At 41.0% G+C, this 245,788-nt stretch overlaps 8 protein-coding genes and 1 long non-coding RNA gene across 11 annotated transcripts; 5 read left to right on the top strand and 4 right to left on the bottom strand.

Annotated features, from left to right (window-relative positions):
* Positions 1-24,230: 24,230 nt before the first annotated feature.
* Positions 24,231-145,828, bottom strand: vps50 (VPS50 subunit of EARP/GARPII complex). 3 transcript variants are annotated; one of them, XM_026156666.1, is made up of 29 exons: positions 145,668-145,828; positions 145,102-145,170; positions 131,765-131,887; positions 130,784-130,855; positions 122,351-122,404; positions 116,703-116,773; positions 114,954-115,071; positions 113,953-113,988; positions 113,383-113,465; positions 106,141-106,183; positions 105,047-105,145; positions 101,828-101,968; positions 93,369-93,501; positions 82,847-82,938; positions 82,575-82,669; positions 78,057-78,155; positions 76,652-76,742; positions 75,416-75,601; positions 74,059-74,177; positions 72,452-72,558; positions 71,335-71,456; positions 64,977-65,054; positions 64,426-64,506; positions 44,324-44,472; positions 38,436-38,532; positions 37,635-37,793; positions 34,345-34,466; positions 25,807-25,996; positions 24,231-25,698 (listed from the first exon to the last, which is right to left on the bottom strand). In XM_026156666.1, the coding sequence occupies exons 1-29, from the start codon at positions 145,698-145,700 to the stop codon at positions 25,579-25,581; spliced, it is 2,982 nt and encodes a 993-aa protein (XP_026012451.1). In that variant the 5' UTR covers positions 145,701-145,828; the 3' UTR covers positions 24,231-25,578. The 3 variants fall into 3 exon arrangements, with proteins under 3 accessions (XP_026012451.1, XP_026012452.1, XP_026012453.1); XM_026156667.1 differs by lacking the exon at positions 64,977-65,054; XM_026156668.1 differs by lacking the exons at positions 24,231-25,698; positions 25,807-25,996; positions 34,345-34,466; ... (9 more) ...; positions 76,652-76,742; positions 78,057-78,155 and adding an exon at positions 81,719-82,389.
* On the top strand, positions 33,155-39,986 carry LOC113014875 (uncharacterized). Its single transcript, XR_003271025.1, has 3 exons — positions 33,155-33,614; positions 34,356-34,505; positions 39,956-39,986. It is a non-coding gene; the product is annotated as an uncharacterized LOC113014875 (long non-coding RNA).
* Positions 145,829-148,883: 3,055 nt separating the features above from the next.
* hepacam2 (HEPACAM family member 2) lies at positions 148,884-158,733 on the bottom strand. Its single transcript, XM_026157026.1, has 9 exons — positions 158,503-158,733; positions 155,242-155,601; positions 154,852-155,139; positions 153,382-153,681; positions 151,724-151,849; positions 151,274-151,295; positions 151,145-151,179; positions 150,678-150,751; positions 148,884-150,582 (listed from the first exon to the last, which is right to left on the bottom strand). Exons 1-9 carry the CDS (start codon positions 158,567-158,569, stop codon positions 150,472-150,474), a joined length of 1,383 nt encoding a protein of 460 aa, XP_026012811.1. The 5' UTR covers positions 158,570-158,733; the 3' UTR covers positions 148,884-150,471.
* Positions 158,734-180,818: 22,085 nt separating this feature from the next.
* On the top strand, positions 180,819-219,857 carry cdk6 (cyclin dependent kinase 6). Its single transcript, XM_026155989.1, has 8 exons — positions 180,819-181,896; positions 182,747-183,105; positions 188,516-188,651; positions 193,703-193,870; positions 208,217-208,326; positions 215,575-215,625; positions 215,946-216,081; positions 216,605-219,857. Exons 2-8 carry the CDS (start codon positions 182,882-182,884, stop codon positions 216,755-216,757), a joined length of 978 nt encoding a protein of 325 aa, XP_026011774.1. The 5' UTR covers positions 180,819-181,896; positions 182,747-182,881; the 3' UTR covers positions 216,758-219,857.
* Positions 219,858-221,237: 1,380 nt separating this feature from the next.
* fam133b (family with sequence similarity 133 member B) lies at positions 221,238-228,769 on the top strand. Its single transcript, XM_026155613.1, has 11 exons — positions 221,238-221,396; positions 222,118-222,215; positions 222,535-222,613; positions 223,182-223,268; positions 223,374-223,406; positions 223,585-223,656; positions 224,905-225,003; positions 225,108-225,146; positions 225,272-225,364; positions 228,212-228,262; positions 228,395-228,769. Exons 1-11 carry the CDS (start codon positions 221,373-221,375, stop codon positions 228,488-228,490), a joined length of 771 nt encoding a protein of 256 aa, XP_026011398.1. The 5' UTR covers positions 221,238-221,372; the 3' UTR covers positions 228,491-228,769.
* Positions 228,770-230,192: 1,423 nt separating this feature from the next.
* On the top strand, positions 230,193-234,053 carry LOC113014222 (granulins-like). The gene is made up of 5 exons (XM_026155611.1): positions 230,193-230,842; positions 231,108-231,257; positions 231,386-231,607; positions 232,513-232,650; positions 232,746-234,053. Exons 2-5 carry the CDS (start codon positions 231,108-231,110, stop codon positions 232,833-232,835), a joined length of 600 nt encoding a protein of 199 aa, XP_026011396.1. The 5' UTR covers positions 230,193-230,842; the 3' UTR covers positions 232,836-234,053.
* A 1,425-nt stretch (positions 234,054-235,478) lies between these two features.
* Positions 235,479-237,885, top strand: LOC113014223 (granulins-like). The gene is made up of 5 exons (XM_026155612.1): positions 235,479-235,756; positions 235,891-235,968; positions 236,116-236,418; positions 236,552-236,725; positions 237,531-237,885. Exons 2-4 carry the CDS (start codon positions 235,891-235,893, stop codon positions 236,717-236,719), a joined length of 549 nt encoding a protein of 182 aa, XP_026011397.1. The 5' UTR covers positions 235,479-235,756; the 3' UTR covers positions 236,720-236,725; positions 237,531-237,885.
* Positions 237,886-237,955: 70 nt separating this feature from the next.
* Positions 237,956-240,264, bottom strand: LOC113014218 (uncharacterized). The gene is made up of 2 exons (XM_026155607.1): positions 238,348-240,264; positions 237,956-238,099 (listed from the first exon to the last, which is right to left on the bottom strand). Exon 1 carries the CDS (start codon positions 240,249-240,251, stop codon positions 239,076-239,078), a length of 1,176 nt encoding a protein of 391 aa, XP_026011392.1. The 5' UTR covers positions 240,252-240,264; the 3' UTR covers positions 237,956-238,099; positions 238,348-239,075.
* On the bottom strand, positions 239,779-244,604 carry LOC113014217 (uncharacterized). Its single transcript, XM_026155606.1, has 2 exons — positions 241,291-244,604; positions 239,779-240,726 (listed from the first exon to the last, which is right to left on the bottom strand). Exons 1-2 carry the CDS (start codon positions 242,738-242,740, stop codon positions 240,311-240,313), a joined length of 1,866 nt encoding a protein of 621 aa, XP_026011391.1. The 5' UTR covers positions 242,741-244,604; the 3' UTR covers positions 239,779-240,310.
* Between the last annotated feature and the right edge of the window lie 1,184 nt (positions 244,605-245,788).

Raw genomic sequence — 245,788 nt, 5'->3', positions numbered from 1 at the left:
ACATTCTGTCTCTCACAGTTGAAGTGTACCTCTGGTGCAAATTACTGACCTCTGTCATCATTTTAGGTGGGGGAACTTGCACAATCGGCGGCTGACTAAATACTTTTTTGCCCCACTGTACCTCTCAAAGCTCACACTCCTGTTTCTGGTTTCATACTGTGCTGCTCGCAACACCAACCCTCCAACCAACCTCAATGTCACATTAAATGACCAAACTCGCCTGGAGGACTTGAAGGTCAGACTTTTACCAACTGATTCTGGTGTTTGACCGGTTGGTCATGAACACAGTAAAACATTAGCTTTGATAAAAAAAATAAATGATAGGTAACTGGTGCACACAAATGAGTGAATTTTATCTCATTCTGTAAATTTAGTTTAATCGATTTCCACCTCCCAGTCAACTGTAAGGAGGTAAATCTTTATTTTTAAGTCGCCTCTTTACATTTATTGATGCTCAAACATGCCTTTTTAGGGGTATGCTTAGAGGCTGATTTTATGTTATTGCACCAGACCTCTGGAAGGCTTTGGACCATTTTTTTAAATTCTGACAAATAATATGGCTTTGCTGTGTAGTTTATTGGACTCTCTTCTACTATATTGTGCTGGAGTTTGCTTTCTGTGTGTGTATGTGTGACAAATTAGTCGGTATTATCAGATCTCTAGTTCAAATTTGTTCCGTTCCACCCAAACTCTATTTACAACTTGTAGACCTACAGTTCTATCTAAACTGAGTGACCAGTTGTTTCTTTATTGTTTGCTAGAAAAATCGGACACAGCTGTATTGATTTATTGAAGTGTGCACAAATAAATAGAAATAAAATATGTAATGCAATAACAGAGTTTGAACAGGTCTAACTACCCTGGTAGTCAATATTTAGTATGACTCGTTTTATTCTTCAACACAGCCTGAACTCTCTTAGCCGAGGTTTCTTATCATTTCTTTAAGTAGACTTCAGGAATAGTTCTCCAGGCTTCTTGAAGGCTATTCAAACTCTTCTTTGGATGTTGGCTGATTTTGTTCCATTTTCTGTGTGTGTTTCATTGTGCCTTCTCTCCAGGTGTGCTTTTACTGCACTGCCAATGTGTTTGGGATCTTTGACATGCTGAAAAAAATGAAGCTGTTACTAATCACACCCTTTTTAGATGAGCTTGTGTGGCACTTGAAAATCCGGTGGCACTTTTCTGGGTTCATAATTCCATCAATTTTGACAAAATCCGCATCAACACTGGCTGAAGTAAAACTCCTGACCACCTCTGCATATTTTGATGGCCATTTGAACTAAAAATTTAAAAGCTGGGTTAATCACATGCACTTAGTTTCAGTCCAGTTGTTGTGTAATTTGGCAAGAATTAAGAATGGTTTCGCGACAGCCATCCTTCCACAGAGACCATTTCTGATGATGCGACTCTCATGTCCTGTATCAGATCTTTGCTGGATTTTTTCCCTTATTTTTGAAGACATGACTTTCAGATACTGTTCAAGTTATCATGTTCACAAACTTCAGTATCTATGCTGCCTACCCGCAGGGTGACGACAACACCCCATCAGCCTGTTACAGCTGAGGAGTAACAAATGGTGGAGAGTCCCAAACATTTAACCCTTAGTAGGAGTTGTCCCCTTTGGAGGTGATCCTGATGTTGTTGACTGACATGTGAGTCGTCACATGAGTAAAGGTGTGAAAAAAGGCTCAGGACCAGCTCCAAAGCACACAGCCCCCACTAAGTTTTTTTGTTTTTGTTTTGTTTTTTTTTGTGTCCCGTTTGGATCTTTAGCCATCAGAATTGTTGTCTTAAGGCCAAGAAAGATGCCAAGCGGATTTATTTTACCAAGTGGATCATCATGGCCTTGCCATATTGGTCCATTTGATTGACCTTTATTATAATTATGTATTTATTTTATTTTCAATTGCTACAAACGGGACAGACATGACTGGGGGATAGGACAGGGAGAAAGAATGAAAGAAAGAGAGGGAGAGAGAGAAAACCAGAGGGGAGAAGAGACGGTGAGAAAGTGGGGAAGAAAGAAAGAAAAACAAACAAAACACCTGGATCACCTGTATGGAGAAAAAGAAAAACAGAAGAGAAAGCCAACAAAAAAAGAGGAACATAATAAAAAACAGCACCATCACAATAAACTAGCTAGCAGTAGATAACAGTAGATACTAAACATTAAACGATATTGTGCAGCACGCAAGATAGACAACGCACAATGTGCTTTGAGGAAGCAGCCAAGAAAGGTGTAGTCCGCATCTGTGAACACCCGTGTGTACACCTGTGTGCACACCTGTGTGGATCAGCATGCTTGTATTCCAAAGGTTTCTCCATGTAACGATCTGCTAGGGAGTGTGGGGAGCCATAGCCCCGTCCCCCAGGGTATGAAGCAGGTATGGAGGAAATCCAGGCCCCAGATGTCCAGAGGCCCCAGAATTCGAGGACCCGAGGAGGACCACCAAAAGGGGGGGAACCGTGCCACCCTCCTGGGAAGAGCTGAGTAGAGCCCCAAACGAGAGGTTACCCAGCAGCTACGGAGCAGAGGCCAGAGGGGGTTGCAGTGGCATGCCCGCGGGCTCTGCCGGCAGCCAGCTGTGCCAGAGAGGACAGAGCTTCAGGCCCAGAGGCCTGAGGGCACCCCACCCCCCGGAAGGGGCCCAGCCGGGCCACAGGCGCCAGGCCCCGCCAATCGGCCACCAGGAGTGAGCCGGTACATACATGAGCGCCCAGCCCCAGTCGACAAGGACCACCAACACACCAACGTCTGAGGGCATCAGCCACCAGCAGGGAGTGTGGTGAGGGGAGATAGGCCTCCGTACTTTAGAGGGCCTGAGATGTACCCAGAGAGGTTGAGTCTAAGACCCAACCTGACATATAGACACAGACGAACAGGCACACGCGGACACAGACGTGCATTCCCACCCCATATGCACAACCAAATATTCGGCACTCACCCAACGTGTAGACAGACACAAATAGACACTGCACAGACAGTCACACTCCCCAAACATACTCTATATTCAAGGTCCAGGTACACCCGCCCCCAGAGGGGCAAGCCGCACCTAGACCCAGGAGATGTAACCCTTCTCTCTGGGGTGGACGCAAGCGGACCACCTCCTTATCTGCAGTAGCAGGGAGGTCCCGCATCCCAGCCCCCAATCTGACGGCCAGCACCTCCTCCCAGCCCCCCAGCCCTGACGGCTAACACAACCGGGGTGAGTGAAGACTCCAAACCTCCCAACGCCAGCTCATATGTAGTGTTGCTGTGTGCTGTTCTAAAGTGCATTTAAAACACAGGAGAGCATGGTTCCTGCTTCCTCTCAGAGAGCAGCACGGCTGCTCCTGAAAACCCTTAGTGTCTATGTGCATTTAAAGTTGAGGGTAGGGCACCAGCACCAGAGGTGGGTTGGAGTACACTGACCATCCTCTGGATGCTGTAGAACGTGCCCACCCCCAAGGCCCAATATGTATGTGTTATGTGAGAGTGTGAATAATATGGGTGTCTAGGTTGCAGAATAAAATTGAGGCACAGGCGGCCAGAAGGGGAGAGAGGGGGAGTGCCTCCCCTGCACCCTGGTGACATACCTGCACCCCAAGCCCTGCGTGTGTGGGTGGGTGTGGTAGAGCGGGAATAGGGAGGCAGCTGAGGATGGGGAGGGAAGAAAGAGAGGGGCAAGCGGCCCCTCCCTGGGGCCAGCTCCCCCGCTGACCCCAGTAGGCACCCCCACACTCTGGAACCCACCAGGGCAAAGGGGCCCAGGCCCATCCGGACCGGGGCCCGCAGCTGCAGCATCGCCCAGCCCCACAGAGTCCGGGGCAGCCCACCCAACTCCACCCCAGAGAAAACTGCACCCACCCCATCATCCAATCATCTCCCAAACTACACTAGACAATAGACACCCAGGTTGAGTTCATTCTCTACCTCTCCTATATCTCTCCCCCCACCTGCAGAGTGAGCTCCTGTAGAAAGGAGACCACCTGCAAAGATATAACAACCTCCCCACCAGTTAGAGAGTCCCCTAGTTGGGCCGATGCACCAGAGGTCCCCTGCACTGGGGCTGAGCCCCCCTGCACCCACCCGCCCACAGCTCCAGCGACACAACAGCCAGGACCCAAGGCCTGAATGATAATGAGCGATGAAGCATCAGTGATCAATCCCAAAAGAAACACGAGATGGAAAAGACCAAGCCAATTTTACTCAGAAAACCCAGAACAATTAAGATGCTATTGGATTTTTATTTATCCACTTGATGCCGTTTGCCTCGTCAACAAGTGAGCAGATATCTAAACAGACAGAGGAAGAGATTACCTGATAAAATAACTCCTCATTCATGATTACAATGAAACACTTTTAAATCATAATCTCAAATGAGCTTTGGTTTTTCAATTTCTTTCTGTGTTATTTGAAGACAATGCGTGTTGCACGACAGTATCTAGGCCGTTTTGATTAAATCCTCTGGTATTAAGAACGTAAGTAAAGAAAGCACTGCCCTACAGCAGATCACTTCCCTGATTCACTTGTGTAACAATGTTTACTGCCACATCTCTCGTAGTGTCTTATTTGCCAGGGTATGAGAAACTGGAGGCGTTGTAGTAGCTGCAGTTTGTAGAGCTGCAGAAATGAGGAGGGCTGTAACAGCCTTTGCAAAAAGTATATTTTTCGAACCGTCCAGGGAGCAGAGGATTTGTTTGGATGTGCTCAAAGCTGCTGCACATTTTTACCATACAGGCACTGACCTTCCTAAACAACTGAGTCATCCTGTCTCAAAAGAAACCCAGATGAGAACCAACAAATATCTGTTCAGTCACAAAAGCCAAAATGTTTGAAGTCGATATCATCCCCCGAGTGCATCAAACAACATAAAAACAAGATTTCTGTTTGCAACATGTTTGTCCTAAAAGCGCGGCGGAGTCTGTCAGTCTGCCCACGGCTTACAATATGTCTTAGAAGATAACCGTCTCCGTTATGTCTTTCTAATAGCACTTGTTCCCTCATTATGCTCTAATGAGATTTGTGAGGCAAGTTATTAATTATCAGGGCACTCGACAGAGAACATGCTGTGGCGCTGGAGAGGTTTTCCACCAAACAACAATTTATTTCCGCTCCTGTGTTTTTGTTCTCCGTGCTGGTTCATTCCCGCTTTAGAAGAAGTGACAGAAAAATGCAACGACTCAAAAAAGGACCCGGACAAAAACAACACCGTTCCCCCCATCGCAGGGAGGCAGAATAACTCTTTGAACCTTGCACTTTTGTAGCGACTACAGTTGAACAATTGAATGTATTCTTTTCTGACATTGCTCAGAGTCACAGAGTCTCTACACTCAAATGGTCTTAAAAAGCTGGAGGTGTCAGTGATGTGGAATGCCCGTCTTGTACAAACCTCAGCGTGCATGTCGGGGGCAGCCCATGAGGAGAGTTTTTCAAGGATTGTGAACATGTTGATGTAGAGTCAAACTGAAGGACATTGTTAACTGTAATCACACCTCCTGCAGAGCACTTCAAAAAGGTCATTTGCCTCTCAGACCAGGTTGTCATCCAAATTCTATCCTTATATGGCTGACTGAAGCTACATTATACAACAGAGTGTAACAATTAGGCTGCGTGTGTAGAGAGAAATATGGAAAAAAGAAAGAAAGAAATTTGCAAGGCTGTTTTCTCAGTCAGCCCGATCCCACATGACTAACATGCAAACATCAACTACCGCTGAGCCACAAATTTCAACATCTACTGCGCAGGAAAACGGATGTACACCACTGTTGTAATTCTCTGACACAAAAACCTTATGATTATGCAGCCAAAGATCCAAAGTACTTAAAGTTAAGGGACCGCAGGGCCTTAAATGCAGGGTTAGCAGCCAAAGTTCCTCGTTCATGCACAGCCTGTGCTTCGGATTTTCCACGGTACTCACAGCATTTTATGAGTGGTCTCGGCACAGCAGGGGCAGCACTAACTTATTTCTGTTTTGCTATCCCTGCAGTGAGAATTTAAAGAAGGTTTGAAAAGATACAGAGGTGTTTTCAAAGCACGCAAAAGTTGATTGATATGCTCATAAATGTCGTAACCATATTGCTAACACTCATACTCGTCACAGAAAGCAAAAGGAAATTGTTGCACTTTTGGGTTGCATGTGGCTCGCAGGATAATGTAAGACTAGGAATAGCCAAACAAGATACCTCCCCAAAAAGATAGCCAGCTGTTTTGATAGTCACAAGCTTTAATGCTTGTTTCTTTTATTCTGAGCCAAAAGTTGTCATTTGAACTCTCGTAAGAGATCACTTGCTTCTTGTTGATCTCTGGTGCATTACATTTGTAAAAAGGATAGTTTAATACTGGTGAATCCAATTGAAATAATAAATTCATAATTTACGAAAAAGAATGAAAGTGGGTGGAGGCGAGACAGAATACATGTGTGCAGATGAGATGGAGGCAGGTGTAACAGTGCACATGAAAGTGGATGAGTCTAAATACCAGGGTTCAATATGCAAAGCTACATGCTGTGCACAAGAGAGAGGAAGAAGGGAGCCTATGCAGGGTGGAATAGGTGGAGATAAGTGTTAGGGGTGATAGTAGCAAGAGTGAAAGATCTCTAGATGCTAGTGAGACGTGCAGTGATGTATGGTTTGGAGGTTTGGCTCTTACAAAAGTACAGGAGATCGAGCTGGAGGTGGCAGAGCTGAAAATGTTAAGATTTTCATTGGGAGTGACCAGTTAGAAAGGTGCACATCAGAGGGACAGCTCAGGTCAAGCGATCTGGAGACAAAGTTTGAGAAGCAAGGGTGAGATGGTTTGGGCATGTGCAGAGGAGAGAGTGGACACACTGCCAAGCAGGAGAAACGAGGACGACCACATGCAGAGGGCCGGTGTCACACAGGGTGAGATGCAGGCTTGTTTCTTCCTGTTAGTGATGTTTTTGTTAATATTACAACAAGCTCCCATGTTAGACGATGAAACCTGTGAAACCACAGATGTATTAAGGAGACCTGGATACTGGCAGCCACTCGTTTAAATAAAAATTGCTTCTCTGGTGCATGAGCAAAAAATGACTTTATAACTTGTGTGATTTCCTCTGCACTGCACAGCCCACTACATATTCTCAGAATGCTGCGTAGCCGACAGCATGCAGTGGGCATGCAGTGACATTGGGAGCTGAACTGAAAACCAGACGTTTCTTGTCTCTGGGGAAGCAATGCATATCTATATAGTATCGACTGCCTACAGTTTTATAGTTACCTCATTTGCAATAATGGTCCAAAGGGAAAAAGCTTATTTTGGCTGCAGGGCTTTTGCTTTGTTATAATACTGCAAGTGGCAACTGGGGAAATGCCAGTGGCTGTTGATGCACTATCCAGCTGTGTTAAGACTGTATGTAAAAGATGGGAATGTCACTGAGTTATCACCCGCTGCTTTGTGGAGCACGTTTTTGAAGACTCGGGTTTCGGATGTTGGCCATTGTTATCTTGTTCTCTTACATCCAGCCTATAAATGATGACACTGGATGCAGCGTGTTCGGGTGATGTTTTCCAACTTTACTCGTAACCCCGGAAGCTCCCCCCACACACAGCCTTGTGAGAACAGTAGTCTACCGCTACACCTCCTCCTTTTAGCTAAAGACATACTTCATAACGTCTCAAACAGCTCACTAGAACAGAAATGGGGAACATCATGAAACGTGGAAATTATACACATCCCTCATTTGTTCACTTACATTTAAACAAAACACATTATTGTAAACATCTCTGACAGCTTAACCCAGCTTTGAATAGGGCATGAATGGATAACTTCAGAGAATTACACATCCAGTCTTTCAGGAGGTCTCACCACTCGACCAGATCTGGTAATAGTTCCTGTTGGTCTGAGGTGGCTCCTATTTCTCCTCAGAAAACCCCTGTCTGTTTCTACCACATAGGATCTGGGAGCACTGGCAGGTCCAACTACTGCTCCGGTAGTTCCTTCAGTGGTAATCCACACTTTCTGTCCTGACGATAGTTCCGGAAGCGGTCTGACTCTATGTCTGCGGCTGTAGTGTTTTGCCTGCTCACGCCTCCCCTCCTCATCTTTTTTGCGAAAAGCCTGTAGGTCAGGCCACTTTGGCACCAGCTTTGCCACAGCTTGTGGCAGCGTGGTCCGCAGGAGTCTCCCCATAAGCAACTGCGCTGTAGTGATGGGATTTCCGGCTCTTTTTAGAGATCCGGCTCTTTCGGTTCGGCTCACTAAAAAGAGCCGGCTCTTTCGGCTCCGAACCGGCTCTTCAGGTTGTTTTGTTGCTTTAATTAATTTATTATTAACAATAATATAAAATTATGCACAAAAGGAATTACTAACGTAAAAACAAGTGGTTTTATTTATATATGTTTATATATAAATATATGCGGTGGCCCCTAGAGACAAAACACGTACAAACTCCAAAACACATTTCTAGCATGAACTGAACTTCCAAAGCAGAGCTACTAGATCACTTAAATTACACAATTGAAAGCATGTGTGTATTGTTTGTGTATTTATACACAGGCACTCATATATATATTCAAATAATTTAAAAAAAAAGTTCATTTACCTGTTATTACCACACACCAAATCCGGTCGTTGGTACTTGCTGGCTTGTGTAGCCACAAGATAACAAAGGCTCAACACTGCGCCCAGCATCCTGGAGCACTTCTGTTGTCTTTTGTACGTGTTTTGAGTTTTTATGTGCTTCTGAGTTTTTATATGCTTCTGAGTTTTTACGTGCTTCGGAGTTTGTACGTGTTTTTACATGTTTTGGAGTTTTTACGTGTTTTGGAGTTTGTACGTGTTTTTACGTGTTTTGGAGTTTGTACATGCTTCAGAGTTCGTACGTGATTTGAAGTTTGTATGTGCTTTGTCTCTAGGGGCCATCGTAAATATACTTTTATTTATTCACTCCACATAAAATGTAATAAATAAATCATATAATACAAAAATCAACTATTCACATTTCAAGTTTTAACTATTTAAATTTTCAGCTTTTTCCTTTCACAAATTTAAAGTGAAAAGAACACAAAACACTGCAAACCACAACACAATTAAATATAAATTATAATATGAAAACTAAAAGAACATGCATATTCTCTGTCATATGGACCTGCATGAATAAACTTTCTCAATCCTTTATCATCTGCAACCGAAAATAGTTGTGGATGATTACTATACCTTTCTAATGTTGTTGTCCCTGCCTCTCTTTCTCTCTCTCTGGCTCTGTTCCTGTGCTACTGAGTGTAACTACCGCCCCTCCCCCCTCTGCCCAGCGTAAAGCACAAGGCCCGCGTGCAGAGTGAAGCGGGAAAAAAGTGCGAGAGAGAGGCTGAGAGAAAGAAAAAAAAAAAAAAAAACCCACGTGACGGCTCGCGATAAGGAGCCGGCTCGCGTCGTTCACGTCAAAGAGCCGGCTCTAAGAGCCATTTCGTTCGCGAACGACCCATCACTACCGGTCACAGCCTCGGCCGCGCTTCACCTGCATGCCGGTCTTGTTCGAGTTACTGATGCGAAAACTTCTCTCGCAGTTAACTGCACCGTACTGTACTCGAAAAAGAAAGAAAAAAAAAACAGTGGAGATCGCCGTTCGCACTTCTGACACCACGTATAAATGATGACACTGGACGCAGCGTGTTCGGGTGATGTTTTCCAACTTTACTCGTAACCCCGGAAGCTCCCCCCACACACAGCCTTATGGGAACAGTAGTCTACCGCTACATCCAGAAAAGACCATATATGAAGAATGTGGACTACTACTTTATCAGCTAATGCTAGCAAGCTGTCCTGCAAGATCCATCAAAACAGTATGAGTCTCCCTCACTGGTGTGGATACTGGGAACTACTATATATATATATATATATATATATATATATATATATATATATATATATATATATATATATATTCTCTGCCAAACATGCTTATTTATTTTCTCACACCCTCACGAGGTAAAATAAGAGGCCAGCCACCCCAGTTTAGCTTGAGCGTGCTCTTCTTCCTCAAAGCCAATAAATACACCTTACAGGATTTGTGTGTGTGCTTTACACCCAAATAGATCACTAAAACATAAACAGCTTGCTGGCACTTCATGTACTCAGGTTGTAAGTCACACACTTGAAAAGTGTCTCTTCCACTCCCCTCCAGAGTAATATACCACTTATACCGAGGAGGAAGCAGGCAGCCACTCTCCACTCATGATAAGCTATTGTTTACTGTCATTCAATCCTGCCTGTGGCACCTTAATTAACCGATATTCACTCCATATCACCCATCAGGCTTAAATCACACCTAGATAGCACCAATATGTCTCATTCCAAAGGTCCTAAGATGTGTGTTGAGGTGGAAAACTGCTCACTACGGCACACTAAGCCAAGAAAAATGAGAGATGGTGGACCAGAGCATCCCAGAGGATTATTCCAGACACAGTTACGCAGGATCAGATATTTCTTGGCTTGATAAAATGCTTCTTTTGCTTTGGTTAAAAGTACAGTGTTTAAAATCTCACCACTAGATGTCAGTAGATTGCAGATTGAAGTCAAATGAATTCTGTTTTTTTACCCCTCCTTATTCAAGTGCTTAGCCGTGGCTAGCTACGGTGGCTGCTGTAGGACAAACACGTTTCAGTCATCGAAGAGTGCTCAAAAACATTAAATCTACACTAAGTCCAGCCACTTAGCATTTTCCTATGATGGCTGTGGGTGGCCATTCTTTGACTGTTTGTGTATAAGATCACTTTTTGTGCACAACATATTTTAGTATATTTGAATAATATCAAGAATAAATTCTGCAATAAATCAGAAATAAAAAATGGATATGTGTCAATCAAACATTTTGCTGTATTTTAGGTTTTTAACCACGAGTGACATTAAAAATGTCTGACCGCCATTTATCTTTATTCCGTGTACGCTGTATAGCTCAGCTGTCAATGTCAGGTGAGAGCGTCCACATCTGTTTACTCTGGAGGAAGCTGTGAAACCTTGTGAGAGGAGTCTAACACAGATTGATGAGTCAGTGAAGCTCACGTCTCTCTGACAACAGCGATATTGAGGTTTATAATCAGAACCTGTGGCAATACCTGGAATAATTATGTGCGATTTTGTGTGTTAGAGCTCTAATTTAGGCTGAGAAGATGAAGCTTGGGCTGAGGAGGAAGAGCGTGAGTTTTTATTGCGATTTTAGTCAGGTGGCATTTTCTCTTTGCTTTGCATTTTTCCGTCTTTGGTGAAAGGGACAATAAAACATCAGTATGATCCTTCATATCTTGAGTCTAGATGTGCAGACACAAATTAAAATTTGCATCCACAGCATAAGCGTACCACCTACGTGGCTGGTTCCTATCCATATACATAAAACATGATTAGGTGGAACGGTCACTGTATTGAAGATGGCAGGTCGAACCAGAACCCGCTGCTATGTATTTTTAATGGATTAATTAATTGTTTATGAGAATGAACCCATTTTTTGGGAAGATATAATCACACAGTAATATTGAATATATGAAAACTACATTTTTTCTGTTAAATAACCTCAAAATAACCACTGATTGTACCTTTTATGTATCCACCATCTCTCCTCTGCACATTTCCATAACAGTGCATCCTTGCCGCTCAAACTTTGTCTCCAAACCGCTCAACCTGAGCCGTCGCTCTGATGCGATGTACTCATTTCCAGTCCTCTCAATGCTGCTCACTCCTACTGAAAATCTTTGCTGTCCTCATATACACAGCGCATCACCCTTGCATACCTCTGTGCCACCTCTGACTTCCTCATTCAGTGCCAGAGTTCCTCTCGTGACACCCTATCACATACTTTCTGTATACCCACTGAGACATAATGCAACTCCTTCTGACCTTCTCTGTACTTCTCCATCATCGCTCTCAAAGCAAACATCACATCTGCGGTGCTCTTTCTCAGCATGAAGCCGCGCTGCTGCTCACTCTTCTTAACGGAGCGCCAGCAACTCTTTCCCATTTCTTCATATCTTCTTTCATAGTATGGCTCATCAGCTTTATCCCTCTGTAGTTACTGCTGTTCCACACATCACCCATTGTTCTTGAAAATTTCTAAAAAAATATTCACATTTTTTGCGAGGACTCGAAGCATGGTAACTAAAACAAATTCTTGTTAGTTAAATTAAAAAGAGAAACCCCTCAAAAAAACAAGAGTCTCTAAACCTGTAGGTGGTTACGAGTCCTTAAATAGTTCCTGCAGAGTTTGTTTTCCCCTTTCTCTTCAGCATTTTGTTCTCACGCCCACGCTCCTTTCTTCATTACCATGGATGTTGCTTGTTTTAGGGCAAACTGCCAAAAGCTTGCTGAAAAACAAACAACTTCTCAACGGCTTACCATGTGCAATTTCCCTCTTTCCCTCTTTTCTGTAAACTCTAAAGCTACTGTAGGTTGCCACTTAATGTTAGTATTTTAATTTAGGAAAATCTAAGCCCGTGCATGTGACCGATGCATAATGCATTTGCTTCAGTGAGTTCAAATTAATCCCTGGGATCATTTGAATATGTAAATAATAGTGGCTCAGGCCCAAGTGGGATTGAGAGGGGTGTTTTATTAGAAGCAGGCCTGTGAGTGCTCTGTCTGTAGTTTCTCTCATCCATGCATATCCAGGGAGAGATCTTGGAAAAAGACAAACCTGTCAGAGCTGAGATCTCCCCACAGCCTGCCTATAAGCCTCGGTCCACAGGTACACACCTAAACCCTCTGGATTACCAGTGGCAAGATCAAAAGTGCCAAATCTTGAATGCTACATTTTTTTTAAAAAGCAATCAAGATGGTTTATGGTCATCTTCTTCAAAGCGCTTCAAGGATTAAGCGCGACAAGGGAGGGTGATTGAAGTCCTGTGGGCCACATATTCCTGCATATCTGTCCAAATCGGCCAGGAGGCTGATGTTTGCCAAACGCAATGTCAACAGACTGTTCAAGAGGTCTTTGACTATCGTTAAGTGTGATGCTGTCAGATTTCCATGTATGAAGGAAAGCACAAATAAAAAAAAAACCCACAAGTGTTCAGAAAGATGAGCTTAACGTATATATTGAAAGAGAAAATAAAGTCAAATCAGGTCAATGTCAAGTTTTGTTTTTTTTAATGAAAGCAAACTTCTGTAGCTGGTCACACAACCTTTTGGTTCAGTGAGGGATTTAGAAGACCGGTGTGGAAATCTATACCTGAATTAACTACTGCTCTTCCCTTCCCACTTGACCCTCCCTCGTCGTCTCCTTGAAAAGTGCTGTATCGCTCGCAGTGCTCCTATTTTTTCTGATTGATTGATTTTATTCGATTTTTTTAAGGTCCTGTTCTGACCAGACTTCAAACACGGAGAGAACGCTCCAAAAAAATGTACGCCAAAAATGCTGACTTTAATTTGATTACATGTAAATCTCCCATGTAGTGTTGTTACATAACTACAATGTCAAACATTACATTTAATGTTAATGCAATGAACTTGATTGGTATACATTCAGTTTATCAAACACTGTCTCCTTATTAATTATTAGAATGTTTGATTTTATGTATCTTTTAGTTACATTTTACTCAAAATTATTACCTTTTTCTTTTGAGTGAATGAAGATTTTGAAAAGCTGATACAACCATGTGATCTCCCTGGATAGTGACTCAGACACCAAAAAAAAAAGTTTTTTAGTTAAGGTGTCGGCATTGCACATCAGAAGTAATACCAAGGCCGTGGTAATTATTGTTTTTTTAACCATTACAACAAATTTGTACAGGCTAATAGTGCCAATGCAGATCCTCTTGTGCTGCAGATACACAATGAATACGATTAAAATGGGGCTTTGTGGTAGGACTTGAACGGAGCAGCAGTGATGGATCATAAACACCGATACACAGGAAGATACTCCTGAGTGATAGCCGAATTCAAACAGGTATGTTTTTGTTTGTTTGTTTGTCCTTTTCATGTGTAAAGTTGGTTTACTTTGAAACAAGTATATCCTCTAACAGTTAATCATGCAAATTTTTAATTTTATATAATTACAATTACAATAAACCTAATTAATGTATTGAATGAGGGAGTATAAAGTTAGGAAGCCTCTCCCTGAGCCTGGTCCTGCCGGAGGTTTCTTCCTGTTAAAATTCAGTATTTCCTTCCCAGTGTCGCTAAATGTTTGCTTGCAGGGGGTCATATGATAATGTGCTGATCTGTGTGTGTCATATATATGTTGTGTACTACGATCATAGAAATTGTGTATTACTTCTATAACATGTGCTATAAATATCCCTCTCACTGAATGTCTCTAACCACACACACTGTCATGAAGACAGCTGGACAAAGACTGTGTGTAATTGCCAGTAGAAGAAAAGCTGTCACAGTTTGAGGTTAGCTCACGTCCTGTTAAATCTTCATTTAGCGTCGCCTTCCCTCTGACTTCTTTAAACCCCCTGATCTGTAAGCCCCAGCTTTCCTCTGAGTAATGAGAAACAGGGAAAGCCCAAGGGGAGCATGCTGGTTCTCATGATAACCCAGTGATTGAAATGGAAGGCACTGTATACATATTGTATTACTAGAACTAATGTTAAGGAGCTTTGGACAAATTGGCGTGTGAAATATTGGTCTATATGGTAATGGTGGCTGTGAGATACATTTTCCTTCAGAAAACAGAGTGTAAGCAGGCTTGCTTTCTGCTGTATGATGTATTGCTTTCATTATTTTGCCATCCAGAGCAAATGAAAATCCTGTAATCATTTCTGAGTTTGGACTGTTGGAAGTCCTTTCACCTTCACAGGCAACAGTGGAGAGAATCAAACAAGCTGAACATTTTTGTGGCGACTTCCCCGCTTTGATTTTCTCCTACGATACATCGGCATCACAAAAAAGGGCTTGCTATTAGCAAAAGAAACACAGTGCAGGTGGTTACATTACCACTGACCTTTAGTAACACTGTGCAGTCCTAGCAAAGGACAAACAAAAAGTTAAGTGGGTCCAACTTAATGATTGCCCCAGTTTCTAATGAGGCACCACATAGGAGCATCTCTAGTGGGCATACATAGGCCAGGCCACCTAGCAAAAGTCTAGAGACTGTGTACAAAATGTGTAAAGATGTACTATGTTTGTATATTTTCAGTGAATCAGGTGGAAAATGTTTAAAAGTTGACCTTGGTGTAAGGTTAAATCCACAGGGTTATTGAGAATATGGTGATTATTTTGCGTGTTATGTATTTTTATTGTGTAGTGGTGTAGATTAGCCATGAAACTCGCTATTAGCAGCTAAAGCTAATTCACCGTTCCATGTGGAGAGACCACGTGACTCTGTGGTAATTGTTTATATGTACCTAACTGTAACCACAATAGCTTTTACTCATTTTGATTTCATGTATTTGTTGTTTTGAGATCACAACAGGCCACTGACTGTAACGCAGTGCACCTAGAATAAGTCAGGAGACTGTGCAATGACGTGCCATGTCTGTATATTTCCAGATCATGGAGTAAAGACAGACTCATAAAGCCACACTGGTTTTATTTAATTTTAATCCAAATGTGCAGCACTTACAATGCAATCACATAAAGTCAGTCAGTTCAAAATCATCCCAGCGCTCTTATTGCACTCTCAGTCGATGGCACGAGTACGCTCATTGAAAATATCTGCATATTGTGAGTCTGTGAATAAACTACAAACACGATTAGATTTGTGAGCCAGTGTGGCTGATGAACACAAAAACCTAAAAACACAAAAGCTGTCCTTCAATTTGAAGCATTCTCAAAGATGACAATAGGAGAGGCCGCGAGCCGTGAAATGAATGAGCAATCGCTTCTGTTGTCACTATTTGTTTACTAGTTTCAATATTTAGCCCGTCCAAGTGACTCATGCTCATCTACTGTATCACCATGGACTTCATTTATAGCTCACTCATTAGGCACGGTGGAAATGAATCAGGGCCACAATTTTAAAATCAAGCGACTCTTCTGTGCTGTGCAAAGCAGCCTCGGGGCACCGATATAGCAGTTCCTTGAACTGGAAGGCCATTAGGTACACGAGGAGCAGGGGCAACAAGGACACAGTGTCACTGAAATGCAAAGCAACTGAAAGCATTATGTAAGTGGAGAGTGTCATGAAGGTCATCCCAGCTTATTTACCTGTGCCATTAATGAGCTCACAAGGTAACAGGTTCTGTAATACTGACGTTTGTTTCAGCCGTAGGCAGCGAGTCCGACGGTTTTCACCTACAGCAGGGCAACGACTCAGAGGCTGTCATGCCTTTCGTCCAAGACTGAAACCTCTCAGCTGCTATAACTTGGATTGTAAAGACATTCACGGTCCACTAAATGGGGCAAAATTACATGTGACTGCAATACTGCAATAACCAAATAATGCTCATAGGTGTGGTAGGGTTTATGGGTGATTTACAAAAGCTAAACTGTTTTGTAGTCAGTTCATTTCGATATCAAGCACAGAAAATAGGACTTTTTTGCACTAAATGTTGGCTTAATTATCACGCAATTACATGTCATAAAGGAAATCACAGAAATACACATGCAACAGGGTGAGTTGCAGAAGGTTTCCCATCTCTTACATGCATGTTTATCACTGTACACTCTCTATAAACACAACCCAGTTTGGTTCAATGAACAGTAATAATGTTGCTAATCTTGTCCTGCAGTGCTGCTGTGACACTCACATTTTTAGGTTTTGAATGACTTTAACGACTTTTAGAATTACTGCCTGGATTCTGGTCCAGACATCAGTCCCCTAATTATGATTTTTTGAAGCATTTCAGATGCTTGGCATGATGATGCAGTGGTTAGCACTTGCACTTCTTAGCGAGAAGGTTCTGGGCTTGAACCTCCTGGAAAGCTGATGTCTTCCTGTTTGGAGCTGCGTCTCCTCTCTGTACCTGCATTGGTTTCTCTCCACAATCCAAAGACAATGGTCCTTTCATTCACGTTCTTCTGCTGCCCATCTTCTGCTGTGTTGTGTCATTGTTTAGAGCTTAGTTCATATACTTCCACTGCAATCCAAAGGATTTATTAGCATGTGTGGTCAGAGGCTGAAAACGTTGTGAACATTCACAAAAAGCAGAAGCTAGAAATGGAAATCACAGCAGCGATGCTGCTTCTGTTATTTTTAGTAGTACATGTCCTGTTTGTGAAACTAGAACTACTTGCAAAGGTAAATGTTTGGCACATTAACAAATGAAACAATCACTTTATGAGTTCAGGCAAAAATCAGCATCTGAATATAAAATTGTAAATGTAAAAAAATACATTTCCCACATGTTTGAAAGGACCTCTCATGTCCAACACCAAGCCCGAGCTCGATGGTGCTGCACGCTCCACCTGTGGAAGTCAGAAAAAATTCAATGTAATCACTCGCCAGCCACCAGTTTTTCCTGGTCAGATGAGGATTGCCATCCTATTTTTACACTAGTGTGACTGAGGCCCAAGACTTAAAAGTAGTAATTGAAACCATAAACTTGTCTGGAGATTGTTTGCTGAGATCAAAGATCAGGAGAGTCCCACTGATCAATCAGATATCCTTTTTGTTACCACAGGATTGGCAATTACAAAGCATCCTCCATCTTTTACATACAGTCAATACAGGCTACATCTCAGCTTGCACTTTGGGTTAAACGACTTTGTGTAAACACCGTGGAGCCATGATTTCCCATTACTATCCCTCTAAAATTAATCCTCTGGCAAATGTAGGAGCTTGTTAAGATTCCAATGTCAGATATTAGCGGGGAGACAGATCAATACTGGGAGCATGATCTGCACTCTCACACAGACTCGGTCTGCTCTAAGTTTAGGAAGAGAGGAGTATGATCCTATGCATTAAAGGAAAAGCATTGATCTGACATGAACCAAAGGGTGAAGTAGACTTGACCCATTTATTTCTGAGGATGAATCTTGGTAAAAATCGTTCTGTTCAACGCTAAACGCAATGACCATTAAGATATGTTAATTTTCAATGTCCTCTCAAAGAAAATGCCATTAACTGGCACCGCACGGCATTAGAGGCCATTTGGCTGGGGCTAAGATTATGAAACAGATACGCACAGAAACTCATTCCAGCTGCAAGCAAACTAATCCGCTGAGAAAAAAACTTCCCCTTCTTTCAAATGTTTTTTTTTTACATTTTAAGAAAACCACATATAATACTTAGAAATATTAGATGAGAATATTCTGTACCCGTGGTAGAAAGACTGTTGCACATATTGACTTTGTGTTATTTACTGGTTTGTGTTTCCTGATGTGAGCGGTGATGGCGTCCTCCAGAACGTCTCATAACTTTTACCACTTCCACTTCTAGGATCAAACTTCTAGGACAATCATTTTCACCTTTGCAAACCTAAATGTAAATATAAACATGAAAATGTTGCCTTGGATGGCTTTTAAAAAAATAATAATTCAGAATGAATAATCACAGATCTTCATCTAATTTTCCAAAGTAAGTTCAAGAACAGTTTGTAGAAAATGAGGAGAAAGGCGCACAGCTTTTGTTTTCAGTGTCTTAACCACACGAAGGCAGATAATTTTACTTTATAATTAAAAAGAAAAATTCAGCTACCGCTCCATATATCTGTACAAAATCCAAACAAGTAACACAGATGCGTGAAAAAAACGAGCCCTGATGGTTCTTCAGAGGTTTCCTTGTTTATGTGTAGGACCGCACAAAACCATATGGTTTCCACACAAGCACGGCTAGTCAAGCAGGAAATTAGCAGCAGCTAGTGGAGCGAGCTTCTCGGCGGCTCCTCGTTAAAGTTCACGTTTACGCAGCAGAGACTGACATCCATTTAGCCGCTTTAGTCAGTAACGAAAGTCAAAATGATGAGAAGTACTGGCATTATATTAAATACCTCAACCGGTGTGTTTGCGGTATTTCTAAAATATTCATTAATCTTTTTTTATGCTGTTTGCATACAAAAAACCCAAACAGCTCAAACTGTGGGTGATTTAATTTCAGTGGCTTCAGGTTTTGCTTAATTTCAATATCAAGCTGAACAAATTTTAATTTGCGACAAATGAAACAGATACAGTAAACATGTCTAAATTCCTTTTTCTTTAGGGAAGCGGACTATTCCCATTCCCTCTGAGGTTTGTGTTTAGTGATAGGGCTGAATCAATACGAGCGCTGTCATTATGAAAAAGCAGAGGGGTTTGTCTAAACCCAGCACAGTTCCCTAGTTACAGTTTTCGATTTTCTGCTCTTGCAGAGTGAGACGCCGAGATTAAAAAGTCCCCCCCTCCCCCAAAATTGTTTCGTACCGACTCCAGATGAACTCTCACTCTTTTCCCGTCTTCTCTGTCAGACAGGTGACAGGAGACCTGCTGTGAAGGACAAGTTGCAGCGCTCTTTACTCCCACCCATATGGAAAAGAAATAGTAAAAACTTATATGTGATTACTCCACTTTCATGAGTAAATCATATAAGGCTTACATGATTTACTCATGAAAGTGGCTACTTTCTCATTACTTTCATACATTGTTTTAGTAAGTATCCAAAACATACAAGTTTCATTATATAATTTTTCAAGGGATCTTATATCTGTTTTCACTCTTATATGCTTTTCATACAAGTTTCACACAAGACAGATACAAACTTTATAAGATTTATAAATATCTTTTCCATATGGGCAGTGGGTCTTCCTTATCTTTAATTCTTATTTATTTACATGTTAAAGGGTTGAACAGCGCACGTGCAACAATAGAGCGCCTTTGAGCTAACATGCCACGTGCTGATGCAACTAGACTGCAATATTATATTACAGGTAATGCATTTGTCTTATTTCTTTGAGACAAATGCCAGATTTATCTCAAATAAGCTCCTGAAGCATGTCAGATCATCAGCCTCTCGCCCACCGCAACAAATTCACTCTATATTAGACACTGAAGCGATTTTAACACAGCCCAATAAACTTTGGATATTAATAATAAAGTTTTGCTCGAGCAGATTTTTAATCAGCGTGCCAAAGCTTAAGCTTTCAAAGCACTTTGATTATCAAAGACTTACCCATGCCTGAGGAAATACATTTTTTCTCACAGATGATGACTGTTGATAAAAAGTAGACTTTTTTTGTGTAACATTTGATCTAAATACTGTCCCAGTGCCGTTATAACTTCCTCTTTTATGAACAACGAGAACCTCCTCTCAGTGCAACCTTTACTTTTAGCTGTCCCTCCTCCGCTGTCACATCTCGTTTTATCAATCAGCACACAAAGTAAGCAATACTAATGGGCTCCGCCAGCAATTGTTCTCAATCAAACGTGTATGAATAGACATGAATGAAGTCTGTGTGAATGCATATCAGCAGACGGTGGGGGAACAGAGGCCATGTAGGTCAATGATATTGATTTCTAAAAGGGCTGGCTCGTGGAATTTGGCAGAGTGGCAGACACTCAGGAGTAAAGGGGAGTGTGATCTTTTATCTAAAAGGGTAAATGGGTCATGGCATCATGGGACGGTCCAATCGGGCACCCTGAAGTGTCGCGCAAGGACGGTGGGAACAGTGGCGTGAAGAGAGTCGTGAATCAGAGCGTTAGAGGAGGGCGCGAAGGCGAGGGAACCTGAGCAAGAAAACCCAAGGGCCAAATACCACTGATGCAAAAACAATATATAGATATATAATAACAGAAACTCCTTATGTGGCCCAAGAATATTTATTTAGATTAATTAGTGTAATTACTCTTATAATTTTGTAATTAGTAGTATTACTCTAGCTGCTAAAGTTGAGCTGTCCGTGTGAATCATAGCTGTAGACTGAAAGTTGCCTCTGAAGGATCGGCTCACACCCATGCTGAATATTTTGTGCTAAAAGTAATTATCTCTGCCACACACACACACACACACACACACACACACACACACACACACACACACACACACACACACACACACACACACACACACACACACACACACACACACATCACTGTTATGATTTATTTCACCGATGGAGAAGTCAGAAGGAAAAAAAGGTGGACATCCTATATTAGGACATGTTTTCTGAAGTCTGAGAGGCTGAAATTGGTGTAATTGCTGTTTTTCTCATTTTAAAATAATGTTAATCAGACTTGGTAAAATAACTGTAATATGAGAGTACAGAAAGTTTGGAACCCACTGCTAAGCTGTTAAACCCAAAGATTGATAAAGTACACTTGGTGGGTAAAGAATGCAGGAAATAAAGGAGGACCCCTGCCCTCCTGGTTAAAGGAAGATAACTGTGCAGGGTCACAAATGTCTTGTTTCTTATCCTTAATTTTTGTCAGGGGTTCTTTACAAACATCTCAGATGTACTGGCTCGAATTCGGAGATTCAAGCCAGTAAACTGCAGGTGACTAGTTGGCTGCTTTAACCTCCAGTAGTCCACCAGTTTTTTTCTAGCTGCACACCCAAACAGCAGGCTACAACAAGCCCTCAGCCTCACCAGCATTATTTTACTTGTCCATGCATGGGGAATGTGGGCACGTTTTCTTTAATAACTAACAAAAAATGGACCTGAAAATGCATAAAGGGGAATTGTTGGAAGTCCAGAAAGCATTAGAAGAGAAGAAGGTGGAAAGGATGGAAATGAATTCAAAAATGGCAGACACTGAACTGACAGAGGAAAAGATTGAAAAAGCACTCAAACAGCTGTAAAGGTAAGAAAAAGCAGCAAAGACGCAGCAGAAAAGAGCAGGAGAAGAAAGCCAAGAACATGAGCTGCATCTAGATTGGCAACAGAAACAAATCTCCCAGTTTCCTCATCCCCTCTTCTCTCATCTATCCTTGCACACTTCCAACCTCATCTCCCCTTTTCCCCCACCTCACCTTGATTCGGACTCCTTCTCTCCTTCATCCCTCTTTCCTCACGTTTGAAACTCATTATAATGTTCCTCATGGCTAACTGATAAAACCAATCAGTCTGCATTTCTGCATGTTTGTGATGTTTGTTATTAGTCTTTTTTTACAAGAGTAATATTATGCGAGGATGATGAATTAAATCAAATCATGAATTGTGTGACATGATGTCCTCGAGGTAAATTCATTTAATGTTCCAGAGAGATTTCACACAATGGAAAATCTAAAAAATAAATAAAGTTGTCCAAAGGTATGTAGACACCTCCATGTGATTTAATAGCAGAACAACCTTTAGCCATTACTTCAACAAGTTAAAGTAATAGTCTCGTGTATGACTTTATCAGTCTCTCACATCTATGTGGAGACTTTCAGTCTTACTCTTCTTTACAATTGTGCTTTAACAGCAGCTAGAAGATTCCAGTGGGCTTTGACTGGGTCACTGCAACATCTTGTTTCTTTTCTTTTTCAGCCATTCTGCTTTAGATTTGCTTCTGTGCTTCTGATCATTGTCCTGTTGCATGACACAATTTTAGCCGAGCTTTAGCTGTTGGACAAATGTCCTCACATTTGACTCTAGAACACTTTGATATACAGAGGAGTCCATGGCCGACTCAGGGACTGCACGGTGCCCGGGTCCTGTGGCTGCAAAACGAGCCCAAATCATCATCCTACCACCGCCGTGCCTGATGGTGGATATGAGGTGTTTGGAGCTCGCCAAGTGTGACGCTGTGCATTATGGGCAAACATCTCCACTTTTGTCACATCTGCGCAAAGCACACTGTTACAGAGGTCTTGTGGTTTGTTGTGATGTAGCTTTGCAAACCCAAGCTGTGCTGCCTTGTTCTTGCATGAGAAGAAACAGCCTCCTGGGAATCCTTCCAGACAAACCATACTTGTTCAGCCTTATTCTAATTGTGCATTCACGAACTTCATCTATCATCTAACACGCTGAGACCCGTTGAGTAATTACTAATATTAAAATCATATCAGTAATTCTGCACTAATTGGATTAATTATTTAAAAATGCTTAATCGTATTTAATCATTTTGAGGATATTTTTTTTACTGGGTCATTACTTTGTTTTGCACTGCTCAGTGGTTGAACACTAAATCAGTAAAGGCAGGGGGGATTGATGCTTGTAGAGAACCAGCATGTTGCTGATAGCCGCGGCTACACCAGGAGAAGTGATAGTTTGCTCTCTCCCTGTTGAATGTTTGGGTGACATGGCAAGATTATACAGATGACATCTAGTGTACAGTTGGATCTGGAAATGTTTGGACAGTGACAGACTTTTCATAGTTTCTCTGAGCCGCCAGCATAAATTTTAAATGAAAATCATACATCACCTGTAAAACACTGGTGTGGAAGTAGCGTATCGCTAGCACAGCTCGATGAATCCTGAAGTGCACGCGGGTAAACTTTCAGCCAAACGCAGCAGCGTTTACTTGAAGATGCTTTATTGCACAGATAAGACAATGACCCAAAACATATTGCAATACCAACACAGGAGCGTCTGAAAGCTGAAGGTCAGGAAGTGGAAAAAATTCTGTAATGGCTGAATCACTGAGCCGATCTTAATCCAACCAAGACACATTTCACTTACTCAAGACTAAAGGCAGGAATATCCATGAAGGACTGGCACTGGCTACAGCGAAGAGCTAGCAAATCAGCACAAAAGAGGAATCCTGTTATTATTTCATCACTTTCACACATTTTCATTTCACAACACTCATTAAATGCATTTCCCTACATTGAATTAAAGCTGAAAGTCTGCACTTCAATGACATCATGCTCTCTTCATTTCAAACCTATTGCGAGGGTGAGCCAAAACTGTGAAAACTTCATCACTGCGCAATCAGTTTCAGAACTATGCCATGCCTAGAAGACCGCCAGCTTGATGAAGAGTTGCTAAGTGTTCACCTTGTTCACTTGGATGCTGCTTAAGGGCTTCTCTTCTGTATGGACACACACACGCACATCCACCCACAGCATTTAGCTCTGTTAAGAATTAAATGCCTGTACTTTCAGCCTCCAGGTTTCATTATTATTAGAACATTGATGTCTTTTATATCAAAACCCACCACGAACTGATGACAGGCAAAGCAAAAAGTTTGAACTCTAATACAATAGGAAGCAATGACTCATCATTGTTATGGGTAGATCTGCTCAGCCTAATCAGTAGTCTCCCCTGAAAAGGAAGGCTGTGGGCTTGTAACCACACAGGAAACCACATTAATTAGTCTGACAGCGTCCTGCTCCTGGCTGACTAAAACATCATTAGAATGGACAGCAGCACTGCTCAAAGGCAGCACTCATATATTCTGATTAAAGCAACAGTTAATCTACTAAAACTGCTGCGGTACAGAGATTGGAAAGGTTGGGAATTATGAGCATGACACCAAATAGGATGAAACGAGCAGGAAAAACACCACAACTGGCATCGACCTTTAGTGTGTTTATTGCGTTAGAATCATTGTGGTTCAACCTAAAATTCCAACACCGATTAATGATTTTTATTGATTTTTTTTTAATTTATTATAGTGCACTTGACCCTTCACATAATATGACAGTTTTAAATATTTGTTTATGCTTCAGGTGATACGTCACAACATACTGAGAGGTGATATATTACAGTACACTTCCAGCAGTTATATCATATAAAAAAAACCCCCAAATAAGACACGAAGCAAGAAATAAATACAGACATTGCTCAAACATTCACATTTACAGTATTCTTCTTGGAATAGTTGCACACAAAATATATACAAAGGTGAAGCAAAACCTTTGTTTGTTTGTTTTTCTCCAGAGGAAGTTACGGTTACAAACATCTCTGCAAGTCCGTTCAGGTTAAACTATCGGAGCCTATCAAATTTAGATAAAAATGAGCCAAATTCTACTGCTCGTCCAAAAAAAAAAAAGAAAAAAAAAAGGATATGACAGATGGCAGATAAATAAATGCAGCTGGTGCAGATATAATCCAATCAAACAAATGCTAACTACAGCAATTTATATTACTTTCAGAATCATCATTCATTTAGATTCATCTAATTCATGGACATAACTAACTAAACGACCAAGCAGAGAATCCAGTCTGACGCAGCAAATACCCCGAAGTGAAATCATCTACAGCGAGCGTATTGCCTGCAATAAGTTACAGTGAACGATTAAGGTCAACAATAACCCAGAACCACTGACTTCAGTTAACACATTCAGACAGTAAAGGCGTTTTAAAATGTTCTCGTGGGAAAGCGTAACAACATTAAGAGTCAGATTTAGCCACTCGCACATGTTCACTGGCTTTTTTTGCGGAGGGTGGAAAGCCACAAGCAGTCGAGTGCTAAACGGACACACCGCATTACACAGTGAGCAGCAGACAAACAAACTCGGGATCTTCAAAGAAACGTAAGCTGTTGCGGTTGCAGAAAAACGTCATGTTGTAAGAAAACATGAGGGCATGCATTCTGGTCCGTATATGCATAGAATGCCTGCAACATGCTTGGAAGTAAACAGAGGTTTAGTATTTATGTATATCGGCAAATCAAAAGGTGCGTTCAAGCAAGCAGGAGTTAATTATTTTTTACCATATGAAGACTAGATTAGCACATAATTAGCAATTAGCAGATAATGTACAGTATTAGAGCTAGTGCGCAATAGCTCTGCTACTTATTTCCAGCTTGCTAAATGCACCTTTTAGACTTGAAAATGAAGACATTCAACGCTGAGCTACACTCTTGGAGGGTTCATCTCTGTGGGATGGATAGTATGTTTGGGCTTCTCTCTGTGCATTGGTCTATCTCTTGGGTCTGTCAATGTCATCGATGGCTGCCAGAAGTTTCTGGCGAGCCTTTTTGTTTATATGTGAGCCGAGACAAACGTTCACCAAGTTGGCTAGCTGCTTCATGGAGTACTCCTGCAAAGAAACACAACGAGTCGGTCAGAAAAATCAAACACACGGTCTCGCTGTTTTAACAGAAATGGAGTAACTTGCTATAACCACCAGCCTGTGTCACTGTCTCACCCTGTGATTCTTGATGAACTGCTCCATATCATTTTCAGTCAGGTAATAGGCCTTAATGTAGGTTTCAACAAACTCCTTATCAGGGATGGGGCGCAGATCAGTCAGCTTCTCCAGCTTCATCAGGAACTGCTGAAAATCCAGCTGCATCAGGGCCCGGCCCTCATTGCTGCATTTCTTTACATTAGCGTAGCTACAGAGGAGGACAGAGGAGCAGACGGAGAAGGACATTAGCATTGCCCTGAGTGCTCAGGTAGAGGTAAGTAACGACTGAAACACAAGTAAATTCTGGAAGTCATTCCCAGTGGTCGCTCGCATGCATGTGACCTAAGGGTTATGTTTAACATCACATATTTTCCACACTTAAATTCTCCAGCCAAATATCACAATGCTCAGACATTCTGCACTTCTTCAGACATCTCCAAGCACAGATCACCAAATGTCAGACAAAATCTGCCTTTCTTAAGTGCTCTGAGTGCATAATGAAGTCACAATGTACCTAGCAAAGTGAAAATGCCCAGTACTCTGTGTGTATATGTGTGTGTGTGTGTATATATATATATATATATATATATATATATATATATATATATATATATATATATATATATATATATATATATATATATTCATTCCATCAGGCTTGCAAGACAGATTTGTAATAAAAAAATATTTCTTTATACCCCTGGGTATATTTCATTTGGAAATTTGTGCTCCAGCTTTTTAAAAAAAAGTCAAATTCTTCGAGGGTATTAAAACTCAAAAAGTCAAAATAAACCCCAGCAGAAAAGTAAATGAAGCTTCTGTAGTTACATGGTAAAGTTTAACATTTTTAATCCGTTTATAAGAAAAGTGTAATATGTTTAATAAAGGGAATAAAACGAGAAAATTTACGGGATTGTAAAAAGTATATAAATTACATCCTTGTACAAATGCATAATGAGTCATTCAGTTTATATGATGGAAGTGTGATTTGTGGTCAGCAGGTTTTGTTGCTACAAGTCAAAACCTCTATGAAAACAACAGTTGCACGATGGAGTGTGTCACAATACTTCAACACTAAAGATTTTTATTTATATTTAAGCGAGAAAATAAATTATAAAAAGACACAATGATAACACTGTAAATATCTTTGCAAACTTTTGCACAGTAATGGTTTCAGAGAAGCCATCTCTCTACTCCAGTGTTTAAAGTGTGCAGTCCAATTGCCAAAAAAGGGAAACGGAATACAAAATGACAAAATCATTACTACACAGTTACTGTAGTAGTTCTGTGTAGTACTGGACATGAGACATGTTTTGCAATTTTGCCTCTGTGCACCCCCATTTAGGAATTACAGCCTTTTTAAAAAAATAAAATAAAAAAATACATACAGTTCTTAATTTCCAGGAACTTGAAAGTTAGTTTTCAAGTTCTGCTGAGGCCTCTTCCCTCTATTCTATGACAAATTAGCCCAGGGTGTCAAACATAAGGCCCCGGGGCCAGATTTGGCCTGGCAAAGAGTCCAAATCAGGACCCACTCTATGGTTTTGGGAAGGAGGTCATAATTTTTAGACTATATTTTCTTGCATTTTACAGCTTTTGCTACATTCATACTACATCAAAGTAATTAAGCAACAGAAAAACAATTGGATGACCAAAGTTTCTGTCTTTTTAATATCTACTTTAGAAATTTTAGGGAGGAAATTCAGTAAGAAAAGAAAATTGTTGTGAATTAAAAAACTTTCTCTTTTCTAATTAAAAGACAGTCTGGGCAATCAGCTATCAAAACCTTTTCCATAATTTTACACATTTATGTCTTTGAATTTAACTCCAAAGAGTGATGCTTTTAAATTTACTATAGCAGCTTTTCTCTATCAAGTAGAAAACCTGAGACGTACAGTTAAAGTTGTGCTTTCCCCCCCCTTATATTAAGATATATCAGGTTTTAAATGTGTAGTTCAACTTCTTTACACTGATAGTAAGGGGAGTTTAAGTTATTACGCCCTAAGGCAACAGTTGTTGTGAATTGGCACCTTATAACTGAAACTAAATTGAACTGAATAACAACAAATTGGGCTGTATTTGAACACATCCCTGAAACTGAAACTGGACAGATAAGATGTGGAGATGTTTCCAAGTGTTTAATTATTTGGCAGCTGGTCACTCTCAACTCTCAATTTGAGATCCGAAGGCCTGGAAGACCACATGAGACAACTACAGCGGATGATCACAGAATTCTTTCCATGGTTAAGAAAAAATGCTTCAAAATATGTAGCAAAGTCAAAAAGGAAATCTCGATGTTTATCGCTGATAAACTCTACAATCAAGAGATGCCATCCTGAATGTAAACACAGAGGTGCTGGTACAAAGTCTTGGTGACACTAAAGAGCAGGAAGTCCAGATCATATTTTACCAGAAAACACGTACAAGAGCCTGAAAGGTTCTGGCAAAAAATCTTTTGGCAGATGAAAAAAAATCAACTTGTACTAGAATGATGGGACGAGAAAAATATGAAGGAGGAAAGAAACAACTCAAGATCTGAAGCTTATCACATCATCTGTCAAACATGGTGGAGGCACGTTATGGCACAGGTGTGCGTGGCTGGGACCACGTCAATGCTAGCGCTGCACGATTATGGCTAAAATGACAATCCCGATTATTCTGATCAATACTGACATCACAACCATTCATTATTTTCCTCCAAATGTAAAAAAATTGCAGTAAAATAAAATTAGTACTTATTCACATAAATTCGGTAAATCTCTCAGAAAAATACCAAATAGGTTCAAGGTTCAAGGTTCTTTATTATTTGTCACATGCATAGTTATACAAGTATAACACACAGTGAAATGTAGCCTGACACGCTCCTCGACATGTGCAAAAATTGGGGGGGGGTGTAGAGGAAGAACATTATATATATATATATATATACACACATATAGTATATACACTGGGTGAATGTGCAGTAGTGGCAGCAAGCAGGTGAATTCTGTACATTAATATGAATAGATATCTGAAATATTAATTCCTGTTAATTAACTGAGATGATATTCTCTTACCAAAGTGTCATATAGTAAGTCTGATCTTGTGACAATCCAAGTCACGTCATCTTAAATTCAATGGTTTTATTTGGTTACGATTTTACTGCAGAATGTGCTGTTGTCTTATTAAAATACTTACTATACTACTTAATATTAGTAATAATTCTTATTTACTTATTTACGTAGGATTACTTCGATATTTTGCTTTATATTTGTGGATTTGGATGAATATATTTAGTGTATACAGTGGGGCAAAAAGGTATTTAGTCAGCCACCGATTGTGCAAGTTCCCCCACCTAAAATGATGACAGAGGTCAGTAATTTGCACCAGAGGTACACTTCAACTGTGAGAGACAGAATGTGAAAAAAAATCCATGAATCCACATGGTAGGATTTGTAAAGAATTTATTCGTAAATCAGGGTGGAAAATAAGTATTTGGTCAATAACAAAAATACAACTCAATACTTTGTAACATAACCTTTGTTGGCAATAACAGAGGTCAAACGTTTACTATAGGTCTTTACCAGGTTTGCACACACAGTAGCTGGTATTTTGGCCCATTCCTCCATGCAGATCTTCTCGAGAGCAGTGATGTTTTGGGGCTGTCGCCGAGCAACACGGACTTTCAACTCCCGCCACAGATTTTCTATGGGGTTGAGGTCTGGAGACTGGCTAGGCCACTCCAGGACTTTCAAATGCTTCTTACGGAGCCACTCCTTTGTTGCCCGGGCGGTGTGTTTTGGATCATTGTCACGTTTGAAGATGAAACGAGGCTGGGTCTTCCAAGTTCTCACTGATGGAAGGAGGTTTTGGCTCAAAATCTCACGATACATGGCCCCATTCATTCTGTCCTTAACACGGATCAGTCGTCCTGTCCCCTTGGCAGAAAAACAGCCCCATAGCATGATGTTTCCACCCCCATGCTTCACAGTAGGTATGGTGTTCTTGGGATGCAACTCAGTATTCTTCTTCCTCCAAACACGACGAGTTGAGTTTATACCAAAAAGTTCTACTTTGGTTTCATCTGACCACGTGACATTCTCCCAATCCTCTGCTGTATCATCCATGTGCTCTCTGGCAAACTTCAGACGGGCCTGGACATGCACTGGCTTCAGCAGCGGAACACGTCTGGCACTGCGGGATTTGATTCCCTGCCGTTGTAGTGTGTTACTGATGGTGACCTTTGTTACTTTGGTCCCAGCTCTCTGCAGGTCATTCACCAGGTCCCCCCGTGTGGTTCTGGGATCTTTGCTCACCGTTCTCATGATCATTTTGACCCCACGGGATGAGATCTTGCGTGGAGCCCCAGATCGAGGGAGATTATCAGTGGTCTTGTATGTCTTCCATTTTCTGATGATTGCTCCCACAGTTGATTTTTTCACACCAAGCTGCTTGCCTATTGTAGATTCACTCTTCCCAGTCTGGTGCAGGTCTACAATACTTTTCCTGGTGTCCTTCGAAAGCTCTTTGGTCTTGGCCATGGCGGAGTTTGGAGTCTGACTGTTTGAGGCTGTGGACAGGTGTCTTTTATACAGATGATGAGTTCAAACAGGTGCCATTCATACAGGTAACGAGTGGGGGACAGAAAAGCTTCTTACAGAAGACGTTACAGGTCTGTGAGAGCCAGAGATTTTCCTTGTTTGAGGTGACCAAATACTTATTTTCCACCCTAATTTACGAATAAATTCTTTACAAATCCTACCATGTGAATTCATGGATTTTTTTTTCACATTCTGTCTCTCACAGTTGAAGTGTACCTCTGGTGCAAATTACTGACCTCTGTCATCATTTTAAGTGGGGGAACTTGCACAATCGGTGGCTGACTAAATACTTTTTTGCCCCACTGTATGTTTAATTCTGGAATCAAGTTTGACCGAAACCTGTTTAGAGTTCCAGCTGTTACACACGTGTGTTTTTACAGCATTTTCTTGTATGTGTATTTAAGGGTGTTTGCATTCGGGCTCTTTTTTATTTCCCTTCAGTATTACACTAAATCGGGTTATTCCACACAGCCTGTGGTGTTGGTACATGTGTGTGGGCCAGAGTACACATGCATTTCATTGTGTGTGTCTGCTTGTGTTCCATGTGTTTGGCAGCGAGCACTGTTGCGCACTGGCAGGTCGGACTGTGACATCTCCAGTACATTAACACTCCACACAACACATCTGCACTTTGCAAACTCTCCCCGTCTCACACTTCAGCTTTTCTCTCTCTCGTTTCCATTTTCTCCCCTCACCTTCCCCGTCTCTCTCTCTCTCATCATCATTGTCGTTCTCCCTCTCTTTTTCTTGTCAAAGCTGCCAGAGTTTTTGGTGGCGAGTGTTTGAGCTGTGGCTCAGAATGCTAACGGAGCGGTTTTTGCGAGTCTCTGAGGAGACAAGGACAAGCGCTGGACAGAGAAAATTAATAACAGACTAGGGCGGTCGGAGTACAAACAAATAAATATGACCGCTCTATCTCGTTGTGCCAGAGGGTTGGGAGATGTGTGTTTGGAGGGTGTACTGGGAGAACCAGGCAGGCGGTCAGCAACAGCAGCTTAAATTTGCCAAGCATTGCAGTCGTAATGGGCCATTTGCTCATTGGAAAGGGTTCAAAAGTTCTCTTACGCAACAAGAGGAAGAGCGCTCAGCAAACGTGTAGGGAAGTAAACATGTTCCCTTCTCTTTGTGTTTGAGGCCGAGGCATCCACCTATGCCTCGCAGTCGATGTTCTCCCTCTTATTTAAAACACTTGGAAAGAACAAAGCCACTTAGAGCAAGGACTTGTTTTCAGTCCGAACTGCGTACCCTGGCTTCAACACGGTTCAGCGTAACCTGCTTTGAATTTGTAACCTGGGATAACTTTGACGTCAGTCGCAGTCCTTTCATATTTCCGATAAAATGTGTGGAACTTCACGATGATTGTCAGCTGCTTATTTCTCGCTTCGTCACCGTCCAGTCGGCGTGACTCGATGCTGCTGTGCACCCAATCTGTCCGATCAGAGGGATTTATCGCACCATCCATCTAAAAACATACTTCACACATATGCTCCGCGCATGAGCCTGAGAAAAGCGACAGTGGAGGTGCTGAGAAAAAACAAAAACAAAAAACCCAAAACCCTGACAATCTGTCACCTATCACAACCTATATCGCTCCCTTGCAAGGGCAAAAGTGGTAAAACGCATTACAAGAGATGTGTCAAGAGCATTCTGCGGTTTGTGTGAGTGGCCTGTGTCAGGTAATCCCCTGATGGGTATTTGGTGAGGCTGCAGAGATGCGACTGCCAACATGAATAGAGGAGGCGAGGGCAGCGTCGTCGAGTGGTTTTTCTCAGGGAATATCTCAGAAGGAACCAGACACAGTTTTATGGACGGCAGGTCAATTTCTCTGCTCTTCCTGCTGCTTTCACAACACGCTTTGGGAAGAATTTTCGTTTTAAATTTATGACATGCAGATGTTTAAACTGGGGAGCAAACACAGAGAGAAATAAATAAAGAAAGAGTCATTCTTTTGAGAAGTGTGAGCCTCAAATCATTGAGGCAATAGCTCAGCTCATAACACAAATTGAGTGGCACTATTAATGACTGTAACCTGAGAGTAAAAAGATCCGTTTTAAGCAGAAAAGACAGTAAAAAGCACCGAGGTTAAAGGAAAACTGTTCCAGATTCAGCGTGACATCTCAAAAGAAATTCCAACAAACCCAAAGATGTTTATACTTGGTTTGCATCCAGAAGGACAAGGTTGTAATAACAGTAAAAAAAGTCAGCAGAGATTGATGAACCTCAGTTTTAACCCTTTAATGCCAAGTGTATCACACACTACGTTGCCAAAGGCATTCACTCTTCTGGGTTCACACACATGAACTTGAATGACATCCCATCCTTTAATCCGTAGGACTTAATATAATGTCAGCCCACCATTTGTTAGCTATAACAGCTTAAACTCTGCTGAGAAGGTTTAGGAGTATTTATGGGAATTTTTCACTACTCTTCCAGAAGCGCATCGGTGAGGTCAGACACTGATGTTGGACGACATGGCTTGGCTCGCAGGCTCCAATCCAACTCATCTTAAAAGTGTTCCCTCAGGTTGAGGTGAGGACTCTGTGCAGGCCAGTCAAGTTCTTCTACACCAAACTCCCTCATCCATGTCTCTTTATGGATCTCGCTTTGTGCACTGGTGCGCAGTCGTGTTGGAGCAGGAAGGGGTCGTAAACAAACTGTTCCCACAAAGTTGGGAGCATAAAATTGTCCAAAATATCTTCTTGTGCTGAAGCATTAAGAGTTCCTTTCACTGGAACTAAGGGGCCGAGCCCAACTCCTGAAAAACAACCCCACACCATAATCCCCCCTCCACCAAACTTGACGCTTGGCACAATGCAATCAGACAAGTACTGTTCTCGTGGCAACCACCAAACCCAGACCCGTCCATTGGATTGTCAGACAGAGAAGCATAAGATATGTGTTTTATTGTCAACGGTTGCCTGTAGTGCACAAACTAATGAAAACTAATGAGAAAAATTGGGGCATGGATGGATGACGAATGCTTCAGTGTTTTTTTCTAAATGCAGTGGTTTAAAAGCAGAACTGTGTGGTACCTAGCCTGGTTACACAACTCATACAAATAGTTCAAAAGTCTAACACGAAGATTGAGCAATCTGAACATTTTGCTTTACACTTCTTTCCTCCTTGTAGTTCAGTAGCATACAGCATTTACTTCGACTGCTTTGCATTCACCTGTATATCCTAAAGAAGTCTTTCATACCCGGATTTTTCCTGGCTTTAGGAAAGGCATGATGCGGATCGTAGGAGGTGGGTGGATACACATCTAAGCACAACGGGTTCATTTAAAGTTCAGGTATTGATTCTGCCTGATCCTTATTTCACGGAAATTTGTGCTGCTTTGCTCATATTTCAAAATATTTGATGAACAAAGATGTATCTTACTTAAAACTGTTTTCATTAAAATGACTTTCCTTTAACCGAGGTTTTATTGTAGGTGTTTTATTCACTGATTTTAAGATGTATTTCTTAATTACAGTTTTTCCACAGTTTTAGTGGACTCAGTATCTGTTTGGTATGGTATGATATTTGTGCAGAGAGACAAAAAAAAGCCCAATTTCTCTCGGGCAGATGGCAGCCCGACTCAAACTGGGATGTGCACTTGTTTCAGTAGATTTGAGGAGATGGTTGCTGCCAGTGGCAAACAGCCTGTAGTGCTTTTTGCTGGAGGGAATAGCGAGTCTTCGTATGAATCTCTTGCTCATGTTAAAGTAGAGAAACTGAGTGACAGACTTCTCTAAACTGTCGCTGCCACTGTTATAGGTTATTTTTTCTGTGAGCAGCCCATAGCAGTATGATAATAGACAACAGCCTTTTCATAAAGCAGCAAATGACTCACAGACAGACACCAAGTGTGTGACGCACGGCTTTGAGTCGGTGCTCCATGCAGATGGTGGAGGGGGGAAACATTATGTACAAAAACAGCTTGTGTTTTTTATATTTAAGGTTTAACAATAACTCACTGCATACACTTTCTTACCCCTCAACAAGAGTCCTGTTGGCCAAACGGATGCAGTGTTCCCAGAGGACGTTGGACACAGGCAGGGGGATGCGCACATGTCTGGAAACTTCACCCAGCCGCTTGTTAAATTGCTCAAACTCCTGATGAGGCGGGGAGAAAGAAAAGGTGAACACATTCCCGTGAGTACAACACGATGCAGCAGAAAAACAAATCGCTGGTCTTTTACCAAAAAAAAGTATATGTGGTCAGGAAAATATTTTATACAATTGGTCATATTTCGCTAAAAAGTACCATAACTTTCATATCAACAACATGCGGCTCATTAAAAAAAGCATTTTAATTAACAGATTCCTATATTTCTATATTACTACAGCTACAATTAGGTCTAAACACAAAAATCTCAATATGGACACTACATTATTCAGCCAAACGCTTCCACCTAACCATCACAGATTAGCCAGAAAAAGAAAATAACGTCTTAATATGGATTATGCAGAATTTTAGGTCTCTACTGTTTCTACAATAAACACAAACAAAACTGAAGAGATGAAAGTTTTAGACATTTTTCTTGCATTCTTGTTCTTCTATTGTGCATCTACTTGTGCATTTCAAAAATCCATCATACATTTTGAATATAAAATAAACAGAAGCTTGCCCTTTCTAAAAAAGATGACTTGGATTTGGTATCACACTGAAGTTAGATGAAAGTATGTTTCTTTTTCATATTTAAGCTTTAACGTGTGTGAAACTATTCACCTGATTTAGACTGTTAAAGGATATGATGCAGCTTGTTTTTTAATAAGCTAAACATTTGTCCCCTACCTGCAAACTTTGGTTTCTAGAAACCTCCAAATCTGCTGTCAGAGATCAGACTTACAAATAATTACGGGACTTCCAAGTATCTGTCCTTCTATGTTAACTTGATCTGCATGCACTCCAGAGAGCATAATACCAAAAACTTTGAAGGGCCTCGCTCAACTAGTTTTCCAGATAGTAGATTTCTGAAATGGCCCCTCAACACAATGACACGAGAAAAAAAAGCGTCACTATCTTTATCCCTTAAAATGACCTGATGAACTGAGATGTAATGACCTTGTTGGATTCTAACTGGAAGACGTAAACAAAACAAAAAGTTGTCATGAACAACACTTTAAGGATTTCCTTTGATTCTCTCTTACACGCTGCCTCAAGAAACAGCATTTGGGTTTTCCTTTAAACCATTTAGCTTAAATTATACATCCAAAATAGTGATTATAAGTAAATCAGATCAATCTCGGCTAAATTATTGTTTTTTTCCACCAGTGTAAGCAGCCGGCAGGATGTGTGGGTTACTTTCCTGAAACTCTAACAGAGCTAAGTAATAATTCTGCCGTCTGCACTGATGGAAGCAAAGCATGCTGACGTACAGTAGTGAAGAGCGCGGGGGCTGCATGTATGAAGCTGTTGAGCCACAAATCATGCGCAAAAACAAATCATTTGGGCGCCGGTGAATACTGTACTCCGGTCTGACAGCATCCCAAGGTGAATACAAGCTACATCTAAAATCTAAATCTAAATCTAAATCTAAAATGTTATTCTGATTCATTTTCTGTTACTGCCTTCCAAAAACAAACTGCAGTACCTAGGTAAGTATGTAAATATGACACATGCAGATTAAGATTGTAAATAAATTCATAAAATATGCAAGTATTAAATTACATTTTTAAATTGCATCATTATAGAAAAAAAATTAACGTGAACCTTAATGCATGTTCCCATTCATTTTACACCCTGAAATGAAATGTTACTCATTCACAGCCTCACAATAGACTCTGACTCAAGCATTTTGTCAATGAAGTCATTCTGAGGCTTCGGCATGTCTTTGCCACTTTATATGCAAATGAGCGCCATTGTTGAATGCTGGGGATCAACCTGAATTCATGAATAAAATATTGCTGTGTGCGCGCTACAACAAAACTCAGCACCACTTATTTCAATCACGTAACACACCCCGCATGCATTATGACCGTCTTGACACGATGACGGGGGAGGCTATTAGCACCTGATGGAAAACTACACGCGTATACGATGTCTGTCCACGTCTGTCCGAGTCACTAAGCAGTTCAGCCATCAGCCATCTGTTATGTATGATTTTGCCTCTGCTTGATGCTGCTCTGTTTATGGCTCCGCACCGCAGCGAGCCCCTCGCACCTTTCTTTCTCTTAGTGTCAGAAGCAGGAAAAATGTGTCCTTTACCCCGCCATGCAAGTTTATAAAAGAATAAGTAGCCAGCATGAATAAAGACACACATTTAGAAGAAACTTTCTCATTCTAAAAATACTTCTGGGAGCAGTGAGCTCAGATGTCTTTAACAAAGCAGAAAACTTCAGGAGAGATCTGCATTTGGCTCTTAACAGCTCACCCATATAATAAATTATTCACCCCCATCCCAAATAATTGATATTAAAGGTCCCTGAATTAACTTTGAGTCAAGGAGGAGAACAATGACCTTCACAGTTTCAGACTTTAAAAGAATAAGAGCTAATGCTTAGTGTACTGATGGCAGAAGGATAACACTTTTTTTTTTATGAGTGCAACAAAGACACAATGTGTGGAGGGGGAGGGATGCCTGCTAGATAAAAGTAAATCTAATACAGCTGCTTTGTGTTCTATTTTTGTGTAGCGTGGATATTGCGTGACACTGAGAGGACACGGTATCTGTTTGGGAAAAGTAATAAGCACTGAGATCTTTGTGGACTTTTCTTTGCTATAAAATGCACAAAAAAGGAATAAAGGGTTTTAAAAAGGGCACCAAGTAGTCTCAGAATCATTTATATTCACCTTGCTAAGTCAAGGGTCTTAAAGATATGAATGATGCAGAAACCCTAATGAGGTATTTGCATGAGATCTTTATGAAATGTGAGTAAAAGCTGCTTCAACATTTAAGCGTTAATATGTGCATAACCCTTAATTGGATTTAGACTGTTTTAAAGAATATGATGCAGGTTGTTTATGAGAGGCTCTAAACAAAATCTCAGTCCCCTACCTGCAACACTGTGGTTTCTACAGGAGCTTCAAATCTGCTGTCCAAATATTTTAGGGACTTCAAGCATCCATCAGTCTATGTTAATGTGAGCTACACTCATAAAGCCATCATACCAAAAGCTTTAAAGGACCTAGCTCAAGTAGTTTTCCAAACAGTGGAATTTTGAAGTGATGGTCAGGTGGGAAGTTTTTGTATGCTTAATAACTTTAGCTGGTTTTTGTCGGTAGTGGGTCAAAAATAGGCTACAGTAACATCAGCATTCGCTTTTCTTATTCGTCGTTACCTTTAACAAGACATCCACATATACATTGTGCTGGGACATTATCTCCCTAATGTCCCATTTAACTCCGGCCATCATGAGCAACATTTGTTCATAGTCGATGGCCTTGGCCGCCACGATCCAGTAAATTGGTTTCCGCAGTTCGCTGGCTGTAGACACCGTCTGAGTGCAGGAAGGAAGGATACATATATGAGAGTTAGTGGATCATTATAGTCAACATATGGATAAGGTATTTTTCAACTGCCTGCTATTCTGCAGGAAGAACAATGTTAAAGTTTCCAATGAGCGAAATCAGGACATGACATTCACTTGATGTTTTGGGTCAAACAGACCCGTCTCTTCATCTGAATTTCAAATGTCAAAGAGACAAAAAAAAGAAAAAGAAGCAAAGTTATCCATGTGGGTTTGAGTTGTTTTCATTTGTTTTTAAAGAAAACAAAAGGGCACAATTACAATTAAGCAAGTGGAGTGCAGGTGGGAGGGGGAGCACATCCACAACAGTCACACAGCATATTTCACATTGTGCCTTAAATATTAACAGTGAAATCCAAAAGGAAAACACATCCTATAAACCACATATTTAAGTGCATGTGTGGAGAAAATCAATTACAAATAGCAAAAAATAACATAATCTCAGCCTTACAAGAGGTTAAAATAAAATAAAAGACAAACGGTTTTCTACAGCTGGAGACGATGTCTGAAATAACCTGACAGCTGTAGCTGACAGTGATGACATGATCAGTTACTGTAATAATTGAGGCCTGTGCCCTCAGAGGAGGCATAACTGTATAAACCAAACAATACCTGGGAATAAAACTGCTGCAGGAAGGGCTTCTTGGCTGCAGGCATCATCGCGTCCAAGTGGGACTGCAAGGACTCAAACTGCTCTGCCAGAAACACACTGACACAACCAAAGAGAAACAGCCTTTAAATTCTGCCCATATGCTCTGAATCATTCTGCTTGTGACACATAAGAAAAGGCAATTACGATGTGTTGTTTTTGTGTTATTAAAGAGTGACAGATCTATTTACAAAAGCTCGTATTACTATTACAAAGTGGAGTAACTGACCATTAGAGAGAACATCACCTTAAATCTCTGTTACTCTTGAACAACAGTAAAACATCTCAAATGGAATAAGAAGTTTTTTTTTTTACTTTTTTGTCTCCCTTGATTCTTCTGATCCATTAATTGGATCAAGATTTTAGTCATATGTGCTTAAACCTGAGTTTCCAGCATTTCCTGCTGTTCAATCTCATTTCTTCCCTTGTTGGTCACGTTATGATGAAATAAACATCAAATTCATCCATCCATTCGCTTCCGCTTATCCTTTTCAGGGTCGCGGGGGGCGCTGGAGCCTATCCCAGCTGTCATAGGGCGAGAGGCAGGGTATGACAGCTGGGATAGGCTAAACATCAAATTTGATTATTATAATGTAAATTATGGAGTCAGCTGTAATTTTGCTGTAAAAACTTGTCTGACTTCCAAACCTTTAAGTCTCACCTCCCAAAGCAAAGTATTTTCACGTCCGACAAATCAAGCAGCACTTCTATTTGTTTTTTGGGTTTTTTGACAAGGATTGGATTTCAATTATCCTTGAAAAAACACTCAGACCAAAAGAGGTAGCAGAGAGAAATACAGGACAGAAAGAAGAAGAAGAAAAAAACAATCAATGCGTTCAGAACTAATACCCCCCCCCCCTTCCACTCTGTATCCAGCACTGACTAAATAAAGACCTCTTGACTCAGGCTGATCGATGGCTCTGAAGTGTTACAGTGCATGAAATAAAAAGTGAGTGAACATGTTTACGTGGGCTGAAGTTCAGAGTTGAGTCCTGACTTTAACAAGGATCATTAATTAAAGAACAACAGGTCTCCGCAGAGCTCTTAAATACAGCAGGAAAAAAGAGAGAATAAAACAGGAGAAATCGACTTAATCAGACTAAGACACCAGTCCCAGGTGGGACCTCCACATTCTTTTGCTGCCTCTTGAACCTCCGTTTGGGTGTGAATGCACACACCAATGAAGTGAAAAAAAAAGAAGCTGTCCTTAAACCTGCAGACGCCCCTCACTGCAAGCTAAAGGTAACCTGTCGTTAGCTGATAAATTGGGGTTTTGGAGAAAGATCAGAGAACTAAAAGTCTGAGGCCACAGAAGTGACAGTCACTAAATTTACATTCCATTCCGCTACATCCCAAAGGTGCTCTATTGGATTGAGATCAGGTGGCCATTTGAGTACAGTAAACTCCTTCTCGTTTAACATTTGTGTGTTCAGAGATGCTATTCTTCTTCTCATTATTTCATTTACCGTTGCCTTCCTATCAGGTTGAAGCAGTCTGGCCATCCTCCTCTGACCTATGACATCAACAAGGCATTTTCACCCAGAGAACTGCCGCTCATTGGATATTTTTCTTCCAGACTGTCTCTGTAAACCCCAGAGATGATGGTGTGGGAAAATCCCAGCAGATCAGCAGTTTGTGAAATACTCAGAGCAGCCAGTCCGTCACATACTAAGTCACTTGCATGGTATGATGCATTGTGTAATCAGCAGATTCGATATTTGTATTAAAAAGCTGTTAAATAGGTGTACCTTAAAAGGGGTCAGTGAGTGCATCTGTGTCATTATTCTTCTAATAGACTCTTGCGGCTATAAATTGAATTTTCTTTTAGATAGGGCGCTTAGGAAAAAAAGATAAATTGCATTCAATTTGCATATTATTAACATCCAAACCCAAACAGAAACCTTTATTTTAAAGCATAATTTAATGTTAATAAATTCACACTAGTTTGGACACTGTATAAAAACAGAATGCATTGATTTGCAAATCCCATAAACCCACATTTTATCAACAACAAAACACAGAAAATATATCAAATGCTTAAAGTGACAAAATGCACCATTTAAAAAAAAAAATATTAGCTTGTCTTGAATTCGATGCGAGCAGCACTTCTCAAAAAAAGCTGGGATAGAGGCCACGTTTACCACCGTGTAGCATCCCTTCTTTTAAAAATAGTCGTCATCAAAAACATCTGGAATCTGATGAGAGCAGCTGCTGGACTTTTAGGAGAGGAATGTTGTTCCAGTCTTGTTTGGTAAGATTCAAAATACTCAAAACTCCTGGGTCTATACCGTATTTTTTGACATATGACGCTCCAAATGTTTTCAGTTTGTGAACGGTCTGGACTGCAGGCAGGCCACCTCACTCCCCACTCTTCTACTATGAATTCCTGCTGTTAGAATAACTGCAGTATGCAGCTATTACTGAAATACACATGATTTCCGAGCTCATCTGGACGGGAGCATATGTTGTTTTAAAGCTTGTATGTATATCTTTCAGCACTGATGGTGCATTTCCAGATGTGCAAGATACCGATTCCATACGTGCAGATACACCCCAATACTATCAGACGCCCAGGCTTAAAGTGAGCACTGATAAGAAGCCAGATGGTCCCTCCTCTCTTTAGTCCTTACGATGTACCATCCATGTTTTCCTAAAAGAATTTCAAGTTTCAACTCATCTGAGCCCAGAACAGTTTTCCACTTTGCCTCAGTCTATTTTAAATCATCTTAGCCCAAAGAAAACAGGATTTCTCCAAATGCTCTGAATCTTTTATTGATATTATCTACTGCTGATCTTTAAGTCTTCATAATTTTACATCAAGGAAAGTGAATCTAAAACTGTTCTACAAGGCTTTTTTGCAATATTGGTGAACCTCTGCCAATTTTTATTCTTGGCATCTCAGAGACGTTCCCTATATACAGTGGGGCAAAAAAGTATTTAGTCAGCCACCGATTGTGCAAGTTCCCCCACTTAAGATGATGACAGAGGTCAGTAATTTGCACCAGAGGTACACTTCAACTGTGAGAGACAGAATGTGAAAAAAAAATCCATGAATTCACATGGTAGGATTTGTAAAGAATTTATTCGTAAATCAGGGTGGAAAATAAGTATTTGGTCACCTCAAACAAGGAAAATCTCTGGCTCTCACAGACCTGTAACGTCTTCTGTAAGAAGCTTTTCTGTCCCCCACTCGTTACCTGTATGAATGGCACCTGTTTGAACCCATCATCTGTATAAAAGACACCTGTCCACAGCCTCAAACAGTCAGACTCCAAACTCCGCCATGGCCAAGACCAAAGAGCTTTCGAAGGACACCAGGAAAAGTATTGTAGACCTGCACCAGACTGGGAAGAGTGAATCTACAATAGGCAAGCAGCTTGGTGTGAAAAAATCAACTGTGGGAGCAATCATCAGAAAATGGAAGACATACAAGACCACTGATAATCTCCCTCGATCTGGGGCTCCACGCAAGATCTCATCCCGTGGGGTCAAAATGATCATGAGAACGGTGAGCAAAGATCCCAGAACCACACGGGGGGACCTGGTGAATGACCTGCAGAGAGCTGGGACCAAAGTAACAAAGGTCACCATCAGTAACACACTACAACGGCAGGGAATCAAATCCCACAGTGCCAGACGTGTTCCGCTGCTGAAGCCAGTGCATGTCCAGGCCCGTCTGAAGTTTGCCAGAGAGCACATGGATGATACAGCAGAGGATTGGGAGAATGTCATGTGGTCAGATGAAACCAAAGTAGAACTTTTTGGTATAGACTCAACTCGTCGTGTTTGGAGGAAGAAGAATACTGAGTTGCATCCCAAGAACACCATACCTACTGTGAAGCATGGGGGTGGAAACATCATGCTATGGGGCTGTTTTTCTGCCAAGGGGACAGGACGACTGATCCGTGTTAAGGACAGAATGAATGGGGCCATGTATCGTGAGATTTTGAGCCAAAACCTCCTTCCATCAGTGAGAACTTTGAAGATGAAACGAGGCTGGGTCTTCCAACATGACAATGATCCAAAACACACCGCCCGGGCAACAAAGGAGTGGCTCCGTAAGAAGCATTTGAAAGTCCTGGAGTGGCCTAGCCAGTCTCCAGACCTCAACCCCATAGAAAATCTGTGGCGGGAGTTGAAAGTCCGTGTTGCTCGGCGACAGCCCCAAAACATCACTGCTCTCGAGAAGATCTGCATGGAGGAATGGGCCAAAATACCAGCTACTGTGTGTGCAAACCTGGTAAAGACCTATAGTAAACGTTTGACCTCTGTTATTGCCAACAAAGGTTATGTTACAAAGTATTGAGTTGTATTTTTGTTATTGACCAAATACTTATTTTCCACCCTGATTTACCAATAAATTCTTTACAAATCCTACCATGTGGATTCATGGATTTTTTTTTCACATTCTGTCTCTCACAGTTGAAGTGTACCTCTGGTGCAAATTACTGACCTCTGTCATCATTTTAAGTGGGGGAACTTGCACAATCGGTGGCTGACTAAATACTTTTTTGCCCCACTGTACCATCATGTTACGGACCTGTTGCCAAATAAGCTGCAAAATGTTCCTCCAACTCTTTCTTTTTAGTACCACGCTGTTAAGAAGTGTAGCTGCTTTGTGGGTTGGTGAGATTTGCAAATCACTGCATTCTGTTTTTACTTACGTTTTAAACACCGGCCCAACTTTTTTTGGATGGGTGCGTAAAAGTACCAGAGAGAAGATATTTTTTTGTGTCCGTTTGTTTTCATAGAGCAATGAAGATCGCATTAAGGTGAGCAGGAACAGCTTGTGTTTACCTCAGCAACATAATCATGTGCTGTGGAGGGAATAAGAAGAAGAAAGCACACACTGCACTTCAGAGTCACGCTTGTATAGATGCAACACCTGACCAGCAGCATAGAGAATGAACAACCGATGGTCAGTTTGCTGAGCTTTTGTCTTTGATTCTTCTCACACATGATTGCTGTGTCCACTTTCTTTTCTCTCCCAGAGATTTTGTTTGAAATGGGACAGGCTGAGGATGCTAAAAACACACACAAACTGTGAGCTGTCTTTTCTAAAAACACTATTTTTAGATCAAAAGCATAAAAAATAAAACCCGACCACCAACGCCCTCAACAATTTCTCGCAGTTTTGCACAGAATAAGTCTGCTTTGGTCCTTTAAACTTTACCTACACTAAACACTTTAGCCGTTTTGTTTTCATTCTTCTTCGGAGCTTGTTGCCTGCCTCCAAAACACGAAACCCTTTTTGTGAGCGAGTGTAAGCCTACTCAGCGTTCTGGCAACAGCGCTGTCAGAGCCTTTGGTTTACAAGACTTTCATTATGAAGCTGTTGTTGTACAGCGCAGACCTCTGAGGGCCCAAGTGCTGTCAGCATTGATGATAAGCTTGACCTAATTATGCACGGGGGCACCAGTGTGTAGTGTGAATGTAACAGAGTAAGACAGAGAGGGAGGGAAAAAACAGAGTAGAGGAGTACAAAAATAAACTGGTTACTGAGTGACTGATTGAGAGAGTTTAAAACATATCAAATTAGAGAAAGGAAATGATTTTGGGGGCGCTAAAATGTGTTGCTGTGTGTGCAGGAACACAACGCAGGCAGGGCTAATCTTTGCCGGCCAGTGTGTGGAAAACTGTGTAATGACATTATTGCCATCCTGACACGAGGCAGTGAGCGAGAAGCGGCCTCTATAACTTGATCAAACAGAGTGCTTTGATGTACATAACTGTCACGTTACATCGCGCTGCCAGGACACACAAGCGATGACATAAAGCACGCACTAATGTCAATGTAATGTAAGGAATACTTTAATGTAGTGTGCAAATGCTTCCAGTGGTGTGTGCTTACAGAGACTCTGTGGCCACCACCCTTTGTGCCAGCCCGTAGAGAGTCCCGCTGTTAGTGAGGACCACCAGCTGGCTGAGATGGGGGCTGGGCACCTTCTCCTTCCTGTCCTCTGCTGGGCCATGCACCCCTGCGTTCTCCCCGACAGCCTCCTGAAAGAAACACAGGTGGACTTTAGAAAACTAACACGAAGGAAACATTGTAATATCACTTGAAGCAGAGGGAAGCGCAATCATTTCCCTGCTAATCTCTCTCTCAGTGTATGTCGTCCTGCGATCACTTTAACATTTAATCTAACATAAGAGCAGTTCAGATGCATCGTCTAAAGTGCAATCAACTTTGAGGGACCCGGTCACAGCCGAAGCCCACACACAGTAAAGTTCTGCTGACCAAACACTCCTGAAGCGGCAGCATTAATCGTTCTGATACATTCTAACACTCCATTTATCACTCATTTTATCCTTTCAATCGAAAAACTACTGAAAGAGAAATAGAAAGGTTTCAACCCGGCTCTCTTCCAATCAACCACAATAATCAGCATCTGCATAAAAAACAATAAAGTAATGTCTTGGTGGCGTAATGTATTATGTTGGCACACAGAGCTTTGTACTCTGTGACTGCAAAGCCCCCTGAAACAGCTTCTGGCAGATCAATAGCAATCACGCAGGTAATGAACAAATGGGAGCCATTAATGCTGCACCGTATCGTCCACTTACGCACTACCGGCCAGTGCAGTCTGGGTCTAATATCGTGTACGAGCACTCCTATTCCAGAAGAGCGGTGGAAAGCTTTTATAACCGAGGTCCTGCCAAGTATCCAGAGTAGAGACAAACTGTTGTAGCATGAAGATTAATGAGTAAAAGTAAAGCAAATGGTTACATCACTCCTACGTGGTCCAAAAAAAGATGGCAAGAATTCGAGAAATGTCAAATCCTGCCTGATAAAAGACCTTCATGCCACTACTTTATTATCACTGATAACAGATGAAAAACATTCAGTAACAGCAGACAAATAACCATTTCTGAAATGAAAGTGTTTTACACAGAGTGACGTGCTCCGTATTAAAATGCCAGCAGCGGCTAAAACGGGCTATAACAGCTCGGCGTACGCACTGCTGCAAAAATGCACAGAATGCAGCTCTGTGGACAATTTATGACTCAGACAAGCAGGAGCTATGCTGTCTCCCTCAAAGTGATAACTTCAACCTTTACACAACCTCCAACTTATCTCTCCGCATTCAATCAAACGCGCAGTGTTGCCAAAATCATCATCGGTCTGAAATTGACTCGGGGAGATTAACAGTTGATCTATATTATTTTACAGCAGTGGGGATCTAATGGTTTCCCTGCGGAGACTGCAACTCATCGCGGGAGCGGCTCGAAATAAACATGATTGAATTTAATTGAATACTTCTCAGCGCAGATGGTGAAATTAAATAAGCCTTCAGTAACTAGGTAAGGCTAAAGTTACTCATTACGTCTTTGTTAGAGATTAAAAGATCGCATAAAGTTTTCCCTGAATTATTAAACCTGAACTGAAATTAGACTGCAAACGAAAAAAAATATGACTATTAACATTTTTGTTGTATAATTCACAAACGGCACATTTCCTTTTTCTTCTGTAAGCAACCAAAACACTTAAAAAACAGAAGAAATAATGCACACTGATATTTAGTCAGCCAAGGGCTTTCTTTACTTTGTCAAAAGGCTGCAGAGCGTTCACCAAAACAGCCACACTTTGGCCTAATACAGCTGTGAATGCAGTTATTCTAAACTCGGGGAATCGGAAGAACAATTTGAGCCCCAAGTTAAAGATGCAGTCCTCGTTTACTGAGTCATTTAATCACACATTTAATTTAGTTCCTTGAAGGGTTGATACGCATTAATTACTCTTTTTTAAATTATGGCTGTCCAAGGCTTTTTACAGTGCACAGAAATGCTTAACAAATTTATAAGTTTCTTTTATATTTACTGGGAAAATAAACTGAATTCCCATTTTAACACACAAATTTGAGCCGGCACACTGGACTTGTCTGAGAAGTCACAAAGTAGTCAAGCATAAAATTCAACCACTGAAAGTAATTTTTAAATAACTTGAGGTTTAGTTGTTTGTCTGCTTTCATCATTTTGATTAAAGACCACCATAAAACACAAAAAAAGGACATTGATAAACACCAGTACTATTAATTGAGGCTAAACCTTACACTGGGAGGGGTCTAATAAATGTTTTAAGCACTATATGCTGAGAAAACTCAGTTTCACATGCTTAGTCATGAGTTACAATTTTTTGATCTACTAAATCTGCTTTAAAAAGATACAAAGGCATCTCGAACACTGCAAAGGGTTCAAGTCGCCACAATGAGCACAGCTGTCAGCATTTTAAACACGTCCCTGCACATAAACATGACAAACGTGTAATGGTTATGGAGTTAATCCAGAAAGGCCATTACTGCCCTCTTCAAACTACAGCAAATGACGTTAACATTTGGAACGGGATCATAGCAAAATAAATAAATAAATGTTTCGCTGCAGTGGCCAGCAGCCATTTGTACGTGTGACGTTGCCAGATCCTACAGGAACTTGCACACAAACATGCAAACGCAATAAATATTCCCAGAAAATCAAATGAAAACTATTTGTGCGCTTGTTCTTGTCATTTTCTTTTGTAACAGCAGATCTTATCATATCAGCAGCTGGTTGGACACTATGGTCAAAACGCGCCTCTTTACAAATGCAGCTGCTTTCTCTTTGTGGAGTTTTGGAGCTTTAGAATTCAACCTCTTTCACTTGTTTCTTCTTTTATATCTGCGTCTGCAGTGTTGGGAAAGCTGTGCTTGCGGTGGGGGGGATGGTGCCTAAAAGGATCTTCGGTACAAAGAAGTAGGGTAAAAACACCTCTTTATATGTAAGATAGCCTAACAGAGAGAAGTGAGCAGCATGAGGACTTTTGCCAGTCAGCAAAAAACAAATCCACAGGTTTACCATGAATAAGAACATTACAGTGCTACATTACAGTTGTATACAAGAACTGTACACTGTCCTTTGAATGAATAAAATAAATCTCAAGCTGCATTAGTTTGACATTAAAGCAAAGTTTGGTTTGGTCTATTTTTAATGACGCTACATGACGCTTGACCTTTCGTTTGTTGTGCCTTTTCAGCATAAAAACAGGCTTCTGAAAGACATTTGGGAGAGAAGTTGTGTTTCCTTTCCAAATTCATGCGAGTCTGCAGGGATCCTCCAGGTAAAAGCAAAAAGCTGGGCTGAAAAGAAAAATGTGGTGGGCGGGAAAGGACAAACACAACATCGATGACATTTAGGAATTTATGCGTGTGGTTTTCAGAATCTACAGCACAAATATAATCAGAGACGTGGAACAAACTTGGGGAAATCTCACTAGGGTTTAGGGTAAAATGTGCAAAAAAAAAAAAAGTCTTGCCTGACCCCCTAATGTTTACTGGTTTCTAAGCGAAATGCTTACGCTATTATTATTACATGTTTACTAGGGGTGCAACGATATTCGTATCAATATTGAACCGTTTGATACAGTGCTTTCGGTTCGGTACGCATATGTATCGAACAATACAAAATTTGTAATTTATTTTATCAACTTTCCTTCTGACGATGCTGTCTGTGTTGAGCGCTCAGTGAATCTGCGTTCGACTGCTCCGCCTAGGGTCGACAGTGCAGCCTAGGCGGAGTAGTCGAACGCAGATTCACTGAGCGCTCAACACAGACAGCATCGTCAGAAGGAAGAGCGCAGGGCAAGCTAGCGAGACAGAAGTTAAGCTCTCCTTGCAACATGGACCTCCCCCACCCTCATTCAGATCTGGCGTTTGGAATTATTTTGGTTTTCATGTGACGTATGACCCTGAAGGTAAGCGAGTCATGGACTAAAGTAAAACAGTATGTTGGATGTGCCATGCAATGCTCAATTACATGGGTGGGAACTAGTGTGTTAGCGCAGTTAGCTCGTTAACGTGTTGGCCGTCTAGCCCCATGCACGGGGCGATCGGCGGTAGCTCGTTAACGGAGATTTGCCGTGTTGTGGCGTTAAGGTCATTTCAACGAGATTAACCTGAAAGCACTAGTGGGAACACAACGAATATGACTGCACATTTACGCCGACATCATCCTAGTGCAAAGACAAAAACAACAAGCATGCTACTAACTTTAGCCGAGTCATTTAGACAGCTGTTAGCACGTGATTCTCCTTATGTGTTTAATATGCTGCTGAGAATATAGCCCAGAAGAAGCGGATAGTATAGCTTTTATTTTGGAAAGAGACATTTCTCTGTAATAAACTCTCTTTTCCAAAGATGAGTGATTCCTCGATCAGATACAGGGCTCGCAATATCGCTAGCCCGACGTCCCGGGGCTAGCGATTTTTTCAGTCGGGGTACCAAAATCTATCTCTGCCCTGCCCGTCGGGCTTTTGTAGGAAGGAAAAATATATGTCAATGCTTTTGCATTCTTTCGGAAATGTAGCTGGGTAATTATGTCATTGGCATCGGTGAGCCACTGTCAATATGTGACATACTGAAGTCGCGTTTGAATTTGCGCTTGTTTTTTGCTTTCACTTTGCAATCACGCGAACTGTGTATAGAGAGCGACAGTACTGATCTGTGAGTGATGATAATTTGCGCACCAATTCCTCTGACATCGTCTTATTAATCGTTAGCTTACTATGCAAACATGACAAGTGAAATCTCCCGCAGCAAGCTTAAACATGTGAGAGGTTGATCGCGCAGAGAATCGCTGAGCTTATGTGAGTACGTGTGTAAAAGCAGCAGGATTTATATTTCAGTTCTGCTGAGCCAAATAAGACAGGTCAGGGTGAAGAAGTGACAGCCAAAGAAAAGCTTACCACAAAACGGAGAAGTTATGACAAATCAGACTATGAGGCAAAAAGAAAGTGCAGCTTTATGGTTTCATGGACAAAAGAATTTCTGTGGCTGCAATATGACGAGCTAAATAACCAGGGCTGCACATAAGTGGTCCGCAGGTGCGCATTCGCTGTCAAAATAAAAAACACGCACAAGGGTTAGGGTTAAATTTAAAAACTGTACTTTTGAGTTAAAATATATATTTATAATTTTAATAAATGACAAATTAAAAAGGCATGGACATTTTTTTGTATCGAAAAAATATCGAACCGTGACACCAAAGTATCGAACCGAACCGTGAATTTTGTGTATCGTTGCACCCCTAATGTTTACAATAGCAGCAGCATTTGATTGTGTGTAAGAGCAAGAAACATGATATCCCAGTGTTATTGCCCTTTGGTAGCCTTGAATATTTCAATCCATTGTTAGGGATAAACATGCAAATTATGTCTGATGCTTAGGAAATCATTTAGCGTGACAATGTAATGGATACAAACAGATGCATATAATCAAAAGGCATCTGCCATGTTTCCAGACAACAGGAAGCTCCTTGTCGTACTGAACCGCTCTGTCACAGAGCTACGACTCAGACACAGTAATACGTGAGGATGTTAGCAGCTGCTGCATTTATCAGAAAACAGATAAAAATACAACTTAAAGATATGAAGACATCAACCCTTCAGTCATCATTACGGACCTACTGTAATCAGCTGTTGTGTAACTTGCATTTTATTTGATACGCTCGGAGATAAAAACCACAAAAACAATGATCCCTTCACTTTTATGATGGCACTCAAAATGACAGACAGACAGATAAAAGCAAAGTAACACCATGTGCCTGCTGCATTGCCAAGTATGAGAGAAAGAATGCCATATTGGACAAATTAAGAGTCAGTGATAGATTTTTCAACGTCATACGAGGGGCTGAAGGATGGAGGGCGCTTAGCTGGATCTTTCCATATAGCGTGACTTATAGTGAAGAGGTCATACTTCATTTGATTCATATCCTGCAGCTGCTGAAGGCATTTAGGAGGAGTTTAGATAGTTCTCTGATGTCCCACTGAGACAAATAGTGAAACTGCATTTTCATAATGAAGTTCAGAGTGTAGATGATGTAGACCAGGAGTACTCTGCTCTGCCTGGGGGCCACTTTTGCAAAATGACGCCAGGCCAGGAGCCCGTTAAAAACGATATTTACCCAAAATCAATAAGTAGTACAAATTCCATTACTCACCTCAACCTATTAACTACATTAACTTGGGACAAGGAAACAACTATGCACATGTGGCTGATAAATATTATATTTTTCTGCATTTAGCAGCTAATTATGCATCTAAATTACTAACGCTTTGAAAGTGTTCTAACAAAAATTATATCTGGATACCCTTCAATCAATTCTTTTTAGAGATTTAATAAATAAGCCAACATGGGATGGTGGGCCTGATTTGGCTGGTGGATCATTGGTTGATTATCATCAATATAGAAATAAGTTTTGATTATTTTCACCATTTACTATAATGGTGAATGGCATTTTCTGGCATACTAATCATAAAGACCAGTATTTGCAATGGAAATATTACTTTAATTAAAAATCAGCAACTACGACAACCTAAAAAATGTGTCATTGGGGAAAAAATAAGAAAACCAAATAAGTAGTCTATCTAGTTAGTAAACAGTCTAAATAAACACAATGACTTTACTGGACTTTGGGTTTTAATAGCATTTTAATGTTTAAAATGCTAAAAAAAATTGATAAATTATGCAATTTTGGAAAAAAGGTTACATTTTTATCTCAGTCTTACTATAATACAGCAAGACCTAGTGGCACACAGGTGCATCCAAGGCCCTTAAAAGTTCTTATCTACATCACATATTATGATACATATACATAAGAAGGGATCATTTTAGCCCAGTGGCAGGTATGAAAAAAATTAATTAAGAAAAACACCCTATAAAAGCTTCCCATCATTTCCATTTCATGTGTAATGCTTTATTTATATCCACTATTATAAATACACTATGATGTTGCCTGGCAACCACCTAAGGATGCACTAGAACAACATTTATAAAGTAAAATTTGAGCATGTACTCCTGTAACTACTGCATCCAAATCCCCCAAATGATCAGAAAAATGTTGAATAATATCCAATTAATCATAACAATATTTTAGAAAGAATTTAAAATCAAAACAAATAAACATATTTGGAACATGGCTGATGATTTTGAGTATTAGATTGCATTAGATAGATGCCAGTGTAAAAAAGAATAATAAATATATAAATAAATAAGATTAAAAAGGACTTTTGGAGGAAGTAATTGAAATATTTTCACTCTTTTTTTGTACATTTTACTAAATGACTAATAAAAAAAAATTATTTAGATCCACTGATTACCAAAATATTTTTTTGTTCATGTTATCTGCAGTAACATTAAATTGAAAAAGACGAAGAGCTACAAGATGAGGTTTTCTTCAATATAATAAACAATACAGAGTCAATTTATTGTTCTTCTCCTCCACTATGAGAAAAGAAAAGAAAAGATTGGACAAATCAAAATAAAAACGAATCGCGTACTTGCTGGTTGCATTAAGTTAATTATAAAAAACATCTGAATTTATCTCTCTGTGGAGAAAAAAGAAAGTGTTGTGAGGATCCAAGCATGGTGAAACAGCTCTGCTGTGAAAGCCTGAAATTGCATTTACTGCAGTTGTCACAGCAGTCTCAAAGTCAGAGCCAAAGGCTGAGTACACACTGTTCACTGAGAAGAAGATCTTCACAAAGCACACAACTTTACAGAGGACATTTTTGCATTTCCCGAGGCAGCGTTCTTTCTATACAGCTGACATCAGTTCGGTAAGAAAATGTGCTTGTTTTCGTTTTTCAGCGTGAAGACATTTATCTGAGTGTGCTAATGTAAATGATCGTCGAGCTCTGACTGTTTAACCTGGGAAACTGGAACACAACAGGCAAGTATACCATTAATCAGAGCAGTAAGTGCTGGCAAACAATGAAAGACAAACGCTGCATGGAAAGTTATTTCCACTGCAAGTCTAGACCATTTTACAGGGTACAGGGAAAAGGTAGAGATTTGATAGGGTGTTCTTGTCTAATATTTTCATGTGTGTGCGCATGCACGGGTTTGTTGGTATGGGTATATATGTATGTATATATATATATATATATATATATATATATATGTGTATGTGTATATATATATATATATATATGTGTATGTGTGTATATATGTGTATGTGTGTATATATATATATATATATATATATATATATATATATATATATATATATATATATATATATATATATATTAAATATATATAAAATTGTAGGTTGTGTATCCTTCAGGTGTTAATGGGGTTATTGAAAATGTGTATATGTGCGTATGTGTGTATATACGTAGGTATGGATAGATAGAAACATATATGTGTATATAATTAAAAAAAAAAAAAAAAAAAAAAATTACACATAACATATAATGTAATTACAAGGAGGTATTTCTGTAGTCTATTGATACTAGATAGTGGAAAAGGGGTGGGATTAAATAAGCTTATGCTTCTTCCTGCTCCTTTTTGAACATGGACGTTATTTGGAGTTGTGGTTGCTCGTTTTCCTTTTGTTTGCTTTGTTCATTTGTCTCTTTTAATTCTATTTTTTTTTTTTATACTTTTTCAACATGTTCAAAATAAAGATTCAATCAATCAATCAATTTTGTCACAGTGATCACTGTTAGCCCTCCATCTACACAGCCCAGCTGTACAATAGCTATGGCAGGGGTGGGCTGAGCCCATCAGAACGGGCGTCTTGCCCACCAAATCAGACTTTAGAGGAAAAAAATGGGTTTTCGTCAGTCAGTGCTAAAAGAGGCATATAAACTTATGACTGTGTGGGCACCTTACAGCTTGCATACTCAAGTCTCACACTGCCCTCTTAACGTGATCTGATTTACATATAAATAACATTCAGAGGAAGCAGACAGCTGTCCCTCAAGTCAAGGCAGCAAATAAAGCGCACACACATTAAACTACTAAAAATAAATAAATGGCATCTTTTAATAGATATCAAACTCTAACGTATTCAAATCAGTATTTGTGTTTCATTTTAGAGTTCCTGTTTACCCGTTGTAGCAGCTTTTGTGCTGGTTACACGTGTCGTGATGCTCTGGCTAAGCTAACGTGTTTCACATTCACTAAAAATGCTCATTTTGTTAAATGCGTCTGAGATTTTCCCTTATATGTAATTTTTCTAAATAGCTGCAGGACGCTGAGAAAGAACCCGCGAGCATGCATTAGCGTTTCAATCTGATGTGTGTTATGACGTTAAAATGTTATACTGTGTCCTTTTTGCAGTCTGCCTCTTTCCAAACTCCAAAATAATCTGTGCTTCTCTTTCAGAGGATAAATGTCTGGATTCATGCAGGGACTGATGTTCTTCAGCCTGTGAGAAAACCATCTTACAGCTGCTACATGCTGCTTGGAACAAATTAGTGTTTTAAAGATTAGTTTAGTCAAGACTTTATGTACTGTGCTTATTTTTCACATCTCAGAGAGAGAAGACGCCATCATTTGAACTGGGACTGAAACCACCAACCCGTGGGATACTTGTCAGCTGCTCTAACTTCGGGTTTTTGTCTCGCTCAAGTTGCTCACTTATTATTTCTAGCTGCCCACCCTAACACAGCAGGCTAGAGCCAGTCCTGACATCTACTATTAGGCTGCCTACATATCAGGCAGCTGTAGAGATCCGGGCTTATATGACTCATCTTACAGCATTGCTCACAAGCACTGTATTGTGACTTACCAAAGGAACGATCTGTCGTCAGCATCCAAACCACCATCAAACATTAAAACGCAAGATTTGAAACAGCTATCGCCTGTCAGATAATTTATTGGTGAGTTTATGTGAGAAACAGTGAAATGTTTTCCAAATAAAAGAAAAAAATGTTTATATAACCATATTTGCAAAAATCACAGCGTGTAATAGGCACAGATTTCTTAATAAAGTAAACCAACAAGCATACAGGACCTTTTAACACTGGTGAAAGCGGCATTAAGCACTCCGCTCACGCCCACTAGCGATCGCTACTGCAAAATGCAGAGTTTTTTATTACCATAAAGAGCCGAAAAGGGAGCTGGAATTTTGTCAAAACTGTCCTCTAATTAATTTTTAGAAAGAGATATTCAATGCACATTCCTCAGCTCAATTAAATTAATCTACTGTACATGAACAGGCTGTTTGAGTAATGAGCCCTGAATATTTTCATCTAACAGTTTGGGCAATCTAAGCAATTATTCAAATTATTTTAATCAGGACAACTGTAGCAGGAGGTCTTTGTTGATAACAAAATAATTAAGAACTCCCTTGGACTTGCACCTGAAGGAAATGTGGCCTAGTTTAACTTTAACTAAACCAAGAACAAAGAAAGAACGAGGAACAGTTGACATAAATCGAACAAAAATAAGATTCTGAGATCAGTTAGATAGATGTTCACTAATACAATCGCCAACATGTCACAGTCTTACCTGCACCTCTGCAATGTTGCCTAAATAGTCTCAGGTAACCGTAATATGAGATCTTGTCACTCAGACGAGCATCACTGTGCAGAATGACATATGCTCAATGCTCAAGGCCATTTTTGAAATCTAAATTAAAATCTGAGTTTGACAATTATATCTGCAAATATATATATATATATATATATATATATATATATATATATATATATATATATATATATATATATATTTAACCTAGTCCATCCTTGGTACAAGTGCCAACTTAAATTAAATAGTACATACTGGGATGCTACAGTATTATTTGACCTGGTCATGCTATTGGCCATAAAAATAAAATGATGCAATGCTTTTCTAAAGGTATGTAGGTCTGAAAATACTAGTTATTTTAGTTTATTGCTAGGCTGTTGCTGCGCAACATGTATAATTCAGTTTTAGTGAATATAAATGAGACATTACTGTCATGAGATTAAAATTATGGGATGCTTCATAAGGGAATATAAGTGCATAAAGGCAAAAAAGGCCTTTTTATACTGTTGCAAGGTGGTTTCCAGGAAATCTGCCATAATATATGATGCATAACTTCACTTTTTTTAGATGCATTTGTCATGAAATAAATATTACATAGTGCTTTTATAAGGTGTTATAGGTGCATAAATGTAAAAAGAAAAAAGGTCATTTTAGCCTGTTGATTTGTGGTTGCTAGGCATAATATTTGACGTAGATACAGTCCATCAGTGACCGAAGACGTACCCGTGTGCCAAGTTTGGTTGCTCAACTGCTGAACGTTTAGGAGGAGTTGGCAGACAAAGAAACAAACGCACAGACAGATTTTGTGTATTACAGTAAGATGAGTGTAACTTAGACTGCTCATGCAACAAGAATAACCTTTCAGTCATCTTTCAGCATTCTATAATTTCATATATCACCTCTCTATTATTAACTTATGAGGACAACAATGTGGCCGTGAATAGTTGCAGCTCTTATTAATAACTGACATTTAAATTCTTATGTGAAAACAAAATGTACTTACTGTATTAGTTTTAGCTTTAACTTCTAATAATGTCATTAAATGCTTTATGAAAGTATAATTAATAATCGGCAATAATTAAGTTATAAGACCTTTCATTATCTCTAGCCCAGTGCAACACTTTATACAGTTTACTGAGTGATGATTAAAGATAAAAATGATTAAAGTTCACCAGTGGGACGTGAACAAGAATTTGAATTCTTCAGTATTAAAGAAAAAAGAAATATCTACGTAAGTGTCTAAATTCTTAGTATAATCTCATGCAGCATAATGGGGCCAAAAGTGGAGCGAGAGAACAATTCCTTTCTTTGTGAGCTCACCGTGTTTTAATTATCTGTCTGGCACTTTGAAGTGGCCTTGAGTTAACAAAGCATTTTAAAACCTCTTACACTAAACGATGAGGAAAAGAAAAAACTTCCCTCTGACAGACAGTTTTGTTCTTTTGTTAGTTTGCCCTGGATAATTCCTTAACAAAGTAACAGGCAAACGCACTAAGTAAACCAAACCTTCGACTTATGAGACGTTGATATGATTCTTATTAACTAAAGATTTTTTTTTAAACTAAAACATCAATTTGGTACAGGCACAATACAATTTCCCAAACCCAAAATTGAGGCCTTCCAATAGCTTGTTTTCATCTTCACTTTCCTATTACTGAAGACTAAGATGCACAAAACTGGAGACCTGAGTATTCATCATTTCACAACAACACAGATGGAAGAAATTCAGGACTTTTACTACTTTCCCTGGAAGAACAATGAGAGCTCCACTTTCCGTTCTGAAAGCAAGACCATCTTACAATTTGAACTGAACTCCTACAATAAGCAGCCGTTTGTCTCCAGAGTTCTCATGCACACCAAAAGAGCAGAGCAGGTGCTGGGCTGTATAAACACATGAAAATAATCAACAGTGCAATACTGCAGAATCCAGTTTTATTTATTATTGTGCCTTGGTACTGTGTAATATATCTCTTCTTCAGATAGACTTCAAAATTAGTATAATTTTTCAAAAAAAAAGAAAAACAAACAAACTCCACAGCATTCAATATGTTCTTTGTAAATAATAAATAAATATACATGAAGTTTAAATTCTGTACTGACATTAAAATCCAAGTAATTGCAAATGTTTTTTTACCATAGTATTTCTTGCAAAAGTACAAAAAAAGACAGAAAATTCTCCCATTGCTGAAACCAATGTAAATGTCAGTTATGATGATGATAATGTGAACTTTGCTAACATCCAGTAGTTGAGAAAGAGCAGCTTGCCTAAATGTCCACCGTCCTCGAGGACCGGAGTATTCTCTGCAGAGACAAACGGCAAAACAAGTTTTGTTTCTGCCTGCGAGGCATTGACATCCTAATTGTTTCCCCATGTGGACCAACAGCATCATTAAATATGAAGACATCAAGCATCAAAGCCAGGCGCCGTTGTGCAATGAAACTGAGCAATGACGAGACAGCTTCTAAAACTGAATATCCGGGGAGGGAATTCAAATCAGATAAGAAGCAAAGTTTTGACTAATACAGAAAATCAGGGATGCGGGAGAAGCTGGAAGGCTGTCGATCCCTGGTGTTTTTCCACTTACAGATCAAAGATGAGAGGGCTAAGATATTTAACCAGCTGAATACAATCCTTAATGATGACAGACAATTGTATCGACATATGCTTGTGAGTGTGAGATTCTGCTGTCTTATGATATCCCCATGGGATATATTACGCTATTTCTAAAACGTCTTTCAGGGTCAAGTGCCACTAAAGCCTTCTATCGATCAGGATGAACTGTTCTTCTCTGAAAAATACTGCGTTCTGCCAGGGGAAACATTTTGCCAGCCTCCTCTTATCTCATATTTGCAATTCCAACTTAACATAGCACCCTTACTATTGAACGCAAAATCACCCGAGTGCTTCAGTTTCCAAGCAACCCTACTGCAATTGTGCAGCACAGAAACAAACAATAGCTGCTGGCTTCCTTGTTTCTTCTAAACAGCCACAGCCAGCACTGCAGGCAAAGGATTTCACATGGCTCAACAAATTCTCTGGTATTCTGGATCACGGCCCACCTCTGGTGGATAATCTATTTGATTATTAGGTTTCCCTGCATGTCCATTGGGTGATTTATTAAGTAGCATAATTTTGGTTAGCAGTCTGAGCTAATTTTGCGGTGGGTATTGGAGGCGCTGTGTGTCCACAGCTGCAGACGTCTGAGAAGACGACCTTCTCACTGAAGAAAAACAAATATAAAACCCCCAAACATTTACGTCCCTGTTACACGTCCCTACAATATCTTCACACTTGAATGGTCAACACTGTCATCTCACAGCAAGAAAATCCTGGGTTGGAATCGTCCACTCAGCTGGGGCTTTTCTGTGTGGAGTTTGCGTGGACTTCCTGTGCAGGAGATCACTCCAGTTACTCCGGTTTTCTCCCAGAGTCTGAAGACATGCATGTTAGTTCAACTTCCTAAATTGGCTGTAGGGTGTGTGCTTGTCTGCCTGTTTGCGTTTACTCTGTCATGGACTGGCGAGAGCGTGTGACAGCTTGGATAGTATCCAGTCCCCACACAACCCTGGACTGGACAGTCTTGCCTTTGGGTTTTTGAAACAAACAGCAGGTTTGGCAAGTTTAGCTTCCCAGCCGTTCAGCTGATCAAAGCTAACTGGTAAAAAAGACAAACTTAAACTTTTAAATAATATTCCCCTGGGGAAAAAAATAATAAACCGAATGGTACAGCACACTCTGACAACTTTGTAAATATGTAATAACACTTGTCGTGGAAGAAGCGTCACGCTGGGAGTGGAAAAGTGATCTCTCAGTTCAAGTGTCTCAATCTATCGTGATTGACTGCTCACTCCTCTCCAATCCATTCCATAGAGATTTATGGCCAAGTGGAACGGACTGTCTACCAGGCAATTACTGTCAAGTGGATCCTATTGCACCTCTTTGTCACTCTAATACTAGAAATTTGGTTCTCATTAGATGAATGTCAAATGGAATTAGGGCTTTAATTTATTTTGTGTGACACCGCCCATCCTCTCCAAGCCCATCTTTGAGAACTTCTTTTCCCACAGCTGCTGGTCTCTTCACCTTCTTTGGGATGGCAAAACAACCATCTTACAGGAAGAAAAGGCTTTTGCTTGACACGCTTTGGCTTAGAAAACTAGACATGAATATTATGCCTATTTCCAGGTCCACACTCTTCAACTCTATTACAGTAGCTTTATGTGATTTATGACTTGTAATAAGCCTCATTTGTCTATACTGGGTCTTAGTTATCTATTGACTGAAACAATTAGTTCTCCTCCTGTTGAGCCTACCCTCTCTTTGAACCAGCTTTGCTTTGATTGGCTGCCCCTCGCAAATGAAAGGTTTGAAAAGCAGTGGGTAGGAATTTGACGTTATTACATATATCTGCTCACTGTTATCATACAAAGAGTCAAGGCTAGTAAAACCTGACTGAAAATGAGGTTTCTGAGCAGTCTGAAACCAGACCCTTGAGCTCACAGGGATTACTTGTACATATGCTAATCTCATCATTTGAAACTTTGGCCATATTTAATATGAGCATCCACTATCCTAATAACACATATGACAAAAAAAAATAAGGAAAATCCTAATAGTTCGACTGAAACCAAAATAAAATGCGCGGCGCTTGGTGTTGGGAGTAAAGATAATGCAGCATATAAATCAAAAGATTTCAACCGAAGTGCATAATGTTGTTTATCGAGTTGTGCGTCACAGTGGGAGATGTGATGACGCTTTGGCAGAAGCTGACGAGACGTTTTAGACAGGAATCTGTGTTACTGTATCCGGGGGGATATACTGTCTCCTCATTGCAGCGGAGGAGCATGACCTGCAGCTGGGCCTATCAATAAAGTGTGTGTGTTTGTGTGTGTGCGCATGTTCAACTAAAACTCCAAGAAAACATCAATTCTTGCAATATCTTGACAGCTACAGTATAAACAGGAACACCATGGTGCTTAATAGTGATCTATAATCTTTGTCACATGGCACTCCCCCTTGGATTGTTGCATCATTAACAGTGCGAGACAGCAGGCTGCGACAGAGAGGCCAGCACGGACAATGACATGCCCTCGTGAGCGACGCACAACTAATGAGTGCGTTCAGCGTGCAGTCTCTGTGTGTGTATGGGTGAAAAAGAAATGTCGTTTGTTTGTGTGTGTGTGTGTGTGTGTGTGTGTGTGTGTGTGTGTGTGTGTGTGTGTGTGTGTGTGTGTGTGTGTGCGCATGTGCTTTTCATGACATATAACTTGCAAGTGTTGACTGTGCCAAGCCAGTATAAAAAACCACAAAAACAACACGAGCTTAGGGGTTATCACTGTGATGCTGGGAGACACATATGAAGTCTGAGAAGTGAGTGGAAAGCATTCAGTGCTGTATAAACACCTTTGTGACAGTAGTACTATAAATCTGTAGACGTGATCATTTGCTTGTTGAAGTTCTGAATGTTTTCTCGTTTTGTGTCTTAAGACTGATACTGATACCGATATTTGGTGACCCAAAACATCGATATTCCGATACATAGGCCAATACTTTTAGTTCTTCCAGACACAGGAAGTATAAACAGATCTCCCAAACATGTTTTATCTGTTGTTATTTATTCTGTACGGATCAGCTGACTGTTGTGTTTGACGTAGTCCACATGCTAACAGGGAGGCTCCAGAGTGCTCTCTGGTGGACAAATTATGCAACACCAACACTTATAATTTTGTTAAAGGGTCTTTTTCACTCTTCTTTTATTTTTTTAAAGTTGTATTTATCAGCTGCTATATATGTTTGATATGGAGAGATCTGAAAATATTGGCTAATATTGGCTGAAAATAACAAGCAGGTGCTAGTCAGTGCAGCTTTTTTAGGTACATTTCTACAAGCAAGCTAATGTCAGATTCGTGGTGCCAACACAGAAATGACCCGACTTCTCATTGTAGTTTCAGTGCCAAGCCCAAAAAAGCCATCGTCCCACTGTACTCGAAAGACGAAAACCCCATGATCAAGCTTATGGGCGCGCAAAGACATATCTAATCAATGTATCACGACTGAGGGTAGATGGTAGAAATCGAACGGGGAAAAAAGGGAAATAATTTTCGAGCTGTATGATCTTTTCTTCATCCCTGGATCGATGTGAGCAGTGTATACTCACTCAGAAGCACCAATAAACTGCAGGACAACAAGCAGTTGTTTGTGCTGAGAGCTGAGAGGCATGTAATCTCTGGTGCACAGCTGCTAAAGAGAAGGAGGTGACAGGACAAACAGATGAGATGGAATGATAAAAATTGAAAGACGTGACGGCGAAACAGTTGCACAAATAAGTGCGATAAACCAGCGGACTGATTGAAAGATGAAGTACTGTTGGTTTGCGTAGGGAGATAAGTAAAAGGTTAGTCAACCCGGAGGTGGCTTTCCCATCATTTCGTTGCAAAAGGCAAGCCTTCGTCAGCTCTCCTCACAACGTTGCCTGCAGCAACGGCTGTCAACAGCTGTCACAGCTGAACCTTCTGGCAGCGATAATATGGCTACTGATGGGGTTCATGACATTATTCTGATATGGCAAAGTCGTCTAACCTGCCCCAAGCAGTATCACCAAAGGAGGTGAATTGATAATTCTACACAGCATCCAATTCCATTTCAATGAAATAGACCGTGCGTGTGATTAAACATTATGTAACAACTGTTTTGTGTAATACAGCAACACATCCCTCCCACTCATGCTCCCTAGCCGCCCAACCTTTCAAACACTTTAAACAAAATAGTGAAAGTCCACAGTGAGTGGACTTGAAACAAAAAGTGTCAGAGCCAAGCTACCCGACAGGGTTTCAGAGAGGTAATCAAGAATATGAGAGGTAGAGAAATGGAACATAAACTAAGAGGTGATCTTTTACTTTCCCAGTGGAGTCCTAATTTAAACCGAAGGCACGCTGTACCTGAGACCAGATGAGATGGAATCTCGCTGGTGCTCATATGGGACTCTGTGTCATTACGAGCACATTGGTTTTGGAATCAGACAGTTGCGATGGCAAATCAGGTGAACAAAACCGCAAGGATTCAGCAGCTCAATTGACATGCAGTGTGCAATTAACTTTATAATGTGTTTACAAATGAGGTCTTCCCTGTCACGATCTCTGGAGTGTGTCAGTTTATGTATCTGTATGCAGGTAGAATAGTTTCTGTACTCTGTAGAAATACATCAGCATGTTCACTGTGCGGTTAGGTTACCAATCTTTAAAAAACAAGATAGAGAAGGATTTATAGTCCGCCTCATCTAAGAGAACAAGCTTCTGCGAGATTTATGTGAGTAGGTCATGATGTAAAACACAGAAGAGTAAAAGGAGAGCAAGACAAGGACGAAAAAAAGAGACAAAATAGGGAGTGCTGTGTTAGTTTGGAATATAGGGCATTTTCCCAACATTAGATGATTTATTAAGATGAGCTAAAATAGCTTTGCATGAGACAAGATGGGCTGAAAGCATTTGCCACTACACTGGAGAAAGGATGGGAAGTTACAAAGCCAGACTGCATCGCTCCTCCAAGGTGGTTGGAAATGGCTCTTAATCAGGGGGCAAAGTGATATGATTTTGCTTATTTGAAATATGAATGCGCATCCGTGTGCTTTCGGGTTAGCACGCTTCTGTCTTCTGAGAGGACTCGTGGGCTCACAGAAACAGAAATGCCTCAGTGCAATTCGACTCAGTTCTTTTTGTTCTCTTTATCTCTCTGCTTTCAGTTTGTCTGTTTATCTGCGTCCATTTGATCAGCTGAAAAAGTGAACACATCACCCGCAGGCCTGTCTGATATTGGAAAACAGCTCACAGTTTACTCAGAAAAGTACTCAGGTGTAAATAGTCACTATTGGGCCCCCTGAAGGGAGAAAACATGCAGCAGCATACAACATTTAAAGTTTAGATCTTTATTCTTTCCTCCGCCTTCATGATTCATAACTCTGTTTATTGCTTTTTGTTTTCTTCTTCTCGTCAGACCACCTCCAAACTGTGAAGCTATAGAGACTACAAGCAAGTAGCAAGAAAATTGCCATTATGGGGTTTTGTAAAACAAAGCAATAATGTGCTGCTAACTGTTGAGGGAAGAGAAAAAAAGAAGAGGAAAGTGAAAAAGAGAAAAGTGCCAATATTCTTGGGCTTTCGATGTATATTCAGTCCAAACCTTCCTGTTTCGGTGCAACAACCACAGTTCACAAAGGTGGAAAGATTTAAAGTTATTTTTCAAAACAAAATCCTGACACGACAGCCGTTGCTTTCCCCATTTACCAGCATGCAACGAAAGCTTTCTCCAAAGCAAATGATTTATAGCACTTGTACTAGAAGCAGACTGCAAACGGAAACCAAGCAGGGTAAAGAACAGAAAGTTGTATCCTCAGCTTATTCACAAACACAGATTACCAGGTAAGGTAAGAAATCTGTATTTCTTTACCTAAATACACACTTACTAACACCTACTAACAAGTAGCTGCCTGTAGCTACATCACACCTGACATGACGCTTACTCGTTGTTACTTGAGTAACTCCAAAAGCACAGTGGGAGGCAGAGCTGTCAGTGATCAGGCTCCACTCCCGTGGAAGAAGTTCCCACTTTGGGTTTAGCTGGCAGACACCTTGGGTGTATAACTTTACGATGAGGCCTACAGTAAAGGTTTGCTCAAGTGACCTAGAACCTTCCTTTAGCTTTGCTGTTTAGGCTGCTAGACAAAATATCATGAAGTACTGAACACATCTCCTCTACTTTGCTCTGCATACATTCATATGTGACTATTGCACTTCATTAGCGTTCAGTCTTTCTCTCTCCTGCAGTTTGGGCTTTTTCCTTCTCCGTCCTTGCTCTCTGTGTGTTTTCCATCAGTATCTGTGCCTCAGGAGCAACATGATCCTTATCTGTGGTTACTGTCCCTACCAGCCTGAAGGGAGTTTATAGTTATTTAGTTTGTTGTTTCTCTTCGGTCTTTGCCTCTTAGTTTTCCTCTAATGCTAATGAGTTGAGGCAGATGGTTGCCTTTCCCTAAGCCTCATCCTGCTGGAGATTTGGTCCACTGCAAAGGGAGTTTCTTCTCTCCACCACCACCAAATGCACGCTCACACGGGATTGTAGGGTTTCTTGCTATGATAATGCAAAATAGGCCACGAAAGGCATGCAAATAAAAGGCAGAAGCAAGAGATGACAGTTGTATGATCATGTAACAGGAGAGACAGACTGCAGAAAGACACATTATCAGGCAAAAGGTGGACAGCACCACACTAATTGTCACTATGTAATATCACAGTGAGGAGCAGCGCTAGAGAGCCCTAATGGAATAACACACATATCCACCCTGGCCTGCCCATTTAAACAGAGGGAGGTGTACACGAGTCTGAGTGACCACCGGCCAGATAATGATGACCCATAATGCATGTTGTGACACCGGCTGTGGGCTCTCTAAACAATGAGACCACACGTACAGCATGGTCAGTACGGACAGAATGGATGGCCAAAAAGTGAGAGGAGCGACATTAAGAGGAAAGAGGTGCATAAGGATGGGAGGACAGAGGCGTGAGATGGTGTGTTTGTGTCAGAAAATGAGACAGACAATGAGATAATGCACGCTGGTAAAAGAGTGAACAGAAGAGAAGGTGAAAGAGGAAGAGCGAGACGCAGTCTTACCATATCAATGAGGCTCTCCTGGATCCGGTTCAGTGTGGTTCTCAGTCTGCTGCTGATAAGGCCCAGACCTGATGACTCATACTGTAGAATAGACACAGACACACACACAGAATGAGTGTTTGAAATGTGCACAAAAATCTTCCCTCTATAAGAACACACACTTCAACAGAGTGTAAAAATCACGCTCACACCGGGACATCTGCTCTCATCTCACGTAGTCAGAGACAAAAGAGACTTCGCTTTCTGCTTCTAGCCAACTCTAATCCTAAAGAGGGAGGAGCAGCTGGGAAGAACCAACATCAACAATCAGACAATCACGCTGACAACAGAAGGTGACAGACAGAGCTCAGAGAAAAACGAAGCGGAGAGGGTGAAAGCGAAGAAACCTCAATGCAAATGCTTCTGAAATCACTCCGAGATGTGCTCGATGTCGCCTGTGAAAGCAAATCGCGCACATCTTAAGGGCTGGAAAACAACCACACCACGCATGCTGGATTCTCTAAGCAGCACAACCGTGAAGTAGTCGGAACACTTCAGGTTGTGCCTCTTACCAAGCAGGCAGGGCCCACAACCCTGGCGGTGCCCGCCTCTCTGCTGCCGTGAGCTTGCAAAGATGGGCTTGGGACGGGCTTACGGATGACGAACGGATAGCAAGAAAGGAAAAACAAAAAGCAAAAGCTTCAAATTAAAGACTCTGGAAGAAGAAAACACAACTAGAAAAAAAAAACAGAAATATGAAAGCAAACAAACATAATTCGATTAAATGAAGTAGTAAGTGGAATTTTTCTGTTCACAAACTTTTTAAGTTTTCCATTTATGACCAGCAGGAGCTTAGTAAACCAGGACTCATCAGTTTGTAGTGTGTAGCAGCTGAACATGCAGAGAGGTGGCATTGTGAAAACCCGATGCCCCTTTAATCTCTCTCAGTTTAGTAACATCTTAGAATTAAGTGTCACTGCTGTGTGTGTCCTTCTTGCTTTTTGTTTAAGCTACAAATACCAACAGACCAAATGTTCACAGACCGCCTTGTATAAAAACTCAATGAGACGTTTTGTTGAAACTGAACTTCTTTTTCACATATTAAATGGGATGAAATGTCTAGTTAAAAATCTTTACATTGACAGAAAGGGCAGTTTCACTGCTTTTGGCCCAACTGAAATCAAAGCCGGTTGTATGTGTGTGGCATCCCTGACCTTGATAGTCAGTGACAGACTTTAAAAAGCTCTCAGGTTGTTCATATTGCTTTTAGAAACTTTTAAACACATGGAAGGGCATCAGGAGGAAAAACACACATCTAGTAGTTGTCGATGTCAGCGTGGGTTTGAGATACATGCTGTTTGGCAGAGGCTGTTCAGTGACCATTGTTTAGGTAGGAGGAAGTAGAAGTGACAGTTTTTGGGATGTAGGTTTTTTTTTTGGCTTCAGTTTTGAAGATTCTGGTGCAGTCGGGCGTCGTTTGGTTTTATTGTAGGCCACAGGTGAGAGTCTGTACTGCTGCACAAGATAAATAACATCCAGTACGAGTGGCAGCTAGGAGTTGAGAGTGAACCCCTTTTTCATTTCAGTAGGCAGCCTTTACCCCCGACCATTTCTGCCATCGTTACTCAAAATGAAAATATTCTGTTGTCTCCATTTGCCTTCCATCTTTCAATTCACACCTCTTTTTGCCCTTTTCGTACTATAGCCCTCCACGGCGTCTTCCCAGAGCTAAAACCGAAGATTTCCCCCCCCCCCTTGAGGTTCAGCTTTCTACAATTTTCAAACATTAATCACTTTTCTCAAAACTGTGTTAGCAAATCTGCCTGTCACAGCCCCTGGAGCAGAAAACCCGGCTACTATTGACGACGGAGAATCTGCGAGCAGGGCGCATAATACATCTTTAGCATGTGTGACACCGTCAAAAGCGCGGCTTGCCTTAACAAGGCAAACACACGCAGATAATGAGTGTATTTACCCTTTTGAATATTAATGCCACACATTACTCTTCAAGTGGGGGAGTCAAGCAGGCCCATCTTGATTCCAGCTGTGTAAGGAGAGCAGAGCCTATAGGTCAAAACGCCAGCGTATGTGACTAGCAATTTCCAGGAGCTTTTTAAAGATTCATGGGGACATTAGCATTTAGCTGTCGGTGGCTCTTCAAGTGAGACCATTAATGAAAACGGCTGGGTTCATGAAGTGACACTTTGAGGTCTAGAGTGGATGCGGTGGATAAATAGTGGTGGTAAAAGTTACAGAGTGATGCAAACAGAGAGTGAAAATGACACGGGAAGATGGTGAGAGTAACAAGCATGAAGAAGAAAAATTAGATTAAGCTTTTGGGAATGTAGACGGTAGAAAGAAATGGCTGAAGGAGCCGGCTTAAGCAACAAAAAAATGATATACGCTTAAAGACAAGGTAGGCAATGATACTGAGAGGCTGACATATTCTGCATCGGTGACAGTGACCCACTGACAACTTATCAACTCTCAACCTTTCCTCATTTCTCCTTGACACACACACGCACGCACGCCAATAATCCGAGTTGGAGGGGCCCCCGTGGAGCTTTCATCCCCGTTATCTCTTCCACCTCAACGGGATAGAAGTCATTTTGTTGCCATCATTATTGCATCCCTGAGGGTGATACTGACACAAATGCTGTTTTCTTCTTTCTTTGTGAGGCACAGTATAAATGACATAATAGCCTTTAGATTGAGTGGAGGGACCGGGCTCGCAGACTGCATCCTATCGTTCAGCTTGAATTTTTACTGTGAGACAGACAGTAATGAGAAAAGATGGAAGCGGTGGTTATTTCACATCTCACTGTATATCATCTAATAAACATTTAAAAAAAAGAAATAATAAATGCAGGCAATCTCCATAAAGCACCTTACTACTGATGCAGCAGAAGTAATATTAAGCAATTTGTGTCAAGAAGTTATATTCTGGAGCTTTGGAAATGAGTATGAAGGTAATTTCACAACAACAGAACATCTACGCTGCGACCGCAGACGCAGTCGGCATTACAATGAGCAAAAACAAAAATTCTTGATTACTTATGAGGTTTACTTAACTCACAAGATTATACTTTTTTCCCCCAGCTTTTCCCTGTTTCATCTTTTATGGAGCTTTTTTTTTTTTTTTTTAAATTTGCCATTATTGGGAAAGACATTCAGATGCATCCGGAACAATCAGAAAACAGCAGTCAATGAGGCAACCGTGGAAGCGCCAAAAATAAATGCAGTTCCTGGAGTGGCCTCTTGAGTCTGTCTCCAAAAGTGAGTTAAGCAACACAGACTTCCATCAATTTTATGCCACTTATCCGAGTCTGGGTCACGGGAGCAGCAGTGTAAGCAGATACCCCCAGCTGTCTTTTCTAGCATCAAGCCAGCCCAGATATATATCCTGAGTTTGCCCACAGGACATCTTCCCCATGGCAGATGACTGACACACCTTTCAATGTGAAGGAGTAGCAGCTCTACTCTAAGCTACCGAGCTCACCGTCCCATCTCTAAGAGAGAGCCCTACTAACCTTCAGAGGAAGCTTGTCTCTGCTGCTTGTATCAGTGATCTCATTCTTTTAGACCATAGGTGAGGGCAGAATGGAGATCGACCAATAAATTGACAGCTTCGCTTTCACACCCAGCTCTGTTTTCTGTACAACAGACTGATACCGCTTCTGTATCACTGCAGATAATACATCAGTCAATCTTTTTGTCTTTTTCTCCTGCTCCGCTCTCTCCATCACTTGTGAATGAACTTCATCGCTTGCGACAGAAATTCCTGCCTGACCAGGGATAGGTATTGGGGTTTTTTTCCAGTTAATGATCATGGTTTCAGACTTTGGAGGTGCTGATTCTTTTTCCCAGTTTTCTCACAAAAACAGAGAAGTGACAGAGTCTGACGCTTGGCTGCGACTCCAAAGTTTTCAAAAAAGTGACGATTGCCCTAATTGTCTTAAATATCGAGAGTACAAAACTGTTAACAGGAGAATATGTGGGGGGAAAGAGAGTGAGAGACAGTCAGTGTTTGAGTTTTAATCACTCATCTGCTGTACATAAACAGCGCAGGCACAATCGGACCTAAATGAAAGTATCTTATTGCTGCTTTATAATTGTAGGGTCTTTAGTTTACAGTATGAACTGACTGTTGTTGTGCTATATAAATACAGCTGAATTGAATTGAACTGAAATTTTAACCCAAAAACCAAAATTAACAGCATTAAAAACATATTTACTGCTTAGTACGTTTGTGAGGTTTTATCTGACAAATATTCTGGCTTCCTGATTAACCAGCCTGTCCATAAAGTCTATCCTTTCATTTTAGTGGGTAAAATTATAGCATTTCATTGATTTAGTACTAAGCACTAACTAGCATGCATGTTGTGTAGTTTGGAGATCTAACTTGCTAACCAAGCAAGCAGGTATTACCCTCTGGTTTTAAACCTTTATTTTAGGAAAGATGGGGCAACAACACATGCTCATCTTTTATTCCACAGAAGGTGTTCTTTAGAGTATTGAATGATAAAACTACAGACACGGAGTTTAAAACCATGCCAAAACAATCCACTAAAGATTTATTGTGTATTAGAGTTTAGTTTGACATCCTTCAGCTTGCAGAACTGCTTGACAACATCTGGGCATGGAGGGGGTCAATTCAATTTTGTAATAGCTTTCACCAGAGGTGGGACCAAGTCATTGTTTTGCAAGTCTCAAGTAAGTCTCAAGTCTTTATCCTCAAGTCTCAAGTCAAGTCTCAAGTAATGTCAGGCAAGTCAGAGTCGAGTCTCAAGTCACTGGTGTAAAAGTCCGAGTCAAGTCACAAGTCTGAAACTTTGAATTTCAAGTCCTTTCGAGTCTTTAAAAAAAAAAAACGAAAAAATAATGTTGCAGTTATGCTAAATGTAAATATTAGACCATGTAATTTAAAAATCTGTGTTTTTCTCAACACATGACAAAATAGTGAACTTAGAAAACACAAATTGTGAAATTGCACCTCTTTAAAATGCAGCTCAATTAAACCTAGCTCCAAGAATAATTTTCACCGACAGTTCTGAGATAAGCTGCATGTTATTCTTGGATGCGGTTGTAGGACCAGCTTTAAAATCGCATGACAAAAATATCATACACATAAAAAAAACTGTATCACCAACGTAGCCTGGAAAACATTTGCTAGTTGGATGAAGTCAGCTATCTCATCTTAGCATATTTATAATTATACGGTTCTTGTGAGTGCATACACTCATGAAGTTTAGTAACTTCAGGTCACTGCAACAAGCCCAGGTACAGTTTACCGACGGATGGGTACAGGACCTTGAAATGCACCGTGTAGAAAGTAAAGATTATCGTACATATCATAAGTTTACCAGTCTCACAAATCGTCGTCATAAATACACATTCGTTAACCGTTTATTAATAGGACCTTTGAGCTCAACGGTAATTAATTAGTAGTGGAAATAATTTCTGGTACCCATCACAGAAATGTAGCAGTGACAATAATACTGTATGCTGTAATCGTACTGGGCAATTGGTGATACAAAACAACTGTTTTATCCTGTGAATAAAACTATATGTTTTTATCAGTGTACCATAATAACAGAAGCGAAACGCAATATTGTGTCAGGATAATTCACTATTTATGCACAATAAATAAAGGAGCATAGCGCGACAATTTCTGTTCAGCGCCAGACTTGCTTGTAACCTATATCACCAATTATGTTATGAAAATGACGTATTAAGTACTAAAAAACACTGACCTTCGTGTAAATGCTTGGAGCAGACTAACCTGTGAGCTGGAGTGTTCTGGGACGTTATATTTGGTCTTTGAATGGCTGCAATCCAGTCGCCTCTTTGTTACTTCGGAAACATGGCTCGAACAATTTCTCTTCAACGACGTAATCCGATAACAACCGATCTCTTTACCCGTCGGCTTCCCGTGGCTGTCATGCGACCGGCTATTGCAGTTAATAATACAACGGCTTCTTGACATTTTTGTGTTTCTTTTTATCGCTGTATAACTGATTTTAATTGAAAGCCTGCGTGCGCTAGTACCGCTTGCCACGAGTTCCCAGAATCCTTTGCGGTTCTACCCGTGAATGACGTCACATTTTCAATCTCTATATAATATGCATGTTAGATTTTATATTTGGGGTAAAATATCAAGTCTTTTCAAGTAAACCGGTTCAAGTCCAATTCAAGTCCCAAGTCATTGGTGTAAAAGTCCAAGTCAAGTCACAAGTCTTAGAACATTTTTTCAAGTCAAGTCTAAAGTCATAAAATTAATGACTCGAGTCTGACTCGAGTCCAAGTCATGTGACTCGAGTCCACACCTCTGGCTTTCACAAAGGTTTGCAAAACTTTTAGTTCCTCCACACTAGACCATCAGGCTTTTTTTTTTCCTTTATGGCATCCTGTAGATAGTGATTCAGATCAGGGCTCTGGGAAGGTCATAATCTTTCTTCATGGGCAAAATTTAGTTGAACGGGGCGGACGGTATGCTTCAGGAGACTAACTTGGTGAGATATCCACTTCTGTTCACTGCATCATCTTTTGGCTTTGTCACTGCAAAGTTCATGATTTCATCAATAAACAAATTCCTGTGCACGGTCATAAGAAAAACATCAGACACTGCCCCCACTGTGTTTGTGCTTCTTAGAAGTTGAAAATATTTATTTAGGGTTGTTTTCTGAGGATCAAATCGATGTCTGTAACTTTTTTAAACTGATTTTATTTTTTAAACCAGCGGGAAATTTGCTGTACAAATACTTTCCAGAGCCAATAAATGCAAAAATGCCACATCGAAAATGGGCTGAGTCACAAGGTTTTGCTTCAAGGGTCTTTTATTGGCTAGCAAATGTTCGTTTTTTCATTAGTCTTCAGTATAAACACTCGATGTGATAGACAAAACACCACGATGATGAAGGAATACTGTACCATGTCGTTGCGTCCAAAGAAAGTGTACACAGCGTAAAGGTAGTAGTCGAAAAGCTGTGATACGCAGTGGATGACGTCAAAGGCAATTGGCTTCAAAATGTTCATCATCTGCATGTACTTTCCTTTAGGGAGAGGAGACAAAGACGTAACAGTTAGATCCGAGTACAATGGAAGCTTTGTGTCGAGTGCTGTGTGTGACACAGAGGGCATCCATACTGTTCTTTAGCACCGTGAAACCCAGCATCACTTTACACAGAATGAAATGGCGCTGTACTTGAGTAAATTTTGAAGGAGATTAAACGGGTTAAACTCCTGTAAGTTAATCGTGGTTGAACCATATCCTTTTTGGGAAGGACAACAGCATGAGCATATTGTATTTGCATACAAATTGCAAGGATTTAATTCAGCAGAAAGGTAATAAAGGCAATAACTACAGAGGTACAGGGGTGTAACAAGGTTACCATTGACTCAGAACTGATGTATGGAAGAATAAAAAAAAAGAAGAAATAAACTCAATCTAGCTGGCTTTGCTACCCAGGCAGCACTATTTCTCCCACACTCTCATTTTTCACACCCTTTCCCTTAAATTCTGCACCAAGAACTCAGGGAGCAATCTAACTCCATCAAAGTCCAGCAGAGACTGAATTAGAAGTGATTGTATGGAATCAAACTTTGGGGGTCTTTTTTCTTGCTGCAAGTTTTTCCACGTGGCTCTAAATCAATATTATGTAGCGTGTGACAAAATACGGTTCTTTTGCTTTTTTACTGTATGCGCAGTCAAGCCAAAACAGCAAAGATAGCTCCTCCTCTCTAAAATCACATTATGAGGGTACATCATCAGACTCTTTTCTCATGTCTTTAGAGCTACGTCACATATTTATACATGTAAGCAGTTCTTTGGAAACAGAAGGCAGGAACTCAGGGCGAAGGTTAACCACTATTAGTGCAGTTCAGTCATGCAGATGTGGAGCGTGCCAATTGCAGTATTTCGCAGGCTTTAATGATGAATAAATGAAACTCTCAGAAGGCCAGAGAGGACACACTGTCTGGACACCTCGCAAGCAGAGGTTAGTCATCAATGAGAGTGTGTGCGTGCGTGTGTGTTTCCAGGACTCACCAACAAGCCGGATGACGTTGAGCGTGGTGTTGGTGAGAATTGGTGCGTTGGTCTTATTGAGGTTGTAGTCGGACTTCTTCTTGGTTCTCATGGTTTCTCGGGGTACGCTGGTGGCAGAGTCAGAGAAAGTAGGTCAGAACCATGAGGAAAAAGAGACTTGCTAATACGTGTCAACATCATTAATCCCCTGAAATGATAGGGCCAGGTGCAAAGCCTTCACTGTGGGTCACAGTTCTTGTAATTGATCAATCAGAACCCATTTCACAACACAGGAAATGGGACCCCAGTGGTGAAGTCTCAGAACTGGTGATCCTGAAGCACCAGACCCTGACATGGAGCTCGCCAAGCCATATTAGCCAGCAATGATTACATGGGCAGAAATCATTACATGGTCTGTCTCATTTCTGCGACTATATGAGCCATTACATAATTAAGCACTAGTAATTCCTGCCTATAAGAACAGGAAATAAGGATTTTAGTGATCGTGGACTAATGTCAGCTGAGTACACGCGAGGAACTAAAAAGCATAAAATAATACTGTATGTCATCATACAAGGCAGGAAACAGAAACTGCAATGAATCAAGGTTTTGACTCCAGTGCAAATCCTAACGTTTTTTTTTTAGATCAGCTCTCAGATTTGCCTAAAAACATTAATTTACTGCAAGTTCTTGGCAGTTCAGTTCATCACACACACACAAAATGAGCACAGCAGGCTTATCGACAAAGACCGTCCCAGCTGAACGGTGACGCAAAATTTAAGACCCCATCATGCTGCAGGGAAAATGCTGCAGTTCTAAACGAGGTCGGCTAAAACAGTTCGAGAGGAACATCTAAACTGTTAAAGCTGTGAAATGCTAAAACAGTTAGCGCTTGCATAAATGATAGGTTCTTTCCAATTCAAGCATCCCTGATAATAAAGGAGGCAAAATACAAAACTTTCTCCAGCTGCAATTAAACCCTCTTTCAAATGAAAATTAGTGCTTTAACACACTGAACAGAGAAGTGTATAATTGCCTTCACCATTATTAAATAGCCACTAATTTTACAATACATTGCATTAGCCGAGGTAGAAAGGAAAGGTAACTTTTTCATGGATATACAAAAAGCTTACTGCTGACTTGGCAGGGTTAGCCAGAGGTTAGCTTAAATTGTTGGTGCTGGAGGTGCGAAGACTTGGTTAATGCCTTCAAAATGAAGACTCAAGTACAGACAGATAGTTTGGTGTGTGTAATTAACATAATCGGTGTGCTCACTTTTTGAATATTTCACAGCTAGCAGTGAAAATTTATTTTGTTTGTTAACTGGTCCATGTACCAGCTGTCCAAAGCTGTCTTCAACGTGTCTGATAAGATAAACAAACTATAATTCATGTTCTCAATTTTCATATAAAAACAAAAAACAACAAAAAACAACAAAAAAAAAAAACAAGCAAGAAACTAAATTTTGGTCTTCAGAACAACTGGAACAGAACTGAAATCTAACAACTCTTTCGGACAGCACAAACATAAATCCAGTTATCAAACAAGCTAAAAGTGGAATTAAACAGAAGATTCATGGACTGTCTGTAAATTTGAGGCATACACTCGGAGCCGGACATGGAACTGACCTCTTTAGAGGAGCATCACCCGTCTGCTCATCAACGTAGTCCTGCTTGAGCTCCTCTGGGACATCGCTGTCGCTGTCGTAATCCTGGTACACGCTTTTCTCCAGCTCGTCTGACTCGTACTTGAGAAACGGTGAAGAGAAAGATGAGATTGAAGTCAGGGGTAAAAACGCGGTGGATAGAGTTCAGATAAAGTGGGTAAAACAGAGAGAAGACAAGTGTTAAGACAGGTGTGAAAAAAGTCCAACTCCACGGGGGAAATGGTGCCGGCGCTGTTGGTCGCAAGACACAGCAACAAAGAGTCCACAGAGATTTTGAAACAGCACAAAGTATTAACCCACTCCCCCAAGATAAAAATGGTGGAAGGCTAATAAAAACAAACTGCATTAACGCTCTGTGATTAAATTACCCACAAAGCAACAAATAAACACTTCAAATACCTCACATACTGCTGGGAGGGCACAAAATGTATTCACCTCTCACAAGAGAGTTCAGATTATACCTTACTGAAATAAGGCAATATTTTCTACATGCCAAGGGAACACAAGCATCATATATAAAGGATTACACGCTTATGAACAGCCAAACACCAAAGGCTTATACAGATATGTTGATATGTCATCATAAAGTAAAGCCAAAGGTGTGGGGGCACCTCTGAAATCTGAAAGAGAAATATTGTTTTCCATAGGAGGAGCAGATGAGTAGCCTCTGTAGCATGAGGCAATAGTTGTTATTTCCTAAAAGGGACACTACTTAAATTAAAAGCACTTTGCTTTTAATTTATATTTAACACAAAACACAGTTCCCGAAAATGTATTAAGAAATTAAAAGGATTCCTATACCGGAGGCCTGGACACTAACAAACTCAAAGAAAAAAAAAAAACAGCTGCATTACATGAAACTCTTTTCTTGGGTTAATCATTAGCCAAGTACAAGTTTATTTTCTATTGAATGGCTAACATTACTTGTCAGACAGTGTGTCAAAGCCCTGTAATGACTATGGCACGTTTTGCACGGCTGCCCTCAAACCCCTAATAAACGCTTGTTATGACCCTGGTGATGAGAGCTTAAGGGACGCTGATTATTTCTCAAATCAGTTCACCTCCTTATGAACTCGTCTGAAGTTTGACTCTATAGGCAGGCTTAATTAGGCATACTTATGTAAGTGGGTTTATCTAGCTGGTGGAAACGCACGCTCTATAATCAAATCTAGTTCTGTGTTTCAATTCTAACTTGTGACTTTTTCCAAAATGACCATATTCCTAAAAATACTGCAGTATTATAACAGATTTCAACTTTCAACAGACACGACTTATTCTTAACTTTTTTTACAAGATGGAGTGTGTTTCCTAACACCTACCCCATTGGATGCCAGCACATCCTCCGTCTCCTCTTCCTTGTGCTCCATGTGCATCTCAAAGGGGTTTCCCTCTCGCTGGTACTGCTGGAACAGGGACAGCTCCTCCTGGGCCGAGCTGCTCAAAGACGCGGCCTGCCTACTCGGGGACACCGAAGGCGAGCGACACTGACCCATAAACTTAAACTCCTGGATCGGAGAAGATGGGACACAGGGACGCACAGGGAATTGTTACTGATCAGAGTATCCTACGAAAAGTCTATGAGACTTTTAAAATGAATAAAGTTAGAGGTAATTTAAAAGAAAACAGAGCCAAGAACTCCAATTAACACGTCACTTGTACACAGTACCTTTGACCACTTGGTTTTAAGAGGCTGCATCACAACAAAAGCTAAATCACCATCTGTACAGGACGTCTGTGAGGAATTCCACTACGCACGCTTAAATCATACTGTAGTGAAGGCCAAGTAATACATTGCCATAAAGGCATGTAAAATTCCCATGCAAGTCCATTTATTAGGAGGGTTCTTTGGTATGCTTATTTATCGTTTTGTGCGTATAAGCAAAACAGAGATGAAGGAAAAAAGATAAAGATGAAAAAATACTCGAGTTCACTGCACTCATTTTCTTTACGTTCCTTTCCATTCATCAGTGTTGCTTTGAAGTGCAACGAGCTGTACACTCAGATCGCAAAATGTTTTCTTCTACTTAATCTTGGAATTTCTTCAGCATTGTTAAATGCCACAGTGTTACCTGAGTATTCCTGCTGACCATTTCCATCCCTTTATGAACAGCGTACCCATCGTCTGATGGCTGCTTCCAGCAGGTTAACTTGCCATCTCAAATCATCTCAAACTGGTTTCCTGAATGTGACATTGAGTTCACTGTACAGAGACGGCCTCCAGATTTTAATCCAATAGGATGTGGTGGAATAGGAGATTCAGAGATGGATGTGCAGTCCATAGGAAAGGTTGTATTTTTTAACTGTGGCTCATGAGTGTGAGAAAAACTGTCTAACATACATCCCATAAGGGTCAGCAGCCGTTTGATCTTCATCTGTGTTTTATAATGAGCAGTGAACTTTACGCACTTGCACCCGGTTGCACGCGCGCACACGTCACTGAGCAGATTCAGCGTTTCACATCCTCATGCAAATTTCACAGCAGTGAGTGACACCGTGGAATAAATGAAATCACCCTCCCTTCACCTTTTCGCCTCAGTGCTGTGTCTCTTACTCACATGGAGCTGGGCTATGTTAAAGTTAGACTTGACTGGACACAGTTCCCACGTCTCATTTTCCAGAAACATCCTCAGCTCCTCTAGTCGGGCCCTGAGGGGTTGCGAAAAGAGAAAAGGGAATGAGCACAGTGCTGAGGAAAAGGTCAAGAAGAAGAAAAAGTGAAAGACACAGAAAGCATTAACATCTGTCCATTAATCACCTAATTCAACCCCGTATAGTCAAGCAGCTCCCAATTTAAACACAATGACATCAATAAAGCCTGCAAAGGTCACTAATGCGAAGTGTGAAGGAAAAGTTCTGTGTGTGCTGTTTGCAACACGATTCAATGCTAACTGTGATCACAGCTCACAGCAGCCACCCCAGGTGCTCACCCGCTAGGTCAGTATCCTTCCTTCGGTGTGAAATGTCAGTGCGGTGTTCATTTCAAACACAGCAGTGCTGCTTGTTTCTTTTCTTTAAGGCGTTTAAAGTATGAAAGTAAAAAAACACAAAAGACAGTGTCGAATATTCACTGTAATACTGCACACTCGTCCACTCGACAACTGAATTTCTTTAATTCAATCCACTGTGAATCAGAGGACATTAAAACCTTGAGACTAGTTCAATCGCTCAGCACGAAAAAAACAAAACAAAACAAAGAAAACCCCATGCGGATATCAACAATGCTGGAGTTCTAAAATATTTATTATGCCTGAACTCTGACAATGTCAGTCTGTGCTTTGCATCCAGAGGCTGACAGTACACCCCCGCTGATGACCGGGTGTGTTACCGCAGGAACCAGACGGAGAAACATAGACATACTTTGCTATAGGGTAAATATAAAGCACTCTGAATGGCACGGTGTAAAGGTGTGTGTGTGTGTTTGGTCGAGTCTTCTTCGTCTCTGGGTTTCTTTGACCTCTTTCTGCTTTTTCGTTACATGTTCACACCTCCATGTCACCACCTGTAACCCAAAGCTGTACCCGATTTGTGTCACAGGACTGACGCTTATAAGAGGAATCATATTTAAGCGCGTTATCAACGATTCTTGACAGGTGACCTTAACACTGATCAATGCAAATCACCTCAGATGATGTGGAGCCTTCTGCGTGAAACTATACATATTTATGAATTTGGCAGGAGGTTATGCAATCAGGATGTAAATGTGCTTCCAGCTCAGTGAGTGTTGGCATGTAATTACACATCTAGCTCCGAAGAGGGTTACGCCTGGGATAGAGCATGTTGGAGGCAGCAAGTGGTTATCGCCGTGTGCAAAGGTTTCTCTCACATAACGATATCCTGCTTTCTAAGAAATGGTTTCATCTACTTTCCATCATGTTTAGCTTTGAAAGACTTGACCAACATTTGCCATAACTTTCACATGGTTCGGATGATGATCAAACAGAAGCCCCAGACGTTTCTTACCTGTGGTAGTTTTTAAAGTAGTTGACACTCTGGCGTTTGATAGACTCCTGCAGGACCTCAGACTTACTGCCACAAAACTCCTCACCCACCTGCATCAACCTGAAAGAGAAGGTTGGCGGGAAAAACTGATCACAAATCCAAAAGTGTGGCAGGAGGGAAGGAAGATAAAGTAAGGAGAGCTAGAGACAAAGACAGAGACAGAGTGGAAGTGTTAAAACAAACCTCCTGTTTGAAGAGACTGCACTAAGACAAACTGGCATTCTGCAGCCCGTGTTGGCTCGAGAGATGCAATGAACACAACAGCTTTATCGATAGCTGCAGGGATGAGATGGCTCATTTACAGTAGGTATCTTATCAGATGAAGTCTATAATGAGAGGACAAACCAGCTGCCTAATGAACCACTGAAGCCAACCTTTGAGGTTAGAGCTTTGAAATAACTTCACTTATAGCTAGGTGTGCAGAGAGATGCCACAACTGCAGGTCAGGAATATCATGATTAAGCCAGTTGTTGGTTAATTTGTTTAATTTAAAAAAAAAACAAAAAAAACAATTGCCACTCATTACATTAGAGGCAGCTGACAAACCTAAGGTAAGTCTAACATGATAAGAGAACACTAAGGTGCTGGGATCTCTCACTGCAGGAGTCATGGCTTCGGGTTTTCCAATATCAAAAACAGCCTTTAGCGTATCAAAGCCACAGGAGGATTACTGCTGTGTGTGTGTGTGTGTGTGTGTGTGTGTGTGTGTGTGTGTGTGTGTGACTGACAGCTGAGCCAGCAGAGGCTCTGACACATTGTACACATGTCTGCTCTGGTAACTCTGTAACATGCGAGTCAAGAGAGAGCGCGAGGCTAAAGAAGTGGAACCACAGAATTTTCCGTTAAAGCACCCAGTTCAAATAATATTCCCCATTTGTACTTTACAAAACATTTGATCTCAAGTATGCAAGCATATACTCATTGTAACTGGTACTGTTATGTCTATGATAAAAAAAAACAACTCTTAACCTTATTTTATTTTGTTGTTTTTACAAGAATAAAGGTGTTTATAGAGGAGATACTGAAGAAATGATACTGGAGCAAAAATATCACACACGTTTCACTGCAGTGTTTCACATGCATTCCTATACCCGGTTATTCCCTTAAGTAAAGAATGTGTTAATCTACAGGGAGTGCAGAATTATTAGGCAAGTTGTATTTTTGAGGAATAATTTTATTATTGAACAACAACCATGTTCTCAATGAACCCAAAAAACTCATTAATATCAAAGCTGAATGTTTTTGGAAGTAGTTTTTAGTTTGTTTTTAGTTTTAGCTATTTTAGGGGGATATCTGTGTGTGCAGGTGACTATTACTGTGCATAATTATTAGGCAACTTAACAAAAAAACAAATATATACCCATTTCAATTATTTATTTTCACCAGTGACACCAATATAACATCTCCACATTCACAAATATACATTTCTGACATTCAAAAACAAAACAAAAACAAATCAGTGACCAATATAGCCACCTTTCTTTGCAAGGACACTCAAAAGCCTGCCATCCATGGATTCTGTCAGTGTTTTGATCTGTTCACCATCAACATTGCGTGCAGCAGCAACCACAGCCTCCCAGACACTGTTCAGAGAGGTGTACTGTTTTCCCTCCTTGTGATGTGATGTGATGATGGACCACAGGTTCTCAATGGGGTTCAGATCAGGTGAACAAGGAGGCCATGTCATTAGTTTTTCTTCTTTTATACCCTTTCTTGCCAGCCACGCTGTGGAGTACTTGGACGCGTGTGATGGAGCATTGTCCTGCATGAAAATCATGTTTTTCTTGAAGGATGCAGACTTCTTCCTGTACCACTGCTTGAAGAAGGTGTCTTCCAGGAACTGGCAGTAGGACTGGGAGTTGAGCTTGACTCCATCCTCAACCCGAAAAGGCCCCACAAGCTCATCTTTGATGATACCAGCCCAAACCAGTACTCCACCTCCACCTTGCTGGCGTCTGAGTCGGACTGGAGCTCTCTGCCCTTTACCAATCCAGCCACGGGCCCATCCATCTGGCCCATCAAGACTCACTCTCATTTCATCAGTCCATAAAACCTTAGAAAAACCAGTCTTGAGATATTTCTTGGCCCAGTCTTGACGTTTCAGCTTGTGTGTCTTGTTCAGTGGTGGTCGTCTTTCAGCCTTTCTTACCTTGGCCATGTCTCTGAGTATTGCACACCTTGTGCTTTTGGGCACTCCAGTGATGTTGCAGCTCTGAAATATGGCCAAACTGGTGGCAAGTGGCATCTTGGCAGCTGCACGCTTGACTTTTCTCAGTTCATGGGCAGTTATTTTGTGCCTTGGTTTTTCCACACGCTTCTTGCGACCCTGTTGACTATTTTGAATGAAACGCTTGATTGTTCGATGATCACGCTTCAGAAGCTTTGCAGTTTTGAGACTGCTGCATCCCTCTGCAAGATATCTCACTATTTTTGACTTTTCTGAGCCTGTCAAGTCCTTCTTTTGACCCATTTTGCCAAAGGAAAGGACGTTGCCTAATAATTATGCACACCTGATATAGGGTGTTGATGTCATTAGACCACACCCCTTCTCATTACAGAGATGCACATCACCTAATATGCTTAATTGGTAGTAGGCTTTCGAGCCTATACAGCTTGGAGTAAGACAACATGCATGAAGAGGATGATGTGGACAAAATACTCATTTGCCTAATAATTCTGCACTCCCTGTATTCTTAACAGTACTTCAGTCTTACTTGATAACAGTGTCTGATATGCAATGACAGCAACTCTACATATCCTAATCAGGAAGACGTGCACATGATATTTCTTTTAACAACGTTTCTGAAAGCCATAGCAAAGAGCTTTTACAGCGATAAGAACGCTAAAACAACCCATCAGCTCACAGTAAACACTTGCAGAAACAGCATTTCTGATGCAGAACTGGCACACAGTAACTTGAGCTCTGGGTTGGTGGAATCTTTCACTTTTTGCTTTTTCTTTGGATGTTGTGTTTAGAGGTGCTGGGGTAGTTTTAGGGCAGGGTTAACGTGTAGGCACCATGTGTGTGGTTTCATGTCACTGTTGTTACTTTTCACGCAAAAAAGTCTGAAGAAGCCGCAAAACACTGCAGACCCCAGAGTTATTCTGTAGATTTCATTATTAGTTATTTTGTGTCCACGCTGTTCGCCCGCCCAGCAGGGTGACGACTATAAGCTGTCATCCCTGTTGGACAACATCTCCCACCCCATGCAGCAGACTGTGACAGCACTGAGCAGCTCCTTCAGTGGGAGACTGCGGCACCCACGGTGTGGGACGGAGAGATTTCGCAGGTCTTTCCTCCCCACTGCTGTCAGACTCCACAACAAAGACTTTAACTGAACAAACACACACATCCACACATGTGCAATAACACTAAGTGCAATAATCTTTTCTGGCATCGTTGTATTTTTACTCAGTTGTATATAGCATTCGTATTCTATTTTTATCTTATTGTATATTTTTATTCTATTTTATTCTACTGTATATAGTATATTATTTTATTCTATTCTGTACAGTTGTGTACTGTATTTATTCTTATTGTATTCTAATTTTTGCGTCATAACTTTTGCACTGTCCACTTCCTGCTGTGACAAAACAAATTTCCCACGTGTGGGACTAATAAAGGTTATCTTATCTTATCTTATCTTATCTTAGCCCACCAGCCTTTTACGACTGAGGGGTGAAAATCCAAAAAAGCCTCCTCAGACTGACTGAGTTAACCAATTTGACCAAAGTGAAAAAGACTAAAGCTAAACACATGTCCTGTCTATTTGATATGAACACCCACTATTTTTTCCATTACTTTCCTTTATATTCACATCCATTTAATATAATCTTTTTAAACGTTTCACAAAAAGGTTTTTCCAGATCTAGTTTTAGTTTTATGTTTCCTAACTTATAATGATCTTTGTAGTCTGCTTCGTATTTTCTGTCTCTCTCCTATGATGTGAGGGGATCGTTCTTGATGAATCAATGATATATTTTTTCTGCGGAGCTAAACAAAGAACTTGCGTAATGCAAAAAACGTCACAATCGCTTGATGAGTAACTGCGATACCACTGCTAGATTTAGGAAACACCACCATTAAAACATTGTAGAGCCACATCTCTGATTCTTGAGCGCTGGTTTAGCTCACCGGGAAGAGCAGGCACCCATATGCCGTATACCTGGGTTTAAATCTGACCCGCGGCCCTTTGCCACACGTCTTCTCCTCTCACGCTCTGTTTCCCTGTAACTCTTCACTGTACCCCACTGAAAAAGGCCCAAAAAAATATCCATGATTCTTCTTAGTACACTAGGAAAAAGGGGGAGTTGGAGAAACGGGTTTGGAGAAATTACCTTTATAGTTAACAAAAAACAGTTGCCATTATTGGAAGCATAAGAATGAATGAGTGTGAGTCTAAAACTTAAAAAAAAGGATGAGAGGTGTGTGTGTGTGTGTGTGGGGGGGGGGCTGTCTGCACTAAACCTGAGGCGTACCTGCTGATGACATCCAGTACCACTATGAAATCGTCGTATTTGAAGTTCGACATGTCTGTCCCCAGGATGTAGGCCTTCACTTTCAACTGGACATCCTGTGGAGAGAAATAATAGTGACACAGTGATTTGTGGGAGGAGAACCTGTGATAAGGCAGCTCCAAGTGGATCAGAAATTAAAATAAAAAATAAAAAATGAAATATAAATTTAATGGAAGAGAAATGCTTCAGAAAAACTTTGTTTTTTAAACGGTGGTGCAGACTTTTCAACAAACCTGCCAGATTCGTGTCAGTCCATGCTCCAACTTCTTCTTCACATAACTGCGGTCCACGGCCAGCTCATCGGACTCGGCGGCAGCAGCATCCTCTGCAGGTAGTCAAAAAGGCATACAGTTGAATTAAAAACGAAAACACACACACACAGTGACCAATTAAAATTCTCTATTCAGATCCACCTCCTTTACCTTCTGGCTTGGCTGTCATTTCAGAGTCAAAGACTCTGCATCATTTAGCAATTTTAACGCGCATTTGCACAATGAAGACTGGATCGCAATCCACTCCCAGCACAAAAAGGTAATTATGTTAAATGAAAGATTAAAATTCCACCGGTGTATTTTAATATGAAAGGGAACACGGTGGTGTCAAAAGTCCTTCATTGTCAGCTAAAGAGTGGGAGACTTTCTGTAGTGGCTGACAGTCAGCATCTGTCAAGAGTGTAGATCGTGTTACTCCCAACAGAGAGCGAAGAGTGACAGCAGCCTAGAAGCAAGGAGAACAAAGCTGGATGACAGCTTAATACAGGCCTGGATCCCTGTTCACTGTCACACCATCAGATATGCTAGTTTCTCAATTATCAGGTCAGTACCCTCTCTTTCTGTGTGCATTTTTCTTCATCTCCCCGATCAGATAGATCAGACCACCATGTGGCAACGACACTGTAGCGTGTCGAAACGGCAGCGATGCTTCCCCTAAGCTGAAAATTGCTTTCATTAAATTCAAGCCGCTCTCATGTTTGAAGGGAATTTTTAGGAAAGCCACGAGCAGTTAGCCTGTAAGTCAACAAACGAGCAGTTCTCGGTTTCACATTAAATTCTATTCTAACGTAAAATAAAACCAAACGATTGGGAAAACCCAGCTTTTTATAGTTGATTTAAAGATTCACATTTTATACAGTAAATATGTAGTTTAAACACTTTCAGACTCTTGCTTAGCTTCATAGTTTCGTTCTTATACATGAGAAGAGTAGATCTGCAGATTATTAAAAAAAAAAAAATCAAATATTTATCTTAATTTGGGTGGTTTCTTTTTCATCTTCTGTCTGAAATAAGCTGTTTGAGTTTCTTTCCTCTTAAGGTAGCTTCTGCTGATTATCTGCCCCTCATCCGGAGCTTCATGCATAAGATGACCAGATAGGGGAAATCCACTCTCTTCGACATCACACAGATCCAAGAGTGAAAAACTCTTTGGGCTCACCCGGACTTTAATATACCCCGACCTTGAATTTGAAACCGTGGCTGTGTTTACTATGTTCTATTAAAACGAATAAATATATGTGTTATTTACATGAATAAGTAAAATCACAGTGGTTCCTTTTCAAATAGATTACCTTTTCCTTTCATCGTCTTCCTATTGGATTAACATGGAATTTCAATTTGGGAACAGGCATGAATTATGCAGCAAGATGACTGAAAGACCCGCAGACCGAAACACAAACACATAATTTAACTCCGCTTGGCTCAAACGTCTGCTGTCAAACAGAGCATCTGTGCAGTGGCCCTGCTGTGCACGACTATAAATATCTCCTGCAATTTTTTAAATGAGAAAACTGTACGTGTACGTTATGTGCTCAGAAAAGAAAAGTATGTGGTGACGTTACAAAGCTGCGTATGAAAACAATCTGTGGTGGTGAATGTGTTTTCATATTAACGCTGGAACAAAAAGCGCATCCATTTAAAAAGAAAAATGAAGAAAAAAGCCATACACATGAATCTGCATTAGATTTACACAGCCCACATGCTGTGTAAATCTAATTATATAAATATAATGACAAAAAAGGAAAGAAAGAGCCAGCATGGACAGTTACATCAAGATGTTGTGAGGGGAGAATTAGGTCACTGCTGAGTGAAAAAACAGGAAAAGACATTAAAAAAGACAAAAAAGACATTAAAAGAAAACAGAACAAAAGAAAAAAAATTGGATCCAAGACATAAAGGAAAATAAAAACAAACACAGGAACTCCTCAATGAACTGACGCTTCGATGCCTTTGAGTGTACTTTTTCTTGTTACAGAGATAAGAAGTTCAAAAAGTAAAGAATCTTTAGATCAGTGATGCCCAAAATACAACAATTCTCCAACAAGTGGTTTAGCTGAATAATGAGTCCAAAAATATATTTTAGTAAAACTACTGATGCCTGATCATTCAGAGCTTAAATCTTGAGTTTAAAATGAACATTTTTTTAAACTTGTAAAGCTAAAGAATGAAAATCCTCAACTTTAATGACCTAAAAGGTTTGTCACGTTTATTTTATGCCCAGCAATTAATGTTAGAGCATCAAACCACTAAGAAACGTGTTGTTCTTACCCCAACTACACATGAGGAAATAATTATTTCATCCCATGCTGCACCATGTCTACAGATTCAATGTCTTCCATCAACCTCTCCACTACTATTGGCAAGATCAAAGAGCTGTCAAAGGACATCAGGGACGAGACTGTACAAGGCTGGAGTGAGCTACAAGAACATCAAGCTGGGTGAGAAGGTGACAACTGTTGGTGTGGTTACTCAGAAACCCAAGAAAGAATTGAAATCTCTCAGCACTCGCATCGTTCCCATAACTCAAGTCGCTGTGTTTGTAGGAAGAAAAATGCTGAGCATGACCCGAAGAACATCATCAGCACGGTCGAGCACGGAGGTGGGAACATTATGCTTCGGGGCTGTTTTTCCCTGCTAAGGGTACAGGATGACTTCAACGCGTCTTGGACGAGAACACTGACGATGGGCTTGTGGTTGCGCCTTCCAGCATCACAGTGACCCAAAACATACAGCCAAGGTAACAAAGGAGTGTCTAAAGAAGGCAGTGACCTTTCGATTAAAATGAAACTATCGTAAAAATTAGAGTCTGTTTATTGCTTTGGAAGTGAGAAAACTTACAAATTCAGCAGTGGATGAGATAATTGTTTTCCCCCACTGTAACTGCTTTATATCACAGACATGGTCAAACATTTCCATAGTCATCAGGGTGAAAACTCCCCCTCCTGTTACCAAGGATTGATGATGTTCACTTTGGGCACCAGACCTGCAAAATGATTTAATAGACAAGGAGATGCAACTTTTATGCCAAACCGTAGATCTAATTTAAATTCCGGTCAGCAAGAATATTTTTGCACCTGCCTATCATGGATGATTATCTTCTCGTCCCACCAACTGATTGCAATCTTCACACTGAGAAATTCCCGGGGGGTTGATCTGATATGAAATGTGTGGCCTTATTCATCTACGTGTCTTGCCTCTTGGAAGTATTTTCATTACTTACCTTAACATCAGCCCATCCCTTCATTTTACCGTCACAGCCCTTACTTTCATTCTACATCCATAACATTACAATTGTAATAATAATAATAATTTAAAATAATAATAATAATATTAATAATAATAATAATATTAATAATAGCTGCTTTAAAACAAACAATCCAGTCTGGCGATTTTTAACAGATACCCATCTCTGGTTTTCATTTCAGTCATTAATTGGGATGCTGTTGTTAAACACCATCGCATCATTCACTGAAGGACAAAAGAACGCAGGCCTAGGAGACATGGTGACATGGCAACTTGACATATCGGGGTTCAATTTAATGAGCACACGGGCGGCAGTGGATGTGAGGCAGTGTGAGGGGGGGGCGGGGACAAAAATTGGGGAAGACAAGTAGAAGAGAGGTCGTGAAAGCTAAGAGCTCTGATAAAATTGAGAGCAGGAACTGTAAGTGACTAATTCATGACACAATACTGAGATCCACAGGGTGTGTGCCAAAAAGAGTAAGTACGAAAAGAAGCACACAATCCTCCCCACCATTTTTAACACTGCAGTAATAACTAATAGTTTGAAATTAGCATCCACTTGCCTACAAAACACTAGACTTTACAACAATGATTGCTTCAGAAAGAATGACACGCACCTAAATCCTGCCAAAAACATAACCACAGTTCTCTGATGGCCACTGGGAACAGTTGATTGGGGTTATTTTTATTTTTCCTTTAGGTGGTCATTTCACTGGAACACCACAGGAACAGCAAACATTCCAGCTGCATATCCACGGCAGATTGGTGATTCATCACTGAACATCACTTCCTTTCCATTATTCACAGCCTACAATTGCTGCTCTTTAGCCCTCTGTAGCCTTCTTTTCTTCTGTTTATTGTACGTGCTGGTTTTCATTTGGCTTCCTCTTTTCTGTCCTGATGCCCTCACTTTGTTTGCATGTTCTGTATTGAATTTCCTTCTTAAAGATTTGGATAAATCTTTCTACTGTTTCACGAAACGACTCTCTTGCTGGTGCCATGACTTGTTTCAATTAGCCACGTGTAATAGCTTGCTCAGGTCTGCAAACACTCATTTAACTACAGCTTTACATTTCTTCAGAAAGCGATTGCATGAGATTTTCCTCCGCTTCAAGTGTTTCAACAATTTTTTCCTCTACTTGATCTGGAAAACTCATTAATTTAAATGACTAAAAATAGTGACTCCATAATTTTCCCTGTAAATGTGTATAACTAAAGAATCTCATTTGATTAACTGACAATCAGATATGACTATGTTTACTCAGTAAAAAATAAAATTAAAAGAAGAAAAGAAAAACCAAACAGGTTATAAGATGCACCCCGAAAATCTGATATCAATCTAGTACAGATAAAATCTATGGTTTTGCTTAAAGAGCAAAAGCAACTTATTCTGATAATTCACAAAACAATTTGGAACTGATAACCTTTATATTAACTTTGACATAATATCCTGCCCCAATTTTTCATCTTTCCACCAGTTTTCTGAGTTTCTCATATTATGCTGCTGTTGTCACCTTAGTTCACGTCAGTGTGGTTTCCCGCTGCTAACCTGGTGAGGGTGGAGGCAAGCCTCCAACACTGACTAATAAAAACGTTAACAATTGCTTCTACAGAAGAGGAGGAAATAAATAACAGGGAAAGCAGGGAAAGCAACCCTTTGTGAATCCATAGGTGGCAAACAGTGTTTGACCTTTCGTGTCTGCGCAGGTAACAAAGTTCTTAGTGACTCACAGGTCAAACCCCTGCAGAGGCATCGGCCCCTCTGTGTGTTTTCTTAAAAAAATATGATGCATATAAAAGCAGCACGTGCACAACCTTTGCATTTTTCCAAAGCGGAAGGTTTTACCATTGTAGCCTGCAAAACACAATCTAAAAGAAGCAGTGGGTGATTATTAGTGTGTCATGGATAAAAAATATATATATTTATTTATTTAATACATTTGAGAAATAACACAAAATGAAAGGGAGAAAAACAGAATGAATTACTGGCCAAAAATTGCCTGTAATGCCTGGTTAATAAATCCAAATGAATCTTAAAGGATTAAAGATGATCTAAGTGAGAGTTTAGTGCAGTCTGGACATAAAAAGTTTTTGTTTTTTTTTACTAACAAATAAAACTTAATGTCTTGGCATCTATTCATAGTATCTAACCTCCCACCAGAAATTATTTTTATTTGAAACATGCAGGTGCTTAAAAAGATTTCCATGGCAATTAGATTTACCACAAACTTCACTAAGTTGCAGTGGAAAAACACAACTCAGCCAATGTTTGAAAGCAGAAAAAAGCTAATCAGAGCTAAGAACCGATTAATAACAAATAACACACAAATGGAAAGAATAAATATATAATTCCTGGATTTTCATTTTCTAGGTTATAAGCTGTCCTGCAGTTAAACAGATATGGTGTTATATTTTAGATCACTGCCTTGCAACGTTTCACCAATGCAACAATATTAGGCATCACAGCAATGCTGTGTCATAATAGCATTGTTGTTGTGGATTACTCCATCACTCTGTTCTCTAATGTGCACCAAAAGAAGTAATCTTAGGACATTTCACACAAATTGACTCTCCCTACTTCAGTTTATATACCAAGATGCTATTAAACATTAATGTGGTGTGAAGGCAGCTTCTGTACATTCCAACATGCTCAATTGCTCTCCCACACAAGGAGCCACGGCTTCTCCCAGTGGCCATCGGAACTGATCAAACACGACGGGGAGTGTGCTACAGCGGCAAATCCATTGTGTTAGGTAGGGAGATGAAGGTCACCATCGCCACAAAATACTCTTTGACAAATGATAAAAGCTTATACAGTAAATTACTACTCGCAACCCACCCGATCCACCCACAACCCGCCCCCGCACCCCACCAGGACAAAGCCAGGGTCAAGGACACCTTTACATGGAGGTGACAGTCAATCGAATAGTGAGATGACAGATGTGCCTCAGGAAAGGGAAAATGGTACCCGTCCTTTCCACACTGAGGACGACCACATTTAATGAAGGATCCTGCGAACATAGCATGTCATCAACCATTTAGGACATCCTTTTGTGCCCTCATTCATTCACCTAATGAATGCTGTACAATATGGGGGATGAAAATAAATAGGCATGGCTAATATGACTGGTCTTCATTTACATCTTATTTTCGATAAATTCTTCAGATAATTATATTAACAGTAATCAGGTAACAGTAACTGGAAATCCAGTGTACTTTATTACTTTTATTCAACTTTTAAACCACAAATTACGAATTGCCTTGAGAATAGAGCTTCTTTGTATTTTGCTAGATAAAAGAGCAACAGAAGCAGCAATTTGTTGAAACGTTCAAATATACAGAGACACTGCATGTAAAGTACGGCAAAAACAGAAGGTTCAAGTCATTACTTTGTGTGACCACCTTTATTCTACAACACAGCCTGAACTCTCATAGAAAAGCTTTTTTAAGTAATTTCTTTAAATAGTCTTCAGGAATAGTTTTCCGGGCTTCTTGAACAACATTCAAAGCTCTTCTTTGGATCCTGGCTGCCTTTTCTCCTTCTTTGTCAAGATGATCCTACTGTGGGACTCATGTAATGGACACAGATGAATGTATTGTAATAGATACTGGACCCCTGGGAAAAATGATTCTAAACTCATCTATGCCTGGAAGTGTCATTTGTCCAAGTGTGCAACAATACATTGCTTCAATAGCATTGAAGTTGGAATCTGGGGTGGCCAATCTATGACTGATAAAGTTCCCTTGGGCGCTTTCCTATTTAGGTATGCAGTATGGTTGATCCCTCACAGATGGTATTACATGGTTGATAAAAATCAAATCCACAGTGGATCAGATTTCTGTCTTCACAATTCCATCATTTTGCCTCTCAGCTGACCTCCGACGAAAATACTGACAATGATTTGAATTTGGATTTAACGCTCCATATCATTTATGTTCATTCCTGGTCTAATGAAATTTGATACCTTAACCTTTTCTCCATGTTTTCTCAGTAATTAAATGATAGTTACAATTATATTGTTACATGCATTACAAAAGGTCTTCAGTTATCTGAGGACTGGTCAATAGAACAAAAAAATAAAAAATAAAAGCATCAAAAGTGTCCTCATTAGGATTTTTGTTGGTGTGTAGGACTGCAGCCTATAGTTGTATATTGTTAGCTGGTAATTATGTGACAGTGCATTTCAGGTCTTTTTACAGAATAACGACAAAGTAATGTAACAGGTGTCTTGATGCGTGCACAATCATCCAGGTGAGGAAAATCTTGAGTAATGACTCCAACGCTGGCTGTAGATAGTTTTTTTTGCCTCTTTTACTTTTTACTGGGATATTCGGCTAATAGCTCTCTGGGAAAAAAAACACGGTGCAAAAATGCTATTTTATACCTATCAAACTGTTATCTTCAGCATTTTTTATAGATTCAACAAAGGAAGTGAAAGGCTGCTATGAAAGTATATAAAATACAATTTTAATTAGGTTCTTGCTAAGTTGTCTGTTCATCCCTTGAGTTGGGTGCCTTTTTACATTTAATAATTTATAAATACAGTGTTACATGTCTTACCACAAAAAAAAAAAATCCTTGTACAGCTTCTAAAAAGGCCTGTTTGTATTAGCACAAAGCAGAAGAAACCCAAAGTCACATATGCATCATAGTCCACCAACTCTGCATGAATCTAATCCTTACACCCGGATCACATTAATTGCATAATGTAAATCCAATAATGAGTACATAAAATTCATATTCCAGTAATTAAGACAGACTACTGTTCTAGTTTAAGTTTCATAATGCAACATAACTAAAATACATCAAACTGCTGAGCATTACTGGAAAACTGGTTAATTGTAAAGCTATAATGACACATTTCATTGCACCACTGAAAAGAAGAGAATGAGACAGAGTAATTAGGAGTGATTGTTCTGCTACTGGCTGAAAAAAGAAAGCACTAAAGCACTGCCATGCATTTCACATTCTCTTTACAGGGCAAGGTTCAGTCATTCCTTTTTCGAAGGAAGAAATCTGCTAAACCTACAGGGAGTGCAGAATTATTAGGCAAGTTGTATTTTTGAGGAATAATTTTATTATTGAACAACAACCATGTTCTCAATGAACCCAAAAAACTCATTAATATCAAAGCTGAATGTTTTTGGAAGTAGTTTTTAGTTTGTTTTTAGTTTTAGCTATTTTAGGGGGATATCTGTGTGTGCAGGTGACTATTACTGTGCATAATTATTAGGCAACTTAACAAAAAACAAATATATACCCATTTCAATTATTTATTTTTACCAGTGAAACCAATATAACATCTCCACATTCACAAATATACATTTCTGACATTCAAAAACAAAACAAAAACAAATCAGCGACCAATATAGCCACCTTTCTTTGCAAGGACACTCAAAAGCCTGCCATCCATGGATTCTGTCAGTGTTTTGATCTGTTCACCATCAACATTGCGTGCAGCAGCAACCACAGCCTCCCAGACACTGTTCAGAGAGGTGTACTGTTTTCCCTCCTTGTAAATCTCACATTTGATGATGGACCACAGGTTCTCAATGGGGTTCAGATCAGGTGAACAAGGAGGCCATGTCATTAGTTTTTCTTCTTTTATACCCTTTCTTGCCAGCCACGCTGTGGAGTACTTGGACGCATGTGATGGAGCATTGTCCTGCATGAAAATCATGTTTTTCTTGAAGGATGCAGACTTCTTCCTGTACCACTGCTTGAAGAAGGTGTCTTCCAGAAACTGGCAGTAGGACTGGGAATTGAGCTTGACTCCATCCTCAACCCAAAAAGGCCCCACAAGCTCATCTTTGATGATACCAGCCCAAACCAGTACTCCACCTCCACCTCGCTGGCGTCTGAGTCGGACTGGAGCTCTCTGCCCTTTACCAATCCAGCCACGGGCCCATCCATCTGGCCCATCAAGACTCACTCTCATTTCATCAGTCCATAAAACCTTAGAAAAACCAGTCTTGAGATATTTCTTGGCCCAGTCTTGACGTTTCAGCTTGTGTGTCTTGTTCAGTGGTGGTCGTCTTTCAGCCTTTCTTACCTTGGCCATGTCTCTGAGTATTGCACACCTTGTGCTTTTGGGCACTCCAGTGATGTTGCAGCTCTGAAATATGGCCAAACTGGTGGCAAGTGGCATCTTGGCAGCTGCACGCTTGACTTTTCTCAGTTCATGGGCAGTTATTTTGTGCCTTGGTTTTTCCACATGCTTCTTGTGACCCTGTTGACTATTTTGAATGAAACGCTTGATTGTTCGATGATCACGCTTCAGAAGCTTTGTAATTTTGAGACTGCTGCATCCCTCTGCAAGATATCTCACTATTTTTGACTTTTCTGAGCCTGTCAAGTCCTTCTTTTGACCCATTTTGCCAAAGGAAAGGACGTTGCCTAATAATTATGCACACCTGATATAGGGTGTTGATGTCATTAGACCACACCCCTTCTCATTACAGAGATGCACATCACCTAATATGCTTAATTGGTAGTAGGCTTTCGAGCCTATACAGCTTGGAGTAAGACAACATGCATGAAGAGGATGATGTGGACAAAATACTCATTTGCCTTATAATTCTGCACTCCCTGTATTGTAAGTGGAAATCAACAACAAGGAAAGACTGGCACTACCCTGACAGTGGGAAAAAAAATGGAGCCCATTTTCACCAAGTCCATTGCCACCACAGCATCCTGCAGCGACATGCCATCCCATCCAGTTTGCATTTAGTTGGACCCTCGTGTATTTTTCTATAAGACAATGAGCCCAAACACACCTCCAGGATGCGTAAGGTCTATTTGAACAAGAAGCAGAATGATGGGAGTGCCGGGTCAAATGTCCTGGCCTCCACAGTCACCTGACCTAAACCCAGTCGAGATGGTCTGGAATGAGATGGGCCGTCTCTTTTCCCCTCACCCCCAACTTGTTCATGCAAATGGCTGCACCTCTCAGTCCCTGGTTCTGCCAGAGGTTTCTTCCTGTTAAAAGGAAGTTTTTCCTTCCCACTGTTGCCAAGTGCTTGCTCATTTGGGGTCTGATTGTTTTCTCTGTATCACTGTAGGGTCTCTACCTTACAGTAGAAAGTGCTTTGAGGCGACTGTTGTTGTGATTTGGCGCTATATAAATAAAACTCAATTTAATTGAATAATAATAATAATAATAATAATAATAAAAGATTTGTAAAGTATAATTTGAGAAATTGTACTGAGTTGATATGACGGAACAGGTAAAACTCTTACCTGGAGTGGGTGTGGTCTCCTGTTTGTCATGCTCCTCGTGCCACTGCATAGTATGGTGGTAGCTTAGCATCACCTCCCACAATGCCTTACACAGATCTGTCAGGCAGGGAATGTAGCTGTCCGGGGTAATATGCTGCAGAGAGAGAGCAATAATGAAAAGAAGGTCAAAATAGCCTTTTTAGATTAATTCTTTACAAAACTTTGTGCTGTATTTCCTTAGCTCTATTGCACCTACTTTTAAAAGTGTGAAATAAAGATATGGGCTACTGAGATGGGCAAAACGGATTCCTGGCCGTCTTCTACATTACATCTAATTAAAGTCTGCTTATGCTAATCATCCAAGGACACTGCTGGAAAACACTTTCTGTGTCACAAGAAACACTTTCATGTTATGTAAGTGTTAATTAAAATAAGAAGTGATTAAAACAGGGACGGTACTGAGATGTAATCACAGAAATATACAGAGCAGATTTGGAAATATTTGATGTGCACACTAGGTGAGCGATTAGACTTCAACGTAACCGTGTCACTGACTTCCACATTAATACAGAGACGACTTTTAAAACTTTAACTGCAACAGTGAAGTACGTCTATGATGTCTGTGACAAAGCATCCTTTTAGCAGGCATGCAGGAAAGCAAAGGGATATCAACAATTTGTAGTTGCTGTGATAACAGCAGTTCAGTCAAGCTCTAATACATTTTGTCTGATTTGTGTGCATCTGTACAACAAGCCCAGTGCTGCAGATATACATGATGTGATGTGGGTGGAAAATTAGTCTGGATAAAGATGAATACATCCACTTTAATATTCTTTTAGCCCAAGCGCAATATTTTGTTAATATTCTGATCATTCTAATACAATAAGAAATCATTTATTAATCCCATGTCTTGGAAATTCCTTTGTTTCAGGAGCTAAAATGAATATCATGAAATTATAATAATTATTGTAATATTGACAGTAGTAGTAGTAGTAGTAATAGTACTAATAGTATTAAAATAAATTGTTTATATATGATAAAATGATAACGTATTCGGTATTATCCTGCAGATACACCTCATTCAGACATATATTGTATTATGGAGTGTCACAGCCTTTCCTCTTTGTCCGTATGACAGTGCAGCAGATTCAGTCAGTCAATGCTGCCTGTCTAGTGAGCGGTGAAGAAGATGGACATGTAATCCACAATGTATAACAGTGTGTTCAGTGACCCCAACTCCACCAAAGCCACTCCCAGAAACAGCCTTCCTAATGAATCTGTTTGTGTCTCCAGCTCCAGTGCTGCTTCCCCAATTCAATTCAATTCAATTTTTATTCAATTCTATTTGATTTTTAGAGCTTCAAATAACAACAACAGTCACCTGAAGATTCTTAATACTGTAAGGTAATGACTCCACAATAATACAAGGAAAACAAACGCATCTTTTTAAAAGCATTACTTGTACCCAAGCTTATAAACAGGCTACAGAGGGACTTCTCACTGCATCACAAAGCAAGCTGGCAATTTGCAATCCACTAAATTAAACCTGTGTCAATAAAAAAGAGAAAACAGATAAATATATCTTTAACTACAAACAGACTAACAGTGCCAATTAGATAGGCGTGCTCATGAACCTATAGCATTTCATGTTCTCCACCAGCACCACCATATCACAGCACCATGTTGCCAAGCAACCAGAGTGAGGGGTGTTTGAGTGCGAAGGTTAAGATCTTTAGCAGGGCTTAATGAGAAGAAGTAAGCGCGACTGCACTCACAGAAAGTGTGAGTTTGAGTGTGAGTGATCTGCCCATCACACCTGCAGTTATAAAAACATTATCTACACCATCACTGGAAGCAGTCATCAACCTCGCTGGACACATCCCTCTCCACGAGTTCAGTGATGAGAGCTGGGAAGCTGTTCGGGATCTATTTTAGGCATTTGATTTTCTCAAGACAGTTTCCCATCATTATGCACATTTCAAATGCCAAGAAGTATCAGGGAGGGTTTGGAAAGAAAGTGCTGCTAAGTGAATTTCTCCCTTAATTGTGCGAGTGGGCATAAGCAGGAGCAAGCAGAAAAAAATACAAATGCCTCACATTTTACAAGACAAGAGAATACAAGAGAATGCAGTTTTCCTCGATCGAGGGACAGTCGCAAATCCCCGGCTCTCTCCCTCAAATACTCAATAAACATCATTAAACAAGCACCTCACAGAGAAGACTTTCTTCAATTCTGGCTCCCACTTTCACATTGCAGACTTATTGTACGAGTCTGGTTGGGTAAAAGCTGCAATATCTTACATTAGTTGAGTACAGAGATAACTGGCATCCAGTCTTTGCACTTAAAAGTTGCAGCACAGCTTAAAATTACAGCTTATATTCTTAATAATCTCTGAAGTTTTTTTTGTACTTGATGTGTTAGAAATAGATGGTTTTTCCTGGATTGCCGTCTTCTTGTGCACATTTAATTTTCAAAACAGATCCTGACCTCAATGCGATTTCACGAATGAGGCTTAACGAAATAGGATCCAGCATTTAGAATGAATTAATTTAAAAAAAACTTTGCAAAACTGTAATGTAAATGCAGCATCACAACTTTGCCAAAAGCAACAATTAAGAGCCCATGCTACGCAGTTGGTGACTTTTCCTGTTGCTTTTCAAACCACAGATATTCAGATACATACACAAATCATCCAGGAGACTAAAGAGAGAAAGATCTAATAAATTGGGCACCCTGGCATGATGATCCAAAATAAAGCAAAAACATTCCTCTGAGAGAACTGAGGGAAGTTTAAAAACGCAGCTAAACAGCTTCTGTGACAGGGTAATAAAAACAAACTACATGAGACCAATTTCCACCCTTAAGAGCTGGGATAATAAGATGCACATCGTTCTGCAGTAGATTAGTTTGATTTTGCAATGAGGCAATCTGGAGCAATAGTTAACAAAAAAGCTCTCCCACGATCGTGGCAGCGCTGCTCGCTAAGAATAAGTAACATCTGGGGGTACAAATTCAGTCCAAGGCCTAACAGAATGGTCAGTAATACAAAAATCCCAAAGGTTGTATTTTAAAAAAAGCAAACTCAAAGATTGTGGGACAGATGTCGCAATGATAATTAAAAAGAAAGTTTCAAGACTCACTATCAGCTTCTACAGACTGCAAAGCTCATAACATGCAGCTATATTACACTATACCTCTGTTTTAAAGAAAAAATCTGGGACACTGTAAAAAGTCTGTGTACAGACACAACAGACATAAAATTTCAAACAACAAATCTAAGGCGTTTAAATGTTTTTTTTCCAATGTGCTCATTTTGAATTTGATACTAGCAACATGCTTCATGGGGAGATTGTGGCTCAAGAGTTGGGAGTTCGCCTTGTAATCGGAAGGTTGCCGGTTCGAGCCCCGGCTTGGACAGTCTCGGTCGTTGTGTCCTTGGGCAAGACACTTCACCCGTTGCCTACTGGTGGTGGTCAGAGGGCCCGGTGGCGCCAGTGTCCAGCAGTCTCGCCTCTGTCAGTGCGCCCCAGGGTGGCTGTGCTTGCCATCACCAGTGTGTGAATGTGTGGATGACTGGTTGTGTAAAGCGCTTTGGGGTCCTTAGGGACTAGAAAAGCGCTATACAAATACAGGCCATTTACCATTCATAAAAAAAGGAAACTATTTTTGCATCACAAAAGATGTCACATGCTGTAGTTTTGAAAAAGCAAATATTTCCACAGAGGTGTGCTGAATATGGTTTTACACTGTCTTGAGCAATATTTTAAAAAAGACAACACCTGGATGGCAACGTGTAAAAATCCTGTGTACTCCAATCAGCATTAATGGTGCTTTCAAAGAGGTGCAAGCTACCCACAATACCACTGTACATTCTGACTTTTACAGTTCCCATCAATACATCAGATGTTATGATGGTTATCCACAACAATAAATTTTTATTCCTCATGACAGCTCCCACTTCACCTCGGTGCATCTCTGATGAAGTGGTGACAGACTTTTTCCATGTGGCCTCACTCTTTACCCCTCGGAAGCCTACTATGAGCAACCTTTGGTCCTCTTTTCTGAACTGAGCGGTTTCTCTCATATTTCAGGCCTGCTTATGTAAAATAATGACTGGATTTGCACCAGAAGTGGATGAGAGTGTTTTCTACCTATGCAGCTACCCTTGGACAAAACCAGAAACTACTGTAATCATTGTGAAATCCCATCTTTATTAATATATGCTGAGGTGTCAAATCTGAGTCGTCATCACATCTCCTCGTGAAAAGAATACATATTTTTTTGTGTGTTATTTGGTTTAACTTGAATTTGTTAAACAGTTCACTGACGATGGGAATCAGAAGTGTTTCTGACCCCGTGTTCTAATTTTTACTACAGAATTGTGGCCCTTACATTCAGACACTTCTAAGAATTTCTTGAATCTTTCAATATACTGCGGATCATAGATGAGAATTTGCAATTTTACACTCAGAAGATTTATTTCTGAATTGTTTAACTTCAGTATTTGTATTGAGTGGTGTACACTCCCCATGTCTATTTAAAACGACTCACCATCTCTGGAATCCTCTTCTTATACCCAGTCGTTTAGGCTAATTACTAGTAATTAGCCTAAACGACTGGAGTGTTGTAACAGAGGCCATCTAGGATTGAGAACATCTTTAGAAAAAAAACTTTCATGGGTCTCCTAAACAGTTACAGTGTTACCAATAACAAACCCTTTGAATTAAAGCTGAACGTCTCAACTTTAATCACGTCTTGGCTGATTTTAAATCCACTGTGGTGTGCAGAACCAAAAATTGATGGACCTAACTGTATGACATTTTGTAAATCATGGCCACTTATTGATTTAAAATAGCATCCCAGCATGTTAGAAATGAGTGTGTGCATGCTGGAAAGAATAAAACAAATATTTGCATGAGCTCATTCTCATTTGATGCTATTTTTACTCTGACAGGCTGGATAAACATCATTACTATAATCACTATGGTTTACGAGCAAGAAATGTATCATATTTGTTATGAAGTGCCCAGTCCACCCTCATCACTTCTCCTGTGTGACAGTCTATGACTTCTGGACTGAACTAACCTATTTGAATCAAGAGATTCGTATAGACTAGGGGATTGATGGGAGGTGAGGCTATCCAATACTGATGAGATGTTGATGTAAAATTAATAAGACCCTTTCACAATCAGAACTGACCTTTCTGAGTGCTCCCATTTGCCTTGAATTTTTAAGGCGCATAACTAAACGGTGAGTTCACAGGGGGAGATGTGGCTGTAACATTTCCTCAAATTTTATTTATCAGGGGAGGAGCCCGTAAAGTTTGCATTTCCACAGAAAAACAAAATTTCCCATTATTACAGGCCTAGACAAGCACAGAAAGTGGGATTTTAATTCGTTTCTTATGAGCATGTCAAACGTTTCTTATGAGCATATCAAAAGTATTTATTCAAAGAGCACTGCTCATTTGCCTAAAACACATTTTCAGTGTAGTCTGAGCCAGAACAAGTATATTCTTCATATATGTCAGACAGACCTTGGAAACAAGAACTGAGTGATCAGTGTCGCAAAAATTATATATATATATATATATATATATATATATATATATATATATATATATATATAGAGAGAGAGAGAGAGAGAGAGAGAGAGAGAGAGAGAGAGGACAAACTTTCTTTAGATTTTCAGTACCTCTTCAAGAGCACCTCACTGCAGCTTGTGCATGAACCACATAAGCTATAGGCATATATTTCAAATAGGTACTTCAATGAATTGTCCTTTTGACATTTTCAAATGCAGATATAAGTGCACTAAATAAAATAACCTAATGTAAGGAGTCAAAACAAAACACTTGATCTTCATATGGTGTCATTGAAGCAAAGGAACTGCACGTGGGTGCTCACATGTCTCTCCATTTGAGTGTTTCTGAATGAGCTGCCATATCGAACAGAAGACCGTAACAACATCCTCAGAACTCTTCAATGGGTGAGTGTAGGTACACTCTCTGAAGTGTACCTACACTCACCCGTAGTGTGCTCGTATTGTGAGTGGAACCATTCAGGCGACACAATATGCTGACAGACACTCCATCAAACGGAAGTAAACAGTAGGATGTGCACAGTTTTATGTGTATCGTGACTGAGAGGTATAATAAATAGTTGCTTGGTCCGGATTAGAAAAAAAGGAGGCAAGGAAGAAGACTAAAAAGAATAAAATCAGTTATGTCTTGAAGGAAGAATGATTTTTTCACTGTGTATAAAAAAAATTCCTACATACAAGCAGTCGCCTTTCAAATGGCTGAAGGAACACATTCATCCAAAATAATCTTTGACCTGGAACCCCTTTACAGACAGGAAAATAAGCTCCTCTCAGGCCATCTACCAGCAGGGGTAGAAGAACATGCATAAACAGAGAGAAACACACAGGAAAAAGGGGTGGAAGAGATGAAAACAGAAAGCAAGCGCATGTAGCTCAAAGGTAAGAGGTAAAGGACAGGCCATGGTGTATATAAGCATACAGGAAATACCCTGGGTAAAAGCTGTGCATTCAAACACCAAAGGACCAGGGAGGAATCCACAGCAACAGCAGACGTATAAGGAGAAACTGTATCCTCAGATAAGGCTTGGGATAACCTTTATCTATACCTTCATATGCTTTACCCTCTATGTTGCAGGCCAGGCGTGAGGACATATTTTCTGAGGATGTCACGTCACCTCCAATACTGACAAAATACCAACTCTGTGTCTCTCTCAAGAGAGAGAGAGACGCTCGAGCTATATCAAGGTTGTCAGGACAGTGAGGCGCGGTGAATTAGCTGGCAATATGAGCTAAGAGAGTCCTCACAAATGACATTTTAATGTAACAGAGGTGACCTTAACATGTAGCGTAGGAGGGCAGTGGGGGTTGTGCCACATTAATGTGCCAGACAAGCTTTAAAAAAGCTCTTTACAGACAGTAAAGTTACTTTTTTACAGTGAGCCGAGCAGCATGGAGTGTTTATTTTCTCTTTGTTTTTTCACATTTCTGCAGTACTTTACTCAGCAGCTCTCCAAAGCCGCCATTCACCTTTAATGTATCTGCTACATACTGAAATGCCGGTCAAAACACTAATGTGACTCAGGGTGATAACAATATGGTGATAAATAATAACACAAAAGAGCACTCAGAGAGCATAACTCCCCCACAAAGTAAATGGCTATACCGAAGCTTTGATGTTTTATAAGGATTTTATGGCGTTATTATCATGTGGTAGGGGACCGTACTGAAAACATTAAAAGTGTGTTGCATAGCTCTCTCCATGCCTTTTTATGTGATGGATACCTCGATATGGTTTCTCGAAATTTTCAATTTTGACCTTGGGTACTAATAGTGAAGGTCAAGGTCAAATTAGCCAACCTAGGTGCTCATGTCCCCCAAGGCCTCGTATATTGTTGTGAACTTTGAATACGATTGATAAAAAACTGTGGGAAATGATACGAATCAGGTGTTTTTGATTGAAATCTGGGTTTTCTGAAGCAGCAGCAGATGTGTGATGTCCTGAGTGGCACTTTTCTTTAACAACGATAAACCCTGCAACATCAGACCGCAGCAGTAAAACAATACAATAAAAGCTTCTTAATGTGCATTTAAACAGGCGGCACAGCAGCATAAACATTACCAACAATGTCCTGTGCTCTTCTACACACCTGACAGGTCAGCTGTTGCACACAGACTGCAGATTTATAGAGTGAACTTTGTTTTTGTTTTTTTTTGATAAAGTAGTCCTTCTGTGGATGAATGAGCTCCGTCAGATCACAGTTACATTTCAGCATCTTTACGGTGCTATGTGAGATGAAGTTGTGGCACCCCGCCCCCCACTTCTAGTGGTATCTCTCCATTCAGAAAGTTTGCATTTTCTAGCCAAAATATTTTGATTACAATAACTAAGAGCATTCCTTGATACCCTTGGGTGAGAGTGTAACTCACTCCCGGCATGTTCATGATGAATTGGCCAAGTTGGCTTGCTGGGCATGAAATGTGATTTATTTCGATCTGAATGGAAAGAAAAAGACAGACAGAGCAAGATCTGAGGAATGTGGGCCAGTATGGAGACCCCCTCCCCCAAGTAAAAAGCACTGCTGCTGCTGCAGTGCACTGAGTCTGTATTGTGACCAAGATTAATTATCTCACAGTGAAAGGCTACAATACACTATGCTTCTCACTGAAGTAATAACTTCTTTACTTTCAATCATGTTCTCCGTGTTCTTCTCTCCTCCTTAATTCAACTTTTACGAAAATCTGACAAACCACTGCAAGAGAATAAGAACGTATTCGAGTAAGTATTTGTGTATCCAGCACAACGCACTGGTTTCATGCTCTCATCATACTGACTAAAAGAAAAAGGCTTTCGCGCTAACCAGCTGAAGCGGACTTAATCCTTTATATAGCAAAAAAGTCGCTCATAACACTGAACAAACAGATAGCACCAGCTCCTTACCGTGCACAGGTCCTTATACTGCATCTTCTGGAACTTGGTATCGGCATTGCCGGCGCACAGCTCCACGTATCCCAGCACAACTTGGAACACTGTGTTGTGGATGGCCTGGGTGAAGTGCATGTGTAACTGGTCCATAGCAGTCTGCAGAGAGAGCCAAACACACTGTTATGAAAACTATTACACCAAGATGTCACTGTCAGTCTGCCAGTGTGGCTCTGTGAAAAGGCAAACAGCAGGGAAATTGCAAATCACACTTCTTGGAACACATATTGTATACTTAATATTTCTAGTTTCACACTATGGCACAAAGGAAAATGAGGATAGCTGCGTACTCTGGGAACTGCAGTGTTCCAGTCAAAGTTGTTGTTGTTTGTTTTTTTTTAAAGTGTAGTTTGCTGCTGTAAAAGGTAATTAATGAAGTCATAAGGAAATTGCAGAAAAACACATTGACAGACAGACATGTTGGTGACGCATGTTGTGTTTCGGCAGAGCTAGCAGCCTCCAGCTCCGCTCACTCGTCGCACTATTAATTTCATGTGACACACCTGAAGCCATTTTGTTGAAATCATTTATCATAGGAGCATTATGACTCGAGGGGGGGGGGGGGGGGGGGGGGGGATAATCCACAATTACACACTCGCTTGCTACTTAAACACTGCCTACAAATAACCTGCTGTTATTTACTTTTCGGTGAACTCCCCACTGAGCCTCTTCCATCTCCGCTGTGCTTTTGTTTGAAATCGACTACAGGTAATGACATTTCTTCTATATACAGATCCAGCAAACATGAGGTAGTGTAAGCATTTATCTGGAGGTATATTCGTGCCCACCTGGTGACTGTAAATTCAATACTCCCCTCCCTTAAATAAAAAAAAAAGAAACAGACACACACACAAAAAATAATAATAAAATACTGTTTTTGTCTCCACATACCCCCGTGGGGAATATTCTATTGATGCTCAACATCAATATTGTCTGCCTGCTGTTTGATCGTGGGCAGGTAGCTCACAGTGAAAAGATCCCAGTGACAAATATGGGAAGAAAACAACAACAGCAAAGCGAGGGCTTTAAAACAAAATGACCTAAAGCGGAATTTTCACACAAAGTAGGCTCATTTAACCTAAAATAGTGATTAAATACATTGATTTATTACCTTAACTGACAGTTTCATTAAAGATTTTCTTGTAAGAGTAATTCCAAAAGATACTCATAACTAAAAAATACAAAAAAAAGCACTTATCTTTCAAAAAAGCCCCAAAAAACTATAGTTATGCAGTCAGTTTGTGTCTGCTATAATTTATTCTTTTCTAAAGTCAGTTTACATTTACCCCCAATTTACTGTCTTGCAGCTCCTACCCACCGTCTCACTGTGGGACCCTTGAGAAATGAGGACACAACAGTCGCAAGAGACGTGGGAAGAGTATTGAGCAAAGCCCTAGGTAATGGGTGTTGCAGTGCAATTAGATTTCTTACTAAAAGAAATGACCACAAAATGTAGCTCCCCCCAAAATCCGCTGTGAAACCCTGCTTGCACAAAAGTCATTTAAACATTTCTTCTCTTCTTTCTCGGGGAGTTTCACTTCATCTGACCCAAAAACACATGAGGAAAAAAAAAGAAAATACTGGCTGTACAATGTCTAGACTGTAGAAGAGGGAAAAAAAGGGAAGTAACTATGGCAAACCGCCCTCGTGACAATAAACCTCGTCTTCAGCTAAATTTGACGTGAGCCTCGGCGATTGTAGCGTTATGTATGGCGGAAAATAAAATGTAAAAAATCAGCATGAGTCCCCTTTAGTAGGCATAAATATCAATAAACTGCATGTCCAGACTCATTATTTTGCAGCTTCTTCTCCCAAACAAGCAGAAGAATTAAACAGATAAATGGAATAAAGCGATCTGTCAGACTATTTAGCTTGAATGAAACCAGCCCATCACAGCTAGGTAATGACTGCCAAGAGACTATTGTAACGGGGGGGATGCAAATGGTTTGGCACAGTTTGCTACAGTTTGTTAGGCATTTTGTGAGGCTGATTACTACCTTCAGACAGTTAATTTGTGTATCAAAAAGGAACAGTTTAAAAGAGCGCATTTGTCTGCAATGTGGCAAAAACAAAATTTGAGATGAAGATAAAGAAAATGACTAACTGAGATAAACACAGACACGACAACAACAACAGCAGCTCCTTAGTTTGCTAGTGTGTCCTGTAAATCATCCTTAACACAATGACTGTACGGAATCATTCATTCTCAACAAAGCAAGCAACAAAGCAAGTTTCTCAGGTTGTGAGGATATTCAGCACGTTAGCAGCTACACTGCTCTCTGCTTTCTAATTTCGTCTTTAACTTTGCAAAACTAACACTGGCGTGTGGACAAGGTGCCATAATGGGATTTTGCGAAACCTCTTCACACTAATGCACCAAAATCCAGCAGACTGACTAACATTTTAAAGCTTTACAATAAGATATCGTGTTTGCAGAAGATTCATCTTCTCAGTGTAACTCGATTTCAGGCGGGAACATGGGAGCAAAAGTTGAAAAAACAGGCAGGAGTTACTAATAAAAGATATTAGCAGTGTCATTCAAGGTTAAAGTCTATTATAGTGTCTCCCTGAGAAACTGCTGTAATTTTTTTGTTTTGGTTCTTAACATAAAGACTTTACAGCTTCAAATAAGCTAAACATGTCCGAGGCAAACACTGTTTGTTTTGAATATTGGATCATTTTGGAAAATTATGATGTGGCCATGCTCATTCAGAGAGACTAAAATATGCTTTATTTCAAGGAGAAAACACAAAATGTACAAGCTGGTTTAAAAATACACTCATTTAATTAAAAAGGTGTAATAACATTAATAACAAAGAAAAACTTTACTAAAACTCCATTCTTATGTTTTTCTTGGCTCTAACCAAACTATTTCTGGATTTTCCTTTTATCTAAAAGGTAAAAAAAAAAAGTTGCAAACATGAGGGACCAACTTTAGCAGCTAATTGGACAAACTCCCGAAGTAGCAGAGGAGTGCAAAAAGGAAAACAACAGCATCAAGGACAGAAACTGAAAGGATGGAGTTATCTTTCAGGTCCACACAAAAAAATCCCCATAAGAGCAAAAGACAAAGTCAAACGAAAGAAAAGTTGCAGCAAACAAAGAAAATAAGCAGGTTATTGTCAATCCATGTTTAGCCATTACCGCTGACCCTTGCAGGCCAGTCAAACCACTGACCTGTGTTTTCCCCAGTAGTGTGTAGGCCAGCTGGACCTTGGTGTAGTGCGAGACATCGAAGTGCTTACAAGTCTTCGACAGAGCGACGTCAAGCTGCTCCTGGAGCCAGAAATAGGCAGATGACAAAGAGGGGAAAAAGGGCCAAAGTAAGGGGAAAGGGGGGGGAAAAAATAAAAAGAGAGGGATTATCGTTCTTAAGACCGGGGATTTAGATATGGACGTGCAGTTGTAAAGCTATCACACACAGCCAAGGGCAGGTAATTGGATGTGGATGTGTGTGTGTGTCTAAGACTTTGACAAAGAGATAAGGGGAGGCAAGGAAAGTTAGCATGAGAGTGTGTAATGTGTAACAATGAGCTGACCTCAAAGAGCACAGCGCCGATAAAGGCTAAATGATCAATCGCCTTGCATCGCAAATCATTTTCTCATGCCTTAAAAAGCAAAAAAACTAGAACTGCACGACAGGAAGTAACTAGTCAGTAAAGTAATTAAGAGAGCCAGATGACTACGTATACAACATATGCTGGGGACGCGTATATTCATACATTTAAAAGACCGTCTTAGATGCACAATAGATGGTCCAAGTGCTTCTGACTGTAGTAGCTTTATGATTTTAAAGGATTTTGCATCACTTCTTAACTAACTCATGCTGACAGGTAAACAAACGAGCACCCAGGCAGGTGGATGTGCACACGAGCACGTCTCCTTCTTGTTTACGGACAAAACTGTAAGTAATTAATCTACTCAGGCGCAGCAGCAGGCGTAAAGAGAAAATTGCCTTGCATACCATTTATTACACACACACACACACACACATATGCACGCACACATATCACGACACAGCCAGAGATGAAACAGATAATTTACTATGCCTGCACACTCATAATAACGACTTTTCTGAATGTGTCAATATTTGGCAGACCCAGAATAAGAAAGGCAAACTATGAAAAAATGTCAAAATGAAGCATAAATTGCTTCTTTCAGATCAAGGCTTCTGGAAAATGATGAGGTTAGAACTCCATATTACACACTGCTAAACGTCCTTTTACTGCTCTCTGCTAATGGAATTAGAGACGAAGCATGGACGCACATACCTCGATCTGCTCCAGAGTGTCTTGTAGTTTGGAATTCAACTCGCTGTGGAAATAAGAAGGTGGATGAGAAAATATAATTTTTTTATTTAAGACATTTAATTGCTGTCAATTACATTTTCTGATCTGTTTGAAATGACAACAAATATTAGAAAATGTCCATCACAAATGACTCTAAACCAAATGCACACCATTTTTAACCATTTAACTTCATTTCAGCTGTAAAGAAAAACAATAACAAACAATACTGAAGATCAAATTATGAATGAATTAGTTCAACTAATTGGTTTATTTAAAAAAACATGAAAATCACTGATGGATGAAAACCAAGTTGTGTGCCAGTGAAATAAACTGTGAATGCTGATAGTGTGTGTTTCTGTGCAAGCATCATGCTATCTGAGATACAAAATGCCCACGCATCCTTGGCGCGCGTTCAGATTTCGACTCATCCTGGCGAACACTTTCAACTCTGAAGCTGAGAAGCATCAACAGGAAACATGACTATTTTGCAGATCCCAAGACTCCGATTCAATTCCCTTGTGACTTCCCCGCCACTGCATCCATTCATAATCACCCTCTGTTTCACTGTTTTCCTGCCTCTGTCACCGCTTCGCTCGGGGTCTTTTTCAGGTCAGCCTGCTCTTATGTTGTGCCTTGTGAGTGTGTAGTTGCCGAAGGGAGAGTGTGTCCTTAACAAATTGCTAATTAAGCATCTAGCTACAGTGAGGGATAGGCAGTGAGGAAGAAGAGAAGGAGTCCGCAAAGGGACAGAAGCTGCACGTAGCAGTTTGCAAAACAGGTGAATAAATGAGTCAGACACTTTGAAATTCGGTAATGTATCTACGTGTGTAGACATGCGTGTGCGTTTATAAGGTGCACAAAGCGAAATGTGGGTGTTTAGACTGAAAAAAAAAAGGCAGAGATGAGAATAAAAGTTAGGAAGGACTGATTTGCAGCAGCCAGCCTCAGTTTAACTTTCAGTGATGACTAAGCTGTTTACCACAGGTATGAGATACAGTCGGGGATGCAAATGCGTGACAGCAACGATAACATCAGAAACTCTTGGCCACAATATGAAAAAGGAAGTCACAGCCAATTCCTCTATGATTAAAAGCCAAGATAAAGAAAATTAGTTGGAAGGCAGCTGGAAAGCAGGCTCATCCAGAGGGATGAACTGATCAATGCTAATAAATCTGAATGTACACAGGAAAGGCCCAAAGTAGAGCAAGACTAAGAACATCCACCAGAAGGGCAGAGGCCAGGATGATAAATGCCCCTGTGGTGGCTGGGTGTGGTTTTTGCTTAGCTGCAGGAGGAGAGGTGGGGCAGAGTGATTCGGGGAGTAGGGCCAGGTTGAGCTCAGCAGCACAGCTGCTGCACGTTTGCTAATCTGCTTCTTCCTTTTTATGCGGTAGCACGCTGGGAGCTGGACTGACACATGCAGAGTCCATGCCAGTGGACACAAACACACACGTACACAGCCCTGTGTGAAAGACCGGTTAAGACTCGTGTGTGATCCGTAAGCCAGGTACTGTAGCCTCTAGTGGAGCACAGTTTGCGTTTGTTATAACGTGTCTGTGTGTGTGCGTGAGAGAGACAAAATAAAGAATGTAAGAGGCCAAACCGATCCCTGATTGATTCTGTGCAGAGGTGAACTCAAGGTTAGCAGTCTCTCCTACAGCCCTGTTATGAAACATTAAAGTGTATTATGTGGCAGTGCAGAGTAACAGGAGCTAAACTGCGAGCTAAAAAGTACTGAGAAAGCATAAAAGAAAAATATAATCATTAGCAGTGTAGGCTGACGCGAGCACAACCTCGGTTGCTTTTTTCTTTAGTGGCAGACCTCAAATATCACCAAACACAGAAGCTGTTTTCAGTGTGTACCTTGGCTGTCTACCTTGCTAGCTGCAAACTTCTGCAAGTTTGTCCAAGTTTTTGGACAAAGACAATTTTAGTAGATTTTGCCTCTGCACACCACATTTAAATCAAATAATCAATATCTGACTGAAGTGCAGACTTTCAGCTTTGATTCAAAGGGTTTTTAAAGGATAGTGCATTAACTGTTTAAAAATTACAGCTATTTTTATACATAGCTCCCCATTTTCAGAGGCTTTAAAGTAGCTAGAAAGCTGACTGACACACAGGTTTCTTGGCCAGGTTATCTCACTACATTAAGACAAATTAGGCAGATAAAAGATCTGGAGTTGATCCCAAGTGTTGAACTTGCATTTCGTAGCTGTTCACAGGAACTCTTGATATAAGGTTGAAAGACATGTTAGTACAAGTGAAGGAGGCCTCCATTTACTAAATAAACCTTTGAGAGAGACAGCAAAAACATTAGGAGTAGCCAAATCCACAATCTAGTGTATTCTTAAAAAGAGGACAAGCTCAAATCGTTTCCTTTCACAACATCCATCCGAGTAAGGAATACTGTCAAAGAGGTAGGTGCATCATTATCAAGGTCTACAACCAAGAGGCGCCTTCATGAATATAAATGTAGCAATGTGCAGTTGTTAAACAAGAACAGGAAGGTTAGATTAACATTTGCCAGAAAACATCTAAAAGAGTCTGGACAGTCCGGAAAAAATTATCTGAACAAATGAAACCATGATGAACTTCCACCAGAATGATGGAAAGAGAAAATTATGGAAAAGGAGAGAAACAGCTCCTGATCCAAAGTATAAAACATCATCTATCAAACATGTATGGCTGCCAGTGGACCCAGGTCACTGGTGTTTATAGATGAAGTGACTGCTGATAGAAGAAGCAATGAATTGTGAAGTGGACAGGGCTATGCTCTCTGCTCATATTCAGCCAAATACTGCAAAACTCAGTGCTTCACAGCGCAAGTGGATATCCAAAGCAAACAGCAAAGGCAACCTAAGAGTTTCTCAAAGCAAAGAATGTGATAGTCACCTGATCTCAACCCAATAAAGCAGCTTTTCAGTTACTGAAGACAAACCTGAAAGCAGAGAGACCCATAAAAAAGCAGCTATGGCCTGGCGGAGCATCCCACGTGAGGAAACACAGCATTTGGTGATGTCCATGAGTTCAAGACTTCAAGCAGTCACAGACTACATTTTTTACCCAAGTATTAAAAATAATCCTTGTATTTAAAATTCAATTATTTTGTCCATTTCAGTTTAAAACTCTAAAAATGAGGGAGTACATGTAAAGAAATGGCTGTAATTCCTGAACAGCAGTTAGGTCATTTTTTAGTCTTTTGGTTTAGTTTACAGCAGTGGACTCACCTGCACTTTTAATAATACATCTACACAGAATGCATGATATCCAGTGAGCTAAAGTGGCTGATTTAATCATACATTACTGAAGCCTTAAATGAGTTTCTAAGCCTAACTTAAGCACACTTGGCACAAAATTTTCGACCTCTTGGTTGTTGAGATCTACAAGAAGTCAATGAGAGCCAATCACCTACTGCTGTTCAGTCCTTCTCCTCTGTATGCGTCACTGTCCAGTACATACGGTTTAATGCACAGATGCAGCTCCTCCCTATATACTGGCAGGCATCGCTGATCAGACAGAATGCATAAATAACAGATGAGCAGGAAAAACCTAATTAGCAATCTGTTCCCCGCAGGGAAAACAAGCATTGAAACATAGTTTGATGGAATTTAGGAGGGTTTTTTCACCCCATTTTCACTAATAACTGGCGAAAGGTGTCCATAGAGCCTTGGGGCTAGTTTCTTCACACTGACTTGATGACTCACTAAAACAGATGATGTGTGTTGTGCTTTCAAGGATCTGCAGGATCCTCAGATTTTGTGAGAGTGACATTTTTGCTGGAGTTATAATAGCCACTGCACAACACAGGTAGAAAGGCAACAAAGAAGCAGGGAAAGACCTTGGAAGAGTGAAAGATGGGGGAGAGGGGATGGCAGTTGCTAGAATTATGCCAGACAGAAAGCAGCTGAGGTTTGTGGAAAGCTAAAAGAGAAGAGGGTAAGTAGGAATCAGTTTAAAGATAAAAGAGTTTAGAAAGAAAAGCAGCGGGGGAAATTGATCCTGTCAGACTGTTAGAATGTGCTTAGCTTGTTTTACTATTTTTTTCAGGTACAAGATTTTATGTAATATTTCCTGAGGTATTTGCAACTAATGTCTTTATTGGAGTTCTGCATGGGTACTATTATGACTTGCTGGCTCCAAGGTAACACCAAAAGCTGATACAATGTAATGGATTATTCAGTAACGCTTGTAAATTTTATCAGATTTCTGAGTCACTTTCCTTTTTTATTTTGCTTTTTGTTAATTTATTACTTTGTTTTCCGGACTAAAACTTATGCAAACCTTGGATACAGATGCATACGCTCTGATTAATCTGATAAACTGAGTATTTAGTACAGCAGCTAACATCAAAACCCAGTTAGATCCAAATATTAAAGAGAGACAACATGTCTCACTAAAACTGGTTTGCTGGAGAAATTAAGACACGATCGATACTTTCTGCTTATTATTGGAAAGGGCAAGCTACAAATCAATGAAAATGTTACTTCTTTCCCCCTTGGATGCCTACTAGGGGTAACCTAGTGGAAACTGAGTGGTTTCTGTCATATTTCAGGCATCCAGAACAAAATGACTACGTGTACGTCAGAAGTCCGAGTGATCTCCGCCTACACAGGTTACTATGGACACCCTTGGACAAATCCAGACATCGTTATTGGTACATATTAAGGTGTCAAGTCTTGTCAGTAAGGGAACGGGGTTGGTCGCCTTTATCATCTTCCTTCCAAACTTATAAAGCACCAGAAAAAGTAACAAGCCACAAATACAGAAATGGGCAGGGAAACTACAAAAAAAAAACCCAAAAAACATCCATCGGACCAAAGAAACTGAGCTGACTCTGAATATGCTCGGGGGGTAGGGGGTGGGGGTACCCCTTTATCATGATCTCTAAAGCATAGCAAGAAAACACAAATTCAAGTGACACACTATTACTCGTGACGCTTGCTTGCTGATGTTGGGCAGGCTGCTCTAAACTGTTCACATGCTGAGCTGTACTTCTCCTGCACAATAAAACAAACACATCTAGCACAATCTTTCTATTTCTGCAGAATCATGATGGCAGCAGGCATTTATAATTATATGCACGACATACCTTAATTGTGTAATAGTCCAATAATTTTACTTTGACAGAAGAAAACACACACACAAGCTCAGACTAGACACCGCCTTTGTAATTCTAAGATCACAGCGGAGTTCACATTTCGTGAATACAATGCTGGACACATGGGGTCCTTAAGCTGCCTGAAGAAAATGGACCAAGACAGCCGTTTAAGTACCTTCATGGGCAGACGATATTGACTTTTAAAGGGTAAGGAACAAATGGAGTCAAACGAAGAGTGGGCATGACAAATGTACAACCTTCAGCAATCAATGGAAAAGCATCGCTACAAGGTTAAATGGAAGTGTAGCAGACGGGCAACGGGCCGCCTAAGGGGTATGGACAGAAAGTGCAGTTTGTTACTGCGCAGCATGACAGATGTGTAATCAGTGTACCCATGTTATAAACTGCATCCACTGAGGAGGAAGAAACAGTGGAAGAATTTAAAAAACAGCACGAGTGTGAAGAGCAAGCAAACTTCCACTGCAAGAACAAGTTTTACGATGATCACAAACAAGTTACTGCACTGATAGGCTTCTTGTGGTGGGTGTTGACACTGGTGGCAAATGGTGCAAGGTCTAATCCACGCACCCACAGTCGAGCACATTTAAAGAGCATCACTTTCGAAATGAAACTGCAATGATGATAAATTAATGACGGTGGAAACAGGGGTGATAGCTACATGTATAGGCGGCAGCTGCAGGCGGGAGGGGACAGTGGGAGGATTTTTCCACACCAAAACAATCCCTTCTGCATAACGCCGCCTTATTGATCACCATTTCCCAACAGTCAGGTTGTCATTCTGGCATCACAACGAGGCTGCCTTTGTTTTCTGCTCCACTGTGTTAAGACATTGTGGGATATAAAATAAAATCTGCATGTGCATGTTTGCAAAGGCAATGGGAATCTTTCACTGCATTTTTTTCTGTTCCTTAACGATATGTCTTTCAGATACTGTCCCTCTGTTGTATGTAGTTATTTTGGGGGGATTTTTTTTGGCCTGACATGTTGAACCTCCATGGTTCAAAAAAATAATCTTTTATATCTATCAAACTGTGTTATCTTTGACAATCTAAAGAAATTATGTGTTTTGCAACAGGCTATTAGGAACACAGTGTCCCGTAATACAATTTACAGACACAATTTTTCAGTTCAATTCCATTTTATGTATAGGGCACCAAATTTAAATACCCTACAATAATACAAAGAAAACCAGCCAAAGTGGGAAGGAAAAACTCCCTTTTAGCAGGAAGAAAACTCCAGCAGAACCAGGCTCAGGGAGGGACAGCCATTAGCCGTGACTGTCAAGAAACTGACTAAAAAGGAAAACAAAAAGATGGATCCGTGGGCAGGTGAAATGGGTGGAGATGATCATTATTCATCTCTCTGGCATCCCGGATCAATCTGTCAATGCATAAAAAGGTCTGAACACCCAGCTACAAACCGTCAAGTATTCACTATATTTCCCGTTTTCTCTGCATCAATCATCCCTAAAGCTTTTCAAATCTCACTCTTACATTTAAAAAAAAGGAGAGCGTAAAAATAAAGAAGCTACTCATTGCTTTACATTTGTCACCACCTCTGATAAGTTTTTCCAGTCTAACTATCTCTGTGGCACAACCTTCACGCTTCCTGCCTGTAACTGGTAATATGTGTTTTCCAATCTGAGGACTTCAGAATTAAAGCTCGCCAAAAACACCAAACCAAATGTTTAAAAAGAAAACTGTGGCTGAAGTAAAGATGTTCTGGTTCAGATTGAAATATCAGCGCACTAATAATGTTTTTGGAGGGTTAAAACTTTTAGAAACTACTCTGAAATCACACCTAATGCAAACAAGGGGACATAACAAGCCCTGTTAATGCTACGTCTTACACCAGAGCAATTCGATTCCAGCCATGAAAAAAAAGACACATTTCAAGAGAAACCAATCAATATTTTAAAATCAGGTCAATCTCTAAATTTCTTCTACCCCAAATAAGAATTGACAATGGAAGATGTAAAACAACAGCATAACTCATGAAAATCATATTCATAACAAAATATTTTCCAGACAGAAAAATGAAGTCGATGCCTACTCCCGCTGGATACGGTAACATATCACTCTATCAATCTGCTCGTACTCTACCTGATGCAGCTGTAGTGTTTAAAGGTGCTGGCGGCCTTCTGACATTCCAGACACAGCTGGATTGCACCTGGATAATCTTCCTCCTAAAGAACCAGAGGAGTTATAATGTTTAATGCATGTTACATGACACAAAAATATAGGATTTTCAGTGTGGCTTAATGGAAAAACTAGTCCATAATCACACCAGGTGAAAGCTGTGGATGATGGTTTACTATAGATTTACGATTCTGATCCAGTCTAATACTACAATTTTCTTAAAATGCTTATAACAGCAGGTACTCTGCAAATAACCAAGGATTACACAGTGGCAGTGAAATCTATTCCATATACTGTACTGCTGACCTTAACAGCACATATAGATTTGTATTTGTCTCTCATGTTTGTGTGGGTTTTGCTTTCAATGTTGAATCCCCACTGATGTTTGACCTTTTACTGTCAATTAATAACACAGAGCGTGTGTGTGTGTGTGTGTGTGTGTGTGTGTGTGTGTGTGTGTGTGTGTGTGTGTGTGTGTGTGTGTGTGTGTGTGTGTGTGTGTGTGTGTGTGTGCGCGCGTAGGGATTACTATACCTCAAGCATCTCGCTGAGTCTTACATCTGTTCTTTGCTGTGAGGGGGAGCAATGACAAGCAGAAAAACACATGAATACAGCATCAAATACCTAAGAGGACACAATACGAACTAATAATCTATTCAAACTTGCTCTGCGCTTTCCTGCTGTGATCATGTTGGCAGCATATTTTTCTGATTACAGTGTGAGCAAATGATTAAAGTGATTAAAAGAGAGCATGTCTGATTAACTCCCAGCTTAATTTTAAATCATGTGTAGAGAAACTGTTGCAGTGATTACTGAAGACTGCATTTATTTGTTAACAGTAACATCACACTGTGTTTATGAAGTTATTTCAGAGCGATGTAGGTGAGTCAGAATCAGAGGACTACATCATACTTAAATGATTTTGCAGGTCAACCAATACACATTAGTAAATAAAAAGAGTAGAAAGAAAATAGTGCACAGAAAAATGTATTCATTACTAGAGTAATTCAAAGGACAGCACCAAGACAAAAGTCAGAATTTACAATGTTGAAAGTTGAATTAACCAAAACAACAGAATGAATCCTTGCAGGATGACCTCAAGAACCAATTAAAGATCACTGATGTGTGATACTGAGAATTGTTGAATTGTTGAAGAATGATTAGAAGTCGAGCTCAACTTTTTGTATGTAGGATGCAATTTGAGCACCTAAATATGCGAGCGCAAAGCACCCTCTCCACATATACACCTGAAACTTCATGTTTGTTAAGGCACCTCGTTGCCCCCTTCAAAGGTGACATGAGCTCAACTCATTACCCAACCACAGATATATTCAACTACAACAGCGAAGTCACTTAAATTCATTGATAGTCTATTCCATGCTCACTGGTCAATACATCACTGTTAACATGTAGTGCTTGTTAGCAGCTGCTGAAACACAGAAACTTGTGGTTGCTCCGTGGTTGCTCCGTGGTTGCTCCCTGGTCCCCCCCCCCCAAAAAAAAGCTGCATAGTAAACCATGGGAGTTAACTTTACCAGGGTCTTGATGGTCCTCAGAGACTTGAGCAGGCCTGTTAGCAGTTGTCGCCTTCTCTGATTGGCCAGGAGACCGAGGCTGGCCTCGGTGAATCCTTCCTTTGCCACACTCAGTTGCCTTCGCAGAAGAAGTCTCAGGTCAATGTTACCAAGTATTCAGAGGTCAAAAACAAGACGGTAAGCAGCACAAGAGAAGATATATACACACAGAACCATAGCCCAGGTAGTAGTAGACTTTAAGAGTAATAGATGAATGCACCATTATTTTGTTATGCTTTCAGTGCTGAGTAAAGATCTTGAGGTCTAAGCTTATAACTCATAATTCCATAAAATCTGACAAGGTCCCAAATCACTGCTGGCTGAAATGCAGCCAAAACTATGACACCTCTATAGATAGTACCTCTCTCGTGACCTCCTACATACTTAATGGCAACAATTTGAACCAAAACTGTCTCATTTGTATTCATCACTCCATAACATCTGTTGACACTGATTTTGAGTCCAGGTCTTGTGTAATTTGACATAGATCAGCCTTTTTTCCTTGTTTCCCTTTCTTAAGAATGGCCTCTTGACAGCCGTCCTTCCACTGAGACCATTTCTGATGAGGCTTCAGTGAACAGCAGATGGATTAACTGAAAGGCGAGATGCATCTCTCAGGTCCCATTGTCAGGCCTTTGCCTTTCCTGACTTTCATATACTGTTTATTTTCTGTAGATAGTAAGTTTATTCCTCACACCTCTTCTTTTGTCCTTCACTTGTCCCATTCCCTCTAACTTATTAAGGGGGCACAGCACACAGTGCTGACACATGCCAAGTTCTCAGCTAACAGCTCCTTGGGAATTATTGGTGCAAAAATACTATTTTATACCTTTGGCAATATTTTTGACTAAATTCAAGAAATAAGCCACTAACAAATTGCTTAAAGATACAATGTATAATTGGTTCTTTATTAAGTCGTTGGTTATGTCTAGACACAGCACTGGTTCATCGCTTAAGCGTTTTTATGCTTGAGTGATTCAGGTCAGTGCTAAATAGCTTCATGAACAAACAAACAAAAGCAAAAAAGGGAGACTCCAAAAACAGTTAGGTAAAAGGACTGGACTGAAAATGAGTGAAAAGCAGCCAATGTCAAGCAGCCAAGAAAAACAGGAAGTTCTGGCACCCTGGAAGTAAAATATAATAAAATAAGAGGTGACCCTAGACTTTTGTACCTGAAGATGACTTTTTCTATTTATACAAATCACTGAAATAATTGAGTATCTGAGCTTTCAAAAGGAATAACCATGAAACAAGAGTCTATTATTTAAATTTAAAAAGAGTGACAGGGGTAGGGTAACCATATGATTCAATCCAGCCCTGTAAGACCTTTGATGCCATTTCCCCAACACATCTTGTCTATCTACACTTTATTATAAAAAGAAACTGTTACATAGCATTGTATGCTACATGTCCATCGAAACCTTCAGGAATTGGCAGCATAAAGCTTTGTCTTATACCACCCACACAAACCACATAGCGGCTCAAACAAACAAAGAACAGATCATGTGTGGTGGCAGGTTTTGGACAGCTACTTTATTTTAAGACAACAAGACAAAAATATTTCTCAAATGTGACCACATCAACAAACTGAGAATATCTGAATGAAAGCCATTATGGTTATGAGGAAAGCATTTAATATGCAGATGCACTTTGAATGAGCTGTTTGAGTAGGTTTCTCAGAATAGATGATATGTAACAGAACGCAATTACCTCCTTGCATTAGTGCAAATGACTGCTGCCAGCTGCAGGTTGGTCTGTAACGCCGTCACTCTCTCTAGCTCCTGTAAATAAGAAATGAGATGGTAAGAAGAGAGAGAGCAACATACTATGCCTTTAAGTGCTTTAAGAAAAGACTTTAGAATGAAATGGGTTATTACCAGATGTGACACTGTAGCTGGTATTTATTTTCACCCTTTTTCACTCTGTTTGTCTGTTCAACAGTATGAAAAAACATGGAGACAACACCTGCAGCAGGTAGGCATTCAAGATGAGAGCATTACAACCAAACAAGATGTCGATGTGAACCTTAACATGAGCCTTTAAGAACTCAGAGACATCATGGCTGGTGTAGTCCCATTGCAAGATGGTTTATTGTTGGACAAAAGTTCTGAAAGCTCACCGACATAAAGACATCACCACACTTGCTCAGTTATGATACTTTCTATACAACAATCACTTCCCCCATCCAGCACATAAAGACATAACAGCAAATTCCATCTACATTCTGTTGCAAACAGACAGATAACACAAATGATGTTCTTATTGTAAGAAATTTATCAGAGCCAAAGTATACCACAGTTTAGGAGAATAACTTTCAAAACAGAGAAAAATCAGAGAATGTCTTCCTTCCCTTCGGTGTTGACATTTAGAAAAGGATCAATGAGCACTTTGCTCCGAGAGTGCAGTTATTATGCCACTTGAATGACCTCGGCTGAGAACAAGCACACCCTTAGCCAATACAGGGCCAACGGACAAACAGCTTACCGTCGTATTTTTGACTTTCCTTGTCTTCTTTGTGCTTTTATCTTTTTTTTTTTTTTTTTATCTGCCAGATGTCATGCCTGAGGTGGGAGAAGCTTGTTGTTTGATCCTCTTTTATAATGCTGTATTACTTTTCCACAAGAAAGGTCCAGTGTTGGCAAAAAGAAAAAATCCTCATAACACTGTCAGGCAAAAAACAACCTTTTACCAATGGAATATAATCCAGGGAAATTCAATTTTCCACGGTCATTAAAAATAAACCAACAACACCAAAGAGGCACTTCAGCTGTGGGTACGAGAACAATAAGCCGATTCAAACAGATCTGCCCTTATGATCTTGAGTGTTGACAAAGACCTTGTCAAGTCCTCATAACACTTTGCAAGGGCTCATGTAATAGTCAGAGGTTTCTCTTAAGGTACGTACACCATGTGATATGGATGTTTTTCTGGATGAATATAAGACACCATTCATGTGTCAGGATATAAATACTAAAAAAGTGTATTTTGAACATTTCTATGAAAATTAAATCCATGCCGAGGCCAACAGTGGACTTTTAAAGTCCAGTGCACTTCCACCATCCACAGAGCCCTCAACAATCAGCATAAAGTAACATTATCACCTCGTTGACAAAAATCAACAATAACTGAAAATGTAGAAGCTTCAAGCCAGAGCTGTTACAATGTATTGTATCAAATTTGGTGTGTAGGTGCCAGGAAAGTCTTAATAAGAGCTTTTTGTCTTTTTCCATTGCATTCTAGTGTTTCTCAGCCAATCCAATTAAACCATACATGATCAGTGTTTGGTTGTGATAATACCATTAGTGCCAGGTACTGCAATACCCAACATTATAAAAAATTCAACTAAAATTTAGTTTTTTTCAGTAAAGCAAAAAAAAATTTAAGCTCATTATAACACTAACGCTGATTTCTCTGATCTTTATTCTCAAACATGTATGAGTCACCAAGTATCTGAGTATTTCTTAATGATAAATTCATAAGCAGCAGGTTAAAAATAGCAGGTACCAGTGTAGCATTTGCGTGTAATTCGGTTATACTTTAAAATATGTCCTCAGAACTTGCCCTAAGATGTAGGAATGAGCTGGGATTTGGATGACTCGGCAGGTTTACCTCAGGTGTAACTGAAAAACTGACTGGAACAAATTGATTCATGCGCTGGGAGCAGCGCAGGCGAACAACCGTAAGCAACATTTATTGAAGCCAGGCTCATCCGAATGTTCACACCGAAGGGGATCGTGCAGTTTCAGTTACAGACATCACTCTCACAGCTAAAATCTCTCTTTTTACTCCCAAAGATAATGGCAAGTTAAAATACACTGTCTATATAATAACAGGATATGTGCACTTGTTGGAAAATCAGGTCAATGATGAACCCATGAACCCTAATCACCTGTGTTCCAGTATCTACCATCCTCTATGCCATATATTGGTGATCATTATCAAGATAAAGTAATACCGCACTCAACAGTTATTGCAGTTAAACAAATGCCACAGTGAGCTAGTACAAAGGTGCTGATGCATTCTGTTACCTGTGGATTACACGGGGAAGCACAAAGACAGCTTGAATGCTCACACATACAGGTTCAACCAGAAACACACATACTTTTTCAGACACACACACACACGCACACTCCACACAATGAGCGCTCAGTATGTAGCCCGAGGCTCCAATTTGTTGTTACACCACAGCTCCGAGCTGTCTACCTTATCTGTAAGCTACACTTAACCTGACAGAGGGCTCAATCAGCTTAGCTTGTGCAAGAGGAGATGCACTAACTGCACAGTGGTGGGCTCTGACAAATGGCCGGGCAGGTTTTAACAGATAAAAAAAGGTTGCACAGCTGGTTTGAATGGAAGGGGGAAAAACATGTATACAGTAGATTTCTATGTACTGTACATAAACAGGAAAAGTGAGATAACTCTAATGCAGTCACACCATACGGTCTGACTACAACGGCATCCACAAACACAGCTCTGTGGGTGTCGGTAGCAAAGGTTAAGGAGAAGGAGGTAGTTAGTCACAAGGGATATTTTTCCAAAGCTTCTCTATTCATATATTCGTAAGAGGTTATTCTGTGACCCCCACCACCAGCACGCACACTGACTTCGCACTGGCTCAGCGTTACCTATCCTGCTTATACATCCTAATGATGCTGCTGTTTTTGGCCTGGACCGGTTCACTTTGTAGTATTAAGGTCACTGGGAAGCAAAGTTAGGAAATATAAGTGCAGGCTCACACAGCTCCACATTCACACATGATTATCTAAAGGGTATGTGACCATACCTGCAGATTTCTAGAGACACTAATCCTGCTGGCAGATATATTTCTTACCAGATTCTAGTCCTGCCAGTGGAAGAAGCCCACAGTAAGACCATCAGACTTGGGTAAATTACAAATCTTCAAGGGAATTGGAAGTAAAGGCAAAAACAAAGAAGAGAAAACAGTAATTTTGATAAATAAGTGGTTTCAGAGGAAAATGACGGACTACCAGTGTAATCCATTTGTTTGCAGCAGTGCTGAGTGACCTGGTCAGGGCTACCTGCAGATTTATTACAGCCAGGTTTGCAGCAAAAGTAATCTCTCCTTCCTGACAAGCCTAAGGGTCATGCAGTTTGGCCACTCAATCCAAAACTGTTTAAAGCTGACGAGATAAGAGCGGGCACTTATTTCAAACCACCCGGCAGCCCGTTTTATCAATATAGCAATTTAATTGGAAACACCTTGACCTCACAGAAAATGTTATATCTGCACAAAGAATAAAGGAAAAAAAAACATTGCAGGAAAATCTGAGCATATTAACAAAAAAAACACTATGAAAGAATTACAAACGCATGAATTAGTGATATTGGCTTGGCTGTCCAAGTATCCGTCAACACGAAGAAGAAGCCATATTACATTCGAGTGGAAGCGGAGGCCATGTGTCGCTGGAGGACACCAATAGCAGTGAGAGATGTTAGTCACTATATAGCTATGAATCACATCACGAGCTTATCAGCCCTTCATTTCAAGCACTGAGGCATGAGCGTACGTGTCTGTGCAATTTGTGTGCCCTTTGATGTCTTGCACACAGCAAGCGCTGGGGAGTAGTGGCATTGTACCCTTAGGTTGTGTGTTTCTGTGCAACATTTTTGATGAAATATCACACGAGAGGAAAAGAAATTAAGAAAAACGTTCAAGAACACAGGAGAGAAACCTCTGTTCCTATTGTAGTGTAGATACTCTAAGATATGAGTAAATCAAGAGACCAGCACGATGGCTTATATTAGTCTCCGAATCTTTCTGACTGAGACTAGAACCCCGTCATCCTTCGCTTTATGATGTTCAGGTGGTGAATATGGAATCTCCCTGAAAAATCCAGAGGGCTGTAGGCTGACTGAATGCGAGTTGGGATGGGTGAATGGAAACGCTGCACTGAAACCTCTGCCAGTGTCTGCTAATAAACTCTGCTGTTATCGTGACTTTGCAGAGTCACAGGGAGGGTTGCGAAAATAATGATCAATTTACTATTCATAGGCCGACCTTCAGATGGCTTCACAATGCCAGTGATCTCAGTCCAGTTTCACTAGATAGCACAGTAAAGCTGTCAGTCATCTGCTGTTTGGCCAGGACAAATGCTTGGTATTCCCTGCGACTGCATATTTGAGTACTGTGTTCATTTTTTCTGGAGTTTTAGTCCAATTTTTCTCTTTGGGCTAAATACTTTTAATATACAGCACATTTGTCAACTCTGTTTTAAATGTGCTATATAAATATACTTGACCATACCAAACATCTGAAAACAAGATAACCTCAGTGAAAACACTGATTTTGACACATGCTAGAAACCGAGGCTATTTAAGAGACAGACGTATTGACAATGGTTTCAACTGGCTTTTAAGTTTTATATTAATATTTACTTTTATCTATAATACACAATCAATTGGGTGTTTTGTATCTTGCCCAAGGCTATCTTGATGTGTGGCCTAGAGGAGCTGGGGATCAAACCGCTGACCTTTCGATTAGTTGACAGCCAGCTCTGCCTTCTTCACTTGCCAGGATGCTGCCCAGGTAGGTGAACTGATTCACTTCCTCCAGTGGTTGCAATCCTACCATAATGGGGTCCTGTGTTGTCACATAGCCTATCCTCATGACCTTGGTCTTCTTTCCACTGATCCGTAAGCACACTTTGAAAGATCGTTCTGGCGACGAAGATTCAACTGCTCAACTCCATCGTTATACCTACCGCGATCTACGTTTGTGAGACGTGGAAAGCATCAGCCAGAATCGCCAAAAGACTCAATGTGGCCCAGCAGCGATGGCTAAGACGGATCCCGGGGGTCAAGTACATCGTCAAACTGCCACACGTCCCCTCCAGGACATTGTGACTGACCAGCGTGTGCGCTTTGGAGGTCTTGTTCTACGTCAACCCCCACATCGATTGCCATCACATGGAACCCACCCCACGCAAACCAGGCCGCCCCCGGTTTGCGTCTTTATAGGAGGACCTTCATCACTAGGTGACCAAAGAAGGGGTTTTATAGACTTAAGTTTTCATTCACATCCCAACTACGTTCTGCATTAAAACTAGAATGCTCCCCCCTCCGTTTTCTTTATCCGTGAATGGATTTAGATTTCTTATTGCCATGGTTACCAAAATTCAGTCATCATCGTTGCTGGCGTATTTAGATGACACATTCACAGAAACACATCTACTGACAACCCCACAGCGTCAAAATAACTACGTCCAATTATCGCATCTCATAGGCTGAGAAAAGACGTCACTTTAAACAGTGACTGATGTGTTTTGGAATTAAACGTCAGGAGCTGGAATACAGAGCACGTTATTCAGCGTGGTTTTGAGCCTACACTGGAGGCTTACCTTCACATAAGCAGGCTGTTTCTCCAGAATGAGATCGGCGACCTTTTTGGAAACCTGAAGACAAAGAAAGAGACGATAAACGTGAAAAGTAGAATTTAAAAAATGAAAAAAAGAAGAATGAATGAAGACTTTTTGATGTTCTTCCCAAATGTCACCCCACAGAAACTGTTTAGGCCACGCAATCTCGCTATTGAGGTTGGGCTGAGAATAACAATCAGGGATGTCTGCATCTCTGGCTCTACGCAGCTGAATCCTTTTAAAGGGAGTGTCTCGCATTCTCCGTTTCATTTCATTCAGCGTCCTTCTCAATAACGTAACTCTTGTTTCTCTGAGAGAACTCTCCTTTTCCTCATTTCCCTTTGTGATTTCTTGTGTTCCCCTCTGTATGCCTTTGATTTACAGCTAAGGTGAAACTGTAATTACTGAAAAAGCTTGCACCCATATTTATCCTGTTTAGTTGTCAAAATGCCTTCAATTAAATATTTTCAAGCATTAAGGAGTGTATGTGCATGACTATCGCTGTTAAGCACCACATGTTTTGAACTCCATGCCCCCAGTTTGTAGCACGTGCTCTCTCCGAGCTCAAGATGTCATAGGTGTCACAGGATATCATCCAACAACGTGCTACAAGAAGTTTATCCAGCAACACGTTTACAAAAAAAGCAGTAATTTCAATACTAAGCAACTTAACTTTGGATTTTTTTTAAAACCTGACTACAGATACATGATCTCTTAATACTGCTGCTCATTATAACAGCAAAGGACAATCGCTTATGCAGCACCCAACCAATCTCTCTCCCACTCACAGTAAGCAACCTCTCTTCCATTTACCGTGCAACTACATAAGCCAGCACGCACCAAGTGGAGTTTTACAGGAGAAGAGAATAAGCACGAGTAGTCGAGGTAGCGAGGAGGTTTTTGTATGTGCTGATACGCGGCAGATGAGGCTATGGGTGGGGATGACATTTCAAAGTGTGTTAAGTATGCGTGGTAGCAAACCGGAGACCTGAACAGATGGGAAACGCAGCTCAGCTGAAGCGGCTCCTTCAGCAGGGTTAAAGCATGTGTGTGCATGTGTGTGTGTGTGTGCCTCTATTAAGATTTAAATGTATGCATAAATTGTTCACCAAGGAAAAATTATTCAGTACTCAGAAGAGGCGCAACAAATGTGGCAAGAAAATGGTGGAGACACAGAAAACAGTGAGGTAACAGTGAGCCCAGAATAACCCCCTTAACCACTCACGAACCTATCCCAAAATAATGCTATAACGCCACCTATTGGCATTTCACTGATTCAATTCTAAACTTCTTTCTATTTTTTTGTTGAATGAAAAACAGCTATGAGTACCCAAACCCTCCTACCTAAGCCACAAGGCCAGAGTCATAAAATCTCAGCTTGCTCTAATGGAGGTTAATTGTGCAGTAACTGGGCTGCAAAGCAGTAACGGTGCTTGGAGTAAATACTATCCAAATCTAGCGGTCGAAAATGAATGATAATCAACTCATATAAACATGGTCGTCATTTATAGTGGTAGAATAATAATAACAACAACAACAACTGGTATAAACATATGAGGTTCAGAGACTTTACACAGAAACTCACACATATACATACTCTGTTAGAAAAAGCTAACAGAGACACCAAATCATTGTAAAGAAAGCTGTATACTAAAAATACAGTAAATATGGTGTATTGCAGATAAATACAAACATGTGATAATTATACCAAATGCTGTATAGTTGAGGCATATGAGTCAGTTTCCTGATTAAGGCTAGCTAAAGTAAAATAAACTGCGAGGGTTTCTCAGTCTTATAAAACCATATTTAACCTTGGATGGGTGGGGGTGGAAAGCAGCCTGCTCTCTCACACAAGCAATACGCCCCCAAAAAATACCAAACAACAGTGAAAAAAAATTCACAGGAGAAAAAGATGCTAAAGAGCTAATCAAAGCCACACCAGGAGCCAATCATGGTACGGCACTGACGCATGACAGATTTACAATTGTTTCTTCTGTATGGCTGCAAAAATGTTTCTCTTAGCCTGTATTCCTAAAAAGCGGCAACCTCTAGGGCAGGGATGTCAAATTTATTTTCCATCGCCAGCCACAAACAGCCCACTTTGATCTCTGGTAAAACTCTGTCAGTGTAAAGATGTGTAACTAGACATTTAATCAATGAAATGACTTCATATAAGACAAAGAAGAGCAATTTTAACATTTGGAGCTCAGTGTTTCTACATAAAGAAACGCTGCTTTGGTAAATGAAAGAAACTTGTCAGCATGACTCTTGATGTTTAAACTGTAAGTATTAAATGTGTAAAATTACTGAAATTTATCATTTAATTACTTTGGTGTATTGTGCATGACCATGGGGGAATTCATTATCGGCAGGAAAAGTTGTGAAAATACAGTTCAGAGTCTAAAACTGGTCTCTCCCTTCACGTTTTTCAAAGCCATCCAATGGTCCAGATTGAAGATTGAAGGCCGATTGTGGGCCCCAGGGCTTATGTTTGACACCACTGCTCTAGTGTATGAAAAGTGAAGGCAAGGTGGAAGTGCCAATAACTGACGAGGCCCAAACAAACTGGCAAATACTAGCAGATAACCAAGCACCTCGCCGTCCGGTCTAAATATCGACACTTTTTGCTTAAAAAAAAACTAACATGGTAAGATCTCAAATGCTGTCATTAAACTACCAAAAAGGCTCAGTCTAGAAACCACTAGGGTACATCCGTCTTTTTTATACAGTCGGTGTAACTGCATACATAGCATTTGCTCAGTGCTTTGTAGAATGAGCTGGACATGTTTATTGCATTGGCTAGATGGACTCAACCAATAATGAAGCCTTAACGTGATCCATCTCTGAGCAGCAGGAGCATAACCTGCAGGGGAAACAAGCTTTTAAACGTGGGTTAAAGACACTAAGTATGTTAAGCTCTTATATGCTGAATATAATCAGGCCACTGAGCAGATAAACAGTGTTTTGTTTTTATTTTTGGTCCTGATGACAACTGAACTTAAATTTGTGTCTCTTTTCCCAATTTGACTGATTTCAATAGGGACTTGGGCTTCTTACTCCAAAATAATGAATGGTTGTCATGTAGTGACACTTGCTTATAGATGGATTTTGTTCCAAACACATTCAGTGCCTTTTATAATGTATTCTGTCAGTCAGGCTACTAAATGGAGGCAAATGTCTTTTTCTTTTTAAAAAAAAAAAACAAAAAACAGCACTAACTGCTTTATAACCATCTGCGGTCCTTTTAATGCTCTACCTGAAACATCCTTTTTCCCACAGCAGGACACCTCTAAAACCTGATGCACACATGGAGAGCAATAAGGCAGTAAGGCAGGGACTGGCAACATTTTAAAAACTGAGCTGAGGAACAGAATTCATAAGTGCTGCAGGAGGGGAATTCATTTCAAGCTTTCATGTTTCATTAAAAATGGAGAATGTTCGTTCGCATTGCTAATATCAACTCTGCCTACATTCCTAAAAAGCAAGCCACTTTCAGATAGATGGGAAGAGCAATATAAAATTATATGGTACCACATTTAAGCCGTTTCTTTAAGCACTGGTCATGCATATTTGTACTTTATTACACACTGACAAGTTACTGCAAACTTTCAAGGCCTTGATTTGGAGGAGGAATTACTTTTCAAATTTTTGATAGGATTTGATGAAGGCCTTAGATGTATGAGCAAGCATGAGCGTCCACTTTAATTAAGGCCTTTTAGCATTTGTGTGCTACATTCAAATGATGAGAAAAAGCATCGGCAGATCACATATCTGAACCCTGACATTTTTGCGTATGGGCTGAAGTCTCGCAGCACGAAAAGGCAATTAGCTGTGAGACGAGCCTCTGTGGGCCAGCTGCGTGTCACAGATGCCAATTAAGCTTGGACACTGTGGCAGAGGAACGGGGCAGTTGTTCTCACCCATGAAACCACAGAAAGTTTGCTTCACCCTGCAGCAGATCATTCACATAAATAGAGTCGCTGCAGCAGTTCTTCACACATCTCCTGCGTCAATGGCAAACACAGTTACCCGTACAGTACTGTTACTTTCAGCTCTTGTACTCGACCCCCTGCTCCGCACTAACTCAAGCTCGCACTTAAGCTTACAGCCAAGTGTTATAAATAAGGTGTGGAGCCTATCCACGGTATCAGCCATCGCAGGACAGCTTTATGCTGAACATCTCAAAAGCACTATTATCGCCCCTTCAAAGTGCAATGCCCTATTTCACATGCTGATGATTGCATGAGCATGGACGTGTGCACGTGTGACTAGGAGAGTCAGAGAGTGCACACACACACACACACTGCCCACCTTTAGAAATAGTCTTAACAAAATTGGCTGCAGAGACCCACAACACAAAGTTCATGCATATGCATGACTTCACAGAACAACTTTGCAACTTCTGCTGTACATTGTCTCAGAAATTCTTCCAAAGTGTGGAAAATGACGCAGTCCTTTAAGCTGTGCTCCGGCAGCATGTTTCAAAGCTTGCATCTAATTTGCATAAGGTAACATCGATTTTACTGCCAAACAAGTCTTTGAACTCGCCACACTGAACCAAATCAAAACATGAAATCAATCACACACACACCCCGATACTCCAACAACCTTAATTTACCACTGAAAAAGTGTTTCGTTTCTTTAACCCAACAAGATGGACGAATATTGCACTGGCTCCATGTTTTAAAATGCCAAATAACCTCCTACAACTTTAGCAAGACTAGAACTGACAGGTGCACTTTTTATGGCTTTAACATTACATTAAAAAGAAAAAGCCAAAAAGTACAGATAATCATTATTCATGTAAGGTAGGAAGAGATTTCCATCTATCTATTTTCCGTGTAGGAATTTGTCTTAATTCTTAAAAGGAATAGTAAAGGATACATATATCTGCAAAGGTATTAAATCCACAATGACTTTTACTTTTTTTCCTATCAAAATGATTAATAGGGTATTTGTTAGAAACAGAACTTTTGAATTTAATAACTTATAGAACCTCTATCAGGAGCAACAACCTCCATCAGAAGTTAATGAGACTGGCACAACGACGGAGGGGATGTCAGGGTCAATCCTCTCTACAGAACAGTTTACAGATCCCTGGTATGTTGGGGATATCAGTTGGGTTAAAATCATCATTCATTAATATGATTTCATTGTCATCATTGTTATATTTCTGTTTTGTCAGGTAGCGTAACCTCTCTAAAGGTTCAGGTCTGCTGCCCTGACATTCTCCTCTGAAAATATATGAAATCATTTTTGATTTCCTCTGAGGAGCCAAAGCAGCTCCAAACCACGATGCTTCCTCCCCCATGCCTCACATTTAGGATGAGGTGCTTGTCTGTCTGAGAAATTAAGACTTTTCTGCACAAAACCTTTCTTTAAGACTCTGTTAAAAGTAGATGTTGTACACCTCTATAACCCACCGTCTCAGTCTTATATCCTTAATAGAAAAACTGACTCTAAGTAGCTTTTGAGCGATTCATTTTCACATAGATTCATTGCATTTTGCAAATCCTGATAACTGTAAACTGTTTTTCTTATACTTTTATCTTGTCTCTTAAATAAAGTCATAACTGAGATTTTAAACTAGTTAAAAATAAACAAGGTTAAATGATATGTTGAATATACTCAGGCCACTGAGTCAGATAAACAGGTCAAGGCTTTTCGTAGGCACAGGATTTTACATTTGCATTTGATGAGCTTGCTGAGAAACTTAGCTGGGGATTTTCTGCCTGACAGTACACTGGACCAATTACTGTGGCCATTCCCACGACGTGCTTGCAGGCTGACAGCCAGCGAGCCAGGGAGGCAGGGAGAGAGAGCGAAAGTGCGAGAGACAGAAAGCGTGAGAGACTGAGAGAGGATGTGTGAGGGTGCTTTTGTGTACTCAGACTGTAGAAACGTACAGGTCTCACCATGCCACGGGGCAGAAAGTCTAAAGCATCCTCTTAACTAAACAGGCAGCTCTGTGGGCTACTGTCAGAAGAGGGAAGCGCAGCATGCATGAAAAAGAGGGATAAGAGTCATAGAGGAAATCGATGTGAAAAAAAAGGATAGCAGTAGAGTTGAAGGAGCAATGGAGACAAAGCAGTGGGCAAAAGTACAGAAGCCTGTCAGGGTGGAAGGTAGGAGGGTAATATCTGCACTGGACTGTGGGGATGGAAGAAGCAGAGGGAAAAAGTGCTTCTTGCTCTGCCACATGATGCTATAAATAGAATTTGTTGACAGGCCATCTCTCCCGTCTGAAACTGCGAGTACCTGAATAACCTCAACAGAGCAGCCACTATGGAAATGAGTTTGCTGAGGATGAAAACGCAGGCACTGACGTCATGGCACAAAATGATTGACCTTCACTCAGTTTTTACTGAGCGTCGTCAGCATCGAGCATTTGTTGGGTTTTTTTGTGTTTTTGTTTCATTCCTTCTTTGCAGTTTAAAACATCTCATCAAAAAACAAAAGTATAAAGTGCTCTGGGCTGTTTACGTTCCTCTAGAGCTGCACAAACTCTCAGCGTCACAGTGCTGACTATGGGTCTCAAACTGCAAATTACAGCAGTGCGGGAAAACCTGCCATGACTTAATGGGGCAAATGAAGAAACTCAACACTTTTATATAAATGAAAACTCTCTTTTCAAGTACATCATTATTTTAAAATGTGTTTCGACAGTGTGAACCAGCAAGGTCGGCTTTAACGAATTTTATTGCTTCTATTTTCCAGTAAAAACTTAATAAATTGGACCTTGAGACAGGGTCAACTGAGGTTTTTGACATCCAACAAACTTTTATTGTCATGCTTTTTATGTAGTGTAGGTGTCATACTGACACTTTTAAAGAAAGAAACTAGCAGAAAATGCATCGTGAACTACTTTCTCCAACACTTAAGTCAGCGCATGGTAACAACAACATCCAAGCTTAAAGATGGTGGGCTACAGCAGCAAAGGACGACACCGGGTACCACTCCTGTCAGATAAGAGCCGGAAACTGAAGCTAAAATTCACACAGACTGAAAAAAATGTTGCTTGGTTTGATGAGTCTCGATCATAGGGTCAGAATTTGGTGTAAACAACATGAAAACGTGGATCCATCCTGCTTGTGTTAACAGCTCAGGCTACTGGTGGTGTAATGGTGTGAGGGATCATTTCTTGGCACACTTTCGGCCCCTCGGTACCAATCGCACTAAGCGTTGTTTAAATGCCACAGCCTGCCTGAGTATGGTTGCTGGCCATGTGCATCCTTTTACAACCACAGTGCGCCCATCTTCTGATGGCTGCTTGCAGCAGGATAACACACCATGTCACAAAACTCACATCACTTCAAACTGGTTTCTAGAACATAACGGTGAGTTCACAGTACTCAAATGATCTCCACAGTCACTAGATCGCAATCCAACAGAGCATTTTTGGGATGTGGTGGAAGACATCATGGATGTGCAGCCAACAATTCTGCAGCAACTGTCTGATGCTATCAGGTTAATATGCACCGACATCTCTGAGGACTGTCTCCAGCATCATATTTAATCTGTGCCTTTAATAATTAAGGCAGCACTGAAGACAAAAGACGGTAAAACCCAACTAAAAAACAGACTGAAAGGGAGATTCCCAAATTCATTACAATCAGTCACTATCTATTTATGACCATTTGGGCATTCGGGTATTGGTTAACTATTTAGTTTCAAGTTTTTATATCTGTATATAAATTCAATTCGATTTTTTACGCAGACTCAAACACCATGGCAATTTGTTTGTCTGACATTCCTCAACTGAACAGTGATCATCGTGCTTGAGTTCACTTCACTGCCGTTACCTAGCTACTTTTTATCTTTAGCCATTTTTGCTTTCTTTTTTCAAAAAAGGCCTGGAAAATAAAGACAATCTACAGTACCCTACTGCTTCACAATGTGCTCTCCTGGCACAGAAACAGTGCCCTCTTTCTACCTGCTATATTCACTGGATGAGCGAGCAGCTATGGCTCCAGAGAATGACAGAGAGCAGAGCCGCACAGTGTGAGAAATAAAAGCACGAGACCTTCTGCTGTTTCTAACTTTCACTTTGATTACTACACAACTAACACAGGCCCTAACACACACACAGGCGCGCGCGCGCAAAACAATTAGTTGGACAACTAACTTACAAATGGCTCCAGGAAGGACTTTTTTTCTTTTTTAAAAATCACGTGCTACACCTTCAGCAGAACTACAAAAACAGTTAGGGGTTTCCATGTCAAATAAAACAATAAAATGAAAAACAAAAGATGATTTGAAAAAGTTACAGAGAACAATCTGTAGATTAGAAATGTTCACAAGCACGAGGCAGAAATGATCATAACGTACACTGACATGGTCTGACACCATACTGTGTTTGTGTGCCTTCGGGTTTGAGTTTGTATGAAAGACAGAGAGAGGGAAAGAGATACTTACTGCTGCCTGTTGCCTTTTAAGTTTGTCTCTGTATTCCTCCAACTCCTGCAGGTTCAACTCGGGCGGGAGTTTCTATAATCACACACAGAAATTCAAACATGCAACCTTAGTGTTTGCTTACAAAACCTCCTCTTTAGACTGCTGATAGCATCCAGTCTTTTTGCTTGTGCTTACTTGGATACCAGCGCATGCTGCTTCCCACCACGTCTGGCTTTTAACACAGTACGAGTCCTCGCTCAGTGTGCCAGACAGAAAAATATATTCAAAGCAGAACTATGACACTATCAAATTTCAGGTGCTAAGGGCCAAAGCGGGGATTTCATTCATCTTGCAAGAGCTAATCCTCACTGTCGAGCATCTTAATTTTTAAAGCTACCTCAGGAGGTATTTCAAAGAGCCTAAGCTGAAGGTAGGTGTAGCTTTTACTTCATTCAAAGAAAAGAAAAACAAACAAAAATAATCTACTAAAATATACTTCCCCAGATCATAACTCTGATTAGTGAAGGTAAACAGCAAACAAACTCTGCTACTGAAAGAAGATATTACAAATCCATGGCCCAAAGGATGATAGGTAATTACTTTCCCCTTGACTGAGAGTCTCATTTCAGATGGTGTAGAAATACCAAGATAAATCTAATGAGATTTCACACCCTTCTTCTGTTGAGCAGATGCAATCTATCAATCCAGACGTCAATTGTATGCATGCGGCTCAGCAGAAATGTAAGAAACAGCAGCTCAGGTGAAAAAGCTTTATTTTTGCCAGCCAGACGGGGTTCAGAGCACAATAAACAATACTTCTTCACATTAGAAATGCAATACTTCTGTTATCAAACTTACTGAAACGTGGTGGATTTAATGAAATGATTTCATGAAAGGGGGCGTGGGAACTTGCAAGCGAGTCTCGCTTGTTATCGCTTAACCGGTGAGTGGAGCTCATTCAGTCAATAGCACAAGAGCTGGAAATCATACAGAGTATCTGACCTCCAGTTCATGCTGCACCATGTCGAAGGAGTCATTTGAGAAGTAGACCTCCTCGATGCTGTCGATGATTTCCTGCTCCGCCTGGGGGTCGATGGGCTGCTCCCTCAGCTCCCGCAGCTCCTCCTGCAACACGGTGAGACAGGCGGGGAGAGAAAGCGACAAACAAAGAGAGACAGAGTTAGAAGATGTCCTTGGTATAAAGTACTAGAAAGAAAAGGTACACGCTATTACATTAAAACCCACAAAACAATAAACAAGATATAGTCACAGGAAGAAAAAAAAAGGAAAAAGAGAACAAACAGGATATATCAGCAGGCTGCCGGGGGAAAGATCAGTAAAAGAGGGAGAGATAGGATTAGAGGAGCAAGAGTTCCAGAGGAGTTTAAGGACAAAGCTAAAGGGTGAAGGATTTGTCCTTAAACTTAAATGAGGCAGAGAACAAGGGACAAGGAGAGGTAAAGGAAGGGCGTTGACAAGGGGCGGGGGGGATGAAAAGAGAAAAATGTTAATCATAGACTTTAGGAAAAGATTGCAGCTTGTTTCATTGGTTGGCTGTCATGGGAGGGAGGCAGCGATGAGAGGAAAGACAAAAAGACACAAATGACTAAAAGAAGAGAGCAGAGATTCCCTTCTGAGAAACATCAGAGCCTTATTGATTAACATGCGGTGCATCCGCTGAGGCTTATTGCTGCGTTGAGTCTTTTAGATGAAGGGTTTCAAAGCCCACTCCTGACTGCCTTAATGAGCTGAGATGCAGGCAGATGTCAGTACCAAAGTGCTGGGATGAAAAGTTACCACAAATTTTTAAAAAAGTTTACCGTTTCATTTGAGTATTCATTAACATCCGTATGAAATTTTAAGGCAATCTATCCAGTAGTTACATCAGAATATCAAATCACAAACATTTAAATTAAACCGAATTCGGGTTCCACTGAAGTCTATAATGAGAATAATAAGTGTAATACCCATTTTTTGGAGGATGACACTTTTTTATGTTTCAAGCAAAAAATAAGCAGAAAATAATAATAAACGCTGAGCTTATTTAACACAAAACATCTGAACCAACTGCAAGCCTTTCAAGGGACTTTGATCAAAAAGGTCCAAGCAGCATTTAATCAGACTAAACAGGAAAAACATTATTTTTTTTAATTTTTATTAGCCTATTCTGGATCTGGCTTCATATTTCACTCCACAGAACAGAAGTGGGCATGCAAGTCAAGCTATCAGCTATCAGAAATAAATCTGACAAGTACTAGTGTATCTAAAATATTTAAATTAATTTCTTTCATAATTTTAATTTTAAAAAAGTCATTTTCATCAATTCTACATTTACAGCACCTAAAGTTCTGATTTTAGCTTATAGCTCATGAAAAACAGAACTCCAGTATTAAAATATTTCATTTAGACTTTAAGTGACTATTCGACCAGTATAAATGCCACGCTGCTCCCAGTCTGGTTCCCCAACACAACCACACTCATGGTAAACACTGCTGACTGGACAATTGTCCAGATGACAATCCCCGCTGAAGGTAACTGCTGAAAAGGCTGGCTGGTTGCAAGCATATTAATGGAAAGTTGGCTCCTATCACCCTTCTCTGTGTGATAGGAAAAGGTGCACAAGCATCTTAGATGTCAGCAGCCTTGTAGCAATTGTTATATAAAAAAAACAAACGAACAAACAAATAAAACAACAACCATTGAATCAAGAAAGTAGGAGAGCTTTGAAACGTTGACTGTGGCTGGTGCATCAAACCACCACCAGGAAAAGGGCTACAACTGTCCCAAACATGACAGCAAATTGATTTTATTTGTAAATCAAGATCTAAGAGTCTGGATGAAGCATAAAGGCTGATTTCCTGTTCCTGCAGAAACTCCCACCAAATAATTTGCTCACCGTGTAATTTCTGTGCTCAATTGATCAGCCATCTCACCTGGCCTGAACCCTACACAGAATTTACGGGGCGCCGTCAAGACGAAGATGAGAAACACCCAGCCCAATAAATACAGACAAGCTGAAGGCCGCTATCAAAGAAACCTGGTCTTTAGTGATACCTCAGCGGTGCCGCGAGCTGATCACCGCCATGCTACACTGCACTCACACAGTAATTCATGGTAAAGGAGCCCCAACGAATATGAGTGACAATGAGCATACTATATAGAAGTGGGACTCTATTTTGACTGACCATAAGAATTGAGAATTTCATGAGACAGAAGCTAAAATCATCAAATTAAGGTTTTGTTTTTTTATATAATATTTCACTTTACATCTTAAAACACAGAATATATGAAAGGTTTTTTTTAATATATTAAATTAAATTAAATTAAAATGGAATATACCTGTGATTTACAATTAGCATGCATGCAGGAACATAGTTCCAAAATGAGCAACCAGATATCAGTGGAAATCATGACTTATATGGCAAGCAATAATATCACTAATTAGAAGCACAGAGACGTGCTCATCCTAAATTAACGCCACAGACAGTGAGCTACTTTCAAATGCAGACAAACAAGTGCCTCGGTCTTGTTACAAGCCTTATCAACAGAGTTTCCGTGACAGCTCAGAGAGTTTGTCAACCTCTATGGACGGTGTCCAAAACCTTGCTCGCTCTTCCGTACAAAATTGCAGGATGAGTGCTGCATGAAAAGAAGCCTGACGAACAGTGAGAGCGCATTCTTTTATCAGAACAGTCCAAGATAAATTTGGACTGTGAACGGTGAAGCTTGATTTTCAGTGAATGGATGATCTTTATTGTCATTACTACACATGATTTACAGAATTCCCTTTGGATTCGTCTTAACTTAAAAAACAATACATAAATAAAAATATGTAAGGAAGTTTAGATAAAAATAAAGTTAGTGGTAAACTCATCAACAGAGGAGAAAAACAGCAGGTTTAAACACAGTCTAGTCCGTTTAAAGTGTTGTTAGCCAATGAAAATGTCCTCAGTGCTATACTGTGTGTGTTTCCAGAAATTAGATAGGTGGAAGCCATCGCTCCAAAAACCGTCTGTTAGTTCTTGTTTTTATTGCTGTGAACCGTTTGCTGGATGGCAGCGGTTCAAACAAAGAATGTCCGGGATGCTTATTATCCTTGCTTATGATACCGTCTGCTTTGTTCGTCATCCTGGTGGCGTAGTGTGAGTGCAGAGCTCTATAGAAACAAAGCGCTCAGACACCTTCGCCCCTCGATGCAGATCCTTCCTTTCTGCAGCAGTGTTGATGGTTCCTCTGTACTCCTGTGTAAGTTCATCAACGGTTTCTGTGAAAGTTTGGCCTGTTTCTGAGGAAGAAGAGCCCTTATTGTGCCCACTCATCTCAACTGGGAGGTGTTAGTGCACAGAGAGGGTGACTCCCGGTTACTTCTACGCAATCGCCACTATTTCAACAATGTATGTGGAGTGGGAGATGTTGTTTCTTCAGAATCAGAATCAGAATCAGAATCAGAAAGGGGTTTATTGCCAAATGTTGAGCAGGTTTACAACATTAGGAAATTGCTGCGGTTCTTGACCTTAGACCTCCTGAATTCAATGACCATTTCTGTTGCATTGGAGGTGTTAAAGACTAGATCATGTGTCCCTAAACCACTCAGTCAGATCAACCCTTTAGAAATTAAATGGAGGTGTCATCAGCAAACTTAATTATTGAACTTTGAGGTGTAGATGGGGATACAGTCATAGGTCAACAAGCTGGAACAAGAATAATGCTGTTGCCACCATTTATACCTGTGTCGTCTGCAATGTGTAAGACTTCTGGGGAGGTGCACGTCAGGTTAGGTGTTGTGTTTCAGAAGGGTTTGGGTTTGCGATGCACTTATAAGTGTAGATTTAACACAGAAATATAAGTCAGAGTTAGAGCTAACTGATCCTTGGGATACTTTAAATAGAACTGAGCAAGAACAATAACAAAAACCTCCAGGAAATGAAACAAAGAAAATTGGCTCAGAGGAATGGCAGAAAATCTTTGTAGGAACTATTTACTTTCCCCCCCGACCTGAGAAAGACTGTTAACTCAAATAAAGGTGGACATACAGGGAGTGCAGAATTATTAGGCAAATGAGTATTTTGTCCACATCATCCTCTTCATGCATGTTGTCTTACTCCAAGCTGTATAGGCTCGAAAGCCTACTACCAATTAAGCATATTAGGTGATGTGCATCTCTGTAATGAGAAGGGGTGTGGTCTAATGACATCAACACCCTATATCAGGTGTGCATAATTATTAGGCAACGTCCTTTCCTTTGGCAAAATGGGTCAAAAGAAGGACTTGACAGGCTCAGAAAAGTCAAAAATAGTGAGATATCTTGCAGAGGGATGCAGCAGTCTCAAAATTACAAAGCTTCTGAAGCGTGATCATCGAACAATCAAGCGTTTCATTCAAAATAGTCAACGGGGTCGCAAGAAGCGTGTGGAAAAACCAAGGCGCAAAATAACTGCCCATGAACTGAGAAAAGTCAAGCGTGCAGCTGCCAAGATGCCACTTGCCACCAGTTTGGCCATATTTCAGAGCTGCAACATCACTGGAGTGCCCAAAAGCACAAGGTGTGCAATACTCAGAGACATGGCCAAGGTAAGAAAGGCTGAAAGACGACCACCACTGAACAAGACACACAAGCTGAAACGTCAAGACTGGGCCAAGAAATATCTCAAGACTGGTTTTTCTAAGGTTTTATGGACTGATGAAATGAGAGTGAGTCTTGATGGGCCAGATGGATGGGCCCATGGCTGGACTGGTAAAGGGCAGAGAGCTCCAGTCCGACTCAGACGCCAGCAAGGTGGAGGTGGAGTACTGGTTTGGGCTGGTATCATCAAAGATGAGCTTGTGGGGCCTTTTCGGGTTGAGGATGGAGTCAAGCTCAACTCCCAGTCCTACTGCCAGTTTCTGGAAGACACCTTCTTCAAGCAGTGGTACAGGAAGAAGTCTGCATCCTTCAAGAAAAACATGATTTTCATGCAGGACAATGCTCCATCACACGCGTCCAAGTACTCCACAGCGTGGCTGGCAAGAAAGGGTATAAAAGAAGAAAAACTAATGACATGGCCACCTTGTTCACCTGATCTGAACCCCATTGAGAACCTGTGGTCCATCATCAAATGTGAGATTTACAAGGAGGGAAAACGGTACACCTCTCTGAACAGTGTCTGGGAGGCTGTGGTTGCTGCTGCACGCAATGTTGATGGTGAACAGATCAAAACACTGACAGAATCCATGGATGGCAGGCTTTTGAGTGTCCTTGCAAAGAAAGGTGGCTATATTGGTCGCTGATTTGTTTTTGTTTTGTTTTTGAATGTCAGAAATGTATATTTGTGAATGTGGAGATGTTATATTGGTGTCACTGGTAAAAATAAATAATTGAAATGGGTATATATTTGTTTTTTGTTAAGTTGCCTAATAATTATGCACAGTAATAGTCACCTGCACACACAGATATCCCCCTAAAATAGCTAAAACTAAAAACAAACTAAAAACTACTTCCAAAAACATTCAGCTTTGATATTAATGAGTTTTTTGGGTTCATTGAGAACATGGTTGTTGTTCAATAATAAAATTATTCCTCAAAAATACAACTTGCCTAATAATTCTGCACTCCCTGTAGGAAGCAGGCTGTTGGTGGTGGCTCTCAAACTTCTTCTGAAATTCTCTATTTGAGAAGCCAGGCATTTCCACCATTTTTTAATTGATATGTAAATATTATTTATACTTTATGAGCAATAATCAACGTCCTTTCCAGTAATGTGGACTGGATGGAGTCTGAATTATATCACCTTGAAGTGCAATTAGCAAAGACAGCCCTTGTTCTGCAAATGTGCAAAACAAAATCTGAGCAACGTTTCCACCTGCTCCATTTACACCATCACCAGATGCAATCGGTGGAGCTCATCTGACCCTCGCCTGCTGGTGTGGAAACGTCAGACAGCGAGGCCCAGGGCTAGCAGGTTAGCAGTGAGTCATCTTTGCAAATTAAAATGAGGGCATTGAGGATGGGGTTCTCTCAGATGGATGAATAAAAGTAAAATCTGTTTGTGGGGAACACTACAAAGCAGTCTCACAGATAAAAGGTCAACCTATTTTTATCGCCCAGAGTTCCTGCTTTAACGTAGTAAATCTAAACGGTTTATTTTCATTTTAGAAAAGAGCAAATACCATACTGCTCAGTGTAAAGCAATTACTGTAAGATGATACAATTTTGGTTCATCTGACATTTAAGTGATATTGCACAGGACTCACATCTTCTGTAATGTGAGTACATTCTGAGAGGAAGCCCTTCATTTATGTTAAGTCGAACTTCTTGTTTGTGTGGGATCGATACATTAAAGCATAATGGCACTAAAAATAGACCAGCAGCTCGGGGATAACGAGGATGGATACGGAAGTATGGGACAAATGCAATATAAAATTCAATATACACCCTTATATGCATACTTCGTTAAACGTACACCTTCTCGAGATAGCAGACACTGATCAAGAAAACCTTGTTACACACCTGCCTAACCCCAAATATGTTCCCAGCTCCTATCAGCAAGAAGCATGAAGCTAGGCGATGAAGTGTGCCACCCAAATAACTAAATATGTTTCTCTGGATGACAGCGTGTCTCGCTGAGTGACATTTATATGAGGCGATGCTGCTGTGCGTAATTTTCAGCAAAATATAGCTTCGTCTAATTCAATTACACACACAGAGAAACCCTTCATACACTCACACGAGGCAACTGTGAAGATTCAAACCGAGCATTGAAATGTGTTTAATGCGTGTGTCCGTGCAAGTGTGCAAATCTCAAGTGCGCCCATTTCGAGGCGAGTGTGCCGTGTTTAAATCAGGTGAAGGAGCGAGCCGGAGCCCCCCACCCTACCCCTGGGGGAGAGAAGGGGGATGTGTGGGTGAGTGCGTGAGACTGAAAAGGAGGGCTAGAGTTAGGAGATCACGCTCCGCCATCAAAAAGGTGGGTGGGAAATCAGCTCAAATGAGAGAAAGTGAAAAGGGGAGGAGGGATGAGGAGGATGACTCACTGTTAGGAGAAGTTCTGGCAGAAAGAAGACAAAAAAAAAGGCAGAGGAGTGGGCTAAACAGAAGACAATGAAGTGGCTCCCGTGAAGCCACTCGAAGGCAGTTCACCTTGTGTCAGTGTCTTTCTCCTTCCCTCTCTTTGCCTCAGTCTCCCACCTGCAGTGACGCGCAAAACTTGAAACATCTTTAAGTGAATGACTCACTGAAGGTCTGCCGTGAGTTAAATAATTCCCTTCGCCTGCCGCCGTGCAGGCACAAAGCAAAACAAACGCCCCCGCGGCCCACACGAGAAACCCGAACCGTGAGCCGCTGTGGGGCTTTGATCAAATTTCACTTTGATGGATGAGAGACAAACAAACAGCCCTTCAACCCCCACCCCGGCCCCCAGCCCAGCCACTTCCACAAATTAATGAAATCTTCATCTCGTTGCGGAAATTAGAAATCTATTTGCATCCTAAGTGCGGGTCGTTTTACAAGCTTTATCCGAGAATCAAAGGGGGATATGTTCGACTGGAGCGCTGGTTGAATGTGGAAAATCATGCTTGTGGCAACAAAATAAAGAAAGAAATAACTGCTCAACAAACACAGCAGCGCTGATAAAAACAAAAAAGATTGAATAAACAAAAGGAGGTTTGTGAAAATCCTGAGAGACACATGGGATGGAAGACAGTAGAGACTGAGAGAAGGGCCAATTATCTCCACCATAGAATCATTCGTTACGTGAACGAATCAAAACGCCCTCGTTGTAATCAGTGCTGTATATGCACGCAAGACTAACTGTGCGCCTGTGTATTCGTCTGCCATTAAGAACAATGTTGTCATTCAACACTCTCTTTCAGCCGAAAGCACGAGAAGCACTCTGTTTTCATGCCATGCAGTGTCTTCACTGTATGAGTGCATGACCTGGCTTTTGAAAAAATAATTACAAAATATCTTATCTACATAACCCGACTGGGTCCTGAAGCCATAAAATGAAACTATAAAAATAAGCTGTTCTCCCTCAAGACATCCTGCGTGAACTAATGAGAGATTATCAAACACGCCCTCCTCACAGATTTATCCCAAAGCCTTGTCTTCAGGAAATAAATACTAGCAAATAGAAGTAGTTATCCAATCAATAATCCCATAATTTTAGGAGAGAACGTGTGCTCCTTTGTGTGCCTGGAGAGAGCTTTAAATCTGGCAAAGATGAGCGGTGGGTAAGTTGAGGGTGACCCCTGCTGGTTGGACATGGTTACTGTATGAATGAAATGCTGTTTACCTCGAACACGACCGAGGCTTCTGGGGAAACAAATTGCTGGTCTCTCAAAAGCAAACCTCATCCTACAACACCAAGTGTCTAATATTTGATACATGAGGATTTGAGACCTTAACATCACTGGTGCGGTTTATTTTTTCCCTGAAAAAACCTGCAGGTTTTAGCAATAAATTACACAAACATATCAGATGTTGCAAATATTAAACATATGATTTTCTTTTCATTTATCACAATGTTCATTAAACAATAAAGCTTTAAAAAATGAAAATTTCTGGCCATTATAAAATAATTCAAGCTTTATAGGTTTAAATAACTGAATTTTGTCTTCAATGTATCACAAAATCACACTGAAATTACCTGCCTACATGTTTCACAGTATGACCAAACCTATAACACACTGTGAGTAATTAGGATTGTTTTCATTATCAGGTGCTTTGAGATTAGGAAATTATTCATAAATTGGTGAGAAAATGGTGAATTAGTTAAAAAGCTTTTGCTAATATTAATTTCAACACGATGCAAACAAAGTAAACAGCTAAATCCGCACATCAAGCAAATCTTTGATTTTTCTTAATCACAAAAAAAGCAACATTCGAGGAGCGTGATTAAGGCTCAGAGACTTTCAAACTTTTTTAATAACCAGCATTTATTCATTTCTCTGGAAAAAAACAGGGAAATAAATAAATGCAACCAAACAACCAAACCAAATTTTATTCTAGGCTTTGTTATCATTGCAATCACTTAATAGAGATAAAAAAAAACCTGACAGCCCCTTCAAAGAAACCTCTTAACAGTGACTCACAGAGAGACAACAGCTTTGAACAGAAAGGATTGGACAGGGGTGGAAGGTTGGCTTGTTTTTACTGACAAGCCACAAAGCAGCTTAGGAACACTGAGATTAAAAAAAAAGAATAAAAAACATCAAAGTTGTTAAAGAAAAATAGCTTGAGGGCTTAGAGCCATTTAATTCTCGTGTGTGTGTGTGTGTGTGTGTGTGTGTGTGTGTGTGTGTGTGTGTGTGTGTGTGTGTGTGTGTGTGTGTGTGTGTGTGTGTGTGTGTGTGTGTGTGAATAAGGGAGCAGCCAAAAGTATCTTGTTCAGTATGCATCTGAAATTAAAAAGCCCTCCTACTGCAGTTTTTTCACATTTTATTCAGCAGACAAGCTCTGGTATCCATGGTATGCTAAAACCTGCTTCACACAGGAGTCCATGTGACTTAATTCACTGCATCCAAAAACAACACTAATATAGCTTCTGGGCCAGAAAAATAAACTAAGTAAACCTGCATTCTATCTGAAAGCCACCAGAGGGCGATAGCTGTGGTTGCAAAAAGATCCTGTAGAAGTTTATGGGAAAACTGCTTTTTCACTTTACCTCTGTAAAAACTTTCCTAATGTAATTATGGGCTGAGTGCCTCATATTAAGTCACACTGAATAAAAAATTAATTCTATTCAATTGAAATTTATTTATATAGCACATATTTACAACAGTCACCTCAAGGCGCTTTATATTCTACAATAAAGATCCTACAATAAGTAAAACCCTCAGACATCCGTCCCCCTATGAGCAAAACCTTGGCGACAGTGGGAAGGAAAAAATCTCTTTTAACAGGAAGAAACCTCCAGCAGAACCAGGATCAGGGAGGGGAAAAAGACACTGTGGAGTGTAAATCTTGGTCAACTATGTTTTTAAAAGGAGCATATTCCACTGGATGCTAGTGGATGAGCAAACAGAACTTCAAAAACCAGTGGATGACATCACAGTAGCTACCGCCATCTTTTATCTTTTCTGTCTGGTTTTTTTGATGGGGTCTGGAAAGATCTGTAATTGTAAAGTCACTCCTAAAAGGCTAGATCTAATAAAGCCTGAAAACACATTACCTTGCGAGGCAGCTGGACTCTCATGAGATCAGCAAGATCAAAACAAAACAATCCATCTTGCACAACTTCAAGTCACGTAAGCAACAACAGGTAGCTCTGATCATTCAGTAATTTAGGTGACACCATCTACTGTAGAAATTAACTGTCCCGAGAAATACAGCGAGAATCTTCTGAACAAACTACCTGCTTTTCAAACACCTTTCAAGGATCACTTCTTTCATCTCATCTAGCGTATCAGTGAAGAAAACAAAACCAACATGAGGACGTCTTGAACTAAAATATGCTAATAGGTTATGATTACTATTGTTTGCCCAATGAAGCCAAAAGCAAGTTACCGATCTCTGCTACAAAGGCTTTGGTAAAAATCTTCCTACCATGGCAGATAAAATAACACAGACCTTGAGCAATAACAAAGACATCACTCAAGATCTCTGTTATTCAAATGCTGTGGCTCTACTGTTGAGTCATAGCTTTCAATTGTTACTCATCACACTGAGGTGGCATCATACTGGCATCTCGAACAGACTGTAACTTGTTAACTTTAAGCGCATGTCTCGCTGTGACCCAGATTTACATGTTTGTAGAAGGTGTTAGGTACACAGCACCAGGAGAACAAGGGATAAGATGTTCTTTGAGACTAGCTTTCCCTGAGGGTAAACTGATGCTATTGCCAAGAGTCTGACCTCCGTATGTGCACATAATCAGCCTGACACCTGCGTCCCTGCAAAAAAACAAAAAGAAAGTGAAAATACCGCCCCCGACGTAGCTGATTTATTTCTTCCCTTTTATGGCTTACCAATCAAAAGAAAAGCTTCTGACATCTTTAAAGGGTTTTGCAAATCTTGTAATTTTTCATTGCAACAATATAGCAAAACATTCAAATAACTTAAAACACCCATTTCCACTACCCCTGTAAAATAACACTGATCCCCAAGCATCTCACATGAGGGCCATCCATCTAAAGTTTAATAACCTCTATTAATCACTAAAAGAAAAGTCAAACTGATAAATTAAAAAAATCTAACAAACAAACTTGCCTCTAAATACTTTTTAGCCCATTTAATGAGGTCATGACCCTGTTTCAGACTGTGTTAACCCACCACTGCCAGACTGAAACAAACAGGCACTTTCATTATTGATGAATGTGTTGAATGGCTGTCCTTCCATTTAAATACTACAAAAGAGAGATCAGCCACAGACCGACTACTGCACATTTATCTTGACCTTGCTTTCAAACCCTCAAACTGTGTCCAAACAGTAACTGAATAGCAGTATTTACTTAATCATCGCACACATCAGGCCTGCCCCGTGCAGTTAGCCAGATGTTGCTGTCAGCATGTGAAGGATGATAAACGATGTGACTCATGGGTACAGAAAATACTAACAATAATAATAAAAAATGAAACACAGCAATGGTTCCAATCAGTGGGTGTCAGTATCATGTTAATGGAGGAAGTTTAATTTTAATTGGGTTATGACGCGTTAAATAATCATGATCTCAGTATTTCTCAAAATGATCATATAATAGCACCTCGGTCTCACTCCTGCAGAGGACTATTTCTCCTGTAATGAAGGAGGACTACTTTTACATGAAGCCTGGCTTGTGTCGTGGCCCCATCTTATTTTCCTGTAAGCTGAGAGGTCCAGCACATTAATGAAAGCAAAGTAAATGAAGCCAAAGTATAAAGCCAACAAACAATGATGCCCTGTGTGTATGTTCAATACACAACAGGCAGGTATTTGCAGTGCACACACAAGAGCAACTTAATAGGTGATGGACAGCGGCATACTGTCTGCTTACAGTTCACACATCCACATGAACACATGCACAGAAGCCATTACTTCGGTCTTATTATCCTTACTGCTTCATAACACACAAGGCAAATAAAGCAGGTGTGATAGGTCTTGCACAGAATCCTCAGTCCAGCACTGACAAACGAGAATGTTACAAGCAAGGAAAAAACAAAACAAGTGTTTGATTACCGCATATCCAGTTTGACCATGTCACCTGACACCAAGGCCAGGAGACAGAGGTGCCCATAGAAAAAAAAACAAACCCTGAAATCTTTATTGAAGACACAGTCTGCTTTCAATCAATTAGACGCGTAAGCCCATATATATATTACACACACACACACACACACACACACACACTAAGTATGAGCTTATCAGACACTTAAAATCTGGAAGCAGATTTTAAAATTCAGTCGGCTTAATCTTTCCTAACCGCCACTGGTGAACTGACAAAAATGCACTCTCTTTTTAGTCTCATCTATCACAGCACAGCATTAGCCTGAGCAGAAAATAAGCACACGCTACATCAGCACAGCATACCATACAAAAAGAAAATGTAAACGCTAAGTGTTCAAAACCCAGAAAGGTTAAACGTCTTGCTCAGTCGACCTGGCTCATATCTCCCAGCGCTGTGAACAAATACAGCAACAAAACTGTACTCAGAGTCATTTATTGAAGGTCATCACTACAGTGAAAAGCCACAGTGATGCTAAGAATGAATGTAAGTAACTAAATGTGAAATAGAGCCGCTCTGCCTTTTGCTTCGTCGACACTTGACGAATTGAATTTGTGCAAAGGGGATAGTGACAAACGCTTCCTGTGACCAAGCATGACTGAGTGCAATTTGAAACGCTGTCATGCCAGAAATGTTCAAATACTCTTATAACAGTGTCTGCATCACAAATTGAGTAAGGTGAGGAGCACTGACATAAAGTCTGTTTAACTGATATAAACAGGAGCCTTCAGTAGTGCATAACTATAATATAACAACTGCTGTTTAGATAAAGCACAAAAAATGAAATCCAGTGTATAGCTAATGAATCATCAACACATTGATTAACAAATTAAATCTCTAGTAATACCGACAGCCTTGTGGTGCCATTACTACTAACATGAGTGCTGACTCTGGGTAATGACAAAGACATCACTCAGGGTCTGTGTTACAACTTGCAGCTGTGTCCAACAACAGTGCTAAAACAATCCCTCCCTGATGGCGTTCACTGTGACTCGAAAACAATAAAATATGGCAGCTTTTAAAAAGCTGTCAGCAAAACTATTAAGATAAGCATCTACTCACAAAGTGGTAGATGGAGAAACTTTGATTTTATGATGAACACTGTCCATGCATCAAACAGCACATCAAAACAGACAGCTGCAGTCTAAGTCGTCGAAGTTTACCTTGCTCGGGATTCTCAGGTTCTCCACAGGACTGAGGTCTGCCATGCTCTCCTGGGGGCTTTTCAGGCCCTGCCAAAATAAAATCCAAAGTAAAACTACAAACAACAGGTAGCTTTAACATAACTCTTTGTGTTTTTATTTTTAATCTGTAACTTGTCACAGAACTTCATCAGCACACTACTGCATACAGCAAAAAGTGGAACTGAGGGGCAGATTTCTGAAAGCGATATGCTCTGTTGTGTTCAGTTTTGACCAATTGCCAAACACCACTGCATGTGCAGACTGAGAACTTCCTTCTATCCGCCCAGTTCCCATTATTGTGTTGTTATTGTTATTGTGTTAAACTCTCAACTACCGGGGCGTGAGGTAAATTGCTATGTGCATGCCTTATTTGCCTGAGGGAAACAACTGAAACAGCTCTTAGTCTGGCTGAACGTTTCACTTAATGAACCAAACGATGAGCTGTCAAATTAGCCAGTTAGCTTAGCAGGCTGTCGTGCTAACTACCGGCTCCCGTCAGAGACAAACAGCCGGCAGCGTAGTTTCTGTACACCTGCTGTGCTCACCTGACGGGCCATAAGAGACTTGATCTTCTGCATCGTAAGTCCAAGTCGTATCAGCGGCTAAAAAAAATGAGTAAAGCTCCAACTGTGTCTTGTTGTCAACAGTGCACCTCCATCACTACGAGAAGGAAGCCATAGTTGAGTCTCACGTGACTGGCAGGGCAGGAACCAGAACGTTGCAAAGCCTTCTGGGAAATGTATTTTTTAAGAGCCAGAGCTTGTGCTCTTGTTGTCAGGCTTTTCACATGTATAAAAAATGAAAACATCTGGATGAAATCCGAAGTACGTGTTGTTATAAACAGAGAAAATGAAATTAAAAAATAAAATATGATCAAATATAAACAAGGCATCAAAGATTGACTCTACAGTAATGTACTGCTGCCATACGCCACTGGATGGTAGTAAACTAACAGAGATATTAGCAGTCATCTAGCCTCCTTGTGCCAAAAATAACGAAAATATGGGTGCAAATGATAACAAATTAAAAAAAACAAAAAACCCACAGTGGCTGTATTGTTTTTCCTAAAACTGAAATGAGGCTGCCATGGGACACTGGAATAAAACTGAGCCATCATTAATGTTCATGGCAACACATATGCTTATTTTTCTGTTACATGGCTTTAGGCTGAATCTCTGTATATGGATTTATTCAATACTTTGCAGAAATCTTGAGTCACACCACATTTATTTATATTTTGCTGGAAAACTGGGAAACAGGTGCAGCAGTTTATTGAGGCGTGTGCAAACATACATAGAAATCCAGTATGTAAGACAAAAATAGGGTTTATATAATTCAAACAAGCCTCAAAGTCAATATTTGGTATTAAAACATTTGTTCTTCAACACACTGTGAACTCTCTTAAGCAATCTTTCTTGTCATTTCTTTAAGTAGTCATCAGGAATAGTCCTCTGTCTGAATGACATTCAAAGCTCTTTTTGTGACTGATAGTGTTTCACTGTGTGTTTCTCTCTCCAGGTTTGCTTTTACTGCACTAGCAGGGTGTTTGGGGTACTTGCCATGCTGAAACATGAAATCTTCACCAATGTGTTTCATTCCACCATGTTGCACGGCAGATCAATGGCTGTACTTTTCTGTGTTCATAATTCCATCAATTTTGACAAAGATCCACAGCACCACGGCCTTCAATAATGCTTCAAACCATGACAGACCCTTTCCTGCTTGCTTGTTTTTGTTACAGATGGCTGTGGACACTCACTGTGGTACCTCCTGCATACATATTGACAACAATATGAATAAAGATCAGATTTGGATTCATCACTCCATAAAAACCTGTTGCCACTGATTTCCAGTCCAGGTCTTGTGTAATTTGGCATTCCTCAGTCATTTCTCTTTGTTGCACTTCCTCAAGAATGGCTTCTTGACGATCACCCTTCCACTGAGACCATCTCTGAGAGCCAGAGAGCAACTGTCAGGTCCTGTGTCAGGTCTTTGCTGATTTTATTTTTAATTATTTTATTGACATGATTTTCAAATGTTCATCTGCTGTAAACAATTTTTAGGCCTTCCACTTCCTCCACTTGTTCAGTTTTCTCATTGCAGATCATCAAGATGTGCCGAATTTTCATCTGACAGCTCTTTGGGAATCACCTTGTTGGTGCAAAAATACTACTTTATGTCTGTCAGCTGTGTTGTCTTTGACATTTTGAATGGACTCAATAAAAGAAATGGGAGCAAATGATGTTTTTAGCCTAGTCTGCTAGTAACAAAGTGCCTAAAGATAAAATTAAGGACTTGTTCTAAGCTAAGCTGTGTGCTATGTGCAGACACAACACTGGTTCATCTATTGAGTTTAATATGTCTGAATCATAAATTAATCATAGGTCAGTGTTAAGTGGCCTAACAAGCAAACAAATGGTTGAAGGACGACACGGCAAATGAGTGAAAAAGCAGCCAATGTCGAAAGAAATCCTTTGAAAGACCCCCAGAAAGCCTGAAGAACTATTGCTCAAAAGGACTGGGTGGATCAAGACTTTTACACACTAATGTGCACGCCTTACATATCAACCTATACACATGTTTCTATGCTAATGATTCAATTAAAACAATTAATGAATAAAATATAAGGTGTGTGATAATGTTGAAGTTATTATCAGTACAACACATGGGCCGGTTTCCGAACAGCTCCAGGGTTTGTTTTATTCCTAAGAAAAAAGTAGAATTTCCTTTTAATTCTACAGCCACTGTCTGTATATCTGTAAGCTGTAGTGCCTCTGCACCTCACTGTACAATACCTTGTGCAATACTTTTTGTAAATAGTCAACAGTGCAATAGACTCAATACTTGAAATGTGCAATTCACTTGTATTTTTATTTTTTTATTCCTATTTATTCTATTTATCCCCTTTGTATATTTTATTTATATTTGTCTCTGTATTTATATATGTGTGTGTGTGTGTGTGTGTGTGTGTGTGTGTGTGTGTGTGTGTGTGTGTATATATATATATATATAACAGTTCTGTAACTGTAACTTTGGTCGTTGCTGTGCTTTTTTTGGAAGTCGAATTTCCCAGAGGAACCCACCCGAGGGATTAATAAAGTTCTATCTTATCTTATCTTATCTTATCTTATACACATTATATACATACAGGTTAACACAATAAAGCAGGCTTTCCTTAGTGCAGCAAATTTCCTTTCATGACCAAGAATTTGCCCGCTGTCACCACAGATTCAGTGCCACGCAGGTCCATCTCTGCCAAGCAAGCAGTTATGCCAGGCTCTGCATTGTAAACTGTTCCAAATCATTCCCAAAACAGCACACACAGACCTATTCAGCTTGCTTTGTAATTGCCCCCTTAGGTTTTATGTCGGGCTGTGCTTGGTTAAAAGGAGGCAGCGTGCTGCACACAGCAGGCACTGTGAGCTCTAGTTCCTGGTTAATGATGCCTCAGGCTATTTCCCAGTCAAATGAAGGTGAGGTCGCTCTCCTTAGGTGAATTTACTCCACTGTTGTTTGTCAGGCAGTCATCCACAGTGTGGAGCCTCCCTTTAAGTATACACTGAGACGGAACAGATGGCAACCCCTACCCGGAGATGCCACCACAAAGACACAGCACACTCGGCTGGTCAGTTCAACAGCTAAAATTAGACCAAGATTTAATAAACAACTTGTTGTTATGCAGGAGAGCGTCGTGATATGTCACACCTTAGAATTCAGCAGGAGTTCTAGACTTAATGTTCATGGGATAAAAAAGAAACAACTACAGTTTGATAATAATTTACTATAGTAGCCAGAATTTTGTGCTATAGCATTTCACACACTGAAAAGATGCACTCAGCATGGTACCACATAATGAGTATACAACAGTGTGGTGATAATAAGCTGCATAATAGTTCCTTTACGTGATTCACTCTCCAAGGTTGGCAAACTTGGAGCATTTCTAATGAGCTGCATATAAAAATTTGGCCTCCGCTTTCTAAATGAATCACTCTACTTCTGACTTTCTCTCCACGCTTGCCCCTTTATTTGTATTTCTGTATTTCTTCTTCTGTCCACAACACATATATGTATGCGCGCGCACACAAACAGGAGCAAGCGCACACTCGTTTCTATCTACTCGTGACAAGGTGTCAGCGGGAGCAGGTGGAGGGCACTACGCCACATGCTGAACCATCCGTCTGTCGCTGCCTATCTCTATCAGGTACACAGCATACCAATACAGCGAGGCTGAAAGAAGCTAGCGCTCTGCAGCAGTGTTGGGACTGCAAGCACAACTCTTGCGGGGAGAGAGATTACAGCCAAGACATCAGACAAAGACGGACTGTGAAGCAACAGAACAACTGACAGCTTTGCTGGCTTCAGCTATTCTTTTTTTCCAGGAAGTGTGAAAGAACAAATGTTCATTTCAAGCCATTACTGCTTTTGCCTTTTTACAAAAAAAAAGGCAAACTAAAGCAAAAATACGGACATAATTGCAGAATTCGCAGATTAGAGTACATTGTCCTTGTTTGATGTCAGCAAACAGCGCATACTCCAATTGACCAGAGTAGTAAACAGTTATATTTTTAATAAAGTACAAAACAAACATGTGAATGCAAACTGTACAATAATGAATTACGAATTCCTTATCATTGTCTTTTCATTGAGCATTTCATTGTGTCCATTATGAGAAGAGAGAAAATGCTACATTTGGGGAAGCAGGGCTGAAAGTTTTAATAGGAATAAATAGATTAGAGTGAAACATAGGAATAGAATAATATGTATAAAGAATCTGCTGGATAATCCATGTACAATATTTACAGTTAACCTGAATATATATTTCGTACTGCATTAATTATAACACTTCTCACAAAATATACTCTGTCAGCAGGGAACGCTAAATTAAAATGATAATATTCATGGGTTTTTTTTCATCTACATTTTAAATAATAAATCAAGGAATGTGGCAATTTCGGCACCTTGGATGCATCAGAAAATCTTCAAAATAAGGTAAAACTGAATACTTCTAATTTGCTTAGTTTTATATAATCTTCACCTTAAAACAGAAAACAAAAGGTTTTTAACTTCAGTTATGCTTTCACAGAAAAAATAAAAATGAGCTGAACATACATTTTCATTTCACACCAATGTCAGCAAAATACACTTAACATCCGTCCAAAACTCTCGTCAACAGCAGTGCACTATCAGGTTGTGTAATCCCACAAGTCTCCTTCATCCCTTGTGCAAAAAACCAGGCCACCAAAACCAGTGCTTCAGGCTTTGATAACAGAGACTTAAGAGAATAAAGCTACAACATGAAGTCTTCAAGTTAAACCATTTAAAGTTCCATCTCCGCTCTCCAGCCAGACTTTACTTCAGCAAACTGTGACTCGGAGTTTCAGGAACGTGTCTGATCACATCGTAGATAGTAGTATGCATATCTTGAATCGATTCGAGACGAGCCAAAGATCTGCACGATGCCTGGTGGATTAGTCGTACGTGCAAATTAAAAGCATTATAAAAACAAAGGATTTTGGACAAAATTAGTGTTGCTGCTTCGTTGGTTGTGAAAATACCTGTGTAGATTCCGTCTTCCCAGGTATGGAGACGAACTCGTAGATGCCAAAGTCCTCGGTTGCATCCTCGTGACCTGTTGATACACATTTTGATAAATCAGAGCAAAACATTTGCTACAGTACAGCTGTTAATGTCTAAAGCCTGTCAGACTTTATAATGGCATGGTAAATTATATGATGTCATAAATCTAAAAAAATAAAACTGCTCTAATCTGAGTTAAATTCTCCTTATCTTGTTTGAGTTAAGGTCAGTTAAGTTGTTTAGCTTTCAAACTTGCTTTTTTGAAGCTGATTTGTCCAGTAAATGCCCTGTTCATCTACTATTTCCAATCCAGTTCCTTGTTAAATATGATATAATGCATGTGTATAAATAAATATGAGAGTTATTATGCGGGGATCACTAATAATTAATGTTTTTGACAGTAAGAGGGAAAAATGAATAATCTGTGAACAAAAAAGACGTTTACCTGAACGATGTGGTCGTTTCTGCTCTGAAAACGGTCTGCTCAGAAAAAATAAAAATGTTAATTGAAGCTTATGTGGGGAAAAGACACAATGGTAGATTTTTGAAATAATTTCATAATAAAGGTTCTTACTTGTTGTAAATGCTCATAAGCACTGGTGATAAAAGAGAGGGGAACGGGAATGAGAAAGAGAGAAAAATATAAAGTCACGCATGCAAGCGACAGCATAACAAATGTGACCTTCACTTCCTCAAATAAAGAAGTTACTTTGCCCTTGTTTCCTTTAATCTAACATTTGCAAGTCATTTACATTTTCCCAGTAACATTTTCTTTTTTTTGTTTGTTTTTGTTTTTTCCACATGAAAAAGTAGGCAAACACACGTGTTACTAATGACATTAATTAATACCATTTCTAATTACATTTCAAGTCAAAATGACTGCTGTGGAAAAGGTTTATTAAATTCCACATTCAAGAGCTTGGAAACCAGGGGGAAAGAAAAATTGAACTCACAGGGATTAAAAACAAATATGGTTCTGTAAAAAAAGTGCTTCCCAAAGCAACAGAAGAAAACAGTATCTAACCTCTCTTTGGATGACAGGTTCTCCTGAGGAAGAACAGCAGCATAAGGCCAATGACAAAAAAAGAGCAGACAGTAATGACTGCCAGCGGTGATACAGAGTTACCCTCTTGGGTGTGCTTCTCTTTCCCTGTTAATGAACAACAGTCACATGAATGATACATGAACACACATTTGAAAGTAATCCAGTTTTGTAGGAATGACAGAGTTAACAAGTTGGTCTTGGTGCCGGGGGGCAAAAAACAGCCCCCAACCTGGCCCACTGGACAGCTTTGGAAAACGTAAACTTTATTTTCATAGTTTTCCCAAATTTAAGATTCCTGTGCAGTGGCCCTTTATACTTCAACAAAGTAATTAACTAACAGATAAACAATTAAATTGCAATTTTCATGTTATTTTTTTCACTATTTACTATGTATATTTTATGAATACAGGAAATTCTGGCCAATGAGCTAAAAGAAAGTTTTTTGTAACATTTTCTTTCATTTACTGAAGCAGCATCTGTTTATCACATAGAAATCTGAGATGTGTTATTGAAATCGTGCTTTTGTGTCTTGCAGTGAGATATCTCAGGGATATTGAAGTCGGCTACAAAAACAAGCAAACAAAGGCTTTAGTGAAATTTACTTTTCAGTTTAAAATGTGTTAAATTTTATGTATGATGGTTTTTTTAGTAGCCAGTGAGTTAAGATAAAGGCTAACGGTATCTAGCTAGCTGTCTTTTAGGTAGCACTTTAGCTAAATGAAGTTACTGAACTTGACATTTATAACAGTTTCCTGGAAACTATTGTTTGTTGCAATGTGTTTAAGCTGTGGTCTGTTTTGTTTTTTATTTTTCTTGAGAAATGAAACCAATTTTATTTATGTGTTACCATTAATTAGCAGGTATCTAACCAAACCAAGGTACAATGCTAACTAACCAAGCTAGCAAGCATTAGCTGAAAATATGGAACTACACTCTCTTATCCACAATTTATCTAAATATGATCAGGTCAGGTGCCAAAATAAATACATAAATAAATCATCCTCTTTTACAGACAGTAGATAGTATAGCCTTCCACAGTGGCTAACATGTCTGTAAAATGCTTGAATTTAAAACTGTAATCATCAGAAAAGATTTAAAAGATTTCGATGTCAATAAAAAAAGGGCATCTGTTGTCTCCTTAAACAACGTGTTAAATCAGCCAGTATCAGCAGTAATCATAAATGTCCTTTTCTCAGTATCACCCAGGCAACATATTAATGTTGCATTCAGCACACAGAAACTCCATATGCTATAAAACCTTGTCAACAAACATAACAGCTGTTATCCAGTGTTTACTTTCCCAGCCACTGAACTTAAATACATGCTGCAGGTACTGGAGCCTAGCAACACAGATATAACCTTAGTTTTATAATAATGTACTGTATATTTCATTATAGCCATAACCTGGTCTGACTTGTCAGCTTTTACGCAGTGTAATGCTCCAGTTATAGTATTTTCTCTCCCAAACTGTTCCCAAAAGGTGGTCAGTGCTTATCATTGGCAAGGATTATCTCGAAACGCTCACCCAGCTCTTCTGCGTTTGGCGTGACACACTGTTTGCAGAGTGTTTATCTTAGAGGATTCCCAAAACCTACCCACGCTCTCCTCCCTTTTGCCATGTTCCACCCTCTACCCACCTGTTCCCAAGCTGGCCACCACCAGAGTAAACTGGGCTTCGTCCTGCTTTTGCGTCACGTTGTTGAAGGCACGGCAAAGGTACTCTTCAGCCTGGGCCAGTCTGTAGGAGCGCACCTCTAGCCGAGGGCCCTCTGTGACAATCTGAGTTGCATTGCGGGTCTTGGAGATCCACACATAGTTGTTAGGTGGGTTGGAGTCAGCCTGGCATTCAAAGAAGACCAGCTCCCCAGGGTTGATGGTGAACACCTCCCCTGTGCGCAGGCCCTGGACAGAGTTCACCTCAAGGTTGTAAGGGCCATCTGTGTGGGCCGGTGGAGAGTGAGAAAAACATGACAGTTTGCTGGTGAGATGTTGCTTTGTGGGTAATTTTCATGAACCATCCAGCTCTAAGGCATGATTGGGTAGCAGAGGAAAGCAGGGTAAGAAAAGTGAGTTTCTAAATACAGGGTCACAGGTCTGTACACGGAGTAGTGGGATAAATACGGGTGGGTGTGTTGACAGTGCCAGTGGAGAACACTGAGACCTAGGTGAGGCGGGGGTGGACTAGCACAGCACCGAACGTGGGCTGTCGAGAAAGCGCACTACTCTAACTTAAAATAAGAATTGTCTTTTTCCAACACAGTCAAGCATATTATTCACAAACATATTAATATACATTTTAGATAAAACCTAACTGTTAAATAAGAAAATTATCTGTTAAACGAGAATTACTGTAGTAGCAATTAGCTATTAGTAGCAAACAGCCCAGTTCACTATCAGCTGGTTTTTTATTGCATTTTCCAGTGAAAGCAAACATTAGAAGGAGACCGGCTTTACTAGAAACTCAATACAGTAAAACTGAAAGAAACCAAGAGTGCTTCCTGCAGGTTGAAACACAAACACGATCTGCCTATGCAAACAAAAATGATGTCACCGCCAAGATGAGAACAACACACAAGACTAAAGAGGTGGAGGTAAAAAAGTGCAGGAAGCTGTAGACAAAACCTACGACGCCTTTCTTTTGTCACGCTTCAATACAAAGTCGTCTGTTTTGTAAATATTTAAATGCATTAAAACGAATACCCAGGAAAAATTACGCATGCAGTACGTTCTCAGTTCAGCCTCATACTGGCACATCCAATAAAGTCTATCAGTGCATCTACGCCGTTTATAGTAGAACAGAGGAGCTCTGTAAGATAAGTCTGCTCCCATGCAAATACCATCCCATAACAGGCACATGTTGTTTTTTTGTTTTTTTTTAAGCTGATAGTAAGTAGGCTGATCTCACTAAAATTTACACATGACCCAACATTTCCAGCTATTCTGGAGAAGAGAAAACAACAAGGTTTAGGATGAGTACAGGAACACATATGTGACATTTTAGATTTTTAATTGTTTTTATAAAATAAAAACCTTTATAAAGCAGCTCTCAGACGTGAACACAGTCATTACAGGGTTCAGAAACCGAAGAATAAGCTACAGCTACTCACAGTAGACGTTGAGTTCCGCAGCCCTGCTGTGTTGGCCCCGGGTGACCGGGTTGCTGGCCACACAGTGATAACTTCCCTTGTCCTCTTTTCTCACAGGGCTGATTAACAGTGTGGAGTTATCTTGGGAGTAATGGTATCTGTCACTGGGACCCAATGCAACATTATCCCTGAACCACTTAAACATAACTCTTGTTCCATTCTCAACAGAACAAGTCAAGGTGACGTTTGCTTTGTCCTCAATGACTGCATAGGAAGGGCTCTTCTCAATGGCTGGTTTGGACACGGGAACTAGTCAGGGGTGGAAGGCAAGAAACAATTAATATCTGAGCAATGGCTAATTAATAAAATTAAATTATGGGAAAGATAAGGTCTGAGAAACATGCAACTCACCATCTACGGTTACACGAATGGTTTTCTCCTCTTCAATGTCTCCTGGTTTGTTATCATGCTTTATGTTGATGCTCAAGTGATAATCTCCTTCATCTTTTCTGTTTAAGTTCTTGATTTCCAAAGAAAAGGTGGAGTTGTTGAAGACGAGGTGGTCACGGTGCTTCATGCTTAAGATTGTATTTTTTTTGGTGAATGTCACCAAAATCCTGGGCTTGGTGCTGCTCATCCCGGTGTGACACCAAGTTCCCTGAAATTCTGCTTTGTCCGGTGAAAAGTTGGTTTTCACAGACAGGAACACAGAGTCCCCTTCAGTGACATGCCTCACCGACGGATCAATGTGAATCAGTTCGGAGCTGACCTCTGAGTTGATGCAGGTGGTGGGAGAAGGAATGAAGGAAAACTCAATTACTGCACAACCAGTGAAAGGTAACATGTTAGATTGTCCATGTGACACATCATGTTTCATACAGAGAAACTCTTTGTATACACGATGACTCCAGCAAGCTAATGTCTACAATTAAAACTACAATAGGCTTATGGGGTGGGCAGCACGGTGGCACAGTGTTTAGCACTGTTGCCGCACAGCAAGAAGGTCCTGAGTTCAATTCCACTACTCTACAGTAGTGGAGTCAAAGAATTGGAGATGGGATTGATAAAGGTTTTTTTTCCCCATGGAAACATGCCAGCTGAATTAGGAACTGACAAAGATCAAACTGAACCAAACTGAGCTCAGAGAGACCGCAAAATTGGGCAACAATCGTCTGTTTTGTTTGACAAGAAATCATATTTTTGCCTGTGGTTATCAATATATGACACTGATATATGAGATGCTACAAAAGATGCACTGTCTGATGATACAATAGGCTTTTCTGTGTACCCCACTTTAAAGTTGACACTATCACCCTGTTGTGCATGTCATGTGATAGAGCACTAACATTGATAAAAATACTTTCATTCAAAATTGAAAAATATGACATGCATTAGTGATTACTGGCACTTGGTAACAATCTGATATTATCATTTGACACTGCTTTATTTCAGAATTGTCATTTTGTGGGTTGTTGGAGGATTCAAATGTAAAAACTGGAGAAAATTGAAAGAAAAAGTTGTTTTTTGTAATTATGTAATGCTATAGATGCAATATATCGAGGAGATTTCACTTTAAAGATAAAGTCAGTCCTGCATCCTAGTCTTCAAAGTTTCCAGGTCCTGAAACTGCTGTGTGTTAATATTGACCTAACTCCCTACGGAGTGACATTGTTGCCAGACAAGGATCAGGCTCTGTCTCTTTTATAGCAACTCGTTGCGAAACAAACACTTGAGCTGTGTGAAGTAACTACAACTGCTGATCTATTGCATCTTGTGGTCTGTTAAAGCTGCGGCAGGTTGCCGGGGCAGTTTGTTACAGACAACCTTGAAAAACACAAACAGCCGATAGAGCTATCAGTGTTTTCCAGCGCATGCTGCCACTTCAGCCGGAAGGTCGAGTGGTTTTACTCAGCCTGATGAATGAATGATGTCATTAATTTACATTTTTAAATGACCACATCTTTCCAAAATGCACTGAATTACATCTGTGCTGCGACCTGTGTTCACTTGACATTTTACATGAGGTGAAATGATTGAGTCCATTTGGATGCCAGGCTGAGTTAAGCAGCAGCATGTGAGTAGGCAGTGCTGCTGTGAAACAAACTCACGAAAACTTCACAGTTTTTGTTCATAGTTATCTCTTTCAACTTCCTCTTTCTGTGCTCGAGTGTCTTTGTCTCGCTTCTGTTTGTGCATCTTCTCTTTTTTCGGCACAGAAGAAATGTCTTGAAGATCGGTCGTGAATAACAGTTTTTATAGGCTGTAGATCAAAAAATGTAAACTTTGAATTCATCAAGACTTAATTATGTTTGTGTTACACATCATACTGCGCAATCACGATAGGAAAAATGGGGCGAAAACTCGAGAAACTTTTGTTTTTCCTGTAAAACCATATTTTCCCTCATGTCCCTTGCTGTTCCTCTGAGCTGTCATGTTTTGCTCATGTTGAACATCACAATAGATCTACTGTCTGCTGTTATGTCCTAAATAATGCATGCAGCACAAACACCACGGTGACACGTCCCATTCTTAATGGACCGCAGGCCAGTTTCGGTGTGTGTGTGTGTGTGTGTGTGTGTGTGTGTGTGTGTGTGTGTGTGTGTGTGTGTGAGTGTGTCTGTGTGTCAGTAGCAGGAGTGTGTCTGTGTTTACACCAGCCGAGATCCGGTGAAAAGGCAGAACGAGGAGGAGTGTGCCGAGCCCGCTCCCTCACTGTTGTCCCCAAACAACATGGATATTGTGGTGGTGATTACAGACACAATGATTACAAACACTCTGAGGTGAGAGGGAAGCTTCGTTTGGTGGCCTTACCCCCCACGTACACACATACACTTTCGTGTGGAGACCCAAAAGCACCTGCCTCTTATCACCCTCACACACATCCAAGTTGTTTGGATACTAAATAGAGTCACCTCACCGCACGTATCCAAACGCCACCATCTTCTGTCCTTTTTCAGATAAGACGAACGGGGCTTCTCAAGGATGGCTGTTGATACAAACATCAAAGTAGACGGGAAGCCAAACTTGGGGGATTTTGCTGTTGGCTTTATCAGGTCACACGACACGCACTATTACACGTTTGTTATCTCATAGTCACACTGCTGTGGCCTAGGTCATTTCTTCTTTCCAAATGACCCTGTTTTTATGTCTACTCACGGCCAACAACAGAACAGAAAAGCTAATTCTGTAGAGTCATGCAGCAACGAGTATGGAAAGGACATGCAAAAGGAACCAGGACGGACTACGTGGAAAACTTTACAGCTCTGAGATTTTAAACACACCGTCGGGAGCTCAATTTTGTTCAGTTTAAAAAGCTTGTCAACCAGTTTCCCAAATTATTACAAGATATTAATGCCAAGTTTTGCTTTTTTTTTTAAAAAGAAAAACACAAACCCCACTCTGGGTGTTGTTAAATGGAGTTCTTGTGCCTATAAAGATCCATATTTTAAGGTTTACATATGTTGAAAATGTGTTTCTCAAACAAACTACATCAACGATGTGAGTGAACATTTTTGTTACTGTACACCATGAAAACTTCCTCAGCTCGCCCTTCAGTTTCTACCAACCAAGCAAACACAGTAACCACAGCAGCAGCCATCACTACACCAACACAACACTGACAGCTCGAGCACAACGTCCTGTCGTGACAACTCAACACAAACCCGCACTCACCTGTTAGGATGAACAGAAGGCAGAAGGCAGAGCAGGCACACAGCACAGTTCTTCCTGTGGCCTCCATGGCATCTTATCCTCTGGGGATATGTGGGAATTCTGACAGGCAGTGCAAGGACTGAGGGATGGAGGAAGAGGAGAGGTGTGGAAGAGAAGAGGTGGTGGTGGTGGAGGAGGAGAGAAATGTGACTGGTTGTGGTGACATTTGCCAGGGAAATAAGAGGAGCTGGCTTTCCTGCATGCAGCTCTAGGCCCCTCCCATGTGAACCCAAGAGTACGAAGAGGTCCACATGGCTGAGAGACAACACAGTGTGTTCTCACATACACACACACACTGAGCTGCCCTCAGGTTGAGGATTTGCACTATATCAAAGGGAAGATGAGACATAAAACTGTGAAAGAGCAGAATGGAAACTGTGTCTTTACATTAGACCAGCTGTCTGCTGCTTCAGACCCCCGGGCTGTGAAATAAAGCCTTTACCTGCTAACAGCAGTTTTGTTGGCTTAATGCGCTTTCGGCTGACATAACAGTCAGCAAACGCCACTCTGTGTGGAATGATTTTGTAATTCTAGAAATAACAGAAGAAGAAGAAGACAAAGCGAGTGATACTGGGGTAAGACCGAGGAATGTATATGCCTTTAGGACATCTAAAGACTCTCCTCAAAATCAGAGAGAGATACACATTTTCATATTGTCTGTGAACCCTGAGGACGCTGTGGGGGGAAAACGATTCCTTGGAGAAAAGCTGAAGGTTTCATCTTATGGCATTAATGGCAAATGGGAGTTTTTTTTACATTGCTCTTACTACGAGGAGACTGTCACTTTAATTTAGGTCATTTGTAGAGATAATGAGATAAAGCTCTTAAAAAGCACCTTTTTTTCCTGTCAGTCCAGCGATCCCGCATAGTCTGAGAAGATGTTAAAAAAGGTTAAAAATAGTCACATGTTAAACACTAACATGCTTTTCCCACAGTGACTTGTGCAGAAGAGTTTTACTTTGTAGATTACCACCCTCACAAAGGGTTGGATTGGGAATGAACTGCACAGTGAATGAATTAAGCCATTGTACGCCGCATAAATGAGTGCCTAGTTTGGTGATGGCACCATTAAAGAAAGTCTCTTTTTTTTCTGCTGTCAAGCACTTAATCATGGGATCCCTATTTACTGAGAAAACTGAAAAGAATGATTAATGGTTAAAAGTGGCTTTATTAATAATAATAATAATAATAATAATAATAATAATAATAATAATAATAATAATAATAACAAAGAAAAAAAGTCAATTAAGCTTTTGTTTATCGGAGCACATTCTTCAGCAAATCTGGCACCCCTCAAAGACAGTTTCAAATGGTCCCAGTGAAGAAATCCTAATAAAATAATTCATTTAAAATAGTTTTGGTTGCTGAAAGGTGCTGATAACACCTAAAAGACACAAAACATTGCTGCAATTGTCCTTTTTACTGCACTTTATTACAGAGAGCCTGCAAGTTTTCCATTTCACCTGTAGATGGGGTCAGCGCATCGTCTACAGGACAAAGTCTTACAGTGTCTGCAACAATAAGCTGCACAACCCTTCAAAATAAAGGTTCTAATTTGTCTTGTAAAGTAAGTAAGTAAAAGTTTATTTGTATAGCACATTTCACAGACAGATGTCACAAAGTGCTCCACAAGAGAGCTTATACTGCATTTAAGGATATGTAGCGATCGTGGCTCAAGAGTTGGGTGTTTGTTTTGTAATCGGAAGGTTGCTGGTTCGAGCCCCGGCTCGGACAGTCTTGGTCGTTGTGTCCTTGGGCAAGACACTTCACCTACCGCCTACTGGTGATGGCCAGAGGGACTGATGGCATGATATGGCAGCCTCGCCTCTGTCAGTCTGCCCCAGGGCAGCTGTGGCTACAACTGTAGCTTGCCTCCACCAGTGTGTGAGAGTGAATGAATAGTGGTATTGTAAAGCGCTATATAAATGCAATCCATTATTATTATTATTATAGCACATGTACAGGGTGGGCCATTTATATGGATACACCGTAATAACATGGGAATGGTTGGTGATATTAAAGTCCTGTTTGTGGCACATTAGTATATGTGAGGGGGCAAACTCCTCAAGATGGGTGGTGACCATGGTGGCCATTTAGAAGTCGGCCATCTTGGATACAACTTTTGTTTTTTCAATAGGAAGAGGGCCATGTGACACATCAAACTTATTGGTAATGTCACAAGAAAAACAATGGTGTGCTTGGTTTCAACATAACTTTATTCTTTCATGAGTTATTTACAAGTTTCTGACCACTTATAAAATGTGTTCAATGTGCTGCCCATTGTGTTGGATTGTCAATGCAACCCTCTTCTCCCACTCTTCACACACTGATAGCAACAGCGCAGGAGAAATGCCAGCACAGGCATCCAGTATCCGTAGTTTCAGGTGCTGCACATCTCGTATCTTCACACCATAGACAATTGCCTTCAGATGACCCCAAAGATAAAAGTCTAAGGGGGTCAGATCGGGAGACCTTGGGGGCCATTCAACTGGCCCACGACGACCAATCCACTTTCCAGGAAACTGTTCATCTAGGAATGCTCGGACCTGGCACCCATAATGTGGTGGCGCACCATCTTGCTGGAAAAACTCAGGGAACGTGCCAGCTTCAGTGCATAAAGAGGGAAACACATCATCATGTAGCAATTTCAAATATCCAGTGGCCTTGAGGTTTCCATTGATGAAGAATGGACCCACTATCGTTGTACCCCATATACCACACCATCCATCCAATGTGAGCTAGTGTCAGGTTTTGTTTGTTAACTTCACCATTCACATAAAAGTTTGCCTCATCACTGAACAAAATCTTCTGCGTGAACTGAGGATCCTGTTCCAATTTTTGTTTTGCCCATTCTGCAAATTCTGTGCGCCGATCTGGGTCATCCTCAGGGATGTTCGACTAATGCCACTCTCCAGTGACATGAGGCAAGTGCTACGCTGTGGGCTCTTGCTGAATGAAGCTAGGACAGCCACTGATGTTTCTTCATTAGTGACAGTTTTCTTGCGTCCACATTTTGGCAAATCCAAGACTGAACAAGTTTCACGAAACTTAGCAAGCAGTTTGCTGACTGTAGCATGGGAGATGGGTGGTCTCGTAGAGTGTCTTGCATTGAAATCTGCTGCAATGACCCGGTTACTGCATTCACCAGATATCAACACGATTTCGATCCACTCCTCTTCCTATTGAAAAAACAAAAGTTGTATCCAAGATGGCCGACTTCTAAATGGCCCCCATGGTCACCACCCATCTTGAGGAGTTTGCCCCCTCACATATATTAATGTGCCACAAACAGGACTTTAATATCACCAACAATTCCCATGTTATTAAAGTGTATCCATATAAATGGCCCACCCTGATTCATGTTTTTTTAAAGGACTTAAAATTTTGTATTTTCTTTAATTTTGAGATTCTTACCTGACACCCCCACCCTTCCCCCACCAAAAAAAAAAAAAAAAAGATAAATAAATACCTTAATTCAATTCAGTTAATTAAGTTAAAGACCCTACAGTATTGGGGGGGGGGGGGGGGGGACCTATTAGCAAGCACTTGGGAAGAAAAAGCTCCCTTCTAACAGGAAGTAATCTCAGGCTAACCAGGCTCAGGAAGTAGCAGCCATCTGCCCTGACTGGTTGAGGAGAAGGCGACAAGAAAAAGGGAGCATTAAAGCTCACAACTGTTTGTTCAAATCTGTGACATTTTGCAGCTACATTGCTTGTGCAAGTAAGTAAGTTCCTAATAGGTCATAATATTTTGACAGCTCCTGATTATTCCAGCTGTGACTAATAGCAAGAGCACTACGTGCAAAATGGGGGGTATTTGCATTCAAAACAGAACAACAGATTGTCACAAGACCAAAGGATATTGAGAAACTAAACAGAGGTTGCCTAATGGCTAGGTTAGGATGGGTTTTTGGTTTACACCCTGACCTTTTGACTTGACAGGCCTGGTGAGTGATGCTATAGAAAAGCAGAGCCATCCTTCCTTGACCGGAGAGCTACTGTCACGGTTTGCGGGGCAAGCCGTGTGGAGTTGAAATAGGACCCAAAATGCGGCAGCTCTGGTGCAGATGAGTGTTTATTTGACAACCGAAAATACAAACAGCAACGGTGTGGGTACCATGAAACAGGAAAACCTAAACTGGGTAGAACTAATAACACAAACCAGAAACGAGGATGCAGGGAGGTCCGGGGAAATACATACGGGAAGACGCAGGGAGACCGAGGGGAAACAACACAGACGAACCAGCAACTACCATGACAGAAGACACAACTTAAATACACTCAGAGAACACAGGGAGATTACACACAGGTGGGGAACACAGGTGACACTGATAAACATAACGAGACAGGGCAGGAGTGAACACAACATGACGCATACTGACGAGAGACTGTCAAAGTAAAACAGGAAGTACACAGAGGTTCAGACAGGAGGAGAGAGAGCACGGGGAGAACACAGACATAACAGGCTGGGGGAAACATGGACTAAACACAAAGAGAGACGAGGGCTCATAAATACACAGAGGGGCACAAAGGGGGTAAGAGTCACAAAGGGAAAACACTTAGGGAACACCACAACAGGACACCTCAGAAAACATGGCCTAAATAAGGAGCGAAAATACAAGGAACCAAGAATACTGGGCCAACATGGCCCAGGACCATGACAGCTACAGGATTAAAAGGGATCAAGATCATGTCAAACTAGCCAGCATACGCAAATGTCACTTATGACAGAATTAGAAGTGCTCCTGCTTTACTGCCTTCGACATTTGGTAAAAAGGTGATCCACTCTGACCTAACAAGGCTTGCACCAGTATATAATTTGCATATAGTGCATCAGGGTCTGATATGGCCTTTTTGGACCACCTTACCAAAACCAAGACTCAGCAGCTGAGTGACACACCCACACAGCCTAAAATGGGGGCCCTTTGGTTGTGCTACGACATGTCACATTTTCCATTTTCAGCCTCCCAGCCCATGTCTGCCACATTTCAACATGAGTCTACCCCTCTGGGCTCCTTGCCTCCTGCAGCCTCCAACTCTTCACCAAACTCTGATTGCTTTTTTTTTTTTTTTTAGTTCTCTTCATTCCTCATTAATTTAAAAATTCAGCCAAACGTCTATATATTTTTGTTCTCCCTACCTCCTTCACCATTTTTTATTACCCTTCTCCTCTCTTCTCCTTCATTCCTCCTCTCTCCTAGCAGCCTTGGTTTCCAGCTGCAGACACTCAGAGCAGACACAGCACACTAGCCCACATCAAGGCTGCACTACTGGCACTCATGTGCATGTATGCGTGTGTGTGTGTGTGTGTGTGTGTGTGTGTGTGTGTGTGTGTGTGTGTGTGTGTGTGTGTGTGTGTGTGTCTGGAGCAGTCATTACAGTGAAGCCACACTGGGTTGTCATAGGCCCATTTGATATACTATAGGCTACCATCCATACTGATTTCTCACTTCCTTGTAGGAAATAAAAATAAATAAATAAAAAATAAAGCTCTGATGTAATGCCAGAGGCTGCTTTGGTTTCAAAAGAAAGGATGTGGAAGTGTACAGATGTGAGGTCTCAAATATGCCTTATTTATCTCATAACACAGACGAGGTCACAGGAAGAGCCAGCAGTTTATAGAGCAGCCGTGCACAGTCTGAGTCCGTCGATCAGCGCATGTCACACCTTGGATAAAAAAAATGTAAATACTTGTCAGTTTCACATGTAGAAATGTAAGTCTGTAGCTGAAAGAAAACAAGAAAGAAAGCGCGGGGTTAAGCGGAACCAAACGGGGGGGGGGGGGCGGGGGACGGCTGCACAGCATTGAGCGTTGCGATTGGATGACGAAGTTTCATTCACTCATAGATTTATAACGGTGGGAAAACACTGAATGTTGGACACACACGTGCGTGAGTGAGTGTGAGTGCACACCCGTGTGTGTGTGGGCGGATTCAGACGCATGTTTCACTTTAAGTTGACATGTGAGTGGCTTTTTTTTTTCATGCTGAACCCTTTAATCACTCTAGATCTAGTGTGGCACTTTTATCAGGCCCAGAGTGCTCTGATAAAGTAAGTGCGACTCCTGAAGAATACATCATCATCCTCCACCCTAAAGCAGTCAAAACAGTGTGAGAAGCTTTCAACAGTGTGTGTGTGTCTGTGTGTGTGCATTCAGGCTTCTTCTGCTTTCCACACATCCGACCTCTATCTGCATGACGACCAGATATCCTTCAACAAGCCACTCAATTGTATGTCTTCCTTTGGTGCAGCTTGTATACCAAGTGTTCCTGTGTGTGTGTGTGTGTGTGTGTGTGTGTGTGTGTGTGTGTGTGTGTGTGTGTGTGTGTGTGTGTGTCTGTCACTGTGGCAAGAGCCTCACCCCTTTAACGCATTCCAGTATCCAGCACCCACGCACTCACCATGTGACCACAGTCAATGACAGGAAATAAGCTGATGTCAAATCTTGCTGCCTGCAACCCAGATCCTCTTCAGCTTCCAGTTAAACACTCAGCTTTGTATGCCTGAAACACACCCAGAGCATAGAGCTCAGTGTAAATCTATAGGAAAAGGGGTGGCATTTTTATGCAGTTCTCTTTTTTCCTATATAATGCTGCTGTTGTTTTCCCTCGCTTGAGTAATTCAAAAGACATGCTGTGGATGTGATTGAGCACATACCTCTTTTATATGCCCTTCTTAAAAGCCCATTCACTGTAGCGCATGCGGCAAAGTGTCTGTCAAAGGCAGGTGTAGCTCTGATAAAAACTTTCCTCAACAGTTATGTTTACATAGTTGACACCTGTACACACACAGACATATTATCTTGTTTCCTGTTCTCCGGTCTAGAGCCCCTTAGAGAGATTAGAATTCAAAGATTGCTGTTTAGAATATAAGTTCTTTTTTTTTTTCATCTGAGACATGTGTCATACTGGGAGGAAAAGAAAAATAGATACACAGACTAGATTTCATTAGTGTTCAGACGTGATTAAGTAAAACATCTGCGTGGTGCAAAGTGTATGCTTTCTAAGCTAGAGAAATTAAAGTGCACAAGTTATTCCACTGCAGTCATTCCTCACTGCTTAATTAATTCTTCAGCAGCATTTGGTTCAACACATGCACCTCTGTGAGAAAAAAAATCAGTGTTTACATCACACGTGCCACAAACCAAACTAGAGTGTATGTGTGTGTGTGTGTGGGTGGGTGGGTGCACGTGCATGCATACAGAGTTGAATGAACACAGCCACTTCTATGTTCTCTCTAGCAGTAAACTGTTGGCTGTTAAGACAGAGCATGATCCCAAACTGAAAGTCAGTACTCCCTTTGCTCAGGTCTGTGCTTGTCTGCTTTGCTTAGTGCAGAATAAGAGAAAACTACACAATGCTTACAACAATCCAGGAGAAAAAGGGTGTATATTAAGCCTATATGACCAGTGATGGTGGTTTGGTATGTAGTATCTGTCAGGCGCAGTGGCCCGTGGACATGGGATGGACTCAAGTGCAGATTCAAAACCGGAGGCCAGGGGTGAGGTGTAACGAAAAGAGATTTTATTTTACAATGCTCAGAGGCTAACAGAAAGTGCAGACTAGAATCAATGAACATAAACTAGATGTCTGAGGCGAGAGAAAAATACTGTGATGATAACTAGACGGCAGGGATAACTGGGTGCAGGTACTGGGCAGGGGAAACTGTGGCGGGCCAGGGCACTGAAACAGAGGACAGAGCAGTCAGGGGAATTCCACAGAGGGTTGCGAGTGAATCTAAGGATAGTACACTGAGCTGTCTTACAAGCTTGCAGGTGGGGGTTGCGTGGAGGGGGGAGGCAGGAGAGGTCCAGGTGGGTGCTGCATGCAATGCAGGGAGGCAGGCAGGAGAGAATGGCAGCTCCAAAACGGAGAGGGATTACCGGCGGCAGCAAACTGGTATCCAGGAGAGCTTGCTAGGTGGGTTTCAGAGGCTGACGAGAAAAACAGAGATACGGTTAATACACACGATTAGTCACCAAGGAACGGACGTGAGGCCGAGAACTGACTGAAGTTGGCAGATAATCTGGCGAAGACCAGTTGAGTGCGCTGGTCATAAATACTGCTGGTACGATTGCCATCAGGTGAGGAACAACAAAGACTCCACCCAGTGGGGAGGAGCTGATGCTGTGGAAAACCACCCAGACCACGACAGTATCTTGCAGTGTGCTTTTCATTTCCTGATGGCACAGTTTTAGACTTTGGAGTTACCATTGGAAGCAGTGGCCAAAAATATAAACTAGCTGGTGGCAGTAAATGTGTAGCTGTCTTTTCTGCCACATACTCCTTAGCAATGTTAGCATTGTTGCCTCACAGCAAGCTAGTCCTGGTTTTGAAGCCGCCATCTTTCTTTGTGGCATTTGCATGTTCTCCCCATGGGTTCGGTCTGGGTTCTCTGGGTTCCTCCTACAGTCCAAAGACATGCAGTTAGTGGGGTTGGGTTCATTAGTGATTCTAAATTGGTGTCAGACCCAGGGTCCATGAGCAGTTTTGGACTTGTTTATATGTTGCTGGTGTGCACCGTGATTATGTGTTGTGTTTGTGTCCCTGGGTTCCCTTTGTACTGTGTGTGTGCGTGTGTGTGGTGTCCTGGTTTTCCTGGTGTGTCCCGTTGGGAGGCTGGAGGAGGAACACACACACCTGCAGATGATCAGGATCATCTGGGAGCTACATAGCAGTGTGGCTGAGCGCTCCTCGACGCTGGATTGTTACGTGACTACCCGTCAGCGTTTTCAGCAAAATCAATGAGTGTTAGTCTGTCGCTAGTTAACGGCTACCTCTGTGGATTTTCCAGCAGGAGTGCGGGAACAAGAGTGCAATGAGCACAAGTATCACAGGAGCGGAGACACGGAGCACGAGCACTGGGAAGAAGACACGACACTGGAGTTGGAAATGCAGGGGATTTATTGTTGTGTACTATGTACTTCACCGTAAATAAACCCAATGCATTCATCGCACTGCGTTTTGGGTCATATTTTCCCCACATTCCCACAGTCTGCCAGCTCAACGTGGCAGAACAAGCCAGCCACAATGGGCCCAGCGGACTCAGGAGTCGCCACGGAGGAGGAACTGCTCTCACAGCTATGGGATTACTGACAGAGCATAATCCGGGCTGCGGACCCAACCAAGAGACACGTACAGGTCGTGTTCTTTGATGAGTTTCTGTCCTCCACATCTTTTCCCCTGAACTTTATGGGTTTTAAAAAAATAACACGTATTGTAATGGATCTGAGGGCAAGCTCCTGTTTGAGTTGTTGGCGGCCCGAGGAAGGAGGATTCTGCCGTGCTCCTGGGAGCCCTTGCCGCATGGGTTTTCCAGCATCTCCAGCTGGCATTCCAGTCAATGTTTGCTGCCAAATCGCTCCATCCTCCCTTACGGGAGAGACGGCGCCCTCGCCATCATAATCCCACTACACCTCCACCCACTCCTGCGGCTTCAGCCCAGTCAGCTGGTGACGGACCCACGGCCCTCATCACTGCAGTGAGTAAACCGGACTCTGTTATTTTTATTAATCCTTCCACAAGGGATTTACATGCCAAAGTACCGGAGTTGACCTTTTCCCCTAATGTGGTCCCACCTTCATGGAGGAGATGGCGCCCGTGCCTTCGTCACACCACCAATCAACCCACTATTGTGGCTTTTGAAGAATCAGCTGACTCTGGGCCAACCGCGCAAGGAGCCACAGTGAGTAAAACAGACTCTGTTGTTGGAGAAAATGTTTTTGCAGAGATACAAGAAAGAGAGACAGCTTCATCTAAACCCAAGGACAGTGCCCAGTCTGTTAATAATAAAAAGAGGCCCACACTGGAGCCTCTTTTTACTTAAAAGCTTAAAACCTCTGTGTTGCCAGAAAATGAACATGAACTGACAGCTAATTCTGAGTCCGTGTTTGGTGACTGTTCTCCTTGTGCCCCTCTGAGTCCAGAGTAGCAGAGCCTGTAGCTCAGTCAGTAGCTCAGTCACCGGATCAGCAACTCTCATCCTCTGCTGGATGTTCTGAGAAGCTCATTCAGACAACTGAGGGCTGCATATCACTGCCATTACTAGAACAGACTATCTGCACTGCACAGCCCCAGCTGCAGCATTCCAAGCCGGCTGTGTGCCCTGTGCAGTGGCAGTTAGCGTTGCTTCAGCCAGAGGATTCTGCACCTTCTGGTCCTGCGTCTACTCCTGCTGGACGGTCCGAGGGGCCCATTCAGCCCCACCATCATCTCACTTGCCTGCAGCTGCTACACCACCATCATCTGTTCAACCGACTGAAGCTGCCGCTCCAACATCATCACAAACACCTGTGGCATCTTCTGCTCATCCGTCTGCAGCTGCTACCCCACCATCACCTCACCTGCCTGCAGCTGCTGCACCATCGTCATCTCCACCGCCAGCAGTCACTACGCCACCGCCAGGACCTGCTCAGCCCAAGTCGGAGGTCTGTGCGGCAGAGGGACCCGTTCAGCCCAAGCTGGAGGTTGCCACGTCACCTGACAGACCTCCTCTGCCTAAGCCGGAGGTCACCATGTCGCCTGAGGGACCTGCTCAGCCCAAGCTGGAGGTCAGCACGTCATCAAAACCTGCCACAAAACCTGACGTGAGGAGGTCACGCCACCTGAACTGCTTTGTTGCCACTGCTGGATCGGCAGCTGCCCTCCAGTGTCGCTATGTCGCCACCACCGGACCCATGGCAGGCCACTGGAGCTGCAATGCTGCCCATGGTCGGCCGCCTGAGCCACTAAGTTGCTGCCACCAGCTGGAGATGGGCAGTAACGCATTACTGTAATCCGATTACTTTTTTCAAGTAACGAGTAAAGTAAGGGATTACTATTGCAAAAAAGGTAATTAGATTACTGTAAGCACGCTGCATTACTGCGTTACTAAAACCGTGATTTTCTTGTGAGAGTGTCTCATGACAATGACGTAAGCGAGTGCGACGTTTGTGGCAACAGCTGTCTGCAGATCAACAGTGGATAATATATCGAGTGCGGGAGAGAGTATCAGCATGCAGCGTTTAAAGCATGGAAGTACTGACCTTACTTTGAGTTTGATTCCGTAAAAAGTGACAAAAACATTAGTGTCCGTTGTGCAGTGTGTGGGAAGAAAACTTCTTTTTACAGTGAAAAAAACCCCCTAAAATTCCGAGCAAGCACCGAGTGCGCTGCCACGAAATGGGAAATTCACAGAGAAACTCGTGGATTTTTCCACTGCCTGCTGCGACACACCTTCACCAGGGCAAACCTCTGCCTGCCCTACTCCTGCAATACAGGTGAAAATAGAACAACAGTCTGAGTCTTTGATTTTATTTATTTTCTGCTGTGTTTCACTTGCACTTGTTTGAAAGACTGAGTGTAAACACAAAAAAACTATTTTATTTTATGTGCTGGAATGTGCAGAAAATAGGTTTAAATATTAAACAAATTTCTTCCAGTCAGAGAATGTTGCATATAATTTAATTTTTGCTTGATGCATAAAGTTAAAAGATTAAAACTAATAAAACAAGTTTTAAAAAGAGACTTTTTCATTTGATTAAATTTTGTATGATGGAGTATGCATAAAAAGTAGAATTGGGCTGAAAGATCTATTGCTTTATTACCTATTCAGGTTGTAAATCCTGTTTTTAAAAAGTAACTAAGTAACTAATTACTTTTGAAAATAAGTAATCAGTAAAGTAACAGGATTACTTTTTTGGGGGAAGCAATCAGTAGTTAGTTACTGATTACTTTTTGCAAGTAACTTGACCAACACTGGTGGCCAGATCCGCCGCCGCCCACCAGAGCTGCTATGTCACTCCTGTTGAGAAACCGAGGAGCCGGGGTTTTCTCCCTGGAGGTATCAGGCAGAAAATGTTCTCCATGACCGAAGGTAGACTGGGTCATCCACCAGTCAGAAGGTCGGAGGTTTGATTTCCAGTTTCTCCACTATGCATGATGAAGTATCCTTGAACACGACACTGAGTTGCTCTTGATGGATCCGTGTATGTACAGGCATCGAAAAAAGCACTTGCATGAATACATGTGTGTGACTGGGTTTGGCTTTTAGAAATCATGTTGTGTACTCAATAAGAGTAGAAATTAGCACCAGTCGTTTTCCATATGTGGAAATAATAGCAGCTTCTATTGTGGATACAAGCAGCAGAAATAAGCTTTCTCCAAAGAGTGAATGGCCTCTCTCTTAGAGATCGGGTGAGGAGTGGCCATACAGAAGGGGCTCAGAGTAGAGCCGCTAGTCCTCCACATCGAAAAGAGCCAGTTGAGGTGGTTCGGGGCTTTGACAAGGATGCCTCCTGGGCACCTCCTCGGTGAGGTATTCCGGGTATGTCCCACTGGGAAGAACTCCAGGATCAGACCCAGGACACTCTGGAGCGATTATATCTCTTGGCTGGCCTGGGAATGCCTTGGTGCCTTGGAGGGAAGTCTGGGCTTCTCTGCTTCGGCTGCTGCCCCCGCGACCCAGCCCCAGATAAGCAGAAGAAAATGAATGGAAGGAAATAATGACTTGATGATGTTTTTTAAGGGTACTTCCATAGGACACCCTGCAGTGGGGCAAGAAGTGGGAAGTAAAACAAGCTCTGGTGATTTGAGTTTCAGTGGCAATGAGGAGTTATTTTTAATCCACAAAGAGACACTTTTACAGCCACTTTCCAATATGTCAAGTTGAGGCTAGATGATCCTGAAGCTAGCTCTCTCAGTACACTTATGACTGTTTCAAACATGCTTTTTTTCCCGCCATAAATAACCTTAGCTTTCCTAGTATATGTATAGGCGAACACATGGCTAATCAAAGGCAAAGTCTTAAAATCCAAAGATTTTCGGACTCTTTCAGGCTAAAAATAATAAATAAATAAATATCTGGGACAGTTTAAAAGTGATAGAAACAGGATGTGATATGTTAATCTGTAAACTTTTTTTCACCTTTGAACAGAATTTACCAAGTCTGTGCTAACGTAACCACCTGCTGGCAGTAGCTTTAACGGACACGTATGAGGATCTCTCACTCTAACAGAAAGCAAAAAGAGGTATTTCACAATGCAAAAAGGGGTATTTCTCACTGTGTTAACCTTTTCCTGTTATCAAATTCTGGCAAAGTAAACTCCAGAGTTATGAACATCTGCTACTTATTTGTATCTTTTTTTAGGAGGACTCCCTGCACTACCACTATTGTAAATCAAAAAACTAAAACTGCAGTCTCAAAATGAGCCACACATACACTGAGCCAGTAACCAGTACACGCCTATTCGAACATCAGCCAATGAGTTTTTGACAAGGCAGTGGGGCGGCTGAAGTCGCTTGTGGTGTGTCAGCTTTTAAAAACCTAGAATGGTTGCAATGCTACTGGAGGAAAAACTCAAAAATTTGTGTTGATGCACTGCAAAAGTGCAAAAGCAAAGAGGAACTATGCTCAACCATCACCCACATATGGTATGAGGGGAATTACTTTGTTCACTACAGTCTCAAAAGTAACCACTCTCAGGCTTAACCAAAACTCATTATTATAAGGCTTACCCTGCAGGTACGAGCTCCAAGGCTGTTAATTTGCTTTGCAAGATGGTACTGCGGTTGCATCCATCTTTGGATGCACACTAGAAATCAAAAGCTGGGATGTAAAATATGTGTTTATGTGTGTGGAAAAAGAAAAAAGAGAGAAAGGGGTTTGGCAAGACCCTTTAATTGAAGGTGATCTGGAAAGAATCCACCACGTTACCAGTAATTAGATCCCACCTGTGTTCAAGAAGCACAGCAGTAAAGGGCACATGACCCTCAGTAACCTGTGCTCGCACAGCAGGCACAAACAGTATCTGTGACCACTCAGCTGATTACAGATAAGGCGAGATAACCGTTTCCATGTGACAGAATAACAGTTCTTCACAATACACTGAAAGAGCTGCAAATGCTAATGAAACACCAGCGGTGCTTTTGAAAGACCTTGTTAAAGTGCCGTACGCGGTAAGATGAAGCTTAAAGATTTCTTTAAAGACCGATGCTGTAAAACAATATAGCTGTAAGGATGATACAGGTTTGAATTACTGATAGTGATTACTATACTTTTGCTTTTGCAGTGAGTGATTCCAGAGTAAGAAGGCAGAAAAGGATTTAGACATTCAACAGAATGCATGGTGCGATTGCGTGCAGATAATTTTCATTTTATTTTCTTTTTTCTTTATTCTGTTGTTTCTTTATGCAGGTTAATTAGGATTATCTCTCATTTTCCCACAGGAGTAAAGCCAAGATTCATATCCTGTACATTTTCTCCAAATGCCACTTTAAATTGCACATTAAATAGCAGTTATAAACTCTTCTTTCTTGGCTCCAGCTATTTCATCAGAAGAGTCAGTCCGCAGGTCTTTCCCAGGTAAAAACACGCCAACCGAAAATTTCTTGAATACAGCCCAGCACAATAAAAGGAGACGGCATGGCAATAAAGGCTTTGATATGGATGATAAACTCCCACACACAGCAGACTTTTGCTCATCGCGTATAACCCCAATCATACATTTTCTTTAACTGATTTCACCTCTAATCGGCCACGTGTTCGGACATTGTTTGGCGTCTTTCAGTTTAACAGTAAAATTGCTGAGTTCATTTGCTTCACATCCCCTGAATGACTAAGGGCCAACACAGCTAAATTTATCTGTCCTTCTGTCTTCCGCTTACTTAACTGTAAAAAGGCGCAGACTTGAAATAATCCCTCTGATCCACCCTTTAATCACCAGCCGTCCTTTTAAAAGACAAAAGAAACCTGTCAAATTTTATTTATCTTTTCCCGGCTTGTTTTCCGGTCTCTGCGGTTAATTTTTTTGTGGAATGTGAAGAGCAGCTGTCACTTTAGCACATGAATGGAGCCAGTTTAGTGGCCCGGAGGCATCGGAGTGGATCAACGGCAGAGGAGGGACAGCTGGGCCTGAGGGGACAATAGCACTCTCAGTTAATCATTAATACTCTTAAATAACAGCAGCCAGGCACCAGAGGTTCACTCAGCAGTCTCTCCAGAATATTCCACCGGCAACAGGAGGACGCAGGAAGCCTCGGCTTGGAGGGTGACCCCAAACTGACACTTGTTAATTGGGTCCTTTGATGGGTCTGCTGGAGCTTTAAATTGCTGTCTGTTTGATGAGATTTCACCCATTGGCCATGAGCAGAATGACAACAGAATGACTTGATGTATTATAATGTTGGAAAGTGGTATTTAGGCCTATATTGTCTTCTTCTCAAAGTGCATCTGGTTGCCACGAAACTGACACTTGTCAGGATAAGAAAGTCATGTTAAAAAGGTGGGGGGTTTCCAGAAAAAGGCTGTTTATGCACATTTAATAGAGAGGAGTCTGATAACTGAAGGTTCTGCGTCCCGTTGTACTTTTAGAAAATCTAGGAACGGTTGGGATACTGTTGATGTTGGAACTCTGGTGGGATAATAGGACACCAAAAGTCTGTAAGTTGTGCTAGTCCCAGATTTCAAAATCAATTCTTGGCAAATCCGGACTTCGGGAGAAGCTAACATAGGAAAAATATAATGTCTTCTTCTAGTAGCAGCATTTTGGATCTATTGAAGTGCAATTTAATGAGATTTTTTTAACGATATGAAAATTACAAGTTTAAATAGGCCCGATCTAGATCCTATAACTTAGTCTATGTACCGTATTTTTCGTACCTTAAGGCACACATATAAGGCGCACTGTCGATGAACGGGTCTGTTTTCATACATAAGGTGGACCAGATTATAAGGCGCATTATGTGAAACAAAACAGTCAGATAAGTCAAATTTTACTCAACTCATTCTTCTTGCTTCCTCCACTTCCGTACCATTGATTGATTAGTGTTGAATTCTCTCGCAGCTGCTCTATTCCCATGTTGTTGCAGTATATTAATGACTAACCTCGTATTGTGGATGGATTATCTCAGTTGTTCTCCTGGCTGAAGTTTGGTCTGTTTACAGCATCCTGCCATGCTATTGCATTTGTCCTTAACCATCGGGAACCCTTACGTTAACTTTTCTTGAATCGAAAAAAGTTAGCATGCATCCTCCAGCTTCACTTATGTTATGCTAACATAGCTGTGTCGCTAGCGATCACATAGCACATAATTATATATACCAGCTAGTCCAACTTCAGTAACCCAAGAAACGTCACTGCTGTTTAGTTTTCTGTCTTCATTTATGTTGGAAGTGGTAGCAGAGCTGTACATCATAATTTTAAGTTTTCATGGATGCCAGGATGTTAAACTTAATTTAGACAGTTTTTAACTCTCAATGATGCTGCAGTGTTCGTTTGACTTTAGACACAGCTATAGTTTGGACCCAGATTACTCAGCGAGGCTCCTGACTAGTGTATACTATGACTTCTAATAATAATAGCTGCAGGCTGTGTTGACATAATGTCTAGTTGCATTTCTAGGGAGGTGGATGTCAGACTATTCCCAAAGGTTGCATCATGGCGTAGGGTTCAGAGGGGTTTGTTCAGTTACAGCATAAATGACGGCATATATTTCATAATGAAGCATAAATCCCCAGTAACTAACTCTCAGAAACTTTTTCAATTTTACATTACGTCCCCAGCTGAAGCTAGTTGCAGAATGGGAAAAGTGCATCACAGAAAACTGATACTGACATTGAATCCTGTACAATTAAGTGCCATTTAGTGCTCATAATTACACATAATCATAATACACATGTTTTGAAACGTTTATCAGTCAGGCACACAACCTTCACGTTAATATACTACTATAATTGCAAGTACGAGATCAATAGATAGATAGTGCAAAATAGTACAAATTTGCAGGTTTATGACATGTGTGTATATTTAATAACAGATTAGTTTTGTTTAAATTTGTTCTAACTGATGAAAATATAATATGGCCTGATATAAACTTCCTTTTGCTGGGCAGACAAGGAAGAAAGTCTGGGATGCTTTCATTTTGGAGCCACATTCATCAGCCAACTTGCTAGTGCCAGTTTGAATCTCTTTTTGGCTTCAGTGCTACCTTAATTCTTCATGGCACGAATTCAACAAGGTGCTGAAAACATTCCTTGGAGATTTTGTTCTATATTGGTATGATAGCATCGTACAGCTGCTCCAAATTTATCATCTGCATGTCCATAATGTGAATCTGCTCTTCCACCACATCCCAAAGGTGCTCTATTGGACTGAGATCTGATGATTGTGGAAACAGTTTGAGTGCAGTGAACTAGAGCCATGCTTTCATGTTGTTTACATTAAATTCTGACCCTACCATCTGAATGCTGCAGCAGATATCGAGACTCATCAGACCAAGTAATATCTTGATGCATGCTCAATCATCCAGGTAAATAAATCCCTAAAGCTTGATTCTGTTCATCTGGATGTAGCGTTTTCAGTGGGAGAAACGTTTTGTCACTCATCCAAGTGACTTCTTCAGTCTCAGCTGACTGCACGTTTCCCTAATCTTATAAACTAGTTTCACTCATTATGCAAATGTACTATTTATAAGATTGGGAAAACCTGCAGTCAGCTGAGACTGAAGAAGTCACTTGGATGAGTGACGAAACGTTTCTCCCACTGAAAACGCTACATCCAGATAAACAGAATAAAACTTTGGGGACAGACCAAGTAATGTTTTTCCAATCCACAATTATCAAATTTTTGGGTAGCCCATGGGAATTGTAGCCTCAGTTTCTTGTTTTGAGTTGGCAGGAGTGTGGTCTTCTGCTGCTGTAGCCCATCTTCTTCAAGGATCAGCACCTACAGAGATGTTCTTCTGCATACTTTGATTGTAACGAGTTACTGTTGCCCTATCAGCTTGAAACAGTATGGCCATTCTCTACTGACCTCTGGCATTAACAAAGCATTTTCACTCAGATAGCTACCGCTCTCTGGTATGTTCAAGATCACTTAAATCAGCTTTCTTCCTTATTGTGATCCTCACTTTGATCTTCAGCAGGTCGACTTGACCATGACTACATGCCTAAACATTTGGGTTGCTGGCATATGTTTGGCTGTTTAAATTTTTGCATTAATGAGCAGTTGGGGAGTTGTGCCTAACGAAGTGTATTTTTCAAGACTGGACTTTCGGGTGAGAGTTATTCAATGCTGAAATGTTTGCTGGGGTTGATGAGGTGAACTGTTACATAGAAATTCAGTATTTTGATGGATATTGTATAGAAAACCTAGACGGTAAGCAGAGCAGGTGCATGCCAGTCCCTTAGAACCTTTTTTTTTGTTTGCTAGAGAAACTACTGTTGTCTAAAAAGATAGAAGCTTACAAAGATTGAGACATTAAAAAAAATTGTAGACTAAAACTAACAATCAGCCTTTTGTTTCCATTGAACTCTTTCTTTTTTTCCTTTTACCATAACATATAAAAGCCACCAAAACAACCTGAAATGTTATTGGAAGATAGATTAGCGTCCAAAGGGGAGCAGATGCTAGCTTGAGGCCTCATTTGAATGTCACACTGACCCTCTGTTTATGTTTGTGCGGAAATGTGTGCGCGTTTGTGACCACATGAATTTGTATGTGATTGTGTCTGCACGTGGCTCTGCGTCCAGGCCCAGGCCCTCCCCAACGGCGGAGGTAGCAGGTGTCCTTGTGTCCCCTAAAAGAGCAGGTTTTTATGTCGTCTCCTCAAGTTAGTGGCTTGGTTGCCATGGGGATGCCCCAACAGAAAGAGGCTTGTGTCTGGGGGCCGGTGGCGGGGAGAAGAGGAGGACAGGGGAAGAAGAGAGAAGGAGCTTTAGTTCTACCAAACACTCTGGACTTAACACTGGTTGGACGAGAGAAAGGAAATCAAGTCAGAGACGCAGAACAGAGTCGGATTGTCTGCTCGCATCACGCCAGCCTCTGTCTTCACGCTCAAAATGTCACTTAAATATCAAGCTGCTGACGGCTGGTTCAAAACTGCAGACTAAGTGATGCTTGTAAATCCCAACAATGGGACTGAGGGCTTAGAAAGGCATCCGATATCACACATCATATCAGCTTTCTCCCCAGGTGAGACAGCTGTTTGCCTAAAGGCTTAATTTTACTGTACCCCCTGCCTTGTGATATGGACATCCCCCTCTGTTATAGTGGGATGTGGTAGACCAGCCCACAATCAATCTCTCCCTCTGTGTGTGTGTGTGTGTGTGTGTGTGTGTGTGTGTGTGTGTGTGTGTGTGTGTGTGTGTGTGTGTGTGTGTGTGTGTGTGTGGATGGGTGGGTGGGTGTAAGGAGATCTGGGAGAGACTAGGAGTCACCTGTCCCTTGTTGGCCCCTCTCTCTTCCCCCACGGGAGGGCCGTAATTCTCTCTTGGCTAGGCTGATCAGCAGCTGCCGTGCGGACACACACACACACATACACACACACACACACACGCACGCACACAAACATACTGCATTCTCTTTTACGTTTTAGAGTCAGAGTGAAAGATAGAAATGGCCTTGTTGGGGCGCTTAAAGCAGCAGTTTGGTATGACTACTTCAAATCGACTTCAAATTGCAGTGTGAACTGGTTTCAATTAAGGCCGTGTTCTGGGTTTCTTCTTCTTCATGACAGTTAATAAATGATTTGTCTTCTCTTTTGACGTTTTCTCTTTTTTTCCTCTTAATCCAAATGTAACTAATACAGATTTTAAATACGTATATATTTTTTAATCTTTTTTATAAAAGTAATCTAAAAGCAACTGCTTGCAGTGATTAACCTACAGGGGGACCCACTGGAGTGTTTTGCTGACTTAATCCTTTAAGCTTTTTTTAATGTCCTGTACATTTCCTTTTTTATTCTTTTTCATTTTAGTTGAACCCTTTAATGAGTTTAAGAGGGGAAAAAGCCGTATACCTTTATAGATAATTTACCAGGAGTTATTAGAAAGTTTAACAGAGCCTGCCTGATACTTGATTCCTTATTTGGTTTCACCTTTTCCTGATTCAGCAGTCCTGCCCCAAACCTCTCACACTGTGTTATCACAGACAGACAAAGCTGCCAGCTGTTCATACCTGAGAAAATGTCCCGACAACCTTTCGTAGCAATTGTGCGAACCTGTCAATAAATAGGGTCGCACAATGGTACGGTAATAAGGAATTTTACTTGCTAAATCCCCAAACTTTTTTGTTGTTGTTCTTGTTTTCAAGAACATGAAAGGAGTGGCTCTGTTAAGAAACATTCCTCCACGATACGAATGCCAAATGTAAATTCTCAGGAAAATTGAGATGAAAAGCAAGCTCGGGTGTTTGGCTTTGCTTCAGCATAAACTCAGTTTCTTAATAGTTACACATTCTCAGAGATGAAACTGGTGGTTTCAGGCTTTTTGTCTTAAAAAAAATCCTTTACAGCAAATGCATGCTGCCTTTTGTCTGGTTTTCTTGTGAGTGTTAGCAACATCCCCCAAAACTTCCTAGTTAACTTCCCTAAATTATCTAATATTTCATAAAATAGGGAAGTTCAAAAAAATCTGCAACCCTATGATGCCGAATGTAGGCTCATCATAGAAAATAGCAACAGCCAAATATTGTTAAATGCCTAATATTTTCACACAGAATAAGACCCTTATAGGTATTTTTTTTCTTTTGTTACAGAATATCATTTTACTACACAACTACAAATATTTGAGTGCAATTTAGTGTCGCAACTACTAAACTTTAAATTAAAGTAGAATTTTGAATGCAGAACATTTACTTATAATGAAAAATAATCCTTTTTGAGTTTTCTAGTTTTTCTGAAGGAAACTGTGGTTATTCTGATTAACACAGCATGAACCTTTATTTACACCTTTATTTAAAAAAAACTATTAAAAGCATACTATTAAAAATGAGAAATTGGAGAAATTTTTAAAAATGAGTATCATCCACATTGTTTTCTGTAAATTAAGATTAGCAAGCGTGTGTCAGAATCCTGTACACTGCCACTGGTTTTATTTTGAAAAAGGAGGGGAAATTTAATTTTTTCATAATAAAGTCTTAATAATAAATTCAGAAAATTAGAGTGTTTAAAGATGTCTCTATATAAGAGCAGCTAAACTGAGTGTGGCGAAAGTTAGCATAAATGAAATCCTTGGCCAATCTTTTTTCCAATTTCTTATTTTTATGAAAAAGTACGTGTATTCATACATGCATTAAACATCAAATCAGATCAAATTCCGATCGTGCTAGTCCCAAAGGAGGATGTTCTTAATTGGACCATCCTGTCATTGACAGTTCCTGCATGAGAAAAAAACAAAAACAAAACAAGCTTGGGAACTTTATGAATTAGCTATTGAGTAATTTGTAGAAGTCGTGGAGTTACACGGTTACAGTTTCAGAAAGTGTTTTTGTGTGTGTGAACGTTTGAGGTTTGTGTCACTCTCTCATCTCTATACTGCACTCAACATATCTAGTTGGTTTGTTTTCCAGCCAGATCAGAAGTATGTTTGCTAATGTATTCAATCTGGGCGATGGCTCTCAGAGCTGATTTCACACGAACAATGATGATGAAAAAATGTAAACGTCCCCATTTACAGTAATTGGTCTGGGACACTCTGTCTGCACTGTGCGTTTTTTGTGATGCAAATTATTTAAATGTGGGGTTGCGTACAAGGCTGGGCGGAGGGAGATTGACATAGATACTTCCATGTCATTATCCCCCCCAAAGTTTTACCTTTTCACAGGGAATCGGGGAACTCTGCAAACAGCATGGAAGACAAGTTTGCATGAAAATCATAGCACCGGGATAATGACCTTCTTGTGATCATCTATGACTCTCTGAAAACATGGGTTCCAATGAAAGCATGATCATGGGGGGGCTTACTTACAAGCCTGTAATTGGCTATTCATTGGGACAATCTGACATCAAGTGCTGTCACATCTAAACTTTGTCCAGAAGTAGAAGGAAAAAAGCAAAACAATACATTTTTGACTCTTTCATACAAAAAAGTAAAAATTTGATCATTTACATGAAATTGTTGGAATTTGAAACTAATTTAAATATTTAAGCACGAGAGTTAAAAAAGAGGAAATTTACCATAATAATTGTCAAATTTATAGCTTTTAAAGCTTGAAACTACTTCTTGTTTTTAAAATTTGTTTTTAGTGGTTTCTTTAAATTTTCTTAATATTCTTGATTTATATGTATTCACTATAAATAAGTTGTGAAGATGAAAATAAACTTAGCTCTACTAATATTTAATTATAAAAGATAAATATATACATTTATCTGTACAAATGTATTTTTATTTATTTTTTTAAGAAAATATTCAGATGTCAGAAAAAACGGGGACTAACATGAATCTCAAATAAAGCAGTAACTAATGATAAATTCTACAATTTGCTGATTGACTTACAAATCTTTCTGAAGATGCTGGTACAATTTTAAGATCAGAAAAAACTTAATAATAATTCTTTTAATGCATAAAAACGGATTTGTAGATTTTTCTTAACGTCTCCTTTTAGGTGAAATAAATCAGAGGTTCATCCTGATGTGAAGATGAAGCTGATACTCTGTAGAAATGTCCAACTTCTAAAATAAATAAACAAACAGGTTCATTAGTTATGCCTTGCAAACGACCACCGGAGCAGAGGGGGGTTCCCCCTGCCACAGATCAAGCCACCGGGCCTTGAACCTGACCCCTCCGGCTCATCTAGGGCGAGCTTGTCACATTGCATTCTTGCTGGTGCATTGTTGCCGCAGGAGCTCCTCAATAGTTTTGAGGGAGATAGTGTGGCCGTCCATCTAACAAACCTCCTCTCTCCCCTCCCCGATCTCTGCGTGCTCCCGGTTTTGACACAGGAGACAAAACCCGCGGAGAGGACTATGAATGGTAAAGCACCGAGGAGGCCGAGGGAGAGCAAAAGGAGGCGGTGTGCCTTTGTAGTCGGGGAGGAATGCGGAAATGTCCCCGCTCCGTGTCAAACCTCTCTGAAGGGGGTCAGGCCACATTCAGCCGGCGTGGGAAAGCCAGGCAGAGACGGAGCTCACACAAGGCGAGCGAGGCTGCAGTTGCATAGGCCTATCCGCGGATATATGGAAGAAGAAAAAAACGAAGAAAGAAAGAAAGAAAGGAGAAAATCCAAAGAAGAGCGTGGTTCTGGAGGGCTATATCACGCGTTTGCCTTTGTCCTATGACCCCCCCCCCTTCCCAATCATACACCCCCTCCCCTCCACACACAAACTTGAAGTGAGAGTGTGTGCGCGCAAGTTTGCGTACGGCCCACCACCACCGCCGCCACCTCCTCCTCCGCTCGATTTTGGTGTCTGCCTGGGCTGGTGTAGTCTGAGGGGATGGGGGGTTAGAGCCTGCACCGTCAACTACCTGTGTGGCCCCGGCATGGAGGAAAGTGGACAGGGATGCATTTGACGGAGCAGTTTTTATCCGACACACGAAAGCGTCCTCAGCGTTATACCGGGCATGCCGACGTTGCGACGTTGTATTGACAACATAAAACAAGGTAAACGCTGAAAGTGGGCATATTTATGCAGATATTTGTGCAAAACAAAGTGTCTTTATGAGCCTGACAATGCTTGCTTTGCAACCCAATGAGGTTTTAAACGGTGACATGATCAATTCCCCGATTTATTAGAATGTAAGCCATTATTTGGCACACTTTGCGTCCACGCACAAAATAAATTGGAAAAAAATTCGGGAAAGCCACCCAGGCTAATGAAAACACACTTGAAACTCGGATGCGGTGTCGTTTCACACATTTCGAACCGTTTCGGGCTCGGAAAGCGACATTTAAGGGGTTTTAAATGGATTGTTGCTGTAGGAAGTTCAGACAATGCAGCCACGTGCTCGCAAGTTTGGGTGTCCTCAAAGAGAAACTTTGACAAACCAGCACAGGGAGGGCTGCTAGTTTGATCTTGTTGCTGGCGTAAAACGAAGAAGCGGGTGAAATATATGGTCATTTTTGCATGTTGTGATAACAAATAATTAAAAAAACAAACCCGAGACAGCTCGTGCGAAGATTACATGAGCAACACCGCATGCGGGGTGAATTATTGATTGCACGAGACAAATTATTGGATGCAAAGCAAGCCTTGAAAGGGGTTAACTGGGATTAATTTTAATTATTTTTCACATTAGTTTTATGTTAGAGGTAGGAGGACATGAGCTGCAGTGCGTAATAGGAGGAGGAGTGGAACTTGGGACGCAGCGGTTCTTTTCTTCTTTTTTTTTTTTTCATTTTGATAGTCGGAATAAAACATCATGACAGTCTTTTTATTGCCTACCTGGAGCACTCTTTGACCAAATCTGACAAAGATGGTGTCTTCCCCCATCTGTGTCTCCCTGTCATCTAGGCATTGCATGTGCCAACTTTTTTCTCTGAAAATGCCTTTGTAAGAGAGTCTGGCTCGTCATCCTCTCCCGGGATTCCCCGCAATATTTTCAACAAGAGAAGAAGAAGAAGGGGGGGGGGGGGAGATTCTGCAAAAATGGACAAAGAAAGTGTTGGTACTCAGTATGAGCCTGTGGCCGAGATTGGAGAAGGCGCCTACGGGAAAGTGTACAAGGCGAGAGATTTGAAGAACGGGGGACGCTTTGTTGCCCTAAAAAGAGTTCGTGTCCAGACGGAGGAAGAAGGCATGCCGCTCTCCACCATCCGCGAGGTGGCGGTGCTGAGGCAGCTTGAAGCCTTTGAGCACCCCAATGTTGTCAGGTAAGTGAGGGGTGAGCGGAGGTGGGGAACCAACCTGCTTTATGTTTAAGAGATAGGATGGAGGGGAGGGGTGGGGGGATCGTGGTGGTGGAGGTGAAAGAAATATGCATATGAGACTAAGTATACATTACTTCCTTTTTGATGGTCTCTTGTGGCAACTGTGATGGCTCATATGACCTTTGGTGGCAAAGCCTGCTTGCAGACTTGTCTGAAGCTGGTGGCCCTTTTAGTTTCCTGCAGGCAACACAGGCTCCACAACAACACACTGGAGGCTGTCACTATCAGCAGGTTTTAGGCGCACACCTGTGCATTCTCAACTTCCTGTTTAGTTCAAAAGCCCGCCCCGGTTTATCTTGATTGGTTGGCACCAGTCACATTTGTCACCTCATGCATGTTTCATGTGTGCAAATCTTCATCTATAGATAAGATGCAGCAGCATCCTTCGGAAGCGGTGGTTTTCCACTACCCTAGCCTCTATTATCGCTGACTTGCAGAATGAAGCGAGACCTGCATGCTTATGTGTTTAGGGGTGCTTGGTCAAGATCCCTTTGATATTAGGAATGGTGAAGACATGTGAGGTTCCATCGGACATACAATGTAGCCGTTCAACATTCGGACCTCCTTTCACATTTTGGAATATTTATAAAAATACTGATATCTTCAAAAAGACAAAACAAAACTGAAATTACCTGCTTAGAAATCCATACTCTTAAGAACACTCAAAATATTTCTCATCCCAGGATTACTTGATACAAGACATTGCATTCAGTGAAACCTTTAAGTTTCCACGTGACATTACGTTGCCTACTAGGTGAGGATTGTTGTAACATTTCTCAGTCAATTGTTTTGCTTAAACAGCAGTTACCTTTTTTTTTTCTTTAACTGTTACAACAGAAGCTAAACAGAAACGCTTAATTTTCCTATTTAAGATGACTCTGTTAGGTATGTGAAACCCTGGCAATCTGAATCCACGTGTTTGAAACTGGCAAGCCTGCGCAGCCATGCCGTTGACTGCTTATGCACTCATGACAAAAGGGGAGTAGTCAACAACACCATAATCACATGTTAACACGTGTGCATGTAACGATTTTCATTGGACGAAGTCTTTAAAATGGTCTGTGCTATGTGGTATGTACTCAGTTTTTGTTTTTTTTAAATGGGTATACATGATTTTCCAACCAGCGAGATACATTTGATCTAGAGAGCCTACAGAAATGTGACAAACAAAATAAAAGCATGAAATAAATAAAAAGTTTAAGAGCAAATGTTTTGAATTTTACAGTTAACAATCAAATAAACATCCCGCCATGTTCTGGCATGCGTGGTAATGCTGATTATGATTCTGCATCAAGAAGATAAAAAGATCTAAGCGACTTTGAACAATTTCATTGTAGGGCTACTGATTGCAAATACATCAGAAAGACTCCTCAGTTGGCAAGCCTGCATTTAAATCTAGATGAACAGTAGTTAATATGGTTGGAAATTGTGGTCTACATTGCACATTTAATGAATTATGCATGCAATGTGATATGCCAGGAAAAAACGATGAGCCACTCTTCCTTAGGTGACTAAGCACAAACGGTCTATTACTGATTACTTAAACAGCAGAGTATAAATCCTTCGTTAAATCGATATATCCACAGCCACTGGTTTGTATTTGATAAGTGAGACATGGCTTCTTGGAGTGAAATTTGACCACAAATCAACCTTAAAGACCAACTTTCTCTCGGTGTGATTTCTGTAGCATGGCAGTGATCCCTTCCAGGATGACCCTTGTCTGCAGGGTTCCAGGGATCACCAAGGGTTTGGGCTTTTTGCCCAACTAAACACCTTTTGGAGATTTTTGCCTGGTCTTCATAATCATCATCACAACACCAGGTCTTTCAGAAGAATGGTGTCCATCCCCCCAGTACAGTTTCTAAGACTTGTAGGATCAATGTGAACGCACATTAAAGCTGTTCCCATGTTGATTTAGTGAGATCATGTGCTGGCGTTTCCATAACTGTCTCTGTAGTTAAACTCATGTGCCCATCAGTACTGTTCTATCCTATCCAAATGGCCTCCAGTATGACACTTGGCACGATCAATGCCAGTTGGCAATACTGCATATTTAAAAACAAAAGAAGCTATATTTTTCTAGTTTTCCTTCTGACTGTTTTGCACACAGATGCCATTTTCTTTTGGTTTTTGTAATGACTTTTCACTGAGAGAGCAGGACTCTGATACTGCGTCACATGCTGGCACAAGCCAAGGTCTGACCTTGTGCTTGTTTTAGTCTGAATATCGAGTGCTTTGGGATTGAAGGGGAAGCTCTAAATGGATGTTTTAGAGGCATGGCTTGTGCCCTTGTGACTCTAACAATAATTCCCCAACGTATCAATGAATAATGGAGGATAATGGTTGTGGCTTTCGCTTAATGGGTCCACAGTGGGGGTTTGTCCTTACTGGAAGACGGACATGTAAGCAAGTATTAAAACGATCTTTGGTCAGTTATATTTATGGATGGATACACTTTGCTTCACTAGACGCTTTCCATATTATGCAGCAACATTTGTTTGTTAAAGCACGTAAACCAGCAGCTCTTTAAAGCATCAGAGAAACTCCTCTACCCTTGAGTTTAGCCAACTAGCATAGCCAAGCAGCACAGGGCCAGGAAAAGTGCATTGTGGGCCTTCTGTGTGACTCCAGGCAACCCCTGGATGTTTGTAATGAGGCCCATTATTCATTCCATATGTTCAGTGTCTGCTAAAAGCCTCCATTGTAGGCCAACAATCGAGCTGTGAGGGGCGTTTAACCCCAGTGCTTCAGAAGGAGGGCGCCTTCTATTCTCTGACATCATGCACAGTACTAATACCTTGAATGAATCGCCTCTCACTCACTCCTCTGACTCCAGCATGACCAAACCCATTGATTACCAGGTTGTTGGCAAGGACAAATGATGCCTCTCTGAGGAGTAAACAAGTTTCCAGGGAGATTTAGTTATTTCTTTTCTGTGCTTTTACAACTGTAGGTAAGTTAAATGAGTGCCTGCATTAAAGTGTAAGATGTTTTCACACTGGATTAATACGGTACCTCATGAATATAACGAGTACAGCAACGATCATGAATGAAGCCAGTGAGCTTTTCTTATTTCATTATTTTTTTATCTCCAGTTTTTTGGCAGCTTAAGTCAAAACTTTTTCCTCCACAGGACTAAATTAGTTTTTGAGGAAAATGTTTACTTTTTAGTTTCCGTCTTCATAACTAATGCAAACTTCCAAACTTTGAGTTTAATTAGGGCTTGTAATAATTTTATACTTGTCCATTAGGACAACTCAAAGTTAAAATAAACTCTGAATATTAGGATAACTCAAAATATCTTTTAAACGAGCAACACTTAAAATGTAACTTTAACCTGTTAATTTAAACTTTTTTTTTTTGCTAAAAAAAACTATATCGTAGACTGAAGAAGAGAAAGAAAATAATGGTTTAGTTTTTGCTCTCTTGCATATATTAACCCCCTTAATGACAATGCAACATGTGCTCGGTGGAGATCCATCAAGGCGCTTTTCGTCTTCTATGTTGTCACGATGAAAGATGCTGCCTTTGCATGCAGGCTCCACTAGACATCCCATAGCGTGTCAGGAGTTGTCATAGTGCTGGTTGAGGAATGCTGCTTGTAGTCCCGTGCTCTTTGAAGAGGACACACTGGATAGATTTTTTTTTTTTTTTCCTTTCCAGCTTTTCATCAAAGCCTTCCTTGGCAGGTCTACTGACATAATTTGGATGCTTGGCCTTAGTTGGTCGCCTTGGGAAACCAAGGCGCTCGTGTTTAAGGCTCAATAGTCTTAAAGTTTTAAAAGGCTTGCAAAAAAGCAGTGGCCGTAGCTGGAGATGTTGTTATCGTCCCATAGGATAAATCGGGGGTCCAGATTTATGAGTTCATATCCCAGCTTTTATGATGGTTTTATTGGAGGATTTTTTTTCATAGGGGTGTTTTAAACCATCTCAAAAGACAAAAACAGGACGATCCTGTGTCTTAAGGCACAAAAATGACAAGGTATGAACCAACCTGTGGTTTTGAAGTATTGTTACACCCCTACTGATTTCAGCAAGATGATGACAAACCACATTCTACGCATATTACAACAGCGTGGCTCAGTGAAAGAGACCAGGTGCTAAACTGGCTTCCATGCAGCCCAGACCTGTCACCCACTTAAAACATCTGGCACATTATTGAGTGAAATAAATATGACAAAGAACACCTGGAAGTGTTGATCAGGCCAATTTCTGCATCGAGCGAGAATGGAAAAAACCTTTTAATTTCAAAAGTAAAACAATTGAGTGTTGTTAAAAGAAAAGGTCATGAAACACAGTGGAAAACATGAGCAGTCCCGTTCTTTAAAACTTGGCGATGGTGGTAGATACAGATTCATTTCTTGGTTTTAATATGAGGAACATTTTTATTCAAAGCTAGGTTGTTAATACATTTTAATTATTATCTTTTTATCTATTTAAGAAAACTGGTTGTGCTTTTGCATTAGCACTTGTCATAGCAGGAAACACACTGACATTTAGCTATCATAATGACGCTGATCAGTTACTGATAATAGGTGTTGGGAAGGTTACTTTTAAAATGTATTCCACTACAGATTACAGAATACATGCCCCAGAAAGCATTTTGTAACGTATTCCGTTACGTTACTCAATGAGAGTAACGTATTCTGAATACTTTGGATTACATAATATATTATCATGCTTTTTACAACTACATGAATGTACTATTGCTGTGTGATTTATTACCATTACTGAAGGATACTTGCCATACCAATACCAACTAGATTTTAAATCTTAATATAAAATGACTAACAGTAGGGTGGACATTAGGTAAAGCTGCACTTTTTGCAGCCATCTTGTATAGAAAACTGTTTCCCGCGTATATAAAACAGGTCTGCGGCTCCAAACCGTAGTAAAGTTAATACGTCGGGTCAGTGTCGGGCTCGTAGCCAAAAACTAGCTTTACTTTGTTGTCTGGGTCAACTTTGCTAGCGAGAGACAGAGAGAGGAGTTAATGTATTCCGTTACTCCCCAACACTGCTGATAATATCTTTAGTTACACCGTTGTCTGGTTTCATAAACTTCTTATTTAAAATACTATATTACAATATTAATAATATATTGTTGTGTTCATACTCTAAAACAAATGCAGTACCCTACCTACTTCACTGATGGGGCATAAGAATCTGAAATCTTAAATTACAGTCTGTTATAGAAGGTGATTAATTATAGTCTATATAGTAATAAGAGCCTGTGGGCAATATTTGATGTTGTGTAGATGTACTCTTACCTTGTGTAGCAGCAGTGAGCTTAGCCTAGTGCACCCCCGTTCAATCAGTTGTATTGATCTGGTCCATCTGTTCTCCTATCCTAGGTTGTTTGATGTGTGCACAGTCTCTCGGACTGACCGAGAAACCAAACTCACTCTGGTCTTTGAGCATGTAGATCAGGACCTGACCACCTACCTGGAAAAGGCTCCTGACCCTGGAGTACCGCCTGAGACCATCAAGGTAACCGCTGTCGTTCTAATTTAGGTTTACAGTGGAATGTAAATGCAGTTTGTTTTGTTTTTTTCCATTTTAATGATCACTATAAATGTGTGTGTGCTTGCCTATTGCACAATATTCCAATAAAAAAAACCCCCCAAGGAGGCTTATTTTAAATATTATTTCTGTTTGAAGTGTATATAGGAAGCGCCTGGTTAATCTCCTGCGGCTGTAGCATTGGTTGAACACAGCCATGTTTCTATGGTTCTGAGTGGGTTTTCTTGGCCAGAGACCCAGAAGGCAGAGCAGTTCCCTCCAACATCAGAGTTACTGGGGCACTCTGAGGGGCAGCACATGTGGCAGATGGGCTCCAAATTAAAGGATCCCTGCCTTCTCTATTTTCACCCTTCTCTCCGACTTTACACAATATTACAGACACAGAGCCAGTTTTAAAAATCTTCCATGTGTGTCTTTGAAAACAGAGCCCTCTAAGTTGTGTGCTAAAAGTTGTTGAATAGGGAAATTTGTTAAATAAATCCACTGAGCATCCAGTTACACTTTGCCAAAAGGTCGGAAGTAGCTCCTTTCCTCTGTTATGGTCTCTTTTTTTTTTTTTTTTTTTTTAAAGTGGAGTTCGTGTGGGAAACATTTAAAAAGAAAAAAAAAAGATCTTTATCGGGTTTCACCCCAAGGTCAGTTGATGTGTCATGAATAATATTGGAAAGGTATATCTCTTTTTTTTTTTTTTTAAGACAGAGGAGCCTCGAGAGTTTGAAGTGTCAAATTTGAAACGTAGAGGTTCGGGTGCTACGGCAACCGCTGATCATCACCCCGGGCCTGGGTTCGCTTGTGAAAGCTTTGTGTCGAGCCGCGCCGTCAGTGGGATGCAGTGCAAGCGTAGACGAGTCGGGTAGATCACACCTGAGGCTTTCCCATGACTTTTGCCGAAGTTGATACAGACTGTGGTTTCTGTGATGTGTGCGCCGATCACGTCTGCAGCAGATATTATAATACTGCAGCGTTTTTCTGGAAACTCGACGCTTCAGAAATTTTCACAATCATTATGTATAGCTACTTTCAGTTTTTGAGTCCGTTTCAGCAGAAGGTTAATCCTTATTAGCTAGTCAGTTGTTTTGAGTCCCATGAAGCTGTATTAACTAATTATATATATATTTTTTTTAATAAACTGAAAATAAGGACATAGCCCAAGGGGATTTAATGGAAGTAAAGGGTGGGAAGAAAGGTCCTTTTCTCGGTTAGAATTTAGCTAATTTAATTTAAAAACAACTCCTTAATAATTGTAGTGCCAGTGGATGGAGTAAAAATGTGCAGTTTTATCAAAAGATTGTTGCTTATTTGTCTTGTTAAATGGCCGAACCAATGGTTGCAGATCTCTGACCACTTGTCGCATAGGACTCAACGAATTAATCAACGAAAGGACTGATCATAAACCCCGAATGACTCAGATTCTTTCTGTGGCAGTGTAGAGGCTACTGCACTGAATACGACTGTAGTGAACAAGCGCTCCCCTCTTTTAGTCTCAGACCACGTGTGAAGATGTGTCAACGGTCTGTTCACATTTGAAGCCGTGTTGAAACATCTGGACACTGGTACATACCTCCACTAAGAAGCCTGTGTTGTTGTGCTCAGTATTCAAGAAAAGATGAGGAAGTGGTTTGTACTGGAAAGGAAAGAAGACAGAGAAGTTACATTTCGGCCAGCTTTCTTAACTCTGCAAACCTGGCCTGACAATACTTGAAGTAGGCTTACTTGTGGGATTGCCAGTTTTATAAGATGTCAACCCGTCCAACCATCTACGCTATCCATGCTTGGACATATCTGACGTTGGAAAAGTTTGAGGAGGCGTTTTGGGGCTCTGAACAATGTGGCCACCCCTTAAGCCCCCTCCCAGGCTCTGCTTTCTCCTAACAGCTGAGGCCTCAAGGAACAAAAGGACAGCGACAATGCTACAGAGGCAGCCAGGCACCATCCCGTGTTATTGCTGGGACAGTGGACACTCCACAGTAACTCGAAGGGGATCCCCTCCCCCCAAAACAACTCCAGATTTTGAATCCCAGTCCAGACGTGTGTCACCGGTGCCCATCTGATTAAATGGCAGTTACCCTTGAGTGTGAACGTGTCCACCTTTAACCGTGAAAAAACATTTACCTTCAACCAGTGGCCCTAAACTCCGAAAGGAGAGGCATAGTTTTTCTCAAAGTCGGTCTTACCGCAGCACGAAGCACCCCACCCTGACCTAGCCTGTCCACTTCAGCCCTCCGCCCAACACCACCCACTCAGGCTCGAGACCCACCACATGGTCATTGATGCAAGGGGCCCTCCTCCAGGAATCAAATGAGCTGGAAGGACATCAAGCAGCCAGGTTGCCCCAACCTCAGCGCTCGTCAGCCGGGCCACCGCTTGGGGCTCGCCCACCCTCCTCCGCCACCATCATCCAAGCTTCCACAACTCTATTCTGTGGGTCCATGAAGAAGGGGGAGAAGAGAGGTTAATGAAGCATGGGGAGGGAATTACACTAACGCTAACCGGCAGATGTCCCATATTGTGCCTGGCTACAATAAACAATATGGCTGCCTCTGCTACATTTGCATTAGAAAAGGAGGCGCACTCAGAAAGCCATGTTTTTGACTGCTTTTTGCATGGGCTGACTACTTTTTTTCCCTCCCTCCCTGGACCTCTTTTTCTTTTCTTTTTTCTTTTTTTCAGGGTCAGATCTGTTGCTTTTTTTTGTGTGATTTATTTATTTATTTTTATTTTTATTTATTTATTTCCTCCTGGCCAAGTTGTTTGTGGAGCTTTTTAGTTTGAAGCGTTGCCAGCTGAAGACAGTTGTGTGAGCCACTTTTATCTCTCTGCAGCTGGAATCAGCTTTGAGGGAGGTGGATCGCTTTGTGCCACAAGTGGCCTTTATATTTTTAAGAAGTTATAAACGATATTTTTGTATGCATAAACTTAATGTTTGCCTGCTGTCAGTGGTTATATTGACCATGTAGAACGTAGCTGAAATATTTTGCATTACTCAGCTGTGACTCTACCTGATAGTGCAGAGAAGATGACACTCAGGCCGCGGAGGCCAAGACTGTTTATGTGTTTGTCCAAAGGTCACACTTGTGAGATAATTAGTATTTACTAGGAAATGCTGTTGAAAGGAAGCATGGTGAAATGGCTATTTAAAGCACAGAGGAACTGATGGGGGGGGGGGCCGTGCTATTGTGTCAGCCCCCCCCCCCCCCCCCCCCCCCCCCCCACCCTGTATATACACACACAGACACAAAATAACCAACTGCCTGCCTCTGTCCTATGGTCCTGTCTGTCTGCTGCCCTCCTCGGGAGGTCATGGCTCAATGGAGATGTAGAAAGGAAGGTCTGTTTATACATCCTGCCTGTCCTTGGTCAGAGGGCACCCACACACTGATGCACCCTCACACAGACCGAGGTGCACACACACACACACATACACAGGGATTTGGAAATGGATGCGCTCATACTTGCACCAAGCCAGGGGGAACATTGTTAGTTTGTGTATACAAACACACACACTCACATCACTCCCCATCTGCACAGTATTGTGAGCAGGGTGCCCTGTCTCCTCCTCTGTGGCCCGCACAGCAGCCAGCCCCACACTGCTCGCTAATGTTTTCTGCTTCAGTGTGCAGACCCCTTTGACTCACTCACCAGCTGGTCGGCCACTGAATAGAGCTGCGGGCTCAGGTCCATGTCACTTGTGAGGTCTTGGCGGAGTGCTTTTTGGGTTGGTTTTTTTTTGGGGGGGGGGGGGTGTCTTGTGAGTAGGAGGGAGTATGGGTGCTGTAGAAAGGGGTGTTCAAACATGGATCGCAAACCTTGGCTATTTCTAGAGGGTACCCGATCGGAGATCCAAGAGCACAACCGTGGGGATCGTTCTGTCTTTTCGCTAAACAGACTTGAACTTGCAGCTCCCTTTATACGAAGTCTGCTTAATGCCCGCTTGAGCACGGACCAGGTAATTGTCCAGAACAAATGGGTCTACTCAGGTGTTGCCCCCATCTCACCTAAACCAAATGAAGTATTTTCAGCAGAGAAGGTGCCTGAAGCTCTTCTGCTGTGTGCTACATGTAAGCGAGGCTAAAAAAAGAAACACGCACACACACTTTTAAGTTGGTCTTAGGATTCAACCTGAAATACCACTCCCTCGACTTTTATTTACTTAAACAGCCTTTGCCAAAACTACCTGATCACAATCCCTTGGAATGACTTGTTTTTTTGTTTACAGGTGTGGCACCTGTTTGAGAGTATTCCTATTTGAAAAGAACAAGTCTTAGCTTGCTTTGTTCATTCCTGCTCATGCCAGTTTACCTTCCCCTTTGTGTCGTGGGCGATGCGGTGCCTATGGCTATTTTCTGAGGTCAGCTTTGGGGCATTGAAAGAAAAAAAAGAGGGGAAAAAAAAACGAGCGAGTGCCAATTAAATCTAGCAGGACAGCTGCTGAGTAACAGAGATCTGTGCTTGTACAAAGCAGGGGCCTCTTTCTGCCTCTATCGTGTGTGTGTGTGTGTGTGTGTGTGTGTGTGTGTGTGTGTGTGTGTGTGTGTGTGTGTGTGTGTGTGTGTGTGTGTGTGTGTGTGTGTGTGTGTGTGTGTGTGTGTGTGTGTGTGTGTGTGTGTCAGTTATCAAACATCTGCCACAGTCGACGAGAAAAGACGCAGGCCTCCTCTAGTTAACTCCCTCCGTACCACAATGCTTTTCACTGCAGGCTGTTGTCACTCTGGCCTTTCGTTGCTCAGGGCAAAGGAGAAATGGATTCAAATCTTTGTAGCTGTGCAAGGTTTTGCAGCCTAGACTTTGTGTAGACAGTTAGCACGAACTGTTTCGGAAGTGACGATCCAACAGGTCAGACGTAATCATATTGCAAATGTAATCAACATCCACGACCATCCGCTCAGCCCTTTTTGCTCCGTATGCGTTCAATAGTGCCGTTGCTGTACTAGTCTCATAATTAAACCATCCATTTTTAAACTTCATATTAAGTTTATGTCCTTGCTGCCCCTCTGTTTCCCTCTTTGGCTCTTTTACAGGATATGATGTACCAGCTGCTCCAGGGGTTAGACTTCCTGCACTCGCACCGCGTGGTTCACCGTGACCTAAAACCCCAAAACATCCTGGTCACCAGCGGAGGACAGATCAAACTGGCCGACTTTGGTCTAGCTCGCATCTACAGCTTCCAGATGGCGCTCACGTCAGTGGTGAGTTATGGTCGTCATATTTTTAAACGCTGTTGGTCTCATCCAGTGGAGGCCTTCAAAACAAATACTCGCAAAACTGTAAGCGCATGGGTTCCCGACTGAATGAGCGCGTCAAGACTTCTCACCATGAAATATGGTGATTTTTGTTTTTTAAATTTATTTTCTTCTTCTTTTGAGTTGCAATCACACTACTACTGAAGAAAAATAGCTGGATTTATTGGCAATTAATAATTATAGACCTACTTCTGATCTTATCTTTCAAAGCAAAATATTTCATAGTTAAATTTTTTTTTTTTTTTTTTAACTAAACAACTGAAGCACCTGAACTGAATCAGGTTTCAGAACCAATAGAAGCACAGAAACTGCCTTTATTAAAGTCATCAGTGACCTGAAGATCAACATTGATCCACAGACTGTTTCTTTGTTGTGCTTGATGCCATTGTTGACTTTGTGGCTCTTGATTGTAATGATTTAATTAAACAGCTTTGCGATTTAATTGGTTTTAACGTGTCGGGCTCTCAGCTGGTTGCCATCATACCTAATGGATACAAGTTTTCATGTTTCAATTAGCAGTTTTAGATCTGCACAATGAAAATTCCATTGGGAGTTCCTCAAGGGTCCTTCTTTGGTCCATCGCTCTTTAACCTTCACATGCTCCTGCTTGGTACAGCGTTCCCTCGTTTTTCGCGGGAGTTACGTTCTGAAAATAGTATTATATTATAGAATTATATTATAGAATGAAACCAAAGATCAAACCCTGTTTTCAGGTCCAGAACATGGGAATAGAGCAGCTTTATTTATTTAATACTGACTATTAGAATCATCAGTAGAATGACTTAAGCTCACTGCACCAGCTACAGTCCTTACATGTACATGCAAACTTGAACATATTATTCCAATACTGAAGGCATTTCATTGGTTCCCAGTTTAACAGAGAATTACCTTTAAAATCCTTTGACTGGTTTAGTGCCTATAACCCAGTCAGACCTCTTAGGTCATTAGGTGCAGGTCTTTTAACTGTTTCCAGAATTAGATCCTAAGTTTCATGAGGTTCTGTCAGTTACTGTGATGCTGTTTGGAAACAACCTGCCTGCTGACCTGAAGTCAGTTACAGCTGTAACTACATTCAAAAACTGACTCGAAACCTTTTTCTTTTCTTTTCTACAGGGTTTCACTTAGTGTGTGTGTTGTCTTTTATTTATTTGTACCAACCATCCTCGAACATGCACTTTGTAGTAGGATCTTCATAAAATGTGTGTGTGGATACTTCAAACTCATGCCGACGTTGTCTTCAAGGCTTTTTGGTGGATCCCACTCCTGACCCCAAAGCCCAACACAAGACACACTGCCTTGAACTTCCCTCCCATCCCCTGAGAGTTGGATGAAAAGCGTCTAATGTGTTGTAGCGGGCACTTACAGGGCATCAACGGGTAGCTCGGCAGAACAGCGCCAAATGATAGGATTTCTCTGTGTAAATTGAGAGCCAAGGGGCCCCGTGGCCTGCCTCAGGAATCCCTCAGTGGCTGTCGCAGACAGGGATGGAACAGGCAAGGAGAGACAGACACCCCTCCCGTCCCGCTGTCGGGACTTTGATGCCTAACTGCTGAGCTCTGGGCTCTGATGACCAGATAATATATATAGAGAGGGACTGAAAAGAGTCTTTGGAAGAGTTTAAAATGAGGAGAGATGAGACTTTCAAGATCAAGGTAGGCAGCAACAGTAGCTCAGTACTTTGGGTTTCTTTTTCCTTTTTAAAAAAAACTTTTATTCAAAGCTTTTCTGATCTGCCCGCCTTTTAGGAAATTTCATCATTAATGTGTCTGGACTTTTTGAGTCCATTGGGATAGTGTCATTACCTTATGTTAAGGCTTGTTGAAGGCTCATGTGAGTGGGGCAAAAACCTAATTTATTTTTTCTTTTGGCAGAAATATGTCAGAAGGAAAAAGTGCATGCACCTGGATAGGCTGGTGTTGTACTTTTCTGCATCCACCATAATCCACCTGGGTGCAGGTGACATAAATGTCGAGAAAGCTGAGCTGATAGAGGACAAGCTTTGATTCTGCTCGTCTGTGGCATTGTCATTGGTGCTCTTCTCTGTGTAACAGCCAAAGCCGACATGCTTACATCTACTGCACAGTAACAACTTCTGGTGCTCTGTAGGCAATTTTATGGAGAAATACCATTTCTGGTGGTTTTAAAGGCAGTTTAATGAAACAAATCTCCAGATTCAAGAAAAACCCCAAACCCATTAAAAATGTCAAGTAAGCTGACCATCCCAGCATGCATGCCCCAGTGACCTTTGTGTACGTTGTCTTCTTAAAGTCCAGATGTGATATTTTCAGTCATCAGTTTCACACTCTGTTGGCAATAATGTCAGGCATGTACATGAGCTTGGACTTGCTCCTAATAGAGGAGTATAAAATGTGCTCTGGTCAGCTACGTGTTGGTGGCGACTTTAATAAATAAGAATGGAGGGCGTGTCTGTTGGTAGATCCACTGTGGATGGCATTGTTGTTCAATTTTAAGTTAATAATTAAATTAAATGCTAAGATTACTCAACAAATACCCTGGGAGGCATTCACATAAGTGGGCAGATTGGCAGGTAAAGTCTTTGTCTTGGAAACACTGATGTGAACTTGCACTTTCATTATTAAGGCAGCAGTTATTGGAAAGTACAGATGAGTTACGGTTCCAAAGGTTACACCTGATAGCTGCTTTTAACTGGGTTAGTCTTTAAGAGGAAAGAAATTCAGTTTGAGTAATGATCGTAGGCCACGCCATAAACATATAATTTCTCAGTATTATCATACAGGGTACGTTTTTTAGATTAAGATAAGTATTTCCTCAGTTATCTATCATCCTGACTGATGATTATTCATAGTAGATGAAGACATGATTAACCATAGAATTTGCATAGTGTTACACAATATTTAGTGTGTATGTGGTTGTACTGAGGATTTGTCTCAAGTAGGTGTGATAGTTTCTTTTCTTTTTTTATGACTAGATGGGGGCATTTTTGTCGAGGAAAGAATACTTGCTAGGGGATTCACCTTCACATATGAGCAGCAGTTATGAAGTCCCCGAAACTACTCGCGCACACACACAGAGCAGCACATAACATGTTAATCTGTTTGCAGTCACACTCGAGCACTCATTTCCTTCCTCGGTTAGATTGGGCCACAAAACGAGATGGGGTGTGTGTGTGTGTGTCTCAGCACATGCACGCGCTGGTGTGGAGCTGCGAGGACGGGGTCTTCGGTTCCAGATGAATGTTCCTGCATCTGGAATCCCCCTATCAGCCCAACACACACACAAACAAACGCGCACACATACACAATCTCCATTCATCCATTCATTGTTTCCTCTTGCTAATAATAAAGCGCACAATCTACACTGTATGCAACACACACACAGTGTTTAAGAGGATCTTCCCCTTTGCCCAACAGACCAACAGTTACATATTTAGTCACCTAATGCCACCGTTACTGGTAGACAGATGGGCTTTAGAGAACTGCTGTTGCTTAAGCGAATGAGGTTCTCTCTCACTTTCAAAGTGATTCATTTAGCACTTCTAGAATGACAAGATGACTGAAATGAACATTTGCATGAAGTTGTCAAAGAGTCCCTCACTCACTCTTATGTTTTTTTTTTTTTTTTTTTTCCCCCCCCCCAGTGTTGCTAACTGAAAGTAGCACTGCTGTACTTTCTGCTGATGATTTACCAGCATTGCCTGAACTTCTCTTTTTGTGATGAATTTGCTGCCTCACATAGCAACATGGTGGCTTGCTAATACACGTGCATTAAAAATGGGTCATGGAGTCCGGGTGCATGCATGAATGAATATGAGTGATTGCCCCCCAACCCAACCAAATCGGCTTCTCGTAGAAAGGAGGTGGAGAGTAAAAAGAGGGAGAGGGGAGGGAGACCACCCAAAGGGTTTGTGTGGGGGTCCAGATTAGGGTGCCCCCCGGCAGTCCCTGAGGGACCATTGCTTTGTTGATGGGTTTTTTTTATGACCCTAGTTTGGCTACAGCCTCATTGTACTGCCTTGAGTGACAGGCAGATGGGAAAAGCTGATGGGTTAATCTGACATAACAGGAAAGAGTGCAGAGGGCTCTTTAAGATCCTCCTTCTGCCAAAGCACTTGAAGCAAAATCTTTTTGGAAATGGGAAGAAGTGTCACATCATTTTAATACAAAACAAACCAACTCACAGAGTAGCACAACTTTTTCTTGCATCTTAAATGCATAAAGTGACAGAAAACATGTAATGAGATTATTAATGGACTTAGTAAACGCTGGGTTTGTTAGCAGGATGACAACACTGGTAGGGTTCTCCAAAAGTTGATTCTGTTCATCTGGATGTAGCGTTTTCCGTGGGAGAAACGTTTCGTCAGTCATCCAAGTGACTTCTTCAGTCTCAGCTGACTGCAGGTTTCCCCAGTCTTATAAAAGCTGCAGGAAAATGCTACATCCAGATGAACAGAATCAACTTTTGGAGAATTACTTACCTGGATGATTGAGAATGCATCAAGACGTTTAAATCACTGGTAGGATCTTTATCTCAGAATATGAAATGCTTTGGGATGACTGTTGTTTAATTTGTAAAACTAAAAGACTTTGCACATAGTCTTTGCAGAGATGCAGTAATTTGTGAGTTCTCAGTGTCGGCCCTTCTTCGGGCCAGTGGGTTTAGAGAAAAAGAGAAACCACGTTAAACAGGGAGTGGCTGTAAATGTAAAAACTGTGACATTCTTAAAATTCATTCCACTCAGAGTTCAGTTGAGCTGTCAAAAGTAGAAATTTATACTATATTCTACTTTATAGATGTTACAAACATGCAATACACTCTCAGAGAATCTGTCATAAATGTGCACAACGTTCATTTCATTCAACATCTAAAATGAATACTCGAGTTCTTAAAGGCCTGACCGGCTTCCAGTGTGACAGCGTCCTAAACCCTGCAGGTGACGCGTGTCAGTGAACCTTCTAGGAATCATTTGCATCACCAGTACAGTGAGTGAACAGAAAACATAAAGAAGAATCTATAATAAATTCACCAAAAAGCACTAAAAGAGTGCCAACACATGGCATAACACATTTACTTTTAATACACAAACATTTTGTAGGAGTAGGTAGTAGATGATTGGTATTTATTTGTAACTGGGCATGAATAACTTGATCTTATGATCTTATATTATGCTGCAGTACGTTTAACTAGCTCTTTCTCTTGTCATAACTTTACAGATATAGCAGATTTTAAGGTCAACTTGAAAGAAAGGGACGTGAAATGTAAAAATGAGGTGAAACGTCAAATGTGACACCCCACATACCAGTATCACGTCCTTCATGTTGCAGAGCCCATGAGAAACCGTTTTAAATATCACATGTGACATGTATTAATTGTTGTGACATATTTTAGATCTTTGCACAGTACTTTCTACAGTTTGACAATACACATCACATCTAAGTCTTTTCGCCAATTTTTGTAACAAATCATGAAGTTGGCGTGGAAGACCTTCGCTGGATGTAGGCCACATTTTAATGGATTGTTAGCATGACCCCACTCGACACCCGCTACAAAGTTTTATCAGGATTCATTCAAAACCTTTCGACCTATTATGTTAACAGACGGGAAATCATGCAAATGCTAAACATAATCTCCTTGGCGAAGGTTATAACTTCAAGTAGGTAAATATAAATAAATCTCGAGAGGCAGTTGCAACGAAAAGCACATGCAACAGATTCACATAAAATATCATGAAATACATAGTTTGTATTTCATGAGTCACAGCAGTGTTTTGAAACAGACGTGCAAAGTGTTTCTCTGAACAAATACAGCTTAAAGAGGCTTTCTCTGCACACAAGAGTCTGCACATCAGACAGTTTCCACATGTCAGCACCAACACTAGGCCATAAACATCGGAGCACACAAACAAGAGCACGCATGCCTTTAGTTGACAGACACAGTTTGTAACGTGTAGATTATTTGGTAGAGAGCACCATAACTGCTGGATGTTAGTAAGACTCTGATCTATTTTAATAAAGGCAGAGATCTTTTTTTCCTGTCATTTCAAGAGTTTTATTATGGAGAATTTTCCATTTCAGTCTCACAGGATATGAACTCTAACCATTAAAATAACTACCAAAAAAGGCAACAGGTAGCCTAGTAACAATGAAAACACACTTTATGGTGTCTTGTAATAGCTGTGGGTGGATGAATTTTGAATGTTTAGGAAATAACTAATGCACGGTGGATTTTTGGGGCTGGTTATTGTTGATTATGCATCTGAGTGAATCTCTTTTTCCCTTCAAACACACCACAGCATCTGCTCTGCCCACTTAGGATCAACAGGATGTTGGTATAACTTCATCTCCTACACTAAACTCTTACACTTTTCGTTAACACTCCCACTAAAGTTCTGGGAAATGAAGCCATTCTAGCAGAAAAGTCCTTTAAATCTGCCTCCATCATCTGAGCATTAATCGATCCTCTCCTACTTATCCAGCTCAGGGCTCTGTAACAAATCAGCAACTCTGCATAACTGGAATGATGGAAATGGATGCACGTTGAGGAACTCATCTCTCTCTCTTCACTCCTGTGCATTAATGAATGTTTTATTTAATTAATGAAAAGGTCAGCTAATCCCTATTGACCATATACGTAATGCATGAAACATATCAGTTCATGTTAAACCTTGAGCTTGAGGAGAAATCCAGCTCAGTGTTTTTAAGAAAATTCCTAACGGTAAGATAAGGGAATCCCCTCAGCTTCATGTGACTCATGCAGGTCAAGTTAGGTGAAGCTTCCAATAAATAACTTCCTGTAACCTGACCATAGGGGTCTTTCCATTGTTGCCATCCACACATTGATAATCATCGTCATACAAGGCTCGACAGGATGATCCCATGATGCCCATTGCGTTCCGCTCTTATGTCTGTCACGCGCATGTCGTTGCCACTCAAATTGAATTTGGAAAACTGAAGGGGAATGCCAGCAGACTTTGATGTGAGCGGTGTCTGTTGAACTCTTGTGTTTTTCTAGCTTTAACTGAAAAGACATGGAGCGCGCAGCCATAATTTACTGGGAATGACAAGATAAGCTTATTAGTGGTGAAAATGTTTTTTGTCTTGCCTCTGATCTTATCTTACATCAGTGTGTTGAGAGACATGGGAGCCGAAGGGAATTTTATGTCCTGGCTAAACTGAGGCTTACTTGTTTTGAATACAAACACTGTTTTTTTGTTTTTTTTTTACTCATTGCTGCTTTTCTGATTTGCATAATTTTGAATAGACTCGTCTCAAACAATCTGCACGTCGACAGCCACCACTTCCCGTAAAATGTTGGTTGGTGACATGCAGGGGACTGTAACTGTTACCTGATCAAAGGTGTTTTCCCACTTCTTCCCCCCAGTTCCCTCTCGCAGCCCTCCCACTACCCGTACCAGAATTAGACACCCGTATCTCAGACGACATTAAACAAATTGAAACCAGATTTCCTGCCCATGCTCAAACGGCAGACGTGCTTTTAACTCTACAAGACTTTCAAGAGCAGTCTGACTGTATTCAGTCTGCATTTGCATTTTCACTATGAAAGTGTCTCCCACCTCTGCACGCTCGTTTGACTACAAATATCAGTTAAAATCTGTTGGCGGGAAAAAGTGTCATGATGTTCTTAGAAGATAGTGATGATCATGCAAATAAGGTGTGTCGTGCCCCCCCCCCCCCCCCCCCCTTAAACCAAATGCAATGTTTAAAAAAACAACAAAAAAAAAGCCTCTTTCCAAAACATGCTGTAGGGGCCGATGCAATCGTCCAACTATGTCAGACATCAGCTGTGCACCGCCACTGTTTAATGCAGCAGAGCTCAGAAACATTCGGGCGAAAATGAAATAACTCGGCGATGACAAAGTATGAAGCGGATCGTCATGTCTGTGAATTTGTCCTCATGCCAAACAATGTGTTTCTGCTCTGGACAGGCAAGAAATGAGAGAGAGAGAGAGAGACAGAGGCAAGCAGGCTGGGCGAGGGAGGGAGGGGAAAAAGTCCTCGCAGTGCACGCAGGAGAGCACGTGCAGCACTGAATGTGGGAATGTTTAGATATCTCCTCAAACGGCTCCACATGGGAAAAAAGGAAAAGTCATCCTCTATGCTTTGACTGCAGCCGGCTGGAGCAAAGGGGTTGGCCTCAGTTTGACATAAGCAAACACTCGCAGGGTTTCACACACACACACTGACACACACATACATATATGATTAGAGATCCCACCCCCCCCCCCCCCCCCCCCCCCCCACACACACACACACACACACACACACACTTTCGTACTTCTGCACATTGCTGTATTAATTGTTGCCGATGTCTTGGCAACCCAGCAGGTGCGGAAAAGGAGGCTACTGACTGGTGCGTGTGAATCACATGTGCACATGCACCAGTCACCTGGATTTTAAAGCCTAGTCTGTACCAGCAGCAGCAAGAGGAATAGGAGGGGGGGGGATTACAGCATATATCAGGAATTTTCCAGTTAATGATGTGCGGATGTGGTAGCACTGGGGAGAGAGAGCCACTGACTGTGCTGTCTTTGTTTTGTGTGCCGAGGGCCCCGTGCTGCATTCCTGTACGCTGTGCATACTTTGGCAGCAGTCTCACTGCCCCTCGTTTTACTGTATACAGTTTGTGTGCTGCTCTTGCACTTTTCTTTTTTGTGCCCCTGTAGTTCTCTCGCGCTCTCTCAGTCCATCCCACAGGCGTCTCTGTCTCCATGAACCTTTTCTCCCCCCCACCTCATTTTTCTTTTTAATTTTCTCCTTTATTTTCTTTCCTGGTCTGGGCAGAGTGATTATCGGAGGCTGTGAATTTTTTTTCTTTTTTTTGCAGAACAAAAAAAAGGGAGCGAGAGGAAAAGTGAAGGAGGAATGAAATAATGGTGTTTACAAGATGGCTGACTGCTGACGTTTCTCTGGAGACACAATGCTGTTTAATGCTTATTATTATGACATCCGCTCTGCTTCACCCAAATGTTGGCCAGCCCACATACACCGGAGTCTTTATACGTTTTCCTCTGAGGTTCTCTTAGGAAGACTTCAACTTGTTGTGGATTGTTTTCAGGAATGTGCTCAAACCTAAGTGCACTCCACTCTATTCCGGTTGATTCAGCAACTGAAAATATCGACTTTCGACAATCCTGCTCTTTTCGATTACGTGTGTGTGTGTGTGTGTGTGTGTGTGTGTGTGTGTGTGTGTGTGTGTGTGGAGGGCGTGTATCACTGTGCAGTGGTGCTCTTTCATCCTAGGCTTCCTCAGTGACAGGGAATGTAAACATGGGCCCCGAGCCAAGCGCCATCAGCCTCCTCGCCTCTGGCGCTGCAGCCCCTTATGACATCAGGTCACGCTGACTGACAGGAAGACGTCTGGAGATTTGAAGAAGAATGGGATGAGGAATGAAGCATGTGGTCTCCAATAGTTCAAAAAAACGTTCTGCTCACCTAAAAGAATGACTGACTCTGGTTATTACAGTGTAGGTCCTGTTTTTCTAGCCGAGCTGTAGTGTTTATGGCTTATTTTGTTACTTTGTGCAACCGCAGCCAATATTTGTGATTCTAACGACATTGGCAAAGAGGCGAGCGTAGGTTTCACACGTGTTTAACAAAAGTGCAGACCCTGCACAATATTCTGGCGGACTTTTGGAACATACTTTTAAAGACATCCTTCAGCTCAGCGATATTGTGACGTGTGGTATGAGCAGCTTCCATGAGGGCATTTCACCGCATCTCTTTTTGGATTAAGATTGAGATTGCCCCGCACCCAATTTCAAGCCATTCTGCAGTAGATTTACTTCAGATAAGAGTTGCTGTTGTTTACCAAAAAGTCACTTTGACCTTATTTTGAAAGCTACCTCGATTGAATTTTCGGCACCGTGATGGCGTGGGGGGTGATGGCCTGTCCCAGAGTTCATTGTTCATAATTGTTACTCAGATGTTATATATTTCTGATTCGATGGAAAGTTGCCATTTCGAAATGTTGCTTCAGTTAACTGGTAAACACACGGGCTAATCACTGACAACAAAGATGCACTAATCTGGGAAAAATAAAGCCCAGGCTGTAATAAACTGACTTATCCCTTAAACATCAAACACATGCTGCAGATGACTTGCATGCATTTGCAGTTACACACTCTAGCACAAGAAGGTTCTTGGCACTGAAGCATACTCATCCAAGCTAAAGCAGGTGCTCTCTAAGTCGCATGCAAATACTCACACATAGCTCAAACCAAATGCCCCTACTTCCAACCCCACCCTTGCTCACGTGCATGCACCTTATTGTCATACAAGCCCCCCCGTACATGCAGCATGCACTGGCAGCACTGGAACGGATGTTGCAAGGCGGACAGGCTTGGAGGTCTGACCTAGGAGGTCTGGAGGTCCTCGGGGGTAGGAGAAGCCATTTCCTCCCTGATGAGGAGCCGGGAGGAAAGAGCAGCAGGCAGGGCTGAGGACGATGGTCTCAGCAGAAAGGAATTCCGAGAATGTTGTCCTTTAATCTGGAGTCAGCCTCGTGCACTCACTACATCTCTCTCTCTCGCTGTGTTGCTCTTAGCTTGCTCTGTCTTTTTTCTCATTTGGCTTTATCTGACCACCTCCTGGGTTTTCTGTTTCCGTGCCATAGGCGAAGAAGGGTTTCAGATGGACGCAGGCAGATTGAAAATGCAAAACGACGGACCCATTTTTTTTGACTTTTCGTTATACTGCGTGCATGAGTTTGTGTGTGTTCATGTAGCCCGTGCAGAAAAAGGAGAGCAGGAGTGTATAATGAGGGTATTTGTGAAGCAGAACAGAGAATAAGAAGGGTGAGAAAGCGAGACTAAGGAAGGAGGAATGCAAACGTGGTCGGAAGAAGATTGCGGGGGGGGGGCAAAAGGGAACATTACAAGTGTGGAATGTCCTTTTTTCATTTTGTAGCAGACACATGTTGTTATAATCATCTCTGTGAAAACAGTTATTTGGTTGTGTGTTTAGGCCTCGTCTCAAAGCATTGTAGGGATGAGTTGTTGTTTTTTATTTCTTTCAAGGGGTTGGATGCAACAGGCTTGAGCATTCCATGCATAGTGTCAAACTGTGTGTGATCTAAACCCACTCATGCACACAGTAGGTTCTCCAACTTAAGTCTGGGCTGTACTGCATTTTAGACACGTGTGTTTTATAGACTTACAGAAACAGAGAAATAGGCTTTTTTTTTTTATAGAGATGAGGGAGGATGTATGGAGAAAAGGGAGCTGGTGCTCTAAACACTATCTAGTGCAAAGAATATGGATGAAAATGATCTATAAATATGTTTTTAAATATGTGACTTTTTTATGTCTTGAGCAGGAATAAATTTAAGTGTCAAAGATGGAGTAAGGGAAATTGGAAAGTACTGAAAAATCATCTGCTTTTGGTTTTAGTTTCCTTTATGATGACCATTGACAAAAAACACAAATCTAGAGTAAATGCTGGCTTATCCTTCAGTGCAGGCATGCAAGGCCATAAATACACGGCTACAAAAATGGTTTAGTATTTTGCAAGTGGCTGGGGTGTAATTTCATATTTGAAATAAAGCTTAATACAGCTATCTTCCGGTGTGTCTGCAAGTGCATGCATGTGTTATGTATATGCCTTAATCTGCAGTTGTGGCTGGGTTTTCGAATAACTGCATTTCACTGAGGCGGATATACCCCGAGCTCTAGGTCTGTGGTTCTTCCTAGAAGGCTTTGTGAGAGTGTGAGTTTGTGTGCATGTGTGCGTGCGTGCATACGTGTATATTGGAGTCCTGACTTTTGACTTTGCAGGGTGACAAATCCATGCAATAGACTGAGGTCACATGCATTTTAGCCTGCAACTGCAAGCGTAAGAGGAAGACGTGGAGCGGGCCATTTGTCGGTTAAGCATCTATCCATGTTTAAAAATGGCGACCTGCATTTAAACGTCTCATGGCAATATCTCCATAGGCGCCAGATGCAGATATGCTGTAACTGAAGATTGAGCTCAGTACTTTGCTGCAAACTTAAAATCTCTTTTAAAAAATTAAAAAATTCCAACAAAAATGTAGCAATGCTGTGTTGAGTCCTGTCCTTGATTAAAATGAAAGTATGTAGCCCGGCTCTATGGGAAGCTGTGCGACTTCCATTCATGATTTTCTTTGAGGTTTCACTGTTCTAAAATTCGTCAATGACCCTAACACTTAGTGTGCTCACTTGGCAGATGCGTGTCTCATTTCTGGTCACGTGACTCGCCCGACGGATCTCAGCCAACTAGCCTCAACTTCCGCCCTATTTCCACTGAAGCAGGAAGTAGAGATGAGAAAGTATCACACATCTGCAAAATGCGGCCCCCGGCTCTATTAATAGTCTCATTCACTTTAGAAAAAATGCGGCTCAGGTTTTTATTCCTCTTATCAATCTCACTTGTCGGCTTGGAGATTTGCTCACTTGCTCAGTTCACCTCACATATCCAGGACAACTTCTCGTGCCACTGTCATATATAAAGTGATTTCCGTGGAATTCCTATTCCATGGCCGGATGACCTGGTAATTGATTGGCCTAGAATATTTATTTAGGCTGCCAGTAATGTATTTAAATCCAGTTGTACACTACCTGCGACTCCTGACGCAGCACTGCACAAGGAAACCCCTACACATGTGTTCTGCAGACCTTTGCACACCCTTATCTTCGTAGTTGTGTATGTGCACCCGATGGCATTGTCACATATTTAGAGCAAACTGTAATCTGGGCTACCTGTGTTTGTTTGTGTTTGTGCTATTGTTGGTCCCTTTAGCTACCACCCCCGGCCCTCCCTGCTGTGGAGAAGACATAACAGAGAAAGAAGTTTAAATATTGAAGTGAAACAGAGTGCTTGAAAACAATGAAAACTGTCCTCTGCAGCCACTGTTGCTGCTTATAATGCATGCATTTTTAATCTTGAACGTGCTTTGATTACATTTCCACAATCCTTCTTTTCTGTGCAGGTAAAGATCTATGCAAATAGACACCAGCCCAGCAACCATAAACCCTTTAGTCACTGCAGTACTTTAAACTAATACTGTCTGATTACTTGTAGCATGTTTTGTGGAGTTTTTGGATGTAATTTAGGCTAGTTGGCAATCAACTGAAAGCCCACCTGGGACTTATGAGGATTTCATTAGCTTTCCAGTAATAAACCCTCATCATCCAAATCAGAGTCTGTGAAAGTGTCACCTGGTTGCTGTGAGTGTCTGAAAGTTTTAGAGCAGTTTCAGAGGTTTTTGAAAAATACTGAAAGCAAAGTGTGGAGCATCAGACCCAACATGAGTTTCCTTTCACCACAATCCTGCAAGTCAGAAACACACAAGCAACTTGTGCCGGTCACATAAACAATGACCCAGTTCATTCACTAATAGTTTATATTTAACTGCGTACTTCTTTTGAAGATCATTCCTCTCAAATTACCTATTCAAGCATATTTTAAGACTGAATAAGATCTTATAAGAAAAGGGGGAGAATCCAATGATTGTTCCTTCATACTTGTGCAGAGCCAGCCAAGTCTATAAATATATCTATGTGACAGTGCATCCTCTTTGCTTACATACATTCGTCCCTGACTTGAAGATCCAGATAAGCAGCCTGCAGTGCCTGGAGGGGGAACTGCAGCCAAAAGCTGTAGGAAAAATCTGGAGTTTAGGAAAGCACCTGGAACCCGTCCACTCTCTTACTAGGGGTCACTGAGTTTTGTCTGGAGGCTTTCCCTACTGTAGCTGTTAACAATGCTGCTGCTTTCCTGCAGGCTCATGGCTCCACACACACAAACTGCGAGGTCCCAGGGAGAGTTACAGGGACAAAATTGGAAAACATGCTTAGTTTGAAGTAGCACAAAATGGCTGCTGTTGATGCTTCAGGTGGATGTAGGGTAGTCTGATAAAAGACAGGAAGTGTTCTTTTTTTTCCTCTCTCTCTATTTTGACAGGAAGGAGGGGTAGAGCGGGGCGGTTGATATCAGTTAATCACCCCCTTTTCATTTCCCATGCACATGTTGTCTGCCAGGTTTGAGACATGTATTGTGCGTCTTTGTAATAGGTGCTCCTCTGTACTGACGTTCACGCTGCAATTGTAAATAAAAGTACAGTTCTGAGTTTCCCCGGTGGATTGATGTGGAAAGATTGTGTGAAGTGGGTACACCAGAATGGGAACAGGGAAGCCTGTCCTGCCAGATATGATTTCATGTCTTACGTAAGCTCAAGATGGGGGCAGAGAAGCATTAACCCTGTGCATTAGTGACTTGTGTGTCTGTGTGTGTATTTTGTGCAGTAAAACCTGACGGGTTTTCTGCTGTGTTACAGGTGGTGACGCTGTGGTACAGAGCCCCAGAAGTGCTGCTCCAGTCAAGTTACGCTACACCGGTGGACCTGTGGAGTGTCGGCTGTATCTTCGCTGAGATGTTCAGGAGAAGGTGAGGCCGATGGGCAAAGCTATCTGGGCTTTATACTTGTTTAAATCTGGACTGACTTTGAACGTCAGTTAAAGTCTCTAAGCATTTCTCGTATTCCTTTGTTTCTTCCACTAATGTTGATTCTGGTACTTTTACTGTTGAGCAGTGTACCATACAAAAAACATAATGTGGAAGGATTCTGTCGAAGTTTTCACAAATGCTTCCCGAGTCACACGATCACATTTCATTCAGAGGTTTAGTGTTGACGCACCTTGGCGGTAAAGTCTAAACACATGTTAGACTTTGGTCTTCAAATTCAGACTCTTTGTGAGCGTCATGTTGTCTTGATTGTTTTCACTGGTATCTTTTTTTAATAGCACTTTGCTGGGTCTTACTAACCACATCACCTATTTGCACACACATCTGTGCAACACCTTATTCAATGCACTGTAAGTCTTTATCTGTGATATACACACTTAGGCTAACGGTTATATAAGAGACAATTTGGGATTCGGGGCTGTGCTTAAGGCCATGTAGACCTTATAGATGACCCGCTTTCCTGTTGCCAAGATGTGACGTTGCATGGTATAGAGACTTCTAGCCACTATATTGGGTATACCTGCTTAATTTCTTGTTTATACGAATTAGCCGATCACATAGCAGGGAATCGGTGCTTTTAGACGTGTTGACATGGTCAAGACGACCGATCAACATGTCCAATCTGAAAGCAGATGAGCTTTAATAACAGAAGACCACCTATTCAGCCAAAAAAAAGGAAACTGAGGCTATAGTTTACACAAGTTCACCAAGTTTAAACCACAGATAATTGGAAAAATGTTGCTCGATCTGATGAGTCTCTATTTCTGCTGCAGCATTCGGATGTTAGCGTCATAATTTGGGGTGAACATGAAAGCATAAATCCATCCTGCCTAGTATCAAAGGTTTAGTCTGCTGGTTATGGTGTGATGGTGTGTGGGATATTTTTGTGCCATTTAAAATTATGCTCAATGCCAAATAAGTATGGTTGAAATGCCACAGCCTACCTGAATATTATGACCACAGACCACAGAGTACCCATCTTCTGATGGCAGATAAAGTGCTATGTTACAAAGCTCATATCGTCATAACAATGATTTCACTGTACTCAAATGGCCTCCATAGACACCAGATATCAATCCAATGCAGCATTTTGGCATGTGGTGCAGCGGAAGATTAACCTCGTGGGTGTGCAGCCGTCAAATCTGCACCAACTGAATGACTCCGTAATGTCAACGTGGAGCAAAAACTCTGAGGAATTTTTAGAGCCACTTGTTGAATCTGTGCCACAAGCAATTAAGGCATTTCTGAAGGGAAAAGGGTGTCCAACCCAAGACTGATGAAGTTTTATTTCTGTTCCAACAAACTCTTGATAGCTATTGTAATTTCTCTTATTTGGGTTACGCCAAAGCAGTGTGGAAGGGAAAATACCCACCAAAGTCCCTTTACTGTGTTGTTAAGTAATGATTGAGTAATGATGACATTCCTCAGTGAGCACAGCACTTTAACCGAATCACTTGGGGAGGTTACAGACATGAGAAGTGATATGGGGGACTGGAACAAAGTCATTGTGTCATTAATATTAAATACTCCTTCATACTTGTTTGCAATAAAATCTGATAACTGAGTCACGGAGGCAAAAAAAAAAAAAAAGTCTCTGTAGCCCCCCTCATAAATTATCTGACTGTTCATTTTATCATATAAGTTGCAGTAATAGTAAGAATTAAATAATGTAATAGACACATTTTTGGGGCAGTATAAGACATCAAAACGTCTTCTTTACTGGTGGGTTGAGCACATTTACGGTTTAAAAAAAATAAATTCAAAAATCCAGTTATTATCTGTGACCCAAGTTTGATTTTTACCCCTTGTGTCAATACTCATAAAAATGTTCCCATGTAAACAGATGAAAAAGCTTTAAGTTTTCTTTGACTGTTGTATTTACGATCGCTCACAAAGGAGCAGCTCGACGAAGAGGGCCACGGGCGTCCTTTGTATCATTGCTCTAATTTAACTTGAAAAACACGAACTGAAATCACTCGTCACAATCGGTTATTTGGGAGTTTCTTACTGTAGTCATCTTTTCCTCAAATGACACCTGTCAGATGCGTTATGAGCAGCGAGGAATCACATTTCGGTTGGCTTATCAAGCCATTACAGTAACACTGCTGTCTGCTGTGGTTGCAGCATGCAAGTCTAGATTCTACTTCTACTTCTACTTGGTGTAGGTATTTGTCAGTTTGTGGTCTAACGAACTTCATGCTGGCGAGCCAAGCTAATAACGGACAGTTTTCACCCAAAAAAAAAAAGAGTTACAACTGCCTGTTTTTGGTCTTTTGGAAGAAAGAAAAGACGGGGGCAAAAAGATGCAGTTTTATCCTCGTCAAATTAAGACGACGTTGATTTAATGTTTTTAAGGTGCTATAGTATGTATAAAATGTATGCTTTAATTGAGAGTAGAGAGGCCGCGCCAGGCTGTGGTGTGTTCTACAGTAGATAATAACAGTCTTTCTGAGGTAGGGCTAAGTGCCAAGAGAAGCAGCCCTGCTTCCTTCCCCAAACGACTCCTTACCCCAGCATGCAAGGCCGCACACAGCAACCCACGCTCTGTACTTGGGACCTGATGGGAATGTATAGGTTCCTCTATCAAAAGGTTACCCAAGGCTAACATCTAGTCGTGCTGCACAAAAACACGCAGAGGCACTTTCGGAGTATCTTGTTGACAAATGGTGCCGTGATGAAACTTGATCTAAGAGTTGTTTGATCAAGCTCAATTTGTTTGCCGGCTATTTAAATCTTGGCAGGTGACCGTATTTTAATGATGCTTTACAAGTTTTCACGCATAGGACAAAAAGATGGGTCTTTTGGGACTGTGAGAGACTGCTTTGATACTTAGTTTTATAATTAGGATTAAGGTTTCATTCTCTTAGTTTGCAACATTTAAATCGAGACCACTTCACAGTATAGCTTCTCTTCGAACTTACGTTCCCACGTCATTTGACATCTTTCAAACTGTTTCAAGTTTCCTTATTTTCCTGTTGTTCATATATTTATCAAAAAACAAAACACATACACACGCCATATGTGCACTTTCATAATGATGTGTAATCGTGAAACATGGCCAAAGTTTCATGAGGTCAGCGTATGCAGAGGTTTCGGTGAGAGCAGAGATCCCTTGTATGGTCATCTGAATGACACAGCTGTGGTCACAGAAGTCCCCCTCTGCTGTCAAAAGTTTCTCATAGTCGGCCTTGAAGGGTGGGGGGAACGGAGACCGGTGATGAATTAAAGGGGGCCGCGGTCCAAAAATAAGCAGGATTATTTCAAACTCCGAATCATGCAAAGCAGGTGAAGCATTTACAGGTTTTCAGTTTGTGGTGCCAGGTATAAAACGTTATCCTCGTCATTGGCGTTCAGAAATTGTGTCTGTGCACCGCATTTCAAATATTTTCAGCGGTTTATGGGTGAATTTCGAATAAGTTTTAGAGGTAATGTATTCACAGTCATGCTCGTAACTACTTCATTCAATGTCAGTGATGTATGGTACTTTCCATACTTGTGGCAAGGTCAAGCTGGAATTTTTTATTGAAGGTCAGGCTTTAAATGAAGAGAACAAAGCAAAGTTTATTTCCCATCAATGCGTCTTTTACAGTCGTGAAAAAACTGATCTTGATCTGTAATCAAACATTTTTAAGTCAAATAGTAGAAACAATGTGTGCTTAATCTGTGTACAAAAGGTCTGTCCTTGTGTTATATGGTGCTCATTTAAAAGCACAGACTGGTTCTGCCTGCAGCCCTGATCAGAGTGAGCAGTTGAATGCAGTACATCTCCTCGCACCCTGACACAATAAACTTTGAAGTGTGTTGGTTTGTGTAGTTCATTTTCAAAATCTGGCATCTGCCCAACTTTGCTTTAAGGTAGAAGGTAAGGCAAAGCTCTTTGATGGCCACAAACGCACACGAACACGCACTTCTCTGCTCAGTCTCAGCGGGTGATTAAGATGGCTTTTAAAAGGCCACCTGTCAGAGATTAAAGGGCACCTGGGAGAAGAGAAAGAAAGCAAGATATTGAGAGAAAGCAGTGTTTGTTAGTTTTGCAGTTATATTGAAATTGAGATTAGAAATGCTGAATGCTCACGGGCACAAAAGCAGACCTCTATGCTCACAATTAAGCTGTTTTTCAGAATAATTGTTTACCACTTTTAAAGGAGATCTGTTATGCTCATTGCTAGCTAAACATTTTTATTCCTTGCTCCACTAGAGAAAATCTTTGCATGATTGAAAGTCAAATTTGTCTTATACTAGAACTTGTTGGAGCCCCCTTCATTCGTCCATCATCCTTTAAGTCAGCTTTCTTCTGATTGGGTGCCCCCTCGGAAACAGATAGTTGGTCAGGTAAAGCGACTGCTCAGAACCAGAGTTGTGACGACATAAAGAGCTCTGACATCCTAGAATCAAGAGTAGTAAAAAAGATTAGCTGAAGCATTTTGAGCTGTTAACCCTGATCTTTTGGTTTATACTCACCACTGTGAGCATCTACACTGCAGGACTAAACCGTCTGTACATATATGATAGAAAACAAAGGAAAAATAATTGGTCTCCTGTTTTCTGTCGCTTACTTTGATTTTGTTTGGTTTGCAAGATGTCGGGTTGGACTTTGCATTATTGTAGCATCTTCACTTTGCAATATCAGAGGAAAACCCCAACAATCAACCTCTATGAGCAAGCACCTAGAGAAAGTGGCAAGGAAAAACTCCCTTTTAACAGGAAGAAACCTCCAACACAAACTGTCTCAGAGAGGGCCAGCCATCTGACTCGACTGGTTAAGATGCCCTGTGGAAGAACACCAGAGATTCATAACTAATGATTTAAATGCAGAGTAGTTTATAAGCACAGAGTGAAAAAGGCTGAGTGAAGAAGAAACAGTCAGTTCATAGGTTAGATGTAATTTTGAAAGTAAGCCTAAAACCCCCCACGAGCAGCCATGACCCCCATTTTTGACGCACCACGTCACGTCTCAGGCCAGAAACATGTGAAGTCTTTCTTTGAGTCATGAGACTTCAAAGGTTTCATGACTCATAAGCACATTCTTCTTCACTTTCACCACCAAACATGCTATTAGAGTACATGGTCATTAAAAGTCTTTTTAATGACTATGTACTGTAGTGAGAATAGTTGCTCTCAAAGGAATTTGAGCAAATATTATACAAGTCTGCATCTGCATGGCTGGGATGGTGTTGGGTGAGTCACAGTTCGAATGAATTTTGGAGAGAGCTTGTGCTTGTTGACATTCCCCTAACCAAAAAGGTTGAACGCGGTTCGTTAATGGCCCGGGAGAGGCCCCACATCCGTGTTGACTTTCTCACAGTTTGGAACTCGATTGATAAATTCTCAAAAGCACACCCTTGCATGCACGCATGCATGCAGTACAGCGCGGGATAGCCTGCGTGAAAAGTCCGCAGTCCAACACACACACCTCATTTCTTTCCAGCTCCCACTTAGATAGTTCGAGACGCTCACGTGCAAACATGCGAATTCACACGCGCATTCCAGAGGTTCTCTCAAAGGAATGTGGGACGACGCCGTGCTGGCACTAAAGGATGCGTGACTCAGCTGCCTGTCCCAACTCGGTCTCGGCCTTTTCACTGCAGCCACTTGTGTGGCGTTGTGCATGGGCATTGGGATTTGTACGTGCAAATCTCAGGGTGGGAAACGATGCCAGGGCGCGAGCACTCGCACTCAGCTGCTGACTGTGTGTGCATGCCAGCGGCCAGCTCTGTGTGAATCCAGTTATCCCCCTTCAACAAACCAACAAACCACTCCAGGTTTAAAAATGGACCTCTCGGAATTATCAGCCCTACTTGTTTTGGCATGATAACTTTGCTGTAGGTGATTTTTTTTTTCTCTTTTTTTCGTTTGCAACAGTCAGAAACTGGTTTGGTCTGATCTTACATGCCTTTCAAAGTTCTCAGTGCGGTGCCTTGCCCTAAAAGACCTGCATATGCAATCATTTTTGAGACATCCGTTACTCAAGGACACCATTTCTGAACACTGGAAAGAAACTAAGATCTTAATTCCACTTCCAAACTTAAGCCTGTGACAGGGAGTCTGCTGTCACAGTAAAAATGTTCCAAACACCTTTTGTGTGACTAATATCCCCAGTGTCTCCACTGTAGGAAAGTGTGGGTGTAAGCTATGCAAAGCTTCCTGCAAGTGGGAAAGCACAAGGAGCACATGGTGGCTAAACCAGTCTCTGTTGAGTTCAGTTAAGTGGGGTGCACTTGAGGTGTACTAAGGCCTGGATACAAAATGCAGACAGGCATGCATAAAGGCACATCTATATGATGATACCCTGGCACTACATTGACATCTGCTGGTGAGCAAACACAGTAAAGAAGTGGAATGTATTTTTAAAAAAGAAACAGAGAGAGAGCTGTTTCCCCTTCTGAGCCTTGTGTGTTCGTTTTGTGAGGAACACTTAGAAATATTAATCTCGTTTAGCCTAAAAGTGGTGGTGTGTGCAATGTTAAACAAGTCCCCTCTTGTGACAACAGGACCTCCTTATTTCCCCTCAGAGGAACTTTGACAGGAAGCTCCAGCTCCTATACCTCTTTCTCTGTTAGGATAATCCAACTTTTCTTTCAAACGCCTTTTCCTCCCAATTTCCTCCACGCTTTCGGTCAGCAAGAGCAAAAGCAGACATTCGCACTCTCTCTCTCTCACACACACACACACACACACACACACGGGATAAAAAGGCTTTTTCTGTCCCGTGTGGCGACTGCCAGGCTTGTGCTGATGATGACTACTGGAATCTGTGCTGATCCCATGCCAAGCACGGGCACCCGAAGACTGCCCAAAGCCACAGGAACCACCAGCAGCCCTGCTGCCGCTCTCCTCCCTCCTTTCATCCCCCGTTTCCTTCCCTCCCCATCCTCAGCAGCACCACCAACACTGCTCCACAATCCCTGTTTCCTGGGATGGAGCTGCGAGCATGTGGCTACTTCAAAACGTTCACATCGGAGTCCCACATTCCTCGAGCCAAAAGCTTATATGTCAGGGCTGTTGGTCTTACAGCGTACCATGGGAAAATGACTCCTATCTAAAGCAGGTTACAAAAGAGAGAACCGAATCTTTACATTTTACTTTTTCTGCATTTCCGGGTTTTGTTTTGTTTTTGCAACATAATATGTAGAAACTAAACTAACCCTTTTTATAATTTCTGTTTTCTAGGCCGCTGTTTAGAGGAAACTCGGATGTTGATCAGCTTGGAAAGATTTTTGAGTAAGTAATGACTACTCTTGTTTTCCATTTCTCCTCAGGCTCGGTTATATTTTCTTTCAACTCAGTGGAATTTTGGAAGATTCAGTCAAACCTTTGCCTAAACATTAAGGGCAGAACATGAACTCATCTACTGTTTTTCTAATTAATGAAAAACCCATCAGATGAACCCACACTGCTTTTCTGGGGTGCATGTATTCGTGCCCCCCCAGTCTTTACCAACACTCATGGATAATCCTTAAAAATGCTCTGAACTGGAATTAAGTGGTGAATGCTTCCCATTGCCGATGATGAAGACACTGATGATCTGTATGATTCCACAGTGTTGTTGGGGTACCCTCGGCAGAAGACTGGCCCCAGGAAGTAGCCCTGCCACAGAGTGCCTTCACACCCCGGCCCCCGAAACCAATAGAAGACCTAGTTCCAGACATGGACGAGCAGGGACGGGCCTTGTTAATGGTTTGTAGTGTAACTCTCATGTGTGTCCCCAAAAGATTGCATGGAAAATGTTTTTAAAGCTGTCACTTGCGCATCACTGTCACCTTTATGGCATCGTGCACATTTATTTATGTGCCAAAGCGCTACGAGGAGCTAAGCTAACAAAACAACTTCTGTCAGTAACCTTGACGACCTTGTACCATTTTATTGTTTTTTTTTTTAATATACATTTTATATCTTCTAACTCCTTGTTTTTTCTGAACATGGAGCCTGAAATCCTCATGTGTGGAAAATAAATGCATGAAGCAAAGCGCTTACTTCACCATCGAGCAGATTTATACCCAACTTGTAGTTCGGCTTGTTTATAAAAGCACAAATTTAATCGATCATTCATCAGGATTATTGCATTTTGGAGCATCGATTTTGATTTTAAAAACAGCGTGGGAACCGAGCTGCACGCAATATTTTATTCAACCTAGAAATGTAAACAAGCATCTATACTTGGTGGTCTCTCATTATCTTCTTTTCCTCTCCCTCCCCGCAGCAATTCTTTACCTTCAACCCGTCCAGGAGAATATCGGCCTTCACTGCGCTGAGTCACCCCTACTTTCAAAGCGTGGACAGCCACAGCAGAAGTGTGTACGCAGCCCAGCCCATCCCCAGCAACAAGTCCACGATGGAGGAGAGGAGTGCCTGAAAGTCCTCTTTTTTTCCCCTTTAACCCCCCCCCCCCACGTTCCCCTGGCTATAAGTAGTATTTACCGTACCGTTCCTAAAAAGTTTGTCATGTTTTATTTCAGCGTTAAATCAAAGTACATTAAAGTTTTTTTTGGCACTGATTACCAAAAAAAGGTTTCCCTTTCAACAAATCCACTCAAATCAAGTAAAAACAAAACAGCTGGTTACAGGAGAGCTCACCATCTCAAGAAAATATTTAAGAGTCCAGAAAAGGCATCAGTGTTTGAGTACTGCAGCTTTTCTCCATCATGATGACGCCACACTGTGATGAGGTTTACATTGTGAATTTCAAAATCTATCCTTTGCTTCATTGATCTCTCTCCTCAAGGCCTCAGTGGCCTCCTGCAAAGATGCGTCACCACCAACCTATAGCACTTAGTTATTGGTCAGAAAGCTTTAATTGAGGGCGATTGCCGAGCTGTGTTTTAATGTTTGCCCTAAGTGCCAAATACAGGCTGACAAGTAATGAGATTTTCCAGCTGTTGGGCCCTGCAGGCGTGATCTTAACTAAACAACAGCACATCTGGGTCTCCATCAGCAGCGCTCAGCCACATTAGTTCAATTTAGTTTTATTTATTCCGGAAAGATAAAGGCCAAATCACAACAGCAGTCACCTGGAGATACTTTATTTTGAAAGGTAGAGACCCTTGATACCAGAAACCTGATAAGCAATGAGTTGTATGAGCTGATGCAAAGTGTGACACGGTTTAGAGCGGTAACATTCGCACTCCTTAATAGGTAGCTTCGTTAAATGTTCTGTCTTTATGGCTTTTTTTCTGATAATCAGTGTCAAAAAAAGCATCATTAATGTTGGTTTTACGTTACATATAAAACGAAGCCTAAAACAGACTGCAGTGGGCAAATACTTTCCCCCTGGGGCGTATAAAACGCTCTGGGGAGCAGGGAGCGGGTGAAGATGGCGTCAAACGGATGGCACCAAATGCCCCCCAGAACCCTGCACACACAAGCTGTCATCCTTCCACGAACTGATGGATTGTAAATGCTGCTTTCAGGATGTGAAATGTTGTGTAACAATGCAAAGTGACCCAATCCTCATATGGATTTGGAGTTGAGACTGTAGAGTCCGAAGAGCGGAAACCTCCTTATGCCCAGTGTTTATCCTTATCAATGGAAAAAAAAAAAAGACTCTGGACTGCAGGAGAGAGAGATAGAGGACCAGACCAGAGCCTGGATGGATCTCACCTGCCTCTTTATTTTTGTTGTCTTGTTTGTTTGTTTTTATAAATAGCTTGCTTACTGCTGGTGTGTGCAGTGAGAAGACGAACGTTTCACACGCACATTTATTGTCCCCACTGCCGCTGACATAAGCACGCTCATGTACTCAGACATTGTTAGGCATCACAAACCAGCCACCCACTGCCATGTCCATTATCATTCCAGTTTTACCTATAATAATGGTGCCACCTTGTGGAAGTGTAGAGTAACTGCAGACCAGTAGCGGGATTCTAATGGTTTCTGCACACATTGAGGAACTCGTAACGGGGCTGATATCGGTGCTGAGACAATGAGACATCTTGGAGTTGTTCCTACCACTTACATAGACTTTGACTTTTTAATGACTTTTAGCTGTACCATCGTGAACTCTTTGTTTTATAATTATTGTGAAATCCAATTATTTCTTTCCAAATCATACCGTAATGCACAGACAGATCTGCAGGAAGTGTCAAAGAGAGACCCACAAGCACTATTCATTCAACATGGTAGAATTTTTGGCACACTTTTGTGTCACTAATATTCTGTATTTAATTTTAATTTTATTGACGAGTCTTATATACTTGTAACTTGATTTTTTTTTTTTAATTTTTTTTAATGCTGGGGTATACAGTGTTCTTACACCAGTGATGCCAACTCGTTAAAGGATTGTAGAGTCCGTGTAAGAATAGTTTGACGTTGTAAGGAATGTATAAAGGAAAAGCATTGGTACTGTACAGTAAATTGTGCTAGTTCTAAAGTACAAGCTGTAACAATAGAAACCTTTTGATATGTGCGTTTGTCAGCACATAGACATGTCGTTAAAACGGATAGACGTAGAGTAGCGAGGGTCTGCAGAATGTTGCATGGCAAGAGGTGTTTCTTTGTTTTCTGTTTTATTTGCGTGGGGTGGGTTGTTCCGATGGATTTCTTTTACCATGTGTTGAGAACTACTACGGATTTTCCAGTAGTTTTGATGACGATGTGATGCACAATATTTTGTGTACAGTTTCTGCTTTATTTTACCTTGGCGTGCCGTTCTATCCAAGTTAAGTTTTGACCCACGAGGTAAAAGCAAGTTTTTCCAGAGTTGTATTTTTGTATTTAGTAGTTCTTGCAGAACAGTAACTTTGTAACACTGGTTTTTGTTTTTGGGTTTCGTAACAGGTAGTGCTTTTAGCACACAGACACAGACACACACAGACTCAATCTCTGACTTTCTCAGGTTCTCTCCACGGACGTCCGAAACCTTTCGGGCACAGTTTGCACATCTCTGGGTTACTGAATGACTACAATACAACTTCTTCAGGTTCTCTGTCAAGCTGTCTAAGGATCGTATCATTGATCACAATCTACTGTCTTTACTATTTATCAAATATATGTTACTGTAGTTCTTACTGTCTGAAGATAACTGCCTGTATAAACTGTTCTTGCCACAAACTAATGGCCAGGTGGCAAACATGACAGAAATACACGTCTGCTTAACACTGTGTGATTTATTCTTTTTTTTTTTTTCTATTTGATAACGACTCATTTCTGGTGTAAGTGGCATCTACAATGCAATGAAAGCTACAAATGCGTTAGACACGGAGGTTTACATTTAAAATATTGACTGCTTTAATCTCATTACAGTTAATACAGTCACTGTGTGCTTTCTTATGATTTAACCGATCTGTAATGCTCTTCAGTCTCATAACAACTGAACTCCACTGCTGAACTCTAAGCAGTGTCACTATTTTTGAACGTCGCTTCATCCATCACTCAGATTGGCATTATACTTGTGTATGAATGCATCGGTGTCTTATTATTATGTTGCACCAGCTGAATAAAAAGCAGCTTTTTATTAATGTTGTTTGGACTTATTTATCAGGGTTGGAGTAAATACAGAGGGATAATGCTCGTGAGGCATACATGAAGAAATGGGAAAGAGGCGATTAGTGAGCAGGAGTGTGGCTTCATGCTGAGAAAGAGCGCTACGAATCTGTTTGCTTTCAGTGCTGATGGAGAAGGTCAGGAAATGCACGGACTTTGTGGGACTAGAGAAAGTACTGAAACAACAGAATACATGTTCAGGTTCACTTCTCGACCTCACCGATCTGTTTGATATCCCAGCTGGAGAAGAAGAGTCAGATGCAGCCACAGCAGCCACAGCAAGCACCAAGTGGATCTGAGGAGCAATTCCTCAATCTGTTCATTATAAAGGCTCTGGGCGCTCCCTTAAGGGACTTGCCCTATATTTATCTAGTAGTCCCACAAGCATCTTGCAACCTTTAAATCACATGATTAGACACGGGGGTTACAGGTGAGCCCACCCTACGCCCACTACAGTCAGCAAACCGAGTCATACAAAGAATACGTTGTTTCCTTATCAAGGACATTCAAGGCCACACCCCGTAACGTTCACATAGAAAGGTACACTCCCCAACTGTTCCTTTGTAGTTTCCTGCTTTCTATTCTTCTTTACAACCTACTCCTTATCTCTGCATATCATAGGGGAACTGAAACATGCCACCTGCTTTAATACTTTCTCACAATGTGTATGAATGAGAGGGAAACAGGTGTAACAGTGAAACAGCAAAGAGCAGAGATAGTGAGGGTAGATGAGTTTAAATGCCTGGGGTCAACCATGCGAAGCAACAGGCAGTGCACAAGAGAGGCGAAAAAGGGGTTAGGCAGGGAGGAGATTGTCGTAGGGATCATTTGTGACAGAAGAATAACCTCAAGAGTAAAGAGAAGGTTTACAAGATGATAATGAAACCTGCTATGATGTATGAGTGACAAAAAGACGGGAGGTGGAGATGAAGATGTCAACCTGGTAGTGAGCAGAGTGGACATGATTAGAAATTAGTATATCAGACGGACAGCTCAGGTTCAGCAGTTAGAGTTAGAGAGGCGAGGCTGAGATGGTTTGGACCTGTACAGTAGAGGCATAGTGGATATAGTGGACAAAGGATGTTGAAGATGGAGCTGCAAGGCAAGAAGAAAAAAGGAAGACATGCAGAGAGTTGGTGTGACAGAGGAGGATGCTTGCGATAGGGTGAGATGGGGGAAAGAGGATCAGCTATGGTGACCTCTAAACGGAGCGGCCAGAAGAAGAAGTAAAATAAAAGTATTAGTAATAGCATTAATTTCTGGCTTATTTCGCAATGTCGCACAACACTACTTGGATTCTGACACAAAATCCTACTCTTTTCCAGAAGGGGGCAGTAGTGTAGTATTTGCGACGGCAGCCGCCTATTGTGCAGCCGAAGAAGAAGAATCAGTCGAGCTTTTATCAACTCGAAGTGGCTACGTAAATGTTAGCAAGGTGACACAAATGGTTGTTCTTTCTTTTGGATATTGTTCCCCATTGCTGACTCGACATGGGCAAGAGAGACAATCGAGTGGTGAGTGGTGCCGCATAATTTGATTAAAATTATTTGCATATATACCGCGTGACATTTAGTAAACAAGATAAAAATAAACGGGCTAGCGCTGCAGTTAGCATTGGTTAGCTTACGTACGTGTCCACTAGGTATTGTGATGCTAGGCCTGCTGTGTACGGTGGTTAGTTTAGCCGCGCATATACACACTTAGCTTGGAAATGCAACAGTGTAGATTGGTTTCTTTAATCTTTAGGCTTTCAAACAGCTTGATCGACGCAAAGCTAACGTTAGCTTAGTGCATCAGAAGGTAATCCTAAATTTGGGAGTAGTTCAGGTTTTTAGGCGAACTGCCTTGACCGTCGTTGATTGGCAGAAAATACAGCAACTACTTGTTTACTGATTACTACTGTAATTTGTGTACTCCAGTCCCTGTTTTAAATGTTGTTTAAATGCGCTGTGCCTGCTAATGTTAATGTTGGTGTTACTTTTGAGCGTTTTCCAAGTGTCTCCCCCTTTAATGTTAGCCAATGATATTATAGCCTCGGGGAGGCTCCAGGTACACATAAATCTTACACAGTAGCAGAGTCCTGCTGTAAACCCCATGCCCAGGCTCTGTTTGCCCTGTTTCACAGCTATTTTAGCGATCCAGCATGTAGTACTGGTGAATTGCAATGCATTATGCCATATTTTAAGTGTCCCTCTATTAGAAGGATGGAAATGAATGCTTTTGTCTGTGTTTCAGGCTTACATTAACCCCATTGCTGCTGCACGAGCCAGGGGGCCGGTACAGGGCTCTGGGCCAACCATTCAGGATTATTTAAGCAGACCTCGACCAACATGGTAAGTAAAGGGCAGATTTGCAGCTTAGTGGTGTAAAGTGGTGTCCTCACTTTATCATCACCACAAGAACATTTTTGGTGTACTATTAAAGAGCCAAAGGAGTCAAGGTGCACATATCTGGCAGCACAATCTTTGTTAAGGGGTTATAATAAATTCAAAACTCTAAAGCGTATGAACAGTATTAAGTAAATAAAGCTATTAGTGATTCCTAAATAAGAATACTAACCTCACCTTTAACTAGAATAATTCAGTCTTTCCCAAAAGGTGACACTTTTGGAATTAAATCCGTTTTTAAAAAATTATTTATTGTGTTTATCAGGGAGGAGCTAAAGGAACAGCTGGAGAAGAAGAAAAAGGGCTCTCGAGCCCTGGCTGACTTTGAGGACAAAATGAACGAGGTACGTTTGCATTATATACAGAGTATTTGAACAGGCATGAACTGGGCTGTTAATCAACAGTTTTCCTCTGGAGTTAGCTTACTTTTAATACTCCATGGCGGCCTTACTTGTCTATAAGTTAAAAAGACAAATGAAATCTTAAAGTTATTTAATTTGTGGGTGGCACAGGGGTGCACTTGTTCAAACATCCTGTTCAGCTGGAGCCTTTCTGTGCCTCCTGGTACTCTGGCTTCCTCCCACAGTCCAAAGATGTGTTTGTTTGGTTAGTTGGTTATTATTAATTGGCTGTTTATGTACAAGTGTGAGAATGTTTGATACAATGGACTCGGAGCACATATTTTACCTTCTTAGGGGAAATCTGTGTTTGCAATGGAAACATGCCCGTACTGTGAGAGCTTGAGAGTTTTTTTTTATTTATTTTATTGTGTACAGCATCTGAAGCGTCATCACTGTTTCTCACTGTAGCCACATTGTAATTCATATTAGATGAAAATATTGCACCTTATTGAAACAGTTACCGGATAAACACCACATACTATTTTGGTAACATTGTTTCTTGCTTTTTAAGAGATGGAGGAAAGAACTCGCCAAAAACAGAGAGAAAATGTTAGGCGGAAGTGAAAAGGACAAGGAGGAGAAGAAAGACAAAAAAGAGGTATGATATGAATCCTGTATCAGATTCATGAAGTATTATTTTTATTTCTCACCTTTACTCACTTTTTGTTTCTCTGTGCTTCGTTTGCTTGGCATTTGTGTTTAGAAAAAGAAGAAGGAGAAGAAGAAATCCAGCAGGGTGAGGAGAGACCTCCAGTATTTTGATTAACAGCTGTGCCGTGTTACTGATACATACACACAGAGTGCATGTTTTCTAAACTCGTCTCTTATTCAAGCCTGTAAATGCAGTTTGTTTTTTCAAACAATCGAATAACCTCATATCTAATGAACCCTGCTTCCACTGTGTTTTGGTCAAGCATTCTTCATCTTCCTCCTCCTCATCGAGTTCTGATTCCTCCAGCAGCTCCTCCTCAGAGTCAGATGACGAGGTAAGGTCCTTTTACGATTCATTTTACATCTCATGTAGGGCTGCACGATTTTGCATAAAATGAGAATCACGATTTATTTATTTTTGCTTAGATCACGATTCTCTCACGATTTTCTTTTCCAATATAAATATTTATTGCACTTATTAACTGCACATCAACTTCGTAACAGTTGAGACTGAACATAAAAACAACAAATGTCTCACATTTTGTCGTTGCTGCAAAATGTTGTACTGCTTGTAATTCCGCCTCCACCGTTGCTCGACACTGTGTGTATAGAGCAGGTAGTGCAACATTTGAAAAGTAGTTACGTGACGGCACTGTGTAGCGTTTGTCTAGGGTGTTGATCATTTTCCTAAATCCCTTGTTTTGCTCAGTGTTGATGGGAGCCATATATTTAGCCAGGTGATAAGTAATAGCCTCCGTAATTTCTTTGTGCCTGCGGGAGTTCGACAGGTATAGGGAAGCGCTGTATAAGCTTCCTGTTATTGTTGTTTGGGGTGGTTGACCGGGACGGATTTTCTCCTGTCACTTTCTTGGCCTTTGCAGCTTCATCATCTCTCACATGCTCTCCGTTGTTTTTTCCCTGCCAGCTGGCTTCTGTATCACGTGGTATAAGGCTCCGCCCTTGTCATTTGTTGAGCAGGAAGAGTAAGCGCTTGTTTTCATGCAGATTATGTCCCGGATCAAAATGCGGTACAATTGTCATCTTTTTTTTTTTTTCTTCTTCCTTTTTTAAATTTTTTTTTTTATTTTTTAAACCGTTGTCATTTGGAAATGAGATCGCACATAAGTATGAATTGAGATCGCGATTTTCTAATGATTAATTGTGCAGCCCTAATCTCATGTGCTTTATTTGAACCTAATCTAGTGTAACACAATACAGCTGCACGGCATGTAGCATTAAACGGGTTTGGGTTGGGACATTTCTGGAGTCTGCTGGATGACAGTTTACTATCAAAACTAACTCGCGATGCAAGTTTTTTGGCTTGAGCAGTCAACCCGTGTGCCACAAGGCTGTTGACTTCATATGCTGTATGTCTTTTCCCTGCCTTCTCTCACCTTAATAGAAAGGTAAAAAGCCCCCAAAAGTAAAAAAAAAAAAAAAAAAAAAAAAAAAAAAAAAACAAGAAAAAAACTGTACATTATAGAGAGATCAGATTTATAAAGACTTTAATGGATCTTAGAAGGATTCCTGCTTTACTTCACATACAGTAAAACCCTGATTGCAGTTTTTGTTTGCACGTGCAGGATGAAAAGAAGACTGTAAAGAAGAAGCGGAAGAGAAAGAAGTCGTCATCCAGAAGAGCATCGGACAGCTCAGAGGATGAGTCAGATGCTGAAAGCAAGGTTTTTCTTTCTAATGCTGCATGTAGTTGTAGTCGATTCATTGCAGTTTTATAGAAATGGACTGTGGTGGTAATTTTTTGTCCTTTTTTTCTTTTTCCAAGAAGAAAAGGAAAAGAATAAAGGAAGAAGGTGACAGAGATAAGGTAATTTACTTTTATTCCGTTATTCACTTATCTGTCATTTTGATGGTGACACTTGATTTAAAATGCATTCCTCTGGCTTTTTTCCTCCCGAAACAACTTAAATAAATAAATCTTGTGTCCATCAGGATGAAAAGAGCCGTAGAGGAAAGAGGAAGGCTGAGAGAAGTTATAAAGGCTCATCATCAGAGTCGTCTGCTGACTCTGATGATGATGAGGCAGTAAGTATTATTTCTGTCTCTATCACACATTTCTGCAGTCATTATTTTTTTATTGCTAATGTATCCATCGCCTCACTTAACAAATAGACTTGAAGTAGTTGAGCGTTACTCTTTGTTCATCCTTTGTTCCTCTTTTGCTTATTTGGTCCTCTCGGCTTTTAAATGTAATAGCTCCTCACTGTAATTGCTCCCCTGATAATTTTTTTTTTTTTGGTCAGAGCTGAGTCGATCTTATTCTCAGGTCAGATATTTATGGCAGTCTGTCTTCACTGCTGTTTGCACACGAACGGATTGTTTGTGCAGACCAAGGCTTTTTATAGCTGATTAAAACTGAACTTAAAATTAGATCAGAAAAAATGTTTTGGTAAAATAAAATCAGAAAACTAGATGTCTTAGGGGAAAAATTGAAACTAACAGAAATAATCTTATAAAAATAAAAAGCTAATTGGCAAATACAAACCTGTAGTGGCTCTGGTCCAGATGTCACCTGAGTTTTTCAGAGGGCTTCTGTTGTAATCACAAAGGGGTCGGTTACTCATTAGTGATCCTCCTGTTTTGCACATAAAAGAAGCCTCCAACCAAAATACTTGAATAAATCACATGTTTGTTTCTGTCTGCTGACTTTTTGAGCACTATTTATTTAGATGTTATTTTCTTATTTAAGCATTCACCCTGAGATGCACATGTAGACATCGGATAGAAATACGAACCACTTTGATTTATGTCTTGAATTGTTACCTTTTCATTCTGATAGTTATCTGGACAAAGCCTTAGTTACTTTAATCATTCAAGCAGTCAAACTGAACCATTTTTCATGTTATTCAATGGAGCCTTTTACATTTCAGCCCTGTCAGATTGAGGCCGTTCGCTGGTGTCCCTCTTTAAACCTCGTACTTGGATACAGTAGCGATACAGAACAAAAGTCAAATCGGTTTCATTTTTCCTAAAATGTTTATGCAACCAGATGTTCAAGCTCTCGTGTCTCTTTACTGTAGGGGGAAGTCAATCTTTGTGTCAAGTTTCTTTATCCGATTAAATGGTGTTCTTAGCCAAGCCAGCTTCATTTATAAAGCACTTTTAAAAAATAGCAACTGCTGAACATAGGAGTAAAACAGCCTTAAGAATTTAAATAAGTAAATAAATATATTCAAATTAGAGATGGACCGATCCGATATTACGTATCGGTATCGGTCCGATACTGACCTAAATTACTGGATCGGATATCGGAGAAAAATAAAAAATGTAATCCGATCCATTAAATATCACGAAAGCACCTCACAAAACTTGCAACACGCCGTAACTCGCCTCAGAACGTCGGAGCAGTATGCATCACGTGATAGAGCAGCTGTGGCATGCGGGACCTGTCGGTGGTCTGGATAGCATTTGGAGCTTCGCTAGCAACCTGGCATTTCATCTCCGACAAAGTTATCCCGAGAGAAGTAAAGCAAGTGTGTAAGTCCATCTCTGAATGTTTGTAAAGCATTCCCACGTTAAGCTTAACGAGCGACTGCCTCTCGCTCTCCGGCTGCTACTTCAATCGTGAAACTGCTAATGATCAGCTGATCGGCTTTTCTGTCGCGAGTCTCTCTTGTTTGTTTTTGGTCCACTTTGCGCCAGAAAGAGGAAACCAGCGGCTGAACAACAGCAGCACGTTTAAGCTTGATAAGCTGTTGTTACAATTTATTTAATATTACTTTCTACACCAGGATCTTTTTCTACGTAGCTGACGGCTGGTAACTGTGCAGGGGCGGATCTAGCAAAGTTTAGCCAGGGGGGCCGATAGGGCATTAACTGGGAAAAGGGGGCATTAACTGGGAAAAGGGGGCACAAAGACATACTTTTCTTTCTTATTCTCATTTAAAATGTCTAGCTTTTAATAAATAATTATCTGACACCCAAAGTTTTAATTTGATGTAAAATGAATAGAAGTCAATTACTGTATATAGTGACTATTAAGTCTAATATATTTACCCTAGTAAGCTATAGTACTTTTTCCTTTGGGAAGGTACCATCTGTGCAGTCTGCAATTTTGTTGAAGAAAGATGTTGAATCTATTTAATATTTCTTGAAAAATAATTGATTTCTGTGCATTTTTTTTCACACTGCATCAAATTAAGGTTGATTACGTCGATTAAGCATCATGAGGTGGAGCGTGAGGGGTGGTTCCCTATTTTTTATTTATTTATTTTTGTTGTTGCTGGGAGTTGGAACCCTATTAGTTAGGTTGCTTAATATTTATGCTAAGTACTCTTTAAAATACCAGAATAGGGAGGATGGTGTAGGTCTAAGTTTATTAGATTGATCAGTATTGCTGAACTATGAAATATTTTTTTTGTATACAGGTATAACAGAATAGCTTTAGTGTAGTTGTTGTTTTAAACTTGAGTATGAACTTGCAGACTTGCAAAATGCAGCAAGATATTTTAAAAAACAGTTTTGTTGATTAAAAAACACTATATCGGATTCATATCGGTATCGGCAGATATCCAAATTTATGATATCGGTATCGGTATCGGACATAAAAAAGTGGTATCGTGCCATCTCTAATTCAAATTACAAAACACAAGATGCAATAAATAAAATAAATAAATAAATCATAATCTCAAACTGGGTCACATGCCCATCTTTAACTAACCAGTGATCTGTACTGCATGTATTGTATTTAATAATTCAGAAGAGAGATAAAGGAGTCATGAAGACTTATGTTTGACAACATCTTTAATCCTGGATTGACCACACAGCTGTTACAGCTGTTGCAAAATTTCCACTATTGTGAAATATTAGGGGAATTGTTTTTCCTTTCTTTTTTTAAATTCTTCGTCACCTTTCAACTTTCTACTCCTGCAGGTTGAAGCCAAGAAAAAAAAGAGAAGCAGCGAGGAAAAGGAGAAATTCACAGTGAGACATTTTACTTCATTTCCTATTTCAAGACAGTCCGCAAACAAGATTTTGTGGGCGGAGCAGTAGATCTTTGTACATCGTTCAAAAGACGAATCAGTCGCTAAAATGCAGAAGTTTTTTTTTTTCCAGGATAAATCCAAGAAGAAGAGGAAAAGGAAGCACAAAAAACATGGCAGAAAAAAGAAAAAGAAGACGGCGTCTCAGTCGGACTCGGACCTCGACTGAAAACACGTCTTCCATTTTTCTGACAGCTCAAAAGTAGAGTCATGTTTGCCTTTGACTACCAAAAACTACTCGCATCCAATTTTTGGGGATTTCCACCTATACAGGGGAAGCAGCAGGCCTAAATGCTCGGCTTCTATGTGTGAAGTGAAAATTGGGAAGAAAGTGCTGGTCCCTCTAAGTGGAAACAAATAGTGCATATCTTTTTTGTTTTGTTTTACCACCATGATTTTTCTGCATTATTGGTCTGAAGTTCACTCAAAGACAGGACTGAACTCCCCCCCCCCCCCCCCCCCCCCCCCCCCCCCCCCCCCAAATCTCTTTCTGGAGATTTGAGTGTGCCTGGCACTCCCCACCGCCTTCAGAACGCTAGCCCTCTAGGAGTTAGCCTCTGTGCTTCATACCTGACATCTTTCATTGCTACACGAGGCTGTTGATGCTAGTGCCTGCGTGATGCATGTAGACGTGATGACCAGATGTCTCGCCAGCTTCATATTGAAGTTGGCCATTGTTGTAAGAAATGAGCTGCACAGTCATACAGTAATACAAGGGATAATTGTTTTTGTTAGATGAGTTGTTACACTGCAGTGTAGTTGTACAAACAATGGAGTTCAATAATAAAGTATTGTTTTAACCTTTGCTGCTGTTATGTAGTTACAACACTGAGGCCAGAAAGTGTTGTTTGCAGGTCTCCAGGTTGCTGGACCCAGTTCTCCATTCTGTTTCTGAAACCGGAAAAAGAAACACAAATATGTAAGCCTCACTAAGACTTTAAATGCCTGTTACTGAACCATGAGTCTGACTTTGTGTTTGAATCTGTCATACCTCGAAATGAATGAGATGCCTCACCGATGAAACCACAGGAGCCGAAAGTGTGACACCATTGTGGAAAGTGTTATGAGCTTCATTTTTCCATATTTTGTCTCTAAGGAGCCAGACTCGTATTTTTTCAAGTGGTCTCAAGCAACAGTTCTGCAGGCTTTCTGAAAGGCTTTCACTCACTTTCAGCCCAGTGCTTCTACCTGACATTTTTAGAGGATTTTTTTTTGTTTGTTAAGCCACTTAACTCTGACCTGTGAATGATTCAAGCATAAAAACAGCACCTTACAACCTGAGGGATGAACCTATTTGTGTCTACACACAACTTGGCAAAGAACCAGTTTTAAATTGTATCTAGGCTTCAGTCTATGAAAAATGGCAACGATAACACTGACAGAAATAAAATTCTTTTTTTTATACCAACAAAGTGGTTCCACAGGAGATGAACACCATCTGAAAGTCATATCCTTAAGAAAGGGGGGGAAAAGACCTAGGAGGTGCATCGGGCCCTTCAGCTTCAGTGAACAGCAGGTAGATCATCAGAAATGGTCTCAGAGGGACGGTGGCTGTTAAAAGGCCATTCCTAAGTAAAGGAAAACAAGGAGAAAAGGCTGGGGAATGTCAAGTTACACAAGAACAGGACAGAAAATCAGTGGCAACAGGTCTTATGAACTTTGAAAATTTAGCTTCAAATTGCCATCTATAAATGCAGGAGAGTGATCGCTGGAGGCTCTGTCACGGTTGGGGCCATTTTAGCAAGTGGCTGAGATATATTGTCAAAATTGATGGCATTATGAAAACAAAGTTCTTTCAGAGTTTGGACCACCATGCAAATACCATCTGGAAATCATCTGGTTGGCAACAGCTTCATTTTTTATCATGACAATGATCCCAAATGCGCTGCCAGTGCAGTAAAAGCATACCTGGATAGAAAAATGCAGAGTAGAACACGTTTAGCCATGGATTGGCATGCAGTAATTTCCCTAACGTATAAAAGTGGGAACTGAGAATTAATGTGGGGGGGGGGGTGGGGGTATTGGTTTCCTTTGAGCAAAGATGTGCTGGCATTTCGTAGTTTAGGTGATTTCAATAATAATAAAAAAAATAAAGCTTTCACCAACTGTGAGCGTAAAGGCCAAATAAAAGTTTGAGAACATTTACCCACTCATCACAGTGACAGCACTGTGTCTCAGTGAGACTTCACAGGCAGGTCTTGTGATCAAAACAGTGCGAGGTATGAAAGGTTAATGTGTGCTCATAAAGCCTTGTTTAATCTTTAAGTTTCCCAGTAAACAATGCATTTCCCTTTAAAAATAGAAGCTTTATCTGTGGGCGTGAGCTACAGTAGTTCCAGAAACCTTAAAAACTGCTATATGACTGTCACAGGACAGAAGTGCTGTGATGTGAAGTCAAGCTCTCAGCTGCTCCTCAGTGGGCGGGTCTTACCTGCACTATAAAAAGCCATGCAAGTTTCAGTGCGAAGTGGAAGTGCGAAATATATGACAGGAAACTGTTGAATCTCCTCCCTATCTGAAGGTTTGTGACTCAAAGATTTGATTTTAAAATCTTTTATGGGCAATTTATTGGTTTAATATCCTCTTTTGTAAGTTTAATTTGAGAGCAAGAAGTTTTCAAAGAAGCGAACGTGAAACTGTAGGTACAGGAGTACATATGATCAAAAAGTCTGACTTGTAAGCTGCGAAGAAATATGCACTTTATCTACTTTTTAATATCACCTTGATGTCAGTTGAAAAGAATTAAAGGGAAAAGGAAAAAGTCACTGTGATGCTCTTCCCTCCAGATGTCGAGGCTCACTCTGTGGTTGTCAGTCGGGGTGTTTGTGTGGGGATTTGCTTCTTGCTCTATCACGTGTCCTGATGGGAGTACTTGCTCAGACATCTCTACCTGCTGCAAGACTGAGTATGGATATGGCTGCTGTCAGTATCCAAAAGTAAGTCTATATTCACACAAATATAACTTTCCATTAGTGTTGTTGCTTTGTTTTGTTTTTTTATTTATTGTTTTGCTTGTTGTTGGTTTTGGAAGTCAGATTGGAAATAAGTCTTATTCACTCTGCAGGCAGTGTGCTGCGCAGACATGGCCCACTGCTGTCCGTCAGGGTATCGCTGTAACCTGGTGACACAGCTGTGTGAGAAACTGGACCAGCCGTGGCTGAGCATTCCCATGGTGAAGAAGGACGCTGCACAGAAACTCACATACCCTTTCCTCTATAAGCCAGCGCTGCCTTCAGTACCTGCCTTTGTCATCCCTATGTCAGAGGACAAAGAGAGCATGAACGAGGTAGGACACACTGCGCTTACAACATTTAAAGGCTGCCTGTCGCTTTAACTCCTCACTTTGTTGAAAAGAAGCGATGTTACACAAAGAATCAAGGAGTTAATAAATAAAGCAATAACGCAGGATCACATGAGTTCACCAGTCACATGAATGTGATGACAGCTGTGGGTTTGCTCACTTATATTGCAAGACTGCTGTAATCATTTTATATGTGACAAGAAAAGAAGTGCACGTGCATCAGCTGTTTCTCACCACGATGAGAGCATACCTGGACAGCTGCTGATTTTTGCAACTTTGCATCCTTTAGCTCTGTGTAGTTTTCCTCGTGGGTTTCAGAAATACTGCTGCTCCTTAGATGGCCAAGTAAAGTAAAAAAAAATCCTGGTTTAACTTGATTAATTAAATACAAAAAGAAACCAGTTTTTTTTAAGGACTTTTAGATAAAATCACACACACGCTCACATACACACAGAAAAAGTTCAGTTCCTTGGAGTTGTTAGTCTGCTTGCACACTCTGTTTATCGGTTCCTCTTGTCAGAGGAGGACAACAGTGGCACAGTCTTGGACGTGGATATTACTTTGATTTTTATTGCTTAAAAGGACAAGATTGCAATGGTAAGGTGCAAAGTGCATACAGGACAGAAACAACTGCATCGTGCTGCTGAAGCAACTTTGCAAGCACCTGCAAACATTTGACCCACAGCATGCAGTCAGTTTTCGCAAATGTAATGTCTTTGATATGCTACGATGTATAATAAATTTGTATCAATTCCCATCCCTACATACAAAGTGTACATTGAGTGACAGCTCAGATAGACTTTATCCCCCATTTAAGAGAATTGATGAATGGACTCATTTTTGGATAAGAGGAACAGGCTAATAGTTAGCTTGTCCTTCCCGTTTTGCAGATACCAGAACCAGCTCTAACACACGTCGGCTCCCCTGAGGCTCAAGTCATTCGTTGTGATTCCCTACATTACTGCCAGGGGGGGATGTCTTGCTGCCAGGCATCCTCAGGCCAGTGGAACTGCTGTCCCTACCCACTGGTAAGGATTGTACATAAATCCCAGAAATGCTATCACCTCTTGCTGGAATAAGGTTGGTGTTTTGTTCTAACACAAACACTTTTGACTGATTTCAGGGCCAGTGTTGTGCAGATGGTGTGCACTGCTGTGAGTATGGATACACCTGCGAGGCCTCCTCCTTGAAATGCAGAAATTCTTACTCTTGAGATTTCTCGGGGCTGCACAAATAATGTTGAATATATATATATATATTTTTCTTTTTTTAATTTTTAAAATTTTTTAAACTATTTTACTTCAAGATTTGTCAAGATTTTGCTGAAAATTGTTAGACACACTGCCTCATCTGAGATAGAAGCCGATCAGCTTCACAAGAAGACAGCAAGTGGGTAATTGATGTTATATCCACGTAAGATTACTTTAAGTATCTGTTGGCTGTTTTGTGTTTAAATTGATACTTCTGTGTCACTGGACAGTCACCATTTAACTTCTGTTTTTTTTTCTTCTCACCATTTAACTTCACAAATTAGCTTCACAAGATTTCCTGCAACCATTTATTTCCACTGCGGTCATGTTGAAAATGTCTAATGTCTGGATTCTTTTCATAAACTGAAAAATCAAAGGCTTTTCTGCTGTTTTCAAGTCAAATTTTTGTATTGAAAGTTTAAAACATGAGAACATTTCCAAATAAAAATGATAGAAATGTGAGTTTTCATGCCGCAAAATGTTGGTGTGTTGGTGTGACCGGTTGCAAGGTCACACTGCCACATAAAGAAGTGGATGACTGGAAGGTGAAAGCTTTTTTAAAAAAAAGTATTTATTTTTGTGTGTTTTATTCTTTCTTTTACTTTGTTTGTCTCCTATCTGACCAACTGGATATAGCAGCAGACATGCTGAGTTTGCTGCAAATCAGGCACCACAGCCGGGTTTCTGCAGGTGGCAGCAGATTTAGAATTATGGAGAAATCAAGAAGAAGCTGATGGTGCAACACCGTTAGATGAGGAAAGACAGTAACACAATAATGTTGGAGGAGGAATGGTAAAGTTATGGTAAAAAAAAAAAAAAGGGAAGTGAAACAAAGACAGGCTCCATTTTACAGCCAACACTCAAACACATGTCAAAAGGAAGAAGTGTGGCAATAACCAGTAAAGACTGGGTCTATATGGAGAGAAAGGTCTTACAAAGTGTAAACTAAGATTTCCAGTGTGCAGTGATTTGTGTGCATTTTTTTTTGTGTGAGAGAGTCATAGATTTTTATTATGAGCTTGGATTAAAATATAAAGACATTAAAACAGTGCTTGGCTGTAGACACAGTTTTAATATAAGTTAAACTTAGTTAAGTTAAATGAAGTAGGGTTGGTTTGCTCTTAAAATAATGACATTTGTGTATATATTGCTTACACAAGATTAATAAAACATTAACACCATAATTGGCTTTCTTTTCCTTCAGAAACACACCAAACAATATCATATTTAAGGTAAATGGGGTAATTTGAATCCCACTCGATTGAAGCCAGGCATGAAAATCCAACCAAATGATTTGCATAAAATTGCACAAAAAAATAGATGGTCCAAATCCAGTGCACACACATTTACAAAGCAATTAGAGTTTAGCTTCAGAAATCTGAGGATTTTCTCTTCCAAAAACTTTCTGTACATGTAAATGTCTCACATTCATCTGGCTGCCTTACAAAACCTTAAATATGTGCGCACGGATCGCCACATCTGGTTTTGAGAATTTCAGACTGCCAGCTTTGCACAGATCCACAAACGTAGGCTGCCTTCATGTCCCAGTGTAAAACCGGGACATCTGAGCTTCCTCTTCCTCCTCCTTTTAATGTATGTTTTTAAAGTAGGCATTTCGTTTATCTTAAAAAAACAGAATAAGACACCTCTCCAACAGAAAACATAGATTTAACAACTAAAGGCATTACACAGTAGCCTAGTAAGGGAATATATGGTTTAAATAAACTGCTACGACTTCGTGAATTATTCAGGATTAGTCATTAGCGAACATTAGTGTTAGCCTGCTATTACCAGAGAATGGTAAGATTAGCATCAACGTCTTATTCCACATTACATGGATTATATCTATATTCAAAATATACAGAGATAATAGTTGGCATATACTCACTCCAGAGGGCGACTGAGAGTGATGCACAACCACGGTGATCCCTCTATCTGCAGATGTGCACTGACTTTTGAAAGCAAAACAAACAAACAAAAAAAGTGAGGAAGTGAGAGTGATTTTACCTGTTTTAGACATTTGTACGTTTTTTCAAGGAGTAAACTATCTGATTCGTGAAGCTGAACTTGAAAAATTGTGCATAAATACCGCACCAGTCTCGTAACACTTTCGAGGCACGTTTCTCTCTATAGGTCTGTGTGTACTCAGTTATGTGTTGGCAGTAGTTTGCGAGCACCTGAACAGAAACTGTGGATCAGGATTTAATGAAATGCAACAACTCATAACACAGAGAGACGCCCCATGAAAGGAGAACTGAAGCACAAGTTACAATGTTTTGTATCGTGGTCGTGAGCGAGGGTTAGTATAGTTCGCTAGAACTGGAAGTAACTAAAAGTAGCTAACAAAAACTATATTTTGTTTATATATATATATATATGTGTGTGTGTGTGTGTGTGTGTGTGTGTGTGTGTGGAGAGAGCGGATGAGAAACATCTTACACTTTGCTAATATGGGCACATTTTTTAACACGTGAAACAATTAATATTGTAAGTGAGAGTGCAGTTAGAACAAGATAACTTGCAGAAGGGCTACTTCTTACTTTTATTTTGTTATTATTTTACAAGCAATTTTAATTGTGTGTGAGGTGTCCTTGAGTGTTTAGAAAGTCTAAAAATAAACTCTTCTTCTTATTATTTATTTTTTACTTTTATACTTTAAGTACATTTACAAGTGTATACTTTTTCACTTTTACTTGCATAAATAAGTTGAATAAGTACTTCAGTGTCTCAGTCACAGGACACAGGGGTGTCACGTGAAGTGAAACTTTCATTTTTGTGCAGTGGGAGTGTCTGACCTCTAATATAAAGAGCAGTGTTTGATACCACAGAAGGGAAATAGTGAAAGGCATCACAGGAAGCTGTTGAATTTCTTCACTATCTAAAGGTAAAGGTTACAAAAAAGTTTACTTCTTCTACGGTGAATTATGCTTTTGTGTTAGTGTTACATTAAAGTTACAAAGTCTGACCTTGATACTCCAAAGAGACAAAATCTACAGTCATTTTGCTACTGTCTTCCAGATGTTGACGATCACTCTGTGTTTGTCATTCGGTGTGTTTCTGTGGGGATTTGCTTCATGCTCTATCGCATGTCCTGATGTGAGTACTTCCCCAAACAACGCCACCTGCTGCAAGGCTAAAATCAGCTTTGGCTGCTGTCCTCATGCACATAAAAGTCAGAAACTTTCCACCAGTGCAGTAACTTGATTGTTGGTTGTTAAAGGTTCTGCTGGTCTTACTTTGCAGGCCATGTGCTGTGCCAACCTGCTCCACTGCTGCCCTTCAGGATATCGCTGTAACCTGGTTACCATGAAATGTGAGAAATTAGACCAGCCGTGGCTGACCATACCCATGGTGAAGAAGGAGGCTGCGGAGCAACCAAACACCCCTGAACTGCCTGGAACTCCACTCCAGGAGCTTAAAGAGAGCCACGTCCCAGATCAAATAAAGAAATCAATGGTCTACTGTGACAGTTACACCTACTGTCCTGATGGCACTACTTGCTGCAGACACCCACAAGGAGGCTGGTTCTGTTGTCCCTACTCTCCTGTGAGTCAGCCTAAATATTCTTGTGCAATAAGACACATGATTGTAATAAAATTCCTTTTAGCTTCCACTGCCATGAAACAAGTTTGCAGCTATAATAATTATTCTTTTCAGAGACTAAAAGTGTTTCTTGCAGGGCAAATGTTGTCTGGATGGCTACCACTGCTGTCCAGTTGGATTTGACTGTGACAGCACCTACCAGCACTGTGTGAGGGAAAAACTCACATATCCTTTCCTCCGCAAGCCAGCAGTGCCTTCAGCACCTGCCTCCCTCATCCCAACTTCAGAGGAAGACGACAATTAGAAGAAGGTAGGAAATGCCACACTCTAACCACTTTTACAACCTTCGCATGTGGAGAACATCCTGGGATAATTTCACTCACTGTTCAGATCAAATTTCAAGGCTAAATTTAAGACTTTCTCTGTTTACTGGTGTTATATCAAATGATGGCGTGCACATCTGATCACCAACCAGGATTGAACAACAGCTAAATATACTGATAGTTGTGGGTTTGATCATTTATGTTGACAGACTACTGTGACATGATGAACCTGCTCTAACCAGCTGTTTCTTGTCCTGATGAGGTCATAGAGTATTATTACCAAATTTGGATCTTTCAGCTCTGCGTAGTATTTCTGCATCGTTCTGCAGCCTTGAAAGATTCCTATAAATCCAAAGTATGCTGGCTTCCCAAAACACACAGCAGATAAGCTAATTCAGCTACTAGCCTGCAAGCATAGTGAAGCATGTAGCAGCCCAAGGACCAGAAATCACAGCTTGTTTCTGCGGCCCCTTAGTGGCCAAATAGAAAACTTAGGGCACAGGTGTCGAACTCCTGGCCTTGAGGGCCAGAGTCCTGTAGGTTTTAGATGTGTCCTTGATCCAACACAGCTGTTTTAAATGGCTAAATTACCTCCACAACATGTCTCGAAGTTCTCCAGATGCCTGGTAATGAACTAATCATTTGATTCAGGTGTGTTGACCCAGGGTGAGATCTAAAACCTGCAGGACACCGGCCCTCGAGGCCTGGAGTTTGACACCCCTGACTTAGGGAGAAACTTAGTGAGATGACTATAATATGTTGTTCTAACACAAAGACTTGCACTAATTTCAGGCCCACTGGAGAAAGAGTCACCAGTCATCTCCACAGACCAGCTAAGCAAACTTTTCACTGAGGTCATCATGTGTTGAAAAGGCCTAATCCCTATTGTAGAAATAGGGAAATCATTAATGATTTCAAGCTAATCTCAAATCATCTTATCGATTGTTTTTTAAATAATGAAAATGTGTTTTTCATCTATTCCATTCTCCTATACTGCCTATGTGACTGAGTGTCAGTGAATATAGACCAGTATGATGTTACGATGGTGAGGTGAAAATGTTTTGATTTGTTTTATGATTTTTTTCCCATTCCTTTGTATACTTTTGTCCAGCTTCACCAATAAAAAAAAATCATAGCGTCTTCTTCCCAGCTGTGTCATGCAGTCATTTATTTATCATCTTTTCACGTCACAGTTTGAGTGCCCATGAACACCTCAGCCTGCCCAATACCAGCCCAGCATAATGCATTTGTGCCGTTACGGGTGCATGTCTGATGCAAGGGCGTGAACACCTTTCTCATATCACCACTCTGAAGACCGATGGGCGTTGTCAACAGGTTTACTGACATTCAAAAGGGTAAAACTAAAAACAAGACAAAAAATACAGTCAAGACATACATAAGCGTAGCATAACATACATTTATACACCGCAGTACTAATACACAGCATACGTCTAATTATATAAACTTTTAAACAACTACTGAGGCCATCTCAGACGACCTCCGACATCGCGGATAGCTAGCTTAGCACCGAGATTAGCTTTACGGTCAAATACTGCGCTAGCGGCAACATAATGTACAAAAACAAGTTGTAATTTAACTAAGTACATACCGGCGATACAACCGTAAACCAAAGATGTAGACAGTAAATTTTCCGACAGGACACCATAAGCCGTGTGCCGATATGTCTCTCTTTCTTTCGCTCGCTTCCTTTCCTTGAGCTGACTTCCTGTTCAATAAAGTTGTTTCAAAACAAACCATTTCTACGGTGCATTACTTGAAACGACCACAGAGGGCGCTAAAAACACATAACTAACAACGTACTGGGAATAATATTTTAGTGATACAGAACACTCCCCGCCTGGCGTGAATAAACGCCACGATTAAACGTTGAAGAAAACAACACGTTAAGAAGGCACCAAGGGTACGATCTCTGAGATAGGTCTGGTCAACACCTTTGTACCATCTGATTTAACTACCTTAATTTCCACAGTACGTATTTTACCATCTTTACTTGGGAACACCTTAGTTATGAGACCAAGAGGCCACTCATTTCTTGGCACTCGACTGTCTTTGAGTACCACAACATTTCCTAAGCTCACATTAGGCTGGCTAGACTGCCATTTGCGGCGTGGCTGTAGGGTAGGGAGAAACTCTTTCCTCCATTTGTCCCAGAAGATGTTCGACAGGTGCTGAACCTGGCGCCACTGATGTTTGTAGAGGTCTGATGCTGTGAATTTTTCAGCTGGAGCCTGAAGGGGTGCTACCTTTTGAGTCAGGAGAACAGCTGGAGTCAAGATAAAGGGGTCACTTGGGTCTGATGAAACCGAGACGAGGGGTCTACAGTTTATGATAGCAGCCACCTCTTTTATTCTGGTTGACGCTTCCTCTTGTACGTCGTGAAGACACAAACCACGGACCAAACACATCTAAGCCCACATTCGTGAACGGGGGATCCGTTGTGAGACGGTCTGGAGGGAGGTTTGACATTTTCTGTGTGCTCAAAGGAGCACGAAGTCTTTTGCAGGTAACACAATGATAGATGATTGTGCTCACTTTTCTTTTACTGCCCACTATCCACCATCCTGCGGAGCGAACGGCTCCTTCTGTGAAAAGGCGACCTTGATGCTGGGTCTGCTCGTGGTAGTGCTTTATGAGAAGCGCTGCAACATGGTGGTGGCCAGGAACTATGAGAGGGTTTTTCTCACCTTGGCTAATGTTTGAGTCTCTGATGCGACCACCTACTCTAAGGAGTCCTTCTTTGTCCAGATAGGGGTCTAAGGTTTTGAGATGACTGGTTTTGGGTAGTTTTCCATGTTTTTGCACACACTTGATTTCTTCAGCATACACGTCCTGCTGTACTGCTCGAATGACAAGGTTCTGAGCTTGCTTTAACTCATCCACAGTAAGTCCCGTTTCACAGTAATGCCAGCCATTACAGTGATTGGCTTTGCCTGGTGGTGATTTGAAGTTGTGGATGACATGTATTAGTCTAGAAAGAGCACGTGTGAGGGATTTCCAGGTAGAAAACTTGGTGAATCTGTCTGAGCCCAGTTCTTTAGTTGAGGCTGTTGTTTTGAGTGCGGTTACCTGAGGTCTTACATCTGCGTCCATGTTGGGTTCTACAAGGTCATAGGAGTCATTTGGAGAATTCTGAATCTGATGTAAAAGGTCAGGGCCGGTGAGCCAGTTACTAAGCGGCAGCTGGAATGCAGGAACAGAACGAGTGGCGTGATCTGCAGGGTTCTGACTGCTAGCTACATAGTGCCACTGGCATGGCTGAGAAGATCTGCGGATTCTAGTCACACGATTACTGACATAGACATAAAATCTTCTAGACTCGTTGTAGATGTAACCTAGGACTACTTTACTGTCTGTGTAGAAAGTAGTGTGATCTAGTTTACAGTCAAGTTCATCTGAGATAAGAGCTGCGAGCTCAACCGCTAAAACGGCAGCACTAAGCTCTAATCTTGGAATAGTCTGATCTGGGCGTGGTGCTAGCTTAGCCTTACCCATTACAAAGCCTACTTGACTGTGTCCTTCTGCATCTGTCACTTTTAAATAGGCCACTGCAGCTATGGCTTTGGTAGATGCGTCTGAAAAAACACACCTCTTTTTTTCACGGCTGTTGAAGGGGAAATGTCTGTGTATGCTCTGGGAATGGTCATGTTAGGCAAGTCTTTGAGTGAGTCTTTCCACTGTGTCCAAGACTCTTCCATTTCGGGAGGGAGTGGAGCATCCCAGTCCCCATTTTCAGCTGTAAGTTCGCGTAGAATCGACTTCCCCTGTATGGTGACTGGTGCTACAAAACCCAGCGGATCATAGAGACTGTTTATTGTTGATAGAACACCTCGTCTGGTAAAGGGTTTTGACTCATCAGATACTTCAAAGGTGAAGCGGTCTTTACTTAGGTCCCAGAGGAGACCTAGGCTACGCTGCATGGGCACCGAATCACTTTCGAAGTCCAGGTTTTTTAGATTTTTGGCATGATCTTAGTAAGTAAGTAAGTAAGTAAGTAAAATTTATTTATATAGCACATTTCACAGATAAAAATCACAAAGTGCTTTACAGTAAGATCAGACATACAAGTAAAAATTAATTAAATTAATTAAAAGCCCGTTTGTATAAAAATGTCTTCAGCTGCTTTTTAAAGGAGTCAGTAGAGTCTAGACAGCGTAAAGACAACGGCAGAGAGTTCCACAGCCTAGGTGCCAGTGCCTGAAAAGCTCGATCCCCACGTGTTTTAAATCTAGTACGTGGGACCACCAGTAGCCTCTGACTTGAAGACCTAAGTGCTCGGGATGAAGCATGAGGTTTCAACAGGTCAGAGATATACTGGGGAGCTTCACCATGCAGAGCTCTAAAAGTTACAACTAAAATTTTAAAATGAACCCTAAAATTTACAGGCAACCAATGAAGAGAAGCCAGAACTGGAGTAATGTGTGACCTCTTGTTTGTACCAGTTAAAAGTCTTGCCGCTGCATTCTGTACAGACTGAAGGCGATCCAGAGCTGATTTGTTAAGACACGTAAAAAGACCGTTACAATAATCCAATCTTGAGTCGGGAATGCCTCTAGTACTTCCTTCCTGTTTGCTGCTATTTTATGCAGTCTTAAGTTTGAGTTTGCAAGTGCGTCTCGGGTTCTTTGGAGTAGAGATATGGCTTTTTCAACAGTAGGTAGAGATTTGAGTCCGTCATCAACGTAGAAGTCACGCATGACAAACTGCTTCACATCTGCATCGCAGTCCGGTTCAACGTGTTGGACAGACTGGTGCAGGCCATATATGGCTACTGCTGGCGATGGGCTGTTCCCAAAGACGTGGACCGTCATTCTGTACTCCACAACTTCTTTGGAAATGTCGTTGTCACGGAACCACAAGAAGCGTAAGTAGTTCCTGTCTTGCTCTCGCACGTTGAAACAGTAAAACATCTGTTCGATGTCTGCTGTGAAGGCAACGGCTTCTTTTCTGAAGCGTATTAGGACCCCAAGCAATGAGTTATTAAAATCTGGTCCTGTTAACAGAACGTCATTCAGGGATACGCCTTCATACTTGGCGCTGCTGTCGAAGACGACCCTGATCTGCGTGGGTTTACGGGGATGGTAGACACCGAATAATGGCAGATACCAACATTCCTCATCCTCTTTTAGTGTAGGGGCGATCTCTGCATGTTTGTTTTGGAATATTTTGTCCATGAAGGTGATGAAATGTTCCTTCATCTCTTTCTTCTTTTCAAAGGTGCGAAGAAGAGACATTAGGCGATTCAGGGCCTGTGGTCTGTTGTTAGGGAGCTTTCGGCGTGGATTTTTAAATGGTAAAGGAGCTGTCCAACTGTTATCTGTGTCTTTTGTTAGTCCTTCCTCCATTATTTTTAAGAAGGCATTGTCCTGGATGGAAGGTGAGATGTAGTTGTCATTTCTGGTTTGTTTGAACACATTACATCCTAAATGATCAGGTTCACAAGCACTGTCTGCCAGCTGGGAGCTGAAGTTGAGTGGAACTTGTATCCCACAATGTTTCTCTTTTATGTTGAAAACATTAGGACATGGCTCGAATGCTGTGGGACGTCCCCTTTCAGTTGCATTTGTGAACAGAGTCCTTACTGCAGGAGTTCTGTGGACGTCACCTAAACACACGTTTCCTACTATGACCCATCCTAGGTCCAATTTTTGAGCATAGGGTGCGTTGTTAGGGCCACTTATCTGTTTGTGGACTTTGTGAGCTCTAATGACATCCCGTCCAAGAAGCATTAGTATGGGGGCGTTAGAGTCCAAGGCAGGAATGAGGTGAGCCACTGACTTTAGATGGCTGTGGTGTCTAGCTGCACTGGGTGTGGGGATCTCGTCTCTGTCATTTGGGATATTTTTGCACTCAATTAGGCTAGGCAGTGAGATGTGGACTGAACCATCTAAAGCTGCCACTACATAACCTGTAGCTCTTCTACCCATTGTCTCTTTGGTACCTGCACGTCTTAAGCGAGTAAGGGGAACTAGGGCCGCAGTCATTAAACAACTCGAAGAACTCCGGACGTACTAGTGATCTGTTACTTTGTTCATCATGGATGGCATAAAGCCTTACTGCTTGATGTGGGTGGCCTGCTGGGTAGACATTCACGAGACAGATTTTAGAACATGAAGTGCCTGCTTCATTCACACCACAAACCTGAGTGCATTTAGAAGTGATCTCCTCTGATTCAGTGGTGTCAGGCTCCCCGCCATGCTCTGCTGCTGGTTCGGTTTCTTTTAGCCAGGGAGCTGGTCCTGGGTGGAGAGCCGTGCAGTGCTTCTCATCGTTGCACTCGGAACACTGTACCTTGGCTTTACAGTTCTTTGCTATGTGTGAAGATGAAGCACAGCACCTGAAGCAAAGTCATTTTCTTTTAAGAACGTTTTCCTATCTAACAGTGTTTTCATGCGAAATGCTCTGCACACTGCGAGAGGATGGGCTTTCTTGTGAATTGGACAAATCTTTTCACCATGTACAGTTTTGTTTGGGAACCTCTGTGTGTCTGAACTAGTGCGAGAGATGACATCAGTTTTGTGCACAGAAATCTCTTTTTGTCTGTTTGCCCTCCAAGATAGTTTGTCTGGTCTGGGTGCATCAGGTGATGGTGTGAGGTTAAAGCTGGGGTCGTTTCTAGCATCAGCTTCTTGTGCAACAAAGTCTACTAGAACACTAAATGGTGGGAAGGAGACACATTTTGTGCATTTGTAGTTGGCTCCTACCGTAATCCACCTTTCTTGCAGGTAGAAGGGAAGTTTTTGGATGATTGGATTTACTCCTCTTGCTGTATCTAGGAACGCGAGACCAGGGAGGTCTCCTTCAGCTTTAGCGCACTGCATTTCCATGAGAAGGTCACTAAATTTTCTCAGTTTTGCAAAGTCTTTGGATGAGATTTTTGGGAATGCATCAATTCTTTTAAACAGTGCATCCTCGATCACTTCAGCTGAGCCATAACATTGTTCAAGTCTGTCCCATATCATGTTGAGGCCATTGACTGGGTTGTTGATGTGTATGGCTCTGAGTTGTTCTGCATGTTCAGCCGATTCCTTGCCAAGCCATTTTAACATCAAGTCCATTTCTTCACTTGCCGTTAGATCTAACCCGCTTATAGCATTTTCAAATGAGTGTTTCCAAGCTCTGAAGTTTTGGGGCTTGTCATTAAACTGGAGCAGCCCTGTTGCCACTATTTCACGACGAGCAAAGTATCTGATGAAGTCACTCACATTTGATTCTCTAGGCTCTTTGTATAAAGGCCTAGCATCATGGAAGCTAGATGCTGACACCTGATTTGACCAATTGGTACTGTAATTTTTATTAGCATGGGGAGAAGGGGAAATGACTGGAGTTTTTTGGCAACAGTCAGGATCATCTGTTAGACCAATTGGAATTTTTTGTGGGTCATTTTCCTTTTTAGGGCTTGATGGCTGATCACAGGTGAGCTCTGATTTACTTTGTGTTACATTTTCATTTTGTGATTGTTGAAGAGCAGCATCATTTTCTTTTCTCACAAATGTAGATTGGCCAATGACATACTGTTTAGTTCGTTCTGCTGTTACTGAGGGACAGATGTTGCTGCGCGTTTCTGTCTGTGTGGCAGCAGCTGCTTCTAATGACTCTGCTTCAGCAATGGCTGAAGCTACATCTTTTTCATGCTGTAAATATTCGATGGATGCCTCGACTTTAGCTTTTGCTACTTCTATTTGTGCTTTTTCTACCTTCAAATCCATTTCTTTAGCTGCGAAGCTGAGCCGTGCCTTGGCTGCCTCAGCTTTTGCTCTGGCTTTGGCTGCTGCAGAACCTGTAGAGGAGGCACACGAAGCTTCGGACCGGGTCTTGAGGGATGACGCCTTGCTGGACATGTTGGAGTTGATTAGACGACTGCTGGCTCACTGCTGTATGCCGTGTTGCTCCCAGGCGTAGTAGTGGTCAGCTTCACTCTAGTGTGCGATGACTGCGTTATCTTTGTTCGTGCGGATGTCGCCGTTTTACTGTGCCGTTACGGGTGCATGTCTGATGCAAGGGCGTGAACACCTTTCTCATATCACCACTCTGAAGACCGATGGGCGTTGTCAACAGGTTTACTGACATTCAAAAGGGTAAAACTAAAAACAAGACAAAAAATACAGTCAAGACATACATAAGCGTAGCATAACATACATTTATACACCGCAGTACTAATACACAGCATACGTCTAATTATATAAACTTTTAAACAACTACTGAGGCCATCTCAGACGACCTCCGACATCGCGGATAGCTAGCTTAGCACCGAGATTAGCTTTACGGTCAAATACTGCGCTAGCGGCAACATAATGTACAAAAACAAGTTGTAATTTAACTTTAAGTACATACCGGCGATACAACCGTAAACCAAAGATGTAGACAGTAAATTTTCCGACAGGACACCATAAGCCGTGTGCCGATATGTCTCTCTTTCTTTCGCTCGCTTCCTTTCCTTGAGCTGACTTCCTGTTCAATAAAGTTGTTTCAAAACAAACCATTTCTACGGTGCATTACTTGAAACGACCACAGAGGGCGCTAAAAACACATAACTAACAACGTACTGGGAATAATATTTTAGTGATACAGAACAGCATTACTTGAGGAATAAAGTTGAACAAACCACATATTGATTTTCAAACTCTGTATATCAATGTATGTTTGCACGTTCCAGTATTAAAACAAGAATTGCTGATTTTAGTTTGTGTGCTGGAGGAGGAAAATGGTGGCGCAGTCTACACGGTGGATATGGACATTACTTTTATTTTCATTGCACAAAAGGAGGACTATTGTGAAGTGGAAACTACATCCAGGCCAGAAACAACTACATTACGCTGCTAACACAACTTCGTCTCTTTGTAAGCACCTGCACCTGCACTTGCACAATGTTAAGCTACGCAAGAACCCAGAGAGATGTTAAAGCTGACAATATGTGTAATACATTAAGTTTTTTGAGTAATGGCTCCAACACTGATTACAACAAAGAGGGGAAATCTACACATACATAAACAAAGCATGCAATTAACTTGCAAAAATTAAATGTTATTGAT

Source organism: Astatotilapia calliptera, chromosome 22, assembly GCF_900246225.1.
Source record: "Astatotilapia calliptera chromosome 22, fAstCal1.2, whole genome shotgun sequence".
NCBI lineage: Eukaryota > Metazoa > Chordata > Actinopteri > Cichliformes > Cichlidae > Astatotilapia > Astatotilapia calliptera.
Note: the sequence above shows the minus strand (reverse complement) of the source record. Positions and strands in the feature narration are given on the sequence as shown.

Excerpts from the sequence above, each read along its gene's own strand:
- vps50 (XM_026156666.1), bottom strand. The coding sequence starts at position 145,700 with ATGCAGAAGATCAAGTCTCTTATGGCCCGTCAG. Across the intron at positions 74,178-75,415 it reads ATGTGCTGGCATCCAATGGG|TACGAGTCAGACGAGCTGGA; the intron begins GTAGGTGTTAGG and ends CCGTTTCTCAAG. Across the intron at positions 25,699-25,806 it reads AGTTCATCAAGAATCACAGG|GAGTACTCCATGAAGCAGCT; the intron begins GTGAGACAGTGA and ends GTTTCTTTGCAG.
- hepacam2 (XM_026157026.1), bottom strand. The coding sequence starts at position 158,569 with ATGGAGGCCACAGGAAGAACTGTGCTGTGTGCCTGCTCTGCCTTCTGC. Across the intron at positions 155,140-155,241 it reads CATTCGTGTAACCGTAGATG|TTCCCGTGTCCAAACCAGCC; the intron begins GTGAGTTGCATG and ends ACCCCTGACTAG. Across the intron at positions 151,850-153,381 it reads GGTGGCCAGCTTGGGAACAG|GGAAAGAGAAGCACACCCAA; the intron begins GTGGGTAGAGGG and ends GTTCATTAACAG.
- cdk6 (XM_026155989.1), top strand. The coding sequence starts at position 182,882 with ATGGACAAAGAAAGTGTTGGTACTCAGTATGAGCCTGTGGCCGAGATT. Across the intron at positions 208,327-215,574 it reads GCTGAGATGTTCAGGAGAAG|GCCGCTGTTTAGAGGAAACT; the intron begins GTGAGGCCGATG and ends TCTGTTTTCTAG. Across the intron at positions 215,626-215,945 it reads CAGCTTGGAAAGATTTTTGA|TGTTGTTGGGGTACCCTCGG; the intron begins GTAAGTAATGAC and ends ATGATTCCACAG.
- fam133b (XM_026155613.1), top strand. The coding sequence starts at position 221,373 with ATGGGCAAGAGAGACAATCGAGTG. Across the intron at positions 221,397-222,117 it reads GCAAGAGAGACAATCGAGTG|GCTTACATTAACCCCATTGC; the intron begins GTGAGTGGTGCC and ends TCTGTGTTTCAG. Across the intron at positions 222,216-222,534 it reads AGCAGACCTCGACCAACATG|GGAGGAGCTAAAGGAACAGC; the intron begins GTAAGTAAAGGG and ends TGTGTTTATCAG.
- LOC113014222 (XM_026155611.1), top strand. The coding sequence starts at position 231,108 with ATGTCGAGGCTCACTCTGTGGTTGTCAGTCGGGGTGTTTGTGTGGGGA. Across the intron at positions 231,258-231,385 it reads GCTGCTGTCAGTATCCAAAA|GCAGTGTGCTGCGCAGACAT; the intron begins GTAAGTCTATAT and ends TTCACTCTGCAG. Across the intron at positions 232,651-232,745 it reads ACTGCTGTCCCTACCCACTG|GGCCAGTGTTGTGCAGATGG; the intron begins GTAAGGATTGTA and ends GACTGATTTCAG.
- LOC113014223 (XM_026155612.1), top strand. The coding sequence starts at position 235,891 with ATGTTGACGATCACTCTGTGTTTGTCATTCGGTGTGTTTCTGTGGGGA. Across the intron at positions 235,969-236,115 it reads GCTCTATCGCATGTCCTGAT|GCCATGTGCTGTGCCAACCT; the intron begins GTGAGTACTTCC and ends CTTACTTTGCAG. Across the intron at positions 236,419-236,551 it reads TCTGTTGTCCCTACTCTCCT|GGCAAATGTTGTCTGGATGG; the intron begins GTGAGTCAGCCT and ends TGTTTCTTGCAG.
- LOC113014218 (XM_026155607.1), bottom strand. The coding sequence starts at position 240,251 with ATGGGTAAGGCTAAGCTAGCACCACGCCCAGATCAGACTATTCCAAGA.
- LOC113014217 (XM_026155606.1), bottom strand. The coding sequence starts at position 242,740 with ATGACTGCGGCCCTAGTTCCCCTTACTCGCTTAAGACGTGCAGGTACC. Across the intron at positions 240,727-241,290 it reads AGAGGCATTCCCGACTCAAG|ATCATGCCAAAAATCTAAAA; the intron begins ATTGGATTATTG and ends TTACTTACTAAG.